The sequence below is a fragment of the Pipistrellus hanaki genome, assembly GCF_964339955.1.
Source record: "Pipistrellus hanaki genome assembly, chromosome: 1".
Taxonomy (NCBI): domain Eukaryota; kingdom Metazoa; phylum Chordata; class Mammalia; order Chiroptera; family Vespertilionidae; genus Pipistrellus; species Pipistrellus hanaki.
The window spans coordinates 22,425,113-22,665,957 of NC_140503.1; the positions used below are offsets into that span (position 1 = coordinate 22,425,113).

The window sequence follows — 240,845 nt, forward strand, 5'->3', positions numbered from 1 at the left end:
ACGAGCACCCTGTGGCTATTCAAATTCATTAAAAATCAAATTTAAAAACTCGGGTCCTGCCGAAACAGGTTTGGCTCAGTGGTAGAGCGTCGGTGCGCGGACTGAAAAGTCTCGGGTTCGATTCCGGTCAAGGGCATGTACATTGGTTGTGGGCACATCCCCGGTAGGGGGTGTGCAAGAGGCAGCTGGTCGATGTTTCTCTCTCATCGACGTTTCTAGCTTTCTATCTCTCTCCCTTTCTCTGTGAAAAATCAATAAAATATATTTAAAAAAAACAAACAAAAAAAAAACTCGGGTCCTCAGTTGCACCAGCCACTGTTCCTGAGCTCAACTGCCAGGTGGACACGGCGGCTCTCCGATTGGAAAGCCCAGGTGGAAACATTTCCAGCATCGCAGGAAGCTCTAGCGCAGCCCTGCTCCCGAGCTCAACCCCTTCGGGGCGGGGTGGCTGGCACCCCAAGCCCCTGGGCCCGCACGGCTGAGGGGCAGCGGGGTACGGTCCCTGGCACCCGGTGGAGGGCCCACCTGGCTCTGCACCTTCGCGGTGCCGGCGAGGCCCCCTCCTTCCACCGGGGAGCCCACCCCGTCTGCACTCAGCTCCTCGGAGGGGGAGGCCGAGGCGCTGCCATTCCTGCAACTGCCAACGGCAGCCCGGGCCCGGGGAGCAGCTCTGGGCGCCGGGTCAGCCCGGGCCTCCCTCTTTTCCAAGGAGCTCGGGCTGAGGACGCGCCTCCTCCCACCCCGTCTTCCCCCAGGCCCGCTCCTGGGGTTGTCGCCCCGCGAGGGGAGGGGAGCGGGGACGGGAGGGGACCCGGTGGGGACCCCAGCAGGGCCGCCGGGCCGGCGGGCGCACTCACCGGGGCCGCGGGCGCCGGGGCCAGCAGCAGGGCCAGGAGCGGGAGCAGCGGCATCTCGGCCGGAGCGGCGGGCGCGGGCGGGCGGAGCAGGCGCGGCCTCGGCGGCGGGTGCGGGCGGGCGGGGCTCGAACTCCTGCCCCTCCGCACAGGTGGCCGGAGCCGCGGCGGGAGGACCTGCGGGGCGTGCAGGGCACGGCCGGTCTACACTAAGGCGGGCAGACGGCGGGACAGCCCCGACTTTTAACAATGTGTCCCGCGGCCCGCGGCGTTTTTAAAAAATCGGGGACAGATTGTTAAAAATCGGGGCTGTCCCGCCAAAAGCGGGACGTCTGCTCGCCTTCGTGTACACCCGCTTCCCAGCGTGCGAGAGGAACGCCTCCGGGGCGTCGGAGGGAAAGAGGGCGATAAGAATACTTCCTTGTTGGAAGCTCCGGTGCAGAGCAACCAGATTCCCTCTTTTCACTCGGCCGGGGCTGCCCTTTTAAAAAGCCATTCCCCGCGTTGTTTACAAACTCACTGAGAGAGGTTCTTACAAAGGCTCTTTGGGCATTTTAAACCTAAACTTAAATGCTTTTAAAATGTTAATTGTATCTTACTCCAAACCCAGGCCAGTACTCTTCTCTGTACTGAGCAAGCTCCCTTGCCGGTCCCTTAAGCGGTCATTGTGTGCACGTGTGCAATATGGTGTGTGTGTGTGTGCAGAGTGCCTTGTGGGTTTGTCTGGTGTGTGTGTGCACGTGATGTGTGCAGGTGCAGTGTGTGTGTCTGTGTGTGTGTGTGGGCGTGTGCAGAGTGTCTTGTGTGTTTGTCTGGTGTGTGCACGTGATGTGTGCAGGTGCAGTGGGGTGTGTGTGTGTGTGCAGAGTGTCTTGTGTGTTTGTCTGGTGTGTGTGTGCACGTGATGTGTGCAGGTGCAGTGGGGTGTGTGTGTGTGTGTGTGGGCGTGTGCAGAGTGCCTTGTGGGTTTGTCTGGTGTATGTGTGCATGTGATGTGTGCAGGGGCAGTGGGGTGTGTGTGTGTGCAGAGTGCCTTGTGGGTTTGTCTGGTGTGTGTGCATGTGATGTGTGCAGGTGCAGTGGGGTGTGTGTGTGTGTGTGTGTGTGTGTGTGCAGAGTGCCTTGTGGGTTTGTCTGGTGTGTGTGTACATGTGATGTGTACAGGTGCAGGGGGATGTGTGGATGTGGGGGGGGGGCGTGTGCGTGTGCATGTCATGTGTGCACGGGCAGTGCGGTGTGTGCACTGTGCATTTATGTGTGTACATGTCACTGTGCAGGAGAGTGAAATAAGCAATGTGTCCTCCCGTTCAGTGCAAAGCATCAAACAAGTGCTGACTAGTATGCTTAAAGTTTAAGGTGTGTAATTGAACCATGTTCTTTCGGTCTTAAGTACAAAGTGACTCCGGTTTGCAAGGCTACAGCAGCAAACATAAGCCGATGTCAGCGGAAGTGAACCTGGTCCACGTAACGACCTGCGTGTCCCGTTAATTTAGCACCAACTGCGATTCCTGGTCCTTCTCACAGTCAGGCCAGGCTCCCGGGCTCGTGCGGGCGACCTCCCTGCCCCGCACACCCCGTTCCTCTCTCCCCGCCCCCCCGCCCCCCCCCCCCCCCGGAACCGCAGCCCCGGGAGGGGAGGAGGCGGTGGGAGCCTGGCTCCGGCCTCAGGGCGGGGAGAGCCAGCGGAGGGAGAGACTGAGGAAAGGACCGGAGGGAAGAATTCCTCGTCACTGTTACTAGGGGCGCCTCGGTGCCGCACCCCGCACCGTCACCCTCCGCCGCCGCCCCAGGAGGTGCCCCGCGGGGAGCCCCACCCCCGGGCCCGCAGGGTGCAGCCCCCAAAGGCGCGCACGTCGGAGGCGGCAGCCCCACCTCGGTGGGCAGAGCCGGGCGGGCACCTCGGGCTCCACTTCCCCGCACCCCGCGGGCCGGCGGGCAGTGCCGGCGGTGCCCCGGGGCCAGCCCCACGCCCCCTCCGGCCTCCTCCCGGTCCCGGTCCCGGTCCCGGGGCGCAGGGCGCGGGCCGCCCCATCGGACCGCCCAGCCCCAGCGCGGCCTGGCCGCGCAGAACGCACTCGCACGCGGAGGTCCGGCTTGCTCTCCCCGGGCGGGCTGGTTTCCTCCCCGCCCCATTCCCCACCCCAATCCCCACCTCACTCCCCCGCTCCCCCTCCCCCCGTGCTGACACCGGTCCCCACCCGGGGTGAGAGCACGCCCCCGCGGGGAGGCCGCCGCAGCCATGCCCTGGGGTCTGAGCCACGCCATCCGCTCTGAGCCCGCGCCTTCCAGCTCCCTGCGCCGCCCTCCACCCGCACCGAGCGGCAGCCCTGCTCCGCGTGCAGCCCCTGCTCGTCCTCTCTCCCGGATTCTGTGCTCGGGCCGCGGCCGAGGTCCCCACGGACATGCCGCTGTTCCCCCGCCAGCTGGCTTTTCCCGGCCCAGAATGCACCCTGGGAACCCGCTGCCATGCAAACTCCTTCCTACTCAGCCCTCAAGACCCGGGCCAAAGGCCAACTTCTCTGCGACCCTCCCCTCACCACCGCAGGCGGGCCCTGTCCCCAGTCCCTGTCTGCTGTGCGGACTGGGCGCCTCTCCCCCGGGAACCTGGGTCTCCCTGACTCAGCGGGAGGCCCCTCAGGGTGAAGCTTGCAGCCCTATCACCGGGGCCCAGGGCACTGGTTGGGATTCATTTAATTTCCTTTCCTAGTTCTCCTCCTCCTCAGCCAAGGCTTTCCGCCTGCCGTTGGAGCTGGAAATCACCCCCCTTCCCCCCTCCCCCAAACAGCGCTGGCCCAGGGGCACGTGGGCAGCGGGAGGGCCCCTTAACCTCCTCTCCTGCCTTCGCCCGCTGCCTACCCCAGCCGTCAGCCCTTTCCCTCCCGGCCTCCTTCCGGGCAGAGAAAAGTCCCCCGTGGGGAGCTCACCCCCTCAGGCCCCCAGCTCCGGCAGGCCACGTCCCTAGGCCTGAGGAATGCTCAGACGAAATGCTTTCCTTAAACAGCATTCTGAGAGGGACCCATCTCTTACCTACCAGAGAGAGGAGGGGCACACTGCGCAGCCCGGCCCAGGGCCGGTGTGGGTTCTCAGCAGAGACAGGAGAAAGGGGAGTGGAATTACCCAGAGTCTCTCTAGGAAAGGAAAAGAGCTTCTTCCGTGCACCACGCTCCGCTCCCTGCCCCCGTCAGCCTGGGTTTCTCCGAGCTGGGCCAAAGGTCCCTGTCAAGTGGGAGGAAGCCGTGGGGGTGGGCAGCCAGGCGTCTTCCCATATGTTCTCGTTTTTCCTCTGTGATCCCTCCTTCTGAGACACTCAGGCCCGCCCAGCCATAAAGAAGACCCGGAATTTGGGGAGCAGAACCCGCACACAGTGTTGGGGGCAGCCCTGCACCCACCAGCTGGGAGACTGGCTTGAGCAAGGGCTTGTCTTCAAACCTCAGATCCTGCTGAAGCCGGTTTGGCTCAGTGGGTAGAGCGTCGGCCTGAGGACTGACGGGTTCCAGGTTCGATTCCGGTCAAGGGCATGTACCTTGGTTGCAGTAGGGGGTGTGCAAGAGGCAGCTGATAGATGATTCTCTCTCATCAATGTTTCTAACTCTCTATCCTTCTCTCTTCCTCTCTGTAAAAAATGAATAAAATATATTTTTTTAAAAAACAAACAAAAAATAACTCAGATCCTGCTACCTCAGGAGGATGTGAGCACAAACCTAGCACATAGTTGTTATGCACTAAAAAATGGTGTACATAATTGGTGTGCACACACACACACACACACACACAAAGAAAAGGTGGCGTAGAAAAAACACCCCAAGAAAAAGTGTAAGACCATCCCTCCAGGTGTAACTTCCCCTCTGCACTGACCATGGGCCACTCACTAGCTGCACCTGCCTCCCTTCCCGTTGGGAGGTGGGGGGAGCCCGGAGGAGGAGCGGGAGGAGGAGCGGGAGGAGGAAGGCAGAAGGACGGCCTGGGAGGCAGGCAGGCCTGGAACCTGCTCTGCTTCTCATTGTGTGTGACCCCTCTGTAAGCCTCAGCTGGCTGCCTGGAGCTTCACACAGAGGGTGACAGCGTCATTGGCTCTGTGAAGTTCCTACTAAGTGTCAGTAAACGTTAGTTCCTCTATCGGACCAGTGGTCGGCAAACCGCGGCTCCTTGGCCCCTTGACTGTGGCTCTTCCACAAAATACCACAGCCTGGGGGAGTCTATTTTGAAGAAGTGGTGTTAGAAGTTTAACAAAACGTGGCTCTCAAAAGAAATTTCAATCGCTGTACTGTTGATATTTGGCTCTGTTGACTGATGAGTTTGCCGACCGCTCATGCACTATCCCATGCTCCCTCGCCTGTATCCTGGATTCCCTGCCCCCTGACCAGCGCTGCGGATGGCAGGTCCAGGCCACAGCCGGGAAGTGGCCGGATCTCTGTGAGGTTGGGTTCGGATGAAAGCTGCAGAGAAGGGGAAAGGGGCAAAGACCCAAGAGCCTCGGGGCTCCCAGTAGGCACCTCCTCCAAGACGCCTTCCCTTTGTGCCCTTGAGAGCTGCAACAGTGATACACTTGTCGCTCTTTCTCCCTCTGAGTTGTGACCTTTGCAAGGACAGGGATCTGTCTCTTCCATCACTGCATCCTGGGCCAGAGGTTTATGGTGTTCCTGAGGGTATCTCTCTAGAACAGTGTTTCCCAAAGTGTGGTACGCGCACCCCCAGGGGTACGGGAAGAGTTTGGTGGGGGTACGCATTGCACAGGAGTTTGGTGGGGATATGCACTGCACCGTGCTTAGCTGCGCCTAATTCTACGTTCTCATGAGTACGCGGGATACTCAGTGTTACGAAAATTATAGAAGGGGTACACACATGTCAAAAGTTTGGAAACACTGCTCTAGAGAGCAAGTTGTGGGAAGCATGGCTGATTGACAGCCTCCAGCAGCCACACCTGTGTCCTGTGTCCTGAAAGCTCTCCCTGCTCCTCCCTTTATGTTCCCTCGCACTTCCCCCCATAGATCTCTGCACAGCCAACCTGATCTGACGCAGGGTTCTTTTTTTTTTTCTTTTTCTTAATTGATTTTTTTACAGACAAGAAGGGAGAGGGAGAGAGAGTTAAAAACATCGATGAGAGAGAAACATCAATCAGCTGCCTCCTACACACACCCCTACTGGGGATGTGCCCGCAACCAAGGTTCATGCCCTTGACCTGAATCGAACCTGGGACACTTTAGTCTGCAGGCCGACGCTCTATCCACTGAGCCAAACCGGCTAGGGCTGACGCAGGGTTCTTGATTGCAAACCACACACAGAAAGAACGACATTAACGGAAACAGAAAAGCTTCTCAGAGCAAGGACCCTGGGAGCTCATAGAATTGACAGGAAGAAGGAGAGTCAGACCCAGAAGTGGGCTGGAACCCCTGCCAAGGTCATAGTTCCTGGCCCAGGAGCAGATCTGGCTAGGACTGGCCTTCTGGACACCAGCCTACTGCAACCACCACTTCAGGTGACACTGAGCCCTGCCACCCCCAGGAACGGTCCTCGGTCCTTGGGGACTCCAAGCCCAGCAGCAGCCAGGGCCCGAGGGAGGAGAATGGCGGCTCCCAGACGCCGGCTGCCCCGAAACACGTGTCCACACTCTCCCCGCAGCTCACTGCACACGGTATTGGTTGAATTGAATTTTGAAAATCTATTTCTCTTCTCTTCTTTCTCTCTCTCTCTCTTTTTTTCCTTTTATTTTGGCGGTGTCTGCTCACTGGTTTATTCATTCCTTGCATATATCTGAGCGCCTTCTGTGTGCCAGAAGCTCCCTGGGGAAAGGCCCGCCCAGTGGTGGCATGCGTTTAGAAACCAGTTCTCCGCTACTGCTTTGTGGCACTGATCCGTTGCCAAGATGTGTGTCCCCCAGGGCTGTTTCCGAGCTACAACGGTGATGTCATGAGCCAGAGCGCTGGGAAGAGATTCACCACCGGCTCTCCCAAGCTGGGGGCTCCAACACAGACTGTCCTGCCCGGGGGGGAGCTGACATTGCATGCCAATGTGTGTCAATTTAGAATGAATGACTCTTTCCATCTGAATATCACTATTTCCACTATGACAGTCATAGGACCACCTGGCTCGGGTGGCGCAGTGACTGAGTGCTGACCCATGAACCAAGAGGTCACTGGTTAGATTCCCCCGTCAGGGCATGTGCCCTGGCTGTGGGCTTGATCCCCTGTAGGGGGCATGCAGGAGGCAGCTGATGGCTGTTTCCCGCTCATGGATGTCTCTGTGTCTCTATCCCTCTATGATCAATAAAAACACTTTTTCAAGTCACAGAACCTATGATACAGCCCACTAGCAATCCAAAAGGAAAAAGAAACACTTCACGCTTAAGGATCCTCCCATTTATCACTCCATCCTCTCCCTCCAACAGGTTCCCCGGACAGTCCTCCCGGGCGGGGCTGGGGGAGGGGAGTCTGCCCGCAGCTGGCCGCTGTGCTTCCAGATCCCGTCCTGCCTCTGCTGCCCTGAGCCAGTCAGGGCCTCGAAGCACCCAGGGACCGCCAGCGGGAGGACTGTGTGCCTGAGAGGGCGCACACGACCCGCCGCCCGGCCTCTGGAGGGCAGTGGTGCCCTCGGCGCTGGGAGGACGGAGGTATAGCTCCATGCGGCCGTCCAGAGGGAAAGAACAGAATTCCTGGGATGTTTCTCAGAGGCATCGGGCCTGGGATGAACGCATCCCATCTGCCCCACCTCAATCCAGATCCTGGGAAAGGGCGCCGGGAGGAGGGCGAGGCCCCGTGAGAAAGCGGAGTTGGGGCAGGACACTGCCTCGGGCAGGAGACAGAGCCGGAGCAGCAGCGAAGGGGTAAAGGCAGGGCTTTCCAGAAAACCTGACCTGGTTGGCTCCCACCCAGCGGCTCCAGCCTGGGATCTCATCCCCTTCCTTCCACAAGGGTGCGTGTGCACACACACACACACACACACACACACACACACAGACACACACACACACACAGGCACTGCAAGCATCTGGCTACAATCTCCCCGGGAGAAGCCAGCCACCCTCTCTCCCCTCCACTTCCTGAAGGGTGTTCCTTGGGAGCTTCCTTGGTTGAATGGGGGGTCAGTAGAGGTATTAAGAACTGCACTGTTCCTCTCATGTTAGCATGGAGGCACTGACCCGGGACAAACCCACACACTTCTCAAGATGTCCCAGCTGCGTTCTGGGGGAGGAATCCTGTTTGGACTCAGCCCTGACCACCGATTTGTAAACACTGGTCTCTCAAGCAGGTAAGGCCAATGGGCTTCGGGCTCCTCGCTCTCCACACGGCCCTGCAAACAAGGCCACGCTGGCGATGTTTGCTCTTCCCGAGCACGTTCCCACACACGTGCTGCCGATGGTCCTGCATGGACAGCCCCTCCCGTGGGCCCGGAGTCCACTGTTTACTCCGTTTATCCACCGCTGATTGAGCAACTCCGAGGAGCCCGGGGATGGGGGGGTGGACACACACCCAGCTCCCTCCGACCTCCGGGTTCCCCTCACCTCAGGGACCTCAGGGAGCAAGGCAGCCGCCTGAGGGAGGTGCCCCTCGGTCTCTGGGGATCTGTCCTTGGGGCGCCCTCACCTGCTCAGAGGCCTCAGGGTAAGACGCTTCCCTCTGCCAGGCCCCGGAGCAGGGAGCCTAGGCAGGGAGCGGTCTGCAGCCCAAGGCTGCTCTGCTCTGAGAAAGACAAGGAGCACCAAACCTCAGAGAAATGGAGAGGAGCAGCAGGGTAGGAGGGGGGGGGGGGGGAGTCCCCCGAACCAAGAACAGAATCCTGGGGCTGGGCGGAGAGGAACTTGGGCTGGGGTGAGTCAGGGAGGGGCTGTGGGAAGCAGCTGGGTTGGCCCTGTTCCCAGTGGGGAGATGGGGCCAGACTTGTTTCCAGCCTCGGGAGCAGGGGCTGGGCTGGGGGGCGGGGGTGGGGGGCGCCAGGCCTCGCCTTCCTCCCCGCCTGCCCCACCGGCAGGATGGAGTGCTGCCAGGGAGAGACAGGCAGAGCCTCCAGAGCGGCCAGGGCTGGTGGGGAGGGGACCCAGAGCAGCACCTGCCAGGGCCATGCCAGCAGGGCCTGGCACAGGGGCTGGGTGGCGGCCCCCAGACCTGGTCCAGGGTGAACTCCCGCCGGGATGGGGTCTCTCTGGGTCAGATCACAAAACTGTCTGCCAGTGCATGTGACTTAGAAACAAAAACCGGTTCACGCAGCAATGACCAAATGCTTGGAGTGCCTTGGTCAGTGGTGTCTTTAATGACAAAAGGCTGCATAACTACTGGCAACAAGTCTGTGACTTACCTCGTGGATTTATCTAGGGCGCCGGAGGGGGAAGGGGCCCTGCCCGTTGGGAAGTCCCCGGAGGGCGACCTGCTCCATGTGCACAGGGCGGAGGACCCAGCTCCTACCCCTCCCTGTCTCGGGGTCCCTGTCTCGGGGTCACTGTCTCGGGGTCACTGCCATGGGTCCGGTGACACAACGGGTGCTCTGGCTGGCTACATCACCTCAGAGTCAGACAGGCTGTGCCATCAATGGCACCTGGACCGCCAGGCAGGCTGGCGTCACTGTGGAGACCCAGCAGGGCTGAAGGCCCTTGCACATCCGGGAACTCACTTCTGAATGCCACTGCGGGGACCTGAGCGCCTGGCCCAGCTCTTCCGGCCCTGCCCTGGAGAGCAGATGCCCTCCCCGCACAGTGTCTGCAGACTGCGCCCCAGGCCCCCGCAGGTTTCCTAGGAAAGAAAACCCTCCCCTCACACTGGGATGGTACAGTCTTCAACCTGATGATGCTTTCAAACAGGGTGGCCTTCTGCCTGGGTTACTCCAGAGCTGAGCCCTGAACTGGGGGGTTGGAGATGGGGATGCAGGGGGGGCTGGGTCAGGAGTCTCAGGCAGGATGGTGCAAAGGTCATTTCCAACATTTCAGAAAAGTCGAAGAAATACACATGTTCACATCTACCTGGCCAGGCAAGTTAAAACCCCGCCATCGCCCTGAACAATTAACAATTTGGCTCAGAGGTAGAGCGTCGGTCTGCGGACTGAAAGGTCCCGGGTTCGATTCCGGTCCAAGGGCATGTACCTTGGTTGCGGGCACATCCCCGGTAGGGGGTGTGCAGAAGGCAGCTGGTCGATGTTTCTCTCTCATCGACGTTTCTAGCTCTCTATCCCTCTCCCTTCCTCTCTGTAAAACAAATCAATGAAATATATTTTTTAAAAATAAATAAATAAATGATGTGCTGTTTTGTAGCAGACATGGGAGAATCCAATTCGGAAAGACCCATGATCATGTCAGGAGAAAGCCCCCACCCTCTCCTGCTCCTTGGCAGGCGCTGGAGAGCCGTGCCGTCACTAGGACAGCTGCGTCTGGCGGGGACGCACGCCATCACAGAACGACGGACCGCCAGGTGCTTGGTGTCACGTCGCTATGCTCACCGGCTCCCAGCTGTTCCCACTTCTAAACCCCCTTGTACACGTGCCTTTGCCTTTGCCTTTAGTGGCTCTGGACTAGGTCTGCTCCCCCAGAAAATGAACCAGTCAAGATCTTCCCTGCAGTGCACCTTGAGGAATGCTGTGGGTCAAAGGGGAACAGACTCCGTCCCTCTTCTGCATGAGGAATTGATCCTGAGTTACTACATAATTAAAGCAAGTTTAGAAAGAAAGTAACAGATGAACAGAGGGGTCAAGAGTGTGTGTCCCCCTTCTCCCAAGAGCTAGGTCTCCCACAAGCCTGGCTCCTGAGGCTCCTCCCCTTCAGAGGGCACGGCATGCCAGGCACAGAGTGCCAGCCCAGAGAGAGGATCAGGCATGGCATCCCTGTGGTGGGTTCGGTCACCAGTCCTCCATGGTTTCTCCAAGTCATGTAGAAACGGATTCGGCTTGCTAATTGAGTTTTCCTCCGAATAAGCCATCTTTCTTTTTTAGTTGATTTTGTAGAGAGAGGAAGGGAGAGAGTTAGAGAGTTAGAAACATCGATGAGAGAGTCATCGATCAGCTGCCTCCTGCACACCCCCTACTGGGGAGGTGCCCGCAACCAAGGTACATGCCCTTGACCGGAATCGAACCCGGGACTTTTCAGTCCCCAAGCCGACGCTCTATCCATTGAGCCAAACCGGTTTCGGCTGATTAAGCCATCTTAACTCAAACACCAATGATCCTTGGGTACCTCCCACGTGTTTCTTCCTTCCTGATTTTAGTGTATGTTGCCCTTTTGCCAATTCAGATTCTCCCCTTCTTCCCAAATTTGGCTCAAACTTTGTTTCTGGAGAAACTCTACCTTTGCCCTGTCTCTTGTGGATCTCTTACCCTGCATTCCCATTCAAACTCGGTGCAGGCCCGGCCGCTGTGGCTCCGTGTTTGAGCGCCGACCTATGAACCAGGGGTTGCGGTTCCATTCCAGGTCGGGGCACATGCCCAGGTTTAGGGCTCAATTCCAGGTGTGCAGGAGGGTGTGCAGGAGGCAGCCAATCGATGGTTCTCACTCATCATTGGTGTTTTTCTCTGTCCTTCTCCCTTCCTCTCTGAAATCAATTAAAAAATGTTTTAAAAAATTCAATGAGTGAACATTGTGTGGCTTATTCTCAAGGACATTGTCATTTCACCTTTAACCAGATCCTATTTCGGCCCCAGAGAAAACAGTTGGGCCACACAAAACTGGGTTACTTACCTAGTGATGCAGAAAACTCTTGCTCCTCAACCCTGAGTCCTTCTCTCACCAAGAGCACCATGCAAGGCCCCAGACATCAGAAACCTCGCCCAGCGGTGAGGACAAGCCATCATGCCCGTGGGACCAGAGGGACACTGCCTTCGAGACTCATAAAAGCAATGACTCCTGACCCCGGAGGAAAGGGGCCCTGAGCCACTGCCGCAGGGACAGTCATCGCTTACACCCTCCTTCTGAGGGCAAAGGTCGGCTTTGCTTTCTTCTGCCACAAACTTGATTCTGATCAGTAAATCCCCACGTTCTGTATAGAAACAGCAGTTTGGGGATAATGATAACAATGTATGCTCTCTACCAGGCCAACAAAAGTAACGTTGGTATTTTCTACTGATGAGTAACTCTATGATTTTTTTTTAATGTAACTTTTATTTATTATTATTTTAAAATAGATTTTATTGATTCTTTACAGAGAGGGAGAGAGAGTTAGAAATATCGATGAGAGAGAATCATCAGCTGCCTCTTGCACACCCCCTACTGGGGATGTGCCTGCAACCAAGGTACATGCCCTTGACCGGAATTGAACCCGGGACCCTTCAGTCCTCAGGCCAACGCTCTATCCACTGAGCCAAACCGGTTTCGGCAGCTCTATGATTTTTGAAAGATAATCCTCTGGCACATGAAGTAATTGCAATATACTGTCACCACAAATTCTTGTTTGGACAGTTTTTACATGGAATTGAGTTAAACGTTATTTTTTAAAAATACCTTTTCAGAAACTAAGTATTAAGAATAATTATGTTGAGACTTCTCATAGGCTCCACATTGCACCCTTCAGAGGTGCGGCCTGCTATGACCCGCTCCTCTGTGCTCCGCGTGGAGGACAGAAGCGATGCCTGCGCATTTCAAACCATTTCCTGATCATCGCTCAGCGTCTCTCACGCTTACCCGTTACACGATCACGTAAGAAAACTCGCACAACTGGATCCATGCAGCCTTTATTCCTTTGACAAACACAGGAAAATCTGCAACCATCTATCAAAATAACCACCTCTCTTACCAAGAATTTGAAAGGCATTTTAAAGAGATGCATTCAGTCTGATGCACGTACAGAGCAGTGTCTGTAGGAGGAAAAGCTGGACTGTGAACACGTGAGAGTAAAGGACCCACTGAACCCGCATCCCAGCCCAGCCAATCACACAGGAAACAGAGCAGGCCTGGGTTTGCTCCTCCGGACAGCCGAGTTTGAAGCTGCCCTGTTACAATTATTTATTTTAAAAGGAAAACTGCTTTCTGGCAAATCCTCGCTGCAGACGCCAGGGCGAACACCGCACTCCAGGGCCCTGGGGGATCCAGCTACTTCCTCGGGGCGATGCTGCAGCTGCCTGAGGCCCTGGGAAAGCTCTGCCGTTCAAGGAAGGGGCTCGTTTTAGCTCCAGGCTGGTTTTTAATACACAGATCTGCGGTGCTTCCCGGCGGAGGGGAGGGTGGATGTATTCAGATACACGTTGGCAGCCTTGTTGGTACGGTTTCAACGAGGGCTGAGAAAGCTGAAACAGTCTCTCCTCTTCTGTGTTTGGGGACTTTAAACACTGGAGAAATCACAAGATCAGTTCTGGGCTCACACTTATGATGGTGACACTGTTTCATCCCAGGGCAAAACCAAATTTCAAGTCTTTTCCCAAACTCAACGTTCAGGACACTCATGGAGGTGAGGAGAATGGCTTACAGACTATCCAAAAGCAAGTTTGGAGAAAAACAAGAACTTTACTGAAAGGATGCATTTCTGGGAAAATCAAGTCACCTTTGTAACATCAATATTATATAAGCGCTCAAAGAACAGCAACTGTGAAAGGCGTTAATGACTAGTACCTGATATTTTAGAGACATTAAGATGGCATAGGCCGAAACCGGTTTGGCTCAGTGGTAGAGCGTCGGTCTGCGGACTGAAAGGTCCCAGGTTCGATTCCAGTCAGGAGCATGTATGTTGGTTGTGGGCACATCCCCAGTAGGGGGTGTGCAAGAGGCAGCTGGTCGATGTTTCTCTCATCGATGTTTCTAGCTCTCTATCTCTCTCCCTTCCTCTCTGTGAAAAATCAATAAAATATATATATTTTTTACATTAAAAAAAAAAGATGGCATATACCAGAAAACAAGAGACTACAGCTGCCTTCTGAGGATAGATCTTTTTTTAAAAATTTTTTTTATTGGTTTCAGAGAGAGAATCATTGATTGGCTGTCTCTTGCACAGCACATACTGGGGATCGAACCTGCAACAGGGGATCGAACTGAACCGTGACCTCCTGGTTCACAGGTCGACGCTCAACCCCCTGAAGACAGATCTTACTCACTGTTGCATCTTTTGACTCCAGCACCATGGAAGAGGTTGAACAAATCTTTTCATAGCAGTATCTGAACTTTTCCTCCCAGGGCTGGATCACAAACGGGGGCTGTGAGGCTGGGCGCTGGGCACAGGCCAGAGGCTTCGAGACGCCTGGCCCTGGAGGTAGCTTGACATCTGTCCCACATTCTATAGATTGTGAACAAGACGACTGTTGCTTCCACAGTGAAATCAGTAATTTGCTCACTTATGAATGTTTTAAGGAGCTCAGAAAGCTTCTATTTTTATTTTTTTTTTCTGATCAAGAAATTTAGTCATTTATATGGAGAGCTGAGACACTAACCTACCAAGAACCAAAAACAGGAAAGTGGGCCCTTCCTCTTGGAAAAAACTAAAAATCTTCCAAATGTGGTCGGTACTTCCATAGGTCGGTACTTCTGTAGCACCATGCTATATTACAAAACCTTCACTCTGCCGGCCGGCCAGACCCAGACGGTAGCGGCCACTTTTTCCTACCGTTCTCCTCCCTCTTACGGAGTGGGCTGGCTCGGCTGGCCATGCTTTCTGGTTTGTGTGGCCTGGCCCCAGGGCCACCCCCGGCTCAGTGGACTTGCTACTGTTCTCTTCAGTGACAACTGATATTTCCCAGTGGAAGACTAGCATTTTGATATTTCAGAAATGACTGAATTGATTCTAAAAAGATTTGAAAACGAAGTTCTGCCTCTGAGATTGGTGATTTAAAGAATACAATGTGCTTTCTCTGTGGTGGGATGTGGTTCCATCTTGTAGAAAGTGACAGATTTAGTGCCATCTTTCTACACGGGACAGTAACACACAGGGTAGATCTAAACACATGCACACGCACACGCACACACACCCCCTCTTCTGAGAGAAGTCTCGCACAGATAAACTTCTCCATAAAGGGCTCCTTCAAGGCAGTTTCGAATCAGACTGGGCACTGTGCTGTAGCGGCTGAATGCTGTGTCTTTCTGGAGTACCCACGACACTGCCACATGTCTGAGGAGAAAAAGAAAATCTTGGGGAAAAGGGCTAAACAAATAAAAATGGATGCGGGAGTTCCTGCTCCTCTCAGCCTGGCTTTCTTTGCACAGCCTGCCTCCCCGCAGTTCTCAGCTGCCCAGTCCGAGCCAGTTTTCACTTGCACTCAGGTTAGTTAGGACCAGCACGCTGCTCCTTGAGGCAGTTTCTAAGAGATATTCCATGACGGGAAGCAAACACCCTAACCTCCGAGGGGAACCAGCCCCAGAGCCGGCCGTACGACAGGCTGAGACCGCGCGGCAGGATGAGGAAACGCAGGCCTTCCTCCCGCCCGATGGGACTGATTACTAATGGCGGGGACAGAAGGTTGTGCCCTGGCACAGCTTCGTTTAGAGGTGCCTGTGCCCACAGGCGATGGCTGTTTATGTGCATGTCCAGCTGAACGGCCTGGCCTGGCCACACAGCCCAGTTCATACAAAGGTACCCCAGCTGCAAGGCAAGGCAGAAGGGAACCACCGAACGCCACGGACGGGTTCCGGAGGAGTAACGTGGATCTTCGCATCTGCCCGCGGGACACGAGCTCGCCTGGTGCCAATGGCTGTTGGAGGCCCCTTTGTTCTGCTGGCACCGGGCTCTCCGCCTGCCCCGCGGTCCTCCGCCGGCTCACCAGAGGCAATACTGGCTTTCTCCCAACTCCTGCTTGGCACAGACACACCTGATCCCTGACTTTACAAACCACCAGCGCCTGGCTATTGGTCTGAACTCTGACCTACTGTCAGAGACACTCAGTTGTACTAAAAAAAAGAAAGCCAGGACAGAAAGTGCTTCACCAGCCATTTACTCTTCTTTAATGCTACGGTCTTTGGGCACACATTGCATCTGCTACTGAGGAAACTACGACAGCAAGGCTGAGAGCACTGATCCATAACACGTTCTGTGCACCACACAGAGGAAAAGCTAGGTAACGGGATCGCCTGCTTCCACCACAGAGCTGTCTTATGAAAGAACGTGTATGGGGGGAGTGGAGGGAGAGACGGGGAACAAAGGCATCGAGGGACAAGCAAACCTACAAGTCTGTCTAAAAATTAGGGATTTGGGGCAAAACCAGAATTACCTAAGGGTGTCAGAGAATCATTGTTATAGTTCCGTTATTTCCAGAAATTACTGAACTTGGAACCCGAGGTTAACACTTTTAAGATAAAGCAACCTCACATAAATTCATACTGGCCTTGGGAGGAAATGGCAACCATCGATGGTAATGAGTGTCAGTGCGTGAGAACAAAAACCGTCCAAATCAACGCAGACATCTGACTTGACTCCAGGTGAAAGAAGAGTCTTATTTAAAACTGTTAAGTTTGTAGCAAAAGAAATTTGAGAGTGAAAGTTTGAACCCCTTTTCGCTGCTGGTACTGCCTTCCTCATAGTACCTCCTGAAAAGGTTTAGAGTTCAGCCCAGACTGAGTAGGCTTACACGAGTCCCCGATGATGAGTCCTGTTTGGTTTAACCACTCCATCTAGCATCGTGATCGTGGCGGTCCTGAGAGTCTGCAGTGCTGGTCAGTCCACCTCTGAAACTGCTGGTGGGAGGGACACAGCAGTTTTTTGGCCCATCACTTTTCTTTGTCCTTGTCCCTAAAATCTGGTAGTTTGTTCCAAGGGACTCAGTCCACCACCACCACCACGATGGATGTTTTCTGTAGACACCTTCTTCCGATGGCCAATAGTGCAGGTGGTCAGGAAGACGTGGAAGGAAGCTGCAAAAAGTCCAGCTGGGAACTGTGACTTTGTTAGATGTAGACACAGGAAAATCACCATTGTCCTTCCCAGAGTTTATTATAGTTAGAGGAGAAAAATCCATGGAAGTCTCATCACAAATCTGCTAAATATAAAATTGATGGAATGCTAACTGGTCCATAAAGGGCTGCACAAGATAATCTGTGGCAAAGTAGAAAACAAGCCCGAAGGTGATGGAGATCGGAAGAGCTGGCAATGCTTTCTTGAAAATGGCGAGGAGTAATAATGTAAGGCACAAACCCTGCGGGGAGAGGGGCCAGACACAAACCCAGGCATCATTATGAAAGTATTTTGCGCAAAACAACTCAATCACAAGTCTCCCATTTAATTTAGTTAATTAAATACAACCCTCTGAGGTTAAATTTTAGAACAAAAGTTCCCATTAAACCCGGAACCAACTTTTATTTTCCTCTGCAACACAGAATTCATGATGCACACATTCTTGATTCTGCATCCCCTAATTCTAGGCAAGGAACAGAACCTGAAGCCCTAACCGGTTTGGCTCAGTGGATAGAGCGTCGGCCTGCGGACTGAAGGGTTCCAGGTTTGATTCCAGTCAAGGGCATGCACCTTGCTTGAGGGCACATCCCCAGTGGGGAGTGTGCAGGAGGCAGCTGAATTGATGTTTCTCTCTCATGGATGTTTCTAACTCTCTATCCCTCTTCTTTCCTCTCTGTAAAAAATCAATAAAATGTATATTTAAAAAAAGAATTAGAACCTGAAAATAAGTAAAACTATTCTTAAAAAAACTTAATGCCAAAAATCCTATCTAAAATATTGAGTTGGCTACTCTCAGTTAAGTTTGGCTGCCTAAAATCCCAGAAATGAAAAGCATTTTTTATGCTGTGGGTTGGGGGGAGGCAAAGATTTACACAGAATATGCTGATAAAAGTTTATAAAAGTGCCCCAGCCAGGTGCTTTGGTTGGTTGTGGGTTCGATTCCCTGTCAGGGCGCATACCTAGGTTGCAGATTTGATCCCTGGTCACGGTCCATGGGGAAGGCAACCAATCAATGACCCTCTGTCTCTCCCCCACCCCCTTGTCTCTCTAAAATCAGAATCAGTAAACATATCCTCGGGTGAGGATTTTTTCTTAAGTTTATGAAAATTATATTGCTGCTCTCTTGGAAATAGAACAGCCCTATAATATAGTCCATTTTTACTCTATTTATTGAGACACTAACTATAAATTCTGGAGGCTAAGCATCATTTCAGGTTTATCCAGAATAAATACTTTTCTTCTTAAAAGCTGCAACACATCCAGAAAATTTATATCAAAAGAGAAATAAAATACAAGAAAATTCTAACTAGGTAGATTAGCACTATAAATTACAAAATAAATGCAATATAAAGGCTGTCATGTAACTTCACTCACATATGAAACAAAGAGCATCTTTAATAAAAAAAAAAGGGGGGGGCAGTAATAAATATCTTCTGAGTTATTTACTTAAATCATAGTTCTGGAAGCTTTAGGATTCATGGTGTGGCTCTGTGGGCAAGATCTATAGGAGATAATGCACTGTGTTACCTTTTCTGGCCTCATATCTGCTGCCCAAAGGAACACTGTACCCTGCAGGTTGTGGCATTAAATGCAAAAATCACCACCAAACGCAGGCACTGAGTGAGGATCTACTCACCCCTTTAAAGACACAGCTAATTTCCAACATATCTATGCTGCCTGAAGCAATGGTTCCTAATCAGAAGTACTTACAGCATTTCCTGGGGAACTTTAAAAATAAGATACACAATTGAAACAAATTAAATAAGAGTATCTCAGGATGGGGATACACAGTTTTAAAAGGTCTCGGGTGATTTTAATGTGTGGCCCCCTGGAGAACTATTCAGGTGAGGCCTAATTGTTTTTAAAAAGCTCCCAGGGGATTGGAACACTCAGCCCAGCGGGGGTTAAACGGGGCTGCCAGAACAGAGCCGAGAGGAGGTGTTCTGGCATGTTTTTATTAGTGTGTACTTACAATTAATATGGCTACAAAACAGGCTATGGTCGTGTTCCAGTCTCCACTGGCTGTGGCGGAAGCTTTTCCGACCAGAACACTGTAGAAAATGAAATCTCCTAATCCGAGCTTTACTCCCCCTGAAAAGGAAAGATTACAAATATAAACAGTTTGTCACTCTTGGCTATGATTTCACAATTCAAAAATGTCCCTGCTCTACTCCACCCTGAATGAGAAGTCAGTAAATGGTATCACACAAGTTAGGCTTGAGCTAGGTTTTCTTCCTTTTTTTTTTTTTTTTTTTTTTTTTAACAATGGGAGCTTCAGATTTTATGTGGCTGTCTCCGGGATCTTAACCAGATACTGCTGTTAAGTATCAAAAATAACAACAAGTAATGGTCATCTCTTGAACGCCTGGTTTATGCATGGCACTTGTTCTAATAAATCCTCACAAAGACCCCTATGAGATAAGTGTCATCCCCCTTTTTAAAAACAGCTTTCCTGAGGTACCATTCATTTCATAAAATTCATCTATTTGTGTAAGTGTAGAATTCAATCATTATAAAAAACTTAGAACTGTGTAACCATTTTCACAATTCCCATTTCCAACACCCTGATAAAATACCTGTGCCCATTCAGAGAATCCCCACTCCGACCTGCTCCCTCTATAAATCTGCCTTTTGTAGACAGCTCACAGAAACAGACTCAGACATTATGGAGTCTTTTGTGACTGGCTTCTTTCACTTAGCGTTTCTGAGGTTTATCCATGCTACTTCATGTCTGTAGCTTGTTCCTTTTCACTGATGAATACTTCCCCACTGTATGAATATACTACCTATGAGCTTGTTTATCCATTTACCAGGTGACGGGCACGTGGACTGTTTTCAGTTTCGGACTATTATGAATAATGCTGCCACAAACATTATATAATAAAAATATATTGAAATGTGGTCCTTTGTACTGGTTTCTTTCACTTAACATAATGTTTTTTGTTTGTTTTTAAATATATTTTATTGATTTTTTTTTTTTTTTTTTATAGAGAGGAAGGGAGAGGGATAAAGAGTTAGAAACATTGATGAGAGAGAAACATCGATCAGCTGCCTCCTGCACACTCCCTACTGGGGATGTGCCCGCAACCAAGGTACATGCCCTTGAACAAATCGAACCTGGGACCTGTCGGTCCACAGGCCAACGCTCTATACACTGAGCCAAACTGATTAGGGCAAAGGACCACATTTTTATTAAATATCCAGAACAGGAAAACATATGAAGATAGTATACACTGGTTGGTGTTGAGAGGTGTGGAGGCTAATGAATGGATAAAGGTTTCTTTCTGAGGTGATGAATATGTTCTAGAATTCACTTATGGTGATGATTGCCTAACTCTGAATACAATAAAAATCAATGCACTGTATACTTTATATGGGGGGATTTATTAGAATAACAAGTGTGGGTTTCTTTTTGGGATAATGAAAACATTCTAAAATTAACTGTGATGAAGCTAGAACACTTCTGTGAATATTCTAAAGTCACAACTTTAAATGCATGAACTGTTATAGTAAGTGAATTATATCTCAATATAGCTTTAAAAAATAATGTATTGAATCAAGCTTAAAATTACGGCCTCACATTTTTTTCATTTTTTAAAAAAGGAGATATATGTAATTCTTTAAATTTAAAAAAATAATAATTTAAACATTTTAAAAATAAAAAATAAAGTCTTGTGTAAATAATAGCAATACAAGCAGTCCTCGGGTTATGTCGGAGATCCATTCCTACACGCGACGTAACGCGATTGTCGTCATAATGGAAACCCACCTACATAAGCACCTACGTCACTCACATGGAGCACGTACACAGCGGAAATGAAGTCAAACAATAAAAAAAATTAAAAGAAAGATAATTCCTGACTTTTACTTGTGGTAAATAAATAATAAAAAACATAAAGCCATATGTACATCCGTCAAAATGACGGAATTTTTTAAAAATAAATAAATGGGAGATGGCGACGTAACCACCAAACAACGTAAGTTGAGTCTGACATAACCGAGGACTGCCTGTACCGTGATAAATGCTATGGTACTACTTCACATAATTCATTTTAGTGAAGAGATAAATACAGGTATATTTTATTAGCAAAATTAAAATAGAGAAAGAAGCCAGCTAGCGTGGCTCAGGGATTGAGCATCAACCTATGAACTAGGTAGGAGGTCACGGTTCGATTCTTGGTCAGAGCACATGTCCGGATTACGGGCTCAATCCCTAGCATGCACGTACAGGAGGCAGCCGATCAATGGTTCTTTCACATCACTCATGTTTCTATCTCTTTCTCCCTCTCCCTTCCTCTCTGAAATCAGTAATAAAAATATATTTAAAATAGAGGGGGGGAAAAACAAAGAAGTAACCATCAATTTTTTTTCTTTAGCACTTACCAAAAGGACACATTTTATTGACCTATAATCAGAAGAAACTGAATCAGTGTATAAAACCTAAGAAAAATCAGTTGCTGGGAATTTGTTTTCTTTAAACAGCTCACTTTTATTTATTCAATCAAAATATGCCATGGCTAAACAACTAAAATTATAGCCCTGAAAACTGCTTAAGTTAGACATAATGAATTAATTGTATGCTATTGCCAAGTATGCTAAAATTGGCTGCTAGCATTTTTCTACTATTTGCTTATAATGGTTAACAGAAGTCTGCCTTCTGTTGTTTTTTGTTTTGTTTTGTTTTGTTTTTGCCAACTCTGAAAAATAATTTTAAGTAATTATGGTATTCTTTTAATATTAAAAGGGGCATCTGATGGTCTACCAAACACAAGACATAGTAAAGACAATAAATGATGGTGACTGCTCACTTTAATTATAAGGTTTCTCTATATGACCTCCAGCAGCATATGTGTCTAGCTTATGTATAATAGCATAATAATGACTATTTCCTATTATCTCTTAAATAAATATAAACATATTAAAAACTGCCTTTTATACTACTAAAATCTCTTCCTCCACTTAAAAAAAAATAGCAAAATCCTTCTCTCTCCTTCCTTGAGGTAAATAGGAAAAGAACCTCCATGAGTCAACTCCCCACTCCTGGAAACACCAGGCTCCTTTCCCTGCTCTGGTCAATTGTAAGATTAACAGTAATACACCAAGGATGAGCCTGCTGGCCGCATGATGTTTGAAGGAAGAATATTTTTGAAATTCACTAGAACAGTGTTTCCCAAAGTGTGGTACGCGCACCCCCAGGGGTACAGGAAGAGTCTGGTGGGGGTACACATTGCACCAGAGTTTGGTGGGGATATGCACTGCACCGTGCTTAGCTGCGCCTAATTCTACGTTCTCATGAGTACGAGGGGTACTCAGCATTACGAAAATTATAGAAGGGGTACACATATGTCAAAAGTTTGGGAAACACTGCACTAGAAGATCAACTGCCTTCACACTGAATAAAAATGTTTTACATTTCTAATTAAAGGCTCTGTTTAGTTTTCTGATTAAATGTTGACTTTATTTATTTTTTAAATATATTTTATTGATTTTTTTACAGAGAGGAAGGGAGAGGGATAGAGAGATAGAAACATTGATCAGCTGCCTCCTGCACACCCCCTACTGGGGATGTGTCCGCAACCAAGGTACATGCCCTTGATTGGAATCAAATCCGGGATCCTTCAGTCCCCAGGCCGATGCTCTATCCACTGAGCCAAACCAGTTAGGGCTAAATGCTGATTTTTAAAAGGCTGTCCTGGAAGACATATGTGTCTTTTTAGAAATAATTTCTAGTATAAACGGAGACCGTTATAAGTAACCATAAGTCTGGTTTAAAACACTAATGTAATCAGAGTGGTTGTGTGGTAGTGGATGCTAAGATGATGAAATATTAGTTTATATTGGTCCCAAAGGAAATATTAATCTGAAGTTAGGAGGAACTTGCCAACAAAGGGAATAACAATGTAAAAGATGGAAACATTCAAACCCACTGGTCTCTGTACAACAAAAAGTAAAAAATATTAATAAAATATTTGTACACAAGAATACTGCAGCCATGAAATCTTACTGGAAAAAAAAAAAAAATCTCTGACCTTATAAAACAAATACCAAAGATCAGACTGTAAAAGGCCAATTTCAACAACCCGAGGGGCAGGATTTGACCCATTAACACATGATGCTATGAGAAAAGCCCGACTAGCCCAGCCACGAGGGCTCAGTGGTTGGGCATCAACCTATGAACCAGGAAGCTGCAGTTTGATTTCAGGTCAAGGAACATGCCTGTGTTGTGGGCTCTATCCCCAATGGGAGGGCATGCAGGAGGCAACTGATCAATGATTCTCTCTGATCATTGATGATTCTCTCTCTCTCTCCCTTCCTTTCTGAAATCAATTTAAAATATATATATATATATATATATATATATATATATATATACACCTACACTAATAAAAGAGAAACATGCAAATTTACCACCACTTCACAACACCCACCAGCCAATCAGGAGTGAGTATGCAAATTAACCTCATTACCCCCATGGAGACTGACAACAGGGAAGAGGCAGCTCCCAGCATGGCCTGCTTGGCCGTTGCTGCGGTGTTGAGCAGGCAGGCCCCGCAGAGAGCATAGAACCACAGGGAGTAGGCCTAAGCCATCAGTAGGACATCCCCTGAGGGCTCCCAGATTGGAGAGGGTGCAGGTCAGGCTGAGGAACATCCCCTCCTTCCACACGAATTTCATGCACCAGGCCTCTAGTGTGTGTGTGTGCGCGCGCGCGCACACGTGTGTGTGTGTGTGTGTGTGTGTAAAGAAAAGCAACATCTATTGTTATTTCCCACTAAAAGCTGTGCTGTTACTTAGAAGTAGACTAGTGCTCTGGGTTAATTTTATTTTGGGAGGGCTTGATGCTGCAGCACCTACAGGAATCCATGACTTTCAATTAGAGAAATGCACATACTTTCCTCTGGGTCCTCACTGGCTACGATGCTGCTGGAAATTTCCTGTACAGCACTTCGTGACTCAGCTGTAGAGTGATGAGGTCCCAGGCGACTGTCCCTCTGGGCTTCCCACTCTTCATTGAAGCCACCATCATCACTCTCTGTCACAGGGTTCTGTGGCTCACTCGCTGTGTCTTCAAGAAAAAGAAATCACAACTGTAATATTCAGAAAATGTTCTTAATACCTTTTAGAAAGTTACATGGAAACAGTAACTACTTGGTTGTCATAATTGGTTACCTGGCTCTTTAACCACAAAACATGGGCTGTAGCAGGGCCTGTTGGTTGCTTACCCATTAACCATTTCTCCCCTTATTCCTGAGGGCAGTCCTGATGTGTTTGGATTTCTACCTCTCGCTCACATGACTCAAGTGTAAATCCTGATCGATCCAAGTCCATCATTCCTCTTCCCAATGAAAGCTCTGAGGCTATGGGTTTGGTACTAGTCAGTGTGTGATGAAGCAAAGCCTGATACAGATTTGGGGAAAATTTTTCACTCTTTACTAACTGCCCTCCTTTCCCCCTAGATGTTGTCTTATCTGGATATGATGCCTGGAACTGTATTTGTTATCTTGCAACCATGAGGAGCAGTGTGCTAAGGATCAAGCTATTTTAAGGATGGCACAGCAGGAAGACGGAAAGAACCTGGGCCCTTGATAACACTGACGAGCCACAAAATTAACTAACCCTAAAACGTCTACACCTCGGGACTCTGGTCATGTGAGAGAACACATTTCTTCTTGTTTAAAGCAAACACAGTGGTGCCTCACACAACGAACTTAATTCGTTCCAGGAGCAAGTTTGTTATGCGAAAAGTTCGTTATGTGAAAAGCGTTTTCCCAAAACAATACATGTTAAAAAAAATAATTCGTTCTGTAGCATAAAATATGCTAAGATGACATATTTTTATTTAGATACATCTAAAAACATAATTTAAAAAAAAAACAAAACACACATTTTTTTAATTTTAAGACAGACTAAGTAGAGTCTACTGAATCTTGCACATCTTCATCCATTTTCTGCTTTTTGGCCGATGGTTTCATGAAAAACCTGTCCAAAGTTCGCTGTGCGAGGCGTTCGTTATGCGAGGCACCACTGCAAGTTGTTTTTTCTGATGTTTGCAGCTGAAAGCTTTCTAACCACTCCTTTCTGAAAACTCAGCTCTGGCTTTAGTGCCTAAGTTATACAGCAGGGAGGTGTCGGGTGGGGTGGGTAGGAACACATTTTTTATGGGCTAGTCATTTTGTCATGACTGTCGGTCTGAAAATTGTGAGCATAACTTGAGAGTCTTGAGAACCTTCCACACAACAAAAATAATTATAATACATTACATGGCGTTGATAATATTTTTTTTTCTTTTTTCTTTGTTTATAAAAATGACACATGTTCCTAGCAAAGGTAGATTTACCATGAATAAATTAAGCCTGCTCACTTCAGGCCTCTCCCTTGCATACATTTTTTTCTGGGAGGGGTCCTCACAATTTTGTATTATTTTTCTTAATCAGTTACCACAAAATGGAATCTTCCCTGGTTTGGAGTTTGTGAAGTTACAGAAGCATAAGGTTTACAAATAAAGATTAAAAACAGCAGCCCCTGCTCTGTCCCTTCCCTCCTCCTATTCTCACTCCTATTTTCAAACTTCTCAGCTGTTTCCTTTGGTGTAAGCATTCACAGTTAATTATAAATAGCATGTTCATAGTGTGATATCTTGATGTTTTCATTTCAGGTTAAAACGTAATCACTTCCTACAGGGAAATGAAGCATTGCTTTCATATTCATGCCCACATGTAAACTGACCTTTCCCCATATTCTCAATACGTCATCATCTTATGTTAAGCTCAATTTTTATACTATCACAATGCAAAAAGTATTCACAACTAAAATACTTGGCTACAATCAGAATATACTCTAATTACATTTGCTTCTTCTGTATGACTTTTTGTTTTCTCTGGCAAACCACCTAATTTTTTCCCTTCACTAATTTTCTATGTATTACAACTAATTCATCCTCAAACTCTTAGCAGAGTTCACAGTCAGGTAACCTCCCAGCTCTGTTCCGGTCTTTCCTTGTACAGACATCCCTCCTGGAGGCCTATGCCCGTTTGCTCCCATCAGGTGTCTAGTTCCTCTAGTGTTTTCCCAGGGGGTATTTGGAACTAACTTCCTTGGAGGAGTTTTGAGTTGTAACACCTGGAAGTCACGATTAGCATTTAGTGGGTGAGGGGCCAGGAATGTTTGACATCTGCAGTGGGAGAAGCCCATGTGACTACCAAGAACTGTGTGTCTCCCCCTCCCCCTCCAATACCAACAGCACTCCCCTGAGGAACTGCAGCTTATTCGGCTCCTTCTCACTTCACTTCAAACCCCCTGCCCAGGTCATTTCTTCTTTTGGAAAATACTTCCATTCTTCATTTGCTATCACTTCCTCAGGGAAGCCTTCCTTGACTTTCCAAAATAAATGAAATTCTTCTACTATAAACTTCCATAGCAACTTAGACTTCTCATTTCTAGGACTTATCAACAACTGTATGAATGATCTGTTGAATGTTTGTGTCTCCTTAAATAGGCTACAAACTCCACAGAACAGGGTATCTCGTTCAGTGCCCTATCCCCAGTACCTAGCAAAATATCAGGCACACAGTTTGGTGCTCAATCAACATTTATCAAAAGAATAAAATCTTGATATGCCAAATACACACTCATACTGACATATAAACATACATACTCATAAACAATCCATCTCTTAATTTGCTTTAGCTTAACACAGGTTAACATAATAACCAGACTTGTAGCAATTATTTCCAATACATTTCCCACTTCTCTACCAGGTCTACTGCGGGTGCAGTGTCACCTTGTTCTGTTGCTTTGCTCACTGCAGAATGAACCGGGAGTCTTTGGGTCCCAAATAGGAATTCCCAGTTGAAAGTGTCCTCAGTTACCTAAAAGCTAAAGCAGCAGTTTTCGTGGCTCTATTTTTTTTTTTTTTTAACATATTTTATTGATTTTTTCAGAGAGGAAGAAAGAGGGATAGAGAGTTAGAAACATCGATGAGAGAGAATCATGGATCAGCTGCCTCCTGCACACCCCCTACTGAGGATGTGCCTGCAACCAATGTACATGCCCTTGACAGGAATCGAACCCGGGACCCTTCAGTCGGCAGGCCACTGAGCCAAACCGGTTTCAGCAGTTTTCTTGGCTCTAAAAAACCTAACCCCTTCCTTACCTGACAAACAGCAATTCAGTTAAGGCCCTTTCCACTTCTCTCACCAACTTTTATCCTGCTTCTGTTTTTCAGTTTCCTCATAAGGCTAGCCCTTTCCTTTTCTTTTAAAAAAAGTGTCCCTTCTTCTTGACTATTGTTATTGTTTTTGTTATTCAACTCTTTCTAATAACTCCTAACTTATGTTCTCCTTAATCTCCTCGGCAGTTTCCATACGTGGGCCTCTTCCTCTCCCCTCCTAGGTCATAATTCGCCTCCTCCAGAAAGTCATGTCCACCCAGAGTATTTTTTCTTCTCAGTATAATCATGATCACATCTCAAATAAAATTATTTTTAAGTTGGTCTGGCCATGACAAACAAGAGATTCTCATTCTCTACAGGTGTGGAGAGAAAGGCTACCTGTTCTTTTAAAATCAGCCTCTAGCCGAAACCGGTTTGGCTCAGTGGATAGAGCATCGGGCTGCGGACTGAAAGGTCCCAGGTTCGATTCCGGTCAAGGGCATGTACCTTGGTTGCGGGCACATCCCCAGTAGGGGGTGTGCAAGAGGCAGCTGATCGATGTTTCTCTCTCATCGATGTTTCTAACTCTCTATCCCTTTCTCTTCCTCTCTGTAAAAAATCACTAAAATATATAAAAAATAATAAAATTAAATTTAAAAAAAAACAAGTGTCATGAATAGCTTTAAAAAATAATAATAATAAAATAAAATCAGCCTCCACCAGAAACTTTCACCCTGGCATTAATGGTACCCAACGGCAGGAATTCTTAACCGAGGGTGCCTTGGCTTTACTATTGGGTTTGGACAATCTGAACTCCTTAATATTTATCTGTATTTTTACCAGCTATTACCACAGCTTTCAGAAGATTCTCAAAGAAATCTATGACCAAAGAAAAAGGTTACAATCACAACCTTATAACTAATTGTTAGCCTGTAAGATGACAATGACCCGAAACCCCAGGAAATTACCAAATAAAATTTACCTACTTTGTTCACTATAATTGGAGTTTTTGGATACCTTCCTTTGGACTTCGGGGTCTCCTTTTGCCATATTCACCAACCACACCATGGTTGCTGTTAAGAAAGACAGAAGTCCAGGTAAGCATTGGAAACACAGAAGGGAAGTGCACGAGTAGACAGCAGGCCATCAGTTCTCCACACAAACCAAGCTTCTTTTTCTTTTTCTTTCAATCTTTATTGTTGAAAGTATTACATAGTTCATCCTTTTTCCCCCATTAACCTCTTCCTACCATCTTCTTAATGTCCCCTAAAGCATGCTTTAAAACCAGAACTAGATGTATTTTAAAAATACAAAAGGTTCTCTTTGATTCTGGCATATAAAAAATTCTGAAATTAAAACTGCAGCTGCTATTGTAAAAGTGCCGTCATCATTCACAGTCCCTGAAAAGTAACCAGAAGGAAAGCTCTTCAGGCCAGCAAGGTTCCACTGCAACAGTAGCTGGACTAGTTGAATTTCCTAAAATAGTGTGAATTCACAGATAAAAATTAGTTCTTGGAACTAAATTAGAGGACAAAATAGGGTTCACAAGAGTATCATATGCTTATTATAATTCTAAAAGTGCATAGAGTAAGTTTCTTTCATATCATGTGCCGTTTCTGGATTTTCAATAATGCTAGCCTATGTTACATATGGAAATAAGAAAAAAATATATACATAGATACATACATACGTATCTCTGTCACATTTTAGTGAAGAGATAATATCAATACTTTAAAATGGTGCTTCTCATGTATTTCATGGAACTAAAAATGGTATAGACCCTACTGGAGGGGAATATGGTAACATCTAACAAAACTACATATACATTATCCCTTAGACCAAGCTATACCACTTTTGGGAAGTCATCCTGAAAATACAACCACAATAATATAAAAATTCATATAAACATGTACCACACAGGGCTACACCAGGAACCAAATGTCTAACCTGATCATAGTAAGCAATTTTAAACAAGACACTTGGCGTCTATGTCTCTCTGGCTTTTTGTTATAAATTTTATCATTATACCCATGTTCCTAATACTCTTAGGCTTTTTGAGCAACTTATGAAAAAAAACACACACAAAAAAAAGAGGCTGAAAATTCTATAATAGGCATATTTAATCATGACTTTGTTATTTTGAAGTTAAATAAGTTACATTATCCAATAACATTATCAAAGTCAACATAAGCCGGGCAGGCAATGCACTGTTCAACTAAATCCAAACCCAAATAAGACAAACAGAAGGCAACCATATGTTCCAGGCTTATGGATTTCGGTAGCCTTCTTAGAAACATAGCAGCAGGTGTTTGATTTTCTTTCTTTATGCAAAGGAGAAAATATTGCTACAAACTCTCTTAATATTTAATATTACTACAGAAATCAGGGGTCTACCGACTTTTCCAATAAAGGGCCAAACAGTAAATATTTCAGGCTTGTGGGTCACATCTGGCTTTTATCACATATTTTTCTTTATTCTTCAACTCAAGAACCTTTTATGGTTCTCCACTGATCATGAAAAGCATGGAGAGCTAACCCCATCACTCAAATCTATAGTTGATCTTGCTGTAATCTGCTTCTCTAAACTCTCCCTAGTATTCTCCCCATTGTGTACTTCATGTTCTAGTCAAAGTAAACACTTTAAATTTGATGAAGAGGCCCCACACTTATATTTCCAAGCCATTCTTTGTGACAAGACCAGTTATGGAACTGATTTCCCTCTGTGCTTGCTGCAATCCTACCGTATCCTTAACAGATTCAATCCAAATGCTGTCTCTTCCAGGAAGCCTTCCCTGTGTCCCCAGCCAGACTTCCTCCCTTTTGAACTCTCTCCACTTCTCACTCTGATCACATTCTTCCTTAGATGCCGCTTATTTGTATATTTTCTTATCTGATCCCTAAATTGTAAGCAAATGAGCTCTAAAGGAAGGCAAAGTATCTTAATCATCTTTTTGTCCCCTACAATGCTCTGTGGGAAAATATGGTCAATGCCCAATAAATATTTACTGAATTATTAGGAAAAGGGTGACTCTAAAACAAAAAAGGCAAACACATTCTGAAGGAACAGTACAATTCTTTCATAAACTCTGCAAGATATATCTATAACAAGTACTCAGTAACACTTGACTAGCAAAATTTTAAGTGAGAATACTGGCTCCCCAATTTCTAAATATTTCTTCTATCTTGCTCTGGCCAGTATGGCTCAATTGGTTGAGCATTGTCCCATACACCAAAAGGTCTTAGTTCAATTCCCAGATTGTGGGCTTGTTCCCTGGCTGGAGTGAGTGCAGGAGGCAGCCAATCAATGTCTCTCTCTCTCTCTCTCTCTCTCTCTCTCTCTCTCTCTCTCTCTCTCTCTCTCTTTCTCTCTAATATCAATAAAAAACTTTATTTCTTCTCTCTCTACCATGTCAGGTGGAAGATAATAATTTGCAAGGAAACAGATCTGCACTTAAGATGAGATAAAAAGTACCATGATAGCCGAGACCCATTTAGTTGAGTGGATAGAGTGTCAGCCTGCGGACTGAAAGGTCCCGGGTTCAGTTCTGGTCAAGGGCATGTACCTTGGTTGCGGGCACATCCCCAGTGCGGGGTGTGCAAGAGGCAGCTGATCAATGATTCTCTCTCATCGATGTTTCTAACTCTCTATCCCTCTCTCTTCCTCTCTGTAAAAAAATCAATAAAATACGTATTAAAAAAAAAAAAGTACCATGATAATGACCTCGTCATGTGTGTTTCAGTTCCTATAAACTCTAAGCTGCTTACTAATTTAATACCATTCCAAATACTTACAGGAGTAAATGAGAGCCGGAAAGAGAGTTTCATTTCTTTCCTGAGCTGTTTCAACCAGCATACGAAGTGGGCCTTTTGGACACAAAACAGCCACTAAATCTAGAAAGAGAAAAATAGAAAAGACATCTGAAAAAATGTATTGGCTAAACTTGTAAGTAGGTGTGTTAGAGAAAAATTAGCCAATAGAGAATATTAAAAAATTTTTAAAATAAAAAGATGTGAAATGGCCCTGGCTAGTGTGGCTCAGTTGGTTGGGTTGTCTTCCCGTGCACTGAAAGGTTGCTGGCGAAATTCCCAGTCAGAGCACACTTTGGGGTCACTGCCTCAATCCTCATCAGGGAACATGCAGGAGGTAGCCGATCAATGTTAGCCTATGACACTGATGTTTCTCGCTCGCTCTAAAATTAATAAACTATTTTTTTAAAGATGTTGAATGAATATGAAATAAATAGCAGGTAAACTGGTATGGGGCAACCTAAACAAAACCCTATAAATCTGTGCAAATTTTATTTTGGTTTTGATGCTATTTGGTTAGTTTACAATGTATCTTTATTGGGTTCTAAGAATAACTCTTCCCAGTTTGAAGAAAAGAGGCAGAGATAATTGCAAGACAGAATTATTCTAGAGCAATTGTCAGTGTGCAATAAGCAGAAAATAGGGACAAGCCATTTGCAAACAAACCATATCTATGAGCCACAGATAGGAACTTTATTCTAAAAGGAATTTAATAGAGGGTATTTGATTGAACTTCTCAAAATATGAACAGCAGACAAGGGATTCATCTTCTCTTCTTTTAAATAAGAGGGCAGTAAATTTAAACAAAATAAAATAATAAACTTTTCTATGAGAGAGTTTAGCATTTCTTTAGTTTTCTTGTCAAAAGCACTTCATAAGTATTTAGGTCTTAGAGTATATCTGTTTTCACAAAAACAGCAACTAAGAGAGGAAGTAAAATGCCTAAATTATTCTTTTTTGTTGTTGTTCTAAATCATTCTTGATTCTACCACCATCTCTTTCCAATAACTGCAGCTGTTCTTATATTTTCTATCATGAAAATTCAGAATATGGAAAATAATTTCAAACATTTGAAAATATAAAACAGGTACAGCTACATTTTAAAGGAAAACTTGACAGCTTATGGTGATATTCCAAACAGTCTAATGCATTTAAGTAAAACATCTCATGCCTGCAAATGGTAATATCTCGTAAACTACTACTACTACTACTACTACTAAAAATAATATAATATGCAACAAACAGAAATTGCTACTCTCACTGTTTCCACTTCAATTTGTTTTAAATAAGAAAAGAGAAATTTGTTGGGTTCCTAAATATTTTTTGGTGTGCCTTGGAATTTTAGTATTAATTTGTGTGTGCCATGAGATGAAAAAGGTTGAAAATCACTGCTCTAAATATTAGACACAAAAATTTTGCATTTTAAAGGAACTCAAAGATCTGTAGAGGTATGTATTTGTATCATATTTGAAGGAAATAAATGGTTGATGGAAAAAAGAATGTAATGTAAGTAAGAAAAAGGACTGAATTTGGGCTTCCGATTCTATTGATACATCAAACAGGATAAGCTTGGGCAAATACTTTACCTATATAAACTTCAGGTCTCTTAGCAAAATGTGGTTGTTGACAATGGCACTAAACAGAACATATTAGTAAAATCTCTGACTGTAAAGTACTTATTAGTTGCTGATTGGATGAAGTACAGCACTGGCATTCATCTTAGCTATGGAATAACTGATGATTACTTTGCAAATCAAGTACTATTCTATTATGCTAGAGGCCTGATCACAGATCCGGTGGGGTCCCTTGGCCTGGCCTGCAGAGACAGGGCCAAAACCGGCTCTCCAACATCTCCTGAGGGGTCCCAGATTGCTAGAGGGCAGTTCTCAGGTGAAGCACACTGGAATTGGGCTCCCTCCTCTCTGGTTCTGGGTGCGTCACCCTAGAACACAGCTGCCAAGTCACTACAGCTCGGCAGCTCCTGCATTGAGCGTCTGCCCCCTGGTGGTCAGTGAACGTCATAGCTACCAGTCAGACAGTGGACAGTTGCTTAGGCTTTTATATATATAGATAGAAGATAACCTAAAGTCAGGCACAGAAGACATATGACTTTGGTTCTATATGAGAACAGAACCAATCCAATTCTATTTCCATATACTTTTCTTCAACCCTCAATTTGGGATGGTGAGGTTTCCTAATATGAGTCCCCTGACATTTTAAAATAAGCAACTGTGTAGGAATAAAAAAACACTGCCTACTTATAATGTAGAAACCACATACTGACCTCTAAAAATGGATCTCTTTTTGTAGCTTTCATGCAGGGCAACAGAGTACACACTTGTACAACTGCCTTGGTTATTCGTGGCTAGGGCACTTTCTAACTGTTCAGGACCCATGTAACATTGGTTGTTAATGAATGTGAATCTCATACTACCCAAATAAGTTTTATTTTTAAAAGAATAATTCTACCCAAGTGCCTTATAAAAAGATAACCTAATTTTTATTTTAAAAATTAAGTGAGCCCAGCCAGTGTTGCTCAGGGGTTGAGCATTGTCCTACAAATCAGGAGGTCACAGTTTGATTTCCAATTAGTGCACATGCCCAGGTTGGGGCTCAATACCTAACCTGGGCAGGAGGCAGCCAATTAATGATTCTCTCTCATCATTAATGTTTCTATCTCTCTGCTTCTCCTTTCCTCTCTGAAATCAATAAAAGTATATATTTTTAAAAATTAAAATGAGCCGAGACCAATTTGGCTCAATGGATAGAGCGTCGGCTTGGGGACTGAAGGGTCCCAGGTTCGATTCCGGTCAGGGGCATGTACCTTGGTTGCGGGCATATCCCCAGTAGGGGGTGTGCAAGAGGCAGCTGATCGATGACTCTCTCATCGATGTTTCTAACTCTCTATCTCTCTCCCTTCCTCTCTGTAAAAATCAATAAAATATATATTTAAAAAAAAAATAAAAAATAAAAAAATTAAAAATTAAAAATTAAAATTAAAATGAGCATTTTATGTGTTACACATATATTCCGAACCATCACAAATTCTGGGAAGCATTGTTCCCATTTTCCAAATGAGGCAACTGAAGCTCAAACAGGCTGAGTCACATTCCTAAGATCACAAAGGCTGTCAGTGGCACAGATAGGAGGATATGAACCTAAGTAAGTCTCCTGACCAGAAATCTGTCTATCACTGAGTTAAACTGGAGGCAATAATAAAATATTTTTAAAGATATTAACCTCAAAAAATTGAAATCTTTCTATGATAAAGATGCCATTGCTAATTATTTGCTAATTAATTATGAAAATTATCATTTTCATAAGTCAAGATAACTAGAAGAGGAAGGAAAATACACCAGATGAGGTATCTCTGTGATTAAATTAAAAAAAAATCAATCTCGGGTTTTACCATATACTGAAATCACAGCCAAGATGAGCCATGCAGTCCATTCTGGGAGGTACTTGATAAATACCAGGGCCATGAGGGCACTGATCATGATGAGATACGCCTGCTGGAGTCGCAGTGGACCTTTCCAATGAATGGCAATCATTCCCACCACACCAAAATTCCAGATCAGGAGGGCAACAGTAATGTAGTCTACGGCAACATTATAGGTTTTAAACACTTCCCTGAAAAAAATGAAACAGAGATATAAAAAGATTTATGTATAATAATTTCCTCAAAACACTGTTTAGAACTATGGTTCTCAAACATTAGGTATTCATAACCCACTTTCATATTTTTACCATATCTTATACCAACTGTGCTATTATTTTAACATTTTCTTTAAATTAATTCAGTTTTCTCCTCAAATTATTATTTTTAATATATTTTATTGATTTTTTACAGAGGAAGAGAGAGGGACAGAGAGTTAGAAACATTGATGAGAGAGAATCATTGATCAGCTGCCTCCTGCACACCCCCCACTGGGAATGTGCCCACAACCAAGGTACATGCCCTTGACTGGAATCGAACCTGTGACCCTTCAGTCCACAGGCTGACGCTCTATCCACTGAGCCAAACCGGTTTTGGCCTCCTCAAATTATTATTTAAAAAAAAAAAAAATAGATTTTTCACAGAAAGGAAGAGAGAGGGATAGAGAGTTAGAAACATTGATGAGAGAGAATCATCGATCAGCTGCCTCTTGCACACCCCCTACTGGGGATGTGCCCACAACCAACGTACATGCCCTTGCCCGAAATCGAACCCGGGACGTTTCAGTCCGCAGGCCGACGCTCTATCCACTGAGCCAGCCTCCTCAAATAATTTTAACAGAAAACTGTATCATTCATATAAATGGAAAACCAGTAACATAGAGACTGTAGCTATAAAAATAAGTACATACACTAAAAAAGGCCACATACCACCTAAAATACCAAATTCTATACTTTGGAAACTCTCGTTTAAAATATCTGAAATTATGCCGAAACCGGTTTTGCTCAGTGGATAGAGCGTCGGCCTGCGCACTGAAAGGTCCCAGGTTCTATTCCGGTCAAGGGCATGTACCTTGGTTGTGGGCACATCCCCAGTGGGGGGTGTGCAGGAAGCAGCTGATGGATGTTTTTCTCTCATCAATGTTTCTAACTCTATCCTTCTCCCTTCTATCCTTCTCTCTGCAAAAAATCATTAAAAAATATATATTTTTAAAAAGAATGTTCTTTTTTAAAATTTTTTTATTAAATTATTATCTGTGTACATATTTAAAAAGAATGTTCTTATTGATTTTTATAGAGAGTGAATGGAGAGGGAGATAGAAACATCAATGATGAGAGAGAATCATCAAAAATGGCTAACTCCTGCATGCCCTCTACTGGGAATTGAGCCTGCAACATGTCATGTGCCCTGATCAGGAATCGAACCAACAACCTCTTGTTTTCTGGTTCAACACTCAACTGCTGAAACACATCGGCCAGACTCACGTGTATCCTTTTAGAAAGGTTCAATGTCATATATACACTTTTTTTTATTAGACACAAATGATAGCATATTATTACATTGTACTATATCAGGCTTTTCCTCCTAAAATACTTTCCACGTTAGTATATCAGAGCTGTCACATTCTTTTAATGGCTTTATTGTACGGATGTACCATAATTTATTTAATCAGTTTTCTATTGATTGATATTTAGACTGATTCCATTATTTTGCCATAAGAAACAATTCTACAATTATTATCTCTATAAATTACTAAGTTCAGTGCATATACACTGAAAATTTTAATGATTTTGCCAAATTGCTCTTAGAAATTATACACCAGCCTGGCTGGTATGCTCAGTGGTTGAGCACTGACACGTGAACCATGAAGTCACGGTTCATGGTTTCATTCCCAGTAGGGGGTGTTCAGGAAGCATCACATTGATTCTTATCATTATCTTTCCCTTTCTACCTCTTCTTTCTTCTCTCCGAAATAAATACATTTTTTTTTAAAGTTATACACCAATGTGTGTTTGTTTGCAACTTTAACAGATTAGAATATTTATCCAATAATACTTAGTGATTATAAATTGTCTTTTGGTTAGTTCTAAAACAAAGTAAACGATCATTTATCTCCAAATATTGATAATTTAACCATCTTTTACAAATTCTATAGCTCTTCTTTCTTTTCCCCCCTCTTATTTAGTTGCGTTAACTATTCCCTCCAGAGCTATGGCAGACAATAGCAGTGAATAGTGATAAAGAAAATCCCCATCTTGTTCCTAACTTACTAGGCATGCCTCTAGCTTCCTATGAGGTGATAATGACCTTTAGATGAGATCCATACATTTTATTATGTTAAAAAAGTAATCATATATTTGTTTTTAAAAATAATTTGATCAAGAAAAGGTCCTAAATTTCATCAAATGCCTTTTAGCATGTACAGAGATGATGGCCTAGTAACACAGTGACTTACATTGAAATCCTATCTAATAAAGAGGTAATATGCAAATTGACCATCACTCCAACACACAAGATGGCCAGCAGGAGAAAGCAGCTGTGGGTGATCAGGCTTGCAGCGGAGGGCAGTTGGGGGCAATTAGGCCTGCATGGGGAGGGCAGTTGGAGGCAATCAGGCCTGAAACGGGAGGGTAGTTGGGGGGGACCAGGTTAGCAGGGGAGGGCAGTTAGGGGCAACCAGGCCATCAGGGGAGGGCAGTTAAGGGCAAACAGGCTGTCAAGGGAGGGCAGTTAGGGGTGACCGGGCCAGCAGGGGAGGGCAGTTAGGGGCAACCAGACCTGCAGGGGAGGACAGGGACAATCAGGCGAGCAGAGGAGGGCAGTTAGGGGTGACCGGGCCAGCAGGGAGGGCAGTTAGGGTCAATCAGGCCATCAGGGGAAGGCAGTTAAGGGCAAACAGCTAGCAAGGGAGGGCAGTTTGGGGTGACCGGGCCAACCAGACCTGCAGGGGAGGACAGTTAGGAGCGACCAAGCCTTCAGGGGAAGGTTGTTAAGGGTGACCAGGCCAGCAGGGGAAGGCAGTTAGGAGCAATCAGGCTAGCAGGGGAGCTGTTAGGTGTTGATCAGACTGGCAGGGGAGTAGTTAGGGGGTGATCAAGCTGGCAGGCAGAAGTGGTTAGGGGCAATCAGGCAGGCAGGCAGGCAGGTGAGCAGTTGGGAGCCAGTAGTCCTAGATTGTGAGAGAGATCCCAAATTGGAGAGGGTACAGGCTGGGCTGAGGGACACACACACAGATACACACACCCGTGCACAAATTTCATGCACTGGACCTCTAGTTTGCTAATAATGAAACAACCTTCCATTCTGCAAACAAACTCCACTTGGTCATAATATATTTTCCTTCAATGTATTTCTGAATCCTGTTTAATATTGAGTTATTCCTTTTATATCAATAAATAGAATTGGTCTACAGTTTCCTTTTACTTTATAATTTATAGGGGTTTTTTGTATCAATGTTATGTTGGCTTCATAAAGTGATTCTGGAAGCTTTCCTTCTTCTGTGTTTTGGAACAGTTAAAATACTATTAGAATTTTCCACTCCTAGAAGGTTTAATATGAACCCATTTGTGCCTGGCATTATTTTAATTGGTGGGTAGGATGGAAATCTTTTCAACAATTTTCTGCTGTTTTTTCTTTACCTCTATTTAGATTTTCTATTGCTTCAGTGGCAGTTATCTTTTTTTCCCTAGAAAACCACCAAGTTCTTATAGATTCTCTCACTTGTTTCTTTTGTCTGTCCTTACTCCCACTGCCTCTATGAAACTCTTCCATTTATGCATTTGTTTTTGTTTTTTTTTAAAATAAATTTTTATTGTTCATATTATTACAAATGTTCCTTTCCCCACCCTTCTCACCCCGCCCTCTGTCCTTTCCCCACCCCCCATTGTCCTCATCCATAGGTGCACAATTTATGTTCAGTCTCTTCCCACATCTCCCTCTCCCCTTTTCCCCAAGAATCATCAGTTCACTCCCCTTCCATACCTCTGATTCTATTATATTCAACAGTTAATATTGTTCCTCAGATTTTTTTTTTTAGTTTCCTTGGTTTTTAGATTCACTTGTTGATAGTTACGTATTTGTTGTTCATAATTTTTATCTTTATTTACTTTCTCTTCTGAAAGAACCCCCTTCAGCAATTCATATAATTCTGGTTTGGTGGTGATGAACTCCTTTAGCTTTTTTTTATTAGTGAAGCTCTTTATCTGACCTTCGAATCTGAGTGATAGTTTTGCTGGATAGATTATCTTTGGCTGTAGGTTCTTACTATTCATCACCTTGAATATTTCTTGCCATTCCCGTCTGGCATGCATGGTTTCTGTTGAGAAATCAGCTGACAATCGTATAGGTGTTCCTTTATAGGTAACTACCTGCTTAGCTCTTGCTGCTTTTAATATTCTCTGTCTTTTGCTCTTGGAATCTTAATTATGATTTGTCTTGGTGTGGTCCTCTTTGGATTCCTTTTATTTGGAGTTCTGTGTGCTTCCTGGACTTGTAAGTCCAATTCTTTCACCAGGTGGGGGAAGTTTTCTGTCACTATTTCTTTCAGTATGTTTTCGATATCTTGCTCTCTTTCATCTTCTGGGACCCCCATAATTCTGATGTTGGATCGTTTGAAGTTGTCCCAGAGGTTTCTTACATCATCTTCAATTTTCTGGATTCTCTTGCCTTCTAGCTTCTGCAGAGGAGTGTCTTCTGGCTCTTTATGTTCCAAATCTTTGACTTGATTCTTGCGATCTTCTATTCTGTTTTTAGGACTCTGTAAAATATTTTTTATTTCAGACAATGTATTCTTTATTTCTTGTTGATCCCTTAGCATTTCTTGTTGATCCCTTTTCATATCCTCATAGGTCTCATTTATTTTATCGGCCTTTTCTAGGAGACTTTTGAAAAACCTTATAAGTGTGATTTTGAACTCTATATCCAGACGCTTTTTGTCCTCCATTTCTTTCGTTTGTGATCTATTTGGTTTAGGCATTTTCGCAGGCAGCTTTCCTAATGGGGCGGGGTTTCAGGGTGGAGCCTACAGCCTTGGCTTCCGTCAGCCCCGCCCTATGCGACTCCTGAGACTCAGGGTCCTTCAGTACTTGTTGCAAGCGCCTCTGAGAGAAAGGTGCCCTCGATTTTCGCCTGCTGCCAAACTGTCTATGCTCTCCCCCAATGAGTCCGGTATTGGGGTTCAGTTCAGTTGGAAGTGGAGTTGGAGGTGGCGTTCAGAGCAGTCTGGAGCCCCTGTCCCCTTCCCGTCAGGGCAATCCCGCGGCACAGCCGGCCGGCCCTTCTCTGCGCGCACTGTGCACGCCTCCGGGACCTCCTCTCGCCGTTCCCTGGAGTTCCGCCTTACAGCCCAGCTCCCTATGGGTGAGCCTGGGTCCCCAGGGTCTGGCCTAGAATTGGGGTTCAGAGCAGTTGGAGCTGGGCCCAGCACAATCGGAGCTTTTCTCTCCTTCCCGCTTGGGAACGCCAGCCAGGCACTCAGCCGCCCCTCCTCTCCGGCTCTGTCCTCTCTGCGCGCGTGCCGCGTGTCTCCGTACCTTAGGCTTTTACAGCTCCTCCGCGCTTCCTTCTGGTTTTCTCCTTGCTTCTTGTTGTAGGATTTCCAGTCAGTCGACTTTCCTGTAGTTCTGGGTAATGTCCATTTTATATTTTAGTTGTATTTTATTGAAATTGTTGTGTGCGGCTGCGGCTAGTTGCCTACCCGAGCAGCCATCTTGGATTCTCCACCCTTTCCCCCAATTTTTGTTTTTTTAAATCCTCATTTGAGGATATGCTTATTGATTTCAAAGAGTCAGGAAGAGGGAGGGGGAGGGGAAGAGAGAGAAAGAGAGGGAAGAGAGAAACAGCAATCGGTTGCCTCCCTTACATGCCCCAACCAGGATCAAACCAGCAACCTAGATATGTACCCTCACCTGGAATCAAACCTGCGACCTTTTTTTTGGTATAAAGGACAATGCTCCAACCAAGTGAACCACCAGGCTGGGGCAATTTATGTATTAGCTTTATTGCTTCTGTACCTAATAAGATCTATCCCAATGATTTACAAATTTGATTTTGTAAACGGGGTTGAGAAATCTCTGAACCTCTCTACTCTTTTCAACAGATAGCTCTACTTTTTTCTATTTTATATGTGAAATTTTCAAATAAGATTTCATTTGAGAAAAAAAACTTATAAAACAATATAAAAAACTGAAAAGCAATTAAATCATGTATACACTTTCTTGAAATCCTGTTAACAATCTGATTTATAGACTTTTAAATTTTTTTATTAAAGTAATAAGTTCTTCACTAAAAAGACTTAGAACTGAATACAGTCATGAGTTCTTTCAGTTCTACTTATAAGCAAGGATCAATAAAATAATGTCCCTATTTATATTAACTTGTCTTATATATACCAACTATGACCGACATCTGGAAACAATTATAATTTTAAGAGTTATTCATCAATAAGGGACATGGCTTTAAAATAGAGACTCCTAACAGAATTAATTTCTAAAAAATAGACCAAATATTTCACCACTTACCCCAAATAAATGAATGAGAAAAAGAACAGCAACAATAGAGATGAAATAATAAGCCAGGCATGGATGACCTAGAAAAAAATTTCAATATAAATAAGAGAGCCCATGATCCAAATAAACTGCAAATTACTTTCTTCAAAAATAGTATATTATTTCTGTATATGTTATTCTTTTCAAATGGCTGAGCACATATGGCTTTGGGTTCAGTGCATTCTTTTTCTTTAATAATGTGTATTTTTTAATTGATTTCAGAGAGGAAGGGAGAGGGAGAGGTAGATAGAAACATCAACGATGAGAGAGAATCATTGATTGGCTGCCTCCTGCACGCCCCCTAATGGGGAATAAGCCCACAACCCAGGCATGTGCCCTTGACTGGAATCGAACCCGGGACCCTTCAGTCCCCAGGCTGGTGAGCTATTAACTGAGCCAGATTGCTAGGGCTCTTTACCCATGTATTCATGGACATTCGAGTTGCTTCCATCTCTTAGCTCTTATGAATAATGCTGCAGTGATCACAGGTATGCAGATACCTCTTTGAGATACTGATATCAGTTCTTCTGGATATATACCCAGACATATTGATTGATTGCCTCCCGCACATGCTCCTGACCGAGGCTGGAAATGAACCTGCAACCATGTTTATGTCCATGACCAGGAATCGAACCTGCGACCCTTGGCAGGCTGTTGTTTCAACCACTAAGCCATACCAGCCAGAGCTCAGACCTTTTTCTTTACTAGACCAAGTAAAGCATAGATAGAAAACCCAATCATAAAAAGAATATGGTGGAAAGCAAAGCTTTGTCTCTCATGCTCACCTTATAGCACCTGTATTTATATAGAGCCACCAGGAGAATAGTCATGACAACAATGACACTGATCATGATAGCAGCATTCAGAATTGAGTGCAGGGCTCTCTGGCCCACAGTCTCGGTCTCCTCTGTGAATGGAGTATAGATTCTAAAACAAAACAAAACACAAAGCCTCAGATAAGTGTTAATGGATAGATATACCAAGCCATATACTCTCTCCAACATGAGTTTTGTTTCCCTGATTCAAATGATATATCACTTTTGCCCATCTCATCAACCTAGCCAAGAAGTTTTAACTTAACAAAAATAGCTACTGTCAAAAACAGTGCTTCAAAAATAAAAAAGATATCTAAGATATAGGAGTTGTGAACCAGACCCTGACTCCATCTAGTGGATGCTATATCCTAAAATAATTACCTCAGCAAATATTCCTTCTCCACTGCTTCTTAGGATTTGCTAAAGAACCAGATTTTGCCACATAAACTACTGAGGACACAAGGGATAGTCAGCGGAAGTAATATGGCTTATAATTATTATCCTTCATCTTTAGGGAGATTGCAACTGGGGTTGTCTGAAGATAATGTCACATATCCATTTCCCCCTTGTTTCTCATTCACACAAAAACATTTTTATCCTAGGGCCAATGTTCCCAGCTAAAAGACTTTAGTTCTGATTCCCTTATAGTCAGATGTGGCCATGAGATTAAGTAATGGCTAATAAGTCATAAGCAGATACTATATTGTGTGGAACTTCTAAGAAAGGAATTAATTCTGCTGAGATGTTTTATGTCCTTTTTTCCCCTACTCCTTCCTGCTTTCTGCTGTTTGAATGAAGGCTAGGGCTCCAGCATCCTAATAACCTAGAGCAGTGATCGGCAAACTCATTAGTCAACAGAGCCAAATACCAACAGTACAACGATGAAATTTCTTTAGAGAGCCCATTTTTTTAAACTTAAACTTCTTCTAAAGCCACTTCTTCAAAATAGGCTTGCCCAGGCTGTGGTATTTTGTGGAAGAGCTGCATGTGGCTCACAAGCCACAGTTTGCCGACCACAGACCAAGAGCATAGACCCTGAAATAACCTAGAGTATAATAAAGAAGAAAGGAGCCTGAATTCACCTTGATAAATGTGAAGCTACTATTCCAAACTGACTGACCACCTCTGCACTACTCCCTGAGAGATAAAACATGTACGTTATTTAAAGCAGCTGTTTTGATTTTCTATAATCGGATTTTTCTATAATCAGAATTATTTTCTATAATAGGATCAGCAAACTTTCTGCAAAGGACTGGAGAGTATGTATTTTAAGTTTTGTGGGTGATGTGGCCTCTGCTGCAACCATATAAAAGTGTGTGTGTGTGTGTGTGTGTGTGTATATATATATATATATATATATATATATATCTTATAAAAGCAGGCAGAGACAATATATAAAAGAATGGGCATGGTTGTATTCCAACAAAACTTTATTTACAAAACTAGGTGACAAGCAGAGCTGCTCTGTGGACTGACTTGCTGATCCCTGCTCTAAAATATGTAGCCAAGCTAACTCTAATTAATACAGAGAATATTACTTAATCTCTTTTAGCTATTATCTCCATTATCTGCCGATACTCAATGTCATAGTCTTTCTTTCAAAAATTAATAGCTTGGGCTCTCTCGGGTCCTCGTTTCCAAGATGACCAAGAAAAGAAGGAATAATGGCTGTGCCAAAAAAGGCCGTGGCCATGTGCAGCCTATTCATTGCACCAACTGCGCCCGGTGCGTGCCCAAGGACAAGACCATTAAGAAATTTGTCATTCGAAACATAGTGGAGGCCGCGGCAGTCAGGGACATCTCCGAAGCCAGTGTCTTGGACGCCTATGTGCTTCCCAAACTATATGTGAAGCTGCATTACTGTGTGAGCTGTGCCATTCACAGCAAGGGAGTCAGGAATCGATCTCGTGAAGCCCTGAAGGACCGAACACCCCCACCCCGGTTTAGGCCTGCGGGTGCTGCCCCACGACCTCCACCAAAGCCCTTGTAAGGAGCTAAGTCTTTAAAGAATGAAGAAAAGTTCTCTGGGGGAAAATAAATGGAAGTTGTATTAAAAAAAAAAATTATATATATATAAATAGCTTGGCCCTTGCTGGTTTGGCTCAGTGGACAGAGCGTCGGCCTGAGAACTGAAAAGTCCGAGGTTCGGCCGAAACCGGTTTGGCTCAGTGGTAGAGCGTCGGTCTGCGGACTGAAAGGTCCCAGGTTCGATTCCAGTCAAGGGCATGTACCTTGGTTGTGGGCACATCCCCGGTAGGGGGTGTGCAAGAGGCAGCTGGTCGATGTTTCTCTCTCATCAACGTTTCTAGCTCTCTATCCCTTTCTCCTCCTCTCTGTAAAAAATCAATAAAATATATTTTTTTTAAAAAGAAAAAAGAAAAGTCCGAGGTTCGATTCTGGCCAAGGGCACAGGCCCAGGTTGTGGGCTCCATTCCCAATGGGGGACTTGCAGGAGGCAACCGATCCATGATTCTGTCTCATCATGGATGCTTCTATCTCTCCCTCTTCCTTTCTCTCTGAAATCAATAAAAATATATTTAAAAAAAATAAATTTAAAAAATAGCTTGCCTTTCACAACACTATAAATTTTTTAAGATACTTGCCACTTTCAAATTCTAAAATACACTAAAAATTTGTTTGAGCCCACTAGGGTCTTAGAGACAGAACTAGGTGACATAAGAATCAAGGGCTGACACCAACAGCACCAGAGAATCCTCACAATAGTTCCCCAAGAGTAGAGTGCCAGCTTGCAGTAATTCTTCATCCTTTCATTTAACAACTTTTATTACACACTTCATCCTGGAAACAAAGTGCTCTGAAAAGACTTACAGTACAGAAGGAAACCAGGTGTTGAATAAATCATGTAAATAAATTTATATTTGCATTTCTTTACAAGTGAAAAAGAACAGGTTTCTATAAGAAACTATAAGATCCTATATTTGGATTTAACATCTAAGCCAAGATCAGAAGGATGAGAGGACTTAATCCACCTAATTAGAAAAAGAACATTCCAGGCAAAGAAAAATGGGCTCAATGGCCTTGAGATGGGAAAGATTACTGTTTAATGCTTTACTGGCTCATTACAAATAAATTCAGCCCTGTCTTAGTGACAGCATACAGGAAATATAATTCTGTAGCTTTCATTTTCTCTACTTAAAGCATCAAGTAATAAATAACTCCTCACTCTCAATTGCTTCTGACGGAAAGAACTCTCTGGCCTTCATACTTCTTCAGAGGCCTTCAAGATAATGATGGCATGCAATGAAGAAAAGCTATGCTGACCTTGAGAATAATAAAAGAAAACATTCATACATACAACTGCCCATCCTTCCGGGTATAAAAGCTGACTGATTTGATGGTAGCCACCACCACCACCATACAGAGAGTCACGGGGACAAAGAGCATGATCACATGCTTGGCGCCATATTTCAGTGTCAGCTCCTCATCTTCTTCTTCCTCTTGTTCCACCACCTGCAGTGTGTTACCCTGGGGTCCTCCATTAGACAATGGCTCAGGGTTGCCCCGCCTCCGCCTTTCATTGCTGTACTCATGCCGTTCTCTACTGTCATTCTAAAAGCAAAAGAAACACTTTTTCAATATGTCAGACTCTCAGCAGAAACAAGTTATTCTATATCAAAAACAGGAAATGTAACAGTCAGACCTGAGATTAACAATAGGCTCACCATTACTTGAGTTCTAAAAACCTGAGGTAAGAAAACCAATTTAAAAGAAGTGTGCAGTTAAGAAATCTAGATTATTTACCAAATTCCTTCAAGGAACCCAGGTCCTCCCTTCACCTGGGTCTTGGCTTTCCTCACTCTCTCGCTCCATTCCTAACCTATTACAATTACACTCGCCCTTTGAGGTGTGGCTTAAAACTGACACCTATATGAATACTTTATTTGCTGCAGCTTCAAGCAGAGAAATCCCAGCTTTTCCAATTCATGAAGTGCTTTCTACCTCACCTCATTACCAATAAGACTTAAAATCCTGTATTGATGTATATGGGATCTCTCTGTAATTATTTCTTGCAATTGCATGTAAATCTATAGTTATCTCAAGTATGCAATTAAAAAAAAAATCTTTACAGTGAGAAACTAGGCCTTAAGCAATGATAATATCCTTGCCCTGGTCCCACTGTGCCCTGAATAGGATGGGGGACAATAATACTTGTTGAATTATGGAGTAAAAGGAGAACCTTTCTTAGATTCCATTTTCCTTGGGCTCTTAATACCAAATACTTTTATCCTTATCCTGGGTTTCTACTTTCCTATTCTTCAAGTTTGATTTCCTTTTTGGTATCCCTGTTCACGTCTAAACTCAGTTTTAATAAAACGTAGAATGAATCTCAAGGGCACTAACAATAACAATAATAAAGATCACTATATATAAAACCCAGCAACTGGAACGGCAGAATGACCCGAAAGACTCGTGGCTATGACGCACACCACGGCAGCCAACCAACCTGATCTGGGCCGTGATTGGCACTCAGCCCCTGATCAGCCCGCAATACCCCAATTAGGGGCGGAGCCAACCAGCCAACCTCCCTCAGTCCCTCCCCTGGGCAGCCCCATTGCGGCAGGCCGCTGGACCCCACCTGTGCATGAATTCATGTACCAGGCCTCTAGTGATAGATAACAGGAAAGATAACAGATATTCTTCTCCCTTCTCAATGATAAAAGATAGTCACTGTTGCTGGGATATAATCAGCTTGGTTGAAAAAGGGTTCTCTTAGGAAAACATACTATTCTTGTACCTCACTTCTGACTACAGATATACCTAATAGAGTATTACCATTATTCATTAAAAATACATTACATACTTAATAATAGCTTAAAACTACAATGTAGCCAAGACCGGTTTGGCTCAGTGGATAGAGCGTTGGCCTGTGGACTGAAAGGTCCCGGGTTCGATTCCGGTCAAGGGCATGTACCTTGGTTGCAGGTACATCCCCAGGAGGCGGTGTGCAAGAGGCAGCTGATTGATGTTTCTAGCTCTATCTCGCTCTCTTCCTCTCTGTAAAAAATCAATAAAATATATTAAAAAAACAAACAAAACTTCAGGCTCACAAAATTTAAAAAAAAAACAACTACAATGTACCAAGGATTGATATGTACTTTACATTTAATTCTCATAGATACTCCATTATTGCCACTTTATAGGTAAGGAAACAGCTACAAGCCAGAGTTATAGAGTGGGTTTGAACCCAGATATGCTTGTCTTCAGAAATAAAGTTCTTTTTTTCTTTTCTTTTTTAAAAATATATTTTATTGATTTTTTACAGAGAGGAAGGGAGAGAGTCAGAAACATCGATGAGAGAGAAACACTGACCAGCTGCCTCCTGCACACCCCCTACTGGGGATGTGCCTGCAGCCAATCGAACCTGGGACCTTTCAGTCTGAAGGCTGATGCTCCATCCACTGAGCCAAACCGGTTTCAGCCAGAAATCAAGTTCTTACCCACCTCAATTTGCTGTTCACAAGACAACACGAGAGCTCTGCAGATTGTGAGCTGAGTTCCCTTTTACATTACTTTCAATATTTATTCCACAGGTAACTATGAAAATTCTATATTTCAGGTACTCTTCCGTGGCAATACAGAAGTTAATTAGATGCTTGCTATCCTTAAGAAATTCCTAAGTTAGTTTTAATATAGAATAAACATTATATTAGAGATAAAAATAAAGTGCAAAAGGACTATAATTCTGTGTGGTCAAAAAAGACAAAATAAAAGATACGATTTTTGAACAGAAACTTCAAGAGTGACTGTAAGGTAAGTGGGCTCCAGGCAGAGACCACATGAACTGTGGCGCAGACATGTGACAGTGCCACACAGACAACCAGTGAGTATTCCAGAGGTGACTGGAGAACAGTCTGTTAGGGCTGGTGGGAGAAAAGGTAGGGAAAGGTTGTAAAGGACCTTGTTTGCCTGCCAACGACTTTAGACTTTGTCCTGTAGGCAATAGAAAGTCATAAAAATTGTCAAGGTTGAGGAAGTGACATATCAGATTATGATTTATTTGTAAGAAACTGACTGAGTGGCGATGGAAAACAGGGATGTGTAAGGCACATTTCAGAAGCAGAACTGAAGGGCTTTGTGAATGGTCAGGAAGGAGTCAGGATGACCCTGGAGGTTTCTAGCATAAGAAACTAGGAAGGTGATTATGACACTGAGAATGGGAACACAAGATGAGCAGACTGGAGGAGGGAGATAGGTAAATGTAAAGTATTCACCCCAGGCAGGCAAGTCCAAAGGCAGTTAATAAGAATTTCAAGCTCAGAAGAGAGTTGGGAGAGGTCATTAGTTTCTAGTTATGGAAATGAATGAACTCTCAGGGAGAGAGTATAGATGGAAAGTAGGAACAGTAGGAACTTATTGGTCATTAATATAATATAGCAGCTGTGGAAAGAAAAATATGCTAAGGACGTTATGTTTGTGACTAATGTTTAGCAACACAATTATGATCAACTTGACAGGTCAATTATGCACAAAATAAACTAAAATGCGTTTAATAATAGCTATATGGGTATTTGATAATGTACAAAGCACTCTCATATATCTCAATCATTCTTTTTATATGTTGAGAAGTGTTAGTAGGTGAACTCTAAAGCAACTTGTCCAAAAAAATCTCACAGCCAGAAATCAACAGAGATAGGAGTCAAATTCAAGTTTCTTGTTTCAAAATTTGTGTTCTTCCTATGGCACTACAGCTGTCCCATTAGGCTATGTGAACAGTTTAACTGAGTAAGTCTAGCATGAAAGAGGCAATCATAACATGCTCATTCACATTACTCAACTGGATGTTCTGGTTTGTAAAGAACATTAGTCAACCCCACCCTGCCCCACTCCCAGAAGCTGTTACGGGAAACTACAACAGTTTAAGACACACACACACACACACACACACACACTTCCTCTTCACAGTACTTTGGATACTATTTTTAAAAATTGACTATATGTTTTAATTTCATTTTTTTAAAGTACAATTACTTATTTAAACAGGTAAAACATTCACGTGGCCCTGAAATCTGAGTATGAAAAGGTGTACAATAAAAAGTCTCCCACTTAACTATCTACTTAGTTTCCCAATCTCCCAGGTTACCACTGTCATTGTTCTCTGCAAATTCTATCAAAGTTTCTTCATGTAAATACAAGCAAATGTAATACATAGCTTCATTACCCCTTTTCACACAAATGGTACAATAGTAGCTGAATAAATGCACTGCCCTGCGCTTTGCTTAACTATGTATCCTAGAGATTTTTTTACATCATTACACAGAGAACATCCTTATTCTTTTTTTTTTTCTTTTTTTTAGGTTAGATGCAAATACACCATTTCTTCTTTTTTAAATGCTTTTATTGATTTTAGAGAGAAAAGGAGAGGGAGAGAGAGAAAAACATCCGCAAGAGAGAAACATCAAACAGTGGTCTCCTGCAGCCCCCTCCCCGCCACGTGCCCCCGCCACTGGGAACTGAGCTTGCAACCCGGGCACGTGCCTCTGACCGGAATGGAACCTGGGACCTTTCAGCCTGCAGGCCAATGCTCTGTCCACTGAGCCAAATTGGCTAGGGCAGAACATCCTTATTCTTAAAAACAATTTTAAATCAGCTATATATCCAGTATATAAAATGTCATTAATTTATTAGGCCAATCCCCTAAAGACTGACATTTAACCTGCTTTGAACTTTTTGCCATTACAAACACTGCTGCAATCAGAATGCCCCCTATTAACTTATTTCACACGTGGGGGCGTATTTGTAGGATAAATTCCCTTAAGTAAAACTGCTGGGTCAAAGTACTCATCAGTAGAGATACTAATTACCCTCCCTATGAGTTGTGTCAGTTTAAATAGGAAGAGTGCCTATTTCAACAAGTCCTTAATTAACAATCAGTGAATGCCAAGAATATAGCATTCCAACAAGACAGAAAAGGTTTCTGCTCTCATGAACTGATTTCAAGAGAGAGAGATAATAAACAAGATAATTACACAGTGGGATGGTATTATACCAGGGTGATATGAAAAAGAATACTTGGGGCCTGGCTGGGTGGCTCAGTTGGTTGGAGCATTGTCCCAAGCACCAAAAGGTTGCTGGTCTGATTCCCAGTCAGGGCACATAACTATTTTTAAAAATTGACTATATGTTTTAATTTCATTTTTAAAGTACAATTTATTTATTTAAACAGGTAAAACATTCACATGGTTCTGAAATCTGAGTATAAAAAGGTGTACAATAAAAAGTCTTCCTATGGTGGGGGCATGTATGGGAGGCAACCAAGCAATATTTCTCTCTCACATTGGTATTTCTCTTTCTCTCAAATCAACAAAAACCACCACATATCCTCGGATAAGGATTTTTTAAAAAATACATGAGATACTTTTCTGAGGAAGTGACATTTGATCTGAAATCGGAAGGATGAAAAGATGTGAAAAGCTTACTGTACAATAAAGGATTAACTCAGCAGGTCAGGAGTGTCCAAACCCTGCACATAACAAAGAAGGATCTGGCCTTGTACCTGGAAGATAACCTCTAAACCCTTTCAATATATTGCTTATGAAAAGTGTTTCTGTTTACATGAGGCCTTGGATCACACTGCTAACAATGTGATCTATGGTGGGAGTCTTGGCCCATGTGGTATCTGCTTGACTTTGGGAAGAGCTAGAGAATACGGTCAGCCATAACTATGTGATATCCAACAAAACTCCTGGACATTAAGGTTAAGTGCACTTCCCTGGCTGGCAATACTCCATGCACGTGGTCACACTGTTCCCATGACTCCACTCGGAGAGGACAACTGGAAGCTTGTGCCTGGAACCTGCTCTATGTTCCTTCTTCTGTTGCTAGTTTTAATCTGTATCCTTTCACTGTAATAAACTGGAAGAGTGAATATAACAGCTTTTCTGAGTTCTGTGAATCCTTCTAGCTAAACACTGAACCTGAACATAATCTTGGAGAATCCCAAATATACCTGTACACTGAAAACTACAAAATACTGCTAAGAAAAATTAAAGAACAAAAGCAAGAATAGACATATGGAACCACATCAAATTTTAAAACCTCTATGCATCAAAGAATCAACAGAGTGAAGTCAACCATGGAAGGGGAGAAAAATATTTTTGTAAGTCATATCTCTAATAAGGGGTTAATATCTGAAATATATAAAGAACACCTACCACTCAACAACAAAAAGCCAAACCAATGTTAAAATAAGCAAAAGTCTTCAACAGACATTTCTTCAAAGAATATATACAAACTAGAGGCCTGGTGCATGGAATTCGTGCACAGGTAGGGTCCCTAGGCCTGGCCAGCAATGAGGGCCAATCTGTGGGGCAACTGGCGGGGCAATTAGGGCTCCCACTCACACCTGCCTTGACCTGGTGCCGCCCGCTCACCTGTTCCACCATCGTGCCGTAGTTCCGCTCTCGTTGGGGCCCATTGTGGCTGGCAGCACCTCCATTGCCACCTGCTGCCAGTGTCACGACGCTGATGCCTGCCATGTTCCGTGCTGCCCCCTGGTGATCAGCACAAGTCAAACTCCCGGTTGGTCAAACTCCCGCCCATGGGGACAATTTGCACATTAGCCTTTTATTATATAGAAAGGATGGCTAACAAGCATCTGAAAAGATGCTCAACATTACTAATCATTAGAGAAATGCAAATCAAATTATAATAAGATACCATCTTATACCCATTAGGAATGCTACTATAAAAAACACACACACACACAGAAAATAACAAGCATTAGTGAGGATGCAGAAAATTTGGGACCCTTGTGCACTGTAGTTATGAATGCAAAAATAGTGCAGATGCTATAAAACAGTATGGAATTTCCTAGAAAAAGAATTATCATATGATCCTGCAACCCCATTTCTGGGTATATATCCAAAAGAACTGATGTCAGTATCCCAAAGAGGTATCTGCATACCTGTGATCACTACAGCATTATTCATAAAAGCTAAGAGATGGAAGCAACTCGAATGTCCATGAATACATGGATAAAGAGCCCTAGCAATCTGGCTCAGTTAATAGCTCACCAGCCTGGGGACGGAAGGGTCCCGGGTTTGATTCAAGTCAAGGGCACATGTCCGGGTTGCAGGCCCAATCCCCACTAGGGAACATGTAGGAGGCAGCCAATCAATGATTCTCATCATTAATGTTTCTCTCTCTCCCTCTCCTTTCCTCTCTAAAATCAATAAAAACATATATTTTTTAAAAACCACACGTGGATAAAGAAAATGTGTATACAAACAGTGGAAGATTACTCAGCCTTAAAAGAAAAGGAAATCTTGTCACATGCTAAAACATAATACTAAGTGCAATATGCAAGTTACAAAAAGACACTGTAGCTCTCTCGGGTCCTCCTTTCCAAGATGACCAAGAAAAGGAGTAACGGCTGTGCCAAAAAAGGCCGAGGCCATGCGTAGCCTATTTGCTGCACCAACTGTGCCTGGTGCATTCCCAGGGACAAGGCCAGTAAGAAGTTTGTCATTTGAAACACAGTAGAGGCCGCGGCCATTGGGAACATCTCCGAAGCGAGTGTCTTAGATGCCTATGTGCTCCCCAAGCTGAGCTGAGACATTCACAGGAAGGCAGTCAGGAATCCTTCCTGTGAAGCCCGGAAGGACTGAACACCCCCACCCCGATTTAAACCTTCGGGTGCTGCCCCACGACCTCCGCCAAAGCCCATGTAAGGAGCCAAATCTTTAAAGAGTGAAGAAAAGTTCTCTGGGGGGAAAATAAATGGAAATTGTACTTTAAAAAAAAAAAAAAAGACACTGTATATGATTCTACTTATATAAAGTATCGAAAGTAGTCCAACTCTGTGAGTGGAGTGAGTAAAGAGGGCGGGGAAGGAAGGACACCTATAATAATGCCAACATTAAATTTTTTAATAAAAAATAAAAATAAAGTAGTCCAACTCAAAAAAACAGAAAGTATAACTGTGGTTGTTGGGGCTGTGGCTAGAGTGTCATTTTTGCAAGTTGAAAAGGTTCTAGAGATCTGTTGCATCACAATGTACATATAGATTAATACACTGTATATATGGCATACCGGTGTGGCTCAGAGGTTGAACTTCAACCCATGAACCAAAGTTCACTGGTTCAATTCCCGTTCAGGGCACATGCCTGGGTTGCAGGTTTGGTCCCCAGAGAGGATGTGCAATAGGCAACCAATAGGCAACCGATCAATGTTTCTCTCTCATCACTGATGTTTCTATCTATCCCTCTCCCTTCCTCTCTAAAATCAATAAAGAAATATATTTTTTTAAAAAGGATTTAAGAATGATTATAAGATTTTTTTATTTTTTTATTTTTTTATTTTTTAAAAGCTGCCTATGGCTTAGCTTGCTTTCTTTCTTTTTTGAAATATATTTTATTGATTTTTTACAGAGAGGAAGAGAGAGGGATAGAAAGTTAGAAACATCGATGAGAGAGAATCATCCATCAGCTGCCTCTTGCACACCCCCTACAGGGGATGTGCCTGCAACCAAGGTACATGCCCTTGACCGGAATTGAACCCAGGACCTTTCAGTCCGCAGGCCGACACTCTCTCCATTGAGCCAAACCGGTTTCGGCTATATAAGTTAAGATTTTTTTAAAAAGTCAAATACAGCCAAAACCGGTTTGGCTCAATGGAGAGAGTGTCGGCCTGCGGACTGAAAGGTCCCAGGTTCGATTCCAGTCAAGGGCATGTACGTTGGTTGTAGGCACATCCCTGGTGGGGGGTGTGCAGGAGGCAGCTGGTCGATGTTTCTCTCTCATGGACGTTTCTGGCTCTCTATCTCTCTCCCTTCCTCTCTGTAGAAAATCAATAAAATATATTTAAAAAAAAAAAAAAAAAGTAAAATACACAACTCTACTCTTGGATCATATTCTACTCTTAGGTATATGAATTATATTGTACTCTTATTTACTCAAAATAAATAAAAACATATGCTGGCCAGCATGACTCAGTGGTTGAGCACTGACCTGTGATTCAGGAGATCATGGTTTGATTCCCAGTCAGGGCACATGCCCGGGTTGCAGGCTCTATCCCCAGTAGGCAGCTGATCAATGATTCTCTCATCATTGATGTTTCTCTCTCTCTCTCCCTCTCTCTCTCTCCCCCCACTCCCTTCCTCTCTGAAATCAATTAAAAAAAAAAAAAAAGCTAGACAAAAGGGTATATATCATGATTTCATTTATATAAAATTCTAGGAAACCAAAACTTTAGTGGCAAAAAGTTGATTAGTTATTGCCTAAGGATAGGTGTAGTTGGAGAGGGGCAGGAGGGAAAAATTACAAAGGAGCACGAGGAAACGTTTGAGGGTGATGATTATGTCCATTATCTTGACAGTGGTGATGGTTTCAAGGATATATACACGTCAAAACTTATCAAGTTGTATACTTAAATCCTCACCTGAGGTTGTTTATTATTATTATTGATTTTAACGAGAGAGGAAGAGAGAAACATGAATGTGAGAGAGTAACATTGACTGAGTTGCCTCCTGCATGTGTCCCGAATGGGGATGGAATCCACCACCTGGATATGTGCCCCAATTGGGAATCAAACCCACCACCTTTCAGTGCACAGACATGTTCTGAGCCACACCAGTCAGGGCTAAGGCTACTTTTTAAAAAACTTTTTATTATGAAAAAATTAAAAGAAATACTGTCAGAAGTATGTAATGAAGCTCCACGGGGGCTTTGAAAAATGTGTAACATGTATCCATCATGCCAAATAGAATAGCTTCACTGTCCTAAACTCCTGTTCTCTGGCCCTGGTTACTGTGGCTCAGTTGGCTGGAAGGTCATCCTGTACACCAGATTCCTGGTCAGGACACATATCAGGTTTTGGGTTTGATCTCCAGTTGGGACGCATGTAGGAGGCAACCCCAATGATGTTTCCCAAACACTGATGTTTCCCTCTCTCTCTCCCTCTCCCCCACTTCCTTTCTCTGAGATCTATTTAAAAGAGAGAATGCTTTTTTAAAGGAATCCTCTGTTCTCTGCCTATTTATCCCTCTTTTCATCCTGGCAACCACGGATCTTTTTACTGCCTCCGTAGTTTTACCCATAAAGGATATTTTTAAGGTTAAAAAGGAAAGTTCCGTAGCCATCATAAATGATTCCATTTCTGTGGAGAGGGGAAGGATTACTCACTATGTAAATGTTGTACGTTTCAGGGAGGGCGGGGTCCTACAGGAAGTGGTACGTGGGAAGCGAGCTCCTACACCATTACGTCAGAAGCATCATTTTAATTCTTTTTCCCTTCCCCTTACTCCGGAACCTGATGCAAATGGACCCTCAAGCAGGGCTAGTATTTCTCAAGCAGCAAACATTTGTGAAGGTATTCTTAATACAGTGTAGTGCCTGCCTATTTTCTTTTTAAACCTTGTGTTCTGCCTGCCTTTTAAAGGTTTGTTTCTGTAAATAAAAGAAATACTATAAACAAGTTTCCAAAAGCTTTTAAGTTATAAACCTATTTATAACATAGAAAGTGAGTGTTCTCCTCATCTCTGGCCCACAACATGAACATAAGGAGCAATTTTTTGAGCCTTGTTATGCTACGTGTTTCTGTTAATATATCAGATGCCAGTATATTAAGGTGACCAGACATTCCACATTTGGCGGGACAGTCCCGATTTTTAACAATTTGTCCCGCGTCCCGCGGCGTTTTAAAACAGTCCCGATTTTTGGAAAGAATCAGTGGATAGAGCATTGGCCTATGGACTGAAGGATCCCAGGTTCAATTCCGGTCAAAGGCATATGCCTGGGTTTCGGGCTCAATCCCCATGGGGGGCAAACAGGAGGCAGCTGATTAATTATTCTTTCTATCATTGATGTTTCTATCTTTCTAACCCTCTCCCTTCTGCTCTAAAATCAATAAAAATATATTTTTAAAAAAGAAACTGTAAAATGGGAATAATAATGATCCCATGATAACTGGAAAGTATGAAATATACTAAGATTTTTAAGTTATAGAATGCATTTTTAAGGAGATAAATAAAACATAAACTTATTTGACAATATACTATCTCAACAGCAGAGTCAAAATTAAACAAATCAGACCCTGATGTTATAGACAGTCGTGCCCTAACAGACTTAAAAGGTACCACTGAGAACATTAGCACTAAGACTTGCTAAAACTAAACCAGGAACACACGTAATTTTCAATAAAAATCCTGTGTCAATTGTACCTCCTCTACAGCACCTTTTATTTCAAAGGGATATTTTATCAGTCACTGAGGTGTAAAGAATGGCAGAAAAATCCTATATAATAAAAGGGTAATATGCAAATCGACCAAATGGCAGAACGACCAATTAGCAGGGGGTGGGGCCAGCAAGCCGACAGCGCCAGCCCAGCCAAGGACCATGCTAGTGAGCAAGGAGGTGGAAGGGGGAGGGAAGCAATGATGGGGGTAGGGGGGGTAGCAGCGACCTGTGGTGATGGCAGAGGGGAGATGATGGAGGGGCTGTGCCAGTCATCGCCAGTAGGCGTCAGCTTAATTAGCCGCCAGGTCACCTCCCACAGAGGCAGGCCCCACCAGAGGCAGTGGCGGGGTGATGGGGGAAGCATGTCACCTGATCCTCCTGCCTGGTCGCCTCCCACAGAGGGAGGCCAGACTGTGGCCTAGGCCCACTCCCTGAGCCATCAGTAAGACATCCCCTGAGGGCTCCCAGACTGTGAGAGGGCACAGGCCCAGCAGAGGGACTCGCCCCTCATCCCCCAAGGTATGAATTTTCGTCCACAGGCCTCTAGTAATACCATACAAGCCTCACAAAACCTGAATGTGAATGTGAGGGATATAAACAATACAGTACTACATTAACAACAGGGAGCTCACTAAGTGCCACACACTGTTCTGTTGTTGAATCCTCACTTGAGGACATTTTTTCTTTTCTTTTCTTTTTAAATCCTCACCCAAGGGCATTTTTTTTTCCATTTGATTTTTTTTTTTTTTTAAGAGAGTGGAGAGAGGGAGAGAGGAAGTGAGTCATAGATTGATGTGAGAGAGAGAGAGACACTGATGAGCTGCCTCCCACACTAGCCTCAATCTAAGCCAAGGATTGAACCTGCAGCCCAAATAACATGCCCTTGACTGGGAATCGAACCCTAGATCCTTTGGTGTGTGGGGCAAAGCTCTAACCATCAAGAAATACCAGCCAGGGCTGCTAATGTTCTTTTTAAAGATTTTAAAAAATATTTTTTAAAGTTATTTTTTATTGATTTTTAGAGAGAGAGAGAGGGAGAAAGAGAAACATTGATGTGATCAGCTGCCTTCTGCATGCCCCTGACCAGGGATCGAGCCTGCAAACCAGACATATGCCCTGACTGGGAATCGAGCCAGCAGCCTTTGATGCACAGGATGACACCCAACCAACTGAGCCATACTGGCCAGGACATCACACATTGTTCTTGAAGCTGGGGAAACAGGAGTGAACAAAGGAGATTGTATATCTGGCTTCAAGCAGCTTACACAGGGGGAGGCAGGTAAACAAAATCCCCAAGTAAACTGTATGCTAGAAATAATGGTAAGAGCTACACACAAGTAAAGCAGCATAAGGGTACAGAGTGCCAGATGACAGGAAAGGGATCGGAGTCAAGGAAGACAAGGCCTCGCTGATAGCTGACTCATGAGGAAACCCGGAGGAAGTGAAGTTAGCCGTCTGAGAAGAGTGGGAGAATGACCCAGGGCTCAGAGGCAGACCTGAAGAAGCACTGAGGGAGGAAGAAGGTACTAAGAGATTAAGAGACAAATGATAGGGATGGAGAGAGTGAGGTTAAAACCTCAGGACAAGATTTTATTCTGAAACGAGATGCCTTTGGAAAGTTTGGGTCAAATGAGTCACATATAACTGTGTTTTTTCCAAAACTTTTTAGTTATAGAATCTTTTGTTCAAGGGATCCACAGAAGATTATATGTAACACAGATAAGGAAAAGGTACTTAGAAACCTGAGTATGCTCTTCCCACTTTCCTTCTCCCTCCTCTCAAGTTTACAAATGAGGACAGTCTGTAGGATCCAAATGTTCATACCCTGCATCCAAACAACTTCATAATCCAGGCCCATCTTAACTTTTCAAAAAGCTGTTCATAGGGAATAGCAAAAAGAGAGTCAATGCTGCTGACCCAGAGTAGAGGAACAAATGTGCTGCCACAAAAATCAGTCTCTGTAACACCGCTTTATCAACCCAGACCAAGGCACAAGGTCAGAGTGCCCCCACCCCGCTCCACACACACCTCTGAGGCTACATACTACACGGTGATAGCTTGTGTTCCCTTTCAGGGCTTCCTTACATATTCATTTTAACTGGATTTCACTTAATTAATTATATTCAAGCAATATAATGTGATCTACCTCTGTTGATGTTCGCTGAGGATGTAGCCTCCTTGTCAATTTATATTTTAGAAAAATTCTCCCTCCCCTAGTGTTATTGCATCTATCAGTTTTCACTATTCTAAGCCTATGCATCCTGCAAAGTCTACTTTGTGAAGCCATCCTCCCCACATTTTGGCTTTCAGTTGGAATTCCAAATCTTCAGAGTATGAAGGGAACTTCCAGGCCAGGTAGTGCTCTAGTTCACTGCTCATTCCATGGACTAACCCTTATGGGGAAGCACAGGACTTGGTTGGAAAGTCTGTAAGGAGAAAGGTTGGGGGGGCCTCTTAAGGGGACCTTGCCGAAGGCAGCAGCCCCTGCCTTGTCGTTTCCAAACAAGTCTGAGCCCCCAGGTGTTTTGCTGGTATCTTTTATGTTTAGTCTTCAAGACCCGGCCTTGTGGAAACGTGTGCTTTCTCAAGGATACTTATCCCGCGATTGAATCTAGAGGTTAATTTTAGTTCAAGCTGTCATTACATTAAAAGCCTAAGGAGGCAGGCAATCAGGGCTGTTTTGGTGCCTCCTACCAACCAGCCCCTTAGCCTCTCTTTCACAGAAACGTGTGTCAGAGTAATCTATTCATCCGTTGCTCAGGGTCTGCTAGTCAGTCCCAGCAAACCCTCTGCAGCTGTGGCTGGTAGTCTTCTGGCCTCCGTGATTGCTTTTAGTGACAAGCACACCCTGGCCTACACGGCAGCCCAAACCCTTTCAGACATACAGTAATTGTGAGAGAATTCTTCTTAGTAACCCAGCATCTATTTCCTGGTATTTTCCACCAGTGGTTCTGTCCTCTGGTTGAAATAGAGAGAAGTCGGATTCCCTGGTCCTCGTGCACCCCGCCTAGCTCATAGTTGGCCTTGTGTTTCCCCCGATTCTGGCTCTGCCTCTAAAAATTCCAATTCCTCAACCATCTCATAGGTCCTCTGTGGAAACCACCTTCTATCTGTAATGATTAGCTAACGGTAACAGGCAGATTTGATGTCTCTGTATATAGCTGGTGAGGTCTCTGTGTCCCATGCCACAGATTACACCTGTTCCTACTTCTCTTCTTTGATCTAGCTTAGGACTTCTACACTTAGCTTTGCATTCATCATCATGCACTTCGTCGTGAACATTTATTGAGCACTGTCGGGAACCATACTAGGTACTAAAAAAATAAAAGTAAATAAAATGTACTCAGCTTATAGAAGAGTAAGAGCAAGAAAGGTAGAATAATAAATAGGTGAGGAAGTTGGAGAGGCTTCAACAGATGCAGTGCTATCTGAGCCAGTGATGAACTATACAACACCAATGCCTCACACAGCCTTGCGTCCCCAGCACGAAATGGAACAATGCTTTGTGGTCAGTTGAAGTTCAGAAAATATGTGAATGTGGTAAAACAGAGAAACCTGCTCAGCCTCCTCAGCATCTTTTGGAGGTGAGGGAGGGTGATCAGAGAATCCGGTCTGACAAAGGCAGTTACAGAGACTGACAATGTACCTGGCTACGTACAATGTTGCTCAGGTGGTTGTCCTCCGACATCTGTGCATTCTGGAAGTAGGACAAGGGTGCAGGCAACTCTGTCATTGGAGCAACTGTACAGAAATACCTTTTCACAGAAAGCAAAGCCTCTTGGGGTTCTGAAAAGGGAGAAAGAAAGCAATCCTTTGTGCATTACAATTACACTTTTATATTTAAACACTTTCATAAATTACATTAGGTCAAACCAACCTTTCTTTCATGTGTCCTCCTCCAGTCTGAGCTTCCTAAGGACCTCACAGGCTGCTGTCACTTGCAGTCTCCTGGATTAGGTCTGAAATAGGATTTTATCAGGTTACCCAGAGTTGGTCAAATCCTCGTACATCCATTCACATCAATCAAGTACTTAAAAGACCAATCTATAAACCACACATTTATTCATTTGCCGTGACCTTCAACTGATAATATTTTTTTAAATTTTTTTGTTAATCCTCATCTGAGGATATTTTTCCCATTGCTTTTTTTGAAAGAGTAAAAGGTAGGTAGGGAGGAGCCGAGGAAAAGAGAGAGAAAGAGAGAGAGAAACATTGATTTGAGAGAGACACATCAACTGGTTGCTGCTGGCACACGCTTTGACCGGGGCCAGGATGTCACCTGCAACTCAAATACATGCCCTTACCCGAAATCGAACCTGGGACCCTGGAGTCCACAGGCTGATGCTCTATCCACTGAGCCAAACCAGCTAGGGTCCCTTTTTTTTTGGGGGGGGGGGGGGGGCGGGGGGGAATGGCAGGCACATCCCCAATAGAGGGTGTGCAGGAGGCAGCTGATTGATGTTTCTCATCGATGTTTCTAACTCTCTATTAAAAAATCAATAAAGTATATTTAAAAAACAAAAACAAAAACCTGGGGTCCTTCTGTCTGTGGGTCGACGCTCTAACCACTGGGCAAAACCAGGGCAACATACATTTTTATGCCCGGCTGGGGTGGCTCAATGCTTAAGCATTAATCCATGAACTATGAGGTCACTAGTTCAATTCCCATCAGGGTATATGCCTGGGTTATGGGCTCGAGGCATATAGGAGGCAGCTGATCAGTGTTTCTCTCTCTCTCTATCCCTCTCCCTAAAATTAATAAAATCACATTTTTTAAAAAACACATACATATTTTTAAAAAGCAGAAGGGGCTGAAGTTCAGTGACTTGGTTAAAAATCACAATTGGTCAGACCAGGACAAAAATAAAAGACTTCTGACTCCCAGCCTCAAGTCTCTCCTTTATATTCAAGTACAGCTTTCTTTACATGTATCACTCTGTCCCAGAGTTCATCCCTTCCGAGGGACACATTCCTATTTGCCTGTCCACCTTAATCTCCATCAGCCAATTCTTTATTTTAACTTTCCTCTTCACAGAAAGTCTTCAGAAATGTGAAAGGGAAAAAATCTGTTTGCAAACCTAAGCAGAACTCTAATTCATATACAGTATCTAATAACGTTACCATGTACATATTTACATGAAAGCAATTTTGTCAAAATTAACATCTGGTTTCATTTTCACTTTTCGGGATCCTCTACTCCCTAAATTCTCCACTATTTTTATTATAATGATTTTTCATAAAAAACATATTAAAGTAACTTTTTCTCCTAATAAAGATATCAAGTTCAAATTATCCCTTAGCTACCTATATTTAGCTCACTCAAATCATGACCAGTTTTTTTTGGTGTTGTTAATCCTCACCTGAGGATATTTTTTCCACTGAATTTTAGGGAGAATGGGGTTGGGGGGTAGAGGAGAGAGAGGGGGAGAGAAATATCGGTTGAGAGACACATCCATTGGTTGCCTCCCAAAATTGCCCTGACCAAGGTGGGGGATCAAACCTGCAGTCCAGGTATGTGCCCTTGACCGGGAATCAAACCCGAGACCCTTTAGGGAATGGGTGCTCTAACCATTGTACACAGTGACCAGGGCATGACGAACTGTTAATTAAGGTATCTTTTCCCTTCTATCCTATAATACATGCTTCCATGTATTCATGCCTATCTTTCTCCTCCCCTCCAATTTTGGCCCAAGGTTAACTGGCCTGGGATCAGGGGATCGCAAATTAATGTTAATTTAGTAAGACATAATTAATGTAAATGTCCTTTAAAATAAAGTAGATAAAAATAGATATAATGGTTACTTTTATGAGGGTTATTCACTGGAAGGGGATACATAGGAAACTTTGGAGGAGACTGTTAATGTTTTGTTTCTTGATCTGAGTGCTAGTTACACAGAGGTTTCAGTCTGTGAAAGACACTATGCTGTACACATTATGATCTGTGAGCACATTTCTATATACTCCAATTAAAAGTTTAAATTGACCCTAGCCCGTATGGCTCAGTGTTTAGAGCATCAGCCTATGCACAGGAGGGTCATCGGTCAAATCCCAATCAAGGGCACGTACCTGGTTTCGGGTCCAGGGACACATGCAGGAGGCAACCAGTTGATGTGTCTCTCACATTAGTGTTTCCCTCACTCTCCCCGTCTCTACCCTCCCTCCCACTTTCTCTGGGGGGGGAAAAAAACAACAATGGGAAAAAAATTTAATTGATCTTTGTGGAAATAAACCTATATCTAGGGTTACTCATACTATTGGTCCTATCTTTTTAAATGGGTAAAATTAAGAATTAGCAATAGTATGCTAGTTTACTCAAAAGAGAGGTGGATTCTAACACAACAGTTATATTTTCTAAGTACTCAAGTACTATGCTTCTAGATTTTTAAAAGTTAATTACCTAATTAAAATTTTAGCATGAATGTATTAATGATCAGCAAACAGAGCATATATTGTTCCCTTCTTTTCCACAATACATTTAGTACAGCACCCCAGCTGTCCCAGAAATGCCAGAGGATGGCAAAGAGAAAAAGTTGTAATTGATTACCTCCACTGACTATTCTGAAGACTAGACCAAATCATTGGAAGTATAGCTCTATTATAGAAAAGTCCTTAAAAATCTTTCATTAATATTCTCATATGATCCTTCAGAAACAAATCCAGTAAATAAGACAGTGTTAGCCAAATGAAAGTAAAGGGAAAGAAAGAGCAATGTGCAAAAGTAAATAAAGTGTATTACATTTTCAGGTGAAAATGAGAAGAAAAGCCCAGCTGGTGTGGCTCAGTGGTTGAGCATTGACCTATGAACGAAGAGGTGATTTAATTCCCAGTCAGGGCACATGCCTGGATCATGGGCTCGATCCCCGTGTGGGGTGTGCAGAAGGCAGCTGATCAATGATTCTGTCTTATCACGGATGTTTCTCTCTCTTCCTCTCTGAAATCAATTTAAAAAGTAAAATATATCTATATCTATATATATAAAAGGATAAATTGGCCGACACCTGGTAGCTATAATGCACACTGACCACCCGGGGGCAGACGCTCAACACAGGAGCTGCTGAGCAACAGCAACTTTTCAGAGTGCCCTCTCGCACTCTGGGATCCCTCAGGGTATGTTGGACTGCCAGTTTCAGCCCGATCCCCACAGGCCAGGCCGAGGGATCCCACCTGCTGGAGGGATCCCCCTCACTCCACAGATGCCCTTCAAGCCCTTCCCGCCCCAGGGGAGGGACCAAGGGAGGTTGGCTCCAGGGGTGTCCAGTCCATCTCACCCAGACCCACCCTGCCGGCCACCTTCTAATTAATTTCCTTTCAATGTGCAGAAATCCATGCACTGGACTATCTATCTATATATATATATATATATATATATATATATATATATATATATATTTTTTTTTTTTTTTAAAGGTAGCAAGAAGTGATTATCCATTCACTAAATAGCAGTTTACTGGCTATCGACTTATATCAAAACTGGAAGACAGACACTGAGATTTAATTATATATGTTCACTTTACCTATTCCACATAGGAAAACAGTGTGGCACACTAAGTTCAATCCCTGGTCAGGGCTTTTCTTCTCATTTTCACCTGAAAATGTAATACACTTTATTTACTTTTGCACATTGCTCTTTCTTTCCCTTTACTTTCATTTGGCTAACACTGTCTTATTTACTGGATTTGTTTCTGAAGGATCATATGAGAATATGGGAGACAACAGATGGATGTTTCTCTCTCACATTGATTTCTTTCTTTCAATATCTCTCTCTCTCTCTCTCTCTCTCTCTCTCTCTCTCTTACTCTCTTAAAGTCAATAAACATATCCTCAGGTGAGAATTAAAAAAAAAAAAAAAAAAAAAAAAAGAGCCGAAACTGGTTTGGCTCAATGGATAGAGCATCGGCTTGGGGACTGAAGGGTCCCGGGTTCGATTCCGGTCAAGGGCATATACCTTGGTTACGGGCACATCCCCAGTGAGGGTTGTGCAGGAGGCAGCTGATCGATGACTCTCTCTCATCCATGTTTCTAACTCTCTATCTCTCTCCCTTCCTCTCTGTACAAAATCAATAAAATATATTTAAAAAAAAAAAAAAGATAAGCTATAATGAGAATATAGTCATTTTATTTTTTATTGTATTTTTATTTATTTGTTTGTTTTTAGAGAGAGGGGGAGGGAGAGGCAGAAATACATAGAAACATCTATCAGCTGTCTCCTTCATGCCCCCTGCCAGGGATCGAGCCCAAACCTGGAATCAAACTGATGATCTCCTGGTTCACGGATGACACTCAACCACTGAATCACACCAGCTGGGCGAAAAGATGGTCGTTTGAAGAAGTTTCCATTATTAGCCTTATGCTTATAGGATCTGTTCAGCTATTAGAAGAAACCATACAAACTGAGTGTCATACTGGAGCTTTCTCAGACAAACCTTGCAAAAATCACCAATACAGTAATCACTTTAGCATATCCCAATACTATTTTCAAAGGCACATCCATCACATTTCCATGTGAAAAACTAAGGCTCAGGAAAGGTAAAAGAATTTGCCAGCGCCCGATTATGGAGTAAATAACACCAGTTCCAGAACCCAGGTCTGCTGCTGCCCAGTCCAGGTCTTCTCCAGTTCACCCAGAGAAAGCACAGGCTTCCACTAATGCTCTGAAGATCAAAACACTACAAGGCAACCCTCCCAGAAGAGCTGCTCTGTACACGGAGCTCAGTATGAAGCAGAGACAGGCAACGGGGTTAAGCTAGGTCTTCAGTCAGCCTGGTGACAAACCAGCATTGTTGGCACAAAGGAAGGAGCAGGCAAAGGCGGATTTGATTCTGGTCCAGTAACAGCTGGAAACAATTAATGACTCCGTGGAGAAGGCCAATGACCCCACTGTTAAAGCAGCGTGGCAGATGACACAAGTGGACTTTATAACATTCTTAGCAGCTGAGAACAAGAAAAGATAGTTGTTGGGAATGAGAATATTTCATGTGACCTGGATTGCAGAGGGAGTGGGAATAGAGACAGAAGTGGATTTTGGTGTTTTCTCTCCCTGGCCACCTGCTAAAGATTTTTCTGAGACTGACAGAGCATACTTGAATTCACTGCCATCCATTTTCTTTTCCTCAAAACACTTGTTCAATCAGATAAAAGAAAAAGAAATCATTTTCTGGTGGGCAACTATAATATCTAAATACAATGAGTCTAAAAATAAGAAGATACAAATAATATAGAAACTTAGATATGCTGAACAGAAAAACTTAACCAGAAAATCTTCTACCCATCAGCATCTGAAAAAGTATCATAGGAGCAATGTTTAGAATTGAAAATAAGTTTATAAAAAAATTCCATTTAAGGAAGCATCAACAGAAAAGTGCATTTCTTTCAGTACATCCTGGTAACAACTAAACCTCAAAGTCTTACAGCATGTTTACTTAATTACTGATACACTTTCTTTCTTTACTCTCAGAGATAAATGAAAACAAAATTTTACTTCACAGAAACAAATATATTCATGGAGACATTTTAACATGATCTTCTCAAAAAGCAAAGGGCTTGTGGCTTGTTTTAATGATTCTAGCCACTTGATTAGTTTCTCTTTCACTTAGAAAGTGACCAAAACGATTTTTTTTATGTGCTCTTTTTTTATATATCGATTTTTTAGAAGTGTATTTGTATTGTAATGCTAAGAAGCTTTCAAATGTCAATAAACTCGTGATTTATTCTTTGCCACACAATTACTTAATCAGCCTTAATGTTAATTTGATTAATATTTTTAATAGATTTTTTAGAGAGAAAGAGAAATATGGATGAGAGAGAAACATGATCAGCTGCCTCCTGGCACACCTCGTACTGGGGATCTGAGCCCACAACCGGGCATGTGCTCGCTCTGACTGTGAATCAAACTGGCAATGCCTGGGTTCATGGGATGATGCTCAACCAACTGCGCAACAAGGCCAGAGCTTCTTCCTAGACAGGCAGTCCAAATTCTGATTATATGGATGGGTATGGAGACCCTCTGTTTTTTAAAAGCGTACATCCCACAATAAATGCAACCCATCCCCAAAATTTATAAAAATAATTTGAAATTAAAGTTTTAGAAATACATCCTGAAAAGACTCCTCTGAATTTTAAGAGCAAATAATTTCCCCATCCCTACAACAGGCTTTGTCAAAGTGGTAGATTCTAAAAAAGAGCAAAGATAGTGATATAGCCTATTTGGTGATTTTTTCCTCCTTCCATCCCACTCCACTTCTGTGAACCATCTGTGGTAGATTAGACTATTATTTAGCAAATATTCACTCCAGCATCCCCAAGAGAAAAATATACTTCCCCTCTCCAGTAATGTTAGGTTTGCCTCTTTGTCCTGCTTTTGCCTCAAGGTGGGTATAGTATACCCAATCATAAAGATACTGTTGTAAGTAACCTAGTTATTAATTAACAGGGAAGGAGCATGCTAGTAAAGTCTGGATGAAACAAGGAAGGAACAGGTCATTGGCCAGACTAAGCATGGCTGCTGCAAGTGTGGGAAGATTTCAGATATTTCAACTCCTACACAAAGGGGTCTACTCTCCTGCGCTGGGCTCCTGGCTCTCTTGTTGTAGAGGGCATGCTTCCCTGCATTTGTCCACATGGCTCATGGCCATGTGGCCCACACACAATCCTATCTAATAAAGAGGGAATATGCTAATTGACCCTCATGCCATCACAAAGATGGCGGCACCCACTACCCCACTGCCATGCATTCAAAGATGGCAGTGCCCACAGCCAATGAGGTAATATGCTAATTGACTGTCACACCCTCAAAGATGGCGGCGTTCACAGCCACAAGTGGCGGTGCGAATCCCTACAGCCCCCCAACTGCCCAGCCTCCCAGGACCGCCGAGGCTCAGGTAACCAGGGCTGGCCCAGGCTTGTGCTGCTGGGGGTGTCGCCTTCCCCTGATTGCCAGGTCGCCTCCCGCCCCTGAGGGCTCCCAGACTGTGGGAGGGGACAGACTGGGCTGAGGGCCTCCCGCACCAGTGCATGAATTTTCATGCACCAGGCCTCTAGTAGACTATAACTAGTCTGATGTTACATTGGACCCAGCTCCACAATAGGACACTCTGGACACTGGCTTTGCTTCCAGCTCTGCTGAATTCCCAGCTACAACACTTTCAGGACTGGTTTAAGGGAAATGGGACTTTTGAAACCCAGGGATGTAATTCCACATAAATATAGATCATTCATCCTCCCGTGCTAGCTTTAGAAAATTCTTTTTCTCAAGATATCCTAAGGACCAAACCACAAGCACCCAGTGGAGAAAGGGATCTCCCACTTCTACTGGTGGATCATTTTCTACCAACTTCCATTAGTGACAGTATGACTTGCTTTGGTCACTAAGATCTTAGCAGATGTGGCACAAGCAAACACTTGAACTGTGCTTGTGTAGTAGGTAGGCCTTGCCTTCTTGTACCTCTGCTGTTGCCTTGAGAAGAGCTTACCATGTGTAGCCACTGTCCCTTCAGTCTGGCCCCAGAATAAGATATGCAAAGCAAAATTGCTTTAGCTGATCCACAGATCTACATCTTGAAGCAGTCTTGAATGCTTTAAGGCACTGAGTTCTGAGGGAGTCTGTTATATAGTTATCGTAATTGTTTTAAAATAATAATGGTTATGTGGACTCAGAATAAAAATTAACAAAAACTTACAAGTCCAGAATCCTTTATCTGAAACCCTTAGAACTAAATGTGTTTAGAATTCATATTATTTTTCGGGTTTTATAAAGTAATATGATGCAAGTACCATATGTTTTATAATGACCCCTTGGGGTTTTAGGCCCACAATATCGAACACATTAATAAATATGTAGTAAAGCATATAAGTAACCTTAAATTACACAAACAGATTCAGGTTAAATGTCAAATGAGTGATGAAAAGCCTTTCAGTTTTTTTTTCAGGGGCTTTTGGATCTCAGAATTGTAGATATGGAGCTATCTTATTAATGTTTGTATAATTATAAAGAATCAGCCCTTGTCTGTTTGGCTCAGTGGATAGAGCATCCACCTATAGACTGAAGGGTCTCGGGTTCATTTCCAGTCAAGGGCACATGCCCACTTGCAGGCTTAATCCCTAGTAAGGGCCATACAGAAAGCAGCCAATCAATGGTTCTCTTTCACCACTGATGTTTCTCTTCCTCTCTGAAATCAATAAATTTAAAAAAAAGAAAAAAAAAATAGAATCTCTACCCCCCCCAAAAAACAAAAAAAAAACAACACACATTTAATTTCAATAACTCTACATGGAAGATATGATTACTCTGAGTCATTGTCTTAAATTCACTGTGGAAATGAGAATACAATTTATCTTTAATGGGGGGGGAAAAGACTACTTTTATCTAATTAATTTGTAAGTCATTGGCTATATACTCAACAAAGCTTGCATTCTCTTTTGCTTTATTTAGATCAACTTAAGAAACTTAAGAAACTGTGAAAACTAAACATTATACCCTTTAGTCAACACTTATTGGGTTTCCTCTCCATACCCAGACACTGTGAAAGGTGCTGGGGACGTCACTGAACCCAGTAACGCTTCTGTTTACTTTAAAGAGCTCTAGAGGGAAAGACAGACGCATATCTTTTCATATTAATTACATGTCGAAATCAAAATGTTTTAGATGTAATGGAATTATATAAAATGTTATTCAAATTAATTTTACCTATTTCTTTCTACCTTAAAAAATTTGTTTATTAGAAAATTTAAAATTCACATTTGTTTTTATTGGACAGTGGTGCTCTAAATCTTCGTTCTTTCTGATACACCAGGCCTAATGCTGAAAATCCCTGACAACCCCTTCCTTCCTGGGGCTTCCCTCCCTTCCTCCGCTTTTGTGACACTGAACTCCAGAGGTTTTCCTCCCGCCACTCCATTCTCCTCACCCGGCCGGGTTCTCCCTCTTCCACCCCCTGAGTATACGTGTTCCTGAGGGTCCGCCTGGGTCTCCTGTTCCTTTTCTCTCCTTTGGTGTCTCATCCACTGCTTCAACACCAACTCACAAGTCTAAGTGACTCCCATGTTTACAGCCCCAGGCCTGTCCAAAAGACTTCCTCATCTTCCTCTCTAGAATAGTTCTTTGCTCCTAACTTCCTTATTTGTGCAATCAACTGCTCGCTCCCATTTTCCAAACTTCAAGTTTCCTTGTGAACTTGACACTTTATTCCTTGCTCAATCGGGTGCCAGGTCCTGTTCATGTTTTTTCTTCCTTTCTAAGCCTCTACTACCACCAAAGATCAAACTCTCATTATATCTCCTTTGATTATGCAAAGTCACCTCAATTCTCTTATCCATTTGAGCCCCAACTACCAGATTAATGAGCCTCAAGAAAGCTCTGACAACAGCGCCACACTTTCAAATCACCTTCCGAATCTGCCTGGCATCTAACACACGACGGACAAGCAGTAAGAGGGGTCTCTGAAAGGTTTTTCAGTATCTGTCTCCAAGAAGTCTCCCCGTATAATCTCTGATACAATAGTGGAAGAGTACTACAGCCAAGGGAACCTGGAGTGCGAGGAAGAGAACCACATAAACTTCGGCAACTTTTCTGCTGGTGATTCCGAGACCAACTCCAATCCTCAGGTTCTCGGCGAACGGAAATCCATGCAGCAGTGTAGTAAATGGTGTCCATTCAGAAGAAAGGATACCCAGAACTGTGGGGGCTTTCTACTCAAGAACCAGGAGTAGTAGAATGGAAAACTAGATGACAGGTGGTTCTTCTACAATCTTTTTTTTTTTTTTTTTTTTTGTGGGAGGAGGGGAAGATCCATGCACACAATAGACTTATGTGTTCATTGCTAAAGGGTTGTTCTTAAACGTGGGTGGGGTGGGGTGGAGCTTCAGTTGGTTGAACTCTGCAAAGGAGTTAAGGAAAACTGAAATAGGCTTTGGCAGGTGACTGAAATCAGCCAAATGCAACAGGATTCAACCTACTTTCCCGTTTTATCTTCCTTCGTAACAGTCATTTAATGTTCAGCCTGGCTCACTGGACAGTGAGATCCAGGACCCCTGTTTGTGGCACACCCCATGATTACAATGTCCTCCCCACTTCCACGCCGAGGGTGGAAACCTTCCCACTGCCAAAGATAATTCAAATAACAAGATTCCCTTAAGCAGATGTGATCTCTATCTGCCTCAAACGTCAACGAATGTTTTTACCTTTACAATGTGCTCTGCCATATAATCATTTGCACACTCTGCACACTAGCTCCCACAGAAAACCTTGAATACGTTCTTCATCTTGTGCAAAGCAGACAAATGATGCTTTTAAACTTATTGTTATTTCCCTACAAAAGTAAAACCATCTGAGCGGGAAGAAAACACAACATCTAAGACACATGCAAGGCACCGGACATAGATGCCTTGGGACAGTTGTGATCGAAGGCAAACGCCTCAGACCCTGTTGTCCGCTTCGAATGGGAGACATAAGGAACTTTTTTTTTTTTTTAGCCCGAGTGCCACTCGTTTCCCCTGGACCAGGACACAGGCGGCAGGAGGCGTGGAGTTTCCTCAGTTGCTCAACCGGGCTGGGCGCAGCGCGCTTCCCCTTCCACCCGCTCCGCTGGTCCGGACGGCCAATCCCGGCCGCAGGCACCTGCGCCCTCAGCTACCTTCGAGAAATCGGCACTTCCGGACCGAGGCTCTGAAGGTGCTCTCTTCTTCCACCCGACCGCACGCCGCGCCCCGAACCCCAGAAACGGGCAGCCCCTCTTCATCAGCCACTCGGGGTTCCCGTGTCCCCGCCCTGCCGCGCCCGCTCCCCATCCTCCAGGACGCCTGTTCCGCGGCCGGGACGGCGACAAAGGGCCGGCCGAGCCCGCGGCCACCCGTGTCGACACCGGATGAGGGGCGCCTTCCTCTCGCCCAGGACTCCCCATCACGCACCTACTTCCTCCTCGCCGCCGCCTCCTGCGACCGCCCGCAGCCGACGCTCCTTCGCGATCAGCGCCTGTTGTTTCCGAAGTGAAATCTCGGCCTCAGGAGCTGCCCGGCCCAGGCCCCGCCCCAAAGGCTTCGCCGCTGTCATTTCCGGTTCTGGCGTCGTTGGGGGCGTGCCCGCGGACTGAGGGGCGGGCTCTAGAGGGGGCGGGGACAAGACCAGAGGAGAGGGGTGGAGCTTCCGGTGGTGTGGGAGCGGATCGTGGGCGGGGGGAAGCCTGCGCTCTAGCCGGCCTCGGACTGGACGAACCGAGACAGTTCTTGAGCCCGACCAAAGTTTCTACGTATGCTGGGCCCAGTGTGTGGTTCTCCAAACTAGCAAGTTATGATATCTTAAAACCTCAAGTTTCTTTCATGTCTCCTGTATTACCTATTTATAGTGTTTCTCAATGTGAATCAACTGCATCAGGATCAAGAGGATGCTAATTAAAATTGTAAATACTTGTGCCTTCTCTTTCCTCATTGAATCAAAACTGATGGGTGGGCCCTGGCAGGTTTGCGGACTGAAGGGTCTGATTCAATTCTGATCACGGACATATGAAGGTTCGGTCCTGGTGGGGGCCGTGCAGAAAGCGGCGGATCAATAATTCTCTCATCATTAATGTTTCTCTTTCTCCCTTCCTCTCTGGAATAAAAAAATATTGAGGAGGAAAGAACTGATGGGTGGAGCAAACCTGAGAAGCCTCATTTTAAACAAATGTCTGGGATTCTTGGGATCCAAATTAAGAACCAGTCTTCCTAAATGGTAAGCTTCCAGAAAGCAGGAAATGGGCTTTATAATCCTGAAACCTGAGCAATGAGTTGCTCAAAGGTCAGCTACCACTTTCGTATGTGATGTGGCAGACTTCGGAGTGTCATTTAATTCAAACAACATGGCTTGAGAATGTTTATTCCTTTTTGTTTAATAGAAATTACCAGAGGCCCAGGCTTGGCCCAGAAGCTGGGCCTGTCTGGTCTAATTAGCATATTACGCTTTTATTATTATAGATCTTTCCTTACTGGGCATTTTATATTGCCAATTTCTAATTTGGCTTTTATGAGTCAAGTAATAAAATGAAAATGAAGATCGTTAAAGATGAAAAATATAAGCATTCAAATGCAAATAAACATTTCAATAATTTAACATTTAAAAAAATCTATTTATCAATAATTTATCAATAATTATAAGCTAAAATCAATAATTATAAGCTAAAAAAATAGTAATTACAAGCTCACTTTGGTCTAAAGTATAAATATAACAGTTCCTGGGTTTAGAAATACATTTTTTAAAATATATTTTATTGATTTTTTACAGAGAGGAAGGGAGATAGATAGCCAGAAACGTCGATGAGAGAGAAACATCGACCAGCTGCCTCTTGCACACCTCCTACCGGGGATGTGCCCACAACCAACGTACATGCCCTTGACTGGAATCAAACCTGGGACCTTTCAGTCTGCAGACCGATGCTCTACCGCTGAGCCAAACCGGTTTCGGCTAGAAATACATTTCTGAATTCTCAGTTTTCTTCTTGATACCTGTCTATTTAGGATTCCTTCTCATATCCTTTATATCCAGTGGTATTCACAAATCAATTTCATCATCTATTGCTGAGCAAAAACTATTTCTCAATTTTATTCTATTAATAGGCTAAAATATGACCAGGAAAAAATTTGTAAGCATTTTGACATAAAACCTTTCAGCAGTTTCTGCACAGAGGTGAAAACATTTATAGAACTCATTAGAAAGAACCAGGTAAATAAGCCTCATATATACGGTAGTATACCTACCTGGCTTACATTTATTTGCATTAAAAACTGTTTTTTACTCCATATGAAAGAAAAAAATAAGTTTAGTCCACTTTGAGTTTCCTCACTTTGTCACTAGGTCCAGTGTGTGCCTGATGAGTACCTAAAACAGCACTCTCTACAAATTGTTAGCTTCTACTATTACATCAAGTTTATCAGAAAGCACTATGACAAGATTCAAATTAACAAAGTTCTCTAAGGAGGAAATGTTCTGGGAATGGCTAGAAATAAAGCCTATAATATTGAGTTGTTCTCAGGCAACATTTATCAATACTTTACATTGATGAACATACAGAATAGGTATGTTGATTTGCCTAAAAAAATGTTTCCCTCTCTAAAAATCTACTTAAAAAACCCTCACTCGTTTGGTTAACTGGATCGTCAACCTGCATACTTATGGGTCCCAGGTTCAATTCGTCAAGGGCACATGCCTGCATTGTGGGCTCCATCCCCAGTAGCATACAGGAGGCAGTTGATCCATGATTCATCACTGATGTTTCTCTCGCCCTATCCCTTCCTGAAATAAAAAAAAAAAATTCAAAATCTACTCAAAAAGAAAATAAAGCTGCATTTATGTACCTAACAGATAAAATATTGGTACTGCTAATGAAAATATTAAACTGCTAATGAAAGTGTAGTCCTTGAATCGTTTAGCATTGGCACCATCATTGACCTTGGGCCCCACCCTAGACCTACTACGTCAGTCTGCACTTTTGTAACAAGATTCCTCCAAGTGATGCAGTGCACTTTCAAGTTTGATCTTAAAAAAAAGAACACGCCGCCCTCCACACAATGCATGTTCGTGGGGAACCTGACGCTAAACTATTCGTAGACGACGTGCTTCTGGGTCAGGGTTTCGTACGTAGCAAAGCAGCTCCCTCGCTGCGATCTATTGAAAGTCAGCCCTCGACATAAGGGTTTGTTTTTTTTACTTAAAAAAAAAACAAAAAAACGCGTCAACCCTGCCTGGTGTGGCTCAGTTGGTTGAGTATTGTCCTGTACACCAAAAGGTCACCGGTTCAATTCGTCAGGGCACAAGCCCAGGTTGAGGCAACCGATTGATGTGTCTCCCTTCCTCATCCCTTTTCTCTCTAAAAAAAAAATGCACATTTTCTAAAAAGTTAAAATAACTTCTCTCCTCCTGTTAATAAACACGCATGTTTTAAATTACTTGTTATGGGGAAAAAGCATATTGGTTGTTTTTTGTTTTTGTTTTTAGCATATTGGTTTTTAACTGCCTAACTTTTTTATACCTGGAATGGGCAATATGGATCAAAGCAAGGTTTCCAAACTGAAATTCAATTATGAGCAAATGGTAAAGATGACCCAGAAAACTCAAGCAATTCATTAGAAATTTTACGTGTATTCTCCCAACACTTGAAATACCCCACCGCAGCAGTTTATACATGTCCAATTCTTCACATGTAAACCTGAAAACCTTAAAGTTTAAGCTTGGTGGCAAAACCTGACTTAACTGACATTAAGCTATTAATGATCTTTAACCTGGCGACTGTGATCATTCCTGCTCTGCTACTGAAATGTTAATGTAGGAACTTGGATTCTGAGGCAAATCTCTCTGGAGTCATTATTCAATACATGGTATGTGTCCCCAAGGGTTTCAGATATCGTCTTTTTAAGATAAATATAGTGAAAGAGCAAGAGCAAAAGAAATTAATGCTAATGTTAACTAAATAAAACAACCTACTATGATGCATTAGAAATAGTAATATGGTAAGAGAAAATAGGCATAATAAAGCTCGAACAAGTTAGGCTGAGGGTCAATCTGAGAAAAAGCTAGTAAATGAATTTGTAAATGGCAAGAAGCAAGTTTCTGAAATTTTCCTTGAGAAACCAGAATTTAAAATATTTAACACTAAAAGGGAATATCTCCATAGACTTTTAGATTAATGCAAAATAAGGTAAATGGTCTCTTTGACCTTTAGTTACTAGTAATACTCAAAAGAAATATCAGCCCATAATTTCAAGTTTCTACAATAGTATGCACCATACAATTAAAACATGCCACTTATTTAATAAGACTGAAAGAATGAGTCCCCGAGATCAAATATATACATTTTTAATATCTGAAATATTTACATAAGGGAACCATGTCATGGTTCAATGTTAAGAACAGTGTTTTCAAATGTCCTCTTAAGATGTAAAAAAAAAAAAAAAAAAAAAAAAAAATCTAGTAACTCAAGCTCCATTAAGCTTTGTCTTCCTATTCCCAATCTTTATCTTTAAATAAATACTTAGACATGAAATAGCTGCACCTACTTTGTATTTAGAACTGTTTAAAACTTGTTATATTTTCGATTAATTTTGCTCCCTGGTGAAGTTCTGATGTACAATAAAGAAAGCCCATGTGTGTGTCTAACACCATCAATGTATTTTTAAACTTTGATGAGCAGAGGTAACAAGGTGTGTGCTTCCATACACACACACAGCTATCAAGCCTTTACAAAACAAAAAATTAGTGGTAACTGCCTTAAATGATTTACTTTATCCTTAAAAATAAGATTTAAACTTTTATAAAATGCCATGCTAAAATTTTATTGTATTTTGTCAAACTTTCCTAGTCTGTAAAATGGCCTAATTTTATCTTTTTGTTTTTAAAAAAGTATTTTTCACTTATGTTTATTATTTTATTTTTTTATGCAAAGGGGCACACCAAAATTAAGCTAAGGGCCAATCAGTGCAAAAATGCATTAAATGAAGTTCTCCAGGATCTGCCTCATTTCTGAACAATGAGATGGGTTGGGGGATAGGGAAGGGAGGGGAACCACTGATTCACATGCTTGTAAAAGAGGGGCTAAAGCAGCCAGCTTTAACAGGAAAACCCCATTCTATTCAACAGACTGTTTCTTGCCATAAGAGAATAACATGCTCTGGGAGACTATTAACCTAATTATCCCAGAAATTTGGATATTGGCACAATACCATGTTTCCTTTACAATTATATTTTCAATTAGAAAATGTTCAAGGGAGCCCTCCAACCAAATTAGGGAAAATACTTTTATATATACATTCACACAGAGATACAGTAGGAATTTTCACACTCTAATTGCCTTCATGAAAGCTTGCCAATTCTGATCAAGGGGGTAAGGATAATAGATGTGGCTGGTATTCTTTCAATTAAAATTGTTCATGTTGGTTCCTATACAGTATAGTTCAATATTAAGTGCAATTCTGCAAAAGAATTGGGGAGTCATTTTAATATTTACAAGGAACAAATCAGCAGAACAAGATTATATCAGATAGGCTGTGTACAGTAGCTGTGGCTTATAAAACATACCAGTAATTTGTACCTGGTGAGTATAAAGAGAACCAAGGGAGGATTCGGATGTCTTTACAACCAAGGGAGTACACAGGGCATCAACAAATTGGAGAACAAAAAAAAAATTCACATTTTCTACATCAAAAAAAAATTACAGATATCACAAATGTCTTTGAAGACAAAAAATTTTTTCAAGGTCCTTTGAAGGATGGGAAAGACGATATCTGAAATGGAACTCTAAATGTACAGAGAGTTTTACTTCACAAGACCAATTTTCTTGGCTTCTGTTTCATATATCAATAATCTCCACATTTTGACTATAAAAACTTCTGCTTCTTCATCAAGTACCTAGGAGGGGGGGGAAAACAAAACAGCAATATATGTAAGATAAGCAATCAGCATCTCCCAACAATAGAGACTGTTATAAAAAGGGTGTTTACCCACTGACAAGCATTTACTTTCAATAAAAAAAAACAAAAAAAATCTGTCTAGTGTGAGAAATGTGGTACACATAAACTATAAAAATACATTCAGCAAAATTTCATGGCTTACTGAATACTGACACCACAGTATTTTCTTGATGCAACTTTTATTCTCTTATCTTTACAAATAGTACATTTATGCATGTTTTGAAAAACTATATCCTAAGGGAAGCAAATGTTTTTTTTATAAAAAATACAGTAGTTTTGGGTTTTTTTTAAAAAGGATATAGCAATTTAGGCAGAACTAGTTATATAACTACTTAATAACTTTAATACAGAGTATCACCTTTATTGCCCAAAACAAGAATCTTACGTATATGACACTGAAATAAGTATTAAATGAGAATATATGTAAGGTATTTAATACAGTGTCTGAGATACAATAAACAGAGAAAGTAAAAAGTGTCATCTTACAAAGGAACTCAAGAATAGTGAATAAATTAAAGGTCCTATCTTTTTGACAAATAAATCAAATTATCTTCCTATCTGCATGAGTTAGGTACATCATATCCTCCTGCCCTCATCCCACACATAGTCGTCAGCCCTCCACACCAGAGCTGTAGTGAGGTAAAATGGAATATCATGTTTCCTTCTCAGGAAGCAGCTGTGACTAAGCTTCAGGGTATCACTACCATGAAGGTTTGTAGAATAATGTTATAGTCACCCTGCCATCATCTGAACTTGTATTCATATATATATAACTGATTTCAGAAAAAGGGAGAAAAAGAGGGGGATAAAAACACTAATGATGAGGGAGAATCATTGAGGATGGAGCCAGCAACCTTGGCATATGCTCCAACCAAGAATCGAACCGTGACCTCCTGGTTCATTGGTCAATGTTCAACCACTGTCCAGGTCACCACTTGTATTCTTAAACATTCTACTCTCTAACTGTGACTTTCCAGTTGTTTCATTCCAACACATTTCCCAGTCCAGATTCAAACTACCAGCTCAATTCCAATAGTATTTCCTTTTCCTCTTAGTTCAGGGTTCAAAGACTATTCAATCACTCTTTTACCTTTACCATCAATATTTTTCCTCCTCCTTTTTCTCACAAAACCACAAATTAGATAAATGCAATCACTGACTCTATTGTAATATCCAAATTAAATGCAATTGGGAATTTGGTATTTCCTACTTCCAACATTACCTATCCAAATGGCAACACATCCATAGAATCTTCAAGTCTCAATTTAGATGGTAATTCCTGTGATGCTTTCCCTATCTAGTCTCAACACCATCAGATGCTCTATCTCCTCTGCCCCTTTTTCCATATCCCCATATCATAGCAAGTGCATTACAACTAGAGGCCAGTGCACAAAATTTGGTGGGGGGTGTCCCTCAGCCCAGCCTGCACCCTCTCCAATCTGGGACCTTGAGAGATGTCCAACTGCCCATTTAGGCCTGATCCCAGTAGGACTGGGGTGACTCTAACATTATTCTACAAACCTATTTAATAACAGCCCTAGCCATGTAGCTTAGTTGGTTCGAATATCATCTCAATACACCAAAGGCTGTGGGTGTGATGAGGCACATATGAGAATCAATCAATGAATGCATATATAAGTGGAACAAGTTAATGTCTCTCTCTCTCAAATCAATAAATTAAAAAATGTGTATTAAAAAGCTCAGCCGGGGTGGCTCAGTTGTTGAGTGTTGGCCCATGAACCAGGAGAATCACAGCTTGATTCCTGGTTAGGGCACATGCCTGAGCTTCAGCCTAGATCCCCAGTAGGTGGAGCACAGGAGGCAACAGATCAATGTTTCTCTCTCAGGAATGTTTCTGTCTCCACTCCTCTCTTCAAAATCAATGAAAATGTATTTTAATATATACATATGTAAATAATGTATTAACAACTTACCATGGCAACATCATCTAAAATGCTCTGAGGTGAACTATGAGCCATAACCTAAAAGAAATAAAAAATTATAATTTTGAAAATAAATAAAAACCTATCAACCAACCAAAACAGCAAGATAGTCAAGTAATTTTAAGATTCTTTCAAACTATAATAGTATGGTGATTTTTTGTGGATGAATAATCTTTCTATAAATTTCTTAATTCCCCCAATCCCACTCTCCGGAATGGAAATTTTGATACTATAACTTGGGCCCTTAATCTCTATAGTATCTGTCTTATAATTTAAATCCAGTCTTACAAGTTTTAATGCTACAATAATTATAACTATAAAGGGCAACCTAAATCTGCTACTCCTTAGGGAGAAAAATACTATTTTCTTAAATGTAATTAGTTATTCCTTTCCAGAAATACGATACTTCTACTATGATGTCTTAGAGTAGGGGTGTCGAACTCAATCAGAGAAGGGGCCAAAATCTAAAATCCAGCCTAAATCGCGGGCCGAATGGTTTACTGAACAGTCATAAACTGACAATGTCATAAACTGACAGTGGAGTGCAGTGATGACAGCGCGGTGCGGGCCACATTGCAAGGCCTGGCGGGCTGGATTTGGCCCGCGGGCCTTGTGTTTGACACATGTGTCTTAGAGGATACTTATAACTTACACTTTTCTTTGTTGGGAGGTTTCAAGAAGATTGGGGGAGTTTAAAGAGAATATCCACCACATAGTAATCAATCAATAAATCCTAGAGGCCCAGTGCATGAAATTCATGCTTGGGTGGAGACCTTAAGTCTGGCCAATGTTCAGAGCCGATCAGGGTCAGACGGATTGGGGCTGGGTCAATCAGGGCCTCCCTGCTGCAGGGAAGGACAGAGAGGGAGGGACTGTGGGAGACTGGCAGCCAGCCCATGGCCGCCCTGGAAAAGGGTCCACATCTGATGTCACAAATCGCAGCTGGGGCCCTGAAGGCCCAGCAGGGTTGCAAGAGGAGGCAACGGTTGCCAGGATGGGCGCAGAAGGAATGGACAGTGGGCGCCACTATCGTGGTTCCCTGACTCCCACCCACCTTTCTTCCCTCACTTTAGCACCGCCACTGCGATGGGCAGGCACCAATTGAGGCCTGCTGGCCAGGGGTGGGAAAGGAAAACAGGGCATGGGAGGTAGGCCACTGTCCCCAAAGAGGGAGCCAGCTCTTGGCCCCCTGGGAAAGGGGTCGTGTCCACTGCCACCCACTCTCGGTTCCCTGCCCCAGCATGGGGCCCAAAGGCCACACAGCAGGGTCAGGAGAGGCGGCCAGACGCCTGGCGTTGACACCCCACCACCATGTGGTTTTCTGCCTCTCCCCCTCCTCCTTCCCCGGCTGCTGTGCCCTGCTGGCTGGAGGAAGGTAGAGGGCCCGCTGGCCTAGGGGAGGAACTGGGGGAGGTTGGCTGGCCAGGAGAAATTGGCTGTGGGAGCGCAATGACCAGCAGGGGGCACATCCTGCCGTAAGTGTACGCCCCCGTGGTGGTCAGTGCATGTTACAGTGACCAGTTATTCTGGTTGTTTGGTCGTAATGGTCACTTAGGCTTTTATATATAGGTTATATTCTGAAGAAAACCATTTTGCTCCTCCTCCAAAGGATGGATGACTGACAAAGAAACTGATGACATGCTATCAGCTATCTCCACAACACCTCAACTGTACTTCAACACCATTCTAACCAATAAGACAAGAAGGGGGTGGGGCAAGGCATTCTCAAGGGCAGGGAGAGAGCAAAATTGGCAGCAGCCAGCAATTCTACCCTCTTTGACCCTCTGAAATGAAACCATGCAGCATAGGGGTCTGAAATAGGGTGAAGGAATTCATTTAAGTAGCCATGAATCTCTTAACTGAAACTAAACTATCATGGTCTTAACCCTGCAAGGTATTTCATTTGGAAAGTGTCTAACATTTTAAAGTATAAAACAAGTGTTGGGGATGGAGAGAGAAAAAGACTAACCTTAGAACAAACAAAATCAACTAATGTAGCTTCTTCTTCACCTATGTATTCTATAATTTTCTTATTAATCCAAGGTCTAATTCGCCGTTCCATCAATATCTGAAAAATAAAGTATAGTTACTAAATTTAAGAAAATTTTTATTACACTTAAAAATAAAGTCTACAAACTTGTGATTTTTTTTCATAACATTAAAACAATCTTTCACACTGGAAGATGTATATATCAAGATATATATTTACTTCTGATTTATGAAGACTTCGAGTACCACCACTAATTTCTCCAATAACTTACTAAATTCTCAGCAATGTCAAGATTCCAGCTACATTATCATCATTATTCGTCATTAATGGTATCAACTGAATTTGTATGCTATATTCAAAACTACTTACAATAAAATGGTGAAATATAATTTACTACTCACTGAGTCCACAATAGACCAATCCAGGGGATAAGCAAAAAGCTCAGGTTTGGCTGTAGGGATTTTCTCAATGAGACTCTTAATGTGTTTGCGCTTTTCTTCAGTGTTTACAGTGCCTTTGGCAGCATTTTTATCATCTTCACCGTAATCCAAGGGAACCAGTTTCCTTTTTCGGGGTACATCATCACTGTCTTCATCTTCAAATTTGTTAAAGACACTATCTACAGGGAGTTTCTTTCTCTTCACAGAATTAGGTTGACCAGGACTATTGGAAGCACCTATAGTAAAAATAATCTATTAGTATGATGACTTTATTTTGAAATGTTACATTTTATAACCCTCCATCCCCTCAAAAACAGTGCAAAATATACTTCCACAAATCTCAGAGAAAGATCCCAACTGTAAAAAATAACTCACTACTCACAAGTGTTAGAAAATTTAACTTTTCATTTCTTCTCAGAACTCGAGGCGCTGCAGATATAGGAGCACTAGCAGAACTATGAAAACAATAGTGAGCTAGAAAGGCATTTTTGAATGTTTTCTATCTACCTACCAAGCAGCACATTAATTTATTTTTCCTTAAGGCAAAATTCAGGTGTTTGCAGAGGGGAAAATGAAGAAGAAAGGAAACAAATGCTAACATACCCAGTTTAAGACTCAGTCCTATTTTTGGCCTATGTTCCTCAGGTTGTTGTTGATCTGGCGAATTTTCATGAGGAATAATAATACCACAGGGAGACTCATCCCCAGGAGTGTTGGGGGTGGCATTGCCACTGGCAGAGGAAACAGATGGGGCAGAACTGATGGGCCTCAGAGTTGGTTTAAGACAGGGCTTCTGCTCTGGCTCTTCTTCCTCTTCCACAGGTTCCTCTCGTTTTTCTTCTTTCTCTTGCTTCTCTTCTTCCTCTTCTTCTGATTCTGGCTCTTGCTTTATTTGTGGTTGCCTGCGCCTCTCAGCCTCTTGTTCCATCTAAAATAAAATTAAAAAATAATCTAACTCAGACCACAACTACACTCCATTCAACTGGCTTTTTATTTTGTATCTATAATAATAAAAGCATAATATGCTAATTAGACCAGATATCCTTCCGGACAAAGCCGGAACAGGCCAGGACAGAGCAGAGGTGACAGAGGCACCCTGGCCTCAGCGATGGGTTGGGGCCAGGGCCAAACCCTTGTATAAATTTGGTGCATAAGGCCTCTAATTATCTTTATAAAAATATCTATTTTTTTAATTAAGAATAGTGAAAAACATTGCTTACTTCTATAATCAGAAAGCTATGTAATTCTGTAGACGAAGATATTTTGAAATTTTTTTAAAAGATTTTATAAATATTACCATTCTTCAGTGGTATTACATAAACCCTTCAGATTAACAAAGGTAAATACAAAATAAATAGCTGGCTAATTCAAAATATAAATTATATTCCTCTAAGTTATTAAAGACATTAGAGCCAGAGTCCTGGCTGGGTGACTCAATTGTCATCCCATACACCAAAAAGATTGCCGGTTCAATTCCTGGTCAGGGCACATAACTAAATTGCAGGTTTAATCCCCAGTCGGAGTAGGTGTGGGAGGCAGCCAATTGATGTTTCTCTCTCTCTTTAAAAAAAAAAAAAAAAATTTCAATAAAAATGTGGTAAAGATTAAAAAAGAAAAATAAATTACTAGTATAACCAGAAGTTTTATTTCAGAACAGTATAGACAATACATGAGAGGAAATTCAAATCCTCAGCTTTGGTCATAAACAATCATTTCTTTCCTCCCCCCCCCCCTCAAAGGGAGAGAGAGAAAAGAGATAGAAACATCAATGATGGGGGGGCGGGGGAGAAAAGAAACATCAATGATGAGAGAGAACCATTGATCGGCTGCCTCCTGCACAACCCCTACTGAGGATTGAGCCCACAACCCAGGCATGTGCCCTGGCCAGGAATCCAACCATGACCTCCTGGCACTCAACCTCAGAGCCACACCAGCCAGGCCGCAACTATTTCTTCTTCCTAATTGATGACTAAGTGTGGTAGCCACTTCTATATTCACAAACAATTTGGCAATGGAGGGAATTTAAGACTTTAAGGCCTATAACAATATGAACATTCCATTCCTCCTGAAATTAAGATAAAATAAAATCATTCCAACCTAAATGTTACAAGACTAACAATATGCCACAATAGTGAAAGTATGAAAAAAGGCATGAGGGCTATAAATTGGTAAGATTCTGGGTGGAAGATTATACCTAATTTAAAAGCACCAAAAAACCCTGGCTGGTTTTGCTCAGTAGATAGAGTGTTGGCCTGTGGACTGAAGAGTCCCGGGTTCGATTCCAGCCAAGAGCACATGCCTGGGTTGCAGGCTTGATCACCCAGTAGGAGGCGGGCAGGAGGCAGCCAATCAATGATTCTCACTCATCATTGATGTTTCTACCTTTCTCCCCCCCTCCCTTCCTCTCTGAAATCAATAAATACATATTAAAAATATATATGACTTCATGATCTTAAAATATCGTTATGTGATAGTAACTCACCCTCTGAAGCTCTGCATCTGGATCTGGATGCCCTTCTGCCAGAAGTCGCTGCCTGATTTCCTCTAGCTCTTCCTTCTCTCTTTTCCTATCCCGTTCATCTGCTTCCATTTCTTTTTCCCTGTCACGTAATCTTTTCTGAAGAGCACTTCCTCTGCAAAAGAAATCATAACAGGCCTTATTTAATACTCAGACCATCAATTAATGCACATGTCATCAAAAGCACTTTCTTTCAACACTAAAACTGCATTCTAAAAGACTCAAGACCCTTTATATTCTGTTTCTGAAAACATTGTGATCTCTACGTGTTACTATTTAATAAGTGAGCATTGTCTTGTCACTTATAACCATGCTTCATTGTTAAGTTACTCTACATAAATATCTAAATCAAGCAGAAAAATAGCTTTCAGAGAGAAAGTTCTCATTTTGTGCCTATTCTACAGAGAAACCCCAACACTTAACCTGTGTTTGCTTGGATGCTAAGCTGTGAAAAATTAGCATAAGAAGTAATAATAACACTAAGAAAATATCTGTATCTTCAATTAAATTATTTCCCTGTGGAAAAAGTACTAGTAGTAGTGCACAATCAACAGAAAGCAGAGGTTTCTCCATCTAGCACTTTATACCTCAGAATGTTGAAATTATATCCTTTTATAATTCGATAATTTCATATTTTTTTGCATTTTCAAAAACATCAAATTTTGAAATTATTTCCATTTAATTGGCTAATCTGTTTTAGCACCCGAGTATTAAACTTACCAACATATTAAATGCCTTTATTACATGCTTGGTTCATGTGAGCCACATGAGAAATTTTTCAAAACTAAAAATACTACCCCTATCTTCAGGGAAAATTATAACTGGAGTAGAGGGAGCCAAATAAAAACAATTTTACCACCATGCCAAAAATGTTAGAATCAAAGTAGTTCAAAAACACCATGGAAACACCTCTCATTTCACAATAATATATCAATTGGATGGGAGAGGAGAATGGAAGGCTGGTTCAGATTACTGTATAGCATTCTTTAAGAAAACAATCTGTAGACTACTTTAGACAGTTATAAAGATCAATTATAACTTGCTATAAAAATTGAACCTCTTGCCTAACTGATTTGGCTCAGTGAATAAAGCATTAGCCTGTGGACTACAAGGTACCAGGTTCAATTTTGGTCAAGGCATGTACCTTGGTTGTGGGCACTGCCCCGGTAGGAAGTGTGCAGGAGGCAGCTGATCAATGTTTCTCTCTCCCTCTCCCTTCCTCTTAAAAAAAAAAAAAAAAAAAAAAAAAAAAAAAAAAATCAGTAAAATATATTTTATATTTTGTTTTTTTTGTTTTTTTTAAATATATTTTATTGATTTTTTTACAGAGAGGAAGAGAGAGGGATAGAGAGTTAGAAACATCGATGAGAGAGAATCATCAATCAGCTGCCTCTTGCACACCCCCTACTGGGAATGTGCCCGCAACCAAGGTACATGCCCTTGACCTGAATCGAACCTGGGACCTTTCAGGCCCCAGGCCAACGCTCTATCCACTGAGCCAAACCGGTCCCGGCTTGTTGCTTTTTTTTAAGTCACAACGTTTCTAGCTCTCTAGCTCTCTCCCTTCCTCTCTGTAAAAAATCGATAAAATAGCCGAGACCGGTTTGGCTCAATGGATAGAGCGTCAGCTTGGGGAACGAAGGGTCCCGGGTTTGATTCCAGTCAAGGGCATGTACCTTGGTTGCGGGCATATCCCCAGTGGGGGGTGTACAAGAGGCGGCTGATCGATGACTCTCTCTCATCGATATTTCTAACTCTCTATCTCTCTCCCTTCCTCTCTGTACAAAAATCAATAAAATATATATATATTTTTTAAATCGATAAAATATATTAAAAAAAAAAAAGAAAGAAAGAAAGAAAGAAAGAAAGATGAGAGAGAATCGACCAGAATCGAACCTGGGACCTTTCAGTCCGCAGGCCCACGCTCTATCCACTGAGCCAAACCGATTTGGGCTAACTAAACCTCTTTAAAATACAGGAAGAAAAATTTTTAATACTACAAATGTTGATCCTTTGCCAACAGGGCTTTTCCCCACTGCCCAGCGTCCCTCTCCAGAATAGTATATCAGCTATGGGGGTGATTACAAGATGGGATATGAAGATTTTGTTCTTTATTCTGCTGAGTGAACTTGCACTCTCTGGTAGACAAGGGGAAAATATACCTAATAAAATGCTAAAAGTATGAGTTCATAAAGCATATACCTGTAATATTTGGGATCATCTCTATCATCATCATAATCTTCTAAAAATTCTTTTAGTCGTTTAGCTTCTTTTGCCTAGAAAGGGTCGATAGTGGAAAATTAACAGAAAAGTCATTTAAGTTACATCCTCCCCCTTTTTTGGGCACAGATTTTTCTTATCCGCACCATTTGAACTTTATAATTCTCACATACTTCCTATGTTAAATAAAGTATGTGAGAATAAAAAGTATATGTCTTTTGTCTTTTACTCATAAGACAAGTCAGAATTAGGACTTATCTGTAAAATAAAACCAGATAGTATACTATAATAAATTTGCTCCCTGAATATAATCTTCAAAGTACAGTATTTATTTCTAATTAATGAAACCTGAGCATACCAGTAAACAAAACTGAAAGTTATCTTAACTGAATTGGTTAACTGAACAAAAATATTTCACGCATTTTCATTTGTAAATGATACAAGTACTTTTTGTGAAATGCAGGATTAAAAATTTAAATCACGTTCATGCATCGATTTAAAGGTAATGCCTATCTCACTTGAGTACACAAACCTCTTATTCCTATTTTTGTAATTTCAAATATACAACAAATACTTTATTTAGTAGCAGTTACACCTAACCATTATATATTTATACATAATCTACACCTATTCTATCAACAACTATTAAATCTATGTACAAAGCAGGTAACAGTAGGTTTCTGACTACAGTAAAGTCTTAACCACTTAATCCAGTTCAAATGTTACCTCTCTTTAAAGACTTCCCCAATCTAATCATCTATCCATGACCAACTCCTCCCCCAGTCTCTCTGTACTCACAAAATACTGTGAACACACCTTACCATACTTTAAACACTCTCACCCATGCTATATTAAGTGCCTTATCTCCCTAACAATATTACCTACTTATTTCTAGATTAGAAGCATTGTTTATTCTTGTATGCCCAGTGCTTAGCACAAGGCTAGGATATAATATACACTCAAAATTTGTCAAATAAATAAACGTAGACTATCAGGTAGTAATGACAATACAAATATCTAAGTAAAAAAGAGGAGGGCCCACAAGGTAAATACTAAAACAAACATAAGTTATCATTCCATAAGAGTGCAGAAACTTCCACTTTTTATATCAGATAGTTCTGTTACTGGAACATTTTTTATAATAAGCAAATAACTACTTTTTAACTATTTTTTAAGTTTCCAAATAAAAAATTAATAGATCAACCGAAGGACTTTTATACATGCATATAAGTACAACCAATGGACACAAAACTCTGGGGAGGGAGGGGATGTGTGGGAGGCAGGGAGGGGGGCAAAAAAAACAACAACAACAACAAAAAAAATAAAATAAAATAAAATAAATAAAATAAAAAATTAATAGGAAATTTTTCTCTAGAAAGATAGGTTTCAGATTTGCTTATAGGAAGCAAAAATCACTTAAACCTATTCCACAATTATTTCTTCAGATACTTATGTCTTTTACTATATTATTCTCTTCCTACTTTCTAATCTATGGATGAAAAAGAAATTCTAGAATGGGAGCTACAATCCAGGGAAATAAGAAGTATTTTAAATAATTTATAACGTTAGTGGATGTACTATTCAGAACACCCATACTATCTAGCTGGTTGCTGCATGCACCCTTTTGGTTACTTACAAAAATTCCCTCTATGTTTCATGTTCAAAACTATTTGAAGAAGATTCCTAACTTCAGTGAAGTTTTTGGAAGAATAATCTCCAAACTGGAGATAAAGAAACTTACATGAAATTCTGGCAAAGACAGAAACATGGAACATACCACTGAAGCAAATACTATGATAAAATATATTTTTGACATTTTACTTAGTAACAACTTAAATCAATTGTTCACTGTTAGTTTATCAAATAAGCAAATGTGAAAAACAAGACATTTTTTGTGATTATATAGTCAAAAGAATAAACAGTAACCTATAGAAAACCTATAATCCATAAATGGTATATAAAGACAATAATTTTGACTTATAAAACCAGAAGTCTTCTCAGGACACTCTTTCATCCAACCCAATGTACCAACCATTTCAGAATATCAAAGCTTCTTCAAATTAAAAAATGGTGCAGATTCTTAATCAGAGAATGTTCCATAAATTCTCATTTTATATATTTGGCATACTTTACTTTGAAAGTATGCCAAAAGATAATTTTGTGTAGGCAGCAACAATGTGAAATACCGAAGGAAAAAATATTTCGGTGAACTAAAGAAGTGTCTCAAGATTATTTGAAATATATAATATAAAATTATACTGGGAACTTGTGCGATTTAATTATAAAGTTATTTCTAGTTAGCAGAAAAGATTTTACCTCATTTATATCTGAAAATCACTTATTTTTAACCTAGATTATTACCATTTCTCTTCTCCTTTCCTCTTCTCTCTCAGCCTCTTTCTCATATTCCCGGGTTTTCTTCCGTTCTCTGATTTCCCAATTCTTAAGGCGCTAAAAACGAAATTGTCAGAGCTTTAAAAATGTACACAAGGGTTCTAAAATTTTTGTATAAGCTTTATCAATATAAACATTTCCTCAATTTACCTCTTGATAAGCAGCTTCTTTCTCTCGGAGTTTTCTTTCAAGTTTTCTCCGTTCATATGCATCTTCTTCATCCTCTTCTCGATCCCTCTTCTTGTCTTTTTCTCTTTCTCGCTCCCGTTCCCTTTCACGCTCCCTTTCTCGTTCACGTTCTCTTTCTCGTTCACGTTCTCTCTCTCTCTCTCTTTCCCGCTCCCGTTCCCTTTCACGATCTCTGCTCTTTTCTCTACATAAAAAAAGATTTTAAAAAATCTGTCATTCTCCTTTTTGTTTTCCTTTAAAATCCAAGGTAGAAAACAATATATATTATGAAATATACAAACAAGCCAGATTTCAGCATTTGATTTCTGCAAAACTGTAAACTCCTCTATATTCATCAGAGGCACAGAATATAATAGTAGCACCAAATTCTGAATTCAATGTTAACGCATATTGGTATCTCAGAAAATAAACCAAGAAACCCTGGATATAAGAAATACAAAGGGCTTCCCTAGCTGGTTTTGCTCAATAGATAGTGTGTCAATCTACAGACTGAATGGTCCTGGGTTCAATTCCGATTAGGGCACATGCCCAGTTGTGGCCTTAACCTCCAGTAGGTGGCATGCCAGAGGCAGCCTATCAATGATTCTCTCTCATCATTGATGTTTCTATCGCTCTCCTCCCTTCCTCTCTTAAATCAATAAACATATATTTAAAAAAAGAAAAGACATACAAAAAATAGTCTATTGTACTAGTGGTCAAGGAATGAAGGAGATAGAAGAGTGCTGAGAAAAGAGCATTTTGTCATGTTACACAGATAAATTACAACTATATTTAGGAGCGATGAGAAGTTCTCAAATATTTAACATAAAGCAATAAAACAAAATTGTAGTATATGATATAATGTCATGAATCTAAATACAAATATATAATATATATGAAGCAATATCCTGTTCTGTAGTAAAAGCATAAAAACACTATTTTATATATGTAAAATTCTCAATGATAGTCAAAAGGATACTGGTTATTCCAGTGGAGATGGAAAAGAAGAATTGTTAATGCCCACTAAAGATTATCCAGTAATTAACTTACTTAAAGGGGACCTCCCATCAGCTACAATCAGATAGAAAACCTGCAAGCCAAAACTGTGTTTTTGAAAACTAGCTTGAAAAAAACACACAAAAAACTGTGCTTTTCTCTTCTCTCCTCCTACTCTCCCTTTTCCTCTTCCTTCCTTTGCTCATTTTTGCTCCCTCATTGCTAAAGAATTTGAGAATATAAGAAAAATTCCTAAATACAACAAAAGGATGAACATTTTTTAAAATATATTTTATTGATTTTACACAGAGAGGATATGAGGATAGAGTTAGAAACGTAGATGAGAGAGAAACATCGACCAGCTGCCTCTCGCACACCCCCTATCGGGGATGTGCCCACAACCAAGGTACGCGCCCTTGACCGGAATCGAACCTAGGACCTTTCAGTCCGCAGGCTGACGCTCTATCCACTGAGCCAAACCGGTTTCAGCCAAAAGGATGAAATTACTAGGAATCATAAGAGAGTAAATTTAGTTGTGAGCCTACAGTGAGCTATAGGACCAAATTGACATCAAAGGCTAAGCTAGAAGCTGATTGCCCAGTATAATGGACCTCACTGAAGCGGTGACTAGAAGAAAAAGGCCACCCGAACCAAAAGGATAACAGAATTCTGTCTGCCAGGGCACTGGATGAACAGTTGATATGTTCTGAGTCTGTAAAAACTGGCTTAAGACAGAAATAATCCTTAAGATTAAAATTGTTATTTTCACCGTTTTACATATGCGATAGATACAGAAACCAGGCATGCTCTGTGGCTAAGGAAGTTCTCATCACATAAATATAAGTCATCCTACAGAGTGCTAACCTGGAGTTCAATTAAAGCTATCATGAAAACAACTTCTATAAAGCCTTACCTTGATCGACTCCGATCCTTATTCCGATCTGAACTCCTTTCCCGATCGCGGTCACGGTCTCTGTCTCGATCCCGATCCCGGTCTCTCTCCTTTGTCCGGTCACGATCCCTATCCCGTTCTCGTTCCCGCTCCCGTTCCTTCTCCTTTTCTCGTTCACGTTCTCTTTCCCTTTCTCGTTCTCGTTCTCGCCTTTCTCGTTCCCTTTCACGCTCCCTCTCTCTTTCTCTCCGTTCTTTCTCAATTTCCTGTCTTTCTTTTTCTTTTTTGCCTTTCTCTTCTTCCAGTTTCTAGAAACCAATAAAAGTACTTTTAGAATTAATCTGTAGCTCCGGTATTCAGTTTTTCCCAGCACAATGCCCAATATTAGGGAGAACAACAACAACAACAACAACAACAAAACCACTGGTACTTTGCTATTAAATATTTGTGGTTTTACTTGACAAATTAAACTGAAGCAATCACAAGATTAGATAGATTTCGTGCAAAACCATATACTCTACACAGACCAGGAATTTCCAATCTTGGATGCTGGGAGATTGTGTCAAGTGTGGCTAGCCACTCAATGATTATATAACTAAAATGGCCATGAAGAATGTGTTGGTTCATAGAGTTCTAAAAAGACAATCACTTAGCAAAAATGTGATTCTTCCCATTATAAATTTCTGTAAATCAGTGGGATTATAGATACTATTTCAAAACACGATTTGCCACTACCTAAAGGTTGTGGTTAAGGGTTTTAAAGAAGAGGTGGAGAAGAAGAGTCAGGTCTGTAATGCAATAATATAATATGTCTTCTGGTATGCCCACCCTCCAAAAGGCAAGGTAAATTCAACCAAGACCTGCCTCACTATCTATGGAAACATTTACTCCCACCATTACAAGATGGACAGCCCACCAAATTCAAAAGTTTGAAAAATCACTCACTTCAAGCAAAAAATTTAACTTAACTGTAAAAGCAACATATTTTTGCCCATTATGCCTATAAGACAATAAAAATATATCAACAGTGATAAATCCATCCTTGGAAGGAATGATTGCATATTAACTTACAGATGCTGTGTTAGGACATGGATCGCCAACACTGGATTAACCTTGCCTACAAGCTATGTTTCTGGGAGGAAGAGCAAGTACATGGTTCACAAATAAACCAAATTAACAAAGTCAGACCAAGTTTGTACCCTGACAAGATTACCAGTGTACCACACGGTTTCTATACAAGCTCAGAAGAAGAAAAAAATACCCCAAACAGGAAAAACAAAACAAAACAAAAACAAAACACATTTATCCTTTTGTTCCATGTTTAGAGTCACTGAAATGAAATTTAAACTGTAACAATAAAATGTTCATTTTTTTCTTTTCTCAGTCATGTAAAGCATTTAAAACAACTTTAAAAAGCAATCTTACCTTTTGTACTCTTTTTCTCTTGCTCATGGATCAGAGAACTGATAGAGGATTATGAAAGAAAAGCTAATGCATGAGAATCAATATATTCAGCTACTGTGCCAGTCTGTATCAAAGTAGAATGCAGACAAAGCTAATACTGAATATATTGAAATTACAAAGGAAAGAGAAAAAGAAATGGTATAAAGAGGACAGAAACTAAAAGCTATTTAAAGGGGCAATTCTAATTTTTGAAACAATTCTAATGGATTGTAAAAATTTTAATTGTAAAACGAGGCTAGACTACATAACACTTACCTCAGTGTCATACACTTATAAAGAAATTTGTTTATTTCTGAGATAAATACTTACAGATTATTTTAGCTGTTCCAATAATTTCTTTTGTAGAATTCCTCAATTATTTTATTATTGCTTATTCACTGTACTACTTATTTCTTAGGTGTATAGTTTCACTTATGTAAGTAATAATTTGTTTCAGAACTCATTGAAAGTTTTTGTTCTAAGTAAATGGAAAAGTGAGTGAATCTGGTCCATACTAAATCCATTTCTAAAAGGTTATATATGTGGTATATAGATACACACACATATATGTATTTTAAGACAGACTGAAGAAAAAGGAAATGGAGACTAAAATGATATAAGTAAGGAAATAATGAAGAGGAAAGAACAGAAAGAAATCATAAATCTTACCTTAGTCTCTCTTCAGACTCGTCCGTGCTGTAAATGGACGCCCCCTGCCACGCTGATACCCTGACAGTCTGTGGTTATTTAGTAAACTCATACCAAAACATGCAAAGGTTCACTGAGCTCATTTTTTGTTACTCAAGTTTTAAACATTCCTTTAACCATCCACCCAATAACAAGAACCGTTTTTTCATTTTGACCTTTTTGTTAAAGCACATTTTGGAAATTCAAAACATTCCCCACCCACCTTACAGTGAAATAAGTCTAAGGCAGTCAAATGCCTGACAGCTTCTCAAACTCTGAAGCAAATATCTTGAAATAATTTTTTTTTAAACACGATTTTGTCATATTTTACCAATGACATGACAGGGTTTAACAAATAATAAAAGGGGTAAATCACACACAACTGCATACTATTTTCAAGCTTACTCAGACCCTGAGTTTGAATATTAAACGTAATCAAAAGTAGTCCTCTAAAATGATTTCCCACATACTACCCCTTTTATACTAAAAATTAAGTTGAGAGAACTGCACTTGTGCTTTTATTCATATTTAATTCCTGAAAAAGCACTGGGCATGAATAATAAGTGGTCAGCAGCATTGAATCAATGGCATTGTCAACTTGGAATTTTGAAAGCAGTAAGAAAAAATAATAAAAGAAAAAATGAATAGAACTTTTCACTTAATTAAAGGTCACTCAGTCTTATGTGGAAGAACCAGTGATGTCTTACTATCTTTAACATCAAAGTATATTTCATGCAGTGTTTGCATTTCACTGTCCATAAGCATCAACTTCAACATCAGTGAACATTTACAGATGCACTATCATTGAGAGAAGCTTTCAATAGGCAAAACTCGTGAGATTTACTACATACAAATATACCCATTTCCAAGCCAGTTACCCCTTTGCATATTTTTCTGAGGGGGCATCCATAAATATAATAAAAAACAGAAGCTCATACTTACATCCTATTCCTTGTTACTTTCCAAGCTGAGTGTTTCATCTTGCATTAGTCACCATATGATCTCTATCATAATGGTGGGGGTCAATGAATAGATTAGCTTTATGGGCATTTACAGTTCTTCCATGCATCTAAAATTTGGTAAGTCTGGTAATCACTGACCTACTTTTTAAAATCTCCCCCTCACAAATTAAATCTATACAAATATAAATCTTAATTTTTAACCTCAGCTCTAAAGAAAAGGTTGTCCTAAGATTAAGTTAAATAAATGCCCCCAGAAATACACTACAGTGTATGTTATCCTGCCCCCTTGAATCTAATTTAAATCTGACCTTGATGTTTATGTTGAAACCTAAAAATAAAATTAGCTTTTATTCATATTAAAGTGAGATGACTGCAGAATAGTAACTTTAAAAAAATTAAATATAATGTCAAGGTCCACTTTAATATGATATTGTTTGTTTGTTTCTATCTAAATATCAATTAAACCTTAAAAAGCATTTAAATTTATATCCTAATGTAAGGTTGATTTATTTTATTTTTTTTGTCTGTTTGCTTTGGATTCTGTAAAAAGTCTAGATTGGTATCAAGTGAAAAAACAAGAATACTACCTTGTGTGTATCTCTGAATTTGCTGATCTCTCGGGATATCAGGTCTCTTTTGTCTTCTTCCATTTCTATTGCATTTATATCTTCCTAAAAGACAGGGGACAGGAGGCAATGCTTAAAGATCAATCTAATAAAAAGTAAAGGTTAGATATTCTGCACAGGTCTTACAAAAAAGTAAATTAATAAAAAGAACTTACACAGTAACAAATGTAATGATCTAAGTTAGTGAAAAATCTGGTAGACGAGAATTACAAATCTGACAATTAGCAGTGAACACAATTATTATTAAAGGCTTCAATGTAAACAAACCTTAGTGATGAGTGGATACGGGATCAGAGGTGCCACTGGAAATCTGCGGAAAATCTGCAAAAAAATCCACAAAGATTTTTTTTAAAAAACACTAGAGTTCATATTATTCTGCAAAACAATGCTATATTTTACAATAAGCAATGCTTCTGGGGCATTTTCTTGATTTCAAATTACATGATAATAAAAATATTTCACTCTATAACCTCTCGCATCACCTCCACTCTAACTTCCCTGAGCAACAGAATAGGGAGGGTTACATACTAGTGGGGCTTTTTCTTGACCCAGATATAGGGAACAGTCATACCAATAAAATGTATCCATAATTTCTGCCATAGAGCAGGATTTCTTTGATCCACTATTCCCGATTTATATCCAACATATATGTCTAGTTACTTTCTCCTTTCCCATTAACCTCAATTACCCTATACCTGACTAACTCTACCAATTACCATACCCAACTATTGGCATTTCACCAGACCATGTCAAAAAGAATGAGACAAATAATAAAAATGTATTTGGCCACAAAGAAAAGTGAAGCTGGCCTAATAAGGCAATGAAATTCTAAATAATATGGACTTTGATATTAAATCACAATATATTCAACATTACTTTTTCACATATATGCAATCCATGCATATAAAATAATTGATATTTTAAAAAAAAAAAACACTCCCCATAACTTCTCTGTTTATTTGAAAGAAGAAAACCAAACATTTTCTTTCAACCTGGACTCTCTAATGTTCAATTAGCCTGGTCAGACAGAGTAGTGATAATATAATACACTGCAGAAGAGTGTTTCATCTTGTGCTGCTCTTTGACAGTCTTCCAGCTAGAATTTAGACAGCATTACTATCCATGAAGGGGAATGAGACGTGGTTATAAGGAGACACAGCTAAAAATTAAAGAATGGGTAAAAATCTTTAGTGAAGGAGACCAGCATCCTGCTTGGAGCAGAGACTAAACAATAATTAGGCAAAACAAAGCCAGTCCTTCATAGTCAAACAAAAACATTTTACTTTACCCCTTAATATCAGTGCCTACATTTCATCACTAAAGGTCATTTTTTCCTTACTGAATCTGAATCCACAACTAAGCACAAGCTATAATGCTAGTGCATTTAAGACACAGAAAACAGAAATGTTTTGGCAAAATTATGAGGAGTTAATTGGTAGAACATGTCAAATTAGGCTTAACAGTACAATTATTGTAAATGTTAGTCATTCTTCTATTTTCCTCTCAAAAGTTAAAATGTACTGAAAGCACAAGAGTGGCATCATAAGAAGTAAATTGTAGAAATGACTGTTGTCAGAATTCAGTAACACATACGTCCTCCTTCTTTTCCTTTTTCTTTTTCCTGGGGTGAGAGTCAGATTCTTGTGAAGGGGCATTGAGCTCACTGGAGTATTCACGTATTAAAATTTCAATAGCCCCTTTGATCATCAGATCTCTTCTCTTAGTTTCTTCATCTAAGGCTTCTTCGTCATCATTAGTGACAGTTTCTGGCCTGGCAGTCTTAAAACAAAACAGAAAACAAGGCAAAGTCAGAAGGTGGGGTGGGGTGGGAAGAATCAACCAAGAAAAACGAAAAACATTCTAAGGGTTAGTACTCAAAACAAACATGTTTTCTTCTTAAAAATTTATGTAGTTTGCCTAGGAGGTGTGGCTCAATGGTTGAACGTTGAACATTGACCCATAAACCAGGATGCTACTAGTATGATTCCTGGTCAGGGCACATGCCCAGGTTGTAGGCTCGATCCCCAGTTGGGGGCATGCAGGAGGCAGCATATGGATAATTATCTGTCATCATTGATGTCTCCCACTCTCCCTTTCCCTCTGTGAAATAAAAACAAATAATCTTTAATTAAAAAAAAAACAAAACACATCTCTGGGGTTCTACTAAATGCAGACTTGATTTTGTTCTTCGCTTTATAAAATAAACTTTCCTCATTTCTTTCCCTTTCTCCCTTTTTTTTTTTTAATATATTTTATTGATTTTCCACAGAGAGGAAGGGAGAGGGACAGATATGTCAATGAGAGAGAAACATCGACCAGCTGCCTCCTGCACACCCCCCACTGGGGATGTGCCCGCAACCAATGTACATGCCCTTGACTAAAATCGAACCTGAGACCCTTCAGTCCGCAGATCAATGCTCGATCCACTGAGCCAAACCGGTTTCAGTGGTAGCTAATATTTTAACTCCTACCCAGCTACAGGAAGATAAAATCATAGGACTAACATAATGCACAAAACATCTGCCAAGTTTCCCCAATTTTTCAGACTGTCTTGCTCAATATTTGCACAAACTGAGAATATTTCCTAACTCAACAGTTGAAAATTTAATTATGTGAAAAAAGCAAAATATAATTTATGTACACTATGCTAGCTACTATTTAAAATAAGAAAGCACAGGTGAGCTGGGACCAGTTTGGCTCAGTGGATAGAGCGTCGGCCTGCAGACTGAAAGGTCCCAGGTTCAATTCCAGTCAAGGGCATGTACCTTGGTTGCGGGCATATCCCCAGTAGGGGGTGTGCAAGAGGCAGCTGATCAATGATTCTCTCTCATCGATGTTTCTAACTCTCTATCCCTCTCTCTTCCTCTCTGTGAAAAATCAATAAAATATATATTTTTTTAAAAGCACAGGTGAAAGGAACAAAAAACACTAGACAGTTTTATACAATTAAATGCAAGCATCAGATAGGTCAGAGGTGAAACAGTGGTTTCTTTCCCTCCACCTCTGCTCTCTAAAATATCTATAATGTGGAAATACCGCTTATAAAAATCATTTACTGCCCAGTTGGTGTGGCTCAGCAGTAAAGCATCAACCCAGGCACCAAGAGGTCAATTCCCAGCCAGGGGACATGCCCGGGTTGCAGGATCGATCCCCATTGTGGAGTGTGCAGGAGGTAGCCAATTGATGATGTCCTTATAACATCAATGTTTTTCTCTCTCTATCCTTCCCATTTCCTCACTCTAAAAATCAATTTTAAAAATATATTTTTTAAAATCATATACATACTAAGAAAAATATCAACTCTAAATACTGCACCAGTCTTTATTCCCATGACTTGCACATGTAACATTTATAAAAACACAAAACTCATGTTGTAATCTTCAAAAATAAGCAACTAACCCTAATTGGTTTGGCTCAGTGGATAGAGCGTTGGCCTGTGGACTCAAGGGTCCCTGGTTTGATGCCGGTCATCAAGGGCATGTTCCTTGGTTGTAGGCACATCCACAGTAGAGGGTATGCAAGAGGCAGCTGATTGATGACTCTCTCTCATCGGTGTTTCTAACTCTCTATCTCTCTCCCTTCCTCTCTGTACAAAATCAATAAAATATATTTTAAAAAATAAAATAAAAAAATAAAAAATAAAAAGCAACTATTTGTAAAACTTCATTATATTTTAGAGAAGTTTAGATTGTTACTTATGTTGATTTGAAAAAAATTATTGGCTTCTATTGTGGTACTATTACTATCGTTTCTAGGTTTTATTTCAAATCTCCCAGTTAAGGAATTAATCTAGTTCAAACCACAAAATTTAGAAACTGCCTCAAAACATTGGGTAATTTCTCGTTACTCTTACCTCCTCTCTTCTTAAAACTTAAAATGGTGGAGAAGTGTGGAAAAAAAGTAACAAAATTAACACTTTTCAGAAAATCTAGGAACTTCAATAGTAAAGCTACTGGTTGTAAAGTTGGAAAACAGCTCTACTAGGATGCTTTGGCACTGACTTCTAGAATCCGAAACAAGAACTTCTTTGGGGACTTAAGCAAATGCAGAGCTCTTTCTTTTGAGGAAATGTAGATTTGGCCAAACTAATTAACAGGCAAAGATGTGAAGATGTTCCTACCTATAACATCTATTAAAGTATAATATAAGGGTTTCCTCCCAGAGATATCTGTACTTTCAGCACTTCTCAAAATTCATTCTTGCTGAAACCGGTTTGCCTCAGTAGATAGAGTGTCAAGTCTGTGGACTGAAAGGTCCCAGGTTCGATTCTGGTCAAGGGCATGTACATTGGTTACGGGTACATCCCCAATAGGGGGTGTGCAGGAGGCAGCTGGTTGATGTTTCTCTCTCATCGATGTTTCTAGCTCTCTATCCCTCTCCCTTCCTCTCTGTAAAAAAAACCAATAAAATATATATTTTAAAAATACATAATAAATCTTAAAAAATTCATTCTTGAATGTTAACCACCACTAACTGTGACATTCAAGCAGATAGCTCTACTTCTATTGCTGAACAGCCAAAAAGCAACAGGACATGAAATAGATCAGCAAAATGAACTATTTTTACTAAAAGTGAAAGAATTGCTTATACAAATTGGGGGGGAAGGGGGAATCTAAATGAAAACTTTCAATCAAGCCATTAGACAAGACACAGAATCCTGTTAAAATCCTGGGTCAGAAAAATCTCTTTCTAGACAAGCTTATGGTGTTTTGTTTTGTTTTAGTCAAAGAGAACTACCCAACTGTGTTTATCCTTTCTGCCTGGGAGTTATAAAAATGCCTGAATAAAGTAACATACAAGTTTCTCATAGACTTATTCTCCTATCATTCACTTTAAGCCTCTATTTTCTAAGTTTTTCCAACAAATCAATAAAGGAGTAAAAACAAGTAACCTCTCATTTTTTATCTCAGAAAATCATGACAAATCTACAATCTACTCCCCAGTATAGTTATACTTGCCTAAGTTACTTAAAGTTTTTTTTCTGACAGCTGCTTGACACTTTTAAAATTCACATTATTGAGGAAAATTGACATTTCAGAAAAAATAATGTACTTTGTCTTATGACTTCAAACACCTGGGAACCATTCCAAGTGTACATAAGAGTCATGCCTATTAATTTTTTAAAATTTCAATTCATCTGAAAAAAAATTGCTTATTGGAGGTGGCTTTATTTCCATTCTTGAAGAAAGATATACAAAAATTAAAATTCTGTTTGCTCTGGCTAATGGTGATTTACAAATTAAATGTATCACACCAAAAATTGTGCATTTTTTAATTCAATAAATGCTTATTCCGTTTTTGCTAGGGCTAAGACATTATACAGTACTAGATTCTGGGGAAGTATAAGATAAAAGGACACACTCTGTGAACTTACTGCCCTTTCTATCTTGTAATCAGAGAATGGAGGACAGGAGAAAGAAACTGGGTATAAGAGGCAGTGAGAGAGAAAGAACAAACAACATAAACTACAAAGCAGACTTACTTTAACAAAAGTACAAACCTGCTTGATATACAGAGAATTTAATTCTGCCCGAGAAGAATCAAGGGTTAGATATGATGAAGCAAGTAACATTTTAATTACACTATGTGAATGGGCAACAAGGACTTGAGATGTCAGCAAAGCACAAATAAGTTTTTATGGATACATGACTGAATAAAAGGGAATGAATGGGGAACACTAAGAAATTCAAAACCATTAGGGATGGATGAGCGGGGAATAGACATAATTATAATTATGTTTTAGAAATATAGTCAGCCGAAACCGGTTTGGCTCAGTGGATAGAATGTCGGCCTGCAGACTGAAAGGTCCCGGGTTCGATTCCGGTCAAGGGCATGTACCTTGTTTGCGGGCACATCCCCAGTAGGGGGTGTGCAAGAGGCAGCTGATCGATGATTCTCATCGATGTTTCTGACTCTCTATCCCTCTCTCTTCCTCTCTGTAAAAAAAATCAATAAAATATATATTTTTTTAAATTTTAAAAACAAAACAAAATGTCTACAATTGTTACCAAAGGTGATGGGATTATATGGGTGATAATTTCATTTTTATAGTTTGCTTTAATTGATTAATCTTTTTTACAAAAAATATACAAGAAAGCTATTTCTGTTTTAAAAGGTAATAAAAGTTTGAAGAGAGCAAACAGCTGTTTTGTTTTTGTAGAGACAGAAAGATAATAATAAATCTATAGTGGATCTGGTTTGCTTGAGGTGCCAAAAGGAAGTAGGAAGGAATAATAAACACATACTCAGATTTTAACTATTTTTTGCTTTGTTGAGATAATGCATATGTTACAATAATAAAAATTCCTTTTCTTTAGGTTAGCTTTATGCTTTATATAGTCATCCACCTGAGGAAAACAATACGACTTATTTTCAGTATTTTAGAACCTGTGTACTCCTAAGAGAGGGCAACTAATAAAAGTTGTGTAGATTGAAATATGTTTTGTACTTACTTACAAAGCTGCCTTAATGAATTAGCTCTGTTTGGAATAGTCTGTACCAATGTTTTCTCTGGCAAGTTAACCTTGTCCAGCCTCCCTTACTACCTTCATCCCAACCTGGAACAAGCAAATCAAAGGTCATCCACCCACAATGGGTAGATAAAAGACTTAAACTATAAAATACCCTCCTACATGTTAGTATTCACAGGCACGATGGGATTGTAAAGCCCCATATTAGATGCACTTATAATACGTATTTGCACTGAAAGAGTATATTTGGCTGAGAGAAGAATAACACTATAGAAAACACACCCCATTAGAAGCTTTCTTCTTTGCTTTCCATTCATCCAGTTGTGCCTTTGTCTTTGCATCAACTTTAACAAGTAGTTTCTTCTCTCCAATCTGCAGGTCATGCAATAACCTGAGTGCACGGAGGGTAGATTCAGGCTCCTTATACTCACAGAATCCAAAGGCTAGCAATAGACATAAAGAATTAGTAAAATATCACTATAATAATGAAAGATGAAGAGTATTTATGGAAAGTTAAAATCATTAATAGACCAAATATTGTAATACAAGGAATATTCATGTTGTCACTCTGCCCTTTCCTTCAATTTCCTTTGAAAAGGGTTTCACTTTTGCACCCTTAACGGAAAAAATAAAAACAAAAACAGGGGAAAAGAAAAATTTTAATCAGGCAAATTACTACTTATTAGAAGTGCTGATAAAATAGTTAACGAAATCAGCACATTTCATGATTGTTAATTATGTCATGAACTCATTCTATCCAGACTTCCTAACAGCTATAAATGAAGAGCAGGCTGCTTTAACATAAATACAACATTTTTCTGAGAAGTTAAACTATAAAAGTAACAATCTCTTATATGATTATATTCATCTAATTTTTTCTGTATCTTTCATTTTAATAACTAGTCTTACTATTACTACATGCCTTTAGATCAGATATCAAAACAAAATTAAACTTAAAGAGTAACCTGAAAATTAGAAGTAAAATTTAACAAATAAATCCAAATATTTATGTAGTTAATGACATAATCATAAACTATTCTGAGTGAACTTAAAACACTAAATTTTACCATACATTTTTAGTGTCACATATCCTAAGAACATCTGAAATTACTATATGTGAAAAGTGAGATGAAAGAAGCCAGCAATTACTTAATGATCGAAATAAGAAAAATGTACCTACCTTGAAGTTTTCCAGATGCACCTTGTACTCTCTTCCAGCTTAAAACCAAGCCACATTTCTTAAAAAGGAAAAACAAACAAAACATTGTTACCACTTAACAAAATTAACTTATAATGCAAATATTAGCACAACTGAATTGCCAGTAAGAAAAAAATAGAAGCAAAAAAGAAAAATCTTATTAGTAACTAAGTTTCTTAAAATTCTCTCAGTTCCTACAAATCTATATGAAAGAAATATATAACAAATTATTTCAGAGAAAAATATAAATTCTTACTGATTTTTATTTGCAGAAACTTGTTTAATTAGAAATTTTACAGCATTATTTATCCTACAAATATATATATATATCAATGCCCAAATTATAATAGTTAAAACTATAGTAAATTCAATTAAATCCACAAAGATTTCATTTTAAAATACATGTATATATTAAAAAGTTTTAGTAACATGCGAAAGTGCTTGATATGGAATGCAAAACATGGGACATGAAATTGCAGATATACAGTAAGAATTTTAATTATGAAAAAAGTGAATTTTCATAAAATATCAGAAATATTCCAAAATTCTAAGGGGCAGGTTGTGTGAAGGGTGGGACTTCGTTACAACTTTTTTCCTTTTAATTTTAAAACATTATTTCTAATTATTAAAAATCAAGATGTTTAAAAAATTATTTGTAGAAAATAATTGTCAAGCTGAATATAAATTTAGCTTTGACAGAATTATTTTCTACAAATAATTTTTTTTAGTGGTTTCTTCAGAGAAACCACTAAAATGATAATCAAATAATATTTCTTTCTCTTTACTGATTTTAAAATAATACAAAAGTTAAAAACACTTAAAGTCTAACATAGCATGAGAAACAGCAGCAAAATTCAACAAAATTTTGAACAAACAAAATGGATAGTAACTCATCCTATAGAGCAAAGAAAGCTATAAATCCAAGTGTCTACAGAGGCAGATACTGGTAAAAAGAAAGGCTAAAGTGATTCTATAAAGTCACGTAGATCTACAGGTCAACAAACGGGGGGTGGGAGGGGAGTGGCCTGGCCATGTAGCTCAGTTGGGTAGCGCACCATCCAAATATGCTAAGGTTGCAGGTTCCATCTCCAGCCAGTGCACATATAAGAAACCACCAATGATCCGGAACCGGTTTGGCTCAGTAGATAGAGCGTCGGCCTGCGGACTGAAAGGTCCCAGGTTGGATTCCGGTCAAGGGCATGTACCTTGGTTGCGGGCAAATCCTCAGTAGGGGGTGTGCAAGAGGCAGCTGATCGATGATTCTCATCGATGTTTCTGACTATCTCTCTCCCTTCCTCTCTGTAAAAAAAAAAAAATCAATGTATTTTAAAAAATAAAATAAAATAAAAATGTCTTCGCAATGTTCCACTTTTGGAAAAATTGGCATCATCTTATTAACAAGGTATGACAATTAAATGTGATGTACAGCCCTGACCAGTTTGGCTCAGTGGATGATAGAGCATCGGCCTGCAGACTGAAGAGTCCCAGGTTCGATTCCAGTCAGGGGCATGTACTTTGGTTGCAGGCACATCCCAGGAGGGGTTGTGCAGGAGGGAACTGATTGTTGTTTATAGCTCTCTAGCTCTTTCCCTTCCTCTCTGTAAAAATGAATAAAGTATATTTTTTAAGATAAAAATAAATAAATAAATAAATGTGATGTATAATCCTTGACTGGATCATAGGTCAAAAACAAAAACATGGTACTTTGGGAATTATAAAGGAAGTTCAATTTTAAAAACTGAAAAGATCTAGTCCTAGCCAGTTTGACTAGGATCTCAGATTTGATTACAGTTGAGGGCACATACCTTGGTTGCAGGAGGCAACCAATCGTTCAATGTGTTTCTCCCACATAGATGATTCTCTTACTTTCCCTCTTACTCTCCCTAAAAATCAACTGAAAAATATCCTCAGGTAAGGATTAACAAATAAATAAAAATAAAACTTATTAAAAAAAAAAAAAAAAAAAAAAAAAGAACCCTAGCTGGCTTGGCTCATTGGATAGGCCTATGGACTGAAGGATCCCAGGTTCGTTTCCAGTCAAGAGCACATGCCCGGGTGTGGCTTGATCCCCAGTGGGGGCATGCAGAAGGCAGCTAATAGATGATTCTCTCTCATCATTGATGTTTCTATATCTCTTTCCCTTTCCCTTCATCTCTGAAATCAATTTTTTAATATATATTTTATTGATTTTTTTACAGAGAAGGGAGAGAGATTGAGAGCCAGAAACATCAATGAGAGAACATAGATCAGCTGCCTCCTGCACATCCCCTACTGGGGATGTGCCTGCAACCAAGGTACATGCCCTTGACGGAAATCGAACCCAGGACCTTTCAGTCCACAGGCTGACACTCTATCCACTGAGCCAAACCAGTTTCGGCAATAAAATATATTTTAAAAAGAAAAAATATCTACATATATTAGTTAACAATACTGTGTCATCTTTAAATTTCTTAAGTGCTATAATGATTTTGTGATCATATAGGAGAATGTCTTTGGTCTTAGGTAACACAAGAAGTATTCAGAGGTGAGATGTCTTATCACAACCTACTTTCAAATTACTCAAAAAAAAAGTATGTGGCATGTGTGTATATAAAGAGTAAATGTGGCAATATATTATAAATGTGGCAATATGGTGCAAATGTAGGTTTACAGTTGTAAGTGCATGAAACAGCTTATTCTGGTATTATTGTACAGGGTAATCACTGTACTATTTGTTCAGCTTTACTGCTGGATTAAAAATTTTCAACATAGCCAGAACCGGTTTGGCTCAGTGGATAGAGCGTTGGCCTGCGGACTAGAAGGTCCCGGGTTCGATTCCAATCAAGGGCATGTATCTTCGTTGCGGGCACATCCCCAGTGGGGGCTGTGCAGGAGGCAGCTGGTCGATGTTTCTCTCTCATGGATGTTTCTAGCTCTGTATCCCTTTCCTTTCCTATCTGTAAAAAATCAATAAAATATATATTTTTAAAAAAGTATTATAGAACAGAAAAATAAACGGTATGACATTAGCAAAAAAAAATAACACTTATGAGAAATATATTGTACATTGTACCCAGCACAGTGAAGAAAAACAGCCAGCAAGGACGATGGTGAAATTTCAGAGGACTACAGCAAAAAAGAGAAGATCCTAAGTTTCCAGAGAAATTCAGAATCCTCTTTCGGCTTTTTGTTTAAAATTTGTAACAAATAAATCTTTTAAATGAAAAATAAACAGTTTAACTTACAGCAAGAAGCTGTCTTATGAGCATGTCTGAGGCTTTCTCAGAAATGTTGCCGACAAAAACAGTAGTAGTAGGACCACAATTTTCATCATTTTCCTTTACTTTTAAGCCTGGATGATCCTTTCTTGCTCCCAAATGCTTTCCAACCATGGACACAGTGGGTACTAAGACCTAGAATTAAGAAAGGCAATAAAATTTGATCTGGCAATTAAACTTCCTATCATGTTTAATGTAACATTAGGCTAAAATCACCAATGTTAAATTAGTAAATAGAGGGTGGGGCAAAAGTAGGCTTACAGTAGTTTGTATGGAAAAATACTATTAATAATACCAGAATAAGCTGTTTCATGCACTTAACAATGGTAAACCTACTTTTGCAGCATCCTCTATGTAGCACATTAAAAGGTCTACATACTTAATCTAAAGCTCACTGCATTTTTCATTAATATAAACATTCATGACAAGAAAAGTCCCACTCTTAAATTATCTTTAAAAACTTGGAAAAGCAAAAATAACTTGGAAACTTTATGTTTAAGACACCCTAAATCTTTTAAAATTAACAACTACATCCACAAGTTTCTTCACAACTTTACTCTGTACTAGTATAAAAGTTTCAATTATCCCTGCTAGTCCTCTTATAAAATATTCAAATACTCCCATAGCACTCCTCCACACTTAGAATGTACCCTTTATCACTTTCTTGAATTTCTAGCTTATTATCCCTTTAACTTTCAACTTCCCAAAGGAAGAAGTAGTCATCATTTTATCTGGAAGTGAATTTAGCAAAGCACCCACAATAACCATTGAATAAATACTGGTGCACTGGGAGAGCTGCTCCAAAATCCAAATGCTGTCTTTTCTAGATCGAAATGTAAGAAAGTAAGAGTACCTATCATGTGGAAGTTTTCCAAAATGACCAAACATTGGTGTCTAATGCAAGAAAAGCTGGACTCCCTGCCAAAACCGGTTTGGCTCAGTGGTAGAGCATCGGTCTGTGGACTGAAAGGTCCCAGGTTCGATTCCGGTCAAGGGCATGTACCTTGGCTGCGGGCACATCACCAGTAGGGGGTGTGCAAGAGGCAGCTGGTCAATGTTTCTCTCTCATCGATGTTTCTGGCTCTCTATCTCTCTCCCTTCCTCTCTGTAAAAAAATCAATAAAATATATTGAAGGAAAAAAAAAAAAAGAAAAGAAGAAAAAAAAAGCTGGACTCCCCCTTAGTATGCAAAACCTATCTTCACAGCAGATTCCTATTTGTCCACCTACTTCACACCTCCCTTTTAACATAAATAACACCACTCCCCTCTTTTCAAAACCACAAATAGAAAATCAGTTGAAAGTAATATCAAGCCTCTCTCATAGTGGAATTCCAAATGAAGACTGATATTCCACCAATGAACTCAAAGAAATATCTGGTTAAATAACAGTTAAGAGGGTTATTATTTATTAATTTGTAATAATATTAACTTTCTTAATTAAGATGCTTAAGAGTGTACAGAATCCCGAAACCAGTTTGGCTCAGTGGTAGAGCGTCAGTCTGCGGACTGATAGGTCCCGGGTTCGATTCCGGTCAAGGGCATGTACATTGGTTGCGGCCACATCCCCAGTAGGGGGTGTGCGGGAGGTGGCTGGTCGATGTTTCTCTCTCATCGAAGTTTCTAGCTCTCTATCTTTCTCCCTTCTTCTCTATAAAAAATCAATAAAATATATTTTAAAAAAAAAAAGTGTACAGAAGCTTTGATGAATGTGGAGAATAAAGATTCAAGACCTAAGACTAAATAATGAAACACTTCCTCAGAGGAAAGGCTTCAGTAAAACTACAAAGCTTGAAGATATCATACTAGAAGACACAGGAAAAAAAATAGCTCGGAAAAAGCTAAATATTAGGTAGGTAGGAGGAAAAGAATACAACTATATTTAACACAAATTTCATTTCATAACTTACATTTCTGCTAAAATAATTCTTACATTCTTTTAAGAGATCATATATGTCATATCATTCTTCTATCTCTAGAAACCAAGACATAAGAAATAATGAAAAAGCCAATGTGCCAAATCTGAACTAATATGTAAATGAATCTAGAGAATGAGAGAGAAACCATAAAACTATCTGGGGAGCAATTTTAGGAACAACTACATATATGCACAGTTGAGTGAAAATGTTACTTAATCAAGTAAGTAGTGTGATAGAAATGAATGACCACATCCTTCCTACTATTCTTTTAAATGCTTAAAATAATGTAAGTTTATCAAGCTTTTTAGTTTTAAAAGCACTAACATATCTCCTAATTTCCTCCTTAAAATTAATTATACTTACAGCCCTGGATGGGTAACCCAGGTGTTAGAGCACTGTCCCAATACGCTAAGGTTGAGGGCTTGATACCCAGTCAGGGCACATAGAAAAATCAACCAATAAATGCATAAATAAGTGAAAAACAAATCAATGTCTCTCTCTCTCTCTTTCTCAAATCAACAATAAGTAAAAAATTTACTTACTTAAAAATTATACTTACAGTTGGTGCAGGAGCCATAATGCTCATTGGTACAGGAATCATTGGGGTTCCTAAGGAAAAAGCATAGCCAGTTATAAGCATACAATTATATATGACTGTATTCTATCATCAATTACATGCCATATATACAAGTATAGAGGCCCGGTGCATGAAATTCGTACACAGGGGGAAAGGGGGTGTCTCTCTCAACCTGGGCTATAGCCTCTCACAATTGGGGACCCTCCTCAGGGACAGGATCGGGCCTAAACCGGCAGTCAGACATCCCTCTTGCAATCCAGGACTGCTGGCTCCTAACTGCTCACCTGCCTGCCTGCCTCCCTGGTTGCCCCTAACCACTTGTCTTCCCTTCCTGATTGCCCCTAATGGCCTGTGCTGTGGCCCCCGCCGAGGTGCCTTCATCCAATAGGACACCCAGAATGATGTCCAGAAGGTCATTTGGCTGACCAGTCCAATTAGCATATTATGCTTTTGTTATTATAGATGCTCACTCATAGTTAATTTGAGTAGAAATGGAGAACTAATGAGATACTGATGAACATCTTACTTTCAAAAGCAATGTGGTATCAGGTCAATCTATGTAAGTTTACCTACAACAAAAAACTACTCTTGCCAAAACCGGTTTGGCTCAGTGGATAGAGCATTGGCCTGCAGACTGAAGAATCCAAGGTTCGATTCCAGTCAGGGCCATGTGCCTTGGTTGCGGACACATCCCCAGTGGGGAGGGTGTGGGAGGCAGCTGATTGATGCTTCTCTCTAATCGATGTTTCTGACTCTCTATCCCTCTCTCTTCCTCTATGTAAAAATACAAAATAAACTACTCTTAAAATAAGAAGACTACCACAACATGTTTTTGACTTAAGGAGTATAAAATTCTGGATAGTTTTTGATTCATGTTCATTTTATTCAGTACACCCTCAAAACCAGCACTATCACGAATAGATTCACTTATGGATTAACAATATTAATGAATCCTATAAAAGTAAAAAATAGCACTAGCCAGTTTTTCTCAGTGGTTATTCAGAAGGGTTAAGGGTTCAATTCTAGTCAAGGGTAAATACCTTGGTTTCATGCTCCATGCCTTGCCCTGGGTTGGGGCAGGTGTGGAAGGCAACCAATTGATGTGTCTTTTTCACATCAATGTTTCTGTCTCTCCACCTCCCTCCCACTTTCTCAAAAAAAAAAAAAAAAAAAAAAAAGGGAAAAATATCCTCAGAGGAGGATTAAGGGGGGAAAAAAGTGAAATAAATCCTTTCAAATTTTTTCTTTAAGTATCAAATGATAAATTAATCTGAAAACCTAGGAAGAATCTTGTTATTCCTGGTTCTTTAATAAAATCAAAAATTGGCCTGGCCTGCATGGCACAGTACTTAAGCATTGACCTATGAACTAGGAGGTCACAGTTTGATTCTCAATTAGAACACATGGCCAGGTTGCAGGCTTGATCCCCAGTATGGGGCATGCAGGAGGCAGCCTATCACTGAGTCTCTCTCATCGTGGTTGCTACTTCTCTCCCTCTGCTTTCTTGTCTGAAATCAATAAAAAAAAAAATACACACACACACACACACACACACACACATATATATATATATATATATTTTCTTTTTTTTTTTTTTTTTTTTTTTAATTGGCCCTGGCTGTGTGGCTCAGTTGGTCGGGGCGTTGTCCCTTACACCATTCCCAGCCAGGGCAGATACATAGGGGAGGCAACCAATTGGTGTTTCTCTTCCTTTCTCTCTAAAAATCAATTAAAAGGAAGAGGGGGCAAAATAGTATCTACCCTAGCCTATATAATAAAAGCCCAATATGCTAAGTGGTCTGTCATCTATTCAACCAATCAAAGCATAATATCCTCATGATATGCTAAGGCCACTCAACCACTTGCTATGTGCACTGACCACCAGGGGGCAGACACTCCAACTGGTAGGTTAGCTTGCTGCTGGGGTTTGGCCAATCAGGACTGAGTGAGAGGGCCAGACACACCCTAGAGCCCTCCCATGATCCTTCCCTGGCTGGCCAACTTACGGTGTCTCTCCCTGGTGCCCATCATGCACCAGTGGGGTCCCTTGGCCTGGCCTGCACCCTCTCACAATCTGGGACCCCTCAGGGGATGTTGGAGAGACGATTTGGCCCAATCCTGCAGGCCACGCCAAGGGACCCCATGGGTGCACAAATTCGTGCACTAGGCCTCCAGTGTATAGATAAAAGGCTAATATGCAAAGTGTCCCCTCAGGAGTTCAACCGAGAGATCTGGAGTTCCATTGCTTGCTATGATGTGCACTGACAACTAGGGGGCAGCGCAGAACATGGTGGGGGACTAACAGGGGGGTGCTGAGGGAGCAAGCGGAGGAGGAGGCAGGGAGGTGAGGAACATGATCAGCCCTGATGGCTGGCCAGGCCTAGGGACCCCACCCGTGCACAAATTTCATGCACCAGGCCTCTAGTATATAGAATAATACTCTGTATCTGTGTTAAAAGAAAAAGTACTAACGGAGCCCTGGCCAGGTATCTCCCTTGGTTGGTTAGAGCATCATTCTAAACGCCAAAGTTGCATGTTCCATTCCTGGGTAGGGCACATACATGAATTAACCAATGAATGCATAAATAAGTGGAACAACAAATCAATGTTTCTCTCTCCCTCTCTCTATAAAAAAATCAATTAAAAAACCCCTCTGGTGAATAAAATAATATATACTTACATGGCTTACAATATGCATTAGAAAATATCTGGAAGGACAAAGAAAAAACTCATAACCCTGCTTTGTTTCCCCCTTTTCCTAAGAGGCTGGTAAAAATAATTTTGTGGGAATGTAATGAATTTTTTAACTGTATATTTTCTCATTTTGAACCTCATGAACCCACTATCTTTTTAAGGAACTTTTTTTAAAAACATCGCAAATGAGTTTATACTCAGTCAGATATGAAAACTTCTGCCATAGGAAAATGAAGCATCACGTTTCCAGAATGATGTTTCCAGAACAGACATCTTTACTACTAACAGTCACACACATATCTTCCTAAAAGTAAATGCTACGAAAACTAAAGTATAAGCTAAAACAACTACAGTACTCACAAAATTACCTGGAGGTACAGGTGGAGGAAAGCCAGGAAACTGTGGGGGTGGAATCCCTGGTGGGAGTGCTGGGATTCCCATGGGAGGGCGGTTCAAATGAGGGGGGAAAGACATTCTTACTGCAGATGTCTAAAAGAGAAATCATGAGAAATCATTTTATTTGAAAACTTTACAATTGAATATGCCTGGTTTGTTGGCCTTCATTTTTAGAGTATCTGCAAAATTCTAAAGTTTTCTTACCCAAAGGAGTTGGCAAAGACCCTCTTTTCTCTGTCTGTCCATTGAGAATTTTTAAAATTTAGATCTTTTCTAAAATAAGTTCCCAAAATGTACACGATCTAAGTTCAGGATAGACTCCTACAATCATATGGGAATACATATAAAGGAAGAAAAAAATTTTGAGGTTCAGTTAATATCCAAAATTAAATACGAAATATCAATGAATCTTTTTAAACCAAACTCAGAATCCAAGAAGGTTTCTAACACTTATTTTTTAAAAGGGTTCTGATATACTCACTTTTTAATATATAACAGCACCTTTCTGAAAACTAATTTACGAAGTTACACAGTATTTATTCAGTATTGGCCAGTTCCTCGAGTACAAAAATGTCTCACTGAACTACAAACCTGGAAGTAGGGGACATCTTAACATCAGGTCACATAGTAATCATTCAAATACAGAGAATCGCCCTGGTCTGTGTTTCTCAGTTGGTTAAAACACTGTCCCAATATGCCAAGGTTGTGGGTTCAATCCCCAGTCAGGGCACATATAAGCAACAACCAATGAATGCATTAAGTAAACAACAAATCAATGTTTCTCTTCCCCCACCCCCATTCCTCTCTCTAAGATTAAAAAAAAAAAAGCCCTATCTAGTTTGGCTCAGTGGATAGAACGTCTGCCTACAAACTGAAGGGTCCCAGGTTCAATTCCAGTCAAGGGCACATGCCTGGGTTGTGGGCTCGATCGCCAGTAGGGGATGTGCAGGAGGCAGCCAATCAATGATTCTCTCTCATCACTGATGTTTCTCTCCTTCCTTACTCTCTGAAATCAATAAAAATATATTTAAATAAATAAATAATAGTAAGTAGATATCAATATAAATTAAATTAAAAAGGGGCTGAAACCAGTTTGGCTCAATAAATAGAGCATCGGCCTGCGGACTGAAAGGTCCCAGGTGCGATTCCAGTCAAGGGCATGTACCGTGGTTGCAAGCACATCCCCAGTAGGGGGTGTGCAAGAGGCAGCTGATAGATGATTCTCTCTCATCGATGTTTCTAATTCTCTATCCCTCTCTGTAAAAAAAAAAATCAATAAAATATTTTTAATTAAATTAAAAAGAGAAAATGCCAATTAATTTTACTATAATTGTATTATATTTTTAAATAATCCATTTGTAATACTTTTGCCCAAAAATAAAAACAAATACTCTATAAGAAAGAGTATATCTCCTTTTAAAATAGACAGCTACTGTCCTACTTACAGAAGCTCTTGTATTATAATATTCTATCTCAGCACTTTTCTTAGGAGGGCAGTTGGTATTAATACCTGTTGAATAAATGAATGAGTAAACAAATTAACTCTGTGGATTTCATTAAACAAATCTATTAAAAAGCCAGGTAAAGTTAGCTCCCATATGCTAGCAATGACCCAGTGTCTAGCCTTACAGTAATTATAAATGGAAAAAATATCCTCATGTGAGGATTAACAACCACAAAAAAAAAAAAAATTTTTTAATTTCATCAGACATGTTTAATCTTAGTATATGCCAATATATCCATTCTATGCACTTCTAATTTTTCTATGAAATATTTCTTTTACTTCAGACTGTTCAAAACTTATTCATCAGTTGAGCTTCAAAGGTAGAGGCAATCTTAATAAGATAACAGCCCTTCCATGACATTCAGAACACAAATATTTCTGGTGACTAGAAAAAATATTAATCACTTTCAAACATCCTAATATGGGAGCCTCAACCACTTATTTCAACATAAATTTTTTTTTATATATTTTGACATGTAAAAATGATTGAGAATAAAGTTTTATAACCATAAGCAAAGCTAATCAGATTTTACCTATAATTGATCAATTGCAATTCTCTTATAATAAGTTATATAAATATTCAAAGTTGATAGTTACTTTGTAGAAAGAAAGAGGTTGGGAAGAGAGGGAGTACTTCATTTTATTTTAATATATTTTTATTGATTTTCAAAGAAGAAGGGAGAGGGAGAGACAGAAACATCGATGAGAGAGAATTACTGATCACCTGCCTCCTGCACACCCCACATTGAGGATCAAGCCTGCAACCAGGGCATATGCCCTGACTGCGAATTGAACAGATGACCTCTAAGTTCCTGGGTCAACACTCAACCGCTGAGCTACATCCTGGACATGCTTTATTTTAAATACAGTGAGTGGTCAGACCTCTCCAAGATGAGATTTGGACAAAGACTTGAATAGGGCTGAGGTAGGAAGCTCTACTTAATATCTAGGGACAATAGCTCCAGCTATGGGGGCTCAGTTGTTTGGAGAATAACCCTGAACGCCAAAAAGGTTTCGGTTTGATTCCTGGTGGTCAGGGTAGTACATACAAAAGGCAACCAACTGATGTTACTCTCTAAATTCAATAAACATTCTCAGGTAAGGATTTATTTATTTATTTATTTATTTATTTATTTATTTTTAAGTTGAGGCAATAATCTTGCAAACTAAGAAAATACAGAGGTGGGCATGGAGTACTTGCAGGAGGAATAGCTAGGCCGACAGCTGGAGTACAGTATGGGAGGAAAGTCAGATAAATGTAAAATATTACTGGGGGAAGAGCTTCAGAGAGTATAGGGCTTTGTAGGCCTGTGTAAAGACTTTGATTTTTCCTCTAAAAAAGAAAAACCTTTCAATTTAAAGGTTTTCTTATTTGGCTTAGATTTTAACAGTATTCCTGGTCACTATGTTAAGACTGGAGAACCAGGGTCGAAGCAAAACACGACTGCAATAATCCAGAAACAAGTGGGGGCCTGAAATAGGTGTTACAGTGAAAGTGGTAACAAGCTGCTACATTCTGGATATACTATGAAGGTAGCCGACTGCTAAGGGAATGTGTGTGGGCTTTAAGGAAAGAGATGGAGAGGTTATTTTTAGTAACATCGAAAAAATTTAAATAGCATTTTAAAAATATTTGAACAGTAGTGCTTCACTTTTAGAATAAGAGTAAAAGCATTTTAACCTGATAAGTACAAAAATTAACAAAAACATACAGGGTTTATGCACTTGTCAAAATTCACTGAAATTATGGGTGCATTTTATTACATGTAAATTTTATCTCAATAAATTTGGTATACCACGCCCCCCCAAAAAAAAACAGACTTCTAAGTAAGATTTATCTCTACACTCAACATATGCACGCACTCTGCTTTTCTTTTCCACTTTACTCTTTCAAACCATTCTTTTTTCCCTGCACTCCTGAGAATGCCATTACTGCTTATACACATTCCTCCATTGCAGATTTATCCTGATAGAAACAAAAGATTTTACCAGGGACAGACTTAGAGGCTAACTCCATCAAGACACTGCCAAATTTCTGAAATCGTAAAAGGCAAACGAACCAATAGATTCTCCCCAGCAAACATTCCTATACAACTTCACTCCCTCAGTAAGTATATATGTGCCCAGTTCTTTTCTAAGTATTATTTTTGCTAGTTCAGAAAGAGCAAATTTTAAGTTATATAGTTATACACCAAGTAGTGATTCTACATTGAGTATAAAAGATTAGTGAAGCATGCACTGCTGCCTGCTCTGCTTATAACCTGGCAAGATACAAGGGACATAACCTCCCCAGCCTAAGCAAAGCAAGCCTCTCAAAACATCATTTCTCAAATTGAATTTCCAGACTGCTGGAGTCTTCAGAAACTACTTCTAGGAAAAAGGTGTTCCATGTCCAAAAAGGAATGGGAAATGCTTAACCAGAGTTTTTTTTTTAGAAGAAAGCTTTTCATGTTATCAAAGTGTTTTGAGTCTCCCAAAAGCCGCTGATAATTTTCTGAGATTTCCACTTTGCCGTTTTTTACCATTTTCAATGATAAAGGTAATGATAGTCTGGAGTTGGAGTGGGAACAGGAAGTGGCATGTAAACAGGAAAGAGGAATCCTTTGGGGTAATGGTTGCACAACTCAGTACATTGACTAAAAATCGTTGAATTATAAATTTACAATGACTGAATTTTATGCAATTACACTTTGATAAAGCTGCTTTAAAAAAAAAAAAAAAGCAATACCAATTCAGGACAATTACAAGGAAAATCCAATTAGGACCTGCCAATTAGATTGTAACAATATTAATTTCGTGATTTTGATCACTGTACTGTTGTTAAATAAGAGAATGTCCTTGTTTTTTGGAAATACACATTTTGGGGTTTAGGAACACCACACACAAAACTTACAAGTAAACATTTCAGAAGAAAACTATAGAGAAAAAGGGGAAAGGATAAAGGTCAGGTGATTTGAGTAATATGGGTGAAAGGTATTTGAGAATTAGTTTGAAATTATGTCAAAATAAAATTAGTGGGAATATATTTTTTTATTTTCAAATTTAAAAAAAAAGCTAGGTAAAAGCTTTGTGAGGAATTAAAATTATTATGAATGGTAGCAGCAGTGTAAAAAAACTATTGAGAAATTAAAAAACAATGTTTTTGTAAGTCCTTAAAAGATTCAAAGATTACTTTTCTTCCAATGTTATAAAAACACTTAATGTAAGGTTCCCTTAAATTATGTATAATTAAGTATAAAGCTCATTTATCTGTGGACAAAAATGTTGACTTTAAGTCTGAAGTAGTTACCCAATGTTAAAATGGACTTATTTTAAAAATATATTAAGAGCCTTAACATAGCGGAATAAAAATATAGCAAACACAATAAACGTACTCAAACTATAATGAGTATATGGGCGCCTATATGCAACAGTGGGACAATAATTTTCTTCCTAACTATGCGTTAATTCTCTACAAAAAAAAAAAAAAAAAAAAAAAAATTTTCTTTTAATTACACTTTGGGGACCAAAAACGGAAATTCAGTAACTCCAAGAAGATGAATTATTTAATAAAAGCAACTCACTTTTTATTTAATTTACAAAGCCTTCAACATACATTATCTCACTTAATCTCCCAAATTACCTTGTGTAGATATATTCTCCTTTTACAGATGAAGAAGCTAACTTGCCCAAAGGAACACAATGAGTGGTGGGGACCCCCTCACGATCCCTAATATCCTGAAATCACCAACCCAAGGGCTGTTGTCACTGTGTCATAATGCTTACTCTTTCTAGTAACATACCAATGAGAAACTTTGTATTAAGAATTAACTTTTACTTTATAAATCCATTAACAGAAAAATAGTCACAGTACCCTGGAAGAGATGTTAGGATCAGGGTTAGGGTCTTGTACTTCACTGAAAATTCTTAAGTAACAATACCGGTTAAAATGGACTAAGCGCTATGTTATTTGGGTATTGCACTAAGGATTTTACATACATTCAATTAATTTCCAATCTCAATATAATCTATTATAATACTATTATAATCCTTTCTTACAGATGACAACAGAGGCTTTAAGAAGAGTTACAATTATAATAGTGTATCCTAAATAGTGTAGTACTTAAAATCAAGAGCAAGTAATAACCAACTGAATTGAATGCCTTTCTAGGCTTCTGAATGTTTTTGGAAAGCAATCTTTAAAAATTAAAAGCACCCAAGACAATATAAAGGTTGTCTATACACTACTGTCAACTACCTAATGCACAGTACTTCACACTACAGCAGTCCGGTGCAAGAGAAGTCCAATCTCTTCCCTCCTCTTGCGGTCCGCTCCACTCTGCCCAGTATCAAAATGGCTTTTCCATGGCAATATAAATCCACATTACATAACTTCAAAATAATCTTCATACTCCTAGATCTATTTCGAAAAACGTATTTTAAAAAAAAATAGTATTGAAGACCCAAAGAAGGGTGAGAAAGAAGTAACACATTTTAATGTGCAAGCTTGGTCATGGCCTGGAATGAATGGAGGAGGAGATGCAGTTTACTGCAGCCTCCATTGGAGGAAGGGGGCAGGACCACATCACCACACTCTCCAGACGAGCAAACTAGGAGGAGGGTGCTTACAAGGATAAATAAATATAAAGTGGGCATCGACTAAATTCGTGGGCAGAGAGGTAGGTGGGCAGGTCACCCACCGGGGCGGGCTCTAGGCGGCCTCAGAGGAAGGGAGGGGAAGAAATCCGTTGGTAGGGGGCACCTCTCTAATAAAAAGGGTGGATGCCGGCTGGCTTCTCGGCTGAGCCTAGGCCAAAGGGAGTCGTAGGCCCGGAAATGGTACCGTAAGGCTCCGAGGGGGGCCTCCAGTGAAGGGCTCCCCCGGGGGGCGGACCAATCGTTTGGTGGCAAACGCGGATCCCAGAAGGTGCGGACGGGGTTCCCAGTGGCCATCCGTGAACGGAAAAGGGAAAGCGGACGACAATGCAAGCAGAAGACGCTCCGGCCGTCAGCCGGTCCGGCCTCCACGGGCTCCAGCTCGGCCCAGTGGTTTCCGAGGCCTTGAGAGAAGTGAGGAAACCCGGGCCTCCTGCCCCTCCCCTCCCCTCCCCCACCCGGCCCCCCTCTTTACCCTCGACCCACCCACCCACCCACCCCCGGGCCCTTTCGGAGCCTCCCCGCTTTCCTTCCTCTCCCCCCGCCCCCCCCCTCGCCGAGGTACCCGGTTTCCACACGCGTTCACAGGCGCGCGTGAACTCACCCGCCGCCGAGACAAGGGGACCGTCTCCGTGGCCCTCTGGGCTCCAGGTGACGGGAAGACACCGCCGGTTCGAGGTCTCTGCGCGCCGCTCTCACCGGGAGACTGGTGCGGACGCGACCACTCGCCAAGGCCGCGGCGCAAACACTGCCGCGCTGCGCGGCGCGGGGAGCTTCTTGGAGGTCTTCCTTTTGCCCGGCGTGCACCGCGGCCGAAACCGTGGAAAGAAGCACCATAGAGAAGAGCGCGTATAGAGAGGCCTCGCCGCGGGGCCCTCCGTCACCACGCCCCAGCGGGGTAACCATAGAGAAGGCACGCCTAGAAGGGCTCGGGCCGTAAATGACGACCCACCCTGCCATTTTTGATTAGAGCTGATTGGGTCTTGTGACCGGGGGGACGCCATCTTGAGGTCAAGGTTCCCGCTGGACGCTGCGCGAGCGACGTTGGAGGATGTCTTACTTTTTATAGTTTTGTTTTGAGGATTAGGACATTAGGTCCCTGTTTGAGGTTTGATGGGCACCTTAAAACACAGCGGCTGATCTTCCCCTGGATTTTTTTATTTTTATTTTTTCCCAGACACCCATTTCTCCCCTCTATGCCCTCTTCCACCTCCGCCCTTCCCCACCCCCACCCCGCCGAACGCGGAGACTGTGGATACCGGGAGAACTGGCCCTGGTGGGGTTCTTTTGTTTGTTTGTTTTAAATGCACACGCGTCGCCTAAATGCTTAGGCGCCCTGGGAGGGCCAGTGAGGTCACTAGGTGTTTGAAATACCTAAACCGACCTGCAACCACATTTCCCGTGTTAAAAAAAAAAAAAAAAGATCTCAGCTAATTAGATTAAGGAGAATGAGCGGATCACGCATGACTAGATTATTCCATTATGGGCTTAACGGTCAATGGCTATTGACAGGTCTTTGTTTCCCAACTGCTTCTCAGAAGGCTTATAATTTATTCAATATGAAGTTACTGTCTCCGTAAAGGACTGGTGCTGGGCTAAGGGCTAGGCTTTTGGCAAACGGGAGTGAAATTTTATTTCTGTGACCTGCAAACAACGCGGAACAGATGACAAATTCTGATCACTATATAAAATTGAAACATATATAAACAGTTCCTACTTGGCGTTTCCTATTTAGTTTTACTTTATTGAACGAATCACCATTTGTGTATTTTTTCCTTATTTTATAGTCTGTCTGCCCTACCCCACTAAAATGTAAAATTAAGGGTGCGGAAATTTTGTTCATTGCTGTATTTTCAGGGTCTAGAACAATGCCTGTATGCAGCAGGTGCTCAATAAATTGTTGAATAAAATAAATTATGACAGCCCTGGCCAGTGTGGCTCAGTTGATTGAGAGTCATCCCATACACCCGGAGGTCCTGGGTTCAAGTCCAGATCCAGGTTTCAGGCTTAATCCCCAGTAGGTGGGCAGGAGGCATCCGGTCAATGTTACCCTCTCACATCGATGTTTCTCTCTCCCTTTCCCTTCTGTCTCTCTAAAGTGAATTACAAAAACGTATTTTTTTTAATTATACATGATGAGAACCAACAGAAAATAAAATGTACTGGAAGACTAATGGGAAAGAATATATTTACCATCTATAAAATTTATATGTATCTATATTTCTGCTTGCTAAGTTTCCTTAACATTAAGGAGTGCTAATAACACGTAATGCAAGAACTAAATTAGTAACTAATGTATGTGAAAGTACTTCGTTCAGTCAAGTGCTAGTAAAATGCTAATTACTTTTTTTTTTTGAAATATATTTTATTGATTTTTTTTACAGAGAGGAAGGGAGAGAGATAAAGAGTTAGAAACATCAATGAGAGAGAGTCATTGATCAGCTGCCTCTTGCACACCCCCCACTGGGGATATGCCCGCAACCAAGGTACATGCCCTTGACCGGAATCGAACCCGGGACCCTTCAGTCCCCAAGCCGACACTCTGTCCATTGAGCCAAACCGGTCCCGGCAAACGCTAATTACTTTTGCAAACGAACTATTTGTGCCTTTTTTTCACTACCAAAAGCATAAATACAAAAAAAGGCATAAATACAAGCAGAGAGAAGTTGACTCAAGTTTGCTAATTTTCCTGTAGTAAACATTTCTTGTTTATCTTGACCTAACATCCATTGCCATCTTCCTTAATTGCACTCCAAATTTCTAAAATCATCCTTTCACTACTCCAGATATTTGTAGTTTGAATAGTAAGTCCCAAACCCTGGCCAGACCCCTTAGGACACAGGGAAAGACTTTACAACCCAGTTAAAACCCTTACATTGTACTGACAGGGCAGGCAGGGTGAGAGGGCAGGGTGGGGCGGGTCCAGCTCCAGGTAACTGGACCCTAGGCCTAACCCAACCAATCAGGTCAGCCAAGGTAGCGGCACCACCCTCCCTATAAAACCCATTGATATGTTAAGTTCTTCCTCTTTCTCGCCATGCCCTTGCTGGTGTAAGTGGGACTGAGCTCGGACTAGTCCGAAATAAATACAGGCTTTCTGCAATTGCATCGGATTCGACTCCCTGGTAGTCTTTGGGGTTTATGACACTTGGGCATTACAGTACCAAGCACTATTTAATTTTGTATGACTTATTTTATATATTTTATTGATTTTTTACAGAGAGGAAGGGAGAAAGATAGAAACATCAATAATGAAGTATGGTAGCAAGTTCGACCCCACAACAATAACAAATATTGATGATTGCCTCCTGCACAAGCCCGACTGGGGATCAAGCCTATAACCAAGGTACATGCCCTCTACCAGAATCAAACCCAGGACCCTTCAGTCCATGGGCCAACGATCTACTGAGCCAAACAGGTTAAGGCCCAAAGCACTATTTCAGACATCTTGCAAATATCAGCAACTTTAATTCCCATATTAACTCACCAGAAGTAGAAACTATTGTTAAACAGATGAAGAAACTTAGCCCTAGCCCGTGTTGTCCAGTGGTTAGAGTGTTGGCCTGTGTACAGAAGGATGAAGGTTTCCATTCCTGGTCAAGGGCACATACTTGGATTGCAGGTTCAATCCTCAGGCCCAATCCGGCCGGGCACATTTGCCAGGCAACCAATCAATGTATCTCTCTCTCACCTTGATATTTCTCTCTCTCCCTCTCTCCCTCTCTCTCTTTTTCCATCCTCCCCCTTCCACTCTCTTTAAAAAAAATAAAAATAAAAATAAAAGATGGAAAAAAATGTCCTCAGGTGAGGATGAACAAAGCCAGCTGGTGTGCCTCAATGGTTGAACATGGACTTATGATTGAACATGGACTTATGAACCAGGAGGTCACAATTTGATTTCTGGTTAGGACACATGCCTGGGTTTTGGGCTCAATCCCCAGTTTGGGGCATGCAGGAAGCAGCTGATGAATTATTCTCTCTCATCATTGATATTTCTCTCCCCCTCCCTTCCTCTCTCAAAAAAAAAAGTAAATAACATTTTTTTAAGAAAAAATTTTTATTTTTGATAATGTTTAATTTACCTACTTTTTCTTTACTTGTGCTTTTTGTGTCATATTTAAGAACCTGTTAACCTAATCTAAGGTGTCTTACTCTGTTTCAGCTGCTATAAAATACCATACATTGAGTAGCTTATACCGGTAAATAGCGGAAATCGATTGCTCATAGTTCTGGAGGCTAGATCCAAGATCAGGGTGCCAGCATGGTCAGGTGAGGACCCTCTCCCAGGCCTCCCACTTCCTGTATCTGCATATGGGGGAGGGGCTGGGGGTTCTGTGGGATCGCATTCATGAGGGTTCCACCCTCAGGACCCAATCACCTCTCAAGGGCCCCACCTAGTAGGTGTGCCAATTCATAATGCGGATTTTGTAATCAAAGAAAACACGGTAATTTCATGAGAAACATCAAAAGTGCTTTATTTAAAGAAATGTCCATCGCTAGCTACACATTTCCCTATCTTTCAGGTAATTTGTGGATACTGTGCCAATAGAACTTTTCTTGTTTTGAAGAAAACCATTCAGAGACCCAATTTTCCACTTCTTCGTATGTTTTGAAGTGCTGCTCAGAAAGTGCGTGTGCCATTGATCAGAACAAGTGGTAATCTGAAGGAGCAAGTTCTGGTGAATACGGTGGTTGGGTTAATACTTCCCAGGCAAGATTTTTTTTTTTAATTTATTCATGGGCTACAATTCCTTATACAGTTATTTTTCTAATCCATTTCTCTATTTTTTTATTTATTTTTTTCATTTTTTTTATTAATTTATTCATGGGCTACAATTCCTTATACAGTTACTTTTCTAATCCATTTTTCTTTTCTTTCTTTTTTTATTAATATATCCATGGGCTACAATTCCTTATACAGTTACTTTTCTAATCCATTTATTTATTTATTTTTCATTTTTTCCCAGGCAATATTTTTTTTAAATATATTTTATTGATTTTGTACAGAGAAGAAGGGAGAGAGACAGAGTCAGAAACATCGATGAAAGTCATCGATCAGCTGCCTCTTGCACACCTCCCACTGGGGATGTGCCCGCAACCAAGGTACATGCCCCCGACCGGAATTGAACCTGGGACCCTTACAGTCCCCAAGCCAACGCTCTATCCATTGAGCCAAACCGGTCCCGGTGCAGGCAATATCTTTTAACATGTCTTTAACTGGTTTTGAAGTGTGTGATGGTATATCATCATGTAGCAAAATTACTTTGCCGTGTCTTCTGGCCCATTCTGGTCATTTTATGATCAAAGCTTGGTTCAACTTGGTTAATACTAATCGGTAGCGATCAGTATTAACGGTTTCACCTGGTTTCAGAAGCTCATAATACACCACACCTTCCTGATCCCACCAAACACAGAGCTTTGTCTTCTTTCAGAAGCAATTTGGCTTTGCAGTTGATGTTGATGGTTGACCTGGATTAACCCATGATTTTGTGCATTTGGGATTCTCAAAATAAATCCATTTTTCATCACCAGTCACAATTCAATGCAAAAAATTGAAACAAGGTTTTACTGATGACTTTTCAGTTTTCCATTTGTCTTTCATTCAGTTGACGTGGCACCCATTTTCCTTCCTTTGAAGTCTTTCTCATTGCTTGTAAACAGTCAGAAATTGTTTGCTGAGCAACATTTCATCTTTCTGCAACTTGTTTTTGAGTTTGACATGCATCTTCATCCAATCATGCTTGTAATTGTTGGTCTTCAAACTTTTTTGGTTGACCTGGACGTCTTTGTCTTTACATTGAAATCCTCACTTTTAAAGCACTTAAACCAGCCAGGACCGGTTTGGCTCAATGGATAGAGCGTCGGCTTGGGGACTGAAGGGTCCCGGGTTCAATTCCAGTCAAGGGCATGTACCTTGGTTGTGGGCAAATCCCCAGTAGGGGGTGTGCAAGAGGCAGCTGATCGATGACTCTCTCTCATCCTCTCTGTATAAAATCAATAAAAAATATATTTAAAATAAATAAATAAATAAATAAATAAAGCGCTTAAACCAGCATTCACAAGTATCTTGAGGTTGAGTACATTCACCATAAGCTTCCTGAAGTTTTCAGCAGCACTTTTCTTCAAAATAAAGTAATGAATTAAAACTTCCCGCAAATGCTCTTTGGCATGTAATTCAACATTTTTAAGTATAAAAATATTTATGATGTTAACACCTTCTGCAAATTTGACATATGAACTTTTGAAGCTTTTATCAATACAACAAAATAGCATACATATCAAATCTCATACATATTAACATATGTGTAACTCCATCTATTGAAAAAAATCTGAATTATTAACAAGTACACCTTTAGGATTTAGAATTTATTTATTTTTATTAATCCTCACCCATGGATATTTTTCCATTGATTTTTAGAGAGCGAGGAAGGCAGGGAGGAAAACATTGATGTGAGAACAACACATCAATTGGTTGCTATTTAAAAAAAATACCTTGTTAATGAGTTGAGAGAGAGATCATTATGAAATAGAGTAGTAACATCTATCAGTTGCCTCCCAAACTCGCCCAAACCAGGGACCTAACCCAAAACCTGGGTATGTACCCTGACTGGGAATCAAACCAGCAGCCTTTTGGTGCCAGGGACAATACTCAACCAACTGAGCCACACTGGCCAGGGTGGTCATTAGGATTTATACCTATATTTTTCCTAATAATTTTATAGTTTTGACTCTTACATCGAGGTCTTGGATTCATTTGAATTAATTTTTGTATATGTTGTGATAGGTATATAAATTCACTACTTTGCATATGAATAATCCAGTTATCCCAGCACCAGTTGTGGAAAATACTATTCTTTTCTCCATAATATTGAAACTCTTATCAAAAATAAATTGACCATAGTCCTAGCCAGTCTTGCTCAATGGATAGAATACGGCCCCAAGCACTGAAGGGTCTTGGGTGTGATTCCCATCAGGGCACTTGCGAGAGGCAACCAATCTATGTGTTTCACTCACATCTTCTTCTCTCTCTTTCTGTCTCTCCCCCTCCCCCTCTCTCTAAAAATCAATGAAAAAATATCCTCGGGTGAGGATTTTAAAAAAATCAATTGACCATAAATGGAGGGGTTTAATTATGAACTCTCACTTGTATTGGATTGATATTTATGTCTGTCCTTATAGTATAACACTGTTTTGTTACTGTTTTTGCTAAACCTCACCCGAGTTTATTTTTTCCATTGATTTTTTTTTTTTTTTTTTTTTTTTTTAAACATTGACCCATGCACCAGAGGTCACCAAATGGATTCCCAGTCAGGGCATAGGCCTGTGTTTCAGACTCAATTCGTGGTGGGGGCCAGGCAAAAGGCAGCCATTGAAGTGTGTGTGTGTGTGTGTGTGTATATATATATATATATATATATATATATATATATATATATATATCTTTCTCTCCCTCTCTCTCCGTCTCTCCCCCTTCCTATTTCTCTAAAAATCAATAAAAATAGCTCTAGCCAGTTTGGCTCAGCGGAAAGGGTCAAGGGCATATACTTTGGTAGAGGTTTTGATCCCTGGCACTGGTTGGGGCATGTGAAAAAGCAACCAATCGATGTGTCTCTAATGCTTCTCTCTCTCTCTCTCTCTCTCTCTCTCTCTCTCTCTCTCTCTCCCACTCTTTCTAAAAACCAATGGAAAGCCAAAACCGGTTTGGCTCAGTGGATAGAGCATCGGCCTGCGGACTGAAAGATCCCAGGTTCGATTCCGGTCAAGGACATGTACCTTGGTTGCAGGCACATCCCCAGTAGGGGTTGTGCAGGAGGCAGCTGATCGATCTTTCTCTCTCATTGATGTTTCTAACTCTCGATCCCTGTCCCTTCCCCTCTGTAAAAAATCAATAAAAAAAATTTAAAAAAATTAAAATCAATGGAAAAATATTCTCAGGTGAGGCTTAACAAAAAAGTAAAAAAATAAAATAAATAAAAACATGTTTTAAAAAGTCATGTGAGAGAGACACATTGATTGATTGCCTCCTGAACATGCCCCCTACTTGGACAGGGATTAAACCTGCTAAGTGCCCTTGACTGGAATTGAACTGAAGACCCTTTAGTTCAAGGGCTGACACTAACCACTGAACAACCAGCCAGGCTAGCACAATAATGTTTTTGATCACTATAGCTTTGTAATAAATTTTGAAATCATGAAGAATGAGGTCTTCCAACTTTGTTGTTTACAAGATTGTTTCATCATTGTTATTCAGAGTTCCTAGCAATTCCACATGAATTTTAAGTTCAACTGTCCATTTGTAATACAAAAATTTTAAAAATGCCCTAGCTGGTTTGGCTCAGTTGATAGATTGTCCACCTGCAGACTAAAGGGTCCCAGGTTCCATTCTGGTCAAGGGCAATGCCTAGGTTGTGGGCTTGATCCCCAATAGGGGGCGTGCAGAAGGCAGCTGATCAATGATTCTCTCTCATCATTAATGTTTCTCTCTCTCTCTCCCTCTCCCTTCCTCTCTGAAATCAATAAAAAATATATATATTTTTTTTAAAGTTGAGCCTTTGCCAATTTGACTCTGGATAGAGCGTGGGCCTGCAGACTGAAGGGTCCTGGGTTCGATTCCGGTCAAGGGCACATGCCCGGGTTGCAGGTCTGGTCCACAGTAGGGGGAGTGCAGGAGGCAGCAGATCTCTTTCTCTTTCTTCCTTCCTCTCTGAAATCAATAAAAAATATATTTTTAAAAAATTGAAATTTTTATAGAAAATTCAATAAATCTGTAGGTTAATTTGAAGAATATTACAATCATAACAATAGTCTTTCAATCTCAAAACACAGGCTATCTATTTATTTCTTCTTTAATTTTGTTCAATAACATTTTAAAAATATTAGAGTGTAGTTGATACACAATATTAGCTTGAGGTGTACAATATAGTGATTCTACCCTTACATATCTTAACATGTGATCACCATGATAAGTCTAGTAACCATATGTCACAATACAAAATGTTTACAATATTTTTTATATTTTTAATTGATTTTTTACAGAGAGGAAGGGACAGGGAGAGAGAGTTAGAAGCATCTGTGAGAGAGAAACACCAATCAGCTGCCTCCTGCACACCCCCTACTGGGGATGTGCCCTCAACCACGGTACATGCCCTTGACTGGAATTGAACCCGGGACCCTTCAGTCCACAGGCTGAGGCTCTATCCACTGAGCCAAACCGGTCAGGGCTACAATATTTTTAACCCTTCCTTTTTTTGTAATATGGCACATAATATGGCAAATAGGTCATCCTATCGAAAATAACGAAACATGTTGGTAAAATATTGAAGAGTCAACAAGAAGATAAGGAATTATCAGACCAAAATCTAGGTGAAGGCAGGATCCAAAGAGTAAGTAGAGCAGTGACATCACTTTGCCCTGGGGCATTTACCTTACTTGGCAATTTAAGCTTTGTTTTTCTCGGCCTCGTGGGGCAAGTGGAACAGATGGGTGCTTCAAAGAGCCTCCTTTCAGTGTAAGGGTGAAGAACTGCTAGTAAACACAGTCACTCAACAGCCTGGAAAGAAAGTCCTCTCAGAAGGGGGAGATTTCAGGGAGCTGTAGAGGGGTCACAGGATCATCAGACTGCCCTCTGAGGGGTATGTAACCCAAACATACATCTCAACAGTTAAAAACAAAAATCCCAAACTATGAGTATAGTTTAAAGTGGTCCCTCTGGGCAGAATTGATAGCAAATCCTCTCTGTTGGAATGAACCTGTATCCTAGGCCTCAAAAACTTCCCAGAAATAATTTTCCAAGGAAAATCTAGCTCAGAGTAAAAAATAAGCACACAAAAAATGAGAATGAGTAGCAACAACTAACAGAAACAGATCTGATCATTCCAACCATCTGTGAGCCCAGCGGGTGTGGCTCAGCAGTTGAGCGTTGATCTAGAAACCAAAAGGTCACTGTTCTGTCAGGTCAGGGCATGTGCCCAGGGTGTGGGCTCGATCCCCAGCGTGGGGCTGCAGGAGGTAGTCAATCAATGATTCTCATCATTATTAATATTTTTTACATTATTCAAAACATTTATTCATCATCATTATTTTAAAACATATTTTTATTGATTTCAGAGAAGAAGAGAAAGGAAAAGAGAGAGAAACATTGATAAAGAGAGCATCATTGATTACTGCCTCCTGCACACCCCACACTGGGGATTGTGCCCACAACCCAGGCATGTGTTCTGACCAGAATCAAAGTAGGCCTCCGGGTTCGTAGGTCGATGTTCAACCACTGAGCTATGCTGGCCGAGCTTTTCTCTCATCATTGATGCTTCCCTCTCCCTCTTTCCCTCTCTCTGAAATCTGAAATCAATAAAAAATAAGTACATTAAAAACAGAATTAACCAATGAATGCATAAATAAGTGGAACAACAAAATGACGTTTCTCTCACTCCACCCTCTCCATTCCTCTCTAAAATCAATAAATTAAGAAAAGGTTGTGTGTTTTTTTCATTATTATTGACACATTGCACTTACATAGTAAAAATTTTCTGGAGTATAAACGTATTCAAAGAACACCTTCCTCACCTTAGTATATCGGTACTCCTTGGAGCCAACCATTTCCCTCAATTTAAGGGGTTCTTATAACTTTGGAAAATATAATTTCAAATGGGTAGTTTTGGCTTTAAAAATATTAAATACCATTTTGTTCCCAGGACATATTAATATACTTATTTTATAATTACTAAGCAAATTATTAGGGCTACAGAAAGTTATAGTGGTGGTCTTAGGAACAAAACCCTCTAGGGAAATTTTGCAGTAGGCTAACCAGTCTCAAGAACCTAGCTAAAGACTTGTTTTTTGTTTTTTAATATATTTTATTGATTTTTTTACAGAGAGGAAGGGAGAGAGAGTTAGAAACATCGATCAGTCGCCCCCTGACCGGAATCGAACCTGGGACCCTCCAGTCCACAGGCTGACGCTCTATCCACTGAGCCAAACCGGTTAGGGCAAAACTTGCTTTCTTAACCTTTCTAACATTTCTTCTTTTGCCCTAATTGGTTTCGCTCAGTGGATAGAGCTTCGGCCTGTGAACTGAAAGGTCTTGGTTCAATTCTGGTTAAGGGCACAAGCTCGGGTTGTAGGCTGGATCCCCAGTAAGGGGTGTGCAGGAGGCAGCAGATCAGTGATTCTCTCTCATCATTGATGTTTCTATTTCTCTCTCCCTCTCCCTTCCTCTCTGGAATCAGTAAAAATATATGGGGGGGTGGGGGGGAACCCGATTAGGAATGCTAAAATGAATAGATAAATAAATAAGAGTTTGTGATTAAATCACCGGATGAGTCTTTTTTAAAATTTTTAATTTTTATTTTTAATGCTTTGGGGCTAACTTATGTACAATCATGGAATTTTTAAAAAATATGTTTTTAGCCGAAACCAGTTTGGCTCAGTGGATAGAGCGTCGGCCTGCGGACTGAAGGGTCCCAGGTTCGATTCCAGTCAAGGGCATGTACATTGGTTGGAGGCACATCCCCGGTGGGGGATGTGCAGGAGGTGGCTGGTCGATGTCTCTCTCTCATCGATGTTTCTAGCTCTTTATCTCTCTCCCTTCCTCTCTGTAAAAAAATCAATAAAATATATTAAAAAAATATATATATATATTTTATTGATTTCAGAGAGGACCATCAATGATGAGAGAGAATCACAGATTGGCTGCCTCCTTCACGCCCACTATTGGGTGGATCGAACCTGCAACCTAGTCATATGCTCCCAACTGGAATCGAACCCGGGACCTTCATTCTGCAGGCTGACACTATCCACTGAGCCAAACCAGCCACGGCCAATTATGGAATTTTAATAACTATTCATATTTTTCAAATCAGCACATTTAGTCAAGTAGCTATAAAATAATTCTAACACGACAAAGACTTTTCTATCTTTTTTTAATGATCTCACTATGTTGTGTTTTTTTGTTTTTTTTTAGTAAAGTCTTAGATTTTTTATTTATTATATATATGTATTTTTATTTTATTTTATTTTATTTTATTTTATTTTATTTTATTTTATTTTATTTTATTTTATTTTATTTTATTTTTTTGTGCCTGCAACCAAGGTACATGCCCCTGACCAGAATCGAACCTGGGACCCTTCAGTCCGCAGACCTATGCTCTATCCACTGAGCCAAACCGGTCCTGGATATTTTATATATTTTTAATATATATGGAATATATATTAAATATATTACTGATTCAAAGAGGAAGGAAGAAGAAAGAGAGAAAGAGAGAAACATCAATGATGAGAGAGAATCATTGATCAGCTGCCTCCTGCACACCTCCTACTAGGGATCGAGCCTGCAACCTGGGACACCATACATAGTTCTTAGAATATTATTGATTACTAGAGGCCTGATGCACGAAAATCGTGCATGGGTAGGGTCTCTCTGCCTGGCCAGCAATCAGGACCAACTGGGGCCTTCTGGCTGCTTGTCAGAGCCTTCTTTCCAGCAGCCAGCTGAGGAGATGGGTTCTTGTCCCAGCTTTGTCAATAATTTGCTGTGTGACCTGTCAAATAACTCAACCTTAGTATTCTCTCCTGGGTTAACAATTATCAAGATAGAATGATAGAACGTTAGAATTGGCAAAGACTTCAGAGTTTATACAGTACAATTTCTTAATTTCATGGGGTGATTGAGTGACTTACTCATGAGCTTTCTAGAATAAGCTTTCAGTCTTGGCATCTTAGATCAGTCTCTTTTGAATTCATCACACTTTCTTTCAGTGTTGTTCCAAGATTCAAATAGACAAAAAACAAAACAAAACAATACAAAACAAAAACACACCCCAAAAGTGAAAACACTAAACTAATATATGGCCTTTCACATAAAGCCAGATAACAGTATTAACTATTACCCTGCACTGAGGCCTTCAAGCTTATCTGAAAATATATTGTTTAACTTAAGGATGACTTAAAATTCAGAAACTATGTAAGGAGACATCAGAAAAAATAAAAGGTAGGGGAGGTGGGAAGTAATGGTTGGCTTGGCGAATACTGGTAAACAGAAAACAAAACTCTCAGGAGTACTTTTATTCTCTTATCAATTATTTTTCTCCCTACTTTGTACATGGTGAAATTGAGAAAGAGGAGGTTGTTTTTATACATTTCTGATGGAATGGTGGGAAATAAGGGTTATTTGAGATGAAATTACTTTGCGTATACTACACATTACATCAACTCTCTAACTTAACGTCATCCTTTCTGGGGCCAGTGCCCAAAACAACGCTCTGAAAGCAGCAGAAACCACAGCCAATGCAAAAACTCCAACTCCCGAAATGCTTCATGGCTTGTTTCCCCCGCTTCCTGGCACGAGCAGTCGCTTCCGTACTGGGAGTTGTAGTCATTCAGGGCCCCCCACTTCCGTCGTGTAGAGATAGGATGCCCCTCCAGGAAACTACATTTCCCAGCAAGCTGTGCGTACCATTCTCCGCGTTTGGCGCGTCAGACTCCACCCCCGCCCCCTCCTCCCTCCCGGGGCTGCACTCACAGCTCACGCCTTCCTGTTAGTCCGGAGCTGGTAGAAGTTCACTCCGATCAGCTGATCACAACTGACAACAGGAGAGGAGGAAGCCCGGGAGGCTGCGAAGGAGGTGGGGGGCGGAGATGGAAATGAGGATGGATCCTCCGGTGCCCTGAGAAACAGCCCCCGCCCCCACCACCGGCGACCCGCGGTCCCCCGACGCCGCCTGGCCGCAGCCGAGCTGCTCCACGGTGGGGTCCCCTGGCCGTCGCGGGAGGGGAGGGAAGGGCACGGCGCTGCCTCGGGGACGAGCCGTAGTCCGGGAGCTCAGGCTGCCCCCAAGGAGGGAGGCGGGGGGGTGGGGGGGTGTCGGGTGCGGCTGTTGTGGGGGTGGGGTGGCATAAACAATAGATTGGGCTCTGGCCTCTGCCAGTGTTTGTGGAGGGTTTGGGGGGACCTTCTTTGTTCGTGGGCTCTGCTCCCACCCACCCTCGTGTTGTGGTGGTGTTGCCCGGGAGGGAGGAAGGGTGAGGAATCCCCGGGCCGGAGGGGGATACCGAGGGAGGGAGCGGGCAGAGTGGGCAGCTTGTTTGCTTTGCCCGGCGGGCGGCGAGGTGTGCTGTTGAAGGCTGGTTTTATATTTTTCTCAATCGCGACAAATTTTTTGTTTGCGTGAGGGAGCTAGCTAGTTGGGCTGTCTGAGGTTAGAGTGTAAATAAGGTCTCCTAGTCACTCCCTTCGCCTTCCTTGTTTATCTAAAAATAAGATTGATCGGTGGATTTCTGTGTAGGAGGAGTGGGAAATATCTGAAAAGAGGGCTTTGCATTTCGTTGGGGCTTTAGAATGGGCGTCAAGGATAAGGGGGGTTAGGAAGGTAATTGTAGAAGTCACAAAAGCCCCCTTTCCTGCCCCAGTTACATATGTATTTTTAAGTTTTTGAGTAACAAAGAGAAGAACGGTTTTAACTCACCTCAGGTCTGGCTTTGCGGTGGGCCACAGTGGAGGAATTCTGTCTCCTGTTGCTCATTTTGTGTGTGTCTGTGTGCCCAGTTACAGAAGGAACAAAAGGAAGTTCAGTAATTGTTTTATATTGTTTTCAAGCATGAAATGGTGATTCTTGTTTCCAGGTTTAGAGTTCTTAATAGGCATCTGTCTAGACTTGCAACAACTCTAGTACTTTGATGGAGCTGAAGCTTATTACTATTATCATTTCTTTAGCTTTTTACAGGTTTCTTTCTCCGTCTCTCCCAATTGGGGAGTGCATGTGGGGGTGCAGAAGGTGTTTTTATTTAGGGATTTAAAAAATATATATTTTTATTTATTTTAGAGAGGAAGGGAGAGGGAGAGAGAGATGGAAACATCAATGATCAGAGAGACCCATCCATCGGCTTGAGGCTTGATTGGTTGCCTCCTGTATGCCCCACACTGGGAATCTAGCCCTCAACCTGGGCGTGTGCCCTGACGAGGAATCGAACTGTGACCTCCTGGTTCACAGGTCAGTGCTCAACCACTGAGCCACGCCAGCCAGGCCAGTGATTTTTATTCTGAATTTAATAACTGAATGAAGAGAAAATTTCTGTCTGGGAAATAAAGTAGCAAAGTCTTAGATGCCTTGGGCCTAGAGGTAGTGGTTATTTTCGAAGGACAACTTGACCATAATTTTGAGAAGAAATTGCTAGGTCAGAATGAACCAGTGTAAATTAAAAAAAAATTTTTTTAAATTGACTTTATTTTTATTTTTTTTTTAAATATATATTTTATTGATTTTACACAGAGAGGAATTGAGAGGGACAGAGAGTTAGAAACGCCAATGAGAGAGAAACATCGGCCAGCTGCCTCCTGCACATCCCCCACTGGGGATGTGCCCGCAACCAAGGTACATGCCCTTGACCAGAATCGAACCCGGGACCCTTCAGTCCGCAGGCCGACGCTCTACCACTGAGCCAAACCGGTCCCGGCTTTTTAAATTGACTTTAGAGCACATGTGTCAAACACAAGGCCCGCGGGCCAAATCCAGCCCGCCAGGCCTTGCAATGTGGCCTGCACCGCGCTGTCATCACTGCACTCCGCTGTCAGTTTATGACATTGTCAGTTTATGACTGTTCAGTAAACCATTCGGCCCGCAATTTAGGCTGGATTTTAGATTTTGGCCCCTTCTCTGATTGAGTTCGACACCCCTACTTTAGAGAGAGAAAGGAAGTGGAATAGAGAAATAGAAAAGAAACATCCGATGAGAGGGAAACCTCTTATCAGCTACCTCCTGCACGCCTCCTACTGGTGATGGTGCCTGCAACCCGTGCATGTGTCCTGACCCAGAATCTATTCAGTGATCTCTTGGTTCATGGGTTGATGCTCAACCAGTGAGCTAAGTTGGCAAGGTTGAGCCAGTGTAAATTTTACAAGCAAGAATGAAATTTTTTACAGGAGTTTTGGTGTTGTATTTAATCACAGTCTTTTCTTTTTTAATTCTCACCTGAGAGTATTTTATTTTTTTCAGTGATTTTTTTTGTCTTCCTTTCAAAGATGGAACTCTTCACAAATTTGCATGTCATCCTTGCCCAGGGGCCATGCCAATCTTCTCTGTATTGTTCCAATTTTAGTATATGTGCTGCTGAAGCCAACACTCCACTGATTGTTTAAAACAATTGTTTATTGTTGAAATTATTATATATGTCCCCTTTTCTCCCCCTATTGACCTCCTCGGGCCCCAGTGATTTTTTTTTTAATTAATTTTTTTTTTTTTTTTTTTTTTTTTTAGAGAGAGGAGAGGATGGAGGAGGGGTGGGGAGAGAGAGAGAAAGAGAGAAACACTGATGTGAGTGAGTCACATCGATTGGTTGCCTCCTGCACTTACCCCAATGGGGCTGGGGATCAAGCCTGCAACCGAGGTCCATGCCCTTCACTGGGAATTGAACTCGAGCCCTTGGGTCCAGTGGTTGATGCTCTAATCATTGAGTAAACTGGCCAGGGCTTTTTTTTGGTGTACTTCTGTTTTTAGATGAGTGAAATCCTTTTCCTTCCTTTATTTTAGGTTACCCCCGAAGTTTTGACTTGCGGTTGGATTATATTGAAGCGCTTCTGACCACTCTCTTTCCTTACCAAAACCTTGTGCTTGAGGCCCAACTAATGAGTCCACCTCAGTGAGCCAGCAGCTCTCCCTCTGTGATAGCCATAACAGACCCTTCCAGGTTAATTCGGACCACATATTTGTCTGCGCTTTATGGAGGACGAAACCAGCAAACCAAATGAACATTGCTGCTGATACCGAAGCCCTGGTGGCAGAAAGTTAAAAACTTGAACATCTGTGAGCGTGTGAAGCATTCTAACGGGACCCTGAATGTGTGTGTGTGTGTGTGTGTGTGTGTGTGTGTGTGTAAGTAAGTGTGAAGGGTAAGGTGTTCAGAACCCTGTGGTAGTTCTGTGTGGTCTTCGTCCTCAGAGCCTCTGTCCTCACTGCTGGGGAGAGCCCAGCGGCTGTTGTATGGTGGCTGATTTCCTCACCAGCCTGAGGATGAGTGCTCAGACCCCCCCGGTGCAGAAGGGCCTGAACCCGGGGCTCCTGTGCCAGGAGAGCTACGCCTGCAGCGGCAGCGACGAGGCTGTCTTCGAGTGCGACGAGTGCTGCAGCCTGCAGTGTCTCCGCTGCGAGGAGGAGCTGCACCGGCAGGAGCGCCTGAGGAACCACGAGCGGATCAGACTCAAGCCCGGCCACGTCCCTTACTGCGACCCCTGCAAGGGCCCCAACGGCCATTCGCCGGGGGTGAGGCAGAGGGCGGCGGTGAGGTGCCAGGCCTGCAAGATCAACTTGTGCCTGGAGTGCCAGAAGAGGACTCATGCTGGGGGTAACAAGAGGAGACACGCCGTCACTGTCTACCATGTCCCGAAGGCCCAGGAGTTACTGGAGGAAGAGGAGATGGACGAGGAGACCAAGAGGAAGAAGATGACCGAGAAGGTGGTGAGCTTCCTCCTCGTAGATGAAAATGAGGAAATTCAGGTGAGCCCTTGGGGTGTCATGTGGGGGTGGTGGGGCAGGTCGGTCGTTGGAAGGCAGCTCTCAAAAGGGGAGTCTAGGAGGAGCTCCCGTTGTAAGCATTAGGAGGCAGGACCCCTGAAAGCTTAAATTGCAAGGAGTCGGGTTTAGTTTCTTACCACGTTGTGTGACTTCGGGCTCGCGCGCTCTCTCTCTCTTTTTCTTTTTTGACTGAATTTCTTCTCTGATCCTCAGTTTTTTCATCTATAAATTGGGAACGTTGAGACTTCATTGGCTGCTGGGAGGATGAAATGGCAGTTTTGTTTAGCTTATTGCATAATAAGTGCTCAGTATCTGATAGCTGTTATTATTATTAGGAAGAACTGATTTAGAACCGTTTTCTGAACGAGAACACTCTGGCAAGTTGTGAATGATGAGGGATTCTACCTGTGCAGGGACAGAAACGGTGAAAGTGAGTGCCATGGGAGCGTTAGGCAATAAGAATCCATGACTGGTTCCCTCCCGCACGCTCCGTACTGGGGACTGAGTGTGCAACCCCGGCAGGTGCCCTGACTGGGACTCAGACCATGATTTCCTGGGTCAATGTTCAGCCACTGAGCCACACCTGCCGGTCTTGAAAAAGTGGCATTTGAGCCCTCGCAGGTTTGGCTCAGTGGATGGAGTGTCGGCCTGCAGACTGAAGGGTTCCGGGTTGATTCCAGGCAAGGGCACATGCTTGGGTTTCAGGCTTGATGCCCAGTCCGGGGCATGCAGGAGGCAGCAGATCAATGATTCTCTCTCATCATTGATGTTTCTCCCTCTCTCCCTCTCCCTCTCCCTCTCCCTTCCTTTCTGAAATCAGTAACAATATATATATATGGCATTTGAGCCCTGGTTGGTGTGGCTCGGTAGGAGTGTTTGTGCACTGAAGGTGGCGGTTCACTTCCTGGTCAAGGCATATACCTAGGTTGTGGTTCAGAGTATGGGAGGCAACACATACATGTGTGTCTCTGATGTTTCTGTATCTCTATCCTCTCTCCCCCTCTCTCTATCTTTATCTCTCTTTCTCTTTCTACCATTTCCATCCCTTCCTCCCTCCCGGAATTAATTAATTAATTAATTAATTTTTATTTTTAAAATATATTTTAAAAATATATTTTTATTTCGGCCCTCTCTGAATTTAATTAAAAAAGTTTTAGAGCCAAAACCGGTTTGGCTCAGTGGATAGAGCGTCGGTCTGCGGACTGAAAGGTCCCAGGTTCGATTCCGGTCAAGGGCATGTACATTGGTTGCGGGCACATCCCCAGTAGGGAGTGTGCAAGAGGCAGCTGGTCAATGTTTCTCTCTCATCGACGTTTCTAGCTCTCTATCTCTCTCCCTTCCTCTCTGTAAAATATCAATAAAATATATTTTAAAAATAAATTTTTTTAGAAGTGGCATTTGGTAAGGATAGTATTTTCTCCAGACAGGCGGCTCCTCCCCCTCCTCCTCCTCCTCCCCCTCCTCCTCCTCCTCCTCCTCCTCCTCCTCCTCCTCCTCCTCCTCCCCCTCCTCCTCCCCCTCCTCCTCCTCCTCCTCCTCCTCCTCCTCCTCCCCCTCCTCCCTCCCCCCCTCCCCCCCCCCGTACGTAATAAAAACACTTTATTAAGAAGGCTTTGGAGTCAAAAAATAAAACTCTTGATACAGTTTTCTGAACCGTTAAGTCAGCTCAGCAAATATATAATCAGTAATTTAGCTGCGTAAGATTAAAGGTCCGTTACTTTAAAATAAAATATATTTTAGTTTTTAAAATTTATTCCATAAAGTACATACATATTTCCCTATAAATTTGCTACATATACACAAGAGGTAAAAAATAAAAGTAAAAAAACAAAACAAAAACAATTAAAAAAATTTAAAAAACGGACAACATAAAACCACAGCAGAAGAGGATTAATAATTAAAAATAAAAAAGTTAGAAATTTCTGGTTGGGACGCCCCTGTGCCCCTCCCCCATTCCCCCCCTCCGGCCTTCCTGGGGCTCACCTACAAAAGGGTGACCAGTTAGCCCCCAAAAGGGAGTGAAAAGGTAGTAAAAACGTCACCGTCCTCCTGGTGGAACTTTCTGCAGAGGCTTTACCACCCCGTAAAAACCACACCAGGCAGGCTCTTCTTACTGTCATGTGCAGGCTTCTGATCGGTAAAAGCCAGTGAGACACTTGGGATTACAGAAGGACTGTAGAACATTTGATTTGATTCTGAGGTGGGGAGAGGGTAGTATATGGCCACTAGGAGAGATTGGTGGTGTAATGTTTATACTTTGCAGAGAAGATGATATAAGGTCTGTGCTTTCGAGTGAAGGCTGCTTGATTCATATCCTGGCTCTAACCATGTTATAGCTTATTGGCTGTATAACCATGTTAAGTTATAAGCTCTGTGCCTTCTACTCCATAGTAGTGGTTGAGAGGATTCAAAGATATTAGGAATGGGGAGGATTTATCTTAAGGCCTGGCACATAGTGTCTACTACCAGTCTGTTGCAGTAGTTTGTTTTTTAATCTTTATTGTTGAAAATATTACATAGGCTCTCTTTTTCTCCCAGTTAATCTCTTCCAGCTAGCTTGCTCTCATTCTCCTCTCATCTCCCTCTTTTTTTTTTTTTTTTTTAATACAGTATATTTTTATTGATTTCATAGAGGAAGGGAGAGAGAGATAGGAACATCAATGATGAAAGAGAATCATTGATTGGCTGCCTCCCACTCTGCCCTAACCAGGGCTGGGATGGAGCCTGCAACCAAGATACGTGTCCTTGATAAGGACCCTTCAGTCCGAGGACCCACTCTCTTATCCACTGAACCCAAATTGGCTAGGGCTCTTGGGTCTCCTTCATAAAGGACCCATATAATTCCATCCACGAGGGCTTTATTCTAATGATCTAGTCACCTCCACAGGCCCCATCTCCTAATACCATCGTATTGGGGGTTAGATTTCAACATGTGAATTTCGGAGAGGATACAAACATTCCGTCTCCAGCATTGTATTTTATAGATGAGGACACCGACGCACAGAGAGATGAAGTAACTTGCCAAGATCAAGTTACAGTGAGTGGCAGCGGATTTGAACACAGGTATCTGGCTCTAAGCTCCTTGCTTTGTGACACTTCTGCTATCTCTGACCAATCATTTAAACTTTCTAATTAAGCTTCGGATGGTCAAAAGCATCAGATCACCAGTTCCTCATGGCTGCTGTAAAAATCAAATGAAAGAGCTGTGTATACAATAAATGTAAGACTTGTCATTGAAGAGCTCCTTCCTTATAGCAATAAATACTCATAAAAGAGAGAGAGAGAGAGAGAGAGAGAGAGAGAGAGAGAGAGAGAGAGAGAGAGAGAAAATACCAAAAAACAAAAAAAATTCTATGAGTTAGGACCCAACTTTGTTTTTATTTCTTGTTTCATGGCATCTGTGTACATAAGGAATATTTTAGAAGCTAATAGGCTGTTAATGTTATGTGTGGTTTCCTCAAATCCTATGGCCTGGAGTCTCCCAAGATTGTCGCTAGTGATTCAAATATTCAGTTTTTTTTGGAAAACTTAAAGGACAAAAAGTTACCTTTTAGAGGTGAAAATGTTTTATTACCATTCTGTTGTTGTCATTTGAGTGGATACTAGAATTATAAATTTGATGTGAGACTAACTTTTGGTCTCAGAAGTAGAAACTCATTTGTGGCCTGCTAGCCAAAGCCACTCAATAATTCATCACAGTTATTGACCAGATGTTATGTGCCAGCACTTTCTAGGTTCCAGGGATAAATGGTTAAAAAACTTGCTCCATGCCCTGACCAGTTTGGCTCAGTGGATAGAGCATCGGACTGCAGACATCGGACTGCTGATTGAAAGGTTCCAGGTTCGATTCCAGTCAAGGGCATGTACCTTGATTGTGGGCACATCTCCAGTAGGGGTGTGATGTTTCTGATCAATGTTTCTGATCAATGCTGATCAATGTTTCTGTCTCATCAGTGTTTCTAGCTCTCTACCCTTTCCCTTCCTCTCTGTAAAAAAATAAAAAAAAATATATTCAAAAAAACCGAAAAACTTGGTCCATGCCATCCTAGAACTTACTATTTAAGTGTGGAAAGCACAGTTCACATATGTAAAACACAAACAGATGGTTTAGTTGTAGTAAGTATTATTATTTTTATTGATAGATTTTAGCGAGAGAGAGGAAGAGGGAGAGAGAGCAACATCAATTTGAAGTTCCACTTAGTTACATATACATTGGTTGATTCTTGTATGTGCCCTGAACAGGGGATCGAACCTACAACCTTAGTGTTGATCTAACTAACTGAGCTACCCAGCCAGGACCTGAAGATGATTTGGAATCCACTCTTGCAGGATAGTCAGGGAAGGTTTTATTGTAGAGGTGACTTACAAGCAAAGATCTGATGATTGATAGTACCTGGGCAAACAGACCTCCAGAGGGAAATGGGAACAAAAAGAAGGTGGGATGGCATGTTTGAGTATGCCAGCGTGGCTGGAGTGAGTTGTAGCGTGTGTTAAGGAAACAGGTGCAGAAACAAGCAGGTGCCACATCACATGGGGCCTTGAGGACCCTAGAACCGTGGTTGGCAAACTGCGGCTCGAGAGCCACATGCGGCTCTTTGACCCCTTGAGTGTGGCTCTTCCACAAAATACCACGGCCTGGGAGAGTCTATTTTGAAGAAGTGGCGTTAGAAGAAGTTTAAGTTTAAAATATTTGGCTCTCAAAAGAAATTTCAATCTCTGTACTGTTGATATTTGGCTCTGTTGACTAATGAGTTTGCTGACCACTGCCCTAGAAATAACTGGATTACGAGGGTAATGAGAAGCACCTATCTGCTTTATGCTAGAGAGTCACATGATCTGATAGAAGTTTTTAAGAGAAGTCTCTTTCCTGGAGTGTGAAGACTAGATTGTGGTGATTGTAGGGGGACAAGGGTGAAAGCGGTGAAACCACTTAGGAGGCTATGGCAGAAGGTGAGGTGAGAGGTGGCTTAGATTTGGTGCTATCATTGACATGATGAAATGGAAAACATTAATGAATGCGGGACAAAGTTTGGATGTAAAATGAATGCTGATATATTGGGTGGAGGAGTGAGGGAATGAGAGAACTTAGTGGTGATGCCTGGGAATTTGGTTTGTGCAAATAGCACCTGCTTAATACCCCAACTTTTATTGAATCTATAAAACTAAAGGTCTTTAAGAACAAAATTTATACAATAAAGAGAGCTAAATTAGCCTCATTTGGTATTAAACTAACACAGTAATTCTCAACCAGGAGTGATTTTACCTCCTTAGGGGGCATTTGGCAATGTTTGGAGACACCTTTGCTTATCACAGATGGGGGAAGTGGTGGGTGTGCTACTGACAAGTGGGTAGAAGAAGTCAAGGTGCTGCTAAATATCTTACAGCGCTTAGGGCAGTTCTCCACAAAAAGAATTATTTGGCTCTAGCTGGTTTGGGTCAGTCATTAGACGTTGGCCCATGGTCTGAAGAGTCTTTGGGTTCGATTCTGGTCCAGGACACATACCTCAGTTGCAAGCTTGATCCCCATCCCCAGTTGGGGTGTGTGTGAGAGGCAACCAATTGATGTCTCTCACATCGTTGTTTCTCTCTCTGTGTCTCTCCTCCTCCCTTCCACTCTCTCTAAAAATCAAAGGGAAAAAAATATCCTTGGGCAAAGATTAACAAAAATAATAATTATCTGGTACAAAATGTCAGTAGTGCTGAGATTGGGAACCTGATCTAACAGATGAAGGTTTGGTTGAATAGGAGACCTGGATTCTAGTGAAGTGGAAAATATATCAGGAACTAAATATTTAATCGGTACACTAATTTTTTTCTCTCTCTTTCGGTTCTGTTCACTCCTCAGAAGTAATCTAGGTGAAATCAGTATTTCCTTTTGGCATATGAAATAGCTAAGCTTTCTGGGTTGTGTTCGTTGATTTTTCTAGGCCCAGAGTAGAATTGTGCTAGGAAAAACCAAAGGATTTAAGGACCTATCATTTACAGCCCTTAATAAGTAAATGATCCATACTGACAAGTCATTGTAATCTCTTGAAGTTAGAGACAACAACCTTAGCAAATAACTCAAAGGTTAGAAGAATAGTTCTAATAATTAGGGTTCTTAAAGAGAATAGTAGGAATTCAGATATCTTACCAGAATGTTTATTTGTAAATGGGAAAAAAGATTAAAATTTTTCTCTTCATTCTTATGTACACAGACATTTAAACCCTATACAAGTTGTTTTTTTTTTTCTTTTTCTTCCCCCCCCCCCCCCCAATCACCCCATTTTCCTCTTTGTCTCTTTTCTACAAACTTCCTATAACTGTCCTCTTTCCAAAAGGATAGAGCAGCAGCCTGACAGGAAATTTTCCTGTTTCCTCTTTATGCTGACGGACCCCTGACTGGGACCTTAGGAGAACCAGGGAGTTTTTCATGCCAGGAAACTCCTCATGCCCAGCAAGCAGGGTGCTGAGGAGGCCAGTGAGCCGGGTGGTCAATGAGGAGCTAAGAAAACACCCACCGGGCAGGCCCCCCTGACTCAGAAATGGACGGCCTCGGGCCCTCCCGGAAACGGGAGCCCAAGGGAGTTGTCTTTGTCCTTCCCTCAGCCAAGTCCGTGGTGGACCTCATCTCTCCGAGACCGTCCCTTTAAGAAGACCCATCCCGGTACTTGGCTGCGTCACTTGTTTACAGTCCCAGAATAGTGTGGCTCAGAATACTGGGACCTGGCTTTTTTTTTTTTTAAGTTGGCTAAAAGAGACATTATTTTAATGGGATCCAGGAGTGGAAAACAGCAGAGGATGTTTTCAGACTGCATGGGAATCCTGAACCACAAACTGGCTGTGCCAGCCTCCTCTGCCCGCGGCTCCTTGGCCCTTTCTCTGCTTCCGGGTCCAGGGTACCTTGCTGGGTGGGGCTGGCTCTTCCCAGGCCCTTTGGTTCAGACAGGCTGGCAGGAACCCCTTAGCTTCATTCTGGCCAGTAGGTCATGAGCCAGAGGGGTCATAATCTTCTACATTGTGGGACTTGCCCATTTTTCTCTCCCAATGGCCGAATTCTTGTAAGGACCAATTTTGGTGGTGTGGCTGTTAGCCTTTTGGTAAGTTCTGCTCAGAACATGAATATATATTTACTATTGGTTCTTAGGTGCTATAGTTTAAAAAGTAACACAAAGCCATAGGTCTGTCTGTTCAGGAGCTGTCTGTCAAAATAATAAGCAATAATTGGAGAAGTAGCAGAGGCTCCCTCCACACGACTACCGGCTTTTACTTCTAAAAGCCCAAGAAAAAGCCCTTTTTGTTTAGTCATAATGGTGGAGGGGGAGGCATTGTATGGGATTACTGGGCAATGCAGGGTTCAGGGTGACTCAGACAGGCAAAAACACGAAAGGCCCCTATTGTGTGCCTTCAGTTTCTGCCCTGCATCTTCGGAACTTTCTCAGTCTTGCGCTGTGGTGACAGGCTCCTGGCATCTAACCTGGGAGGCTGTTTTGTTTAGTGCAGGGCTGGTTTAAAATTTGACCCATATAAGCCATCAAAATCACTGTGAGTCAGCTTTTCAGGGAACCTATTTTTAACTATTTCAGGTTACCTCCAGTGTGTGCAATTCTGTTTTTTTCCTGGTCTGTCACTTCCTTAAAGTGATTGATTTTTTTCTTCTTCTTTTCTGGAATTGGGCACACATCTGGTTTTTTGAGTCTGGGGTAGTATAAGAGGAAGATTCTTATTCTGTTGACCTTGTATGTTTTCCCTGTGGATGCATCTCCTGGTCGTACCACCTTCGAGTTTATCCTGGAGCGTGGAAGGCCTTCTGAGGGAGAATCAGGCTGCAGTCTCCTGGGGAGTCTTGCTTGCTTTGGGAGGAGCGCCCATGAGATCATTTCTCTCTGGGCTTAGAGCTGCTGAATGGAGCACATTTGATTGGTGGAGGGAAGTCAGAGGGAAGCTAATGGATGAGACCCTGAAGAAGAGACTGTAGAAAGTTCCAGGCAAGAGGAATTGGGACGACCTGTGGGCAGGCAGGACATAGCAGGATTTCTGGAGGCAGGAAAGGGTGGCTGCTTCCTTGGAGGATGTTTTGTTCATTTTGCTTCTCTTTCCAATGACTGTTGGCCAGAAATGAAGAGGCTCTGTTTAAACAGTTTGTGTGGTTGTCTTGGTAGTGGCTCGCGTCCTGCGGCAGGAGAGTGTGTATACCAGCCATATGTAAGCACTTGACCTCTGCCTTGACTTCACTGGAGGAGGATTCTACTTCCCAGCAGCTCTGGAAATGTCCCCCTCTTCTGATTTCCTCCTACTTGTGGCTGAATTTTTGCTGTCTTCCCCAGGGAATTTGAGTCTAGATGGTGGAATGCTTGAGCAGAACTGACAGAGCTTGATTCTGACATGTAGGCACGACACCCCAGCCTCAGGTGAAGAGAGCCGTTCAGCAGTCCAAGGGTATTTTAGAAATTCCTCTGCTTTCCAGCCCAGTCGCTTCTGCCTATTGAATATGTCATCCTTATGACTAAAGTGTTTTCCATAACCTCTCATAACCTTTTCCAAAGAGCTCAGTTCAGTTTACATGTGTCCTTTAACAACAGTCATAAACTTTTATTGAGTGTCAATTATGTGCCTTATTAGTTGGAGTAATCTCTGGAAAATCTGTCACTTTGGGGGGAGGGGGTGGTTTCTGTCTAGAGCTAAACAAATGATTTCAGGTTTATTTTCTGTTTTTCATTGTTCGTGACATTCCTTTTCCTTTTATTACCACAGAAAATTAAGTTTGATCCATTTTTTTTTAAAGGATTGACCTAAATTTTGGCATTAAAAGAGCAGCCTTCCCTGACCATCATATTAATAAGAACAACCCTTATCCCCACCTTGTAGTCCTAGTCTTAGATCCCTATTTTTTTTTCATACCATTTATCACCATTTAAAAAATATATATATATTTTATTGATTTTTCACAGAGATGAAGGGAGAGGAATAGAGAGCTAGAAACACCGATTAGAGAGAAACATCGATCAGCTGCCTCCTGCACACCCCCTACCGGGGATGTGCGCACAACCAATGTACACGCCCTTGACCGGAATCGAACCCAGGACCTTTCAGTCCGCAGACAGACGCTCCATCCACTGAGCCAAACCGGTTTAGGCACTTATCACCATTTTACATGACATAACAAGACTTTTAAAAATAAACTCTTTTGTGGTATAATTTACACATTGTAAGTGTACCGTTGTATGAGTTTTGACAAATATATGTACATGAGTAACCCCCCTACCCCCCATCAAGGTCAAGGTAGAGAACATTTCTACCCCCCCCCAGAAGGTTCCCTTGTGCCATTTTATTAATTAACTAATTTTTAAAAATATATTTTATTTATTTTTTACAGAGAGGAAGGGAGATAGAGAGCTAGAAACATCGATGAGAGAGAAACATCGACCAGCTGCCTCCTGCACACCCCCCACTGGGGATGTGCCTGCAACCAATGTACATGCCCTTGACTGGAATCGAACCCGGGACCTTCCAGTCCGCAGACCGATGCTCTACTGCTGAGCCAAACCGGTTTCGGCTAATTAACTAATTTAAAAAAATATATATTTTATTGATTTTTCAGAGTGGAAGAGAGAGGGATAGAGAGTTAGAAACATTGATGAGTGAGAATCATCAATCAGAGGATCCAAGATGGTTGCTCAGGTAGACACCTAACCACAGCAGCACACAACAATTTCAATGGAATACAACTAAAATGTAGAGTAGACATTGCCCAGAGAATCATCAATCAGTTGCCTCTTGCACACCCCCTACTGGGGATGTGCCCTCAACCAAGGTACATGCCCTTGACCGGAATCGAACCTGGGACCTTTCTGTTCGTAGGCCGACGCTCTATCCACTGAGCCAAACTGGTTTCGCCTAATTAACTAATTTTAAAGATTCCTAATTGATTTTTGGAGAAAGAGGAAGGGAGAAGGAGAGAAAGAGAGAAACATCGATGTGAGAGAGAATCAGCAGTCAGCTGCTTCCTACATGCCCTCAAGCCAGCAACTGGGCATGTGCCCTGACTGGAATCAGACAGTGATTTTCTGGTTCAAAGGTCGACACAAAACCACTGAGCCACGCTGGCTGGACTGGGCAGTGATTTTTACCTCTTCTGTTTATCAGCATCCAGACAGTGTTTGGCACACAGTATGTACTCAAATAAATAAATATAACATTTAATTCAACAAACATTTAATTAGTGCCTACTATGTGCTGACAACTGGGGGAAATACAAAGTGACAGTAGGGCCGAAGCCGGTTTGGCTCAGTGGTAGAGCATCAGTCTGCGGACTGAAAGGTCCCAGGTTCGATTCCGGTCAAGGGCATGTACATTGGTTGTGGGCACATCCCCGGTAGGGGGTGTGCAAGAGGCAGCTGGTCGATGTTTCTCTCTCATCGACATTTCTAGCTCTCTCTCTCTCTCTTTCCCTTCCTCTCTGTAAAAAATCAATAAAATATATTTAAAAAAAACACACACACACACACACACAAACAAAGTGACAGTAGGACTCTGAATTTGATGAGAGGACAGTCTAGTGGTAGTAGAAGACAAATACATAGAATAAGGTGTATAATGTCAGAGTGTTATGGAGGAAATATGGCCATTCAGAAGAGGGTGTTATCGCTGGAGGAGTTTCTGTTGTTAATTGACTTTAAAATAGTTATATGCTATATTCTTACTTAACCACAGCTCTACTATCTCATTCCATATTGAATAGAAACAGACCCCTCTCAGTTTCAGACTCAGACACCAAAGTTCTCCTTATAAAGCTGTGTCATCTACTAAGATCTTCGGCATAAACTGTGAGAAGAGCACTTTAGTAAGTCTCTGGTGTAGGGATAATTCTTGGAATCATTATTCTGAAGACTGAATGCTTTCTTATGCATAATATATGCATTATATAACCTTATAACAGCTTTTCCCCCTCATTAAATTGAAGATCCATCCTTTTGAGGGAGGGAGTGGTAAATACTGAGTATCTTCCTTGTCCCATTATCCCTAATTCTATAAAGAGGCATTTATTGGAAAACTTCCTTCAGGAGGGTTTTTAATTGGGATAATGGAATGCAAATTCTGTAGTAGCTGCAATATCTGGCCTGGAGGTAGACCAGATAGCTACAGCAATAATGTCAGTCAACACTTCTCTAGCATTTACTGCATGCCTCCACTGTGCAGAGTGCTTGATGTACATGTCACTTAATCCTCACAGCAAGGTGAGGTTCAGATAAATAAAATAACTTCTTTAAGGTTATTCTAAAGTCAGTGAGTGGTGGAGACTGGTTGGGTGAACACTTAATGGTAATATGGACTGTTTCGTTCTAAAGAGCCTGTAGCACCTGCATTTTTGCTGAGTTTCTTAATTTTTAAAAAACAAATACGTGTTGATTTCCTATTATGTGTCAGGCCCTGTGCTGGGGCTGCAGGGGTGAACAATACAGACCAGACCCCTTGCTAGCATGGAGTACATTCTATTTGGGAATCTCAGAACCAGAATGATGTTAACAGAGGTGAAGGGTTGAGAATGAAGACTTTGAAAAAGAGAAGGGTTGAGTAAGTTATTCCTGGTAAAATTCAGGTAGAGGTAGACTTGAACTAGTACTCTTATCTTCTGTCTAGCCTCATATTTTATTTTTTTTAAAAAATATATTTTATTGATTTTTTACAGAGAGGAAGGGAGAGAGAGAGTTAGAAACATCGATGTGAGAAAAACACCGATCAGCTGCCTCCTGCACACCCCCTACTGGGGATGTGCCGGCAACCAAGGTCCATGCCCTTGACCGGAATCGAACCCAGGACCTTTCAGTCCGCAGGCTGACGCTCTATCCACTGAGCCAAACTGATTTCGGCGATATACACTTCTTTTAGGATAGAATGAGAGGCCTTTTTCTGAACTCTCTGGTTTAGAGAAACAGGTTTACTAGAACTTTCTGGCAGTAGAGGTTTGCTATTGAAATGGAGCCTCCTTATCATTTGGGCTTTCAAATTAGAGTGGCCACTGACTGGTTGACATTGTTTAAGTAAAATCCTGTTTGAAAATTAGGTCATGAGCTTAAATCATTGCCTGGAGCATTTTTCTTTTTCTTTTTTTTTCTTTTTTTTTTTTGCATTTTTTATTATTATTATTTTTTAATTTCTTTATTGATTAAGGTATCACATATTTGTCCTCAACCCCCCATTCCAATCCTCCACCCTCCCCACTCATGCCCCAACCCCCTACTATTCTTGACCACTGGTTAGGCTCATATGTGTGCACATAAGTCCTTTGGTTGATCTCTTCCTTTTGTCCCCACCCTCCCTCTGAGGTCCGACAGTCTGATCCGTGGCTCCTTATCTCTGGGTCTGTTCTTGTTCATCAGTCTATGTTGTTCACCATTTCCCCTAGATGAGTGAGATCATGTCCTATTGGAAATATAAGAAATGAGACAAGCAATAATCATTATGCTGAAAGGCATATGAATCAGTCTGTAGTGAGTTTTTTCTTTTCTTTCTATTTAAAAATATATTTTATTGATTTTTACAGAGAGGAAGAGAGAGGGATAGAGAGTTAGAAAGATCAATGAGAGAGAAACATCGATCAGCTGCCCCCTGCACATTCCCTATTGGGAATCTATCCCATAACCAAGGTACATGCCCTTGGCTGGAATCAAATCTGGAACCAAACCTAGAACCCTTCTTTAGTCCGAGGGCAGAAGCTCTATCCACTAAGGAACATTTTTCAATGTGAAGAAAGTAACGGACTTTTCAAGGAAGAGTTCCTTCACTTTCCACTTCCCCTTTCCCTTCCCTGCAATAAGGAAACTGTAACCCAAGTTCCATACCTGTGCTCGTCTCTTAATTAAATGAAATGTCAAGTTATAGTTTCCTTTTGGGATAGTGGTCCCAGTTCTAATAAGACCAAGAATCTGGTTGGTTTCAGTGGGCTCAGCAAAATGGAATGAAAGCAAAGTAAAGTGGAGGCCAAAACAGAAAAGTAATGAAGAGGAACTGAACTTTGGGAATTAGTATCGACTTAGACTGTTGTTTTTTTTTAAAAAAAAATATATTTTATTGGCCGGGACCGGTGTGGCTCAGTGGATAGAGCATCGGCCTGCGGACTGAAAGGTCCCGGGTTCGATTCCGGTCAAGGGCATGTACAATTTAATTTCAGGAGTCCGACTGTGTTCTGTTGAACTTTACTTTTCCAAGGCTCTTTCCCCATCTCTTGCTTTTCCCTTCCCAGGTCTCCTTGCGGGCACATCCCCATTGGGGGGTGTGCAAGAGGCAGCTGATGGATGATTCTCTCACATCAATGTTTCTAACTCTCTATCCCTCTCTCTTCCTCTCTGTGAAATATCAATAAAAATATATTTAAAATATATATATATTTTATTGATTTTTTACAGAGAGGAAGGGAGATGGATAGAGAATTAGAAACAACTATGAGAGAGAAGCATAGATCAGCTGCCTCCTGCACACTCCCTATTGGGTATGTGCCTACAACCAAGGTACATGCCCTTGACCGGAATCAAACCTTGGACCCTTGAGTCCGCAGGCTGACACTCTATCCACTGAGCCAAACTGGTTAGGGCTTAGACTGGGTTTTATTTTTTATTTATTTATTTTTTATTAATCCTCACTTTGGATATTTTTCATTGTTTTTTAGAGAGAGTGGGAGAGGAAGAGAGACAGAGAGAAACATTGATGTAAGAGAGACACATTGATTGGTTACCTCTCACACACACCCCAGCCAAGGTCAGGGATCAAACCTGCAACTGAGGTATGTGCCCTTGATGGGAATCGGACCCAGGACCCTCCAGTCTGCAGGCCAATGTTCTAGCTACTGAGCCAAACCGGATAGGGCAACTTAGACTAGTTTTAGAATCTCAATGGAGAGGTATAAAATAATCTATTGGGTCTTAGCGGTGTGTCTCAGTGGGTTGAGCATCATCCTGTGCATAGAAAGCTCGCTAGTTCCATTCCTGGTCAGGGCACATGCCCAGGTTGCAGCTTGATCTCTGGATAAGGTGTGTGTGGGAGGCAGCCAATCGATGTTTCTCCCTCACATTGATGTTTTTCTCTCTCTCCCCCTATCCCTTCCCCACCCCTAAAACAAATAAAAACATATTTAAAAAATAAATCTTTTTGGTTCAGGGGTGGAATTTATGATAGGCATTAGATTGTTATTGAAAGCAAGCAAGTGTCCCTTAGCTCTTTCTATTGCTTTGGGTTAGGAGCTGATTTTTGCCCTTGGCCACGTGGAACAAACATCTTTATAAAGATTTGAAGGACTGTATGATTGTAGTTGGTACCAATTAGATCCTTTTCACCCCTTGAGGCCAAAACGGAAAGAACCTCAATGCTGAGCTACTTGCCTTGCGATTGTTTTCTGTTGTCTTTGGTGTTTAATTTCAGGAGTCCGACTGTGTTCTGTTGAACTTTACTTTCCAAGGCTCTTTCCCCATCTCTTGCTTTTCCCTTCCCAGGTCTCCTCAGAACAAAGCCCATGCGGTTGGTCATTCTTCCTGGAGGATTCTGGGAGGGCTAAGAAGGAATTTCTTAAGGGAGATTGTCATCATTCTGGGTCAGAGGTTGACTGCTGGATCCTTTTCACTACCATAAACTGCTCTGAATTCTAACTTGGAACAATGAAGTTCACTGAGTACTGTTATTTTTCATTTTAGAAACTCTACTTAAAACTCAACACAAAGTGAAAAGCTTTGTGAGTGAGATGAAGAGGTATACTGTTTGGTTTCTTGAAGATGTGTATGCAGTTAGATGCCAACTTTACTAAGAGTCAACTATAAAGCCAGAATGAATGGTAATACGTTGTTTTGATTTGAGGGAGAGGAAAGAAGTTATCAGAAGCAAGCAGCAAGCATTTCTTAGGTAGAATCAGTGTAGACTTCACCCTTGCTGATTGAGTACCTGAATGAGCAACTTCTGAGCACCAAGCAGGTCCCAGCCCAGCTGCTGCTCAGTGCCCCTGGATGTTTTCCCAGTGCTGGTCTTTAAATATTAACAGCCAGGATTTATTGAGCGCTTACTTTGTGCCAGGCGCTGTGCTATGCAAAGTGGGATCATTGATTGCAAACAGGAAGAACCAGTGGAGCAGGAGCCTTGTCCCTTCTGGCCCTTTCCTTCCCTCATGAAAGGGAGTCTTCTTATTTTTACTTTTCCCTCCCCTGACTGAAAACCAGTCTTGCTGCCTCCTAGGCCTAGGCTGTTCTCTCCTGGCTCATTTAAATATGAATTGAGTAGTAAAAATGGGAGCAAAATTATGTGAAAGATACTGGAAGGAAAAATGAACCATGTTTTCTGTTTTCAAGGCACATTCTTATTTATCTATTTGATTAGCAACCACTACCCTGTCAAGGGAGGCAAAAGTGGTTATATCCCCATTTTACACATAAAAAATGCAGTCAGTGTTGAAACCGGTTTGGCTCAGTGGTAGAGCGGTCTGCGGACTGAGGGGTCCCAGGTTCGATTCCGGTCAAGGGCATGTACGTTGGTTGCGGGCATATCCCCGGTTGGGGGTGTGCAAGAGGCAGCTGGTCGATGTTTCTTTCTCATTGACGTTTCTGGCTCTCTATCTCTCTCCCTTCCTCTCTGTAAAAAATCAATAAAATATATATTAAAAAAAAAAAAAGCAGTCAGTGCATGTTAAATGATTAGCCAGGGCAGTCAGCCTATGGCCCTGGCTGGTGTGGCTCAGTTGGTTGAAGCATTGTTCTTGTGTACTAGAAGGTCTCGGCTTGGATTCCCACTCAGGGCACATTCCCACCCAGGTTGCAGATTAGATTCCCGGTCGGAGTGCGTGTATGGGAGGCAAACAGTCCATGTGTCTTATGTTAATGTTTGTCCCTCCCTCAAATCAATTAATAGGAAAAAAACAAAAAAAACAAAAAACAAAACCCAGCCTAGAGTTTTGAGCTTCTCCCAGAATTCTTTGCTCTAGACTCAGTTGTATATGCCCAACACATGAACAGATGTGTTTAATACAATACCCCAGGATACCAAGTGCCCAAACAATGTCCCAGATGCTTATAGGGAGTGTTTTATTTTCATCCCAAATGAATTTATATATGTTATGTACATCATTTAGTCAGCACTTAATCAATATGAGTAATGAGACATTTAATTCTGTATCTGAAGGTTCCCATGTGTCTCTTTATAGGTGCCTCCTCTTAACATATATGGGTACCAGTTGTGGGCTAACAGATTGATAACAGTAGATTTCTAGGGGAGAAAATCTTAAGCTGTACTCTTCAACCCTTATGGATACTGAGGACTGTTTGAGAAGGTGAATGGCTCTTGTGGTGGATCCTTGCTAGTAGATGTTTATGGAGCTTTTAAAAATATATATTATTTTGTTGATTTCAGAGAGCAAGGGAGAGAGAAACTAATGATGAGAGAGAATCATTGATCGGTTGCCTCCTGCACTTGCCCCACTGGGGATTGAGCTGAAACCCGCCCATGTGCCCTGACCAGGGGTTGAACCATGACATTCTGGTTCATAGGTCAATGCTCAACCTCTGAGCCACACCAGCTGTGCTTTATGGAGCTTTTGTTTCTCCTGCTGGCCAACTTAGCAGCTGGGAACCAGACTGGTGGAGTGACACCAGTCTAAAATGGGCTGTTCTGAATGCAGAATCTCAGAGGGAAGGCGGGGGAAGATGGGTGGGTGGGAGGTAATCAACCGAAGACCATGTATGTATATATGCATAACCCATGGACATGGACAATTAGGTGGTGAAAGCCTGGGGTGGGCAGTGGGGCTGGGCTGGAGGGAGTTACTGGGGGGCAGGGAGGGGATATATGTAATATTTTCAACAATAAAGATTTAAAATAAATCAATAGAATGAACTGTTCATGTAACTTCTTGTTCCTCTCAGTTGTCTGGTAAACCACGAGCCCATTACCAGGTTGACTGAATGAGGCTGTGTGGTAAGCCCTGAGGAAGAAAAGGGGTGGAGAAAAGTGATTAAAATGGCAAACAGGGTGTCTGGCCTTCATTTATTCAATAGCTGGACATTGAACTCCTCTGTGTCACGTGGTGTTCCAATTGCTAGAGATGTAAAGAGAAAATAGACAGGGTCCTGCCCTAGGATATAGTGGGCATTTAGAAAATTATTAGTCTGATCACTAACATTAAGGCTCCTAACTATGTAACAATAGTGGCGTTATTAATAGAATGATGAGTGGTTTACCATCCTGAGGTTATGGGAAATGAGGGCTGATATGATCACATTCAGTGGTCTATTTACATTTCTCTAGCTGCTCTTTTTCAAACCAGCATACTTGAATATCAGGAAGGTATTTTTTTCTTATGGCTGGAGGATACTTGCTGTAAAGGTTCATCACTCTTTTACTTTTTGGATTAGGAATTTTGTTCTTGGGAATCTGTGTTCTGAGGGTAGTGGCCCTGAGAATCTTTTTGGAGCTCCTGATATTTCATTGGCACCAGGTCTCTTCCTTCCTGGCCTTTTTAAAATAGGTGTGTGTGTGTGTGTGTGTGTGTGTGTGTGTGTGTGTGTGTACATATATATGTAATACATATAATTATATATGTATAAATATAATTATTATTATTTTAGAGAGAGGGAAAGGAGGAAAGAGAGTAAAAGAGAAACATCAATATGAGAGAAATATTGATTGGTTGACTCCTGTACATGCCCCCACTGGGGTTGGAACCCTCAACCCAGGCATGTTCCCTGACTGGGAATATAGCTGGCAACCTTCTGGTTCACTAGGCGATGGTCCAACTGAGTCACACTGGGTAGGGCCTGGCATTATTTTTTTTTTTTTAAGTTTTTATTGATTTCAGAGAGGAAGGGAGAGGGAGAGGGTGATAGAAACATTAATGATTAGAGAGAATCATTGATCTGCTGTCTCCTACATGTCCCCCTTCCTCTCCCCCTTCCCACCCGCCCCCATAGGGGATTGAGCCTGCAACCCAGACATGTACCCTGATTGGAAATTGAACTGTGACCTCCTGGTTCATAGGTCGATGCTCAACCACTGAGCCACACTGGTCAGGCTCATGTTGAATGCTTTACATACCCTAAACACTAGACTCTTATTAAATATATGATTTACAAATATTTTCTCCCATTCTTTGGGTGTCTTTTCACTGCCTTGCTAATAATATCCTTTGCAGAATGATAGCTTTCATTTGTGATAGTCCATTTTATCTATTTTTTCTTTTGTTGTATAGCTTTTGCTGTATTAACTAAGAAACCATGGCTTAATCCAAGGTCATAAAAATTTGTTCCTATGTTCTCTTCTGAGAATTTTATACTTTTAGTTCTTTATGACTACTAAGTTCTGATACTGACTGAGGCTTTAAAAGTTCCTGTTAGCTCTTTGCTAAGGGTAAGGGCTGGGTGGAGGCTGTTATACTGGGGCTTCTTTTCCTTGCCATTTTAACAAGTCAGTCAAGGACCTTGACTCTGGGAAGCATTTGTTCTTCTTGCACATGTTTCTAGCTATTTTGCCATTTCTTGATTTCATTGTATTTTTTTTTAAGGTGTCTAATGAAGAGGACTTTATTAGGAAATTGGACTGCAAACCTGATCAGCATCTGAAGGTTGTCTCCATTTTTGGAAATACTGGTGATGGGAAGTCTCATACCCTCAATCACACTTTCTTTTATGGCCGTGAAGTCTTCAAAACCTCCCCTGCCCAGGAGTCCTGCACCGTGGGAGTGTGGGCAGCCTACGACCCAGTCCACAAAGTAGCAGTGATAGACACGGAAGGGCTCCTGGGGGCTACGGTGAATATCAGCCAGAGAACACGGCTGCTGCTTAAGGTCCTGGCCATCTCAGACCTCGTCATCTATCGAACTCATGCAGACCGGCTGCATAATGACCTCTTCAAGTTCCTCGGGGACGCCTCAGAAGCTTATCTGAAGCACTTCACCAAGGAGCTCAAGGCTACTACTGCCCGCTGTGGCCTGGATGTGCCCTTGTCCACCCTAGGCCCTGCTGTTATCATTTTCCATGAGACTGTGCACACTCAGCTGCTGGGCTCTGGTGAGTAGATGGGGTACTGTGTCACAGACTGACCTTTCTTGGTACAAAGAGGCAGCCATTGGGCTGTAAAAGCAACTTGATGGTGGCCATTGCCTAGAAAAATTTCGGCCTGGGCAAGACATAAGGAAATGTTTCTAGAAGGACGGAATGAATCAACCATGTTGAAATCTGCTTATGGCCTTTGCCGGTTTGGCTCAGTGGATAGAGTGTAGGCCTGTGGACTGAAGGGTCCCAGGTTTGATTCTGGCCAAGGGCACATGCCTGGGTTGTGGGCTTGATCCCCAGTAGGGGGTTTATGGGAGGTAGCCGATCAATGATTCTCTCTCATCATTGATGTTTCTATCTCTCCCTTTCCCTTTCTCTCTGAAACCAATAAATACATACATATACATACATATATGTGCATACACACACACACCTACACTAATTAAAAAGAAATATGCAAACTGGCCGCCACTTTGTGCCACTCACCAGCCAATCAGGAGTGAATATGCAAATTAACCCAACAAAGATGCCAGAGGCCCCGCCCCCCAGTCCCTCTGGGCCTCTGGGCAGCATGCATGCAGGTGTGTAGTGCTGGGTGGGACAGGATGCCTGCTATGAGGGGGAGTGTGGGGGGGCAGAGGGAGCTACAGGAGCTGCGCTCCCACTGGAGTGAAGACTGAAGGCTCCTGCTTGAGTGAAGGCCTGGGTCCCAGGTGCCAGAGGAAAACCGATGCAGGCAGCCAGGGGAAGGAAGGCCTATTGTACGGATCTTCGTGCAACTGGCCTCTAGTATATATAATCTGCTTATGGTTAGGATGAGGATCAAGAATTGTTGAATGGCTTTGGCAAAATAGAGGTCCTTGGTGGTCTGTATTAAAACCTGTTTCCCAGGGATGGTGAGTAGGAAAGCCTAGTCAGAGTGGGATTGAGAGTGAATAGGAGTAGAAAAATGAAGGCAGTGAGTATATTCAACTCTTTCAAAGAGTTCTATAAAAGCTAGCAGACAAATAAATGATAGCTGCAGGCTAATGTGGGAATTCAAGGAATTTTCCCTTTTTAAAATTTAACATGAACGGTATTGCAGGCCAAAACCGGTTTGGCTCAATGGATAGAGCATCAGCTTGGGGACTGAAGGGTCCCGGGTTCGATTCCGGTCAAGGGCATGTACCTTGGTTGCGGGCATATCCCCAGTAGGAGGTGTGCAAGAGGCAGCTGATCGATGACTCTCTCTCATCGATGTTTCTAACTCTCTCTCTCCCTTCCTCTCTGTACAAAATCAATAAAATATATTTTTTTTAAAAAAGGAAAAAAAAAGAAAAAAAAAGAAAGGTATTGCAGATATTTGTGTACTGATGAGAGTAATTCACTGGAAAGTAGATGTATGAGACAGCAAGGACATTGGCCTTAGGAGCATGGACAGTTCATCTATATTATAGATGGGAGAGAAGATAGAATGTATGGACACAGTTACAAGTAAGAGTTTTGTGTGTGTATGTGTGTGTGTTGTCTTATTGTTTCTGTTTTCTTAGATCAGTGGTTGACAAACTCATTAGTCAACAGAGCCAAATATTAATAGTACAATGATTGAAATTTCTTTTGAGAGTCAGATTTTTTATATATTTTAATATATTTTTATTGATTTTTTACAGAGAGGAAGGGAGAGAGATAGAGAGCTAGAAACGTCGATGAGAGAGAAACATCGACCAGCTGCCTCTTGCACACCCCCTACCGGGGATGTGCCCGCAACCAAGGTACATGCCCTTGACCAGAATCGAACCCGGGACCTTTGAGTCCGCAGGCTGACGCTCTATCCACTGAGCCAAACTGGTTTCGGCGAGAGTCAAATTTTTTAAACTTCTAACACCACTTCTTCAACATAGACTCCAATATACTCCAGGCCGTGGTATTTTATGGAAGAGCCACACTCAAGGGGCCAAAGAGCCGTAGTTTGCAGACCACGGTCTTAGATAAATAGGAAGCAAGATCATGACCTGAGAAGGAGATTGAGGGAGCAGGTGGGAATATTAGTATTGTCCCTGATAGCAATAACACCATTTGCCTGTTATTCAGTTGAACAAAGCTTACTAAGTGCACAATGTGCTGAGCTCTGGGGCACCAAGCTGAAAAGGAACACAATTCCCACCCTCTAGTAAATCACGGTGTAGTTGGAGGAACCACGGGTGTTCTGTTCTGTTCTGTAGTAGATGCAGGTACGGGAGCTGTGGGAGTGTGGAAGAGGGACACTCTATACCTTCTAGGAAAGAGGAGGTGATATTTGAACACTAGAGACATGGCTAGGGAGCAGAGGGGTAGAGCGATGCTCTAGGAAGGGCAAATGCCTAGTAGTTTGAAGGAGGAAGTTCTACTACAGCTTCCTGACTTCCATTGTAGCTCCCTTCAGTGCATCTTCCACACAGCATCCAGAGCCATCTTTTTAAAAGCTTAGTTTATAAATTAGATCATGTCATACTCCTGCTTATAGCCTGTCAGCAGCTTTGTCTACATCAAAATAAAATCCAAACTCCTAATTATGGTGTCCTCACTCTGACTTCTAGCTGCGTCTCTGAACTTCTTTAGTTATCCGCCTTCCTTCCCTCCCCTCACCCACTAAATGCCCTCCTCTTTTCACGCGTTTGTATATGTGCACACACATGACATATGTGTATACTCCCTCCACTAGTCCTATCTTTTTCTCTCGACACCTTGGCATACGCTGCTCTTCCCCCACCTAGCCATAGGTTTTTCAGAGTCAACTCTCATCTCCTCGGAGCCTTTCCTGACTGTCCCGTAGAGTTGTTCCTGCATCCTGGTGGTTGTGCTCTTATTGCATCACCCTATTCATTTGCATTAGGGTACTTTTCTCTATCAGAAATCATGCTGTGTATTTGCTTACTTGTTTTTGATCTTTTCCCATTCGAATGGAAATTCCACATGGCAGGAACCTTGTCTGTCTTACTGCTACATCCAAAGTGGCCTAGTGCTTGATTCACAGTAGGCTCTCCTCTGACGTACGCTCAGTGGATAAATGAAGAGGCTCAGTGTGTCTGAAGCATAGATTGTATGAGAAGGAATGGTGGGGATATTCTTGGGAATTAGATCATGGATGTTTGTGACTCAGTTCTTAAGTATGGCAGGATTTTAAGCGGGGAGTTATATGGTCAATCCTGTGTTTTCAAAAGATCCTGTTGTAGGATGAACTGGAGAGGCATGCCTGGAAGAGTCAGGGAGACCAGCCAGGAGGTTTTCACAGTTCTAGGTGAGAAGTGACGGGGGTGAGCCAGGGCAGTGGCAGTAAGAGGGAAGTGGACAGTCTGGGCCATATTAAGGAGTTAGAATATGGTGGACTTTGGTTTAGTGGGAAGACAAGAAATCTAAGTGTTCCAGAATGGAAGAAGTAATTCATAGCAATTGATTTTAAGGTAAGGAGAGCAGGTTGGAAATGCCAAATTTTTTTTTTTTTTTTTTTTTGAAATGCCAAATTTTGAATGCCTCCTGGAATCAGCGTTTTTGTGCTACTTTGGATCTTTACGGCCCGGGACAATGCTCTAACCAACTGAGCCACACGGCCAGGGCATAATGAGCAGATTTTTAAAAAAAGTTTCTTGAATAATGTACAGAGAGAAAAGTGCACATCATATCAGAAGTGTATAACTTGATGAGTTTTCATTTACTGAACATACCCGTGAAATCAGTTTGAGATCTTGACACACCACCACCCTCTTCATAGAAGTCCTGCTCAGTCCTGCTCAGTAGGGTAACCTGAATTCTAACAGGGTAACCCTTGCCTGCTTAAGTTATGCCTGCTTAAGTATTTTATATATATATATGGAGTCAGACTTTTGCAATGAAAGAGGGGTGACTTTTTTATTTTAATTTTATTTATTTATTTTTAAAAATATATTTTATTGATTTTTAAAAAAATATATTTTATTGATTTTGTACAGAGAGGAAGGGAGAGAGATAGAGAGCTAGAAATATCGGATATTCCCGCAACCAAGGTACATGCCCTTGACTGGAATCGAACCCGGGTCCCTTCAGTCCCCAAGCCGACGCTCTATCCATTGAGCCAAACCGGTTTCGGCTATTTTATTGATTTTTTTACAGAGAGGAAGAGAGAGGGATAGAGAGTTACTACAAACATCTATGAGAGAGAATCATCGATCAGCTGCCTCTTGCACACCTCCTACTGGGGATGTGCCCACAACCAAGGCACATGCCCTTGACCAAAATCGAACCTGGGACTTTTCAGTCCGCAGACCAAAGCTCTATCCACTGAGCCAAACTGGTTTTGGCAACTTTTTTTTTTTTTTTTTTTTTTTAAAGAAAGGTCACTGTTGCCCTGGCGGGGTGGCTCGGTTGGTTAGAGCACTATCCCACACTAAAAGGTTTTGGGTTTGATCCCGGATCGGGGCATACAGAAGACAAATGATCAATGTTTCTCACTCTCTCTCCCCCTTCCTCTCTAAAATCAATAAAAACAGCGCAGATGGCATAGCTCAGTGGTTTGATTCCCAGTCAGGGCACATGCCCAGGTTGCAGGCATGGTTCTTGGTGAGGAGGCAGCCGATTCTCTCTCTCATTGATGTTTCCATCTCTCTACCTCTCCCTTCCTAAAAACATACCATCGGGTGAGGAGTGTAAACAAACAAACGAACGAAAGGTCACTTTTCAGGTTCCTATTTTTGCTTGTCCAGATCACCCGTCAGAGGTGCCGGAGAAGCTCATCCAGGACCGTTTCCGGAAGCTGGGCCGCTTCCCTGAAGCCTTCAGCTCCATTCACTACAAGGGAACCAGGACTTACAACCCTCCCACGGACTTCTCCGGGCTCCGGAGAGCTTTGGAGCAGCAGCTAGAGAACAACACCACCCGTTCGCCCCGGCACCCAGGAGTCATCTTCAAAGCCCTGAAGGTCAGTTGGCTCCCGCCTCGCCTCGAGTGCTCCTCACTGAGTGCCAGTGGGTGGTGAGAACACTCAGTTCTCCAGCTTTTGTTGGTACTGGTGATTGGAAACCTGGGCTGAGAGAGAGGTTATAGGAAAAGGAAGTGCATGAGTGGAGTTTACATCTCTCAAATGACCTCATCTTGCTAGGAGCTGGAGTACAGAGGAATCTCAGGTGATAGTTGAAAAGTGATAGCCCCTGCCCTAGCTAGTTTGGCTCAGTGGATAGAGCGTTGGCCTGAGGACTGAAGGGTCCCAGGTTCGATTCTGGTCAAGGGCACATGCCCAGGTTGCGGGCTCAATTCCCCAGTGAGGGGCGCGCAGGAGGCAGCCAATCAATGATTCTCTCTCATCATTGATGTCTCTAACTCTCTCCCTTCCTCTCTGAAATTAATAAAAATATGTTTTAAAAAAATGATAGATCCTGCCAAGACCGGTTTGGCTCAATGGATAGAACCTTGGCTTGGGGACTGAAAGGTCCCGGGTTCGATTCCGGTCTAGGGCATATACCGTGGTTACGGGCATATCCCCAGTAGGGGGTGTGCAAGAGGCAGCTGATCGATGTCTATCTCTCATCGATGTTTCTAACTCTCTATCTCTCTCCCTTCCTCTCTGTACAAAATCAATAAAATATATTTAAAAAAAATAAAAAATAAAATAAAAAATGATAGGTCCTTATATCAGTGAAAAACTAGGCTTTTAGGGAATAGGAAAAAGCATTAATTTATGGATGGTGTGGCTCAACTCTGGTGAGCCAACTCATGCTGAGGCTCAGTTATGTGGACAGCCCTTTTGTTTTTCTTTATATAGACTCACCTGTTTTTGTTTTTAACCTAAATTAATTTATGAAAGTAGGCAACATTTTGTAATCACTATAAATGGAAAACTAGTATTACAGGTAGAAATTTGACCAAGAAAAAAACCAAAAATATATATGGATAACAATAATTGCTGTTTATGACGTACCAAAGTTCAGAGGATTTGTTCATTTAATCCAAGGGTGGGGAACATCTGGCCCGAATACTATATAAGTCTTGTATTATTATAATCATAACTTGCATGTTTTTCTATACCAACAACTGTAAACCTACTTTTGCCTACTCTGGTATATATAAACTGAACATGTATCATTTTTCTATCATCTCATATAGTTGCATGTAGAATATAATTTTATTTTATTTTATTTTTAAAAAATTACATTTTAGAATATAATTTTAGGTATTTTTGCTTATTTGATGCCTTTTCTATTTTGCTTTTAATATTTCAAGGATTTTATTTCAACACAGTATTTTATCTTTAGTATATGATTATTTTACCACTAGATGCCTGGTGCACAAAATTCATGCATGGGGGGGGGAGAAGATGTGTCCCCCAGCCCAGCCTGCACCCTCTCCAATCTGGGATCCCTCGAGGGTCTGACATCCCTCTCATAATCCAGGACTGCTAGCTCCCAACTGCTCACCTGCCTGTCTTCCTGATTGCCCCTAACCGCTTCTGCCTGCCAGCCTGATCACCCCCTAACCACTTCCCTGTCAGCCTGATTGATGCCTAATTGCTTCCCTGCCAATCTTCTTGCCCCTAACTGTCCTTCCCTGCAAGCCTGGTCACCCCTAACTGCCCTCCCCTACAGGCCTAGTCCCCCTCAACTGCTCTCCCTTGCAGTCTTGGGTCCCCCCTAAACTGCCCTTCCCTGCAGGCCCAGTCCCTCCCAACTGCCCTCCCCTGTTGGCCATCTTGTGGTGGCCATCTTGTGTCCACATGGGGTCAGGATCTTTGACCACATGGAGGCAGCCATATTGTGTGTTGGAGTGATGGTCAATCTGCATATTACTCTTATTAGATAGGATAGAGGCCTGGTGCATGGGTGAGGGCCAGCTGGTTTGCCCTGAAGTGTATTCTGGATCAGGGTGGGGATTCCTTTGGGGTGTGGGGCGACCTGGGTGAGGGGCCTGTGGTGGTTTGCAGGCCAGCCGTGCCCCCCAGCAACCCAAGTAGAGGCCTTGGTATCTGGAATTTATTTATCTTCTATAATTGAAATTTTGTAGCCTTGAGTGGAGGCGTAGGCCGGGGAAACACAAGCCACTTGTTCGCTCCGTGGTCACAGCCATCTTGGTTGGGTTAATTTGCATACTTGATCCTGATTGGCTTATGGACGTAGTGGAGTGATAGTTAATTTGCATATTACTATTTTATTATATAGGTTTCTTTATAATGAATTCGTGAAGTCCATCTGGGTGAAAAACTGCTTGCTTTTTGAGGTTTGCTTTGTGCACAACTCTGTTACTATGGCTTCAGGCTTAGGACAGAAGTGCTGGGAAGGAGCAGAGCCTTTGGGGCAGTGCTGGGCTGCAGGGCCTGGAGAGAGAACAGGGAAATGTTAACAAGAAGATTGGAGCTGGGATATGAGGATGCCCTGAGGGTCAGGGGACAGAGACTGGGACTGGGAGGGAAAGGAAGGAGCGGTAGAAGTGAGTTTGGCACAAAGCTAGGCAGTTCCTGGTTTATACAGGGAACAACTCCGGGCCTAGGCTGATTTGCTTAATCCATTGAGTGTAAAAGGTCTGCAGTGTAGGACACAATGTTAACAATCAGTGGATCTGAGTAAACTGTGTATAGGAGTTTCTTGTATTATTCTTGCAACTTTTCTATAATCTTGAAATTATACGTCAAAATGAAAAGTTACCCTCCAAAAAAGGTTTGTGGTTTTAGCAGAGTTTTCTACTAAATGTTTGTGTCCTCCCAAAATTCCTATTGGAAATCCTTAATGCCCAGTGTGTTAGTGTTAGTGTTAGGGATCTTTGGGAGGTGATTGGGCCATGAGGATGGAGCCCTCATGAATGAGGGTAATAACCTTGATAAAAGAAGCGCCAGAGAGCTCTTCTTCTCCTCCCCCCAAAAGAGGACACTGAGCAGACACTATTGATGAGCCAGAAAGCAGGTTCTCAGCAGAACCTGACTATACTGGTGCCCAGACCTTGGACTTAGCTTCCAGACTGTTAGAAATAAATTTCTGTTGAGTCTGTGTATCTATAATAATAAAAGCATAATATGCTAAATAGATCGGACGTCCTTCTGGACAAAAGCCGAGGGGGCTGTGAGGGAAGCCCAGGTCCCGGTGCCAGAGGAAAAGCTGGTGCCGGCAGCTGGGGGAAGGCAGGCCTACTCTTGCATGAATTTTGTGCATCAGGTCTCTATTCTGTATAGCAGCCCAAAAGGACTAACAGTGGTTAAAAGCTTGGGCTCTGGAGTCAGACTTGTGTCAGAATCCCAGTTCTGCTACTTACCAGCTGCTTAGTCTTGGGAAATGAATTAAGTTGTTTGATCATTAATTCATTGAACAAATAAATGAGTGCATTCTGTGCCAGGTAGAATCTGAGGTGCTGGAAATAGAGTGGACGCCCAAGATAGACAACAGTCTTTGCCCTTGTAGCACTTCTTCAGACATTTTCCTCATCAGAACAATTGGGGTAATAATAGAATGTTCCTAATTAAATTGAGGTGGGGATTAAATGAGAACAACATACTTGGCATATGGTAAATGTTCAATAAGAATTAACTGTTGTGAATAATATGAAGAAAGAAACTATGAAAAGTGATTATATTTGAATAATTCATGATATACATACTTCTAATTAGAATTTGAGATTAGTGTGTACTTAGATGTACAGGCTAGTGGCCATGTAAGGGCTCAAAGGTGGAAGAACACACCCAAGTATAGCAAATATTCTCCAAAGTGGCCGAATCCATGCTTTATTATGCAAAGGGCTGTAAATCTGATCGATAGGAATTTTGACTGCAAGGCCAATGGCTGGGTTAATGTTTATTTTATTATTATTTTTAAAAAATATATTTTATTGATTTTTTTACAGAGAGGAAGGGAGAGAGATATAGAGCTAGAAACGTCGATGAGAGAGAAACATCGACCAGGAGAAAGACACATCAACCAGCTGCCTCTTGCACACCCCCTACTGGGGATGTGCCCGCAGCCAATGTACATGCCCTTGACCGGAATCGAACCTGGGACCTTTCAGTCTGCAGACCTACGCTCTACCACTGAGCTCAACCGGTTTCGGCATGGGTTAATGTTTAAATAAGACCATCAGGGACACCGAGTGCTTAAGTGATAATTAGTGATATCACCCTTAAGAGTCTTGGGTGGCCTACTCCAGACCATTTGTTAGGCACTTTTAAGAAAAATAGTTACACTGTATTCTTAGGAGGTGATATGATCTCAAAAGCTTTCTGAGATTAAAATGAGCCTGGTCAGCCGGGACCGGTTTGGCTCAGCAGTAGAGCGTTGGCCTGCGGACTGAAAGGTCCCGGGTTCGATTCTGGTCAAGGGCATGTACCTTGGTTGCGGGCACATCCCCAGTGGGGGGTGTGTAAGAGGCAGCTGGTAGGTGTTTCTCTCTCATCGACGTTTCTAACTCTCTGTCCCTCTCAATTCCTCTCTGTGTAAAATCAATAAAATATATTTAAAATAAATAAATAAATAAAATGAGCCTGGTCACCTGAGTTCTGATGATTTTTGATAGTAGTGTCCTCACCTGAGTTTCACCTGGACCCCATCCTACGTTTTCTGTTCTCCGAGGTAGGGGCTGTGCTGTACTGAGACGTGGGACCCACTGCTCTTGTCTAGGACAAGGCATTTTTTGTTTAAGAATACGTTTTGGGCTCTCCCTAGGAAATTGTAGGATTCTTTAAACACTTACTTAATCTATTGTTCCACTTATTTATGTGTTTATTGTTTGGTTTCTGTGTGTGTCCTGGTTTTTGTATGTGATGGAACCTGAACACGTGGTGTGTCGGGATGGTGCTCCAGCCTGCTGACCTGCCGGCCGGGGCCAATTGTAGGGTTTCTTGCAATTTACTCAGATCTTTGAAAAAAACGTTTTTGTCTTTTTCTTCTTTTTTTTTTTTTTTTTTTTTTTTTTTAATCCACTTTATATTAGAAGTTGTCAATTCTCTATCACTTTAATAGGAAGCTACCTGTAAGGACTATATTCGGCAAATTGACCCACTAGAATTTTATTGCTTTTAAAATACATCCTAACTGAAGCCTTCATAGTTCATAGCAGTGTATAATACAATTGCTGTCTGTTCTTCACTTATTTTTTTTATTTTGTTTTATATTGTATTTATTTTTACAAGTAGCCTCGAGTCCTTTTTGGAACAAAAGAGTGAGGATGGGCATAAACCAGTGATTTAAACCAGTGTGCTGCAAGAATTTGTGAAATTTCTTGACTATTTCTTGACTATTAAATTTGTGACTATTTAGTCTAGGGCACTGACCTCTTTTCTCTTAGATTGTCAAATAAAACAAATGACGTCCAGCTGGTATGGTTCAGTGACTGAGTGTTGACCTATGAACCAGGAGGTCACAGTTCAAATCCTGGTCAGGGCAGAAGTCCAGGTTGTGGGCTTACTCTCTGTTAAGGCGTGTGCAGAAAGCAGCCAATCAACGATTCTCTCATCGTTGATGTTTCTCTCTCCCTTCCTCTCTGAAATCAATTTTAAAAAATGACAACAGCCAACATAGCAATAGCCATCTGGTGTAAATGAATCAAAATTATACTTTTTTTTTTCTTTTGGCAGAAAATGTATTTTTTGGTGTGCTGCAGAATTTTAGTAATTAGTGTATGTGTGCCATGAGATAAAAAAGGTTGAAAATCACTGGCATAAACGGATAAATTATCATTGCCAAAATAACTTGTCTGTCTTCCTGTTTTCATTTGTTTCCTTCTCTGTCCCTGGCATTTTTTACCTTGTGTAGTTCCTCCCTAACTCACTGAGTAAACACTTAGAGAAGGCTAGGGACAGATTTATATGGTCATTTGTCTATATGACTTTTATTTTTATTTATTTATTTTTAAAAAATATATATTTTATTGATTTTTTACAGAGAGGAAGGGGGAGAGAGAGAGAGCTAGATACAGCGATGAGAGAGAAACATTGACCAGCTGCCTCTTGCACACCCCCTACCGGGGATGTGCCCGCAACCAATGTACATGCCCTTGACCGGAATCGAACCTGGGACCTTTCAGTCTGCAGACCGATTCTCTACCACTGGCCAAACTGGTTTCGGCTCTATATGACTTTTAAAGTTTTAGATAAAAATTGGAGAATCTAAGATGGCTGCTCGGGTAGGCAACTAGCCGCAGCCGCACACAACAATTTTAATAAAATACAACTAAAATATAAAATGGACATTACCCAGAACTACAGGAAAGTCGACTGACTGGAAATCCTACAACAAGAAGCAAGGAGAAAACCAGAAGGAAGCGCGGAGGAGCTGTAAAAGCCTAAGGTACAGAGACACGCGGCGCGCGGAGAGGACGGAGCCGGAGAGGAGGGAGGCCGAGTGCCTGGCGGGCGTTCCCTAGCGGAAAGGAGATAAAACTCCGACTGTGCTGGGCCCCTGACTGCTCTGAACCCCAGTTCTGGGCCAGACCCCGGGAACTCAGGCTCAGCCATAGGGAGCTGGGCTGTAAGTCGGAACCCCGGGGTAGCGGAGAAAGGAGGTCCCGGAGGCGCGCACACTGCCCCCAGAGAAGGGACCGTCGGTTGTGCCGCGGGATTGCCCTGGCCGGAAGGAGACTGGGGCTCCAGACTGCTGTGAACGCCACCTCCAACTCCACTTCCAACTGAACTGAACCCCAATACCGGGCTCATTGTGGGAGAGCATAGACTGTTTGGCAGCAGGCGAAAATCGAGGGCACCTTTCTCTCAGAGGCGCGGGCAGCGAGCACTGAAGGACCCGCAGAGGGCGGGGCTGACGGAAGCCAAAGCTGCAGGCTCCACCCTGAAACCCCGTCCCATCTGTAACTGCGAAATGCGACAACAAAATAGATCACAAACGAAAGAAATGGAGGACAAAAAGCGTCTGGATATAGAGTTCAAATCTACGCTTATAAGGTTTTTCAAGAATTTCCTAGAAAAGATGGATAAGGCCTATGAGGATATGAAAAGAGATCAACTAGAATTAATAAGGAGTCAACAAGAAATGATAAGGGATCAACAAGAAATAAAGAATACATTGTCTGAAATAAAAAATATTCTACAGAGTCCTAAAAACAGAAGGGAAGATCGCAAGAATCAAGTCAAAGATTTGGAACATAAAGAGCCAGAAGACACTCCTCCACAGAAGCTAGAAGGCAAGAGAATCCAGAAAATTGAAGATAATGTAAGAAACCTCTGGGACAACTTCAAGCGAACCAACATCAGAATTATGGGGGTTCCAGAAGATGAGAGAGAGCAAGATATCGAAAACATACTGAAAGAAATAGTGACAGAAAACTTCCCCCACCTGGTGAAAGAATTTGACTTACAAGTCCAGGAAGCGCACAGAACTCCAAACAAAAGGAATCCAAAGAGGACCACACCGAGACACATCATTATTAAAATTCCAAGAGCAAAAGATAAAGAGAGAATACTAAAAGAAGCAAGAGCAAAGAAGGTAGTAACTTATAAAGGAGCACCTATACGATTGTCAGCTGACTTCTCAACAGAAACCATGCAGGCCAGAAGGGAATGGCAAGAAATATTCAAGGTGATGAATAGCAAGAACCTACAGCCAAAAATAAGCTACCCAGCAAAGCTATCACTCAGAATCGAAGGCCAGATAAAGAGCTTCACTAATAAAAAAAAGCTAAAGGAGTTCATCACCACCAAACCAGAATTATATGAATTGCTGAAGGGGGTTCTTTCAGAAGAGAAAGTAAACAAAGATAAAAATTATGAACAACAAATACGTAATTATCAACAAGTGAATCTAAAAACCAAGGAAATTAAAAAAATCTGATGAACAATATTAACTGTTGAATATAATAGAATCAGAGGTATGGAAGGGGAGTGAACTGACGATTCTTGGGGAAAAGGGGAGAGGGGGGCGTGGGAAGAGACTGAACATAAACTGTGCACCTATGGATGAGGACAATGGGGAGAGGGGAAAGGGCAGAGGGTGGGGTGGGAACCTGGTGGAGGAGAGCAATGGTGGGGGGGGGGGGGAAGGAACATTTGTAATAATATGAAAAATAAAAACTTATTAAAAAAAAGAAGTAAAAAAAAAAAAATAAAAAAAAAAAAAAATAAAACTATGAAACAAAAAAAAAAAAAAAAGTTTTAGATAAAATATACAGGAATATTGTTAGGAAAAAATACAAATCTTTTAGGAAAATGGAGAGACATAAAAGGCAATAAAAACTGTGATGCACCAATAAACTTCAACTCTCTAGTACAGTGGTTGCCAACCGGTGGTCTGTGGACCACTGGTGGTCTGTGAGATCTGAAAGGCTGGTGAACGCTGCTCTAGTAATCAAGGAAATGAAAATCACGGTAATACAAGGGTGAACACTGAAAAGCCTGGCAAGAAAAAGTCAGTATAAAGCAGTAAACTCTTATAAACTGCCAACTGAGTTAAAATTCTTAGAAAAGTAATTTATAAATATCTAGTATAGATAAAATATGCATAATGTATGTTCTAGGAATTTGCCTTAAAGAAACTTCCACAGGAACACATATGAGGATGTTATAGCGTTATTTGTAATAGCAACAAAATGCAAACTAAGTCTACAAAAATGGATAAACTATGGTATTTTATAAAAAAGAGAATTGGGTCATGCCCTAGTCGGTTTGGCTCAGTGGATAGGTTTCAGCCTGTGGACTGAAGGGTCCCGGGTTTGATTCCGGTCAAGGGCACATGCCCGGGTTGCAGGCTTTGGCCCTAGTTGGGGGTGTGTGGTAGGCAACCAGTCGATATGTCTCTTTCCTCGTTGATGTTTCTATCTCTCTCTCCCTCTCCCTTTCACTCTATCTAAAAATCAATGGAAAAAAAATATCCTTGGTGAGGATTAAAACAAAAAGGAAATGGACGCACAGAGAGGTGAATTAATTAGCTTGAGGTGACTTATCTAGTAAAAGTGGTGGAGAAGAATTTGAGTCAGGTAGTCTGGCTCCAAGTCTCTGCTTTTAACTCTGCTCTATTCCTTCTCAATAGTTATTCCACTTCTAGGAAGGTCAGAGCATGTGACCATCTTTTAAGGTTCCTGATACATATTGCTAGTTGCCTCTAGAAAGGACATTCCCATAAATATTATTTGTATATTTGGTTATTTTCATTGAAAAAGGTAATTTTTTAAATTATAAAAGCAACGTGTGTTCATGATAAAATAATTTAAATAATGCAGAAATACGTATGGTATGAATTGAGTCCCTTTTTCTCCTCACCCCCTCACTCTATGATAACCATTGTTAATATTTTCTTGTATATGCTTCTAGAAATATCCAGTGACACACATGTGCATACATAAGTATATGTATATGATACATTTTTCTCCATAAATAAATGGGATCATAGGGAACTTAAATTCTTTTATCCTTCCCTATAATCTCTTATTCTGCAGATAACCATTGTAAGTAGTTTCTTGTATATTCTTCTAGAAATTTTCAATTCTATATAAGTACATGTATACACACACACACACACACACACACACACACACACAAACACCTCACATTTTTCTTCCTTCAAAAATGGGACTAAACATTCATATTATTTCAGAACTTATTTTCCCCCCACTTAATTATACGTCTTGGTTATCTTTCTATATTAGTATATAACACATCATTCTTTTTAATGCCACTTGGTATACTTTTAAAAGTTATTAGCTGCATCTTAGTTATGAGGTTCCACCTGATTGATGTAGAACTGTTGGACCCAAGGGGAGCCCATGTGCTGCTTTTCATGGTCATTATCCAACGGGAATGTGTTTAATGAGGAAAACTGAAGAGTTTGGAGAGAGAGAGACAGATACTTTCTGTTTTAGTGACTGCTGACCTGACCACGCTTCCTGCCACAGTGTGGTCCAGGCCCAGTGCCTCTTTGCCAGCTGGTTATGTCCCACCTCCTGACCACTCCTTTCCACAGGGTCCATAGAAGCAACAGTCAAGTTGGTAGGCAGGATACCTACCAACAGAGCAAACCTGAGTAAGCCGGTAAATCTTTTTAAAGGAAAGAGATGCTCAGAACCCTATTGAATAAGGGAATTTAATATTGAATTAGCTGTGTTGTCTGTGTTACAGTTATTAACAATCGAGAGAATCTTTTTTTTTTTTTTAAATATATTTTATTGATTTTTCACAGAGAGGAAAGGAAAGGGACAGATAGCTAGAAACATCGATGAGAGAGAATCATCGATCAGCTGCCTCCTGACATCCCCCACTGGGGATGTGCCCGCAACCAGTGTACATGCCCTTGACCAGAATCGAACCCGGGCCCTTTCAGTCCGCAGACCGACGCTCTACCAATGAGCCAAACCGGTTTCGGCGAGAGAATCTTTTTAAAGTTGAATTTGTATAGGTTTTATTTAATACCTCTTTTAGCCTCCAATATCTAAATGTAGAAACTCTGACCTTTATCACATCAGGATGCATTTAAGAATATTTAAAGTCATTATATTCTATTAGGGGTGGCATCATTGATTGCATAAGAGTCCATTTTGAATCAGAACATTCACTGCCAGCCCTTGATGACTGAGGCTAACCTTTCAGGTTCAGTAGAAAGAGCCACACTGTTTCCTGGACAACTAAAGTTCAAGATCATCTGGTCTCCAGGCAACCTTTTCCAGACTTACCTCAGATGCTTTCCCAAGCTTTTTCAGGAGCTTCCTTCCCTGCCTTTCTCTCACAGCTATGGGACCTCAGAAGGAGGAGAGCCCAAAATCCCTGGAATGATGTGAGGTTTGGAATTTTTGAAAGACAAAGTATATGGATTAGGCAGTAATGTCTTTATTGGAAAGTAACAACCAGGAAGGAGGACAGCTTCTGCTTACCCTTGTATCCAAAACACACTAACATCAGATTTTTAAAAAGCAGTTACTGAATATTCCCATACTCTTGACTCCTGTTAAGTTCTCCGGACGCTTGTCATGGTCTGACTCATTATTTCAGTGACTTGTGAGGGAAGTAACATGCTTTTCGTGTGTCCCAGCATTTCAGAGCATAGGTGACCAGCATATGAGGTGCTGCGGCTGGTTAGACTGGGAATTCTCTTTCTGATGTCATAAGAGGTTACTATTGCCTTGATTTATTGAGGGCAGGCAGTGATGGAGGTTCTATGGCATATGTACCATGGGAATCGGGCTGTAGATTGTTTCGTGCTAAACTTTGAGATATGTAGACATGCCCCGATTTTTCTGAGGGAATTTCAGAGATGTGAACCAGGCAACTTGGGTTTTAGAACAGAAAGAACCTTGAGTAACAATGTGCTGTCATGGTTATTGGAATGCAGTCTTATGTTTACTGGGGAGTGACATTTCACCCTTCTTCCCCTTCGCCGAATTCAACCCAGTTGTTGAACTCATGCTAAATATATTCTTTTTTCCTAAAGCAAACTAGTTCTTAGGTTATCTTTTTAGTTACCCATTTAGAAGAAAAAAAACCTTAGGGGCTAATAATGCTTCTCTTTGGTTTTCCCCTATAGCTCTTTAGTAGCTTCTATATTCCTTTATTTTCTTTTTCTCTCTTTTGTTTTACTTTTTCTATCACCTCATTAGATACATAAGCAGCTTTTGCAGCTAAATACAGCAGCTCCTCAAATATTTTGTTAAATGTTTTGTTATAGCATTGAGGTGCTGTAGGAACTTAACTCTTGTTTGTATCAGTTCCAGGGGTCCTCAAACTTTTTAAAGTGGGGGCCAGATCACGGTCCCTCAGAGAGCTGGAGGGCCGGACTATATGAACTACTAATCCCTACTGTAACACCTTGGCTGCGCTCACTGCCCAAAAGACCTGGCAGGCCGGATCAGACTCCCCTGGGGGCTGCATGTGGCCCGCGGGCCGTAGTTTGAAGACCCCTGAGCCTATGGTAAAAATTGGTTTCATGATGTGCATTTCGGTTCCTTGGTGGTGGCTCTTCCACAAAATACCATGGTCTGGGCGAGTCTATTTTGAAGAAGTGGCGTTAGAAGAAGTTTAAGTTTAAAAAATTTGGTTCTCAAAAGAAATTTCAATCGTTGTACTGTTGATATTTGGCTCTGTTGACTAATGAGTTTGCCGACCACTGCCTGAAGTGACTCATGCCCCCTCAATTTGACACATTCCTGCCTCTACTCTTGTCTTACACCTGACTTGACTCAACATTGGGATCACTCCTCTTCGCAAACACCTGAGTTTGCAGTTTATTGCGGTAAGGCTTCATTGAAAGCAGGAAAAGGAACTTGAACAAATAAGTTCTCAGGAAACAAAATTGCTTTCAGAGCTTGAGAAGCTCAGTTTAGAACCTAACCTGTCCTTTTTCCAAATTTCATTTTACAATTTCGTTTGGCTTTTACCAAAGGAAGTACCATCTTGTCCTGCTTTAGGCTACTTTCCTTCTCTTCCAGGGAATAACGATGGTCTGCCTCAGGATGGGAGGCTGAAAGACAGGAGCTTGGAACACTGTGCACTTAATGATTTTTGAAGCCTGGAAAGCCCATTTCTATTTAATTTCCTTTTTCCACTGACTTTGACTAAGGGCCTGGAAGGGGGAAATCAGCTTGAAGAGTACTTTCAGTATAAAGTAATGTGTGAAAACAGGATTAGAAATGGAAACGCCTCTCAATATAAAAATTTCAGTTTGCCTCTGCAGATACCTTATCTTTCTTTTTGGTATTTTTTTTGGCCCTTTGCTGTTTTGGGTTACTGTAGTTGATAAAAGGCTGCCAAACACTACAATAATTCTTGTTTTTTTGGCTCATGACGTATTTTTCTGCATTGAGATAGTTCTGTGGCCTAGTAAACTCTAAGTGCGTGCCTGGGGTTAGAACTGGATAAAAGCCCACGAAACTCTTGCTTTCTGCTCAGCTGTGTCTCTGGCTTCAAGACGAGCGAGCCACCTTCTCAAGTCTTGATTTCTCGGTCCCAGCTTCACAAGGAGGAAGTGGGCATTAGTCAGTATCTGGGGAGGTTCTGAATGAAAGACTGAGTGTGTGAGGGGTTTATAAGCTCCAAGGTGATGAGTAGAGAACAGTAGCTTTGTTCGCTTCTGACCTCTTGGGAAACGGGCTGGTTCTTTCTAGGCAAGTTGGGCGTAGGAGGTTGAAGGTAAGTTCCCTCTTCCTGCTGTGGAGCCTGTAAGAAATAAGCTTGCGGGGTGGGGGGAGATCTTAGAAAGGCAAGTAAGTGTCGGAAGAGTCAAAGCACAGGGCTCTCTGCTGTACCTTCATGTCGCCTTCCTCCTCGCCAGGCACTGAGCGACCGCTTCAGCGGCGAGATCCCCGACGACCAGATGGCCCACAGCTCCTTCTTCCCGGACGAGTACTTCACCTGCTCCTCCCTGTGCCTCAGCTGCGGGTAAGTGGGGCCAGCTGTCTGCCCATCTTGGGAAAAGAGCCTCAGAACGGTGCTTCTCAGACATCAGCGTGCATGCAGGTCATCCTGATGGACGGGCGGGCTGGGGCCTGAGATGGTGATTTCCAAGTTCCCAGGTGCTCCTGGAGGCCAGGGACCACAGTTGGAGGTTGCAGGGATTCCCGGACACGTGGTTATGAAGAATCTCCTGAAGATTTCAGCCTGGCTTAGATGTGAAGTTGACTGGCTTCTGGTTTGGGCAGTTTTTACTATAGAAAACTTGACGTTGCCTGTTGTCCATGTTTCTCCTATCAGGGCTTTCAATCATAGTTATTCCATTTATTCAACTAATATTTGATAGAAATCCCAGTGTGTGCATAGCACTGTAGTCCATATTAATCCTAGTTGATTCCTTTCACTGTGAGGGCAAATGCTTAGAGCACATTAGGATTATCATGGGAGCTTGCAGAATTACCCAGGCCTGGGCCCCACCTTCAAGGAGACTGGTTTAATGGCTCTGGGGTGGGGCGTAGGCACTGGAATATTTATTTATTTATTATTATTTTAAAATATATATTTTAGCCGAAACCGGTTTGGCTCAGTGGATAGATTGTCGGGCTGCGAACTATATTTTTTTAAATGTATTTTATTATTTTTTACAGAGAGGAAGAGAGAGGGATAGAGAGTTAGAAACATCGATGAGAGAGAAACATCAGTCAGCTGCCTCCTGCACACCCCACCTGGGGATGTTCCCGCAACCAAGGAACATGCCCCTGACCAGAATCGAACCTAGGACCCTTGAGTCCACAGGCCGACGCTCTATCCACTGAGCCAAACTGGTTACGGCTAGGCACTGGGATATTTAAAATGCTCCTGAGATTTTTCTAATGTGTAGTCTGAGTTGAGGACATTGCATTAGAGCAGTGCTTCTCAAACATCGGTCTGTATACACACCACTTTGTGATTTTGTTAAAATGCAAGAGTGTGGACAGCAGTTCTGGGTGAAAATCTGCATTTCTAACAAGCTCCGAGTGATGCCTCTGAGGCTGGTCTGTGGACCACACTTTGTTTCAGGGGACAGAGCATTGATTCTCAGCTGAACATGCATCAAAAACCCCGGAAGGACATGTTAAAACAGATCGGTGGGTCTTGGCCCCACAGTTTGATTTAATGGGTCTGATGTAGGGCCTGAGACCTTGCATTTCTGGTAAGTTTTCAGGTGATGCTGAAGTTGCTGGTTGGGGACCACACTTTGAGCTGTTGGTGGCTGTTAAATCACAGTTGGGTGACTTGACTGAAGAAGCCCAGGGGTTTAAATGCCGTGTGTCAGTCAGATCCAAGTCCCCACGTCGTGTACTCACTCCCTGCCTTCCACGCCTTCCCCACTCTATTGTCCTCGCTCACATCTGCCCGTTTACAGGAGGAGACCTCTCTGTTCTGAGCCATTTCTGTTATAATAGCCCTTTTGCATTGGACCCAGTGGGCCACCGCCGGGTACTGAGCCACTTGGCTCTGAATTTGTAAAAAGGATTTGGGTGTTGGATTAGACAGTCTGGGGTAGGGAGAACTAGGATTATCTTGGACAGAGGGATGTTCGTTGCCAGTGTGATTTATCTTCCTTTTTGCTTGCCCCGTGAGCCCAGCACAGCTGGATCGGTGCTTCTCCATTCTAACTGAGCTTCCTAGGGCTTCCAGGACTTTGCTTCTCCGTAGGGACATTCCCAAGTCCTGACCTGTGTTGTCAGGGTGGCCAGGCGCGCTGTTCATTTGGAAGGTTTTCTTGTCCGGCTTAAGCCTCCTCTTAGTGCTTTGCCAAGTGTTGGGGGATGGTTTTTGTTTGGCGTCTCGGCAGCCTGTCCTGGTTAAACTTATTTCATGCTGTTTGGGGTTTTTAATTTCCTGAGAGCCATTCCAGATCCATGTCTTGTCAAGGTGGTATCTCCTGGCGCCTCCATTCCTCCTGAGGGGTCAGGTGCCGTTTCTAAGAAGAGTTTCCTCATTTCGCTTTTTCTTCTCATAACAAGGTACTAATTGCTCTACCTTCGTAGTGATGCTGATGGCGAGGATAAGGGAGGCATGTGGGTCCTGAGACAAACTGTCCTCTGTGCTCAGGATCCGGGGCCTAGTTAATAACCCATCTCTGGCTCAGGGTCAGATTCTTCTGCATAAGTAGCATCGGTTCCATTGGCTGCCTCATTGTCAGCTTTTGGGCTTCACTCAGGGCTGGATGTAAGAACAGCATGAATCATGGGAAAGAAGGAGTACCACATGAAGCCAAGAGCCGCTGCAGCTACTCCCACCAGTATGACAACCGAGTTTACACCTGCAAGGTGAGTCCCGAGCTTCTCCCTGCCCAGCAGCTGGCTGCTGGTCCCTCTCCTGTTGGAAAGATCAGCTTGGGGCAGCTTTGCTGCACCCTCAAGTATTTGATGTTCAAATGGAATCTCTCTGGAACTTCTCACCAGCTCTAACCAAAATAACTCATACTCGTTTGTTGCTGGGGCCTCGTGGAACTTCTTTAAAGCTTATTTTCCCCGTAGTCTCTTGAGCTTGTCGGCGGGGGTCACATTCACTGGCTATTTGTTATTCTTGCTCTTCAGGAACCGAGTTTTGATTGCTTCTGTCTGACGGGTGTATAATGTACAGCTTAGTTTTGGGGCCTGGGGTGGGTATCCATTCAGTTCATGACCATTCAGGGCACTGGCTTCTCTAGAGAAATGAACTTCCTTCTGATGTGCTAAACTCGGGGTCTGTAGACCCTCAGACGATATGGTTTGTGGGGAGTGGGTGCTGGACAGGGATGTGAAGAGGCCACGGGGACCGGTGTCCAGAGAAGAAGCTGGCAGAGTGCTCCATGTTTCAGGCCTGCTATGAGAGAGGCAAGGAGGTCAGCGTAGTGCCCAAGACATCTGCTTCCACCGACTCCCCCTGGATGGGTCTTGCAAAATATGCCTGGTCTGGGTGAGTTGAAACAACATAGCTAAGGGTTGTCTGGTGTGTTTGTCTCCCTAGAAACCTGGCAGGGTAATGGTGTCTATTTGCATTCCTTGTAGGTATGTGATCGAATGTCCTAACTGCGGCGTGGTCTATCGTAGCCGGCAATACTGGTTTGGGAACCAAGATCCCGTGGATACGGTGGTGCGGACAGAGATTGTGCATGTGTGGCCTGGAGTAAGAGCGGTTTTATTTATTATTCTTTCTCTTGTATCGTTCAGCTATACATGTGTGTGGAAAAGTGGAACTTGTTTAGAAATAAGGTCAACCATGACTTTCAGTATTTTGGTGGTTTAGGAAGGCATGATCTAAAGAGCTTTTCTTGTTCTAGATCGTTAATTATTTTCATTTTTTTTTTTTTTACATACATACTAGAAGCACAACTTGAAACAAAATAAGTGAAAAATTGACTTATTGTTATATTGTCTTTGCAAATAAAATTTCATTTTTATTTATTGTAAAATATGTTTTTTATTTTTTTTTTATTTTTAGGGAGAGAGAGAGAGAAACAGCTATGAGAATAATTGATCTGCTGCCTCCTGCACACCCCCCACTACTGACCAGGAATCGGACCTGCAGCTTCTTAGTGAATGGGTCGATACTCAATCACTGAGGCACACTGAATGGGCAAAACATCATTTTGTCATGTTTTCTTCAGTCATTTTCCATATGCATATGTTTATATAGATATAATTTACATGCCATTTATCTTTTCTTTTTTTTTTTTACCACAATACCATTTCCGCATTGCTTCCATTTTCCATGATTCTCATTTGTAGTCACTGTGTAACATTATGTCTAGTGTTATAGTTTGATTCCCCATTCCCTTCATGCGTACTGTTTAATCATCAAAGAAAATGCTATAGTGACCATCTTTATGTAAGAAAGCCATTTAGTATTTTTTTCGGAATTTTCTTGACGTATATTCTAAGAAATGGTATTACTGTAGACTCTTACTATTTATTTATTTAATTTAAAAATATATTTTATTGATTTTAGAGAGAGGGGGAGAGAGAGAGAGAGATAGAAACATCAATGAATCATAGATCAGCTACCTCCTGCATGCCCCACACTGGGGACCAAGCCATTAAGGCCGGGCGGCCCTCATTATTTTTAATTTGACTTTTGAGTTCCAGATGTTAGAAAAATAAATCTGTTTATGAGGCACTGATATGTTGCTTTGATTCTGCATTAAGCCACAAATCATACTTGGAATTACTCATAAATCACAATACATCCAAAACTTTTTCCTTTGTGGAAAAGCAGTTTTCTTGAAGGGACTTACCTGGTGATGTTCCCCTTATTGGGTGATTTCTAAAGCCACCGGTTAGCCTCCGAGACCTACCTGCAGACCCACCTCTGAGCTTACCTGCTTCCTCCAGGTACCACATAACGGACAATTTCCTATTGTTCCTCTTCTTCCCAGTCTCCCTGACAGGATGGTCCAGGCTATTCTGGCCCAAGGATTTAACATGGCCTCCCACTAGTATGATTTTCTCACAAGGTGTTTTATGACTGTCTTTCGTTTGTGATCTGCCTTAGTTATTTCTTGCAAAAGCTATTATCGTCTCTATGGCAAGATCGTTTATAGTCCAAGAAAACAGTAACACTGCGGTGTACCTTCAGGCTGCGCTCCTCACCGTCCTTGGAATTAGGGAATGCGGGCTCCTCTCCTTCTGTTCATTCATTCACCCATTCGTTGCCTCAGCTTATGTTGTTGAGTACCGTGTGCTCAGAATTGAGCTAGATATTTACAAGAATACAAAAGTGAAAAAGATAGGTTATTATTCTCAGAGTTTACAGTAACTGCATAAACAGAGATTGTTCTTACACGTGGAAACAGGATTCCTGGGGATGTACAGATACTAGGGGACCTGACAGGAAGGGCTCCTGACCCAGCCTGGGATGGGGGTTTCCTGCAGGAGGCGTCGTCTTTATGTGAGTGTTTCCTGGAGTGTGTATCTTGTTTGTGGGCAAACTGAGTCCGGATTGAGCGGCTGTGCACCACGTCTTCTGGCCACCTTGAAGGGAGTCATTCGGTTATGACTGGTTGGTGTGATATTGCCCAGAAGCCAGAGGGATTCCCGGTCTGTCCCCGCTTTTCTCTGCCAGGGAGTTTGTGGTTCTGAGCTGGAGGTGACGAGTGTGCAGCTCACCCAGGACCCTCGCCCTTTTCCTTTGAGTCCCTTCCCTCAGAGCGTGACGGGAGCCTGCATTTTCCTTCCAGACTGACGGATTTCTGAAGGACAACAACAATGCTGCCCAGCGCCTCTTGGACGGGATGAACTTCATGGCTCAGTCGGTGTCTGAGCTTAGCCTCGGGCCCACCAAGGCTGTCACGTCCTGGCTGACAGACCAGATAGCGCCAGCCTACTGGAGGCCCAACTCCCAGATCCTGGTATGGTGCGGCGCGCTGCTCCTGGCACCGCCCGCTTTGCTTGTGTCGCTTCACCCTGTCCCAAGCTTGCTCCGTGGGGGAGGCGGGGGGTTTCTCTCCCCGTCAGGTTAGCGCCCGGAGCATTGGAAAGGGGGACACATTGAGGCAGGCAGTGTCCTCTCCGCCCATGGATTTCCCTTCGTGTTATTCTGCAGGTGTTTTCTTTGTGGTCGATTTTAATTTCCTTCCCTGCAAGGGCTAATCATTATTGATCAGATGCCTTAGACCATAGATACAGAATCTGAAGGCCAGGAGCCTTTAGAGATCTGTTAGCGCCATCCTCAGCTTGATCCATAAATCCTGACGGCGTCCACAGCAAAGGAGCGCCCAGCTGTGGCCCAAATCCTCGACAGGGAGCTCGCTCCTCATCAACTTCCCAGAAGCCGTTAAAAAAAGTCTCATTTCTCCTCTGGCTAAATTAGCCTTCTGAGAACCCCATGACTCAGCCGCATAATTGGAGAACCTTTCCAGGCACTTGGAGGAAAATGATAGTCATGGCTGCCTCAGTGGCTGGAGGCTTAGGGCCCCTCCCTTAGGACTGGCGGGGTCTCGCCGTTTCAGGGTGGTCCTGGGCCCTCCCCCCGGGTGTCGGTGGCTTTCTCAGCCGAGCAGACGTGAGTGACACCTGCCCTGTCTGTTCTGGGCTTGGAACAGAGCTGCAGCAAGTGTGCGACGTCCTTCAAGGAGAACGACACCAAGCATCACTGCCGGGCCTGTGGGGAGGGCTTCTGTGACGGCTGCTCCTCCAAGACCCGGCCGGTGCCCGAGCGGGGCTGGGGCCCCGTGCCCGTGCGGGTGTGCGACAACTGCTACGAAGCCAGGAGCGTCCAGTTAGGTAAGGGGGGCTGGGAGCTGCAGGGAGGAGGGCGGGGCCTCTCTCCGTGGCACTGGGTGCTGGGGACCACCCCGCCTGCTCCTCACTGCATCTGCCCACAGCAGTTGCTCCCTTGGCTTTGGTCAGTCTGAGTGCTGGGAGCGATTTCTTGGTGGTGGTGGGAGTTGTTAATCCTATCCTGTGTTTACCAGAAATGGCTTAGACCGAGTCTTCTCCTTGGAGAAGGTTCTAGGTCGTGCTCCTGGAAGCTTTCTGCTTTACTTTAAAGAAAGGTTTTAAGGTAGCTCTAGAGGGCTGAGGTAAAGGACTAACAGATGCCACAGGTTTCAGGGTCTGGGCTGACCTGACCCGTAGCCCCGCCCCTAGGGGTCGCTGCAGGGCAGCACAGTGGTACCCCGAGAAGAGCCCAGAAGCGCTCTGCTGCTGCCCTGCGAGTTTTCCTTTGGGAAGTGACTAAGAGCTGATGGCTTTTCCTTTGTCATTGTCTGCAGATGTCACCGAGGCACAGGCGGATGACGAAGGCGGGACACTAATTGCTCGGAAGGTGGGCGAGGCTGTGCAGAACACTCTGGGAGCCGTGGTGACAGCCATTGACATACCACTAGGTGGGCCTGGCAGTGCTGCTCTGGGTGTCGTGTGTGTGGGAGGAAAGGTTGCAGAGGGCCCTGGGCTGTCGTTTTGTCAAAGGCTGGCAGACCCCGGCTGGGCTGGGCAGCAGGAAGTTGACTGAAAATTGGTGAACATTTGCTTGCTTCTGTGGGAGACCTCAGTGGTTTCGTGTTTCCCTCCAGAGGCCATTCTCTTAGACCACTGATTGCTGCATAACAAACTACCTGAACACGTAAAGGCTTCAAACAACCACCCTTTTACCATGTCTCACACCTTTAAGTCAGGAAGGGTAATTCTTCTGTTTCAAGTGGCATTGCCTGGTACTCCAGAGTGGCAGCTGGACTGCCTCGAGGGTCCAGGCCAGCCTAACTCACGTGCTGGGCCTGGGCTGGATGCCTGGGGTAGACCCTCCCTCTCCATAAAGTCTCCAGGCCTCTCCGTGTGGATTCTTCATTGGCAGCTGGACTTCTGTACATGGTGGCTCAGGCTCTGAGAGCTAATATTCCAAGAGACAAGTAGAAGCTGCCAGTCTGTTTTAAGGCCTGGGCGTGGAAACTCGTACAGTCTTCTGTTGGCACAGAGCCTGCCTAGACTCAAGGAGGGGGCACGAGTGTCAGAGAATCCGCCACACAAGCCAAGCTATTACTCATTTAGGATTTAAGATGGCTCTTCCCTTTGGCCTGGTGGAATGGGGTGAAGACCAGGCACTGTAACCATGGTGGGAAGAGGCAGAGGAAGGAAGTGTGTGGGGGCTTAGGCAGGGTTGGCTGGGCTGGGGTACTGCAGCCCTGTGTAGGGGGGAGTCCAAGGTCTCCGGGATGGTAATGAATATTACCTGTAACAGATGTAATCACCGCGGCTCACAGAACGAGCAGACAGTGAGCTTTGACTCCAAGGTGTAGGAATAGATGGATTTGCCCAGGCTTGAAGTTCAGGTTGCATCTGCTGTCACGGTAACTGGGAGAGGCAGGCTGCCTTTGGCGCACAGAGCCTGCCAACTGTGCTCACCAAGCGCTCCCTCGCTGTCGGGTCCCAGGCCCGTGCGTGAGACATGTTACTTCTTGAAATCCCCATAACAGCTCTCGAAGGTGGGTTGTTAAAGATGAGGAAGCTAAGGCCCCGAGAAGTAGCCTCTTGTAATCCTGCAGCTGCTAAGTAGCTGGTGCTCAGTGGAACTGGCATTTGAATGAAGATATGTCCTGACCCCGACTTCTTGTTGTTGGTCCAGCGGCTCTTAATGCAGCTGCACCTTAGGAACACCGGGAGGGCTTACTGACACACACAGCCCTGAGGATGGTGGCCGGGTGGAAACTGCCTGTTTCAAAGGTCCCGAGGTGATTCTGTGTGCAGTTGCATTGGGAGCCACTGGAGGGTCTCAGGTCGCCTTGGTGCACCGTGGGACCGGGGTGTTGGGTTCCGCGTGTCCCGCCCAACATGGCTCCTTCCTTGCCACAGGTCTGGTAAAGGACGCGGCCCGGCCGGCGTACTGGGTGCCTGACCACGAGATCCTGCACTGCCACAGCTGCCGGAAGGAGTTCAGCATCAAGCTCTCCAAGCACCACTGCCGGGCCTGCGGCCAGGGCTTCTGCGACGAGTGCTCCCACGACCGCCGGGCTGTCCCATCTCGAGGCTGGGACCATCCTGTCCGAGTCTGCTTTAACTGCAATAAAAAGCCCGGTGACCTTTAACCCCAGCTCCCTCTCCCCATCCTTCACAATTCCTTAGGTTCTCAGGGTTAGAAACAGAAATCTCATCGAGGTAGGCCCTCCTCCTGGTCACCTTTTGTGGTGTGTATCCTCTCTGCTCATCCTGGGGCCGCTTTCCCACGGTGTGGGGTAGGGCAGATGGCACGCTGGGGTGAGCCTGGCGGCAGGCCCGAAGGCAGAAACCCCTCGGGGCAGAGGCCGAGCAGCTTGTAGAAGCCGTTGCATTTATATCAGTTACAAATAATAAACACATCCCCGTATAGACATAGGAAAGGCATACGGAGTCTCTCCAGCTGCTGGTCGCAGACTGGACACCGTCTGTCCCCAGCACAGGGCTGAGGTGGCGTGGCAGCAGGTCTTCCCATCAAACCGAGCCAGGTACAAAGCCACTGTGCTGCTGGCCACCGTTTCTCTTCCCAAGCCTTCGAAGCCTGTCCTCCCCTGGCTGCTTCCCTTTATGCCTCTTGGTCGCCTGGGGAAGTGAGCTTCCCAGGTGCTTGCTGGGAATAGCCCAGAAGGGATCTGTCTACCTGGGCCCTCCAGAGCTGCATCCCGGGCCCTGGCCTGGGCCTGTTTCAGAGACTACTCAGCTTAGCGTGGGTGGAGGGTGAGGGGTAGAGCCCTCAGCCCTGAGAAGTCAGAGTGCAGGTGATGTGACACCCTCGTACCTGGGGAGAGCTTGGAAGGAAGTGGGTCTCCCCAACAGTGTTTCCTGCTTGTTGCTGCTTCTGTCTGTGCATCCACTCGGCTTCCCAAGGCCATACATACCCTGCTCCGAAATAGAGCACCCACGCCCCACCCTCTCCCCTTCTAACCTTCTCAAGCCACCATCCGCTTCTGAGTGTTGCACTAGGATTTTTATTGCTTATTTTGAAGTGTCTTAATTCTTTGTTCCCAGACACATGACCCCTATAGCTATCGGAGGGGTGAACATGAGCAATCTTCCAGGGAAACAGAGCACAGAATGGACTGTTAGTTATTTTCTGTGTTTTTTTGTTGTTTTGTTTTGTTTTGGAGTATATATATACATATTTCAACAGATCATGAAGAAACAAATTCTCTCTGGTCCTTGCAAGAGAAGTCAAATGAACTTTTGTTTCTCATTAAGAGCTGGGACATCCATCTCTGGCATGACTGGAAAGACTGTTGTGCTGAATCCTGTCATCGTGGTGGATTTTATCTTCAGTGGCCAAAAACGAAGATAGAGAAAGTTACGTAGTTGTTGGCGGAACTGGTGGGTGGGCGGAGCTCCAGGGGGCACGGGGCGGTCACTCCGGTGCGTCGGTGTGACGTGAGCCCTGGAATGCGTTGGTCCGCAGACCTCCCCCTTGCTCCCGTGGCCGCGACAGGCCCTCCTCTAGTACTGTGTATCAACTTCGCCGTTATAAAGGACTTCCTGCTGAACGCGGGCTGCGGCTCCTTCCTTTCCCGCCACCCTCTTTCTGGCTGATAGGAAAGTAGCTGGTGGCTTGCCAAGCAGAAGCCATGCGGAGAGGTTGTATTTCTAGGGTGGTCATCTTTTATTATAAATGCCTCAGGTTATTACTCTAACAAGAACTTAAAAAGCATAGCCAAAAACCACAAAACCATTATGTGGGTTTTAATCTCGTGACAATGGGCTGTTTCCCCCAGCTTTGCATAGATAGCATGCCCCAGCCCAGTTGGCTAACTTGGTGGATATTCCTTAAGTGTGTTCAAACTGATGGTCCGAGAATTTCTAGTGGAAGGAACTCTTTCTAGGGCTCCACACCTGCTCACTGACCGTGCTGTTCTCTTGTGCTTGGGCTGTTCAGCAGAACTTTCCAAGGAGGGTGAGCCCAGGTTGGGAGCTCAGAGCTATCCCGGCCTGGTCCCGGGCAGGGCAGTGTGGTGGGTGCTGTGTGGTGCCGTGGTAGCTGCTTAACTTGTGTTCTGATGGTTTCACTCTGGTGGCTGTGGGCTCACATTCCCTGGGGAATCCGCCCTCACAGAGGCGGCGAGTGTTACTAGTGACCTATGGAAACACGGGGAAATTTTTGTCATTCCCCTGCCCTGTCTTGTCTGTCCAACTCCTGTCTCCACTGTTGCTTCATTCTGGTGGCTATTGACACTTTGGTCTTTGTCCCTTCCCTTCCTCTTTGCCCCATCTTCTTTTCCCTGGTCTTTCTTATTCCTGTTCTGGGTTCCTTTTGTTCTTTTTTCTTTACTTGGGTAGGTGGGATAGGGAGGGAGGTTGGGGGGGGGGGGGGGCGGGAGATGTATAAGGTGGCCCTGTTGACCTGCTGTTTGTCTTATGGCCATGTGGGGGCACCCCTGAGCACGGGAGTCTAGCCACAGGAATGACGCAGAACAATATTCTGAACTTCCTTCCTTAGACCATCAGAGGAAAGGAAGGGAACCAAGTGTCAAATTAACAAAAGGTTCTTTCTTCTTGCTCCACATATCCAGGCCTAGCCTCAACTAAATATCAGGTGAAAGCCAGCTAAATACAGAATTAAAACAAAGGCTTAACATCTCTCCCCCTCCCCCCATTGAGTTATATTGTACATACACATTTCAGCTTGATTATTTTTCTGAAACTGAATGTACTAGTATATTCAATCAGCACCTGGATGAAGAAACAACATAACTATACCCCAGGAACTCCTGGTCCCTCCTCACACCAGGAGTATCCAATATCCCAACATAGAAGCACAGATTAGTTCCGCCCCACCCCCCCTTTTAGGGAGGTGCTACATAAAGTTGTGTTTTAGAATTTTTGGTTAGTTTGAGCCACATTATCAACAGTTGGCGGGAAGCAAAACTGAACAGATTGAGATAATGCTCCGCATAAAGTTGTTTTAAAAAAATCTTGATTTAGCGGAAACCGGTTTGGCTCAGTGGATAGAGCGTCGGCCTGCAGACTGAAAGGTCCCGGGTTCGATTCCGGTCAAGGGCATGTACCTTGGTTGCGGGCACATCCCCAGTAGGGGGTGTGCAAAAGGCAGCTGATCGATGATGCTCTCTCATTGATGTTTCTAACTCTCTATCTCTCTCTCTTCCTCTGTGAAAAATCAGTAAAATATATATTTAAAAAAAAGATTTAAAAAAATCTTGATTTTAGAGTGAGGATGGGCGACATTGATTTGTTCCACTTATTTATGGATTCATTTAAAAAATATTTTTATGGATTTCAGAGAGGGAGAGGGTGATAGAAACATCAGTGATGGGGATTGAGCCTGCAGTCAGGGCATGTGCCCTGACTGGTTATCAAACTGTGATTTTCTAGTTCATAGGTCAATGCTCAACCACTGAGCCACATCAGCGGAGCCTAATAGTTGGACTTTTCAGAGGAAAAGGAATGGAGGATAGTTTGAGGAGAGAGCAGGTGAGGAAGGGACTTGAAGCATCTGTGTCCTGAGAGCACCAGGTGGGAGGTGGAGATGGGCAACAGGATGAGGCATATGTGATCAAATCTCAAAAGAAAACACATTTTATTCCGAGGCACAAGAAGCCGTTGAAGGGAGGAGTCTTAGCCAGGCATTGGGAGGCCTGGAGAGGCAGACTTAAAAGGAGTGGGCCTAGATGCTTTTTACAACAACTAATGGGGAATTGGAAGAAGAAACTGAGTTTAACCTGCAATTATTTTCAGAGATGGTCCTGTGAAAGATTTAGACCAGACAGATGTAGGGCTGACAGGTAAGGAGGACTAATTTGGTCTTAAAGGATGCCTCCAGGGACACTGATTCCGAGTACCCTCCAGAGCCTGTGGGGCAGAGCTGAATCCAGGGTGGCTACCAGCAAGATGATGTGTAAGGCAGGTGCTTATCTGTGGGCATTTTTGATAGCCAGTATGTGCCATTGTTCTCATTTCTTTTTAGAAGGCTACAAGCAAGCAAACACCAGGCCACTTGACAAAGGGCTTATCGTAGCTCAGGGCTGCTGCCACCGCTGCCTGCTCATTCTCTACTTGGCCAACAGGGCAAAATGCCCCAATTAACGTGCAAGTGAAAAATGCTTCGAGACTGTGCAACATGACTAATTTTGGGGATACTGCGTTAAGCAAACAGATCAATATGCTCAGTCAACTTCTCAGCTAAGTTTAACTGCTTTTCATAAAACATAGACTAAATGTTAGGAGCGATGACTGCTAACTAGAGATCAAGAATAAATCGCCAAATTTAAATTAGAAGTTTTGAAAGCTCCCCACTTAAAGAAAATTAAGCCTAATGAAAATCTAAAATGGTTCTTCAACAAATGTGTTTACTTAAGAACTTGGGCTATGTTGATAAGAGAAGTTAAGTTATACGGTGATAGGCCACGCTTGTCAAAATTCACCTGGTATTCTCTTGAGTAGTCAGAATGTCTCCACCATCTGGGGAGGGAGTCAAGTTGAACTGAGTGCCAACCATGGGCTTTTGGTGGCTCCACTGACGCGTACAGAACTCCATGGGCAGTGTGGGAAGCTCTGCAGTGGACGTGCAGTAACCAGTGATTCTAAATTGCAGATCCTTTAATGAACAAACTTGTGTCTTGTGGTAACTTAGACTTTGTGAGGACAAGAGTATGTGTGGATGTTAAGGTCATGGCTCAGCATTTATAATGCTTGTTTGTGCTCTTGGGCAGGGGCATGTCACCAATGTTAATCCAAGAGACTGCAGTAAGTGGCCACCTGGACCCTTCAATCATATAGCTATTTCTTGGGACCCATGTACAGGCCAGTATGCCAGGGTTGCCGATATAGGGACAAATTAAACACAGAATTAGCAAGCTTCTTACCCACTGGTGCCAGAAAATTTCATTTACCTGGTGATTAAGTATCATGAAATGTTAGCATCCTGTGTTTATACTTGCACTGAGTCACTTCCTGATTTCTCCATACCACCAGTTATAATGGCAAATATTGTCAGTGATGGGAGGAGCATGAAAAAGAGAACATGATCTCAGGTCTTCCAGTTCCAAGTCCAGCTCTCCACTAACAAGGTCTGTGATCTGAGGCAAGTCACTCAACATCTGTGTGTGGGTTTTTCTATATCTACTAGAAGCCTGGTGCACAAATTTGTGCATGAGTGGGGTTCCTTGGCCTGGCTGGCAATCGGGGCCATCTCACCCAGTCTCTATCAGGGCTGGCTGGCCTGGGGGAGGTTGGCTGTGGGAGTGCACTGACCACCAGGGGGCAGCTCCTGTGTTGAGTGTCTGTCCCCTGGTGGTCAGTGTACATCATAGTAACGGGTCGTAATGGTCGCTTAGGGATATATCTATATATATAGACTAGAGGCCTGATACATGAAATTGTGCAAGAGTAGGCCTGCCTTCCCCCAGCTGCCAGCAGCAGCTTCCCTCTGGCACCTGGGCTTCCCTCGCAGCCCCAGCTTTGCTTGAAAGGACATCGGCCTAATTAGCATAGTATGCTTTTATTATAGATTAATGATACTAGTAATTTTTATATTACTAATACTGTTCTACCTCTTTATGGGTTATTAGAATCAAACAAGTTAAGATGGTAAAGTTCTTTATAAAATATGAGGCGCTAAAACTACTATAACATGTAGCTCATTTAGCAGATGACCAATCATTCTCATCTGTTTTGATTTGGTTCTCTGTACACTAGGTTGAATTAGTTTGAGTTCTGGCAGGAAGCAGATGTAACACTTGCAGGGGTAACTGAAGAGAGTTTAATTGGTGAAGCATCCTGGGCTAGCAACAGGGAGGTGCAATACCAGCTGTAGGTCTGAAGGGACAAAAGGAGAGAAGTTCCTGGATCCCAGAGAGCTGAACGCAGCCACAGCCGAGCAGGAGGGGAGCCAGGGACAACAATCCATCTTTCTCTCCTGCCCTTTGCTTTCCTACTGCTAGGTCCTCCTGGTTAAACCCACGTGGCTAGGGAGCCAAGAGGTCAGCTTGGGAACACACACAGCAGGTGAAAAGGCACACGGTGGATCTGTGGGCAAACGAAAGCTCCCCAGCAAAGCCATTAGGGCTGATCCCAATCTCTACCCCTTTTTCCTCACCCGAGATTTAAGTAGATGTTCATGCAGCTGGTTGGTTCCTACAGTAGCCAAGCATCATGATCTTCTAAATCATTAATATCAACTCACCATGCCAAGGTTCTTTCTGGTTTATTTGGAAGAAAGACATGCTCTTTAACATTTGGTATAAACATCTCACAAACTGCTGCTGCTTAGACTGTAAAAAAGCCAGAGCCTATTGTCTTTGAAATGGGGCCCTTGAATCTGACATTCACGCCGCCAGGAGAGAAACGGGAGCTGCTGTGTCTCACACAGGAGGACGCCTCCACAAAAGGCCTGCGAAGGCTGCTTAAAACCTCCGGCATCTAAAGCATCCATCTTTCTGTCCAAGGCCTGTGAATGATTAAGAAAAGGAGAGTCTCTAACATTTGTTCCTGATACTGAGTGTGAGAAGGGCACACTCTGGCCTCAAATCTTTCCGTAGAAACTCGAGAAAAAGGACTTCCCTCGCCCCCTTCTCTCCAGCTGGCGCTACTAAGTACAGATGCATGTCTTTTTGGGATCCAGGCTCTGACTACCCTAACCGTCTCATTAGGCTTCTGGAAAGGGCTTTTGGTATTGATAATCTTCAGCCCTTAGAAAAAGTAATGTTTTATAAAAGGGGGAAGGGACTATTTTAAGGAATTCAACAAAAGGAAATAGGTACCTTTTATGAAAAGGACTTTCAAGCTCTCTGAGCCCACAGCTTAACTGACATAACATTACTAAAGTGTCTCCACATAAAACATAGCACCTTCACGTCCCCAGCAGCTGGATGGATGGGATCTGTGCACAGAGCATCCATTTAAAATGCCTTCACTGGAAACAGCAATCATGGCAGAGGCATGGCTAGTCGCACTGCGTTCAGTCGGATCCACACCCCTGCAGGCTGCCCTGCAGAACTAGCTGTAGGGGAAGTAGTAGAGGTCCTGCTGGACGGCCATGAGCAGCCCCGGGGTGCCCCGCGCGCCCCCGAACCGAGAGGAGAAGGCCACGCTGGGGATGTTGGTCCTGGAGGTGGGGTGTGGGGAGGGTATGGTTCTGAGCAGGTGGGCATCGCGGAGGCTCCAGATCCTCGTGTAGCAGTCCTGGCCCACTGGGAGAGGGGAGACAGACACGTGGCAGGTTAGTGAGAGCAGAGAACTCGTGTACGCGGCTGCTCATGACTCCCTGGCAGCCAGAACAGAAACCCTCAAATGGAGTATGTAGTTTCTGAAAAAGTGATGGGTCACCCTAGAGCTCTAGAAACATAACTAGTTGCATGTATTCAAAGTGACAAGGTGCCTGACGCTGTGACACCCTGCAGGGCTCGCTGGGTATCGGCTAATGGGTGGGCACTGTGCTTCTCTTGGTGTCAATGGCTGTTCAAGAAGGAGCCCGGCCCACCTGGTCTTGATGACATGCAACCGATTTCCTGTTTCTAAAACAGGAAGAACTAACGCCTTCACTACACCTGGGGACAAACTAGGGGCCACTCTCCCCAGAGCTTTCTGGCTTAGTTCTTCAGACCACATGGTCTTCAGGGCTCAGTGATGAGGAACACAACCCCTAGCACCATTGGCTCCGGTGGGCCAGACACATGGTGTACGCCGCAGGGGTCTTCAAACTACGGCCCACGGGCCACATGCGGCCTGCAGAGGAGTCTGATCCGGCCCGCCAGGTTTTTTGGGCAGTGAGCGCAGCCGAGGTGTTACAGTAGGAATTAGTAGTTCATTTAGTCCGGCCCTCCAGCTCTCTGAGGGACCGTGATCTGGCCCCCACTTTAAAAAGTTTGAGGACCCCTGGCACGGACTGGAGAGCTCCAGAGGAAGAGGGCAGCCAGCCAGCTGCTCCTGAGCTGCGGGGAGATTCAGGTAGCACAGTTCACTTATCACTGTAACTTGTCCACTACCCACATCTGCCTGTCAACAAGGTGTCTCTCTTCTCTATATTATCCAGAACACTGAACTCTTGTGAGCTGAAAACCCACAGAAAATAGACTTTAAAAGGAAGCTGCCCTGACTGGTTTGGCTCAGTGGATAGAGCATCGGCCTGTGGACTCAAGGGTCCCAGGTTTGATTTCAGTCAAGGGCATGTACCTTGGTTTCGGGCACATCCCCAGTGGGGGATGTGCAGGAGGCAGCTGGTCGATGGTTTTAACTCTATCCCTCTCCCTTCCTCTCTGTAAAAAAACAATAAAATACAAGCTAACTGCTGGTGATGGTGACAGTAGTAAAGAGTAAGAAAGTTCTAATAAAGTGATGCTTCTTAGCCACAAAAAGGTTTCAGGGAAAAGTACTTTCTGTAGGAATAGCAGCAAACTTGAGGATCTAAGACTGAGAATATATCCCTTAATGTCAAGAGCCTACTATTTCATTTGTCAAATCACCAAACTCCCAGCTACCAGAATATTCTATCATCCACAAACAGTATAATCTTGTAACTGCTTTCAATGGAGCTTGGTGGCTAGACAGCTCTGCTTCCTGTTCTACATGGATCCGAAGGGATGGTGTTAAAGGAACCAGGCATCAGTTTCCTTGCAATGGCCTTAATTTCTTTCTCAGCATCCTCTTTTGGAAACAAACACAAGTTCAAAGAAGAGGGAGCCCCAGGTTTTCGGTGGGAAAGTTGCATAATGGGATACGGTCACACTGAATGCTGACCTGGGGAGCAGATGTCAACCCTACATCCAAGTCTCCCAAACTGCTGTTACTGCACCCAGCTTGGCTGTTACTGAGAGGATGTTTGTCCACTGATGTGGAAACGAAGGGCTGTCCCAGCTAGTCTCCCCAATCCCAACAGTCCACAACCCTATACTACTATGTTCAGTTTCAGAGTAATGTCTCCCTCAGCTGCTTCAGACGCTGGGGGCCCAGGACAGAACTCGGTGAATGGAACAACTGCCCCTGCCCCACGTACCGGCCACCAGGATTCCTTCTTCTTCGTGCACGTGCAGGGGCAGGCGGGCGTACTCATTCACGTGACCTTCGTACTGCGTTACACACTTCGTGGTCCTCAGGTCCCACAGCTTGATCTAAGGGAAGAAGCACAAGGGACCGCTAAGGAGGGGCCAGCAGGTACACTGGTGAACCCCAGGAATGAGGGAAGGCAGCTGCTCTCCAAACACCTCTTCCGGTTAGAGAAATCTAAGCCTCAAAATCCTGAGGCCGAGATTCCATCAAGAGCACCAGAACCAGTTTGACGTATCCAGACCAGACTGGGCTCTAGCAAAGCAGCTGCCCGCAGTCTACTCTACCTTTCCAGCCATGTCGGATGCCACCAGGCACTGCTCTTCCTGTAGGATTTTCATCGAGGTCACCGATTTGTCGTGGAACAGGCTAATGGCCTTCGAGTTGTTGCTTTGATTTCGACATCGAATATCAATGGCAAAGATCTCCCCAGAGCGACAGCCGTTGAACAGCAAAGGAGTCTGTGGAAAGAGGGATGGCGTGGTACCTCCCGCTAAGGCTGGGCGGGGTGCGCCCTCCGGAACACAGCCTTCCGTCCCCTCCCCTATCCCGGCTCTCCGGCACCGGAGGTGTGGGTATGGCTGGTCAGTCTGAGCCTCAGCGGAGTTGGGAGGGTTCCTTAGGAAAGCAGAGAACTGGGCCCCATGTGTCCCACCAGGCCGCTCCCCCTGGCTGCACTGGTCCATTAGGCTTCACGCCAAAGCCCAAGCGACGGCGCCCTGTCTCCACCAAGATCGTGTGAAGAAACCGGAATTAGTGAACTCTGTTCTTACTGCTGGAAGCAGATTGGCATACTACCGCCTCCACATTTCTAAAGAGAGACAGCATTTTCTGTGGAACAAAATTTTGAAATGCAGTAAGACTAGAATTTTTATTTTTAAATTTATAAAATGTGTAAGTTGAAAACGGTGTATGAAACTATTAAGGGCTATAAACTGGGAATTTATACACAAACTGCTTGCCAGGTTGGTGTGGCTAAGTGGTTGAGTATCGACCCATGAACCAAGAAGTCTCCAGTTCAATTCCCAGTCAGGGCACCTGCCCATGTTGCAAACTCAATCCTCATTAGATGTGGGAGGGCGTGTAGGAGGCAGCCTATTGATGTTTCTTTCTCATCAATGTTTACATCTCTATTCCTCTCCCTTCCTCTCTAAAAAAAAAAAAAAAAAAAAAAAAAAAAATCCATAAAACATTAAAAACAAAAAACTGCTTGTCCTATTGGCTAATCCAAGTGCTACTTAAGAACTGCTAGTAGTTCATTTAACCAGGAAGTTGTTTGCCGAAACCGGTTTGGCTCAGTGGATAGAGCGTCGGTCTGCGGACTGAGGGGTCCCAGGTTCGATTCCGGTCAAGGGCATGTACATTAGTTGCGGGCACATCCCCAATAGGGGGTGTGCAGGAGGCAGTTGGTCGATGTTTCTCTCTCATCGATGATTCTAGCTCTCTAACCTTCTCCCTTCCTCTCTGTAAAAAAATCAGTAAAATATATTTAAAAAAAATAAAAATAAAATAAACAGAAAGTTGTTTAAAGCCAGTTAACCAGGCCTTTCTAGATCAGTCAGCTTTCACTCAGTGCAGACACATTTAAGAAACCCTTAATCCTTCTGATGCCGTTTTCCCCTGTAAAGGGGGAATGAGGACTGTCGGTTACATGAAAATCCAATTTCAACCCAGCAAAATTTCCACTCTTGGAAAACTGCATTGGGCCCTTCCCAGTCCCACCAACCATGACAGCAAACTGCTGGGCCAAGACATCACTGCTCGTCCCAAATGACAGCCGGTGTCCCGTCACCACGTTGGTCACCAGGACCCACCGAGACAAGCCTGACGGAGACAGAGAAGAGGCGGAGAGACAGGTGTCATTTGTAATCTGGGGATTTAAGGTCTGAAACATCCTTTACTCTGGGAGTATGGGATGGCAGCCGGCTCACCTGTGCTGAAGCAGTTATTTGCCTGGATGTTTGAGGACCATGCACAGGACCAGGCCCCAGGGATCCGGAAACTGCACAGCATGCCAGGCCGGTCTCCTGCTGAGAGAAGCAGGGAGAGTACAGATCGCAGCCCTCGAGGGACAGACCTCCCCTTCACGCTGCCATGCCAGGAACCACTGATTTGGGAAACCTCCAGGAACAGCTGCTCAGGGGCGTGCAGGAGGCAGCCGAGCAATGATTCTCATCATTGATGTTTCTCTCTCCTTCTCTGAAATTAATAAAAATATATTTTTTAAAAATCAACAATAGCCAAAACCGGTTTGGCTCAGTGGATAGAGCGTCGGCCTGCGGACTGAAAGGTCCCGGGTTCGATTCCGGGCAAGGGCATGTGCCTTGGTTGCGGGCACATCCCCGGTGGGGGGTGTGCAAGAGGCAGCTGATCGATGATTCTCTCTCATCGATGTTTCTAACTCTCTATCCTTCTCCCTTCCTCTCTGTAAAAAAAAATCAATAAAATATACTTTTAAAAAAATAAATAAATAAAAAATCAACAATAAAAACCTGTGGTTAGAAGTCAGGATAGTGGTTCCCTTAGGGAAGTGGTAATTGGGAGGATGCTGGAAATTCTGTTTCTTAACCTGGGTGGTGGCTATATTTACCTTGTGAAAGCTCATTAAACTGTATACTTAAGATGTGTGCCCATTATGTATGTTTTATCAATAAAAGAGTTTATTTAAAACATGTTTTGTTTGCCGAAACCGGTTTGGCTTGGCGGACAGATCATCGGCCTGCGGACTGAAGGGTCCCAGATTTGATTCCGGTCAAGGGCATGTGCCTTGGTTGCGGGCACATCCCTAGTGGGGGGTGTGCACGAGGCAGCTGATCGATGATTCTATCTCATCGATGTTTCTAACTCTCTATCCCTCTCTCTTCCTCTCTGTAAAAAATCAATATTTATTTAAAAAAAACACACAAAAAACAGCAACAACAAAAAAACATGTTTTGCTTGACATGCACATCTAATAATATGATCCGAGATTGAAGCCCTCTTATCTGAGACACCACCTTGCCTCCCTGATAGCTTAGTCTCTTTTAACACTTCTCCTGGATGTCAGGAAAGATTTATATATTCATCCTCACAATAGCCACTTTGAAGCAGGGACCCCAGGATGAGGTTTTGGGGATTGACCCCATAACCCGGGGGGCATGTGCCCTCACCAGGATTCAAACCGTGACTGACCCTCAACCAGACCCACACGGATCAGGCCACAGATTAGTTTCAAAGGCAAATTCTGAACTTCTCTTGGCTGTTTCTTCATCTATAAATGGTGATAATACCTGCTCCATACACTAGCTGTTCACGAAATGCCAGGCACTGTGCTAAGTGTATGTGACTTCATGTACCACTCCATGTAACCTGTCGGGGTAGGTACCATCTTCACTCTACAGAGTTTAAAGCAATCTGTCCAAGTTGGGATTCGTGCTAGTCTGCCTGAAGCCTGTGCTCTTAGAGGCCTGACCCTTGTCTAATTGATCCTAATTCTCTGAAAGATCAGAAACTTAATTTTCAGAATGCTGCCAGGAAGAAGTCCAGAATTCTGAACTGCCTTCAGCCAGAGAATGTAAATATCCCTGATAACACCAGCGGGTCACAGCTTTGTGAATGATCTGTACCAGGAGCTCAAATAAATGTTTTGATTTCTGGAATTGATTACACATACTTTTAACCATTTGGGCTCCTAAAATGACCCAAAAGAAGGAGATATGTAAAGATGCCAATGCATCCCTGGTCAGTGTGGCTCAAACAGCTGGACATTGTCCAATGTAAGTTCGAGGCCTGGTCAGGGCACTTGCCTGGGTTTTGCTGGCTCAACCTCCAGTAGGGTACCTGCAGGAGGCAACCAATCAATGATTCTCTTTCATCCCTGATATTTCTACCTCTATCTGAAAATCTTTTTTAAAAAGGAAGATGCAGCCAAAACAGGTTTGGCTCAGTGGTAGAGCGTCGGTCTGCAGACTGAAAGGTCCTGGGTTCGATTCGGTCAAGGGCATATACGTTGGTTGTGGGCACATCCCCCGTGGGGGATGTGCAGGAGGCGGCTGGTTGATGTTTCTCTCTCATCGACGTTTCTGGCTCTCTATCTCTCTCCCTTCCTCTCTGCAAAAAATCAATAAAATATATTAAAAAATAAATAAATAAAATAAATAAAAAGGAAGATGCACATGCTTCCAGTATAAATCCTGGATCAGGTTTACGGGCTCCCCACAGGTGTTTGCTGTCCCCATCCTGCGAGCTCCAACTGGTTCACTCAGCCTGTGGTTCCCACCCCTTCTTGTCCAATCCTTCACCAAGGAGCTCCTGGCGTTGTTGGCTGTAGCCTCTGGGAGGTGAGGACAGAGACCTGTCACAGCACCCCCTTACAAAAAAGGGGAGGGCCGGTACCTGGATGACTATTGACGAACAGTGACGCTGGGAGCAGGGTGGCACAGCCCGGAGTCTCTGCGATTCCCATGAGGCACAGCCTGGAAACTCTGTTAAGGACAGTCAAGTACAAGCTCTCCTCTGGGAGGAGAATGGGCATTAGTACCCTTCAAGAAACTACAAAAATACAATAATACCTGTAAAGCCAGATTTAACACATTCACACTTTCCTTATTGAGTTTCAGATGTTTTTAAAGGAAAAAATGTCAGACACAGCTAAAAGTCCTCTTTGACCCCTCCCTAGCCCATTCCCCCTTTTCCCTCACCCAGAATCACTCTTCTAAAATTGGTCCAAGTTCTTGGCCATGTTACATTGCCACAGCATATTCGTCCATGAGTGATAGAAAGAACTGTCACGGTTTTGAAAACATACATAAGCAGTATCACACAGATCAATGTCCATTGTCTTCTAGATTTATCAGTGTTGGGGTTTATAGCCCCAGTTCCTTCACTTACACCATTCTTTGTATAAATGCATCACAACTGCTTTGTTCGTCTTCTGCTGGGCACCTAGGTGGTTGTTTCTCTTTTTGCTCTGCTGCTGGAATGAGTGCCTTCCTGTCTCCCAGGGCCATGTGTGGGAGCCTTTTCTAAGGCAGTGTTTCTTAATCCCAGAATAAGAATTTAATTTCACAGTACTACATGCTATATACACACAAATATTTGAAACAAAAGTTTCATAAAATACTAGAGGCCCAGTGCACTGGTGTGTGTGTGTGGGGATGCCTCTCAGGCTGGCCTGCACCCTCTCGCAGTCCAGGAGCCCTCAGGGGATGTCTGACTGCTGACTTAGGCTGGCTCCTGGGAGTGGGCTTAAGCTGGCAGTTGGACATCCCACTCACAGTCCAGGACTTCTTTGTTTTTTAATATATTTTATTGTTTTTTTACAGAGAGGAAGGAAGAGGGATAGAGAGTTAGAAACATCGATGAGAGAGAAACATCGATCAGCTGCCTCCTGCACAACCCTCAATGGAGAGGTGCCCGCAACCAAGGTACATGTCCTTGACTGGAATCGAACCCAGGATCTTTCAGTCCGCAGGCCGACGCTCTATCCACTGAGCCAAACCGGTTTTGGCCCAGTCCAGGACTTCTTGCTTCACACTACCCACCTGCTTGCTGCTTCTTACCGCTCAGCTCGCTGCTCCTTACTACTGCCCCGGACTGCGTTTGCCAGCCGTTTGCCCGGCTTCTGACTGAGTGGTAATCCTCATGTGGGAGTGTACTGACTACCAGGGGGCAGTTCTTGCACTAAGTGTCTTCCCCCTGGTGGTCAGTGTGCATCATAGCAACTACTGTTGAGTCGCTTTGCATATTAGGGTTTTATTATATAGGATTTGCCCTTACTAAGTATGAAACTGTCATATTTTCTAGTCTGTTTCACCATAAATATGCTGCTCACAAATTCTTTCCATAGCCCACTGACAGGCCATGACCTGCAGCGTGGAAGCTGCTCCTATGTCTATACCTAGAATGGATAGGCCTGTGGGGTTTTAAGGTTCTTGTGTCTCCAACTTCCAACTTAAAGTGGTTATATCAATGCACTTATCCAGCATTGTTCCCCATTCTCCTTATCCGTCAAATCTTGGCAGTATCAGAGCTTGAAAATTTGTGCTTCTCTGAATGGGTAAAAAATGCCTTCCCATTAATTAAATTCACATTTCCCTAACTACAACTGGGTGTACTGATTCACCTGATTAGTCGTGTGGGTTTCCCTTCTGAACTGTCTCTATATTCATTGCCTACTTTTCTACTGTACCGTCTTGATTTGGTTCCTCTCCCGTTATCTTCCCAGCCTAATTTATCTCAATCAGAACCTACATGTATCCCCACTCCTTGCCTTTCTTTCACTCTTCAACTCACTAAGATCCAGGTTTGACACCTTCCCAGTAAATGTTCTCCCCAAGGTCTCCAATGAGCCCTAGCTTCTGAATCTGATGAACACCCTCCAGGCCTGCCCTGGGGTCATGCAGCACAATTTCTAACTACGCACTCCTTGGTCTCCACACCATCACTCGTGGAGTTCCTTCTTTGGACTCTTCCAAACACCAACACTGCCTGGCCTGGATCCCAAGCCTCTGAGACTTGTGCCTCTCCTCCACTCCTGCTCATCACTCACTCCCTCTCCACTGCCTGCTTAATATTGTAACAGCTTTCTATCTGAGGTCTCACCGTCATCAACCTGTATAAGAAATGACTCCATGATCACAGACTTCCATGGGCATCGCACATCCCTGAGGATTCAGTCTTGCAGGAACCCCCTTAGCCAGAGACGTCATGGATACCCATGTGCATGATCTCCTGACTCTTTCTTCTGATGGAGCACTGGCCCCACCTTTCCATGCATCCCAATACCTGCATCCCTCTTACATCCAGCTGCAACACAGACATCACTACACAGACTCCTGTGGAGCTGCCCATCTCCAGCACTTTGCACAGGTTTTGTATATGCTCAGTAGATGTTGGTAGAATGAACACACACACACACCTCATCAAAAAATGTAAATATTTGCAAAGCAATCAGGCAACATTTGTGTCTGTCTGATGCGTGCATATCATGCTGCCTTAGGTGGTAAGTATCTCTAGTGTGGATGGCAAGGATATGGGAGAAAAGTCCTTACACATGCACTTTTAGTCACTGTGGCTGAAACCCACAGGTTTAAATAGGTTCCGATTCAGCCAGCATTTGTTGAGGTCCCACATGGGCCCCGCACTGTGCTAAGTGCATTCACAGATGTTAACTGTTAACCACATGGCAACTCATGAAGTGCATGTTGGGTACCAGTGGTCATCCTTTTAATAACTCATTTATTTTTATTATGGAAATGATTCAAGACAAGACTCGTTAACATGTGGTTTTGCTTGGGTCAAACAATACTCTTCTGTGAATCACATGTCGGACAACTGTCCTATGCATCGAGAAACCCTGGGGACCCCAGACGAAGGGCCCAGCTACCCTGACATTGCACTACTGTGCTCCTAGCAAAGAAGCCCTGATGGCTCTCTGGGAAGACAGAGACTAGAATGAAGAGTGCTCCAAAGAAGGCCATCTCTGCAGAGACCCCAGGTCGAGCCTACAGGCCCATGTCCCATGCCAAAGGAACCCCCTTTCTCTGATGCCTGCCTCAGCCTTCCCCTTCCCCAAGGAGGCCCACCCCACCTTGGAACAACTGCAGCTCTTGCTCCTACCTCTGCTTCAGGAGGATCGGGGGTTCCTTCCCAAGATTTTACTGCTCCTTTCTGCTTTATTCCTCTGCTAAAGTTCATAGTGACCTCAAAGTCACCCCAGAACCTCAACTTCTTCCCTGAGCACCATGGGAATCCTTGTCTTCTACATGTGCATTGCTCTTTCTGGAAGAATGAAGTTTGTGCAGAATAGTCCAGACTTCTGGCTTCTAAGATACGACTTTACAAACCCCATGGATGCCTGTCCCCAACAGGGCGTGGCCTGCCCACCAAACCTCTTCACCTGCCAAAGGATACAGAATGTGAGAATCCTGGTGGTTCAGCGAGGCCCAGCACACAGAGTTCACCTGGGGAGGAAGCACATAGCACGTCGGAAAGATTGGTCTGACCACCACCCCATGGAGTAACTTATGGGGATAGATCTTCCCTCTAAAAGGGGCTGGAACAAGCATCCTGAGAAAGGGAAGCTCCTGTCCTAGCACATAGCGCCTTAAGGGGGACAGGGAGGAGGCAGCCCCGGCCTTAGTCCTCCAGTGTCAGCATGGGCCTCACGGGGAGACATCTGGTAAACCCCGTAGGGCAAGGATGACTTCTCTCCAACGACAGGAAGCAGACCTAACTCTGAAGGCTACTGGATTTCACTTTACCCAGAAACCATTTTCCTATCTTGTGGCTCTTATCCCAAAGAACAGAAAGCCACAGCTTCTTACGGATGCAGTTGTCACCCACTGCAGTTTAAAGGTTGCCCCTCAGACATCAAGCTTTCCACGTGTACGTAAACCTGTGTTAGCCATGGGCTGGCTGAATGCTCCCACATCGTCCCGATCCTCTGCGAGGACCCTCTGCCAGGCTACCACAGCCCACCTCCCAGGAACTGTGTCCCTTACGTGGGCTCCTTCGAACCAACTCAATCCTTCTGAAGGGAAGGTCCATACGACCAGCCAAAGAAGGACCACTGCAAGTCTTCCCACCTCTGAATTCTTTTCTCTTTCCAGACAAGAAACTCCTGGGACCCTCTTCTTCCTACCGGGGTTCTCAGGATCTACAACTCCGTTTCTCCCTTGGGGAAATGAGGTAACAGAGCGCTGGCTTCTTCCCAAAGCTCTCTCATCTCCTCCGAATTCGGCTAACCATTGCAGTGCCCCTGGGCCAAAAGGCAAGGGGGCTGCAAAGCCACAGGGGCGGGCGGAGTACCTTCCGGTTGGTGAAGTAGAGGTTTTCGTGCATATGCACCCTGAGCGTGGGGGGCTTCAGACCGCGCAGGCTGATGATGCCGTACTTGGAGCCTCCCACCTTGACGTCATTCACTGTGAAGAGCCGGTCACTGTTGGTGTCCGCCTGGAAGGGGAAAGCGGCCTGGAGGTGACTTCGCAGGCCTAACACCATCTGCTCATCTATCCAACCCCATGTCTCTGCATATTCACCAGCTGAGAGCTCCTGTCCATGAGGGAGCGCAGAGATGACCTGAGGGGAACTCACTCCAAGAAAGTATTCGGGTCAAATGTCTCCCCAAACACATCAGGGGGAATGAGTCCTGGCCCCTGCAGCCCTTGCAAGGAAGGGCTCTGCTATCGAGGTCTCCTGGGACAGGATGTCAAGGGTCAATTCTGCAGCTTCAGCCCCTAGTCCTGTCAGGAGATCATCAGGCTGAGGCTCTTTTTAAAAATATATTGGGTCGGCAACTAAGTAATTGCGGGTTCCACACATATATGGCTTCAGTTGAATTTTTAGGTTTACAGACGTAGTACAAATGTAAAACACATTTTGTATTTGATAGTTGGCTATTCAGCTGTTAATCAGTAAAAAAAGTTTTTTGATCTGTTTTGTAGTTTTTGTTTGGCGTTCGTTGAAAAATGGAAAATCAAAAGGAACATTTTCGTCATATTTTGCTTTTTTATTTCCGCAAAGGGAAAAACGCATCGCAAGCTCATAAAAAGTTATGTGCTGTTTATGGTGACGAAGCCTTAAAAGAACGACAGTGTCAAAATTGGTTTGCCAAATTTCGTTCTGGTGATTTTTCACTCAAAGATGAAAGACGCTCTGGTCGTCCAGTTGAAGTTGATGACGCCCTAATCAAAGCAATAATCAATTCGGACTGTCACAGTACAACACGTGAGATTGCAGAGAAGCTTCATGTATCACATACATGCATTGAAAATCACTTAAAACAACTTGGCTATGTTCAAAAACTCGATACATGGGTTCCTCACAAACTGAAAGAATCACAGTTAACGCAACGCATTAGCAGCTGCGATTTGCTAAAGAAACGTAATGAAAATGATCCATTTTTAAAACGACTGATAACTGGCGATGAAAAATGGGTTGTTTACAACAATATCAAGCGGAAAAGATCGTGGAGCAGGCCAGGTGAACCAACTCAAACAACATCAAAAGCTGATATTCATCAAAAGAAGGTTTTGTTATCAGTTTGGTGGGATTACAAAGGAATTGTCTACTTTGAACTCTTACCACCCAACCGAACAATCAATTCTGATGTCTACATTGAACAACTAACGAAATTAAACAATGCAGTTGAAGAAAAGCGGCCCGAATTGACAAATCGAAAAGGTGTTGTATTCCATCATGACAATGCAAGGCCACACACATCTTTGGTCACTCGGCAAAAACTAATGGAGCTTGGTTGGGATGTTTTGCCACATCCACCATATAGTCCTGACCTTGCACCATCTGATTACTTTTTGTTTCGATCTTTACAAAACTCCTTGAATGGTAAAAATTTCAATAATGATGATGATGTCAAATCGTACCTGATTCAGTTTTTTGCTAATAAAAACCAGAAGTTTTTTGAACGTGGGATTATGATGCTGCCTGAAAGATGGCAAAAGGTCATTGATCAAAATGGGCAATACATTACAGAATAAAGTTATTTAGTTCCATGAAAAAATTGTCTTTGATTTTCTTTAAAAAATCCGCAATTACTTAGCTGCCGACCCAATATATTTTTATTGATTTCAGAGAGGGAGGGATAGAAACATAAATTATAAGAGTCACTGATTGGCTGCCTCCTGCACGCCCCTTACAGGGGAGTGAGCCTGCAACCCAGGCATGTGCCCTGATGGGGAATCGAACCTTGACCTCCTGGTTCATAGGCAGACATTCAACCACTGAGCCGTAATAGCTGGGCGAAGCTCTGTTTTGTGTGTGTCTCTCACTTTCCTGGGTCTTCCCTAGGCCTCCAGGCAACACAGGGCTTGCTCTATGTGACCTCGAATCCCCAGTCTACCTGAGCAGTTTGGCTCCTTCTGTTTGCAGTGGATCCTCTGAGAACATTTCCCTGGACCCTGGACTCAAGTAGTTGGCCCTGGCGTCCAGCCCGGGTCTAACCAAGAGGAGATTTTTTAAAAAAAATATATTTTATTGATTTTTTTTACAGAGAGGGATAGAGAGTTAGAAACATCGATGAGAGAGAAACATGGATCAGCCGCCTCCTGCACACCCCCTACTGGGGATGTGCCCACAACCAAGGTACATGCCCTTGACCGGAATCGAACCTGGGACCTTTCAGTCTGCAGGCCGACGCTCTATCCACTGAGCCAAACCAGTTTCGGCAAGAGATTTTTGCTCCTTGTAAATGGCATGATGGTAGTGGGTGTGCAGGCCAAGGATCACAGGCTTACAGGCCCCTGCTACTCAGGTCAGAACAGCAAGCAAGGGAGTAACCTGTTGTTGGTACTGAGGACACTGGAGCGCTAGGGCTGGCCACCAAATCCTGCCCGAACCACTGTGTACCCTTCTGGTGGTTCTCAGTCAATGTGAGGTGGGCCCCGAATCTCATGTCAAATGACAGAGCTGTAGTAGGGGTGACAATGGTTACCATGACCTTCCTTGCCAGTTGGGCACCTGCCGATGGGTAGCCAGCAGATGCCTGTTGAAACTATAAAAACTAGTGGACACAAGCTTTTATGCAACTGGCATCTACACAGCAGGGCGTGATGGGAGCCAATGCCAGGCCATAAAGTGTCGGGTATGGCAGCAATGCCCCTGGCATCACATGTGGCCCCTCCTACTCACCATTATGAGGTTAAATCGGTCGCTGGCCAGAGCGGAGGGATCGGAGCTGTGAATCTGAACCTTCTTCCTCTGCATGCAGCTCACTCGCAGCTCATGGGCTAACCTGCAGGGGGAAAGAGGACGGGGAGGGCATGGGCGCCACACCTAGACACCCATGAGGAAGGTTCAGAGCTTCTTCCCTGCCTCACATCCTAAGACCACCTCACCATGTTGGCCCTGTTATTTCTCAGCAATGGAAATGAGCAAGATCTCAAATAAATCCAATTTTAGAACTCTCAGAAAAACTAAAGCAAAGGAAGGAGCGGCCCATTCACAGGGTCGAAGAAAGTCAGAACTAGAGGAATCTGTTTTTGGATCATCTGGTATGACTCTTTCTCTTGAGACCAAGAGAAGGTGCCTGAGAAATGAAACTCGTTGAGAGGCACACACCTAGCTCATGGGAAGAGCCCAGGCATGCGGCCGCCCATCTTACTGCCTCTTTCCCTTCACGTCATGCTACCTCTCCACAAAGGAGAAAGCATGTTTTAGGGCAAGGAACTGGTCTTTTTACCTAGATATTTATCTCTTTTAGGGAAATGGAGGAGGGGCATGTTCCTAGCTGCCTGGCCTCACACCTCCTGCATGGCTGGCCTCCACGAAGGCAGCCTCGCTCCCAAATGAGAGCTGTGTCCTCGATAAACCACCCAAACTCATGGTGTCTCTCCACCTGTCCACACACAGTGGAGGCAGCGGAACACAGGGTGAGGAGCTCAGGTCTGGGTGTCAGACAGATCCCATCCTTTCTGGCTTTACTTGGAGAAAAATCGCTCTGAGCTTCGGTCTCTTCTAGAAACGAGAGGCAGTTATCTACCTATCTCATAGGGCTTTAGTTAGAGTTGTATCAGGAATCACAAGTAGTTAAGTTTAGTGCACATACATCTATTTAATGTTCCATGTTTCGTAACTTATTAGGTAGAGAGAAAAGGAAGCAGAAATCTCACAGGAATGAAGTTATAAGACCTACTACTAAACTAAACATGATTTATAAGTAACAGAGAAAAGATCCTGAGACATTCCTGCCCGATTTCTCTGCCTAGGCCCCCTCGCCTCTCTCGGGCCTGCAGAAGCCTGCCCATGCTTTAGGGGTGATTCTCTCAGGGTGGGTTCAGCGGCAGGCGGCAGGCTGTGAGCTTCAATTGTGAGGACTCCTCACAGAGCAGCTATGTGGTCTCCTGACTGGATTCTTGGGCCATGGAAATAAAAAACAGAAAAAGAATACTCGTGAATGCCAAAACCAGTTTGGCTCAGTGGATGGAGCGCCAGCCTGCAGACTGAGATGTCCCAGGTTTGATTCCAGTCGAGGGCATGTACCTTGGTTGCAGGCACATCCCCAGTGGGGGGAGGGAGGGGTGTGGGAGGCAGCTGATCGATGTTCTCTCTCATCGATGTTTCTAACTCTCTATCCCTCTCTCTTCCTCTCTGTAAAAAAGTCAATAAAATATATTTAAGCCGAAACCGGTTTGGCTCAGCGGTAGAGCGTCGGTCTGCGGACTGAAAGGTCCCAGGTTCGATTCCGGTCAAGGGCATGCACATTGGTTGCGGGCACATCCCCGGTAGGGGGTGTGCAAGAGGCAGCTGGTCGATGTTTCTCTCTCATCGACGTTTCTAGCTCTCTATCTCTCTCCCTTCCTCTCTGTAAAAAAATCAATAAAATATATTTTAAAAAAATAAAAAAGAATACTCATTAAGGAAACACGAGGCACTGACTTACCGGCAATAACTGGTGGCATTGAGAAAACCCAGCTTGCTTTTTTGTAACAAGGAAGTGGCATTAAATCCCATCCTGGTTATTTTCTAAATTAAAAAACAACAACAAGAAGATAGATTCAGTGAAGTTTTATGTTATAAAATAACAAAATATTTTTTAGTTCCATAGGATGCAATGAAGAAAAAGGTAGCAAATTGGCAAAAATTATATGCTATAAATTTGATTGTCTCCTTGGCTAGTTTCCAATCATGGCAAGAGCAAAAGCATATCACAAGCAAGAATGTGTGACTGGAAGGTCTGCCCAGTGCCTCTGTCTAGGCCCCCAGTCCAGCTATGCTTGGGGAGAAGCTACGAAGCTAGTGAGTGCAGGAACGGCCCTCGACACTCAGGTCTGCATCGGGCTCGCCAGTCCACCTATGGTGACCCGGGGGCCCAGATTTCCCATTCTGTTGCCACATAGCCATCCAAATGTCCTGGCATCTAATCCCCAGAAGGGATTTAAGAAACCCTCATATCCAAACCATGTACGCTGGTTTTCTATTCAAAATATACAGTTACTGTATCATGCTGCTTTTCAAGATTCCCCCAGGGAAGGACAGATGTTAGAATTACTGATGAAACTTGCAAATTGGGAAAGTGGAGTGGGAGGAGACTGCTCGCTTGTTCTTCTCTTCGTCAGGTTCCTGCCAGGGAAAAGTCACCGCCACACTCCCTACGTGCACGCAGCGGTGTGCAGGGGCGCTGAATGGGCGCCTGCCTCCGGCCGTGGCCGCAGGCTGGCAGGAGTGCGGACCCAGCGGCCCCCGGGGCGTGGAGCCCACCTTGGTCGGCCTGTCCTCTTCCTCCAGCAGCTGCAGCCTTTTGAGCTCCATTGCCTTCTGCTCGATGCCCTCCCTCGTGAGGGGGTTGCAGTTGTTGTGTCCAGGGAGCAAACGGAAGTACCGATTCTTTTCGGGGTCAAAGTAATACCCTGGTAGATCTTTAGCCAAAAGAAATAAAATCCAACTTAAAATACTGCGACCGGACCCATCTAGAAAGGAGCCCGGAGCCTGTCCACCCCCCTCACAGCTGCCTGTCTTTTCTAAGGGGCGGGAGGTGGGCTAGCATAGTCAGTCACTGTCCTGGGCCCAGTTCAGGGCTGGGGGCGCTGTTTGCCTCAGGATCACAGTTCTTGGCGTACCCAGTTCCTCCCTTTACCGTTCCCGTTTGCTCCCAGAATCTCCTCTAAGCCCGAATGAGCTGGTACCACACATGGAGTTCAGCCACATGCAAGTGCAGACACCCAGGAGGCAGGGCGGCCCGAACAGACATAACCAGTTGACCGGTCAGGAATAGGTTTCGTCTCTCCCTGTGGGCAGGGCCAGGGGAGTCCTCACCAGCAGACTGCCTTACCTGGCGCAGAACTCCCGGCCGAGCTGGACGAGGTCGACGGGACCTCCTCATCGTCATGGTCGGAATCCTGTGGGCTCTGCTCTGCCCCAGAGTTACACCTGTCGACACAACCATGGTAACTTGCAGTGGGGGCTGGAGACCCAGTCATTCTCAGACTGTGGGGTCCTGGCAGGGGTAGCTCAGGCAGTGTCACAGCCTTCACCCCTGGCCCTCTCACCTTCCATTACTTGGGAAGCATTAACCCCGCTTTTCCTTAAAAGTAGTTTACCTATTGCAAATACACCCGTTAGAGCAAGGTTTTGTCTCTCATCCGTAAGAGGATGCATGTCATTTCTTTTCTCATCTCCTCACTTGAGCACTTCACGAGGTCTTTTGGAATTTTCCAGATGAAAAGAAGACCAGAAATCTTTGCCAATAAGAATTCTACCATGCATCCCTTTGTTCACAGCAGCACAATTTATAATAGCTAAGATTTGGAAACAGCTTAAGTGTCCGTCAGCAGATGAGTGCATTAAAAATTGGTGGTACATCTACACAGTGGAATACTATGCCGCTATAAATAAGAAGGAACTTTTATTTTTTTATTTTTTTATTTTTTATTTTTTTAAATATATTTTATTGATTTTTGACAGAGGAAGAGAGAGGGATAGGAAGTTAGAAACATCGATGAGAGAGAATCATCGATCAGCTGCCTCTTGCACACCCCCTACTGGGGATGTGCCCGCAACCAAGGTACATGCCCCTGACCGGAATCGAACCTGGGACCTTTCAGTCCGCAGGCCGACGCTCTATCCACTGAGCCAAACGGGTTTCGGCAATAAGAAGGAACTTTTACCATTTGCAACAGCATGAATGGACCTGGAGAGCATTATGCTAAGTGAAATAAGGACCTGTATGCATGCATATTAGCATAACCAATGGACACAGATACTGGGGCGGTGGGGGCATGTCCTGGGGGTAGGAGTAGTGTGGGTGAGGGAGGTCAATCAGGGAAAGAGGAGACATATGTAATACTTTATAAACAAACAAACAAAACAACAAAAAAGAATTCTACCAGCTGGGCTCATTTGTCAGCTCATCAGCAGTTACAAGGCAGGTGAATTTCATTTTTTACTGGATCCAGCAATATAGAGTTTAAATTGTACTTGGCAACCCAACCTTATAGATCACATGTGTCAAACACAAGGCCCGTGGGCCAAATCCAGCCCGCCAGGCCTTGCAATGTGGCCCGCACCGCGCTGTCATCACTGCACTCCGCTGTCAGTTTATGACATTGTCAGTTTATGACTGTTCAGTAAACCATTCGGCCCGCGATTTAGGCTGGATTTTAGATTTTGGCCCCTTCTCTGATTGAGTTCGACACCCCTATTATAGATGGAGAAACTGGGGTTCAGGACACAGAGGTGATTTGCTCAGTAACACTGAGATAGAGCCATGGTTTAAACACTCATTTTGCAAAGCTACAAGCAGCTTCCATGATAATTATAGGCTAACGGATATAATGATAGTGCAAAAGACCTAATTTTAGAATCCTGATAAAATCCTCTTTAAAATCAGGAACTTCCCCTCTCCCTGCACACCAAAAGGAGCACAAATTGCAAAACGAGGTGGAAGGAATGAAAGAACTTTCTCTTTTGTCTATAAATACTAACGAAGCATTTATTCTCCCTTTTTATGGCCCAGAGCTTCCCGTGATCAGGAAACTCATCTGTGATCAGCAGCAGGAGGAAAGGAGGATTAAGTGTCATGACAAATGTCTGTGTTTCTAGTCCAAGGACTGCTGCTCCATGCTTTCTACAGGGAGCCCAGAAGGTGGCTGTTCAGCGTGTTTCCACACAACTTGGCCAAAGCTGAGCTGAGACTCCTGCACAGATCACATTGTACTTCGCACTGTGCTCTGTGGGAAGGCCTGGGGCACAAAAGTATCCACGGTTCTCCTTTCAAAACACACAAACACTGGGCACTGCCCTCATCTTGCTACAATACTGGTCCAGCCGGGGACTCTGGCTTAGAGTAATATTCTGCACCTAATGAGGCCCATGCCATCCGGAGGGCCTACCCAGAGACAGGCAGCCTCTTAGGGGCTTTATATACCTTATTGTGAAGTTCACAAGTGAAGGATTGTACAAGAGCAACTCAGTGATTAAGTAACTTGCCCATAGGGAAAAGCAGTGTGCAAACTCAGACTTCTTATTTCAAAGCCCTTGTTGCTAGGTATTTTTATTGATTTTTCACAGAAAGGAAGGGAGAGGGATAGAGAGCTAGAAACATCGACCAGCTGCCTCCTGCACCCCCCTACTGGGGATGTGCCCACAACCAATGTACATGCCCTTGACCGAAATTGAACCCGGGACTTTTCAGTCCGCAGGCCGACGCTCTATCCATTGAGCCAAATCGGTTTCGACTAGGCTTTATTTTTTAAGCTGGGTGGAAGGTACACATTCATTGTACTATTCTTTATGCCTTTTTGTGTTTTTAAATACTATATTTTATATATGTGTATATATAGCTTCTTTCTCAGGATTTACTGAATTAATTACATTTCCAGAATGCTATTTTCATTGGGTTGGAAAAAAAAAAAAAAAAGACAGGAAAAGAGAGAGGGAGTCTATAAAATGGAGAAGCAACTCTCCTTCATAGCCTCAGATAAAGTCTCCGCTGAGCTCCTGGCTAACGCTCTGGCCGGAAGCCATGGTCACTGAGAACAAAGAGTGGCCCTCTCTCCTCACAGCTCCAAGTGTGACAGGCAGGCTGACCCGCAGCGGCAGCATCCCCTGGGGGCGTGTTAGAGTGCAGACTCTCGCTGGGCCCCACCTCGGACTCTGCATTTTGACCAAACGCCCAGTGACCCACGTGCCCGGGAGGGTGCTGGACAATACTGAATGGCACTGGGGAACAGCACTTGCCTCTCGTTAGGGCTGTGTTGTCTGAGTCTAGGGTTCTGCCGCTGGCTTCTTCTTCCATGTCTTCTACTTTTCCAGCTGCTTTTATGCATTTCTGCTCCTATATGAGAAAAAAGAAAAATTACATACAAACATGTGGGTGCATGTACTTTTCTGTTCACTTCTTTTTTTAATTTAATTTTTTAAAATTTTATTTTATTGTTTAAAGTATTACAAATAGTAGTACATAGGTCTCCTTTTCCCCCATTAACCTTCCCCTGGCCTCCCCTACCCCTTGGCACAGGCCTTCCCCACAGTGTCCGTGTCCATTGGTTATGTTATATGCATGTGTACAAAACAAATCCTTCGGTTGATCTCTTACCCCCACTATGTTCACTTCTTTTTTTTTTCTTTCTCTTTCTTTTTTAATTTTTAAAATATATTTTATTGATTTTGTACAGAGAGGAAAGGAGAGAGATAGAGTCAGAAACATCGATGAGAGAGAGTCATCGATCAGCTGCCTCTTGCACACCCGCTACTGGGGATATGCCCGCAACCAAGGTACATGCCCTTGACCAGAATTGAACCCGGGACCCTTCAGTCCCCAAGCCGACGCTCTATCTATTGAGCCAAACCGGTTTCGGCTATGTTCACTTCTTGTTAGTTCCTTCATGCTTACAACCAAGCCCTACCTGGCTGTCATCAAAGCCGCCATCCCAAGCCTCATCTATAAAAGGCTGCCCTCCAGGTGGACAGACCGATAAAATCCAATGTGTCTGAAGCCACTTTGCTGGCTGAGTTCTCCTACCTCACAGCTGACACCTGGCCTGACAGGTACGCTGCTAACCTCTGATCCCTGGGTCACAGTGTGAGTTGTTGACAGACTCTCACAATTACTTTAAGACAATAGTTTGAGCCTGACATGAGGTCTCTTTTAAATTGTGCTTCTTTCTTCTTCTTACCAGACAATACCAGAGCACACACTTTCCCTTCAATCTATACACATCCTGTTTCAGAGGACAGTTTAGTATTGATGAGCAGGGAAAACTGTGAACATAATTAGTCGGGGGCTAGTGTGTATGACTTCTCAGAATGCTTTCTAAAGAGTGTTTTAGCATACACTAGCAGTTGAAAGGAAGGATGTAAACAAGCTTTTTTTTTTTTTTTTTAAAGGAATGAGATGAAAGCACTTCTTAGTAACACTGACATTGCCATAATTATTTCAAGTGGCTTTTAAAAATCTTATCTTTTATAACCTGAATCTATCACTTAATCATCAAAATATCATAAGTTTTTGCAATAGGAATCACATTCATTTTTATAAAAAGACTAAATTGTGGCACAAGGACCAATTGCTGTAAGTTTCAGGCTTTCTCAACACCTGGGGATTTTTTTCTCCCCACTCACTGGACACTGATGACATCTTACCTAATACATTTAAAAACACATTTAAATGCCATAACAAAATTGGGGGGGGGGGGCGTTGAATGTAATCAAAGAATAAAAGTTTTCATTTCCCAACTTATACTTAAAAATAAATAATAACAATAATTTAAAAATATATACATATATATATATTTCAGAGAAGGGAGAGAGAGAAAAACATTAATGATGAAAGAAAATCATTGATCAGCTGCCTCTTGTCCACCCCCTAATGGTGATCTAGCCAGCAACCTAGTATATGCCCTGACTGGGAATCAGTGACCTCCTAGCTCACAGGTTAACGCTCGACCACTGAGCCACATGGGCCTCTAACTTCTACTTTTGAGTTGAGAGTGCCTGTTAGCATTAAACAGAGCGCCTCAAGTCTGGACCTACATTCCAGAATTCAGCATTTACTCACCCACTTCCGTGTCAACCTATGATTGTGAGTTGGGGTTATTTTTATATAAAGAAAGAGAAATTTAACTAGTATGGTAGTTAACCAAACATTTCACAAATTCTATAACAAATTTCTTGATTTGCTAGTGGGAATGTAAAATACTGCCACCACGTCAGAAAGTTTTGCAGTTCCTCAAAAGGTTCAATGTAGTTACTCTATCAGCCAGCAAAACCCAGAAGAAATGAAAACACATGGTCACACAAAAATTTTGAGAGTAACGTTCATAGCGGCATTAATCATAATTGCCTAAAAGTGGCAACAGCCCATATTTCCATCAGCTGATGAATGCGTAAAAACGTGGCATCACCATACAACAGAATGTTATTTGGCCATAAAAAGAAAGAAGTATATGACACAACAGGGATGAACTCTGAAAATATATGCTAAGTGAAAGAAGTCAGACATAAAATTGAAAGATTCAATGTATACGAAATCTCCAGAATAGGCAAATCCAGACACACACACACACACACACACACACACACACATTATAGGGGCTAGGGTGGTGGGAGAGGAGGCAGAGAATAAGGAGACTAACTGATAGGTCTTTTTTTTTTTTTAAGCTTCTTGAAAGTCCATTTTTGTTATGAAGAATTGTTCTTTCCAGTTATCCCAAATGAGATAATAAGTGCTGATTAAATTGTTTTATACTTCCAAGAATAAGAGACTAAGGGAAAGATTATACCTTATTAACTAGGTGGTAGCTTGATAAAATTTTTATAGAATTTTCCATAATGTATGATAGTCCATGTGTACTTATGCTTTCTTACATTCCACCAGATTACTAGCTTTTCAAAAGCTGTAGCACTGCCCTGGCCGGTCTGGCTCAGTGGATGGAGAGTTGGCCTGCGGGCTGAGGGGTCCCGGTTTGATTCTGGTGAAGGGTACATGCCCGGGTTGTGGGCTCGATCCCCAGTACGGGAGGGGGGAGGGACGGGTGTGTGAGTGCAGAGGTGGCCGATCAATGATTCCCTCTCATCATTGATGCTTCTATCTCTCTGAAATTAATTAAACTAAAACTTATGCTTCATGCATTTGTAAAACACAGATCTATTGGTATCCTATTTCCTTTATTCTGTTTGGTCCACACTGTAAATTTACAGATCAAATGATACTTTATGTTTCAGTAAAAGCTTAAAAATGGAAAACATCTTTTTATTTAGTTTCAGGAAATAGAATTTACATTTTACAGAATGACTTGATGAGATCTTTTTCTGGAGTCAACCTAAAAGAAGCTAAGTGGAATTGGCAGATCTTTTAGATTCTGTTGCCTACTTACTACTTATCATAGCACTCGCAGCCAGGTACAGGGCATTAATATGAAGTACCTTGAAATCCAAGGGGTGAGTGTTCATACAAAAAGATCACGTTACCAGATAGGAGTTTGAAATGCCTAGGTGTGTAATACTTTTAAAACCTTAATTTTCAGTCAGCATAAATTTCCTTTAATTTTCTCTATTTTCAGTCCCATTTCATTTTGAGGCTTAACATAGCAAGCCAGTATAGTTTTAAATATAGTAATCCTGGGTTCTGAGTTATTTTAAGATGAAAGGGGAAAAAGAAATGTACTTAGGGAAATTAATTTCTTCTTTAACATCTAACTCTTCATCTGCTCGTTGATCCTTTCTTAGTTGACAGATGGACACCTGTCCTGCTCCAGAGACACTCTTAGCTTACATCAATCTCTGAAAAGGCAACTTTGAATTTGCTCTTACAATATCTAAACAAGATGGAGAATCTGGCAGATACCTACCCTGTTTCCCCGAAAATAAGACAGTGTCTTATATTAATTTTTGCTCCCAAAGATGCACTAGGTCTTATTTTCAGGGGATGTCTTTATTTTTCCATGAAGAAGAATATGGTACACATTTATTGTTAAATGAAAATAAAGGAAATTTATTACCTGTATACGGTACGGTAGTACGGTAGTTGTCAACACAAACCAGACAAACTGAATCCTACAGTATCAAGAATTTACTCTTTTATTCAATGACAATCATATCATCTTCTGGAACATCATCTTAACAATCCAATTCCTGAATTTCCTGGTGAATTTCTTGTGACTCTATTTCTTCCAGAATCAGTGGACCAAATCTCTCATGTTTAGCCTAGGGGGGGCCCCATATTTTCGGGGGATGCCTTATATTTCACTTAGAAGGAAACCTGTAAGTAGGTCTTATTTTCAGAGGATGTCTTATTTTCGGGGATACATGGTAGAGCTTCTGAAAAACCTCTAAATCTTCTTCCTCATCAATCCTTTGTATATTTTGGTAGACAGCAGAGTATACTTCTAAAGTTTTCTATGAAAAGCATTTCAGTAGTGATAAATTCTGAAAATATATTCTTTATATCCTGTATCTGCTTTTTAAACCTACCGATAGTTTCTCCAGAGGAGAGCTGTTTGGGTAGCATCCACTGTAGCTCTCTGTAATAGGAAACATGTCCATCCGTTTGCTGACTTGCCCGCCTAGCTTCTCCATTCTTTACTGCTAATGTTGCTTTGCGGTCATCCCATTTCGTTTTTACAATGGTTCCAATGAGCTTTCCAAAGTTCAACTCTTTTGGTTGCAAGTCTTCCAACCTCCGCTTTTTGATAATCCTGAAGTTTCAACCTTCATTTGTTGAAAAGACCTGAACAGTTTTTCAGAACCTGCTTCAAATTTGGGGTCTCTCTAGAGATCTATTCATGGATCTCATTCACCCAGAGATTGGCTTTGTCTCGCACTCTGGCAGTTTTCTGCACAGGAGTGGCAAAGATTTGGCTCTGCATTCCAAAGTGCTAGTGCTTGTGTTGTGAGCGTTTCACAGGTTTTTGGATAAATGCTGCCTTTCCCCCAAGACACCATTTTGGGCTTGGCTGAAAAATCCCAGACCCAGGAACCTTAAGGCTTGTGTGTGGGGGCGGTGCTAGGCCACAAAAGGTTGCAGTCAGCCTCCTTCCCGGCTGCTCGCCTCAGGCACACCTTGGTCCCCTCACTCTAGCCCAGAGGCAGGCCCAGAACTCTCGGGAGGCTGAAATTCAACGTGAGCCAGAGGCTCTCCAGGCAGCAGGGCCCCCACACCCTGCCTAGCACTGGGCTGGGGGCTGGAGCCCAGCAACAACGCTCCGAGGCGCCTGGGACCTATTTGGGGTCACATGGTTTCTTTTTAGGGTGATGAAAATGTTCTGAAATAAGAGCTATCACGTGATGGTCACACAACCTTTCTAATATACTACAAATTGTACACTTTCAAAAAGTAAATTCTACCTCAAAAACGAAGATTGAATACAGCAGTACTATAATATTTAAAGAAACATCCTAAATAATTTAATGAACAACATAAACTGATAGGGGGAAAAATAGACCCAGAGATATAGAAGCACTGAACAGACCTCAGAGGGAAAGCTGGGGGGGTCAACCAATGAACTCTATGCCTACATGCATAACCCATGGACACAGACAATCGGGAGGTGAGAGCTTGGAGTGGTGGTGGAGGCGGGGTTGGGGTAGGAGAGGTCAATGGAGGGGAGAAGGGGGACATCCGTAATACTTTAACAATAAAGATTTTAAAAGTAAACAAATAAAATGAAACGATGATACCATTTAAAAACAATGATTTGGAGGGGGATGAAATTTTTGTGGAACTGTGTTGGCAAGGGTCCCAATAAAAATCTACTTTCAGAGGGAAAAAAATCCTAAATATCCAACAACAGGAGAATTAAGATTATAGAGACCACTGGACTGTAATGTGGAAATGCTGATGCCATCGGTTTATGGAGCAGAATACAAAATGTGTGCCCACCCTGAGTGGGTATTTTAAAAATATATATATTTTATTGATTTTTTTACAGAGAGGAAAGGAGAGGAATAGAGAGTTAGAAACATCCATCAGCTGCCTCTTGCACACCCCCTACTGGGGATATGCCCACCACCAAGGTACATGCCCTTGACCAGAATCAAACCTGGGACCCTTCAGTCCACAGGACCCTTCTATCCACTGAGCCAAACCGGTTAGGAAAGGTATTTTTTTTTAACTGCACAATTGAGGAAACAGGCTGAGAGGGCTAAGTACTGTAACCCTGCCCGTCTGGCGCCCGGGGCTTGGTGACCACCAGGAGGCCCAACTACAATTTTCACCATTATTTAAAACGGAGTCTGGGGCTTCGGAATTTTGTTTGTTTCCTCCAGAAAGTTATCACACACGTTTCCTTTCCTTCTGGCTGTCTGATTTACAAGACAAAGTGTGATTTACACTTTGTCTGATTTACAAGGGTGTATCACGTGATTTACACTTTGTCTGATTTACAAGGGTGTATCACGTGAAGGGTGTATCACGGTTTCCCAGGTAAAGTGGGGGAGACATAAGGCTTTCTGGATACACAAGTACCGACGTGGAAAAGGTTGGCTTTCCTGCGGACACACTCGGTAGGTAACCCCGAAAGTGTGGGCTCAACCCTGGGCTCCACGACTTCCTGCTTCTACTTCCATTCAGCCAGCATCTGCAGGGACAGAGTCACGACTCCCAGCGCAGCGCCCTGCCCCACCTCCAGGGGCTGCCCGGGGCCCCTTGCCGGGGGCTCAGCCTCCGCCCTGCCTCCACTGAGTTTGCTCCAGGCCTCATCCTGAGGCTGGTACCCCGGCTCTGCCCCCTGGCCGTGGGGTACCAGCCACAAAAGGTTGCAGGACCCGCCTGGTCCAAGCTCCTCTGCTTCTGGTCCAGGTCCAGGGCGTGCGTTAACCTCAGGCAAGTGACAATCTCAATGGGCCTCTGGCTGGGTCTGACAAAGGTACCCTCTACCACCTCCCAGGCCCGGGGAGCGGAAAACTTCCCGGCGGTCCAGCCTCTGCACGGCGCCCAGCACCGGGGCCTGGGAGCGCTCGGCCTGCCGGAGCTGTGACCCTGGACCTGCTGGAACCCTCAACTTTCAGGGGAAACGCAGACCGGCCGCGGGCAGGTATGGGGTGGCAGCTTCGGGCATCGGGTTTAGACGACCACTCCTTCAGGTCCGACCCTGAGCAGCGACACTCAGTCCAACCCCCACCGCGTCTGCGGCTGCGGAACCGATCGGATGGGGCAAACCGGGCTCCTCCGGTCCAAGAACCCCGCACACCCGGGCGCGCCCGCCCAGCTCCCACCCACCCACCCACGCCACGGTCAGGCCGGCGACCCACGTGCTCGGCTCCTCCCCTCCCTGCCCTCCGCATCCCTGCACGCCCCTGCCCCATCCCGAGCTCCGTCCAGGGGGCAGCAGCAGCCCCTGGACCGACCCCAACGGCCACCGCCGCCGGCAAAGACTCACAGGATTAGACGGCGCCCCGCGGCTCGCTCTCGGGCCCAGGCTCCGCACCAGTAGTGGCGAGGCGTGGAGGGACCCGGAAAGACCAAGACCCAGCGTCCACCAATTAGCGGCGTCCGTTTTCGTACTCTCGCAGCGGATAGGGCCGTGGCGGCCGCCCCTTCCTTGTCATTGGACAAGGCTTCTGACTGTCTACGCCAATTGGGTGGATCCTACGGAGGGGGCGGGTCCTGGGGGTTCGGCTCCGCCCGAGGTTGGCGGAGTGGCCGCGTGTCCGCAGGCGTGATTGGGCCGGCGCGTTTTGGGGAGGGGCATGACGCCAGTGGGCGGGGCACGACGCTAGTGGGCGGTGCGGGGCCTGGCAGGGGCGGGGCTGGAGGCTGCGCTGGAAACCCAGAAGCTGCAGGCTGCCGTCTCCAGAGAGTTGGGCAGCGCCGGCTACCTTCTCTGTTCGTCAGCAGCCCGTTGATCCAGCCCGTGGAAGTTCTCTCGCCTCTCGGAGAGAACTGAGACTTGGGGAGGAGGAAGGATTGTGTTGTGGGAAGGGCGAAGGAGGCTCTGCGATGAGGGAGGGGAAAAAGGAGCGGGTGAACAGGTGGTGTTGTCTTCAGCAGTGACAGCAGGAGGCTGAGGCTGCTAATCCGAGGTCCGCATAGCTCCAAGGTGCAGAGGAGATTGCCCCAAACTGCAGTCAGAAGGCCTCTCTTCTAGGATTAGTTCTGTTTCCTACTCGCTGTGTGACAGAGGGCGAGTCTCTTCCCTTTCTGTGCCTTGGTTTCTTATGTTGAAACAAGTTGACCTGATGTCCTGATGTTCTTTCCAGCACAAAGTTTGTTCACACAACCAATATTTTCAGCATATTCCTAGTGCTGTGCCTGTTTCCGATATCTGCTGACAGCCAACCAGATCTTCTAAAAGGAAAATGGAAGCCTATGATTGGCACTTGACCAAAAATGACAGTTTTATGAAGAGAGCTGGGTCCAAATAGGCCAGGGTTGCTTTTTGCCTCAAATGGGCCTGGTGTGCCATGTGCCTTTCATGTTAACCCAGGCCCCTGTGAGTGGTTGGACTCATTGGGATTTAGGTTGTAGGATTTATCAACTGTACCTGTGTGTGAAATCCTTTTAATCAACAACAAAGAAGGTAGGATTTCTGCTCTCAAAGAATTTACAGGCAGCCCTGCCCTATAAATTGGTTGAACCTACAAACCAGGAGATCATGGTTCAATTCCCAGTCAGGGCACATGCCCGGGTTATGGGCTCAATCCCCAGTGTGGGGCGTGCAGGAGGCAGCCGATCAATGATTCTCTCCCTCATTGGTGTTTCTATCTCGCCTTTCCTCTCTGAAATCAATAAAAATGTTTTGTTTTGTTTTGTTTTTAAAGAATTTACAGCCAAAACTGGTTTGGCTCAGTGGATAGAGCGTCCGCCTGCGGACTGAAGGGTCCCAGGTTCGATTCCAGTCAAGGGCATGTACCTTGGTTGCGGGCACATCCCCAGTGGGGGTGTGCAAGAGGCAGCTGATTGATGTTTCTCTCTCATTGATGTTTCTAACTCTCTATCCCTCTCCCTTCCTCTCTGTAAAAAATCAATAAAGTATATTTTTAAAAAATAAAAATAAAGAATTTACAGATAAATGCATGGTGTGGAGTAGGGAGAGATGGTGAGAGGAATGAGAGAAGCAAGTATTTTCAGAATAAAAGACAGCTTCATGAAGCTTGAGCGGCCTGCCTGAAAGAGAAGACAGAGAGGTTTTAAGCTGTACACATAACCTGACTCAAGGAATAGTGAGGCCTTCCTTTTGGCTGGACGGGAGGGGAGAGTTGGAAGGAAAATCAACAAGGTGGGTGGGGTCACCTCAAACAGGGAAAGGAGCAAGCAAAGGACACCTCTGAGGGTTTGAGAGTTGGGGGCTAGCACTTTCGCTAGGAGCTTATGCAGCAACAGTCCCTGTGAAAGGTCGTCAGCGTGGAAGCAGAGTGGTGGTGGCTGGGATGGAGGGATGGGACGCACCAACGTGAACTCTGTGGGAGGAGTCAAACCGGATTTTCACCGGAAGAGCTGGGGATCAGTGGAGGAAGTCAGAGGTGTGGGCTGGGGGCTTGCTGAGCCAGCGAATAGCAAACAGCCAGCTAGTGGGCTGCATTGAAAGAACAGTGGGGTGGGCATCAGGTAACATTTGCAAATCAATGCACAGAGGAAGCTGGGCTTGGGCAAGTCACTTGGCATCTCTGAACCCGTTTCCTGGGAGGTGAAATGAGGGCTGTTGTGTAAGGTTGTTGTGAGGAGCAAATGTGATGACCCTAAAACATCAGTGCCTTCTTGTATGAGGATGGCTTGGTATCTGAATGGTGGGTATTATCAGCCAAACCTAAAATGATTCTTTTTTTAAAAAACTTCATTTCCAGAATTGGAAGGCAAGGCAAAAAAAAAAGTTTTTCTTTGAAATGGCATTTAAAATGACTACATAAAAAAAAAAAAAAACACACAATACTTTTAGATGTCCTTGTCATGTGCCACTTATTTTTTAAGCCTTTCATTTATTCATTCTGTTAATTACAACAACCATGTGAGATAGGTACTATTATTATCTTCACTTCACTGATGAATTGAGTCATGCAGAGTTAATTCACACAGCTGGTGTGTGGCACAGCCAGGATTCAAACTCGGGCAGTTTGGTATGTTTATATATGTGTGTTTTTAAATTGATTTTTAGAGAGAGAGGAAGGGGAAAGAGAGAGAAACATCTATCAGTTGCCTCCTGTACGCATCCCAACCAGGATCGAACCCAAAACCTAGGTATGTACCCAGGAATTAAACCCACAACCTTTGGATATATGGGAAGATACTCCAACTGAAATATAGTGGCAACCATACTTTGGTAAAAACTGCTGTTTGAATTTTAACCTTGCTATCTGACTTCGACCTTCGATTACTTGCTTAAACAATAGGGTAGTTATGGGAGATTGACTCCCACTGACTTGGTGGCTTGGGGGTAGAAACTGTGAATAACCTTTAGTTCTGCTTTTGTGTTATGGGCAGGGTAGGGCCACATTCCAATGTCCAGCAGGATGTGACTGGGAACCAACCCTGCGGGCTGTCCCCAGTCTTTAGAATTTAGTCTTTAGGATTTTAGGAACAAAAGGAAAATGCTTGTGGTTTAAACCTTTAAAAGGAATTGCCTACCCCTGAAACGGGGCAGTCGTTTGGAGACCACCTGCGTGTGGTGCTCTCCCGGCTGTCCTGGCCAGTCAATAAATCCTTGCCTGCTTTTTTTAAATTAATTAATCAGCTTCCGGTGGTCTTATTTTTGAACCCAGGGTTCGACCCCACAACACCAACCAACTGAACTACACTGGGCAGGCCTAACTTTGACTTCTTGATTAGTGTGATGTTGGCCAGGCTTCTCCAATGTAAAGTTACTCTTTTAAAATTATTAAAAATCTTTTAAAAATTTGAAATAATTATAAACTCAATGGAAGTTGCAAAAATAGTAGAGAGGTCCTGAGAAGGCTAAAAAGGGCTAATTCCAATGTAACCCTGATATTTGGGGGGCTAGCAATCTGGATCTGTGCCAGCAAGCCCAGTGTACATTCTTGATAACCTTTAATTAAGTCATTGCTTCTTTCCCAGAAACTGGTCTTGCAGAACCTGTTATCTAAATACAGAGGCCATAAAACTGTGAGCAGTGCACTGCCCAGGAGGGGGGTTATTAACCAGGTGCTGTCGCCAGGCCAGATAATCAGATAAGGCCTGGAGAAACCCAACACCAGGGGGCCTTCTTGCAAACCTTGAAAAGGACCCGAAGCGTAATCCATATTTGCGGGACAAAGACCCCCTGCATTTTACTGTACTCGGATTTGGGAAGTTATTCCGCTGAGTCCGCCTGTGTATTAAACAGTGTAACTCCTTCTCTCTAAGAGCGTTGCTTGGTTTTTCTTTGGTCTTCTGCAACAGTCCCTGCTGCTTTCATATAGCTTCCTTCTTACATAACCATAGTTTAATATTACTCTTATTTTTTTTTTTTTTGTAATTTAGCTAGTGTTTGCGAGTTTATATAAATATTCTATTCTTTATTAAAAATTCAATTAATTTACTTATCTATGGACTCATGGTTTCCTATGTTATTCAGTGGGTTAAGTCCATTCTTATTATTTATTTTGATGTTCTAATAGTCCCAGTTTGGCTAATAGGAACCTCTTCAAATGGTCTTCTGGATTCTTTTGACATGTCCTCATCATTCTTTGATCATCTCCTTGCTTTCTGGGAAAAGATGTTCCAGGTGCATCTTGGGCTTTCCCTGTCCCAGGGATGAATCAGTTCTCTAAGGAGTCCTAGTCCCATTTAGTGGAGATTGGTACTTAGAAACTGAGATCTGAGTACTAAGTGTACTCATTTATATTAGGGTGTCCCTGTTCCCGGGCCCGCTCAGTGGTTACAGTTGGGAACACACACACATTTAATAGTACATAGACAACACACACACACAAACACATATACATTTACAACTATATTTACTTGCACATCTATCTACCTATCTATCGGTTGGGGAAAATAAGACATTTTTGGGGGGCTAGCAATCTGAATCTGTGCAGTAACCTAAGGTACATCGTATAATTAAGTCACTGCTCCTTTTTCCATAATCTGGTTTTGCAAGACCGATTTACCTAAATACTCATATTTTACAGAGGTCATAAACCATGAATAATACACAACCCCGGGAGGGGGTTATCAGAGCTGGCACCAGGCCAGCCCTTTATAAGGTGGTCTCACTGCCCCCATCCCAAAACACAGGGCTTATTGCAAAGCCCGAGAAAGGTCCAGCAGTCCCATCCATATTTGGGGGGACAAAGAAACCAAAGGGTATAAAGGTTTACCCTTTCTCCATATTGGCTTGCTCAGGATTTGGAGAGAAACAGTCTCCCCTGAGTCACTGTACTAGTACATGCGAAACATCTGAAAGTCATTGAGTTTTTCCTATATCTCCAAGTACTCCTGTGTATTTTTTGGTGGCCTGGCAAATTCTGTAACATAATATCTATCTATTATCTATCTATCTATTTATCTATCTATCTATCTATCTATCTTATATCTCTCCATCTATCTAAATATCTTAAAAACCATGAGTTCACATCAGTATTTCCAATTCTAATCCATCACCCCAGAGCTCATTGAAGTTGTGAGAAATAGCTCACCTGTCCAAATTTGAAATAACGAACTAGGAAACAGAAGCATGGGAAAAATGAGACTTTTAATAACACTCTTGAGAGTGGGCGCCCACAGGAACACATGTGGGGCAGGGAACATAGCCTATTTATTGAGACCCTCCTCTAGTTCCTCCGTGGCTGAGGACAATTTGGTCACCTATTTCCTAATAGGTCGCCTACGTCTTGCCATCTGCCATGGGGTCATTTATAAAAGTAGGCGGGGCCTTTTCTAGTTGCCTCTACCTCTCTTTGTCTAGGGCAGTGATTCCCAAAGTGGTCTATATTGACCCCCAGGGGTCTATGACAACCTGCAAGGGGTCTACGTCAGCGAAAAAAAAATTTGAGGGTTCATGAAATGAAAATGGGGGTCCACGATAGTGGATCTCAACATACACTGATAGTACCTATTTACTTACATCATATTATCTTATAATATAAAAACATATAAATTATTTATAAAAGTACCTATGAAGTAAACAATTTATTATATATGTTTATAAAATTGTGTAAGTTGTAGGATAAAAACCTGCACATAATGATATACCAGTATCATCTTGTTACAAGCATACGCGCAGTAAACATTCTTGCCAATTTTTGTCTCAAAGCTTCGCAAACTTGCACCGACTTGTTCAATTCGTCACTCTATAAATATGAATGTGAGAAAAATACGTCCATTCGTTTCCTGAATCTTGAATAGGAAAGTGCTGAGAAAATATTTTAAAAAAATATAAACTGGTAGTTTATCATACAAATTATAGTGAATCAGTGTTATTTTGTTTGAGAATGCCGGAGAAAAGTAGGTACATTATTTTTTATTAAATTTTAACACTAAACTTCACTACAGTTAAAAATTTACAAAAAAATCAATATCAGGTAAGTAGGGGGTCTACCCAAAACCGAAAAACATGGCAAGGGGTCTACGGCACAAACAAGTTTGGGAACCTCTGGTCTAGGGGAATCTTCCTAGGACATGTGCTATGTGTACAGGTCAGACCCTTCCCCACCCCCACATCCTGTTTGCTCTGGGGAAATTCAGCAATGGCCTGGCCACATGCTGTTTCTTTCCTATGACGATACATTAGAGGCCAGTCCAGCGGTTATTTTGCCCCGTTCCAGCACTCCAAAGGTTGGAGGAGTAACACCTACAAGACAGTGGTGCCTCTGAGATGACAACTCCAACTCCATTTTGAAGCGGTTCCATTTGTAAGGTTTCTTCCAAAGGTTACTCCCTTTCCGTATTTGTATCTCCCTTCTCTAACAGTGAAACTCCCGTTATCTTGAATTTATTTACTTATTTGATCAAGTCCTTTGGATGCAGCCGTAAATACCTTTGCCACCACACCCTCCCCAGTACAGATGTCCTCCTGGCCTCCTCGGGCTTTGGGAACCTGTGCTGGCCATCCCCACCAAAGAGGAAGCCTCCCTCATTCCACTTGGACTGCAACACTCCACGTGGGATATACTTCTGGGCAAACAAAACCCTTGCTTTCAAGGAACGTAACATTTGGCAACGTAAGATATAGTCAAACCTCTGAAGAATTTTTGTGAGTTTGTTTGAGCCGAACTATCGATAATGTCTAAGCAAAATCTCAAAAGATTGAGAAAATGCTCCAGAGAATGGCAGTTTTGCACCTTATCCTATACATTACAACCAAAAGAGGAGATGTTATATAAAATCCACTGGTGATAGGTTAGGACAGTAGTCGGCAAACTGCGGCTCGAGAGCCACATGCAGCTTGTGAGCCGCGGTTTGCCGTTCTGTTGACTAATGAGTTTGCCGACCACAGGGATAAGGGCTTAATCACAAGGAACAAACTTGGAATAGAGAATCTTAGGAGAAAGCAAAGTGGTGAAATCTCTGGGACTGGATAAAAAAGTAGAATGATAGACATATACTTCTTTTGTGAGTGCAGGATAGTTAACAGTTAACAATTAATTCAGTAACAATGAGGGGACTTATGGTCTCCGATGAGCAGTGCCTGTACTTCTAGAAAAAAGGAAGATTGCTTTGTCATTCCAAAGATATGTTATCATAGACGCAAAAGGACAATGGACCGGCTGCTAGGGTAAAGGTTGACCTTTGTCTGGGAAGATGCCGGCCTAGGACATGACTACCCACCATAAACTGCTTTTCATTAAAAAGTTTTAACTTCAGACAATCCTTTGTGGTTACTTTCGGTCTCTGAGTTTGCAAGGCTGCCATGAAGGCTTTCCCTGAGCTCATCAGGTTAGCATGTGGCCCCTTTTCGTCCACACATTCAAATGCTGGGAAAGGGGGAATAGAGAAATTAAAATAATAATAATAATAATAAAGCCGAAACCGGTTTGGCTCAGTGGATAGAGCGTAGGTCTGTGGACTGAAAGGTCCCAGGTTCAATTCCGGTCAAAGGCATGTACATTGGTTGCGGGCACATCTCCAGTAAGGGGTTGTGCAGGAGGCAGCTGGTCGATGATTCTCTCTCATCGATGTTTCTAGCTATTTATCCCTCTCGCTTCCTCTCTGTGAAAAATCAATAAAATGTATTTAAAAAAATAATAATAAAATTGTTAGGTCTGATCAAAGAATTGAATCAATACCTCTGCCCCAGGAACTGGATTTTCCAGTCATTTCACTATGGACATTCCCTTTGGTGAGACCACATTTCACTTGCTGCGACCACATTCCATCCTCTCCCCTCCAGGTATGCATAAAGAAGTGTCCACCCAGAAAAAGCCCGCCAAAAGTCCTTTAAAAGCCGCTGACTCCTGTTACTGGGTGCTGGAGCTGTCCAGGCTCAGCTACCTGGTGTGCGGATGATGGAATAAATTCGTAATCCCGCACCAAAAATGGAGCCACTTCAAAATGGAGTTGGAGTTGCCATCTCAGAGGAACTGTCTTGTAGGTGTTACTCCTCTAACCTTTGGAGTGCTTGAACTGGGCAAAATAACCTTTGGACTGGGCCTGTCGCAGCGTTATATGCCAAACAACTGTTTGCAAAGCTAACAGGAAAGCAGATATTCTGGCTACTGGACTGAGAATTAGAGACATTCTTCAGAATTAGCACCACCATGTATAGCTAAAGAGTAGCAGCTTATTTGCACCTATAGAAATTCCTTCCATGACACAATACCAATAGAATTTCCTTCCTTCTATTCATGTGATTATTCCCCTTTTCTTTCCCATAAAACCCTCTTGCCTTCACCCCTAATTAGAACACTATTTGGGTTGCTGACTGAATTAGGACTTCCTGAATAGCTATTCTTTCAGATCTTAAATAAATGCTGTTATCTCTCACTTTGGCCTTTTATTTTTAGGTAAACAAAGGGTCTGGGGAAGATTTCAGCTTCAGTTTAGCCTCAGGAATCTACAGTAAGACTTGAAAAAAAAAGTCACTAGGTAAGGCTGAGCGATGTAGACATCCATGTAATGGGGGGGTTTTAGGGGCCTGGCATCCCATGTCAGAACCTGACGGGGTAAGGAGGCCACCAGCACGGGAGAAGAGGGGGAATGGGGGCAGTGGGGGTCCAGTAGAGGGGGTCGGAGCTGTAGTATGGTGAGGAGGGCTTATACACGGGAGAGGGATGCTAGTGATGTTAGTAGAAGCGGGGTCAGCCCCCTGGGGTACTGGAGCTGAGTGAGGTAAGGAGGGCATCTCTTCAGCTGAAGGGTGGGCTGGGGCGTGTGTGAGGGGCACTGATAGGAGACTGGTTATGTAACGGGGCAGAGGGAGGAAGGTGGGGAGGGTGACATAACAAAATACATGCCGAAACCGGTTTGGCTCAGTGGATAGAGCGTCGGCCTGCGACTGAAAGGTCCCAGGTTCGATTCCGGTCAAGGGCATGTACCTTGGTTGCGGGCACATCCCCAGTAGGGAGTGTGCAAGAGGTAGCTGATCGATGAATCTCTCTAATTGATGTTTCTAACTCTCTATCCCTCTCTCTTCCTCTATGTAAAAAATCAATAAAATATATTTTAAAAAATACAACAGACTGCGTAGCTTTAAACAACGGAGATTTATTGTCGCACAACTCTAGAGGCTGGACATCCAAGATCAAGGTGTAGAAGTCATTGATTACATACTGACATAACTAAGTGGATAAATAAAGGGAGAGAGAAAGAAGTTTTTCTTGCAGTAGAATGCCAGTGATTAGATAGTCAGTGGAGTTGGAACAGCACTATTTGGCAGCAGGTATAGTAATAATTCAGCAGAGAAACATCCGTGGATGCTGAAACTGGAGGGCAAATGTTTGATGAAGGAAGGACATACGCACAATTTCTCAGCATCTTTTAAAAATACTTATTAATGATACTGGAGCCCTGATGCATGAAATTCATGCAAAGGTCTTAGCCCTGTGGCTTTGTCCAGAAGGAGGGACGTCCGGAGGATGTAGGGTCTAATTAGCATTCTATGTTTTTATTATTATAGATAGTGGAGCAACCTGGCAGATATCACTTTAATCAAGGGACCAAAGTTAATATCACCAATAATGACACAAATCTAGATTGGGTACCGTCTGGTAGGATTCAATGAGAGGAACACAGCATCACTTTTGTAGTATCCCTGTGAAAAACACATAAGCAGAATCTAACCCAAGGAACATCAGGCAAACTGGTATTGAGAGACATTCTACAAAATAACTGTCCTATAATCTTCAAAGGCTTCACAGTCATGAAAGACAGGGAAGTCTGAGGAGCAATTCCAGACCGAAGAAGACTAAAGAGACATGACAATTTAATGTCATTTAAACTGGATTTTCTAATTTTCCAGAGGATATTATTGAAACAATAGGCAAAACTTGAGTGATCTTTAGATTAGATGGTGATAATGTATAACATTAATTTCCTGATTTTGATGCTTATATGGGATTCTGTAGGAGAATATCCTTGTTGGTAAGAATAATATATTAAAACTAGAGGCCTGGTGCACGGATACGTGCACCAGTGGGTCCCTCAGCCTGGCCTGTGCCCTCTCATAATCCAGGACCTCTTGGGGGATGTCAGATTGCCAGTTTTGGCCTGATCACTGCCAGCAGAAACCAGCAGTCTGACATCCCCTGAGGGATGTAGTAGTGTGCCAAGAGGCAGGCAGCCAGGGAGGAGCCTGAGCCCAGGCCAGGTGTGTGCCGCTCCCGCTCATCCGGGCCCCACGGCACCTGCAGCTGCCGCCACTGGTACCACTGTCGTGGAGTTGGGAAAGGCTCCTGCCAACGCAGCTGTGCTGGTACCCATCAGTTGGCTGAGTGGTACTTCCGTTGTAGGAGTGCATTAACCACCAGGGGGCAGCTCCTGTGTTGAGCATCTGCACACTGGTGGTCAGTGTGCGTCATAGTGACTGGTCAAATGGTCAACGGGTCGCTTAGGGTGAATATATATATATATATATATATATATATATATATATATATATGTATTTAAGCATGATGGGGCATCAAGTTGGCCATTTATTTCCAAATGGTTCAGAAAACAAGAGGTTCTTTGTTCCAGTCTTGCAAATTTCTTAAAATTATGTCTGTTATAAAATTATCTAGACAAAGAATGAAAGTAAAATATTGTATTGGACAAACAAAAACTGGGAGTTTACTATCAGCAGATTAACTAAAGGAAATCCTAAAGCACAATTTTTTTCTCAGATGGAATGTTAGAAATAAAGGAAGGAATAAAGAACAAAGAAAGGGGTAAATAGATGGGTAATCTAGAAGACCTTGATTATGGAGATTTAAAGTATTATTATGTCAATAATACCATAAGTTGGGAGAAGGATATGTGAAATTAAATGTTATAAAATTTCTTGAATTTTCTAAGAAAAATTAGATACACTGCCCTAGTTGGGTTGGCTCTGTAGATAAAGTGTCAGCCGGCAGACTGAAGGGTTCCGGGTTTGATTCTGTTCAAGAGCACATGCCGGGATTGTAGACTCAATCCTCAGTGGGGGGCATGTGGGAGGCAGTCGATCAATGATTCTCTTTCATCACTGATGTTTCTATCTCTCCCTTCCTCTCTGAAGTCAATAAAAAATATATTTTTTAATGTAAATACGCTGATTATATTTGATTTAGATAAACCAAGGATGCTTATTATAATTTTTAATGTATACACTGAAAGTAAAAAGAAAAATATATAACTGCAAAAAAGTGTAAAAAATAATAAAAGCTCAGTCAATCCAAAAGAAATAGAAAAGGTGAGAAAAGGGAACATAAGACATATGGAACAAGAAGAAAGCACATAATATTATATAGATTTTATATGATAGATATATAATAGATAATATAATAGATTTTAATCCAAATATATCAGAATTTACATGAACTGTTCATAGACTAAGTGCTTCATTAAAAGACAAAGAGTATCGAACTGAATAAAAAAACAAAACAAAGCAAACCCTGCAATTTACGAGACCCATCTAAATTGTAAGGATATAAAACGTTTGAGAGTTAAGGGAAAGTAAAAATACACCATGTTAACTAGAAAAGACAGTTGTGTGGCTGTGCTAGTATTAAACAACACAGATTTTAAAGTAAAAAGCATAACTATTGTAGAAATAAAATAGTCACTTCGTAATGATTACAGGTTGAATTTATCAGGGAAAGGTGATAAATCTACCTTTGAATGCATCTAATAATTATGGCTTAAAATACATAAAGCAAAAATTGATAGGACCACAATGAGAAACTGAAAAATCCATAATAATGGGCTATTTTAACACGTCTCTCAATAATTGTCAGGACAAGCAGACAAAGATCAGGAAGCACATTGAAGATTTGAACAACATGATGAGCAAGCTTAATTTAATGGACATATCAGTTTATGCAACACTCCAATCACTGTAGAATGCATATTCTTTCAACCAAGTAATATTATCACTTCTTGGCCTTGTGGGTAAGATCAAGTGTAGTAGCTGTTCTTATCAGTTTAGTATCTGATATGTCCTGTATCTGAGAAAAATATATTAAATGGATTTTTGAAATTAGGAGATGGAATAGGAGCTTGCTTTGTCCACTCCACCCACTGACCTGGTATTACAGTACTTCTAGGAATGATGCGTGTGCGAGCACACACACACACACACACACACACACACAAGACCAAGGAATATTTATAAAACCTGGGTATATACTGGACTATACAGCAATTCTTGATACATTTTAAGTGATTGAAATAATAGAATGTTTGTTTTATGACCACAATGTAATTATGTCAGAAACCAATAACAAAGAGATAACGAGAAAGTAAATCCTTTTGTGTATGCACATTGTATTAGTCAGCTACAGTTAGGTAATCATGCAAACAATCCCAGACTCTCCTTGACTTGCAACACAAGTATTTCTCATTCATGTTATTGCTGTCGCTATTGCAGCTGTGTTCCAAGCTAGGTTAACTTTAGGGCTGTTTCCTGTGTCTTTTTATTCTGAGATCCGGGCTGATGGAACAACCTCCATGTGGGACATGCCATTCTCAAAGCAGAAGGCACTCGAGTGTAAAAGGTCTAGCCAAACCACACAGTCACATTTGAAGCTCTGCACAAATATAGCATACATCTATCTACTCAATAGTTCATTGGCCCAAGAAAACCACATAGTCAAGTCCAAAGCCAATGGCATGTATTATACTACTTCAAGTTAGGAGGGAATAATTAATTGAAAAATATATATATCTATGACTTCAATCAAGAAATACATTTATTTTTATTTTTGGTTGATAAATATTGAGAAGTCTTTTTAAAAAATATATATTTTGTTGATTTTTCACAGAGAGGAAGGGAGAGAGATACAGAGTTAGAAACATCAATGAGAGAGAGTAATCGATCAGCTGCCTCTTGCACATCCACTACTGAGGATACCCGCAACCAAGGTACATGCCCTTGACCGATGGAATCGAACCCGGGACCCTTCAGTCCCCAAGCTATCCATTGAGCCAAACCGCTATCCATTGAGCCAAACGGTTTCAGCAAATATTGAGAAGTCTTTAATGACCAAAGCCTCAGTGTTAACAAAGCAGAGCAAAGCTGCTGGAAAGCCAGTTGCCTGAAGGATTTGTCTTATATGAAGTCATGAAAGCCTTTGGAATGGAAAAGTCACCACTCCACTTCCTTCTGAGAGAGATTCCAAATGCCACGGAAAGTTCAAGGCACTAAAATACCCTGATTCCTTACAGATCCGCACGCCTGGAATAAAGATCCAGGATGTTTTAAATGTTACCTAGTTAGATGGACAAAAATAATCAGTCTTAGAATACTCTTAATCTTAAACTTATTTCTTAAGCTTTGTCAAGTTATAGACAGTATTATTATGAAACCACATAGAAACTGATTGCATCCTGACAAATAAAAACAGTTTGAGCTTAATGTTTGAAGCTGTGATAAAATTTAATTCAACTTCCTTACAGCATAAAGTTTTATTATATTTGAGATATGTTGATTTATATAGATGGTTTTCCATTTAAAACAAAAAAATTTTTTTAGAAAAAGATCTCAGAATTTGTTTTTGAAGCTATGTTAATGCAAAAGGTAATTTCTATACTTTTAGACAACACGGTATTTTAATTGTTAAAATAATGTGAATCCTTGGTTATTGCATGGTGTTGTTTTGCTGGTGCTGCTAGAGACATTCTTGCAAAGTGTGGACTTGGAATTGAAAGTTTGGGTGACCTCACTTCAGCTGCTAAATTCAAGAAATAAATTTTTGTTGATTTGATACTTCCTGCATCACTCAAATTTATCTGTAAATTCAAATCCTGCACCTACCAATCATTATTTGCTTCATAAAGGTTCTTTCTTGCCTAAGGAGGCCTTTTGACAAGATAAGAGATACCTAAAGTTTTGTCATGGAAATAAACTGCCCAGTTTCTACCCATATTATTTCAGTGGTAAGATATTTCCTATGTTGGAGAGATTATTCATAAATTTTGAAAAATGTTCATAATTATTTTCTTCTCTTTATTCCCGTTATAACAGTCCATATGCCATCCAACCATAAGGCAGGGAAACTGGGAGAATTAAAAAAAATATTATATCCTGTTTAAGAAGCTGGATGCAGTAATAAAATTTACCTTATTTGTGTATTTTATAATGCATTATTTCACTGACAAGATAATTTTATCTCTCTCACAAATACAAATGTAATGCTTTAAAAATATTTTTATTTATTTCAGAGAGGAAAGGAAAAAAAGAGAGAGATAGAAACATCAATGATGAGAGAGAATCATTGATCAGCTGCCTCCTGCATGCCTCACACTGGGCATGTGCCCTGACTGGGAATCAAACCATGACCTCCTGGTTCATAAGTCAGTGCTCACCCATAGTCCTTGTGCTCAAATAGGGATTCTTCCAAAGAGAAGATAGGTACCACAGAGTAAGTACAGTGATTGAGTCCTTGTGAGGAGACTGTAACCACAGGCAGCAAAATCTTAGACATTTCTCTTAGCAATATGTTTATGGATACATCTCCTAGGGTAAAGGAAACTAAGGAGAAAATAAACAAATGGGACTACATCAAAATAAAAAGCTTCTACACAGCAAAAGAAAACATCAACAAAATGAAAAGAGTCCCACTTTGTGGAAGATTGTATTTGACAATGATGCGTGCGATAAAGCAGTGGTTCTAAACCTTTCTGATGCCGAGGCCCTTTAATACAGTTCCTCATGTTGTGGTGACCCCCAACCATAAAATTATCTTCGTTGCTACTTCATAACTGTAATTTTGCTACTGTTAATGAATCGTAATGTAAATATCTGTGTTTTCCGATCGTTTTAGGCTCTACAGCAGTGGTTCTCAACCTGTCACGACCCACAGGGTCACCTAAGACCATCGGAAAACACAGATATTTACATTTCGATTCATAACAGTAGCAAAATTACAGTTTGACTGGCAAAGTGGAAAACAAGAGAAAAGCTATTCTTTCCCCCGATGATATGATTACATACTTAGAAAAACTGAGAGTCTATTAAAATAAAAAGTTACCAGAATTAAAAAGATAATTGGGTAATGAAGATGGATTTTAAAATGTGTAAAGATCAAGAAATTTTCTCTATTAAATGTGGAAATGGGGAAAAATTACTGTATTTATAATAGCAATAAACATAATAAGATACTTAGATATAAATTTGACAAGACACAGTATATATGTAAAAAAAAAAAAGCTACAAAATATTATTATAAAACTCCAAATGAAGCCGAGACCGGTTTGGCTCAATGGATAGAGCGTCGGCTTGGGGACTGAAGGGACCCGGGTTCGATTCCAGTCAAGGGCATGTACCTTGGTTGTGGGCATATCTCCAGTACGGGGTGTGCAAGAGGCAGCTGATCGATGACTCTCTCTCATCGATGTTTCTAACTCTCTATCTCTCTCATTTCCTCTCTGTACAAAATCAATAAAATATATTAAAAACAAAACAAACAAAAAAAAACTCCAAATGAAGATCTGAATAAATGCAAAGGCATACCATGTTTTTTAATATGGAGACAATATTTTAAAATGTCAATTCTCCACTACACACACACACACACACACACACACACACACACACTTCACGCAATTTCACTTAGAGTGCTCACAGGATTTTTTTCAATTAGCTAAAATCATCTTAAGCCTTACACAAAAGATAACTGAGATTCTATGGAGGAAAAACAATCAGATATCAGAACTTACTAGTATTTATCACTAGTTAGAGCAGTGGAGCTGAAGAGTTAATTCAGAATTAATATACATGAGAGATTTATATATAATAAAATAAGCATTTAAAAATTACCTTCCCTTTAAAAAAATATTTTATTAATTTTTTACAGAGAGGAACAGAGAAGGACAGAGAGCTAGAAACAATGATGAGAGAGAAACATCGATCAGCTGCCTCTTGCACACACCCTACTGGGGATGTGCCCAAAACTGAAGTACATGCCCTTGACCGGAATTGAATCTGGGACCCTTCAGTCTGCAGGCCAATGCTCTATCCACTGAGCCAAACCAGTTAGGGCATAAAAATTACCTTCCCTTTAAAAAAATTTTTTAGAGAAATGTGTTTTTATTATTATTTAATATATATATATATATATTTTATTGTTTTTTTTTACAGAGAGGAAGGGAGAGGGATAGAGAGCTAGAAACATCAATGATGAGAGAAACATCGACCAGCTGCCCTTGACAGGAATCAAACCTGGTACATGCCCTTGACTGGAATCAAACCTGGGGTCTTTCAGTCCGCAGGCCGATGCTCTATCCAGTGAGCCAAACCGGTTTCGGCTGTGTTTTTATAATTAATTTTAGAGAGAGGAAGGGGGAGGCAGAGAGAGAAACATCACTGGGAATTGAACTAAAAACCTCTCAGTGCATGGGGCAATGTTCAACCAACTGAGCCTCCCAGCCAGGGCAATAAAGGAAGCATTTGAATTCAGTAAATAAAGGATGAACTATAAAGAAAAAAAATGTTTCTCTCTCAATGGATAGAGCGTCTGCCTGCGGACTCAAGGGTCCAGGGTTCGATTCCGGTCAAGGGCTTGTACCTGGGTTGTGTGCACATCCCCAGGAGGGGGGGTGCAAGAGGCAGCTGATCGATGATTCTCTCTCATCGATGTTTCTAGCTTTCTATCCCTCTTCCTTCCTCTAAATATGGCATAGGCTTGCAGATCCCTTCTTTTTGGAGATTAAAGAAAATATACCTGTTCTGCCAGTTCTAAAATAAAACGTAAAAGGTGAAAAAAAAAAAAAAAGGATGAACTATGTTTTAAATGACTTAGGTTCAACCAGTTACCCTGCATGATGAAAGTAAGTTTGAATCCCTATCTTACTTGATACATACAAATTCCAGCTGAAATAAAAAGATAAATGTAAAAAAATAGAATAAACATTTTACAAGATAATTTAGGAGGCTATATGCATTTTCTAAGGATCAAGGAGATCTTTTTAATCAAGACTGGAAACCCAGAAATTATAAAAGAAAAGGTAATCATATTTGACAAGAGAACATTTTTAAATTACATTATAAATGGGTACCGTAAACAAAATTCCTGGGCAAATGATAGATAGTACGTGTAATATAGATTGTTGTCAAAGAGTTAATTCTATAAAGTAAATTTCAGAAATTTCAGCACCCATACATTGACAAGAAAGACACTAGATAATAATGCAACAGAAAAATAGGCAACAATAGGAAGAGAAAATTCACAGAAGAACAAGCCCAAACATCCGACTGCCATACAAAAAGATGCTCAGATTTCCTGCCGGCTAGGACAAGGCCATTGGCAGTCCTCCCCATGAACTAGGAAAAGTTGGGGCCTTTTCTCTGTACTGAACAGAGTGAGGATGCTGGGTTTTGCAGGCCATTTGTGGGCTACATTTCAGCCCCATCAAACTGAGCATAAACTGCACAATGCATGCAATGGTCCAGACTCGGAGAAAGGCAAATTAATTATGAAAGATTGCTTTACATCCATTAAACTGGCAAAAACTTAGAAAGAGCTATAAACCTGTAGCCAGGAGGGGTGTGCGGGCATGCGTGCTCTCATACATTGGCGTAAAGCGTTCAGGCTTTTAGGAAGGCAATCTGGCAATACCTATTAAAATTAAAAATACATATTCCACTTCACCCCAGAATCCTACTCCTCGGAATCTATACCATAAAAATGAAAGTGCTGATTTGCGCGGACATGTGTGCGAGAACGTTTATTGCAGCACTGTTTGTAGCTGCCAAGAACTGGAAACACAGTGAATGGCCATTAATCAGGGAATGGCTGAAAAATTAAAATATATTACCCCTTAGAATATTACATGGCCATTAAACGGGATGAATTATAGCCTTACCAGATGTCTGAGAGAGATTTCCATAAGTTACCGGTGAGAAAAGCAAGATGCAAAATGAGCTTAATATGCTTCTATTATATTTTTTTTAAAAGAACCAAAAAATCTTCATATATAAATGTGTGTGTGTGTGTGTGTGTGTGTGTGTGAGAGAGAGAGAGAGAGAGAGAGAGAGAGAGAGAGAGAGATAACTAAGGAAAGGGTATGTGGACACATCCTAGGTTGTTAATTGTAGAGGAAAGTTGTCCACAATAAAAATAGTAAGTATGATACCATCCCATTTATGTAAAATTGTATGACTGTCTGGTGTCTGTGCATAAACGTGTGAGCACATACATATGTGTGTACAAGCCCTGGCCTGTGTAGCTCAGTTGGTTGGGCATTGTCCTGTGACTGAAAGGTTGTTGTTTGGATTCCCGGTCAGGGCACATTCTTGGGCTGTAGGCTCCATCCCCAGTAGGGAGAGTGCTGGAGGCAGCCGATCGATGTCTCACTCTCACATTGATGTTTCTCTCTCTCCTTTCCTCTCTAAAAATAAAAACTCATAAAAATAATAAAGAAACGCATGCAAGGAAGCTCCCCTCAGTGTTACTGACTAGGATGGTGAGATTTCAGGGGATTTTTCTTTTCATGGTTATTTTTTTTTTTTTAATATATTTTATTGATTTTGTACAGAGAGGAAGGGAGAGAGATAGAGAGTTAGAAACATCGATGAGAGAGAGTCATCGATCAGCTGCCTCTTGCACACCCCCTACTGGGGATATGCCTGCAACCAAGGTATCTGCCCTTGACCGGAATCGAACCTGGGACCTTTCAGTCCCCAAGCCGACACTCTATCCATTGAGCCAAACCGGTTTCGGCCATCATGGTTATTTCCTTATACATTGCTCCCATTCTTTATAATGGACATGTGTTATTTTTTACATCCAGGAACAAGATGAAGTTATCTTCATCTCGATAATAAAATAACAACAGAAAACAAATATGCCCCAAACCCAAAGTACTAATACGACTCAGTAACACACACATTCTTATTTATAGTGGGCTTGAGGGGACTCTGTGTGAAAAGGGGATGGAAAGGAATGAACAAAGCAAATGTCTATGGCTCTGAAGTATTGCCCCCGTCACAAATTATGGGGCAGTGGGGAAAATGTGTAAAGCCACACATATATTTGTTACAGCCCATCCTTTTGGTGGGTTCTCTGTGTCAGCAGAATGACTTGCTGCTTTTTGCAAGCTTTTAAAAACTTTTAGCAGAAGTTTGATATTTTGGCGTTAATTTTTTTCTTTATGGGAGAACTTTGAGGCGAGGGGAAGAGAGGTGTTAGTATATGTTAAAGGCAGGGAGACCTCTCCAGCCGTTGGCTGAGTGTTGCCTGCTGCTTTGAAGGTGTAGGTTGAAAGCGACCTATTTGAAAGCGAGGTTTCCTTTGCTGCTCTTTGGATAGCTAATAAAAATAGCATGATGTGAGATGACAAACCCCGCCTTGCAAAGGTTAGGCTGAAGAGTGAAATCTATGCTTGTGTTTTGGACGCGAGAGAAGAGTTGTTGGGGTGGGGAGGGGGGTAGAGATGGGGAAACTTGTTGATCTCATTTTAAGTCGAGGCCACCAATGAGAAGGGATTTGCTTTGACTCCGTTGTCCTTTAAGGAACCGAGGAAAGAAGGGAAATCTCTGCTGCCTGTAAACGGAGGTCCTGAGAGTGTGCTTGAGGAGGTGTTGAGAGGCTTAGATGGACTCACAGGGATAAAGTGCTCGAGAATGGCGCCTGACTTGGGGAAGCACTACGTAAGTGTTGCTATTATTGATCTTTTCTCATTGGGTAAGCTCAGTTGTCCCCTTGCACAGGATGCGCTTATTTGGGGGAGAAGTGGCCTCCACTATAAACTGTTGATGTAGTTGGATTCTGAGATATTGTCTGGATTGCTTTGCTCATGATACTTCACCCAACAGCGTGAACTTGAGGGCACTAAATTTTATTTGATGGCAAATTAAATCAATGGTTACATATAGTCACTTCATAATGACATGTAGGGATTTGACAGCTATTAAGAATACTTTTGAGCCCTAACCGGTTTGGCTCAATGGATAGATGTTGGCCTGTGGACTCAAGGGTCTCAGGTTTGATTCCGGTCAAGGGCATGTACCTTGGCTGTGGGCACATCCCCAGTAGGAAGTGTGCAGGAGGCAGCTGATGGATGTTTCTAACTCTCTATCCCTCTCCCTTCCTCTCTGTAAAAAAATCAATAAAAAAATAAAAAATATATATTATATTTATTTTTTAAAAATATATTTTATTGATTTTTTTACAGAGAGGGAGAGGGATAGAGAGCCAGAAACATCGATGAGAGAGAATCATTGATCAGCTGCCTTTTGCACACCCCCTACTGGGGATGTGCCCGCAACCCAGGTACATGTCCTTGACCAGAATCGAACCCGGGACCTTTACAGTCCGTAGGCCAACGCTCTATCCATTGAGCCAAACCGGTTTCGGATATATATATATATATATATATATATATATATATATGATATTTTAAAAGAATACTTTTGATTTTCTTTAAATAATTGTGTTTATCCACAAAAATCAGTTCCTGATTCTCTATTTGGGATAGGAAACACAGAATATCTAGTATTTTTTTTTGTTAAGGATGTCTTTTTCTAATAATTAAAAAAAGAACCTGTAAAAACATCAGCGATGAGGATGAATGTAAGGGGCTTTGCTTCATCCTGTTGCAATGTCCCACCGCCTATCAGACCTCGATTGTTTGAGAACAGAGTCATCGAATGCCATCACGGACTCTCCGTGCCTCCTTCACTCTCCCTGGAGCTCTGGAGAAGCTACAATATTTTGACCCCCAACTGGGAGAGCGCTCCGGGTGTTAGAAAGTCAGGAGCCCTGAAAAGAGGGCCTCATTCCTCTGCCTTAGCGGTGAGTCAGAAAAAGGAACCCCTGCAGGGCTCCGGGATTTTAAAAGCATCCAGCTGCGTGGAAGGACAATTGTGTGAGCGCAGAGCAAATTGGAGAAGACTCCACCCTTCTCCAATGCCATGTGGCCCTTACTTATTATAGAAACCGGGACCTGTGGCCGCCAGATGGTAGCCTGGATGTCTCCTCCCAGACCTAACCTTCCTGTCCTGCCTGACTTTTGGACGTATTGAGTGGGCTCCTGTTTGGTACCCTCTCCCAAAGAGCTCTGTCCTGGGGGCAGATTTGTACCCCTTTCTCAGCAGAACCAGGTGCCCTTGCATATATTTAACGCATCGATCCGGTCTCCCTTTATGCTCTCGGTCCTGGAAGGAGATTGTGAATGAAAATTTGAATTTTCACAGTCTCTTTCTCCAGTGTCTGAGAGATAAGTCTGTCTGTGACTTCTAGGCCAAATAAACAGTCATCCGAAGCATCAACCATGAGGAGGTATGATTTTTTTTTTGAAATATATTTTTATTGATTTCAGAGAGGAAGAAAGAGGGAGAGATAGATAGAAACATCCATGATGAGAGAGAATCATGGATCGGCCGCCTCCTGCAAGTCACCCACCAGGGATCGAGCCCACAACCCAGGCAGGTGCCCTTGGCCGGAATCGAACCTGGGGCCCTTCAGTTCTCAGGCCGACGCTCTATCCACTGAGCCAAACCAGACAGGGCAGGAGGTATGATCTTTGAGGGTTTTCCAAAAGGGGGCGCATCTCAGCTCATTCTGCTGGGTGTTCGATTCCAGGTAACCGGCCAGGCAGGGCACATACATATAGGCTGTAGATCCAGCATAGCATCGACATAGGAAAAATCAGAAGGTGCAGATTTCCCAAGCCATGGAACTAGTGTGATGCCTGTCATGCATTCACCCTGACGTGGCTTAGGGCGTATCTCCCCATGTTCTCAAAGCAGGGAGAATGCAAGTTCCAACACACGGCTGGCTGTCCCAGCGATCCAGGCACTCACATCCAAGTGGACTGTGGCGTGCCAGGTTGGTGTTTTTTTTTTGTTTTGTTTTGTTTTTTTACCTTCGTAAGACCTGCAGTCCTTTCTTTCTTTCTTTCTTTCTTTCTTTCTTTCTTTCTTTCTTTCTTTCTTTCTTTCTCTCTTTCTTTCTTTCTTTCTTTCTTTCTTTCTTTAAAATATATTTTATTGATTTTTTACAATATATTTTATTGATTTTTTACAGAGAGGAAGGGGGAGAGAGAGCTAGAAACGTCGATGAGAGAGAAACATTGACCAGCTGCCTCTTGCACACTCCTCAACCGGGGATGTGCCTGCAAACAACGTACATGCTCTTGACCGGAATCGAACCTGGGACCTTTCAGTCCGCAGACCGACACTCTACCGCTGAGCCAAACCGGTTTCGGCAGACCTGCAGTCTTTCTGGGCAAAACCGGAATAGCCAAGGAAGACCTACTCCATATATCGTTGAATCCACTGACTAGAAGTTCCTGGCAACCAAAGAAACTGGCCTGGCACGCAGGTTGAGGTAAGTCGGTGAGGTTGATTTTTCTTCTCCTCCCAGCGAAGAACAGATCTGATGGCAAAGCTGCCTTGGCCATGGAAATGCCCCCCCACCCCATCCCTCCACCTGAGTCAACATGGGTAACAAACCAATCAAGTATGTGTTACTGCTTTCACAGAATGTGGGATCGTAGGTAGTCTTTTCTCAGAGGCAGGTCATGTTATTGACTCCCTTAGCTTTGCAGATGGATTTCATTAAAGCTCAGAGAGGAAAAGATGACTTGTTTTTACGACATGTACATTTTGGTTCACCCAGAGGAGTATTTGATTTTGACCACGTTACTTAGCCATGGTGCTTATCGCCTGTCACTTGGAAAGTATCCTAAAGTCTGAACAACCAAGTTTTCTATGGCTTCATTGGTTTGACAGGCATGGTATTCATGACAAGTCAATACCTTGATGTGGCATGAATCCAGGATTGTTTGCCATGGACCTAATGCCATTCACTTATTCAACGTACATCCTGTGAATATCTATTACGTTCTAGAACTTCATAACAAAAGGACTCATTCGTATAATATTGATGCTTCTTCGACTTTTTCCCCTTTTTGAGCAGAAAAAATTGCTGTGTTGTGCAGTTTCTTCCAGGACCGGAACCTTACAAAAGTTCCGCAACTTTGCGTCTTTTAAAGGGTGTTTTCCTCACGAATCGACACTAGAGGGCGCTCAATTGCCAGTAACAGATTTGGGCAATTGGCCATCGTGCACTATTTCAAGACCGGTTTTACTCTTTTCAGTAAAAATGCAGTTGCACCCCTCCATCCTCCTCCTAGTGAGGTACCAAAAGAGGAGACACTCTAGCATGGACTGAAGTAGATGTTGGTTTCCATGAAGGCTTTCTCCCCTAAAATCCACGCTTTTGAAATATCCATGCGAACAGTGAGTAACAGCAACTGGCTAGTAACTGTGCATCCTGGAAATAACACTTAATTGCATCCTATAGTCATCCAACATATCCACAAATAATCCCATGATACCCTTAAGGGAAATTTTGAAAAGACTGGCTGCTTTATAAGCTCAAAGCAGTTATCAACAAGCCAACTGGGCTCCTGTTTCGCTGTTTCGTCTAATGCCCCTTTTCCTCGAACACAGGAAAGGCCTTCCATTTTGGCCCAAGACTATTCGCCATTCCTCATCATCTGTTCTTTGCCTTCTTTGTACCTCTTGAGCACCAACCAGTATTCAATTTTTCATCCTCTATCTGAGGAGACTATGAGTCAGCTGCTTTTCTTTTTATGTCACATTATCACATGTATTCCTCACTGTCAGCATCCCCAGTTTACAGATGAATAAACAGGTTCAGGATTAAGTCACCTGCCGGAGGTTGTGTACCTTTGTAAATAGATGAGCCAGGATTTACTTCAAAGGTTTTCTGATTTTGCTTTCTTCTGAACTGCCCTCTTTAACTGAGACTTTCAGATTCTTCAGTGTTGTTATTATACATGATTCCCTGTCATGTTCTTAGTTTTACCTTATGAAAGTTTAACCGTGATTCACAATTTATGATACAAGCTAGCTGAGGGCATTATAAACATGAAAATGGACCTCAGTTCCGATGAAATCTTCACTGCAACCCCCATTGTATCTCAGAATTAAAAAGAAAACCAAACTTGACATAGGAGTAGCTTTGGTCAGTAAGCAGGAAAGGTACTTGGTTCAGCCCTTGTTTTATGAGGTGCCACCCCAGAGTAGCAAGATTAAGACACTTATTTTTGACTTTATTTAAAGACTTCCTCAAAACACTAAAGGCCTTCAGAATCTCTGTTAATGAGCTCATTTGTTTGGGTCAGAGTTAAGTTTTACTATGTCAAGCTTCTCAGGGCAAGGAATTTTTCTCTGTATTACTTGATTTGAAGCAAGAAGCTAATATGAATGTAGAATCATCAAGTTGGAAATTGAATTCCCTCCAATAGTCTACATTTCCTAGATGTCTAACAGAGTTCTAAAGGAGAAAATGGGCATAGAAGTTCTTGGGTTGGTGGGGCTTCTGGCATTTATATGAGTATTTTTTTTTTTTAAAGCTTTATTGAGCTATGATTCACATAGCATACAATTTCTAGGTCACATGGTAACCTGTGTGTAATCATTTGTGGAATTGCTAGACTCTTCCCCACAGCAGCTGAACCATTTTACAGTCGTACCAGCAATAGATGAGGGAGGAAAACAGAAAATGAGGTGCACCTACATACGTGTGTTTTAATACAGGGATGGATAAAACTCTGCGAAAGCGGAAAGTAGCAAGTAACTTATCTGAGACCCATTTAATCCACGTGGGTTTCAATTCAAGCTACTAAATGGGTAAGATGAAAATATTTAACATCAGCTTTGTAAACAGGCTTTCTGGAAGCATGATGGCTTTCAGAGCTGTTGCTCATGAGCCCACTTGTGTCTGGAAAATACCCCTGGTTTTCAGAATTGCCATTGAGTTCCGATTACTACAGTAATACACAATAGTGTCTGTTGCGCAAGGATCAAATAGGTTGACTGGTGAAAAAGAGAAATCCTGTGACTTTGGAAATCCAGGTACTAAAATAAATCTTATTTCTTGCGGAGACCTTAATGATCCCATGTCATTGGATTTTTAAAAAAATATATATTTTATTTATTTTTTACAGAGAGGAAGAGAGAGGGATAGAGTTAGAAACATCAATGAAAGAGAATCATCAATAAGCTGCCTCCCACACATCTCCCACAGGGGATGTGCCCGCAACCAAGGTACATGCCCTTGACCGGAATCGAACCTGGGACCTTTCAGTCTGCAGGCCGATGCTCTATCCATTGAGCCAAACCTGTTTGGGCCCATGTCATTGGATTCTTGCTTTTCCTCTTTACCAGAACCAATTACTTACCTTTTGTCTCTTCTCCCAGCAGTCCCACCTCACTCATTCCCCTGCTTGATTCCTCTATCATTATTCCTCTATCATATGTTTGCAGCCCTGGACCCTCTGGGCTGTGGACCTCTGACCCGGAACCAATGTGGCCCTGGAGGAAGTTGTCCTTAGGATGGCTGCCGCTGTTGGCTTCAGTGCATTTAAAATGCACAGGGCTTTCTGTGGACTTCAGGAACCCGCTCTCACCTTCCTTTTTCCTCTCAAGTAGAGTAAACAGGGAGTTGAGATCCTTTTGCAGCTATGCAGGACAGAGTTCATCGCCTTGAACTGTGAGAGCATAGAAAACATCTGCTGCCTCTGTCCCCCGCTTTGCCAGAGTGTGGGGCACTTTAGGCCCTGTGGCTTCTGTCCATCATTCCTGCTTGTGGACACCTATTTTTATATGGTGGTCTGAGCGTCTGCAAAACAGCCAGGCTTAACATGCTCTCCTGTGCCCTAGCTGGTTTGGCTCAGTGGACAGGGCGTTAACCTGCAGACTGAAAGGTCTGGGGTTTGATTCTGGTCAAGGGCACATGCCCAGGTTTTGGGTTTGATCCCCAGTAGGGGGTGTGCAGGAGGCAGCCAATCAATGCTTCTTTCTCATCACTGATGTTTCTATCTCTCTCTCCCTCTCCCTTCCTCTCTGAAATCAATTTTTAAAATATATGTTTTCCTGTGCTTGGCTCTTAGACTTCTCCTAGAAGTGTCCTGCCCAATAACAGAGTAAAAGCTGAGATCATGTAAGGTGTGAGCAAGGGAAACAGGTGTCTGGAGTGTCACCATCTTTAAAGCAATACCCCACAGAAAGCCCTCTTTGGGAGCCCTCAGGGGAGTCACTTTGCAGATGAAAAAACATTTCTTTAATCCAGAATGAGGGGGTGAATTGATTTCTGCACAGGTGGTTACAGCCTTACGGGAAATTGGTTTATGTTTGTCTTGGTCCAAGCCTGGCTCTAGCCACTCCCCAGGATGGTATGGGTGGAAGGTTTCTTTTCCTGCTCCATCCTGTCCCTCTCTGCAGGAGGACCTTGCCAGTTTTTTTTCTGACTTAGGATGCTGGAGCTGCCAGGATTTCAGATGTGATGTCCACGTGGATGCACCAGGGGAGGACTTGGAAAATTTGGACTCAGCAGGTAGAGGAGCACAGGAGAGAGGAGTTAGCGATCTTAAAAAACAGACACGCCAAGAGCTCTAGAAGCGGTGGCTCTATCAGGAAGGACCAAGGTGCACGGGGGATTGTCTGTATTAGTGAGAGGGAATGGGGCAGGGGCCAGACTTCAGAGTTGGCTGTGATTACTTCGTGTGACTTGAGTGGAGAAAGCTTCTGTATAAAAATACCCCATCTTTCCGGGACCGGTTTGGCTCAGTGGATAGAGCGTTGGCCTGTGGACTGAAAGGTCCCGGGTTCGATTCCGGTCAAGGGCATGTACCTTGGTTGCAGGCACATCCCCAGTAGGGGGTGTGCAAGAGGCAGCTGATCGATGCTTCTCTCTCATTGATGTTTCAAACTCTCTATCCCTCTCTCTTCCTTTCTGTGAAAAATCAATAAAATATATATTTTTAAAAACACCCCATCTGCTGCCTTGCCTGGGGCCTCAGATTCGAATCAAGCGCTGTACCCATGGCCCAGCAGATGAGGTGCATGGTGGAGCAAGGTAGGGAATCTACAAATATTGACTATATGAATGAGCTGTTCTTAGGTTATGTTTTGGATCTGGAAGGCCTTTTACTCTTTGCTCATTTCTAAAATATAGCAGCCAAAGCCCTAATTAAATGTGACCTTTTCCCTGAAGCCTTTCCCTCCCCCAACATTAGGGGTACTTGCTCCCTCCATCGAAGTTCTTGGACATATACCACTTTCCCCCTGCTTTATTATCAATTTGTGAGAAATCTTAACACCACGAAGCCTTGAAAATCCAAAGGAATGAAGGCACTCAATAAACACCCAAGGATGTGTCCACGGGGGTTATGGGCCAGGAAAAGGAGAGACTGGCTGGGCAGGCCACTTCCCCCTTTTCAGTCACATTAAGTAATTACTTGGCTTGCTTGTAAGGTTGGGCCTACTATCTTTATTCTCTCTCCAGATGGATGGGAATTGCTTTTATGAGGATGGTTTTCATGTCTGGTTTATTTTTATTTCACCACCTGTGCCTAGCACAATGCCTCTCCCTCCCTCCAGTGGGCAAGTGAATGAATGAACTGAGCGAATGGCAAACAGCAACGATGGTTTTCTTTGGACGCTACCCTGGTCTAAGAGGTTTCAGAGGTCTGGCCCTAGGAACATCTAGGAATTTGATTTCATGAGAGGAGTAAAAAATCACCTCCCCTCACATCTCTGAGAAGAGAGAAAACCAGGTGGCAGTTCTGATGGCCCCGCTTCAACTCAGTGCCTAGAACATGCCAGCGGCGGTGGGTCTCAGGGAGCCAGCATGGCAACCAGCTGCTGCAAAGGTCATGACTGCTCGTTTTGTGGGTGAATAGAGGGATTGAGGGTGAGCT

At 42.8% G+C, this 240,845-nt stretch overlaps 6 protein-coding genes across 15 annotated transcripts in view; 2 read left to right on the plus strand and 4 right to left on the minus strand.

The window, feature by feature from the left end:
* PAPLN (papilin, proteoglycan like sulfated glycoprotein) overlaps positions 1-7,766 on the minus strand; it is a 41,938-nt gene extending 34,172 nt beyond the window's left edge. Inside the window, exons 1-2 of one of the 2 annotated variants that reach the window (XM_084892578.1) lie at positions 7,705-7,766; positions 858-1,031 (exon numbers count right to left, since the gene is read on the minus strand). In XM_084892578.1, the coding sequence (XP_084748704.1) occupies positions 858-911 (54 nt within the window). In that variant the 5' untranslated portion in view covers positions 912-1,031; positions 7,705-7,766. Of the gene's footprint in view, positions 1-857; positions 1,251-7,704 lie in introns of those variants that run through there. The other variant, XM_084892577.1, reaches the window with a different exon arrangement.
* A 4,712-nt stretch (positions 7,767-12,478) lies between these two features.
* Positions 12,479-70,628, minus strand: PSEN1 (presenilin 1). Of its 4 annotated transcripts, none has more exons than XM_084893193.1 (13): positions 70,480-70,628; positions 59,456-59,537; positions 59,237-59,364; positions 50,776-50,895; positions 44,700-44,953; positions 41,354-41,495; positions 40,542-40,609; positions 33,997-34,217; positions 30,573-30,671; positions 27,767-27,853; positions 23,523-23,696; positions 18,603-18,721; positions 12,479-16,871 (listed from the first exon to the last, which is right to left on the minus strand). In XM_084893193.1, the coding sequence occupies exons 3-13, from the start codon at positions 59,309-59,311 to the stop codon at positions 16,716-16,718; spliced, it is 1,515 nt and encodes a 504-aa protein (XP_084749319.1). In that variant the 5' UTR covers positions 59,312-59,364; positions 59,456-59,537; positions 70,480-70,628; the 3' UTR covers positions 12,479-16,715. The 4 variants fall into 4 exon arrangements, with proteins under 4 accessions (XP_084749319.1, XP_084749318.1, XP_084749321.1 ...); XM_084893192.1 differs by having other exon boundaries at positions 59,225-59,364; XM_084893195.1 differs by lacking the exon at positions 50,776-50,895 and having other exon boundaries at positions 59,225-59,364.
* On the plus strand, positions 42,985-43,446 carry LOC311627415 (small ribosomal subunit protein eS26). Its single transcript, XM_084893910.1, has one exon. The coding sequence runs from the start codon at positions 43,026-43,028 to the stop codon at positions 43,371-43,373; it is 348 nt and encodes a 115-aa protein (XP_084750036.1). The 5' UTR covers positions 42,985-43,025; the 3' UTR covers positions 43,374-43,446.
* A 3,751-nt stretch (positions 70,629-74,379) lies between the features above and the next one.
* Positions 74,380-116,825, minus strand: RBM25 (RNA binding motif protein 25). 4 transcript variants are annotated; one of them, XM_084892756.1, is made up of 21 exons: positions 116,537-116,751; positions 111,239-111,303; positions 109,998-110,114; positions 109,766-109,886; positions 106,686-106,735; positions 104,177-104,344; positions 100,935-100,992; positions 100,037-100,197; positions 94,878-95,063; positions 93,552-93,605; positions 93,246-93,329; positions 89,588-89,874; positions 87,661-87,883; positions 87,478-87,567; positions 85,099-85,172; positions 82,861-83,011; positions 80,982-81,306; positions 80,340-80,614; positions 79,918-80,016; positions 77,940-77,987; positions 74,380-75,943 (listed from the first exon to the last, which is right to left on the minus strand). In XM_084892756.1, exons 3-21 carry the CDS (start codon positions 110,037-110,039, stop codon positions 75,851-75,853), a joined length of 2,589 nt encoding a protein of 862 aa, XP_084748882.1. In that variant the 5' UTR covers positions 110,040-110,114; positions 111,239-111,303; positions 116,537-116,751; the 3' UTR covers positions 74,380-75,850. The 4 variants fall into 4 exon arrangements, with proteins under 4 accessions (XP_084748882.1, XP_084748881.1, XP_084748884.1 ...); XM_084892755.1 differs by lacking the exon at positions 111,239-111,303 and having other exon boundaries at positions 116,537-116,773; XM_084892758.1 differs by lacking the exon at positions 109,998-110,114 and having other exon boundaries at positions 116,537-116,750.
* A 12,614-nt stretch (positions 116,826-129,439) lies between these two features.
* On the plus strand, positions 129,440-180,681 carry ZFYVE1 (zinc finger FYVE-type containing 1). Its single transcript, XM_084892813.1, has 12 exons — positions 129,440-129,672; positions 132,453-133,415; positions 151,942-152,446; positions 157,126-157,340; positions 170,593-170,699; positions 172,918-173,026; positions 173,560-173,657; positions 173,750-173,867; positions 175,918-176,088; positions 176,782-176,962; positions 177,454-177,567; positions 179,027-180,681. Exons 2-12 carry the CDS (start codon positions 132,903-132,905, stop codon positions 179,257-179,259), a joined length of 2,364 nt encoding a protein of 787 aa, XP_084748939.1. The 5' UTR covers positions 129,440-129,672; positions 132,453-132,902; the 3' UTR covers positions 179,260-180,681.
* Positions 180,682-185,338: 4,657 nt separating this feature from the next.
* DCAF4 (DDB1 and CUL4 associated factor 4) lies at positions 185,339-213,091 on the minus strand. 3 transcript variants are annotated; one of them, XM_084893159.1, is made up of 14 exons: positions 213,014-213,091; positions 205,865-205,961; positions 202,959-203,056; positions 202,388-202,545; positions 201,570-201,652; positions 199,820-199,922; positions 196,982-197,125; positions 196,085-196,134; positions 192,566-192,645; positions 190,123-190,218; positions 189,918-190,015; positions 188,479-188,652; positions 188,142-188,256; positions 185,339-186,339 (listed from the first exon to the last, which is right to left on the minus strand). In XM_084893159.1, exons 2-14 carry the CDS (start codon positions 205,951-205,953, stop codon positions 186,146-186,148), a joined length of 1,482 nt encoding a protein of 493 aa, XP_084749285.1. In that variant the 5' UTR covers positions 205,954-205,961; positions 213,014-213,091; the 3' UTR covers positions 185,339-186,145. The 3 variants fall into 3 exon arrangements, with proteins under 3 accessions (XP_084749285.1, XP_084749286.1, XP_084749284.1); XM_084893160.1 differs by having other exon boundaries at positions 213,004-213,072; XM_084893158.1 differs by having other exon boundaries at positions 190,123-190,221; positions 213,004-213,072.
* Between the last annotated feature and the right edge of the window lie 27,754 nt (positions 213,092-240,845).

Coding starts and splice junctions, on each gene's coding strand:
- LOC311627415 (XM_084893910.1), top strand. CDS start 43,026: ATGACCAAGAAAAGAAGGAATAATGGCTGTGCCAAAAAAGGCCGTGGC.
- PSEN1 (XM_084893192.1), bottom strand. CDS start 59,311: ATGACAGAGTTGCCTGCACCCTTGTCCTACTTCCAGAATGCACAGATG. Junction 44,954..50,775: donor ACGGCACGATGGTGGAACAG/GTGAGCGGGCGG, acceptor TTTTGCTTTTAG/AATGACAGTAGAGAACGGCA. Junction 40,610..41,353: donor ATAAATACAGGTGCTATAAG/GTGAGCATGAGA, acceptor ATTTTTTTCTAG/GTCATCCATGCCTGGCTTAT.
- RBM25 (XM_084892755.1), bottom strand. CDS start 110,039: ATGGACAGACAGAGAAAAGAGGGTCTTTGCCAACTCCTTTGG. Junction 100,993..104,176: donor TCATAAGACAGCTTCTTGCT/GTAAGTTAAACT, acceptor TTCCTTTTTAAG/AAATGTGGCTTGGTTTTAAG. Junction 80,017..80,339: donor ATTGGTCTATTGTGGACTCA/GTGAGTAGTAAA, acceptor TTTATTTTTCAG/ATATTGATGGAACGGCGAAT.
- ZFYVE1 (XM_084892813.1), top strand. CDS start 132,903: ATGGTGGCTGATTTCCTCACCAGCCTGAGGATGAGTGCTCAGACCCCC. Junction 152,447..157,125: donor CACTCAGCTGCTGGGCTCTG/GTGAGTAGATGG, acceptor TTGCTTGTCCAG/ATCACCCGTCAGAGGTGCCG. Junction 157,341..170,592: donor TCATCTTCAAAGCCCTGAAG/GTCAGTTGGCTC, acceptor CCTCCTCGCCAG/GCACTGAGCGACCGCTTCAG.
- DCAF4 (XM_084893158.1), bottom strand. CDS start 205,953: ATGCATAAAAGCAGCTGGAAAAGTAGAAGACATGGAAGAAGAAGCCAG. Junction 190,222..192,565: donor GTTCGTCAATAGTCATCCAG/GTACCGGCCCTC, acceptor TGCTTCTCTCAG/CAGGAGACCGGCCTGGCATG. Junction 188,257..188,478: donor CATCCGACATGGCTGGAAAG/GTAGAGTAGACT, acceptor TTCTTCCCTTAG/ATCAAGCTGTGGGACCTGAG.